The 272,750-nt window shown below is 39.6% G+C and overlaps 8 protein-coding genes and 2 long non-coding RNA genes across 11 annotated transcripts; 5 read left to right on the forward strand and 5 right to left on the reverse strand.

Annotated features, from left to right (window-relative positions):
- Positions 1–17,609: 17,609 nt before the first annotated feature.
- Positions 17,610–33,534, forward strand: LOC129350290 (uncharacterized). 2 transcript variants are annotated; one of them, XR_008603637.1, is made up of 5 exons: positions 17,610–17,664; positions 17,798–17,946; positions 23,681–23,745; positions 25,687–25,784; positions 31,144–33,534. It is a non-coding gene; the product is annotated as an uncharacterized LOC129350290 (long non-coding RNA). The 2 variants fall into 2 exon arrangements; XR_008603636.1 differs by lacking the exon at positions 17,610–17,664 and having other exon boundaries at positions 17,692–17,946.
- A 17,264-nt stretch (positions 33,535–50,798) lies between these two features.
- Positions 50,799–54,975, reverse strand: spry1 (sprouty homolog 1, antagonist of FGF signaling (Drosophila)). The gene is made up of 2 exons (XM_023272596.3): positions 54,290–54,975; positions 50,799–52,842 (listed from the first exon to the last, which is right to left on the reverse strand). The coding sequence occupies exon 2, from the start codon at positions 52,790–52,792 to the stop codon at positions 51,704–51,706; it is 1,089 nt and encodes a 362-aa protein (XP_023128364.1). The 5' UTR covers positions 52,793–52,842; positions 54,290–54,975; the 3' UTR covers positions 50,799–51,703.
- A 2,296-nt stretch (positions 54,976–57,271) lies between these two features.
- On the reverse strand, positions 57,272–179,892 carry spata5 (spermatogenesis associated 5). Its single transcript, XM_023272597.3, has 17 exons — positions 179,564–179,892; positions 178,080–178,204; positions 177,797–177,954; positions 177,067–177,125; positions 175,986–176,639; positions 175,685–175,814; positions 175,464–175,520; positions 175,040–175,163; positions 172,641–172,742; positions 172,232–172,385; positions 158,604–158,761; positions 149,237–149,446; positions 144,964–145,017; positions 144,546–144,625; positions 140,579–140,705; positions 81,288–81,452; positions 57,272–57,716 (listed from the first exon to the last, which is right to left on the reverse strand). Exons 1-17 carry the CDS (start codon positions 179,730–179,732, stop codon positions 57,537–57,539), a joined length of 2,706 nt encoding a protein of 901 aa, XP_023128365.2. The 5' UTR covers positions 179,733–179,892; the 3' UTR covers positions 57,272–57,536.
- A 624-nt stretch (positions 179,893–180,516) lies between these two features.
- Positions 180,517–196,238, forward strand: nudt6 (nudix (nucleoside diphosphate linked moiety X)-type motif 6). The gene is made up of 5 exons (XM_023272590.3): positions 180,517–180,880; positions 182,488–182,691; positions 189,212–189,267; positions 192,651–192,705; positions 194,285–196,238. Exons 1-5 carry the CDS (start codon positions 180,622–180,624, stop codon positions 194,665–194,667), a joined length of 957 nt encoding a protein of 318 aa, XP_023128358.1. The 5' UTR covers positions 180,517–180,621; the 3' UTR covers positions 194,668–196,238.
- Positions 182,695–185,747, forward strand: LOC129350325 (uncharacterized). Its single transcript, XR_008603706.1, has 2 exons — positions 182,695–182,815; positions 183,219–185,747. It is a non-coding gene; the product is annotated as an uncharacterized LOC129350325 (long non-coding RNA).
- Positions 192,001–206,951, reverse strand: fgf2 (fibroblast growth factor 2). The gene is made up of 3 exons (XM_023272592.3): positions 202,913–206,951; positions 199,735–199,838; positions 192,001–195,903 (listed from the first exon to the last, which is right to left on the reverse strand). The coding sequence occupies exons 1-3, from the start codon at positions 203,088–203,090 to the stop codon at positions 195,718–195,720; spliced, it is 468 nt and encodes a 155-aa protein (XP_023128360.1). The 5' UTR covers positions 203,091–206,951; the 3' UTR covers positions 192,001–195,717.
- A 120-nt stretch (positions 206,952–207,071) lies between these two features.
- On the reverse strand, positions 207,072–211,764 carry bbs12 (Bardet-Biedl syndrome 12). The gene is made up of 2 exons (XM_035949247.2): positions 211,711–211,764; positions 207,072–209,123 (listed from the first exon to the last, which is right to left on the reverse strand). The coding sequence occupies exon 2, from the start codon at positions 209,106–209,108 to the stop codon at positions 207,234–207,236; it is 1,875 nt and encodes a 624-aa protein (XP_035805140.1). The 5' UTR covers positions 209,109–209,123; positions 211,711–211,764; the 3' UTR covers positions 207,072–207,233.
- A 167-nt stretch (positions 211,765–211,931) lies between these two features.
- Positions 211,932–215,121, forward strand: cetn4 (centrin 4). The gene is made up of 5 exons (XM_023272593.3): positions 211,932–212,021; positions 212,278–212,433; positions 212,556–212,684; positions 213,816–213,953; positions 214,841–215,121. Exons 1-5 carry the CDS (start codon positions 212,019–212,021, stop codon positions 214,928–214,930), a joined length of 516 nt encoding a protein of 171 aa, XP_023128361.1. The 5' UTR covers positions 211,932–212,018; the 3' UTR covers positions 214,931–215,121.
- A 10,507-nt stretch (positions 215,122–225,628) lies between these two features.
- Positions 225,629–231,567, forward strand: il21 (interleukin 21). The gene is made up of 6 exons (XM_035949243.2): positions 225,629–228,125; positions 228,216–228,257; positions 230,249–230,365; positions 230,483–230,521; positions 230,633–230,713; positions 230,885–231,567. Exons 1-6 carry the CDS (start codon positions 227,994–227,996, stop codon positions 230,909–230,911), a joined length of 438 nt encoding a protein of 145 aa, XP_035805136.1. The 5' UTR covers positions 225,629–227,993; the 3' UTR covers positions 230,912–231,567.
- Positions 231,568–254,157: 22,590 nt separating this feature from the next.
- Positions 254,158–265,801, reverse strand: adad1 (adenosine deaminase domain containing 1 (testis-specific)). Its single transcript, XM_023272599.2, has 13 exons — positions 265,407–265,801; positions 264,153–264,344; positions 263,793–263,933; positions 263,255–263,425; positions 262,485–262,556; positions 261,128–261,253; positions 259,109–259,232; positions 257,608–257,778; positions 257,362–257,437; positions 257,061–257,217; positions 255,670–255,904; positions 255,056–255,188; positions 254,158–254,899 (listed from the first exon to the last, which is right to left on the reverse strand). The coding sequence occupies exons 2-13, from the start codon at positions 264,322–264,324 to the stop codon at positions 254,786–254,788; spliced, it is 1,692 nt and encodes a 563-aa protein (XP_023128367.2). The 5' UTR covers positions 264,325–264,344; positions 265,407–265,801; the 3' UTR covers positions 254,158–254,785.
- Between the last annotated feature and the right edge of the window lie 6,949 nt (positions 265,802–272,750).

Below are 272,750 nucleotides of genomic sequence, written 5' to 3' on the forward strand. Positions count from 1 at the left end.
TCTATAACATGTCGTTAAAAGACCATCTGGGATGGAATTATTTTATGCTGGATTATTTTTACATTCGGCTTGGGCTTTTTGTCATGTTGGAGTGAAAACTGCAGCTGGATCCATCATTTTCCTCCTCTTTTTCTATTTTTTTTTTTTTTTTTACAAAGACTTATTGGTTTCTGTTCTGGTTTCACTGTAATAAGAGTGGGCATCTGCCTCCAAGTCTTCCCAGTTTAATATATAGAGACAAATTGCATTACCTCAGTACTGAGAACCGTGCAAACAGCCAAGATGGCCACCATGTCATTACTGGGACTTTCCTTTCAAAGGTAGCACACAGCTCCTTACAGTCCTTAGAAGTAAAAGTCTCTGGAAAACCAGTAAAGACAGAAATATGAATCTTTCACTTTGACAGTAAAACCTATTAGAGTGTGACATACTGACGAAAAAAATCATGACAAGTGGTATAATAAATAAAATTCAGCATTATTATTACTGGGATCGTCTGAAGGGTTTGAAAGCAGATTGGTTTAACCCACTTTCTGTAGTTTTTGAGAAAAATGGGTTAAAAGTTTTGTGCTTTCAAGAAAGGTCTAAGATTCGAAACGCCACTGTAACGCTATATTTGGGTTGTGGGCTAGACCACTTTGCCATTAAAATATAACAGAAATTATATGAAATTCAGTTTGGATTTTTGTGGGTTAGACCACTCTGCTTCTAACTCCCTCATCTATTAATGAAAGCTTTAATAGTGCAAGCAAAAATCTAGAATTACCACCATTTGGTTATCAGTCAAGTTGCAGTTTACACCTCTTCTGTTCCTGAGCTCTGGTGCTGAATGATGATCACAAGAGTGTTTTTATGGAATATTATAGGGTCACAGTGAAGTTGACTTTGAGCCCAATGGATATAAAATGTCATCACTTTATAGTTTTATTGTTATTATGACGTACACATGCATAACACACGCCTGTGCTCAGCACAAGGTAATTTTTTATAAAAGATTTCATCTGTCAGAAATGATATGACTGAGCAGCCTTGGCGGAGTACTGCGCTCCCTGAGAGCTTTTGCTGTTTTTAATGAAGTAATTCTAGCTTCATTTCACAAGCAGTAAACTGAAGAAACAATGATTTACACAACCTAAGGTAAGACACGCTGTTAGAACACTTTCCATTCAAAAGGACTCATTGTGGTTTTGGAATTTGTACACAAGCAAAGTAACCAAAGAACTGTGTAAAAATCTGAAGTATTTTAAATCTCCTAGACACCTTGCCATTTGCTGCAATAACTGAACATGTTTGGAAATTATAATAAATTATCTCTCATTTCCAACACTGGAGAGGTTTGGGAGAAGAAGCTTCATCTGCCGGTCGATGACCCAAGCACTTGAAGCAAGCCGTCGCCTTTAGCTTAAGCAACAGCAGCGATCAAGACCAAACAAACAAAAAAGTGCCAACTACAGACAGAAACACGAGGCTCATCAGTTTTAAAGAAATGAAATTTCAAGTGTGGATGAGCACTCAAAGCAAAGAATCCTAAAAATCGTTGCGTAAGTCAACAAAAGCAGCTGAAAAACTGGGTGTGATGACAAAACAACAGTGGCTGGACTGTAAAATAAAGCTCAAGGTTTAAGAATCGAGAAGATAATCGTAAGAAAAAAGACGTGCTGTCAGTGGAAGTCGAGTGGGAAGTGATTTACAGCCCGTAATTGGCTTTTATCCACCAACTGTCAGAGCAGCACCGCAACACAAGATGTGTGTGTGTGTGAAGCATTATCAGGCTGTCTAATGCTATAATTATATGTAGCGCATGGCCCAAAGTAGTCATTATAAAATCTAACTATTACATAGATAAACTGACGTGTTGAACAAAAAGATGAGAGGGCCAGATGGTGTGTCAGTGAGGCACACAAATGCCAAAATTTGTGCACCGAAACAGTCGTCAAGGCAGATAAATGTCAGCATGTTGGTGGTGCTACAGGAAAAAAAACAGGTCGGCAGGGCTCATGTTCTGAGTGGCAAGAGTGTCTAAGTTGTGTGTCAAACTATTCAGCAGAAGAACTGATATTTTGCTGGAAATACCCAACGTTTGAGATGCTTGAGGTGCTAAACAAAATTACAGGAAATCACTAAAGCCAACTGGATTCATTCAGGATGCAGCGGAGTAGAGAGCCTTTCTTGAGCTTACTTAATGTAGTCTTTACTATCAATATCTAACCCTAAACCTCTAATCGTTGTAGTGGTCATAGCCTTGACATGGTTCCATATCTGTGGAGATGCATGTCATTTCTGACGTAGGCTACAACAGTTCCAAAGTCTCCATTGCTATGCTGTAAATCTTGAATACAGAACTACTTAATTCCTACATAAATCCACCTGTAGCTCCAGTATCTAAACACATTTTGCAGTTTTGATCGTCAAACCCAGTGATTGTGATAATATTGCACCGACTAAGATGTGGGCCTGACATGGCAAGAAACAACACAGCCAGACAGGTTGTAAATGAGCCAAAAGTTCAGTCAGATTACCTAAACGACTTTATTTGAATGTAAAACCACGCGAGCACAACATATTCCCGGATCTCAACAGGGAACGTCATACACAACAGGAATCGCGGCCAAAACTACGGATGTAAGACCTAAGGTGTAATAGACTGGAATTATCCTTTAATCTGAGCAGGAAAGGACACAATGCAAGGAGCGTACAAGCCTTGGCACCCGTCTGTTGAGGAAAAAAAGCCAAACATAATGCCGTGGCACGGAGCAGGTGAGGATGATAATAAATCACAACAACAACCAAACGGCTTCTGATGCCAAAGTCAAATTCAGCCGCCGGGGCGCGGAGGAGGGAGGTGGGGTCTATGAAGAGGAGTGTTTTTCTTCTCCGCTCCCAGTGGGAAAAAAAAGGGGGCTCAGTACATGCTGGCATCCCACGAAACACTGAAAGGGGGCGGATGGTGGTGGAGGCGATGGTGGCGGTGGGGTGCGTTTTCTTTCTCTTTTTTTTTCACCCCCTTCCTCGAACTCCACGCTGCCTCGCTGCCCTCAGCTCCGCCCCTTCCGTGAGCCGGGAGGTGGTCGTGAAGTGTGTGTGTGTGTGTGTGTGTGTGGAAAGTGTCGGGTGTGTGGGGGGGGCTCTTATTGAAAGCGAACAGAGTGGAACCTCTCGTATTGTCTCCCCTCCTGCACCCCACCCCCTCGCCGCCTCACTCCCCGTCTCCCTCCTTCTTTCTCCGTGGACAAAGAATGCCCTGAATGCCTGGCGTCTCCTGCAGTGTCAAATAACTAAAGGATAGGTGGAGTGCTGCAAGGACCGAGGAAGAAGAAGACGAAGAAGGAAGAGGAGGAAGATGAATCCGAGGAGTTGACTTGGTTACTTCTTAGCTTGTTTTTTTTTTTTTGTTTTGTAAACAACCTTTATTTATCTATCATCCCAATGTCCTTGTATAAAAACAAAAAACAATGGTAATCTGTAACTGCCTTTCAAAACAACTCAGGAGGTGAGAGTTTGTAAAATAACTGAGGCAATAAGGTGACCAGTTTAAGAAACTAAAACGGCTGACATCACAGAACAACAGGATGCAATAAGCAGCCAAAACTGTCCGTCAGACTCCTTTCACACTCAATCATCCAATCTAACATTCATTCAATATAACAACACTTCACCAAGAGAACAGTTGTTGTTTAAGCAACCAGCTACGGTGTAAAGAGTTTTTAGTGGTAATATTTTGAACAATTTAATGGTATTTCATCTAATACTTATCCAATATGAGGCTGGACTCACCCTAGAAGGATCAGAAGCGTCATCCTTAAAGCTCTATTGCAGGCATGGCCTAAAAACATGGACAAAACCAGTTCATACAGTTCAGATCTAGCATCTAAATGGGCCAATGAGTTCACACATTTACACACAGCTGGTAATGCAAACCTTCATCCACAAGAGCAAGTGTCAAAACCAGACATTTTTCAATGCTCATCCTTCTCCTCTGACTTAAGACTTTTCAATGAGGTGGAAAAACATTACTGCAACTTTCTGCTTTGTTTCTGAATGTGATAACTACTACCATTCCACTGATGACAACAGTCTCTTTTTGCTTAGAGCACAAAAGCAAACAAGGCCAGTGATGATGACATAGTCGAATAGTTTTCTTTCTCCCACAGTTTAGATGTGAAAGAATTGAGCCGTAGTAATCCTCTTAATGTGATTGATTATGGGAGTAGATAGTTCCATTCCTTAATTTCATGCAGCAAAATCAAATCTAATAATTCATGGGATGCTGTTTTGCTTCCTGCGCTGAGCAGCTCTCAATTGTTTACTGGCAGCACTTAAATACATATTTCACGTCACTGCAAACATTTGCCAAAGTAGTCTTATGAAACTACAAGTATGGTTTTAAAATGATGTCCCGTGAGGTTTCACATTCACATCTAAACACACACACAGAGTTGTCTTTTTCACATGCACACACCCACTCAGATACGCTGCAGCCCTATCATACAGGGAGTGTAATGGGTGACTGTGCTAATTGCTGCAGCACTCCGAGGCAACGAGAGCAGCGCGGCCTCACAACCACATGAAATCATCTTATTCCACAAGTAGCGTGCACGAAAAAAGACCATCCATCAGGCTGTCAGACTAACCTCATACTCTCTTCCAAAGGTAGAAAGTGAAACTCTCTCATAGTGGAGTGTGACTTAATCTTCACTGCATACCATCAATTACAGGCTGCAGTTAAAAAGTAAAGATTGACTCAGATTGTTTTGTTTTAATCCGGTCGGTGCGTCTTATTGCACTGGGATAAACTGACTTGCTCCAAAAGTGCTTACAGTCACAGAAGAACACAATGATTTAGTGTGCTTGACTAAAATTACAAGTCAAGAAAAGTCACTCTATTTGTTGCTGGGCATATATCAAAGCAAATGGCAAGAATGTCTTGGACGTACCAGCTCTGATTCAAATAGTCTCATATGTCAATACATCAAAAACTATGCATGAGATTGTTTCAACATTTCTATATTTACTGCATTTGAAAATACCAAATAATTCTCCATTACAAGCAAAACATATCAGTGCCATCTCTGTGCCAGTAATCCAGTAAATGAAATAAGCAAAACAAAGTGAAGTATTTCAGAAACCACAAAACTGTTCGCAAAATCTGTAAACTACAGTATACTGAGGTCACACATGGAGATCAGGTAACACATCCTGAGTATGGCTCTGCTTGGAAGAGCAGCTCTATGATATCTTTTACGGCTAAGCGGGAACTTTTTAAAGTCTGAGCAAATAGCCACGATGCTGTCATCAGTGTTATCTCGGCTTGGGCATTATTTATTTATTTTTTTTTTTTGTTAATGGAAAGCCAGTGTTACAAACTCAGGGCGTGAATTTTGAAAGATGTGTGAATTTATGAGGCAGGGAGGAAGAACTAAGACAAAGCATCTGGTTACATTATGAAAAACGTAGAAGTTTTAACCCCTTCTGGGGACAAAATACAGAATGTTTTGGGCACTGATATATTAAAGTTTGTGTCTCACAATTTCCACAACTTTAACTGCAATACTACTGGTACAAATTAAAGTTACAAATCAAGCCAGAAACCTTGGAGTCATTATTGACTCAGATCTGAATTTTAACAGCCAGTTGAAAGCTGTTATTAAATCTGCCTGTTACTACCTGAAAAACATTGGGTTTCCAGTCCAGAGAAGACAGAGAAACTTGTTCATGCATTTATTTTCAGTAGGTTAGATTATTGTAATGGTGTCTTTACAGGTCTCAACAAGAACTCAATCAAGCAGCTGATCTAGAACACTGCTGCCAGAGTCCTAACTAACACCAGGAAACTGGACCATATTACCGGTCCTCAAATCACTACACTAGCTTCCTGTTAGTCAAAGGATAGAGGTCAAAATCTTACTGCTGGTCTACAAAGCACTGAATGGTCTTGGACCTAAACACATCCTGGACTTATTAGCTCCCTATGAAACATCCAGAACTATCAGGTCATCAGGGACAGGTTTGCTGTGTGTTCCCAGAACCAGAACCAAAAACAGTGAAGCAGCATTCAGCTACTATGCTCCTCACCTGTGGAACAAACTTCCTGAACACCTGAGGTCTGCTCAAACGATCATCTCCTTTAAATCAGACCTGAAAACCATTTTGTTGACTATAGCCTTCTCTGAGATGATCAGTCTATTTACTTGTCTTTTAATGCACTTTTATTATCATAATGTCTACTTTTATGTTTTATTTCTATGTTTTTAACGTATGTCTACCTTTAAATCTTTTTTTAATATACTTCTCTGCCATTGTAAAGCACCTTGGATTGCCTTTTGTATGAACTGTGCTATACAAATAAACTTGCCTTGCCTTATTGTAATTCTTATGTGTAAGGATAATGCACATTTTGGTTTTCGACAAGGAAAGATATCTTCCTTACACCTTCTTGTGTTCACTCTACTTAATTTAAAGATTTTTTGTCATTTTGGTGTGAATTGATTACTCTTTGAATCCACTCCACAAGTTTTACTTGTTTTGCAGAAAAGCTGAATCAAACTTAATTTAGCATATAAACCATTATAAAGCTCTAATGATTCAAAGAGTCAAGGTTCTTTACTGTCATACCAGCACATGCATTCACATGAGATTGCACGGAATTAGAACCCAGTCCCGGTTGTATGGAGTAGAAATATATAAATAAGAAAATAGAAAAATATGGAAAACTACAAAGCACTCAATAAATAATACACACAAGTGTTTAGTAATGAGAAACAGATAAATAGGCATGTGTGCAACACTGTGCTGCTACTACTCTACTCTGCTCTGCTGAGGAAAAGAGGTAAAGTAATCAAATGGATCCTTTTTTAATGGATTTTGTAATATAAACATAAAAACTACATATTTTTAGAGTTGTATTTGATGCAATTTATGTTCAAAATTAATCTAATTCTAATGCAACTATAAAAGAAGATACAAGAGTTTGCACTATAGATTTAATGCTCTATGGGGCAAAAAGGAATAAAGGTCTGTTAAAAACAGATAAACAAGAAGACTGAAGTTTTAAAAAGCATATTTTCACCCTGGATGTTTAACCCTCAGCAGACATTGCTTGTGAAAGTAAATGATGGTCATTTGATTGAAGTTGTGGCCAGAGCCTGGACCCAGCCAGGGACCACCAGGTGGCGCTGTGCAGACTCCATTGCTTTTGGTGCCATTTGGCAGGATACCACAATCAGTGGCTTAGCAGCAGAGATAGGATGAAAGTTTGGCTTAGTGCTGATCGCTGGCAAGATATGCAGCTGCTTTGCAAATGGCCCGTTCCACAGAGGAAAACTACAGTAACTGTGCCATAGCGTGAAGCTGCAACTTTTAACCAAATGTCTTTCATCTGTTGATCAAAACCATGGTGGGCTTGTGATATGAGAAGGCTGTGTACAAAGACTTGGTCTGGTTTCAGAGGGTTTCAGTGGATGAAGTTGAACTTTTGTGCAAACACTCCCTCTAAGTCTTTGTAATTTTTTTATTTAAGTGGATGGATAAACTGGAGGAAGCGTTCAGACAGAGCGCATAACCAAAACAAAATGTCTTAAAAATGAACTTCTGTCAAGGAATAAGACTGCTTATGCAGTAAACAGATACAGAATTGTTATCACACAAAAACAATCAAACTTTTGCCAAAAGCATGAAATCCTTATGAACGGTGAAGTAAAAAGCAGCTGCAGTGAGGGACACAATGACAGACATATGGATGCAGCAGACACATGGTGTTTGTATTGAGAAATAATCAGGCTGCACTTTTTTCTTCCCTTACTGACATGAGATATGATCTGCAGGATGGAGAGGGAAAACAGAGGGAACAGTTGAGAGCCAGAAATTAAATGTGCATGTGTGCGCATGTGTCTGTACACACAAACAGTCCCAGAGTTTATACTTTTTTTTCTGATTTCCCCGTCAGACTGGACCTTTTTTAAATTCCAACACTGAAAATCAGACAATATTACTTCAGTCCTGTGCTTCACTGCCAGCCTATCAAATACACAAAGTAGTTAAATCAAATGACTGGAAAGTGCACTTTGAACTCAGCCCCTGGCTGAGGTCCCATTCAAGTAGAAATGTAAAAGTTCCTGTCCTTGGTGGGGCCCCCTGTTCAGAGGTGTCCCCATAAAAAGACTTACAGCTGGTTACAGCGGCTTGGAAAGAAGCCCATAGATGGGCCAACAAGCCTCAACCAGCATTATTTCCTACCGGTCTCTTTGTTTGGTGAAGCCTTTTTTTGGCAGGGTTCCTATTGCAGCGCTCGACTTCCCATTGAGAAAACAAGCCCCCCCCTCAACACCGCCCCCCCAACCACGACTGTGCATGGCACTTGCAATTCAGCCCTGAGCAGCAAACCCCAGGCTTCTGGCCTTCTTGTTTTCTTTAACAAATTAGTCAAACCTCGTTTATTCAGGTTTTATTTGTTTCATTTTTTTAAAGCATCACATGAAAACTCAGTGCATATAAACTGCATATTTACCACTGATACTTTTATTACAGGGCTTGCCCCCCTCCAGGAGTCGTCGGTGTAAATGAAATAGCTCCTCCTGGTTATTGTTTTCTCTGCTTTTTATGAATGGGCCATGCAATCAAAGTTCACTATTGTTTTATTGTGGGGGTAATTTATCAGTGTTCCAAGAGTTAATGGTTTCCTTGCCTGTCTCCACAGCTTGTAAAGAACTGGAGCTCTTAATTAAGTTTGAGCTTACAGTGAACTGCTAATATAACATTACCCTCTATTAGCATAGAAATGACCTCAAAAAGGTTCTGTGAACAATTATATTCACTCGGCTCTACTCATCCTTCATGACCATTTCTGAGCAAAACTGACTCTTGGATTGGGACTGAGTCATTTGAAGTAAATGAGCCGCGGGGTTAGAGCAGGTTGGCATGGTTTGGGATGTCAGTCACAGTCCACAAGCAGAGCACAGTAGCACCTTTCCATGTTGCCCAGCTGCCTGTCAGCAGCTACATTAAGCTATTACACAAGTGTGGAAACCACCCCCGTGGCTGGCCCACACCGGCACACATCCGCTCAGGGATACATACCATAATTATCCCCCCACTTCATACTCATCTCCCCTGGCAACTGCAATCATACAGCCCAAAATGCTTGGACTAATTCATTACTTTGGTGGAGGGAAGTTGGCTGCCTGTAATGACACCAATTGCCCTGACCTAAACGATGTAATAGGACCTCTCGGTACACTGGCGAGGAAATGGCTGCAATTGAGGCTCTTCCACTTCCTAGCAACCGAGGCTTGGGCCTACAATTTGAAGGGGGAAATGCTTTGCATTACCTGTGCCCCGCAGCTTGAAATGCAGCCTAATGAAGGCGAAATTGTACGAATTAAGCAGACTTCAGGGGGAGGCAACAAACAGAAAAGTGGAAGCATGTGTGTCAAATGGGTTTTCTAGTTAATTCAGTGGCTCTCTAACAGCTAGATTAGAGCCGACCGGAATTTGCCTGGTCGCGCAATCAGGAAAGACCAGAGGGGAAACAAACACAGGCCGTCTGTTTGGTCCCTACTGGACACAGAGGGAGCGAGAAAGAGGAGGAGGAGGAGGAAGGGAAAGGTGATGGAGGTGGTAAGGAGGAAGGGAGGGAGGGGGAGGCTCTCGCTACAGTTCCAAAGAGTAGAGTCCAATATTTGACAGCAAACTGCAAGAGTTAGTGTTTCGCAAGAGTGACCTGGGTCAAATAATATTAGCAAAACTTTTTATGATGTGCTATATACTGCTTAGGTGCCAGATGGAGAGGCTGCACCACACTGGACAATGCAAGGGGTGAGAGAAAGTTCAGACAAGCAAGAGAAAATGAATGTTTCTAAAACTGTCAAGATACAGTGCACTATCTGAGGGATAAACTGCTCCCAACAGAGACTCCAAACAAGCTAAAGTTTATGCGTTCACAAATACAAAGTCAGCTGCAGGAGGAGTGATTTGTGCCTTTTAGAAATGATTGGCATTTTTTTTAAAGGTTTGCTTCACCGAAATTACAAAAAAAACTTCTGTTTTTTTGCCCACACCTGTAGCTATATAGAGAGCTTTTAGCTTCTGTCTTTAGATTGGACTGCTGATTTGAGCTCCAACTCAACGGAGGACAGACTATTAGCTAAGACAATGCATATTTTTGTATTCTGCAAGGTGAAGAGACTTTCCTTACACCTCCTTATGATGTTCACTCTACTTAATCTAAAGATTCTTTGTCAGTTTGGTGTGCAGTGACTGTTGTTTGAATCCACGCCACAAGTTCTATTTGTTTTGCAGTAAAGCTGAATCAAAATTAAACTAGAATAATATAAAGCTTTATAAAGCTCTGCCGAGGAAAGGAGGTGAAGCAGTCAAATGTATACTTCTTGACTGACTTTTTATATAAATACAACTGTACTTGATGCAATCCAAATTATTCAGATTCTAATAAAACTATAAGAGAAGCCACAAGAGTTATCACTACTGATTTGATTCAGTGTTCTATGGGACAAAAAGGAATAAAGGTCTACTATAAACAGTGGAAGACAGACTATTAGCTAAGAGGAGGTTTGACTAACTAAGACTACAGATCTTGTGTTAGGAGAACACTACATCATGAACTGTATGTAATGTACCCGGATCAAACTCAGAAAAACTCACAATGTTAAAGGCGACTTGAGAGCAACTATATGTACATACCGTTCAAAAGTTTGGGGTCACTTAGAAATGTCCTCATTTTTGAAAGAAAAGCATTTTTTTCAGTGAAGATAACATTAAATTCATCAGAAATACAGTCTAGACATTGTTAAAGTGGTAAATTCTAGAAGGAAACGGCTGATTTTTAATGGAATATCTCCATAGAGGTACAGAGGAACATTTCCAGCAACCATCACTCCTGTGTTCTAATGCTACATTGTGTTAGTTAATGGTGTTGAAAGGCTCATTTATGATTAGAAAACCCTTGTGTAATTGTGTTAGCACATGAATAAAAGTGTGAGTTTTCATGGAAAACATGAAATTGCCTGGGTGACCCCAAACTTTTGAACAGTAGTGTATATCTCCACCAAAACAATCATCAATGCCACCTATTCAACTACAAAAACTGTCTACTTTTTGACTGATGGCTACACAAAATAATGGCATTTCAATAGCAACTTGGATTTTAAAAAACATATACCATATGTAAATAAAAGTTCCTAACAGCTTGCATCTGAACTTCTTCCTAATGACAAATTTATTTGCGAGAACTGCTCCTTTATGCTTGCACTGCATCTCTTGGTCTTTAATATTCCACTAATAATACTGTTGCATGAGATTATTCAATAAAACCTATAAACTTTCAAAGCAGCTTCATGTGCCAGTACAAAACAGCATGTACAGCATATACACTCTAAGGGTACAGGACTGAGAGGTAGACTCAGTTCAGCAGCTGCATGCATGCCGACATGCTATCCATGCTCAGCATTACCTCAACAAACACCACAAAACACAGGTTGGCCCCGTTTTTAGTGCTGGATCACATCTCCACTCGCCTATTGGTTGGCTCTTAATAAAAGCAGCGCTCTTTCTACAGGCTCATCTGTTGGAAAGCCTACCTGTGGGATGAGGTATGGATCCAGGCGCCTGACTGGTCAGGAGATAATGTTATCTGGCTGATCTTCAGTCGGGGAGGATGAGGCCAAGAGCTCGACGGGGCCAGAAGAATGTTCCAAAGGTGGACTGGTGAGCAGATGGAAACCAGGAGAGTTCATCTTCCCACTGCAGTCCAGGTGACGTCCCGAGTGAACCGTCTCACCCTCCTAGAACTTGACTACACAGACACGGAGTTTTATTCACATTTTTGTTGTTGGCTGATACTTTATCTGCTGTTACAGATAAGTCAAAGTGGTACATTCAAATTACAGTCGGTAAAATTTCCATAGTGATTAAAGTTAATGCTCATGTCCCCACAAATGAAGAATAACCAGTAAACCCATTATTAATACCACAAACACCAGCTGCAGTAGCATCCATTAAATACTAATTAAAAGACCATGATGTTCATATTGAATTCAAATGACTTTAGAGCTTACTTGCAGTCCTGTGAGTGCACCAAATCTCTGAGCTCCTTCTGAGATGTTGAAAGCTGGAAAGATCTGGGAAGCATTAAATGTCTGGAATGAATTTCTTGTCCATTTTGAAATCATCAACAGGTGCAACCGTTGCTCATAAAACTAAAAACACATCAGCAGGAAAACAAATCCCCTGAATCAGGTCAGCTGTTGATGGATGGAAACCACCAGTCTGAGAAAAAGCTTGTTGAGGCCACATGAACTTAATGTAGTTAAACAAGCAGCCTTCCAGTGACTTTGTTCAATCTACAAGCTGCACGTGTTGAAGATGCCCCTACTTAAATAATCTTTCCTCCTGAAACAGATATACTTCCTGTGGAAACAGGAAGTTCACATGACCTATGTAAACCAATAGGATTTAAGTGTGGGAAGGAGAAGCTGTTTGACTTGCTCAGAGGTCCAGAAGGCGGGCACCTTAAATGTTTGTAACGTTTTATTGGTTGTTTCTGTCTACAGCTGCAGAATCCCCATTTCCTGTGGTTTAAAATTACTTGAAAGGAAATTTTACTAAAATTTCCTTTCAAAAATTAATATTTGGATAATCTTTTTGTGGTTTCCCCTATGTGTAAAGTACTTTAAAGTACCAATTTAAAGAACTGGGGTCAAGTTTGCCAATTTTCATATGTTAGAATATAACTGCAAATTACAATTTTTTCAAAGTTATGTTTTGGCCGTTTATTATATAGGACAGTGGAGAGAGAATCAGGAAACAAGCGAAAGAGTAGGGGAATGACATGCAGTAAATGGCCATGGGCTGGATTCAAACCCATGACCGCTGCATCAGGACTATAGTCCATGTTCATGGTTCACCCAGTCAGCCAGCTGAGCTATCTGGGCACCTACCAAAATCACATTTTGATGTCTAGTCTGTTGCAGCATGTTACACAGCAAGTCAATCGTATATATGAATGCTTTCACTTTGCACTATCAAATGGTATTTTGTGGGATATTTGGTGGTGATTTTGTAGGAAACGTATGTATATTAGAGAAATAATGATAATTTTACCATTTTGTTTTCCCCAAATGTCAACTTAAATAAGATTAAAGGCCGCCTTTGATGAAAATCAAGCAACCATGGTGTTTTTAATTTGCCGGAAGACATATCATGAGCAAAATAAGTAGTCAACATCATGATGGAGCATTTTAACGCTGCAGTGCACCAATGACAATCTAAAAAACACAGATTCGGGCTTTCAGGGATTCATACGACGTAAACTTAAAGAACCAGTACCGTAATTTGCAGTGTGGCGCTTTGTGTATCATTATTCTCCTTCAGAATCGGTTCCAGGTTCCACCGTGTACGACTAAATTACTCCAATATTACAACTCGTCACTGTGTAGTGTAGTTTTACAGTGTTTGACCAAAGTCGTAAGTAAGTTGGGGTGCTCTACCTGCAGCGAGAGGTGGGCTGAGGCTGCACATTCTACAGGAAACAACCATGTAGAACTACATCGAAGCCATTGTAAGACAGAAAGTGACCACTGTCATGATCAAAACTACTAAATATGTAACTTTGATGCACATAAATGAATATTTAAGAGTTAAATGAATGACTGGTTGGTAACATTTTTATCAAAACACTTGGTAAAACTTTGGGAAACATTTGTAAAGGCATTAAATATGGTGAAATTATGTACACATAGTATGGTTAACATCAACAGACTTAAATTGTTTTTATAAAATCAGCACAGGTCAGTGTTTACTGTCTTAGCTTGGACCAAAACACCAATCTTACACAGACTTCAACCAAATGTTTTGGTAGCCTAACATTCATCTCACCTTTGATAAACTGTAGGCAGGGCTCCAGACTGCGACTAAATGGCCGCATTTTGCCACTAAAATTTGAGACAGTGCGAGTAAATTTTTTATCTACTCGCGCATGTGCGACCAGTAAATTTGTCGATTTTTTTTTATTATTATTGAATATTTGTTGTTGCTGACAAACTTTTGCTCTACACTTCAGCCCAGTAGTTGACAGTAATGAAATGAGCCGGTTTGCCAACTGACATTAACTCCAAAAGAAGAAGACGGCGGACCGACGTGTGTGAGAGCGGTGAAGCTACTGATGTTTCACAAAGCCTTTATTTACGTTCAGCAGTCAGCCATGTTTTGAACACAAATTCACCTTTCTGTCCTTCACTCCTTCCTTCAGGAAACACCGTCAGAGCTTGTTTACATTCCAGCTGTTTCTAAGTTTATACACATCCTTTGCTAGACAACAACAGCGTGGAACCGTTTTCTTTCATCTTTATGTGAATTTTCGGACTTTTCGGCAGCGTCTTCGTCGTGTCAAGAAACCGTACCATTAAAAATACGCCTTCAAAATAAAAGCATGGAGGGAACGGTTATTTTAACATTAGCAAAACAAAGACTTGCCAAAAGTGATGAACTGATCAACACACCTTTAGAAGAGTAATTTACATGCAATGCGGTATCCATACACAACATGCACATGCATAACACATGCCTGTTCTCAGCACAAGGTCATTCTTTTATTAAAGATTTCATCTGTCAGAAATGATACGTCAACTGAGCAGCCTTGCCAGAGTACTGTGCTCTCTGAGGGCTTTTCTTATTATGTTGTGTCAACTGCTGCACAATAAAATGTGAATTGAAAATATTATAGTTTCTGCATTTATTGTTCAAGTATTTATCAGTAATACAATGAAAATGAGAGGAAATGTGAATATTTACTTTGCAAGTCCATTTTGGTGTGCGCCCCTAAATTTTCTTCTTGCGCTCCTAAAATTTTAAGTTAGGGGCCACTGTACTCCTAGGGAAAAAGTTAGTCTGGAGTGCTGGTAGGTCACATTAGTTACAATATTAAATAACTGGAACAATTTTAGAAACTATGTACATTCAATTTAAGTGTTTAGAAAGGGTCCATGTACGGATCTGGTAATTAAATTTTCCGTTCTGAAACGGGTATTGAAAAACAAAAAACAAGTGGTTATTTGATTTTCGCTTTAAAATACAAAAATTAAAATTTAAATACAAGGCGTTTTTCCTTTTCATGATCAAAAATAAATGCTTGGATTTTTTATATTTAGAATAACAAGAAAGTAAAATCAGTAAGAGACAGAAACGAAAAAAGGTAATTTTTTTTCATTTTCTGAGACCGGAAGTGGTCATCAGCAAGTGTGGAGCCAAACAGAGTATGGTGCATAGACTATACATACATTTTTTTCCCGTGAGTTTTCATGGTCAAAATGAGAGATCAGGTGGCCGATCTTAAAATAAATCAATACTGATTTTTTTTATAGAGCGTTAAAGTTTTGCGAAGCCAGGGGGCGGGGTTACTTGATTGACATTCCGGTCCGGAATGATTGACAAGTCCTATGGAGGAGGCAGCAGAGACTCTGCTCTCCTCGTTTGGATTAATTCTGATATGACAACTGTTGGTTTATTTATCGGTGGAGCAGCAGAACATTTTCCACAGACAGTTTTCCTGCCCGTTGGCTTGTTTTAACCAGTTTTCTCCCGTCGGCTGATTCTACCAGCAGACACTGAAAGGACTCTGATAGTTCGGCAAGTAAATGTTTATTTTCGTATCGGTGCCGCTTTTAATGTACTTTATATGCAGCTTTAGTGTCAGATATAATGTGTGCCATGCACTCCAGATGTTGGTGGAGTTTGTTTGAGTGTGTGTTGACCAGAGAAGAAAGTTAGCATAGTACATATTAGCTTTAATGTTAGCGATGCTAACCGAGCTAGCCTGATTAAAGCTAACGTAGCATCAAGCTAATGTGTTGAGTTTCATGTAAACAGGTGAAGTGTGTTGTGTTCCTGTAATGCAGTGTTTCTCAAATAGTGAGGCGCGCCCCCCTGGGGGAGCACAGATGCATGTCAAAGGGGGCGCGGGCGACTGGGATGAAACGGTCCTTTAACACGGAACTAATTAGCTGAACTATTGTTTTAACGTCGGCCCGTTTTTCGCGGCGTACAACAATACTGAAATTGTGCTGGCCCCATAGACTGTATATGCCATAGATATAAAAAAAATATTAATAATAATGATCTTATGTATATATCTATGGTATATGCACTGGCTGTTCAGACTCCGAAGTACAGACTCCTGAGAACGGGAGAACGCATCGTTAATGTGCAGTCGGAACACCAGCGTACTCGATCACGTCACATACTCTGCTCATCTCCTCCGATTATTTTTACCAGCAATATCAAACATAAGGCCTGCGGGCCAAAACCGGCCCACCAGACGGTCCATTTCGGCCCGCGGGACGACTTTATAAATGATAAAAATTACAACAACATTAACTGTAAATTGTAAATTTGTAAAACTGTAAATTTAAAATAATTTCTAGAACTTGACAAGTTGTTCTGATCATGAAGTAAAATACTAGATTGTTCAGTTCCAGATACCTGTGACTGAATGTTCTGTGTTTTTGTAGATACACTGTAATAGGCTACTGTTGAAATTGAACTTGTTTTCCTTAGGAAATTTCAGGTTCATAATATTTTGTAAAAAGATAGTTCATCAAATGTGAACATTTTCAGAATGTACTTTTTTTGAACTAAAACAAAGGGGAAAAGTTGGAGTTGTGGTTATTTATAGGTTATTATGCTGTGATTTTACTGGTGGGGCCCACTGGAGATCAGATTGGGGTTTATGTGGTCCCTGGACTAAATGAGTTTGACACCCCTGATCTTGACTGTGAAAAACAACAAAATGGAATCAGATAAAATAACACAGCCCTGCATATTCATGTTTTCACAGTTTCATACACACACACACACACACACACACACACACACACACACACACACACACACACACACACATATATATATACACACACACAAAGTTATTGGGGCACGGAATTTTTTTTGTCCTGCTGTAATGTGGTTCATTAAGTTCATAAAACTGTGGCTGGTTGACATTAATGTAACGTTCAGGAAACTTAAATGTGATTAAAACAGTAACATTAATGTTCTAGTTGTCAGTAATCAGCTTTAATTTGACACTAAAACAGACTCTGATAGTTTTAAATGACATCAGTTTTATTGATTTGTTGAAAATTGTCTCATTTGTTGTTGTGATGTTGCTGCTGATTCATTAAAAGCAGATGATCCATGTTGAAGATACGTTTAGTTCTCGTATCAGAAGTACAAGAAGGAAAATGGAAGTTTAGTTCTGCTACATCAAAGATTTCAGGATTAAAATAACTAAATGAGTCTTTATACCTCAAACTTTATTTTTACAATAAAGAAATAATAACAGATAATGAAAATATAAATAGCAGAGAAAACCTGAGAGAATAATTGAAAAGTCTGTGAAGGAAAAGCAGCTTTTTATCCTGAAAGCTCAGAATCAGCTCCAACATCTGCATCTGACAGCATCAAGTCAACCAGAAAGAAAATAAAAAAGAAAATGACTTCTTTCTGATTACATCTGTTCCGCTGCTCACAGTCTTCACATTTATAGTCCACTTTTAAAAGTTCAGCAGACAGGTGCTCTGCTTTGGAGTGTGACGATATTATCGGTGATGTGGAGAGTGAAGTTTCCGTTTCACCCACAGCATGCTTTAGGGCAGCCGGGTCGGACTTGATGTTTGAAAGACTGACCGACAGCTCATATTTAACTGTCTGTAGTTCCGTTTTGATGGGTATTAAACTTTCTTTCAAAGCCGACAGGAGCTGGGTCTTTAAAATAACCGCCGTCTCGTTACAGAGTGAAAGCAGCAGTTCCTCCTTAAGGTCAGAGATTGCAGCATCTGAGGGCCTCTTCAAAAGAAGACGTAGTTGATGAAGGCGTTCTGGAGCAGGACCAGAAAGACCACGACCAAGCAGCCTTGAGATCTTAGGCAGCATCTCCCTCAGGTGGGTGTCAACGGTGTTCATGGTCAGGTCTGTGGTAATCCCGTCAAAAAACAAAACAGAAAAAAAATCTAGATTATAAATCAACATGTAACCAAAGCACTGTGTATAACGCCGTAGTATAAGATGTAGTTCAGAAAATGTCAAAGTGTAGTATACTTTTCAAGAATAACATAGTATGGCCTGTAGTTCATAGTATAGCATGTCGGCAAAGAAACCCAACTGATTATTATGTGGTTCAAAAGGTGCAAAATGATAGAATGTTGCCTAAAATTGTCATGTATGATATGTGGTTCAAAAGATGTCATATATAGTGCAGTATATTGTCAGAATAGTATGTTTTTCAAGAAAACATCATAGTATATGTCATCTAAAAAATGCCATAGAATAATATTTCATTGCACAAGTAAAAGTCTAATAATTTTTAAAACTGTTCAATTTCTTGTATGTTGCTAAAAAACAAAAAAAAACTAAAACAAAAAAGACGTCATAGTAATATGTCAATTTAAAAAGCCTATAGTATAGAGTGTCACTCAACAAATGCCATAGTAAAGCATGTCGCTCTAAAAATGTCATAGTATGGCCTTTGGTCCAAAAAACGTCATAGTATAGCATGTCACTCTAAAAATGTCATTGTATATGATGTGGCTCAAAAAACGTCATAGTTTAGCATGTCGTCGAAAAAACATCATAGTATAGCATGTCGCTCTAAAAACGTCATAGTATAGCATGTCGCTCTAAAAACGTCATAGTATCGCATGTCGCCCTAACAACGTCATGATATAGCATGCCGCTATGATGCCGCTGAACAGTAAAGTTTGTGGAGATCAGAATGTAACATTAGTTTGATCCATGCCTTCAACTACTAGGAGACTTTATCTGGAAAGCAGTTTTCTGAAATGAGCACTTAGTAAATCTGTCCACAATCAAACCAAGAACATAGAAAGAGGAAATGTTCGAAGAAACAACTTGATGTTTTCATTTCAGACTAGAAAACGCTTTAAGACGGATGTTTTTGCTCTTTTTCATCGTTTTATTGTCTCTTCTGTTTAATTTGATCTTCTAAAGTTTAACTGGTGTCTTTTCAAATGTTTTGTCTTTAGTTTGATTCTTCTTAAACGTTTAGTTTTGCTCTTTACTCACCTTTTATTCTTTTCTAATGTCTGATTTGATTTAGAAATGTTTTGTCTTTTTAATGTTTAATTGTTGTTTCAAATGTTTTATCGGCATGTTTGAAAATTTTTTTTCTTTCCCAATATTTAATTTTTCGCTTAAATCTTTGTTAAATGTTTTACCACCCTTTAATGTTTAATTTTCTTTTTAAATGATTCATTGTATTTTCTGTTTAATTCCTATTTGAAGTTTTATTGTGTTTAAGATTTAATTTTCTAATTAAACATTGAATTTTTTAATTAAATGTTTTGTCTTTTTAAATGTTTAATAATCTAATTAAATGTTCCGTATTTTTTTTAATGTTTAATATAAGTCTTGTTTAAAAAGTATTCTTTTTTAAATGTTTAATATAAGTCTTGTTTAAAAAGTATTCTTTTTTAAATGTTTAATCTATAGCCATGGCTAAAAGTTTTGAGAATTACACTAGTATTGGTTTGTACAAAGTTTGCTGCTTCAGTGTTTTTAGATCTTTTTGTCAGATGTTACTATAATATACTGAAGTATAATTACAAGCATTTCATGAGGGTCAAAGGCTTTTATTGACAATTATAGTAAGTTTATGCAAAGAGTCAATATTTGCAATGTTGACCCTTCTTTTTCAAGACCTCTGCAATTCGCCCTGGCATGCTGTCAGTTAACTTCTGGGCCACATCCTGACTGATGGTAGCCCATTCTTGCATAATCAATGCTTGGAGTTTGTCAGAACTTGTGGATTTTTGTTTGTCCACCCGCCTCTTGAGGATTGACCACAAGTTCTCAATGGGATTAAGGACTGGTGGAGTTTCCTGGCCATGGACCCAAAATTTCGATGTTTTGTTCCCTGAGCCACGTAGTTATCAGTTTTGCCTTATGGCAAGGTGCTGCATCATGCTGGAAAAGGCATTGTACGTCACTAAACTGTTCTTGGATGGTTGGGAGAAGTTGCTCTCGGAGGATGTTTTGGTGCCATTCTTTATTCATAGCTGTGTTCTTAGGCAAAATTGTGAGTGAGCCCAGTCCCTTGGCTGAAAAGCAATCTCACACATGGATGGTCTCTGGATGCTTTACTGTTGGCATGACACAGGACTGATGGTAGCGCTCACCTTTTCTTCTCCGGACAAGCTTTCTTCCAGAAGCCCCAAACAATCGGAAAGGGGATTCATCAGAGAAAATGACTTTACCCCAATCCTCAGCAGTCCAATCCCTGTACTTTTTGAAGAATATCAGTTTGTCCCTGATGTTTTTCCTGGAGAGAAGTGACTTCTTTGCTGTCCTTCTTGACACCAGGCTATCCTCCAAAAATCTTCACCTCACTGTGCGTGAAGATGCACTCACACCTGCCTGCTGCCATTCCTGAGCAAGCTCTGCACTGGTGGTGCCCCGATCCTGCAGCTGAATCAACTTTAGGAGACCGTCCTGGCGTTTGCTGAACTTTCTTGGGCGCCCTGAAGCCTTCTTCACAACAATTGAACATCTCTCCTTGAAGTTCTTGATGATCCGATAAATGGTTGGTTTAGGTGCAATCTTAGTATCAGCAATATCCTTGCCTGTAAAGCCCTTTTTGTACAAAGCAATGAAAGCTGCACGTGTTTCCATGCAGGTAACCATGGTTAACAGAGGAAGAACAATGATTTCAAGCACCACCCTCTTTTAAAGCTTCCAGTCTGTTATTCTAACTCAGTCAACATGACAAAGTGATCTCCACCTTGTCCTCATCAGCACTCTCACCTGTGTTAACGAGAGAATCACTGACATGATGTCAGCTGGTCCTTCTGTGGCAGGACTGAAATGCATTGGAAATGTTTTTGGGGGGATTAAGTTCATTTTCATGGCAAAGAGGGACTTTGCAATTAATTGCAATTCATCTGATCACTCTTCATAACATTCTGGAGTACATGCAAATTGCCATCATAAAAAATGAGGCAGTAGACTTTATGAAAATTAGTATTTGTGTGATTCTCAAAACTTTTGGCCACGGCTGTAAGTCTTGTTTAAAAAGTATTCTTTTTTAAATGTTTAATCTAATTCTTGTTTAAAAAGTATTCTTTATTTAATGTTTAGTCTAATTCTTGTTTAAAAAGTATTATTTTTTTAAATGTTTCATATAAGCCTTGTTTAAAAATTATCATTTTTTAAATGTTTAATCTAATTCTTGTTTAAAAAGTATTATTTTTTTTAAATGTTTGATCTAATTCTTGTTTAAAAAGTATCATTTTTTAAAATGTTTAATCTATTTCTTGTTTAAAAAGTATCATTGTTTAAATGTTTAATCTGTCTTTTTAAAAAAGTATTCTTTATTAAATGTTTAATCTAAGTCTTTTTTAAAAAGTATTATTTTTTAAATGTTTAATCTAATTCTTGTTTAAAAAGTATTATTTTTTAAAATGTTTATTCTAATTCTTGTTTAAAAAGTATTCTTTATTAAATGTTTAATGTAAGCCTTGTTTAAAAAGTATTATTTTTTAAAGGTTTAATCTAATTCTTGTTTAAAAAGTATTATTTTTTTAAATGTTTAATCTAATTCTTGTTTAAAAAGTATTATTTTTTTAAATGTTTAATCTAATTCTTGTTTAAAAAGTATTATTTTTTAAATGTCGAATATAAGCCTTGTTTAAAAAGTATTCTTTTTTAAATGTTCAATATAAGCCTTGTTTAAAAAGCAGCCTTCTTTGAATGTGTAGTTGTCTGAAGTATTTTCTCTGTAATTTTTAATAATGTTATTTTAAAAATTTTGTTTAATTTCATACTTACATGTGTCGTATCGTGTTTGATTATCTCATTCAATGTTTTGTCTGTTTAATATCATTTAAATTTATTTAATCTTTCAGTTTATTAAACAGACAAAACATTGAATGAGATAATCAAACACGATACGACACATGTAAGTATGAAATTAAACAAAATTTTTAAAATAACATTATTAAAAATTACAGAGAAAATACTTCAGACAACTACACATTCAAAGAAGGCTGCTTTTTAAACAAGGCTTATATTGAACATTTAAAAAAGAATATTTTTAAACAAGGCTTATATTCGACATTTAAAAAATAATACTTTTTAAACAAGAATTAGATTAAACATTTAAAAAAATAATACTTTTTAAACAAGAATTAGATTAAACATTTAAAAAATGATAGTTTTTAAACAAGAAATAGATTAAAAATTTAAAAAAAAATACTTTTTAAACAAGAATTAGATGAAACATTTAAAAAAATAATACTTTTTAAACAAGAATTAGATTAAACATTTTTAAAAAATAATACTTTTTAAACAAGAATTAGATTAAACATTTAAAAAATGATAGTTTTTAAACAAGAAATAGATTAAACATTTAAAAAATTATACTTTTTAAACAAGACTTAGATTAAACATTTAAAAAATGATACTTTTTCAACAAGAATTAGATTAAACATTTAAAAAAATAATACTTTTTAAACAAGAATTAGATTAAACATTTAAAAAATTATACTTTTTAAACAAGACTTAGATTAAACATTTAATAAAGAATACTTTTTAAAAAGACTTAGATGATACATTGAAAAAATAATACTTTTTAAACAAGAATTAGATTAAACATTTAAAAAATGATAGTTTTTAAACAAGAAATAGATTAAACATTTAAAAAATGAAACTTTTTAAACAGGACTTAGATTAAACATTTAAAAAATGATACTTTTTCAACAAGAATTAGATTAAAAATTAAAAAAATAATACTTTTTAAACAAGAATTAGATGAAACATTTAAAAAAATAATACTTTTTAAACAAGAATTAGATTAAACATTTTTAAAAAATAATACTTTTTAAACAAGAATTAGATTAAACATTTAAAAAATGATAGTTTTTAAACAAGAAATAGATTAAACATTTAAAAAATGATACTTTTTCAACAAGAATTAGATTAAACATTTAAAAAAATAATACTTTTTAAACAAGAATTAGATTAAACATTTAAAAAAATGATAGTTTTTAAACAAGAAATAGATTAAACATTTAAACATGATACTTTTTAAACAAGAATAAGATTAAACATTTAAAAAATAACACTTTTTAACAAGAGTTAGATGAAACAATTAGAAAATACTTAAATTTTTTTTACGTTTTATTGTAATTTTCCCCCCCTTTGATTTAATTGCTTTTTGTTACGTAGTTTATTTCTTTAATCTTCTTTTTCTGTCAATATTTTAACCCCAACCTCAAAAATGAAATAAACCCTTGAATCACAATGAAAATACTTCTCTTGTCACAATCATGAGTTAGTCAATTATTCAGTTTATCAATTCAACTTTATTTGTTTAGCACCTTTTACACAGATGACAAAACTAAACAAGCAAAGAGAAAAACTGCTAAAACTATGATTAAAACTCAAAAACACATTTTAAAAAAAGATTTGACATGGTAATAAAATGTGTTGTGTCCAGGGGATGGAGGGAGTTTATTGAAGTCTTCTTGGGCTCACATGGTAAATCATTTAAAATATAACCTTGATATTCAGTCTAAGGAAACTGCAGAGCGACAGAAGAAGCAACAATATCTCCTGTTTTCTCCTTTAATGAGTCGACTCTTCTTGTGCTTTCAGACCAAAGAACTACAGACTCTTCACAACCTGCTCAAACTCTTGGTACAGGACCTCACCACACGGGTCAAGAAGGTTTCTGTCTCATTTCTACTCTGAAGCTCACCTTCTCCTGCTCAAACTGCTGACAAATGTTTCTGCTGCTCTAAAGTCTGGTCTCCAGAACTTCCTAAAAACTCTCAAAGTCTCTTCTGCTGCAGGTTGCTTTGTAGAACTGTTCCAGAAAACCTCACTAAACCACATGGAGGGGCCTCAAGATAGTCGTCCAAATGAAACCGTACAAAAACCAAACTAGCACAACCCAAATGATAAAGTCTCCTGCAGCCTACCAGAGAACCTCTGAGAACAGAGAATCGGGACAGGAACTCTTACCTTCTGGACACAAACAAGAATACAGAATGTGTCTGACCAAAAACCTCTAAAGACTCACTACAGCCAAGATAAAGACACAACTCAGCTGCACCAAATCCACTAATCACTGCACACATTAGCACCATGTGCTAACTGTGGCTAAAGAACCACATTTACCAAGACAACTATCCAGTACAAAGCCCTAAAACACACCAAGAAACACATTAAAGACGATTTTACTGCTGGAAGCTGCAAGCCAACGCCTAAAGAACAAACTAAAGCAACGGAGCCAAACCCGGTTCAGTGGTGAAGAGAAGCAGAGGAAATGTTTGTCTGCAGCTAAATAAAGCAGGAAGACACTGAGCTGCTCAGGTGTTCCTGATAACACCAAGCAGCCACCTGGACAGCCAATAGGAACACAGCTTACTGGAAGTCCAGAGGGCTGGCTTAGTGAAGGAAATTTAGTTTAAAGTTGAAGCAGAAAGTTAACAAAGAAAGTTGAAAACCACCTTCTGATACCTGAAATCTCTGAGTTTTCACACAAAGAACGCCTGAACATGTCATGTTATTTTAGAAAACAAACCAACTTAGAGGCATTTGTTCACATGTGGCTGAATAGGAGGCCGTCCAATCAGATTCAAGGTCTTCACTCTGTAGGTTGTTTGTTGGGTGAGACTCTTGGACCTCCATCAGCTGACGTGGATGTTTGATGGTCTTCCTCTCTAGTGCCAGATGATTCATCCATGAATTCAGCAGCTACAGACTGAAATGAAGCTCATGCTGCCGTTATTGAATTCCTGTTCCAGATCAAATGTTCAGAGCTCACCTTGAATGCAGCCGTCTGCTGTCTGATAGTTTTTCTCATTGTAGTCTTCAATCAAGTCTTTTTCCTCATGTCAGGATGTGGTGAGACTCTTTCTCAGTCTCTGCAGACGTCCCTCATTGTGCATCTCCAGAGAAGAAACAGAAAAACTGGTCACTGCTTCAGCATCACAAACGCTCTCCAGCATTGAGAGTGTTTTAGGAATTAATTCATTGTGTTGTGAACTTTGAAGGAGCAGAAACTTTACAGCTGCCAAAGATATGAGCTCCAATTCTGATGTTTTAGGAAATGAAGTTCATCAAATGAACACTTGATTTTTGCTGATAACTCTCATTAAATTACTGAAGAAATCCAACATAAAAACCTGTAAACTCTCAGGCAGCTTTTGTTAAAGTTTGTCTATAATTCTATCATCACGTTCTGGAACCAGGACTCTGCAGAAGTTCCTTCAAACAGATACTTGTGTGTTTCACTATTTAAGGCCTCAGGTTTGAACGTACAGCAGAGGATTAGAAAGGAGTGATTTTAATATTTAAATCAGTCCAGTAAATGTTTGGAGTAAAAATGATTAAATTTTTGATTTAGATAGATTTGTGTCAAATAATAATGTAGAGTCTCACTTAAATGTCAGCTAAGGTAAAACTATCCTTTTAACGTACGCTTTCAACAGATTAAATGCACGAACCAAAAGGAAATACATATGACAATGTGCATTGTATTTCAGTTTCTTGCTTTAATTTGTTTTTATCTAGGCATTTCAAATCCTCTGCAGTTGTGCCAGTTTTGGTTTGCTTCTCAAAAGCATGTTTAGCCTCAGGTGACGCGTGTTTGTCCCACTGCAGGTCGCTGGTCGAAGCAGTTCGTAGAGTCGGGATGCTTGGAGGAAAATGAGGTTCGCCGGCTTTCACATGGAGATGCTGCTGTAGATGCTGCTGTAGAGGTGATCGATCTTCGCCTTGAAGGATTCCTGTTTTTTCGCCAAAATTCATGATGTTTTTTTTTTTTTTTTCAAACAAAACCTTTCTGGAGTGTTTTTCACAGCCTGCTTTACATTATTTCATCATATGGCATGTTTTCACAACATGTTCAAAAATGACATTTTTTGATATAGTATACTTGGCGTGTTTCTGCGCCAAAATTCATGATGATTTTTTTTTTTCAAAGAAAACCTTTCTGGAGTGGTTCTCACGGCCTCCTTTACATTATTTCATCATATGGCATGTTTTCACAACATGTTGAAAAGTGACATATTTCGACATAATACACTGTGTCGACAAAAAAAATGCGATATATGCGAAAATATGCCATGTGATGAAATAATGTAAAGCAGGCTGTGAAAAACACTCGAGAAAGGTTTTCTTTGAAAAAAAGAATCATCATGAATTTTGGCGCAAAAAAAAAAAAACGCCATACTATACGATGTCAAAAAAAATTGCGATTTTTCAACATGTTGTAAAAACGTGACATATGATGAAATACTGTAAAGGAGGCTGTGAAAAACACTCCAGAGAGGTGTTTTTTTTTTTTTTTTTTTTTTTTTTTTTTAAACTCATCATGAATTTTGGCGCAAAAAACACGCCATAGTATACTATGTCGAAAAATGTAATTTTCAAAATGTTGTGAAAACATGCCATTTGATGAAATAACGTAAAGGCAGCCGTGAAAAACACTATGGTAATGTTTTCTTTGAAAAAAAAAATCATCATGAATTTTGGCGCCAAAAAACGCCATAGTATACTGTGTCGAAAAATGTTATTTTTCAACATGTTGTGAAATCATGCCATATGATGAAATAATGCAAAGCAGGCTGTGAAAAACACTGCAGAAAGTTTTTCTTTGAAAAAAAAAATCATCATGAATTTTGGCACAAAAAAACGCCATACTATACTATGTCGAAAAAAAATGCGATTTGTCAACATGTTGTAAAAATGTGCCATATGATGAAATAATGTAAAGGAGGCCATGAAAAACACTCCAGAAAGGTTTTCTCTGAAAAAAAAATCATCATGAATTTTGGCGCAAAAAAAAATGCCATAGTATACTATGTCGAAAAAAAAAATGTGATTTTTCAACATGTTGTAAAAACGTGCCATATGATGAAATAATGTAAAGGAGGCCGTGAAAAACACTATGGTAAGGTTTTCTTTGACATCTGTAAACAAAACAAAAATGTATCAACAAAGTTTTCTGTTAGAGTTTGTGTTCTTCTACGTTTAACTCCAAGATTTTAAATACTGTCATTTACTGCAAATGAATATCTACTCCAAATCTCTCACTAATAATCATTATCAGCCTTAAAAAGACACAGAACACCCCTCTATACTCGACCACACTTAGTATAGTCTGTTTCCCCCTTCTATAAATCTGATTGGAATCTTCCACTTCCTGTTTGTCAAAGTGGCCTTCTACCTGGACAGGTTTTGTTGGAGCTCATGCAACAAACATTTTGGGTAAGTGCACTTTAATATGGATGGATGACACTGAATTAGAGTCTGTTTTAATGAGACTGAGTTAAGATGTGTAGCTCTGTCGTTAAATAGTAAATTATTTCCCAGAATTCACAGAGAAATGTCTGAAATGTTTGCTGAGTTAGCGTCCCACATGTTCTTTGGTTCAGCTAAAGCTAAACTCTCTCCAACTTCTGGATCTCTTGAGTTGCTTGTTGTTAAAGTATCTTGCTAGAGGTGCTGAAGCTCAGAAAGTCTGAGATGTTTGTTCAAAATAAGCTCATTCTCAAGTCTTATCTGAACTGTCCTCTTTTGTTTTAACTTTCCCTAATCTTAGGAGTTAATGACAGAGCAGCACATCCAGACTCAGTCTCATTTATGTAGAAATTAAACTTCAGTGTCATTCATTGATGTTAAAGTGCACTTTTTCAAATGTTTGTTGCACATGCTCCCGACCAAAGCAGTCCAGGTGGAAGATGATGTGAAGAGAAAGCTCCAGAGGATGAATATCACACATTTACGTTGGAAATAAATGTCCTTTAATGAGACATTGTCATGCAAAAGTTGAATTTCCATTTAATGATGTTCAAATCTTTGAGTGTTTTGTTGATGTTGGTTTCTAAATGTTTTCTGACACTTGGCCCCAAAGATTAAAACCTTCTACGGCTCACAAGCTGCAACAATTCACACATTATCAACTGTCTTTCTGACTAAACTAAGATAAAAAGTGAAAAACTGCCTGGTTCCTGCATCATGAATGTAAATATTTTTGGTTTTTATGACAGTAAACTGAATACATTTGGGTTTGACATTTATAAACCAAAACAAGAAATGAATTACTGGAGAAAACAATCAATAGATTAATGGACAAAGAAAACGTGTTTTCCAACATATATGGCTGAATTACTCCAACATTACAAGATACATACACTTTTAATTCAATTTTATTCATATAATGCCAATTACAGGTCAAATTGTCTCAAGACACTTTATTTTTATGTTTTTTTGTCATATTTAAAATATGACAAAGTAAGAAATTTAAACCTCTTGACTAATCCAATTTATCTGGTTTTTAAGAGACTAATTGACAACTAAAATAACTTTCTCTACTAAAACTAATAAACATGATGTCAAATAGAAGGAACAGTTTTAAATACTGCAGTCCCACGACGACAAGAATAAAGTGTGTCAACAAAAACTAAATCTGCTGGTGGATTCCATTAATGTCCTAAGAAATGACAATAAAATGTGATACTAAAGGTTTGTGGTGCTAAAAATGTCAAAGTAAAGATATCAAGTTGAAGATGTGGCTGGAGGTTGATAAAAGTTGACCTCCCTTCATTTCTCTGGAGTCGACTCCATGGATTTTATGGATGGTGGTTAAAGACCTGTTCTTCTAGTCGTCTTCCTTCTAGTCGCTGTAAAAAGTCAGTCCATCCTGGCCGACTTCAACACCTCTTCATGACAACTTGTTCTGCCTCCGACCTGGTGGAAACTCCAGAAACTCGGGAAAACCCTTGGAGACTCGAAGGACTCGTGGAGACTCGAAGAACTCGTCGGGCGGGGGAAGGTGTGGTGGGTGGTGGAGGGAGGTGGGGGAGTAGAGGGGGGAAGGCCGCCACCCACCTCCCCGCCTACTCTCCACCCTGACTCCACCCAGACTCCGCCCTGGCTCCGCCCGTGTGATGACTTCAGGAACTACGATGCCAAAGGGACGACGAAATTATGTCTTTGTATCTGATCTGTAGCTCAGTGAGTTAAGAGTTTGCCTATGGAGCTGCAGGTCGCTGGTTCAAGACCAGACCCTTCTTAAGTTTTTATGAAAATCCTGACAAAGACAAACAAAGAAAACTGCCCGTGGCGGGTCTCGATCCTGCGACCCTCCGCTTGGTAGTCCTCTTCTTATCCCCCTGAGCTACTCGCTCAGATACTAAATCTTCTCGTTTTTGCGCATTTATCATCTATTTTTTGTCAGTTTCGAGTTTTTTTTTTTACTCGGGTCTCGACTCCACCGTTTTTCTCAGGAGGTTGGACTTCAGCCTTTGTGCTGGAGGGTTGAACCCTCAGTTCCAAGACTTTCCAAGCCTCCACACCTCCCGAGTCCTCAGGACCTGAGCTTTCACACAGTCTGAGGACTGAAATTTTCTAAGTCCCACAGTAGTTCTCTGTTAGTTTGAACCTTCAGACAGTCTGAGGAATGAAGTTTTAAAAGTTTCTCAGTACTTCTCTGTTAGTTTGAACCTTTAGACAGTCTGAGGACTGAAAACCTAAAAGTTCTTCAGTAGTTCTCTGTTAGTTTGAACCTTTAGACAGTCTGAGGACTGAAATTTTAAAAGTTTCTCAGTACTTCTCTGTTAGTTTGAACTTTCTGGTTAACAGAAGCCTTAAAACTTGTGACCATGAGTCTTGATTTCACATTTAGACCATCAATCTGAGTTCTTCTCAGACCTTCACCTGTGGGTTTTTAGAAATCCTCAACAAACCTTGATTCTCTTCACTGAACAGTAAAGTTTGTGGAGATCAGAAGGTAACATTAGTTTGATCGATGCCTTCAACTACCAGTAGACTTTATCTGGAAAGCAGTTTTCTGAAATGAGTTCTTAGTAAATCTGTCCACAATCAAACCAAGAACATAGAAAGAGGAAATGTTTGAAGAAACAACTTGATGTTTTCATTTCAGACGAGAAAACACTATAAGACCTTTATCTGTTTTTGCTCGTTTTGATCCTTTTATTGTCTCTTCTCTTTAATTTGATCTTCTAAAGTTTAACTAGTGCCTTTTCAAATGTTTTGTCTTTAGTTTGATTCTTCTTAAATGTTTAGTTTTGCTCTTTTCTCACCTTTTATTCTTTTCTAATGTCTGATTTGATTTAGAAATGTTTTGTCTTTTAATGTTTAATTGTTTTTTCAAATGTTTTATCAGCTTGTTTGAAAAATTTCCTTTTCTTTCCCAGTGTTTAATTTTTCGATTAAATCTTTAAGGTTTTTCTTTTTAAATGTTTTACCACCTTTTAATGTTTAATTTTCTTTTTAAATGATTCATTGTATTTTCTGTTTAATTCCTATTTAAAGTTTTATTGTCTTTAAGATTAAATTTTCTAATTAAACATAGAATTTTTTAATTAAATGTTTTGTCTTTTTAAAGGTTTAATAATCTAAATAAATGTTTTGTATTTTATTTACATGTTTAATATTATTCTTGTTTAATTGTATTTTTCAAATGTTTATCTAAAATATTTCATCTTTAATGTTTAATATTTTTGTTTGTCAGAATTACATGTTTTGTATCTTCTGTTTAATTATCTAATTAAACATTTTGTCTGTTTAATATAATTTAACTGTATTTAATGTTTAATTTTCTTTTTAAAAGTTTTATTGTATTGAATGCATTTTTCCTTTGATTTAATTGCTTTTTTAATGTAGTTTATTTCTTTAATCTTTTTTTCTGTCAAGATTGTAACCCCAACCTTAAAAATTAAACAAACCCTTAAATCACAATGAAAATACTTCTGTTGTCACAATCATGAGTTAGTCAGTTATTCAGTTTATCAATTCAACTTTATTTGTTTAGCATCTTTCACACAGATGGCAAAACTAAACAAGCAAAGAGAAAAAAGTATGCTAAAACTATAATTAAAACTCAAAAACACATTTAAAAAAAATTTAACATGGTAATAAAATGTGTTGTGTCCAGGGGATGGAGGGAGTTTATTGAAATCTTCTTGGGCTCACATGGTAAATAATTTAAAATACAAACTTGATATTCAGTCTAAGGAAACTGCAGAGTGACAGAAGAAGCAACAATATCTCCTGTTTTCTCCTTTAATGAGTCGACTCTTCTTGTGCTTTCAGACCAAAGAACTACAGACTCTTCACAACCTGCTCAAACTCTTGGTACAGGACCTCACCACACGGGTCAAGAAGGTTCCTGTCTCATTTCTACTCTGAAGCTCACCTTCTCCTGCTCAAACTGCTGACAGATGTTTCTGCTGCTCTAAAGTCTGGTCTCCAGAACTTCCTAAAAACTCTCAAAGTCTCTTCTGCTGCAGGTTGCTTTGTAGAACTGTTGCAGAAAACCTCACTAAACCACATGGAGGGGCCTCAAGATAGTCATCCAAATGAAACCATACAAAAACCAAACTAGCACAACCCAAACGCTAAAGTCTCCTGCAGCCTACCAGAGAACCTCTGAGAACAGAGAATCAGGACAGGAACTCTTACCTTCTGGACAACCAACGCTGGTTCACAAACAAGAATACAGAATGTGTCTGACCAAAAACCTCTAAAGACTCACTACAGCCAAGATAAAGACACAACTCAGCTGCACCAAATCCACTAATCACTGCACACATTAGCAGCATGTGCTAACTGTGGCTAAAGAACCACATTTACCAAGACAGCTATCCAGTACAAAGCCCTGAAACACACCAAGAAACACATTAAAGATGATTTTACTGCTGGAAGCTGCAAGCCAACGCCTAAAGAACAAACTAAAGCAATGGAGCCAAACCCAGTTCAGTGGTGAAGCAGAGGAAATGTTTGATGCAGCCAAATAAAGCAGGAAGACACTGAGCTGCTCAGGTGTTCCTGATAACACCAAGCAGCCACCTGGACAGCCAATAGGAACACAGCTTACTGGAAGTCCAGAGGGTTGGGTTAGTGAAGGAAATTTAGTTTAAAGTTGAAGCAGAAAGTTAACAAAGAAAGTTGAAAACCACCTTCTGATCCCTGAAATGTCTGAGTTTTCACACAATGAAAGCCTGAACATGTCAAATTGGTTTCATAGTAGAACCATCATTGTAAAAACCTCATAGTATGGTGTGTTGCTCAAAAAACATTACGACCCGGCTGTCTAGGGTTGCCGAGGAGCAACACAAAAACAGGACAAACGCTGGTTTCCAGGGGGTTAGACGGCTATTTATTTGAAAGAGGAAGTTTACAACAACACAACATGTGAGCAGAAAAATCACAGTCTGTCTTTAGTTCAGCTGAAAATATTAGTTTTTGTCTTTTTTATTTTCCAAACTTTTCAGGAAGTAGATGAAGAATAATTAAAGCTCTCATGTAGAAGTTCAACTTATTTTGGATCCTTGTTGAGAGTTTAATCTTAGAGTTTGTAAAGCTGTTGAGTTTTTAGAGTCACATGAATTGTTTTGACATTTAATAACCGAGTCCTGAAATAAAATTACAGTTGTGGATTTCTGTCATTTAGTCTGGACTAAACAAATAACAGCAGCATAAATCTCAAATGTCATTATGAGGAGTCTAGATTGAGGTTTCTCACTTGATAATGATCAAAACATGAAATTTAGGTTGATTTAAAGGAATATTCCACCTTAAATCTTTGAATGTTGACCTAAAAGGTTGGTTTCAGGAAGTATTCCACCCACAAGGTCCTCAAACATCCACCTTAAAGGAATATTCCACCAAAAATCCTTGGACATGCACCTAAAATGTTGGTTTAACCGAGTATTCCATCCAAAATCCTCAAAGAGACCTGAGGGGCTGGTTAAAGAAAAAAATCCTTCAATGTAGACCAAAAAAGTTAGTCTGGAGGAATATTCCACCTGAAATGTAGACCTGAGAAGTTGGTTCGGAAGAATATACCATCCTAAACATCCTTAAATGTAGACTAAAAGGCGGTTTGGATGAAAATTGCACCTAAAATCCTCCAATGTAGACCTAAAAGGTGAGTTTAATGGTATATTCCACCTCAAATTCACTACTGTAGACCTTGGAGGTTGGTCTGATTGTATATTCCACCCAACATCCTTGAACATATACATAAAAAGTTCATTCAAAGGAATATTCCACCTAAAATCTTTCAATGTAGACCAAAAAATCTTGGTGTAAAGGAGTATTCCACCTTGAATGTAGACCTAAAGGATGGTTTGGAGTGATATTCTACTCTAAAATCTTCCAATGTAGACCTAAAAGGTTGATCTGATGGTATATTCTACCCAACATCCTTGGAACATTTACCTAAAAGGTTGGTTTAATGGTATATTCCCAGAAGAACCCTTGAACATTGGGCTTAATGGTATATTCCACCCAAAATACTTGTACATATACCAAGAAGTCAGTGTAAAGGAAATGTAGACCTAAAAGGATTGTTTAAAGGAATATTTAAACGATTATTTTCATTATTTAATAATCTGTTATCAGTCAGAACCCTGGCAAACTTAATTTCATCAGTTTTTTTAATGGAAGTCACAAATAAAGGAGCTCTTGGTTTTTCCTGGCGTTAATGAGTCAATAGCTGCTGTTTCAACACAGAACGTTCACATGCATCCACAAACCTCTCAGCACTAAAACACCCACAGACAGGAGGCCGGCTGGGCCGAGGCTCGGCGGTGTCCTCAGACCCACAAGTCGGGGAGTCGGTGAACTTGTTGGTCCGGTTTGAAGGCCTCCGTGTGGTCCAGTAGAAGTCCATGTAGTCGGTGTTGGCTTTGAACCGCAGTGACTGGCCGCCATCAGGTGGACCGGCTCGTCCTCGTAGGGCTCCTCCTGTAGCCTTGAGGGAACCACAGGAACATTCAGTAGCTGTTGGAGTTCTTCCTGTCAGGCTTGTGGTAGAACAGCTCTGAAGTATCTTGTACTTGTCTTATCTGGAACAATCTAACAGTCTAAACTGTTAACAGCGGTGTAAAGAAGCAAACACACAGGCATAGATTAGGACTCAAACTAGATTTATTTCAGAAAACAAATCAACTTTGAGGCATTTGTTCACACATGTGGCTGAATAGGAGGCCGTCCAATCAGATTCGAGGTCTTCACTCTGTAGGTTGGTTGTTCGGTGAGACTCTTGGACCTCCATCAGCTGACGTGAATGTTTGATGGTCTTCCTCTCTACTGCCAGATGATTCATCCATGAATTCAGCAGCTACAGACTGAAATGAAGCTCATGCTGCCGTTATTGAATTCCTGTTCCAGATCAAATGTTCAGAGCTCACCTTGAATGCAGCCGTCTGCTGTCTGATAGTTTTTCTCATTGTAGTCTTCAATCAAGTCTTTTTCCTCATGTCAGGATGTGGTGAGACTCTTTCTCAGTCTCTGCAGACGTCCCTCATTGTGCATCTCCAGAGAAGAAACAGAAAAACTGGTCACTGCTTCAGCATCACAAACGCTCTCCAGCATTGAGAGTGTTTTAGGAATTAATTCATTGTGTTGTGAACTTTGAAGGAGCAGAAACTTTACAGCTGCCAAAGATATGAGCTCCAATTCTGATGTTTTAGGAAATGAAGTTCATCAAATGAACACTTGATTTTTGCTGATAACTCTCATTAAATTACTGAAGAAATCCAACATAAAAACCTGTGAACTCTCAGGCAGCTTTTGTTAAAGTTTGTCTATAATTCTATCATCACGTTCTGGAACCAGGACTCTGCAGAAGTTCCTTCAAACAGATACTTGTGTGTTTCACTATTTAAGGCCTCAGGTTTGAACGTACAGCAGAGGATTAGAAAGGAGTGATTTTAATATTTAAATCAGTCCAGTAAATGTTTGGAGTAAAAATGATTAAATTTTTGATTTAGATAGATTTGTGTCATAAATAATATTGTAGAGTCTCACTTAAATATATCCAAATGAGTTCAGTGTATTTACATTTTATAGAATATTTGATTTCTTAATCTCAATACTGTAGGGTCTGACCCTAAATATTATAATAATGATGTAAATTTAAATAATAAATAATATTGTGGTGCAGAGTCAGCTTTAATCAGCTAAACTTACATAATAAATATCACTGCACAATCTGAACCCAAACATTCATATTATTGAGGTAAATTTACATAAATCATGATATTCTAGAGTCTGAACTGGAATATGTCCAACATGTGCTGATAAACAATAACCCCACTTTCCGATAATATTTATTGTCTGTGATTGTGAGACTAAATTCCTCCACATTCTCTGGAACTTGATCTGCAGCAAGTTTAGGGATAAATAAAAATAAAATCTGTTCATTTCCACATTATGCACATTTATTTACTCTTAATATCTCAGACTGAATGGTAGCTGGCAGTAAAAACAAACTCATCTGCTGGACTGAATTTCCCAAAATTCAGCTTCCACCTAGAAACAGAAAGACCACAAACAAACACACTGATATACTCTCAAACGTTCAACCTCACAGCCTCAAAATATCTGTTTAGGAAGTGTTGTGTTTCTAAATTCTGCTGAAAGCATTGACAGACATTCTCTTACAAGGTTGTGTAAAAAGCAGCCTGTCCTCTGAGCTACTGAGAAATTTGCCTGAACAAAGTTTCTACGTGTAAATCAGCTCAACAAAAACTAAAGCCTCAGTCAGAGGTAACAGGTATTGCAAATAATAAAAAACTTTTTTGTTAACTCAGACTTTCTGCTTCAACCTCACATAAAAAGGGGAGTTTAACTTGTCAGGTGACTGAAAATGAACGGCTTGTGCAGCTCTAGATCCAAAAGTAGGATGTTTCAACTCATGTTTTACTACAAATACATGCAGTAATAAATAAATACAATGGCTGGTTGTTAGTTTATTCACCATTAATGTCATTTTATATACTGGATTGAACTTGAGCAGTGGAAGAGAGAAGGAATTTAATGAAATTATGGAGATTCACAGAGGTAATGTGCTATGTGAAGTTAAGCGGGTTTAATTCAAACCAGCTGAATGTTAAACTTCAGTGCAGCTGAACAGGTTTCAGTTAACCTTAAAGTAAAATAACTTTTTTAAAAGCTAAAATACACATCAGAGAAATACGGGTTGAGAAGGTCATTCTAATAATGACGGACAGGCAGCAACTAACACAGGTGTTCAGCGGCAAGTTAGCCACCTGTGTTAATTAGCCCGCTAGCTAACTTAGCCGCTTAGCTAGCTAACGCGTCAGGACCAACTGCTCAAACACGACAAAACACAACTCTTCACAAGTCGCTGACTTAACGCACAACAAAACAACGCTACTGGTTAGAAGTATTTATCTTCTTACCGTGTTTTACTCCAAAAACAAGATCAACAGCAGCCAGAGATGCAACCACACGTGCCGACCACAGATGTATATAGCAGACTAGATACGCTCGCGAGCTGCCTTCTATAGTATCTATGGTCTGACCAATCACTGCTCTCTGGCTCCGCCCTCTGAGAATGTTGTCGTTTGGCTCCACACTTGCTGATGACCACTTCCGGTCTCAGAAAATGAAAAAACGGACCTTTTTTCGTTTCTGTCTCTTACTGATTTTACTTTCTTGTTATTCTAAATATAAAACGAAAATCAAAGCATTTAAAAAAATGGTATATCCCTTTTTGATCATGAAAAGGAAAAACGCCTTGTATTTCAATTTTAATTTTTGTTTTTTAAAACGAAAATCAAATAACCACTCGTTTTTTGCTTTTCAATACCCGTTTCAGAACGGAAAATCCAATTACCAGATCCGTACATGGACCAGAAAGACATGATTTTTTGTTTCATACATTTTCATTTCTTTAAAGGGAGCACACAATTCTCATTAGTCTAGTGCAACACGCTGCTGAAGTTTGCATACAACTGTCAAGCAAGTGAACTTTTTAAAAACACTTTAAAACACAATGTTTCTATTAGCTGCTTTGAAGCAGAAAAACTACTACTACTATTACTACTAATAGCAGAATAATGTTGTCAGATATTGGTGCTACAGGGTTCATCAGCTGTAATAAATACAGAAAAGTAACCAGAACAAAGCCAGTTGTTTCCCAGCTACTCTAAAAATTCTACCAGGACACACAATCAACACAATTTTGGACATCCATAAGAGAAAAATGGAGCAAAGTCTTCAGGAATCATTTTCAGTCAGAAAAAGTTGTGATAATTCTTCCTTGTCAGCTGGTGTTGGCCGTGTTTGATGCTGCCTGGAGTCTTTAGAAGCAGAAACAGACCTTTTTTGTGAAACAGTTCAAATTGTGCCTTTTCTGATGCAATACTTAAAAAAAAAAAAAAAAAACATAATAGAAATACAGTATACTTGTTTGAGATTACTTTTCTGTTCTTCTGGGGAAACTCAGTGTGGTAGGTTTACCAAACTTATTATAACTGAACCAAACTTTGTGTTGCTGTATTTAAATGAAAAAAAGGCAGCTCCTCCTTTGTATTTTCCATCTGCAGCCTGAGTGTTTTGTGCCACTCAGAGAAGTGGGTCAGAGCAGCAGAGGAGCCCACCATCAGTCACTTTTGGCCGCTTCAAGTCACGTCACATAAACAATGGCACTTCATGGGTAGAAGCTCGTCTTCCTTCCTGCCTGGCTTCCTGTCGATCGTTCTGCCTGACTTGGCAAACTCAATGTGTCTCCCCCCTTCCTCCTCCTCCTCCTCCTCCTCCTTCATCCCTCCATCCCAGTCACCCATTCCTGTCCCAGCAGACCTCCCTCCTCCCTCCTGAATCAGACAGAAAAGTTGGTCAAAACTGAGGAAAGGAAGAGGGAAAAAAGGGAGATGACAAAATGACAAAGAAGTAATGATAAATGACAACGCAGCTACAAGAGGCTTCTGTGGAAGTGGAACATACCAAGTCAACAAGCGGGGTTCATTGACATGTAGATAGAGGCGGTGGTGGTGGTGTGAAGGTATTGAATGTACTGCTTGGCACCTACAGTGCAGTAAACTTTTAACCCCACCCACGGCCTGAAGCTCCTTTCTCATGCAGGCCCTTCTGACCAGATTGATGATAGCGCTGCACTTCCTCTGCAGGGAGCGCGACCTTTGCTTGAATAATAGCTGACCGTTGATTAGCCTGTCCCATTAGCATTCAAGGCTAGCTGTCAACTGTGCTTCCAGTCTGGGAAGTAATGAATAACCAAGTTATTAAAATTAACATGAAGTACATGTGAAGTTACACATGAAGCAGGAAATCTTTATCAGTAAAATGAAACTCTATTCTCCATATAAGGACTTATCCCCTCTGTTAGTTCACAGTATGCCGAACATTTCTGCGTTTTTATGTTTTTTGGGAAACACAAGTAAATCATTGCATCAGAATAACAGCGATAATAATCACAGCCAAGCTCGGTGACATAGTTCAATCCGTGACCTCTGCAATGTTATTCACTTTTAAGAGCTGTAAACGCTAACAGTGTTTGTGGGGTGTACTTCCTGAGGATGCAAGATAACTTATCTGCTTTATAGACCTATTTAGGTCAATACCAGTTCAACACGTCTGGTACAGAGTGGGAGAAAAGCAGCAACCTTTAGCATGATGAGTTACGATTTCATCCACTCACAGCGATTTATTGCCGTTTTAATGGCAACCTGACAACTTTGTTATCTGTGACTTAAATCGTGGAGAGCCAGCGGAAAGTCGTAAAGTCCAAAGAATACCTGAGAGCAGCATGACTGCCATGACCGGCCTGCACGTCCACAGACATGAGGGAAAGCTGGAGAGCCTTTGTCGGGGAGGACGGGCGGTAATTCACGTCTCTGTCCGCATCTGGAGCTAAAGTTCATCAAGAAAAGCCTGTTGTGAAACCAAATGTTCTTCCCTCTTACCTCCATAGCAGTGTATCACTTTGTGGGTGAAGGTCATTTGTAGCTATTAACCTTTAAATTTGCCTCGAAACACTTCTGACTGGATTAGCATCAATCATGAAGCCCAGAGTATCTGACATATTTTATTCCAAACTCCAATATGTTCCTTTGATTAATGGCATTGTATTGTGTCCCACTTACGTTTAAGTGGAAGTAGCATTCCAACGGTCGGATTGACGTCTATCAGTGCACGTCTGGAATAACTTCTTGTTAGTACAAAAAAAAGGTTTCTTTGATCACTCGTACAAAGTTTGAGCTCCTCCATAAAAGAGCTTCAACCCTCAATCATCATCATGACATGCGTATGATGGTGAGGAATGCAGAAGTCAGAGTCATCATGCTCTGGCATTAGATGCAACAAAATATTTCCATGACCTTAAAACGGTCACATGAGAGAAAAGAGTGCTGAGAAAAGAAGTAGGGGGTGAAACATATGGGGAGAGATGTAGAAGGGAATTTTTTTCTTCTTTTATTTTTTTTACTGCAGGCGTCCAGCCTTCCTTTAGTGACTCTTTTAAAGTTGCACCTGTAGAGCATGGCGGTGGTGAGTCTGGAGGCTTGATGTGGGCGCAGTGTGTTCTCGACCCCCTCGGGAAAGGAAAGAATTAGAGAGCGCCTTTGTTGTCTACGCTAGCTACACCTCATATATATTTTAAAGACACAAATACAAGCGAGCGGTCTGACACGGCTGCCCCCTCCCCTTAAAAAATCAACCTCGGCTGAACATCACTGATATTCCTGTAAAGGCAAATTGAGCGTTTGATTGTGGCTAAACTTGACCGTGGTCGTGAGCACGCGCCGCCGCTGCAGCGTTGTAAAGACACGGCGCTCATGGACAGCTGGTTTCACTTTTTCGTTCGCTCTCTTCCTCTCTTGCTTTCCTTTTGTTCAGCTGAAGTGTTCCTCTTTTGATTCATCCTGAGTAATGGTGTGAGATTCGCAGGGCAGCTGAAGTTTCCTTTCAACTTCTCACACGGCCTCCACAGCTGGCCATCTCCTGAGCAGGACCCTGGAACAGATGCAGATGAAAAACTGTTGGCCTCTGCGTGACAGCTATTTTTTCCATCTGCTTTGCACCGATGCCTGAGGGAACAAAAACTTGAAGTGCAAAATTAACATTCTTCTAAATTTAGGTATTAAGAACAGTTTAAGCGAATCAGTGAAAATCCAAAGTGACTTTAACGTCAACTTTGATCCGTTTGAGGCAAAGGATAACCTTTGTTTAGTTTATACGTGGCTGAAAACTTTTGGAGATTAAAAAAATGCGAACACCTCTGTTTTAAATGACCATGTTTACTTTAATTTATACTGCAAATCTATAATTCCATAATGCAGTGATAAGAACTTTCCCTGTCCACATATGAAACACATTTGTTGCTAATTTCAAGAATGTGCACAAAATAAGCTTCATATAAATGCAAATTTCACTACGCATCCATTAGAATTCAACAAGTCCAGTAATTCATCTGAAAAAATTACATTTTGATCAATAAATTGACAATATTAGCAAACAGAAACACTTACACATGTTGCCATGATAAAAGCAAGATAATCTAAAAAGTCTGCAAGAAAACTGTGCAATATTTCTAAAGTATCCCTGTGTTTTTTAAACCATCGTGTAGGCCAGAACATGACAGAAAACTAAAAGTAAGATTAACACAGGTCCTAAAAATATTCTGGAAAAAAAAAAGCTCTAGTATGAAATGTTAAAATTGCCTTTTTTACGGTGCCAGACTTTCCTGCGGTGCTGCTCTGCCACGACGGCCAACTGTAACATTTTATCTGCTGCTGATTTACTCCTCTAAAACCTGGAAAGATTAGAGCGGCCCGCACAGTAGTCTACAACAACAATTTTGGGTTGCAAGGAAAATTACTTTGGAAATTTGGGTCCACTGAGAGAGTTTGGAAACCGCTGAGGCGTTGTATCTGTTCCACAGGATGGCGTGCAGGATTGCATATCTGCATACTGGGACTCTGAATATTTAATGGTCATCATGCAGACCAGCTTCTGAAAACTGAAACTGCTTTGTGTAGAAAATAGCATCCTTCAGCTCTCAGCAACATAACACATGCACACACAACACTCTGGCTGAGCAATGAGGTGGAAAAGAATTTCTTCTGGTGGTACACCAGCATTTCTGTATATTCCCTCAGAGCCTGCACACATCCTACCAGGTGCCAATCACGCCATAGTTGACCATGTCGGAGTCTGGTGATTGACAGGTCAGTTTCTATGAGGGGGTGTGGTCTCAGAGAGTCAAGCTGGGTTGTATTATGGGGGGACAAACCTAATAAGATCTACAGCAGGGAGAGTGCCTGCCCTTAAGGTCCAATTTCCCCTTTGACATAATACTGCCATTGAAAGAGATGGAGATAGAATCTCACCTCTTGCAGAGTTTGAAATTGAAATGTTAAGAACCAAGCAGAGTGGGAATAGGAATTATTGAAATCTACTGTGTTTTTATACAAGCGAGGAAGCAAACGCGAGAAACGTCACCAGAGAAACAATTTCTGTGTGGCGTTTGGTGGGTTGTTTTCATTTGGCCACTTAACACCTCTGTTTTTTTGTTTGTTTGTTTGTTTTGTTTTGTTTTGTTTTGTTTTGTTTTGTTTTGTTTGGGGGGGGGGGGGGGGGGTTTGCTTTCTTTTGTCCCCTATCTGCTCTTACGTGTTGCTTTCACTTTTAAAGCACCCCCAGAACTGTACGAGAACACCCTCCCCATGATTCAAAGAGCTGGAGAAACAAACGCATTAAAATAAGATGAAGAGGGAGAGATTCAATGATCCGACCCTGTAATTCCTTGACACATTTCTAGAACCCTGTGCTTGATCTTAAGCCTAAAATCAACAACAGATAAGCCATTTTTGTGTCCGTCCTCTTTGATCTAGAGACCCCACCACCACCACCGCCGCCTCACCCCTCCAGCTCAGGGAGTGGGGTGGCTTAAGAGGAAGGAGGGGGGGCACGTCTAAGCTTCCTGTTCAGGACCCCCCTCTTCCCCCTGTTCTGGAGACCCTGAAGTGCAGGGCCCCCGCTAAGCAGATGCCCTCAATCTTTCCACTGGGCTCCATTCGTTCACTGTAACAGGTCAACTGTAAACAGCCAGTAATGTGATTATTAAAAGTGTTTCACAGGAAACTGATACAGAGCTGCCGTCATCTCTTCTCCTTGTATTTAAGGCACCTTTTTGCTATTTGTCGCATGCTTATTCAGTATAGGCAGCAGAATGCAAAGTGACAACAACAAGACATGATAAAAAGCTAAATAGAAGAAAAATAGTCATGAATAATGCGTAGTTCATAAATAGTTTAACCTGCTTTGCTCTGAACGTCCTCTGATGCAGACAAGATTCACAAAATCACTTATTGAGGGATACATTGCATTTATAGTGTGTGATAAATACAAACAACCTATATATATTTCAGAAAAAACTGTCATGTTTATTTTATGTTTTTATGACTTTCTCCAACAATCACAAACACTATAGGTCAAAAGTCTGGAAGCAACTTCAGGTTTCTGTTCACAATGTCTTTTTTAAAAACCTGTATGAACACATTTGCTTGTTACTTTTATATCTGTTGAAGCATCTGACATCTGTGAAAGTAGATAGCTTCTTTGACTTCACATTGACATTTATTCCAGGCCCAGGCCGGGACACGAACCGGGGATGTTCTAGCTGCAAGGGGACGATGCTAAAATAAATTTTACAAAGAAAAAAATCTTGAAAATCTTCAAGTTTTAATTCTTCCTTACACTTCATAGAATTTCCTGTTTAAACTAGATGGCTCAGGTGTAAAGTGTTTGTTGCAAAACGTGGAGAAGACGAAGACGAGAGCGACATGAGGTCAGCTCCTTTATGGAGGTAATCAGAGTTGTCTTCCTGTCTATTCTCCCCCTATTCACACAGCCTGGCCTTCATTCCCAAAGTGAAACTGGACACCGAGGGTTTTGTTATGGGTTTACAGCTCCAGAGGACGAGGAGACAAACAAGGCAGCGGAGAGAGAAAGAAAAGGCCTGCTTTCCCCTGTAGCTGTAGCACCGCTGTAAAACTGACACTAAAGTTAGAAAAACAGTCGACATAAAACACCAGAGTTCACTTTTCCTGAGGTTTGTTCTTTTAATAAAGATAGTAGCCGGATTGCTGAGTCTTGTGTCGAAACTAGTTTGTGAGGTTGTTGAGCTCAACCGCAGAGGGAACACGAGCCAAAGCTGTGGGTACATGTCATTTTGTCCTATTGGAAAACTACTTAATTCGTACTCAGGGGGATTTGTAGCGTTTGCTTTCTACGCTTTTAAATCATGTCAGTGAAATATCAACAATATGATTTAAATGAAAAAAAAATTACTCAAGATCAGGACACAAGCTTAATACTTAAATCATAAATATGAATCTTAAGGCGTCAATACACCCGCATTTAACACAGCAAAATGATGTTGTGTTTTCACTTATTTTCTAATGTGAAGTAAATCTGAGAGGATCCTCGGTGAATACTTGGTGAAAACTACATTTTTCCCCCCACTGATCAGTAACAATCCATCTTGATAGAGCTGGAGAGTCCCAAGCAGAGGAAGTGCTCATAGTTTATTAGCTGTGTTGCATCTTCCACTTTTATTTAACCCTACGCTGTCAAAGTATAAACCACTCATTGCTGATTGCTTTGGCAGCAGATTCGTCCCTTCAGCTGCAGAAAGATAGAATATTTCATCGCATACCTATAGAGGTGTGTGTACATGTGAGTTGTGTACCTGTATGTGTTTGACTGTGACCATATGTCATTTCTCATAACTTTTTTTCTTGTATGATATAAACACATGCATATTGTGTACATAAATGCCCCACCTGCAAGAAATAAGACTTTCTGTGGACTCTCTTTAACCCTCTAAACCCCCCAAAACCAGTCAGCGGGTTTTGAAGGCATTTAATCTTCAACTTTCACTAAACTATCATACCATTCCTTTAGTGTAAATAACCAAATATGAGTTTAAAAATGTGATAAGTCTTTAAAAATCGGCAAAAATAAAAATCTGAACCAACCAGATTCTTTAAAAAAATGCCTGCCTTTCTAAGAAACAGCAACTTACTCAGCTGCGACTAAAAGCCATATGCCAAAAATGTAGGGACTTTTCGGTTGAACTGCAGGCAGTGTTTACACAGAGAAGATAGGAAACAAGTGTGGAAGGAGTTGGTAGCACTTGTGTGCATTTGGAACAATGATGTACATGTTGAGTTCATTTATTTGGAAACATAAATATTAATGGAAATTAACCTTTTTACTTTTTAAAAAATATTTCTCATTAAATAATATATTCTGTGTCATAATACACAGAAAACATCTTTGAGTTTTCTTTACTTTGCGCCATATTTGTGCTGTATTCATAGAGGTGCAGGACTTTATATTACAGTGAAAAATGAGGCCACAGTGAGTAAAAAACAAACTTGGGTTAAACAGAGCATGACCTCCTGCTCTCCAAGGATATATTTATCTTACAATAAATACCCTTATGTTAGCAAAACTCATGCCAGGCCAGGTAGAAAGCAGAGAAGAAAGAAATGTGGAGTCTGAACCTTCCACAGACCTGGACTGACATATTTGTCGGGAACACGGGTATTTAACAGGATCAAAACCAGCCTGATCCAAAGCTCCACAAAGGCCAAAACATCTGAGCGAGCCCACCTGTTGGTCGACCACACAGCAGACTCAAAGGTCCACTGATAGTGTAGGAGATTAAAGCCTTTCTATCTGCGTCTGCGAGGGGCTCCTGGGGCGGGTGGGTGAGTGGGTGGGGGTCATCAGGAAAGGAAGGAGGAGGAGGACGCTTTGGAGGGTCGAAGGGTGAGCATCCGGCGACTGGGAGGTTAACCATCGTACTGGGGATGGGATGGAGGCTCTTTTTGTGTGTGTGTGTGTGTGTGTGGGGGGGGGGGGGGGGGGGGGGGGGGGGTTGCAACTTCCACCCGGTGACTGGCTGACTGATGAAAAAAAAAAAAAGAAAGTCCCTCATGACCCCCACCCTGTTGCCCCCCAGCCGAGAAGAGCCGGACGGGACTAAAGCCCCCCATTGTTGTCCCCTCACACAGGATCACCAAGGCCCTGGCAGTAGGAGAGGGGTGGGAAGGGGGTGGTGTGTGTGTGTGGGAGGGGCTGAGTACGTTGTGTTTATGTGTGTGTGTGTGTGTGTGTGTGTGTGTGTGTGTTGGGGGGGTCGTCCCGCCAGCTCAAACACAATCGTGTGATAGGACTTGGCCCTATCTAATCAAGGGCAGGAGGTCACTTCCGAACAACTGGGCAATAAAAGATTATTTCCAGCCACATAACAGAGGAACCGTTGAAGGGGGAGGAGGGGAGGGTGGGGGGAGAAAGAGACAGAGAGAGCAGAGGGGGGAAGAGTGGCTGTCTGTGACGAGAGGAAGTGAATTGAAAAAAGCCAGCAGACGGGAACCATCTGTCTGGATGCATAGTCTAATCTCAGAAAAAAAAAAAAAGAGGGAACGAAGGAGGGGTGGATGGGGGGTGGGGGGCGATAAAGAGAGAGCAAGCTTCCTCTTCTTCCTCACAAACCAGCAAATCTATCCATCTATCTCTCCAGCTATCTACCTAATGTGCATATGCGACGCTTTTTCTTGTCCTTGGTTGAGATATCAAAGGGAAAAACAGAACAAAAGTGATTGTAGGGGGCCTGGAATGCAGCAAACACACAAAACTGTCCCCCGGGGCCGTTAAAAAAGGAACAAGGACGTGATCTTGTCAGAAAAAAGCCTAAAGCAGATCTGGATAACAGTAGACACTGTAGTACCTGAAATATTCCTCAACTTGACAGCTGGATTCTTGGACAAAGTTTTCTGGTTTTCGCGTCCGTCTGTTGCCATCATTTTCAAATACCACAAACTACCGTCTTTTGATGATGTTTTGAACTGAATTGTAAGCATATTTGGGGATCAGACCTAATAACTCTTGACAACGGCTGTTTCCAACAACAGTCTCCAATACGACCAACAGCGAGACAAACACCCCGCTGATTTAATTAGCGAGCGGAATACAACATCACAGGCCGGTCTACTGGGGCCTGTGAGAACTGGCGGAGGCTTTTTGCTCTAACTTTGCAGACACTTTGGATACAGATGAGTCGATCGCGCTGATGAACTAGGAGCCGCTGAGGAAGAGCAAATCGGTTCTGACGCAGAAATGGCGGCAAGCCGTTAATTACTTGCCGAATAATCGCCAGAGGTCGTGTACTGTATTGATCCACCGGCCTCCTCCTCCTCCTCCTCATGATCCTCATCATCCCCTCCAACTGGGCTTTGTCCGTAAAATGGCAGACAAAGACAAGAGACAGGAAGGAGGCTGGGAGAAGAATGTGGTATCAGATGGCTAGTAATGCCGCATAGACACATAGCCAGTTAAGAGGGGGTGTGAAAGTTTTACACTAAGTTCCTGTGGGTGTGTGTTTGTACCCAGGAGCAAATGCTTAAGAGGCTCAAGCCCCAATGAAACACCTCCATCTTGAATAGCCCTTGACACCTGATAAAACACTGGGCTGTCCCTACAGGCTCTTTATTGCTCCCGAGGAGGAAAGAAGCCCCTAAATGACTGTCTGTCCTCTGACACGCCGCTAATCTGACAAACACGAACAACCAGGAGCGCCTAAATGTGTTTTTTCTTTTACTGTGTTAGTTTGCACATAGTAAAAAGAAGAACTTCTCTTTTGCTTTGTGGATTAGTTTTGATTTAATTTGCACAGGATTTCAGAAAAAAGTCAGTAAGACTTCTGACTTCACTCAAACATGAAGATATCAACTTAAAAAATGTCTCTACTGTTCAGACTAATCATTTTTCATTGGGACTATTTAATCAGGAGAAGATAGTCACATATGAAGCTGTTGACAATTGACTGCTTTCCACTAGAGGAACTTGTGGGCCTTTTAAAGGTGACCCGGACCTGTGGGTCAAAACTGACCCGTTTTAAAGTTTGAAAATGTGGGGGAAAAAAAATAAAAAATTCACAGTGAAACTTCTGATGTCCACATTTTCAACATTTTTGGGAAATCTTTGAACATTTTTTGGTGGAAAAAAAATGCTAAAAATGTTTCTTCAGAACATTCACAAAAAAATCAACCAAAATCCAGCAAAATTCGCTGGATTTTGGTTGATTTTTTTTTTGTGAATGTTCTTAAAGAAAATATTAGAAGTTTTACCGATATGTATGTAATCACTTCAGATATTTTTAGGATTTTTTTTTGGAAGATTTTGACTCATTTTTTGAAAATATTTACAAGAATTTTCTTGCCAAATTTGGGGGATTTTTTAAAAATAAAACTTTTAAGGAATTATTGGAATTTTCTTCCTGAAGCTTTTGCAAATTTTCAGAAATTTGATGAATTTTTTTGCTGATTTTTTGGATTTTTTTTCAGACAAGGAAACAATATTTTTTGGTGCCCATAAATGAGGACAACAGGAGAGTTAAAAACCTCTTTCAGGGCTGTTTTCAGAAAACACTATCTACTCAAGGGTAGGTTCTTCTGAGCAGCCGTGAAAAACTGCTGAGTGGGTCCTGATGCTGACTGGTTAAACCTGAAGAAGATAAAGCTACTTGTGGAGTAGCAGTCTTCTCCTGTCAAAGATCCCCATCGGTGATGTAAAATATCACCATATAGACCAACATAATATGCCCTACTTTCATAGAATTGCAGTTACATCCACTTACTACTATTTATCATTGTTTTTGGATGCTCAGGAGATAATGTCACGATAAAAGCTGTCAGATTTAACACCACAACGGAAACAGAAAGGCTGATTATGAGGCTGTTCCTGTAAATCTTCACACCTGCCTCGAGCTCCTGCAGTGGAAAGTGTTTTACAGAGAGTAACCAGGTGATTGTTTGCTAAAAATAAAACACAAATGTAGTTTGTTTTTTTTTAAAGCGAGCACCACAAACTGAATCCCCTTCTCTCCCATTATTATGAGTTGCAGGCCCAAATCTCAGAAGTGGACATTTTAAAACGTTAGAGAATCAGCATGGCTAGGTACTACCAGAAGTAAATTAGAAAGTGTTCTAGTTACTGGTTTTTGTGCTCTAATCCTTTCCTAAATAATCTACACAGAGCAGCGAACAACAGTTCTAATCACATTTACCTTCCTCCATTGATGGGTTATTTGGAGCTTTTCTGTCATCATGCCAAACAAAAATCTTTAAACTATCAGCTCGGTTGGGTGAAAATACCTCTACAGATTTCATGTTTTAAGTTAAAGAGAAGGTTTACATGTTCCTGTGTGGGCTGAGAAATTTCTCCAAACCAAACCCCTTCAAAACCTGTTACATAAACTCTGAAGCGCACGGTGGTCGAGGCAAACACAAGGCTGCTTTTCTTATTTACTAAGATGTTTACATTTTGGATATACAAGGTTTTTGTGTGACAGCAGCAGGAACACACTGTGTTTTCCTGGTGTTTGGATACAGTGGACTATAGCAGCGACTTTATCAGGACCCGCACTGAAACGTTTTATGAATGCCTAATATTTTTTTGAATGTCGTTTTAATCCTGCGGCGGCCGAGTGTTGACATTGGAGCCGTTTCTCAACACGTCGACTCTCACACGTCGCTCCAGCGCGCCGAGATCAACCGCAACCGAACATCTGAGGAGATAACTTCCATAAACTTTGGTCATCACGCTCGAGTCCAAAAAAGCCGCCTTCCCCTCCAAAATCCACCACCCCCATGCTTCCCCTGATTGCTAATTTCTATTTATATGCCATGAGGGGAAATAATGAAAACCAGATGAGCAGGCGGAGGGAAGCTGAGGCAGGCCTTTCGGTGATGAATGCTGTGGAGGAGGATGAGAATGTTTATAGAGTATCCTGCTGCACCGTGGCCGTGCCGGCAGCGGTGCCCTGGCTAGGAAAAGGACTGCCCCAGTAGGATGAGTGGGTTGGAGGTTCCATCATGACTCACTTGGTAGTCATGCATGTTTGCACTTGTATGGCCCCAAAAAACCCCAAAGCTGCAGCGAGGGACCCGCCAAGCCTGACAACTCCAAACAGCATTACGTGGGCGTGTGGAGCTGCTAAATTTACTCTGAAACAAGTGCAGAGAGAGACGGGGAGGAGGAGGAGGAGGAGGAAGGGGTGGAGGTCGTCGCCATTTATACCGTTGAATTACTTAATAGTGACTCAGATTTCACTTTAGTGGTAGTCCTGTGACGAGGGAGAATGTGACGCAGCTCCGGAGCAGTTCACGTGGCAGGGGGGACTGAAAAGTGAAAGAAACTATTCACGGGCCTTAAACTGTTAGTTCAGACACCTCAGCTGATTAGATCAGAGGTTTAAGAGACATGTTACGGACTTAACAGAGCCAAGTTCTGGAAATGGTGGGAGTAGGATCTGTTTCCTTATTTGGCTTAGGCTGGAAAATATCATGTAAACACCGTCTTCCTGTTCACTGCCTCCTGAATACAGTGTAGATCTCTTCCATCCCCCTCATCCGTACAGGGGAACTATAGTGAAACCTAGAAAAAAAGAAGAAAAAAAAAGAGGCCTCCTATTGTTTGCTATCATCCAGGAGCCAGGAGCAAATGGGGCTCGAATTGCAGTTCTGAAAGGTAACAGGAAATTGACAAATCGCTAATCCACTCTCAACCATTCAGGGCAACAAAAGGTACATTCCACCAAAAAGGGAAAGAAAAGCACACTGAGTACAGAGGGCCTATTTGGAGGGATGCTTCTTTAAATGCAAACTGCTGACAAACTGGAATAAGGCTGCATGCTAGTCAATCTTAGAGACAAAACAACCAGATTCCCCCTTCTTGCCTGTGAAGTATTTAAATAACACCTTTTACTCCTCTAAAGGAAGGTCCTAGCTAAAGCTAACGTCGCCTTTTACCAAAGCACTGAGTCCACAGCTTTCAGGCCCATTGCACCGGCAGCACCTGAGGGCACCGCGGTCACATGGAGCTCATTACACACACACGGTTGTGTTGTTTTGTCGCCGATGTGCGGCTCTCCAAACTTAAGCCGCGGTATATTTTTCCCTTTGTCCCGGAGAATTTCCCGGTCACAGTTTGTGTTTCCCCAACTGTTGGCATTTCTGGCTGACCAACCAACTTTCAAAGTGATGATCTCATCCCCCCGGGGGCCCGGAGGTGGAGAAGTGAGTGGGTGTCAGCGGTGGGTGGGGGCGGGGGTGGTCAGCGGGCTTCCCAAGTGATAAATTCACTGACAAAAAAAAAAAGAATCGGGCCAAATGGGGGAACTGCGGGTCAGGGTGGGGGCTGGATTGGCCCCTGTCGTTGCCTTTAGTGCAGGAACGGTGCCATAAAAGCCCAGCATTGATAGCCCCGGTTTATTATCTTTGAACAGGTGGCCCCAGCTACTCGTAATGGTCGCTCTCATTTCTGAAGGCGCACACACACACACTCTGGGGTTTGCAATATGGAGACCATTTGGGAGTTTGGGAACATCCCGATCTAGCTGCGTTAAGGCCCAGGGAATAAACTACAGTGCATAGTTTTGTGGTGACTTGCTGGCTGGTGAGTGGAGTCGGGGGGTTTAGAAGGAGAGTCCGCTTCCTGCCAGCATAACTCATGGAAACGTGGAGGCTCTGTTGATGCTAGCAGCTTCGGGGCTAATCATGTCAATGACCTGTATTGTTTAGCTTTCAAGGTTACCGAGGAGAATCGCAGCAAAGAAGCCCTCCAAGAATGTAAACAGTCACATTTTCAGCTACAAGCTGTTTCTACTCGTTGCAATTTTTTCTTTTTTTTTTAACCAGGAATTCCACACCCAGCATGAACACACACACACACACACACACACACACACACACACACACACACACACACACACGGAACAGTGATTTGCTGTTCACTCAAAACTCAAGAAAACAGACCTGCCTTCGCTTAAAATCAGCCACCAGTCAGATCTTGCATTCCTCAGAGCAGCGACTGTTCCTCAGCAGTTCAATCAAGACACCAGACAGTGCTATTTTTTTCATTAATTAATATATTTTCTGCATTAAAGTTAACATAGTTTTCTTTTGTGCCACCCTTTAATTTTTCAGTAAGTATTTGATATTTTTGTTATATTCAGACATGAGTAAATTTAAGACTGTCTCTTGCAATAAATATCATAAAATAATAGAGCTTCACATAATAAATATTTTTTACAACAAAAAAAAAATGTTTAACAGACATTTTTTTCTTTTAAAAAATAGCCAGAATTCCTCTTATGGATTTTGAGCATACAATTTACACAAAATAAAGAAAAACAAAACAAAACAAACAAAAAAAAACATGGGAGAATGCCACAGAATGTGTATGAAAAGTTCAGATGGGTGGAAGAAGGAGAGAAACATATCCAAGTGGAGAATACTATGAGATGGATGTGCTTTCGTTAATGCAACATGAGCATAGGAACCACGGTTTTAGTGTGGCAGCAACCAATAAATTCAAACATACCTGCTTGCTATGAAAACCAGGTAACAGCTACATAATTGCCCTATGGTAGATCGTCCTTCACAGATTTGGTGAGAGGCAGCCCCCAGGGGATGCTGCCTACCTAAAACGGAAGAAAAACTTTTCTCATATATATAAAAAAATAGTGTTAATGAGGAGCTGAGGATAGACATAGAAACAGTTAAGGCAAACACTGGTCTGTAAAAACATGGTCCTGATCCAGAGAAAATAAAAACAAAAATAATTGAGTGGTTTTCGTTACTCCTTTGCTTAGCTCCTTAGGGTTCCGCAGCGGGGAGGGGAGGTGGGTGGGAGGTGCTTAGAATGTTTGATAAACATTAATTTGTGACTATCATCATCATTATCACTGTCATCATAAGATCCACATCTAGAGTCTCCTGCGCCGTCGCAAACTCACAGGGAGCGATCAGGAAGGTTTCTCCTGGGTCTGTGGGGCCCAGCTCTCCAGTTTACAATAGACAGTGTTGGAGTTCTTGCAGCGACAGCCAGGCCTGTTGACCCGGTCGTAGCAGTCCTGGCACGCCTTCAGACACCCCTTGACAGGTGGGTAGCATAGCAGACAGGGGAAGAGTACCGACATTAATCCCATGCACAGGAAACGAGAGCAGCAGTGGGAACGTGACAGTGAGCAGGGGTGGTCAGCGCACGAATCGCCCTCATCGTCATTGGAGCAGTGGTAGAAGATGCCCTTAACCAGGCACATGCACGTGCCGTGCTCCAGCGCACTCTCAGCAGAGCACAGGCACTGGCCGTTACAGGCCAGACACGAAGGCAGGCTCCGGGGAGCCGTGCAGTCGCTGCACTTGCACTTCCCACAGCGCTCACAGATGAACTGGTGCCCGGCAGCAGCCACCACCCCGTTGCCAGAGCCAGAAAAGTCCGATTTCCCTTTGCCCTGGGGCTTGAGTGGAGCCTCTAGTGGAGGCTGGTGGAAGTGAGGTCCCTGCTGGGGCTGTAAAAGGGCCTTGGGCTTGGGCTGAGTCCGAACAGGCCGGTCGGCTCGGTGGTGGTGCTGTAAGCTCACGCCGGGCCTGGTGGGGGGCGAACGTGCCAGGAGTCCCTGCTCAGAGGAGGCGCTGCTGTTGCTCCCTGAACTGGCGGCACTTCCTGTGCTGGTGGAGCGGCTGAGCCCCGGGGCCCGGGACCCGCCGTACTGCGGTCCCCCGGCCACAACCACCACGCCGCCCCCAACGTGATGGTGGTGGCCCGATGGCCGGTGCTCATAATTGTTGTTCACATTGACGAGGATGACCTCGTGAGTTCTCTCCTGCTTGTCCTGGGGCCTGGGGGGCATGCGGGGCGCAGGGGGCCTCCGTACCACTGAGGGCCCCTCGGTGTACTCGTTGCTGGAGCGGATGGCCTTGATTTGGTCCAGGGAGAGAATGGCGGCATGCTGGAACTCCCGCTCGTAATCCGACCTCTGCCGGCTCTCTAGGGAAGGCTGCTGGATCACCACTAGTGAACCGCCGGGGCCATGTTGACTTTGGAGCTCCATCTGGGGGGATCACCACTTCCGACATTCACCGTGGACATGCATCGGAAAACCTGCCAGAGGGGGGAACAGGCAGGGGAGAGACAAAGGAGACACAGGGAGGGAGGAGACATCATCAGAGTGAGCCAAAACATGGCATAAGTGGCAAAAACACAGTGTCCAGGAAGAGGGGTTAACACAACTAGCAGGCCTTTTCACATTCTCTACCAGTATCACTATCATCACTCATAAACTAAACTGTAGAGCAGCAGCAGAACCAGAGCTGAGCAGTGATTATTATTTAAAGTGTGTCTGAATATGTGCAGGAGTCTGTATACTTAATCCAGACTCTGTTTTCATCCTGTCAACGTGACAATATGTCACTTTTGATCCCGTTAAGTGAGGCAAACCGGGGAAAAAAGTTGACTATTAACAAGACTTTTTTGTACCTTCCTCCCCAACAGCACACATCTAAACTTCAGTAGGCCCTACAAATACTTCCCCTCCTCATTTACATTTGTATGACTAGTTAACATTTAAATGCACCGCGGCGACGAAATGAGGACACGATCCAAGGGAACTAAATGAGCTGCCTCACTTAGTATTCTATTACTACACCAAAAAGGATTTCAGGGAAATGGGGACAAAAGTAGAGCTAAAAAACTAAGGTCAGCGCGAGTTCCGACAAAATACAGACTTCAGTTGAAAAACCAAACCGAGTGCGTCAAAGTTGACGGGATGAAAACTTCGCCTCACGCTCACAGCAACGCACCATTTTTTCCCCCAAGTTCATCCGAAGCAAATAATTTGTGCAATACGCGTGTTTGTACCATAAATACTGTCAGGAATTTAGGCTTCAGCCTTCGGGGATGTTGTGAAGCAGAGCCGAGCTGCTGGAGGCCAAAACCTACAACACAGTTTACAAAAAACACAAAGTCTGGCTGCGCAAGTGAACGCACCAAACAGTCGATTTTCTTGTCGCTGCTTTTGCAAATAAACAAACTTTCTTGATTCTTTAGTTTTTGTTTTTAATAAGCTGCTCGTCAAAGAGCGCAGCAGAAATGGAGATTAGAGGCGCAGGACGCGTTCAAAGGAGTAGACGTCGTGTGCAGTAATAAAAAAGAAGCAGGATCCTATAAAACCCGCAGAGCCTGAGATCAAGAGACATTAGAGGACGCATCCAAATAGACGGGGAAAACTTATGAATGAAAACAACCGCCGTGGGGGGAGGGGTGTTTGTTACAGCAACAGCCGCGGAGCGACACAGGCGTGGAAATCCATCAACTTCCATCAACTAAATCGCTGCGAATTCAGCCCCACTGCGGGTGTTTTGTGTTTCCAACGTGACACGGAAAGCTTCTGCTTTTTTTATGTGTGCACGGAGTAGAAGTAAACATTTAACATTGCTGCAGCGGCGCAAACCCGGGTCACTACGCACGCTACTATCGCGGCGTAAAAAAAAAAAAAACCTGCAGAAAATGCGTAAAAACGAGCGTGAAGTAAAAGTGAGAAGGTGCCTACCTATATGCGAGCATCCATAACGTCGAATCCATCAACCAAATGAGTCTAGCAAAACTCCATCCAAAAGGAAAGGGCAATGTCCAAACGGAGACTGTACGCTCTAATGCGTAACATTCAGTCCCTTAATCCAAGTGCGAGTGTATCCCTTTGCGTTATTCCCTTTTCTCGGTTTGGCTGGAAAGAAGTCCGGCGAGTGTTACGCATGCATTTGTCCCAACACGGAGCAAAGTAAATCCACGGCGGAGCTCTGGCGCGGCAGTCAGGCAGGCAGTCAGGCAGGCAGGCAGGCAGGCAGTCAGGCAGGCAGGCAGGCAGGGAGGGAAGTCACCCGGAGAGCTGCTGCGCACTTGGGAGGCCGATCTTTAGGCTGGACGACCCAGTTGGAGAAGTCCCGGAGAAATAGTTGCAGATAAAAAAATAAAAAAAATGAAGGTAATAATAGGGAGATCGAACACGAGCGAGCTTATATCCAAGAGTTTCCCCCTCTTCGGGTAGCCTGCTGAGAGTCCGCTCTGAGTTGTGGCTGTTACTTATTGTTGCGGGGAATCTGCGCTCTTGTGCAAGAAAAAAAAAAAAAGAAGCGTCGTGGGCTCGCAGACAGCGGTGCGCTCTTTCCAGCTCTGCGGGCCTGTTCAGCACTGAATGAATGGGGACGCAGGGCTTAGTGTTTGCTCGACAAGCCAACTCCCATTGGCCATTCACTCCACTGAAAAAGGATACATCGCATCCGCTCCTGATTCATTGGGCAGATGTGGAAGGCCGGGCGATAGAGATGTGTGCACTGCTTAAGGTGGAACGGCTCTTTTTTTTTTTTTTTTTTACGAGTTCTTATTTTGCGTTGGCTCGACGAGGGGGCTCGGAGAGGAAAAAACACTCTGGTTTCCGTTCTTGTGGGTTATGAATAATGATGTGAATAAGGTTGATGTGACTAATGGTGATGTAATAAACGCCCCGTTTATTTATAGTTCTGCTGAATTGCCATTTTTTTGTACAGAGACCCTACATACACTCATTTATATAGATTTATACTTTTGAACAGTTATTGCTTTGCTTCAGTATGAATATATACAAAAGATGAACTCTTTACAGCAGTAAAAAAAAGTTACAACTACTGATACACTGCGAATATCTTGACAATATTTAATATTCTTATAAATAAACTTAGAAACTCAAAACTTACTGAAGTTTGTGGTTTGGAAATAAACTAAATACACAATGAGTGGTGAAGTGAGACTTTTTAAGAGCTCTATTATCCAAATATTTTGTTATATAAAGAAAGAATCTTAACACATATAAATATGACTAAAATGAATAAACTATCTTAAAAACTGACAACATACGAAAGCGTATGAATTGGAAATGAAGTAAATGCACAAAATCTGGTTAAATTAGGCTTCTTTACATGTCAAGAAACCCAAAATAGCCAGAGTTTGACAAAAGTATGGCTATATAAAGAGAAAAGAAACAAGAAATGAATGTTGGAGTGATTAAAAGTGGCTCCTAAACATTATTTTTCGGGATCAGATACTGTAATTCTAAGTTAATGATCTCTGCAGTAGACAACAGCAGAAAACTGACATCCTCACACATTCACTGATTATTAGAATCTAAAAAAGTTGACCAGAGTAAACTTGGAGGCCAGCCAGTCTGTACAGCCAGCTGTGGGATCTTACAGACAATCCGGGGAGGAAACACCAACAGGATGTCTTCTGTCCTCTTTGGAATGTTCCCATTACGCATCCATCGGGAGAAATAAGATTCTTTGATATGGGAATTACGCATCATCATCATCATCATCATCATCATCATCATCATCATCATCATCACCACTGTTGATTCTGGATGTGCTGGAGGGTGGGGGGTGACGGTTATTTCCCAGACCACCTTAAGAAAAAAAGCAGCCCTTGCAGCCAGAGGGGGGAAAGACTCTCCCCCTCTCTCCCCCCCTGCCTCCCCCCCTCCTCTCTGTTCCTGACTGTCTGGTTTGATTGGTGTCGCGGATGCGCTACATCCGGATCCATGAGAAAAGGAAGTTCAATACAAAGTCAATTTATCCCATTCAAATGGAAAGATCAATAGATGAGTGACCCCCAGTGCCATTTCGGGTCAGCAGATGCTTTAAAAAAAAGAAGAAGAGCGCAACAGAAAGACAAGAGTTATCGGAGTGTCAGAGCGGCTCTGTGGCGCAGTAATGACTCAGAAGTTTTTTAGGCTGCATGTTTAAAAAAAAGGAAAAAAAAGTCAGCTCCTCGGTGATAAAGCAAATCCTGGTAGACCGACAGATGGCCGCCTGGATCCCTGCTCTTAGTGGTCGGAAGTGCGGACGGAAATCTCACGATTACAGCAATTAGCTGATTTTCCATGGATGGATGTGATGAATATGCCAGCCGTGGCTGTTTTTCTCCCCGTGGATATGCAGCAGCGGTTCACCAAACTAGGGGTTTAGGAGCCATCAGGGGTCCTTGAAGGGGGTCCAGAAAGTCCCCAGATAAATGTCTAATCCCTCTATTTAATTCCATAGATGTTAGTGTGGGGAGCAGAGCCTGTATAATACTCTGATTAGAGGGTTCCTGCTCTCCACTCACTGTATAATCAGTTACAAAACGTTTCGACCAACTTGGGTTTTATTGCAGCTTCATCAAACATGATCCTGAAGTCTGAACCGTCCTGAAAGTTTTAGAAAGTATGAATCTCGCAGAGAAGATGCTTTATGAAGAGCTGGGAATGCTTCAAGTGGCACTGAAAACACTTACAAGAGATGAACAGGTGAAAGATGAGCTAAAATAGATAAAAATGAAAGAAAATGCCTTTCACATTGCATCAACTGAGGATATTTTCTATACAGATTTTTCCCAGCATGTATATTCTGCTGTAAAATCAGTATTAGCCCTCTTTTAAGTATCACTATTACTTACTGGCTTGTGATTTTTCTTCTTCTTTCTTCCAATGCTTGTTTACAATCAAAAAAGACAAGACAACAAATACATAAACAATGTGTTTAATACATTAGTAAGATTTTATATAATCAAACATGATGCCACAGCAGATTCTTCAGAACTAGGAAGTAAAACAGAGTGCTGAAACAGAGCATCTTTGGCTTGAAGGTTTCCAGATTGAAAACAGAATTTGTTTTCTAGTTGAAACATGAACAACAGTTGGCATTACTTGCTGCACAAACTTATACTTTTACAATAACAAAATTACAAAGCACAGAGTCTTTGTTTTGACTTTTTCCAGCCCAGCGTGGTCAGAAGAAGCACAGGCCGCTGTGCTGCTGCTGATAGCTGATATACGACTGGATGAGAGAGTCGGGGATCCGGGGCTTCACAGTGTTCAGGGCACTTTCAAAGTGTCTGGCCTCGATGTGCTGAGCTTTGATGTCCTCTTGCAGGGCCAGGAGGGCAGCCTCTCTGCATACTGCTGTTATCTGGGACAGGAAACAGACAGATATTCAGCAGTCAGGCACAGCGCTCCGTCCACGGAACGCCACCGAGTCATGCGAGAGGCTGGTCGACCTCAGTGACGGACCGTCGGTGCGTTTTGGTGAAGGAGCGGGGCTTTATTTATGTAAACAGAAATATCTTTGTGTCATAAACATCAAACGCCACACAGAACAGAGGGACAAACCAAGCTGTATTTACTGCCACTTAGACACTGATGCAATCTGCCATCTGCATTATACAAACTACCATTCAAAAGTTTGGGGTCACTTAGAAATGTCCTTATTTTTGAAAGAAAGGAAGTTTTTTTTTAATGAAGATAACATTAAATGAATCAGAAAACCAGTCTAGACATTGTTAATGTGGTAAATGACATTTTAATGGAGTATCTCCATAGAGGTACAGAGGAACATTTCCAGCAACCATCACTCCTGTGTTCTAATGCTACAATGTGTTAGTTAATGGTGTTGAAAGGCTAATGGATGATTAGAAAACCCTTGTGCAGTTATGTTAGCACATGGATAAAAGTGTGAGTTTTCATGGAAAACATGAAATTGTGTGGGTGACCCCAAACTTATTGAATGGTAGTGTATGTGTACAGTATTATGTTGAGTAAAATGAGGAGGTTCAGAGCTGTAGAACTTATATTCCTTTGGCCTTGTCACCATAGTAGGAAATAATATGGGATTAAAAATAAAGCTAAAGAGACAAGTTAAAGTGTTTTTGTTTGGATGTAAGACAGGAGAGCTGCACACTAAGGAAAAGACAATCAGCTAAAGGACTGAGATACAGCATGTAATTATTGAAATCACAGAATATGTTCAGGTGCATCGCATAAAAATATGTAAAACTAAGTTAAAGGAAGAGTTAAAAATGAACATTATGATACAAAATGTGACTGTAAAATGGAGTCAAGAAAAACTAATCGAACTCTCAGGCAGTATAAGTGGAATTGTAGTTGTGCAAACATTTTGCAGATGCTTAGTAAACTAAATACATAGTTCCTGTTACTTATGATTTACCTAACTCGCAAGCCAACAAGAAACTTTAGAGCACATATAAATAAAAGTTACGCAAGTGTGCTAAATCAGCTTGACCGCACGCTGTGAGTAAATCTTCGGTTTTTGATGTTTGCCGTCTCCTCCTCCTCTGTTTCTGCAATCTGCGATGAAACAATGCTTTTGTTTAACTGGCAGTTCTGATCAGTCATGTCTAAAATGTAAATACAGTAGTTCTCCTGCAGCCTTTTAACTACACCACCGATGGAATTATGCAATGGCTGCCATGGAGGAGTGCTGCAGTCAGCGGCGGTGACCTTTGGGAAAGATTCTGCACACGCCAGAGGAGTGACTCACTTCCGAATTGGTGGCGATGGCTGATGAAGGCCAGGCACCTTTCCCAGCAGTGCCACCCTCCTCCCTTTCTAGAAGCCCAGCTTTGTTCTGAGCCAGGGCGGCTTACACAACTCCAGGCTCGCAGGAAGCTATTCGCCTGTATGATCGCTGATAACGTGTAGCGGGAGGTTAGTGGGACAGGTAGTCATGTGATGGGAGTATTGAACGGTAGGCATGTAGAGCAGTGGGTGTCCACCCAAACTGCTCACTGGAGCGAAGAGCTGCTGGTCGCTGCCCTTCCCACTACAGCTGCACTGTGTGGCATGCAAGCTGCTAGTTAACCCTCCATACGCTAAGCTGCTTCTGTGCTTTTTATTTGCTCACAGTGGGCTCATTTTTCACCTGCATCTCTATGGAAACAACACAACCATGGCTAGACGTAGAGAGAACTCAAAAATGGCCTCTGTGCAGTGCGACATAGTTACAACACCATAAATCATAAAAAGTATGGATGTCAGATACTGGCTTTTTTGCCAGTAACCAATATACAGATATTATCCAACTCTCAATTTCCGAGTCCGATATCAACCGATACCGATATATGTGGGCTTGGAAATAATTCCAAACCACAGACATATTGTTAGTCAGACACAGCAAGCTTGTTACTGCAGCTACAGTTGTTAACACGCTTCAAAACACAGTTTGATGATGTCATCATTTGCACGCCGGTAAACGCTGGTGAAATCCAGGCATTATTTTATCAGTTTTCATGACAGGAAAAAAAACCCAATAACGATATTGACCGATATTACATTTTTATGCCGATATCGGGCCAATAATATCGATGGGCTGATATTATTGGACATCCCTGTAAAAAAGTAAAGTAGAATTATTTTCAAAAATTAAAAAAAAAAAAAAAAAAATTAACCAACAGGTACAATAGTTTTTCAAGTGTCTACAAGGGTTGCCAACACTGGAAACGGTGCCTCTCTGCTGATGCTTTTCTACTTTTATTTTTCATTTGCCTGCAGTTCAGCCAAAAAGTCCCTGAATTTTTGTCATGTGACTGTTGTCCACGCCGGAGTCATTCATGGCTTTACAATCGTGCCAAGGAACAAAGATTATTTTAAAAAAATATATTATTTTTGCACTTTTTAACAGAATCTAGTGTAAAAATGAAGTATAATTAAGTCAAATTAATGAAATATCCTATATTTCAGGTTGTTTTTGGATAATGTTTCTAACAGACATCAAAGTCACACACAATAAGTTCAAGGACTGACGCATAGTTGAAAATCTGAAGCTTCTCCCTGTTGTTAAAGTTTCTGGCTCTGATAAATGCTGTCATTTAGACAATTATTTAAAGATAACATGCCTCTCAAACCTGCTGGCAGGTTTCGGGGTTCAAAGGGTTAATACAGAGCAGATGCAGTTTTTTTTATCAACAATATTAATCACACAATGTGTAAAACATGCAAAACTACATCATCAATAAAAGCATCATCAGACTGACAAACTGCATTTACAAAACCAGATAAGGGTTCAGTATGTAAGGCTGCGCTAACAGCTGCTTACGGTTTGAATTTATTGGAATATTCCTAAACAGGATTTCAAACTGCCGCATTGAATAAAAGTATTAAAAACATGACGTCATGCTAAACAGACACAATGCATAGACTTGGTGGAAACAGGAAAAAACACAGCCGAGGTTGTCAACTGTTAAAGCATATGACGTTCATGGTGTTTTTCAAGGCCGGAGAGCAAAATGAGGGGAGATGGCTGTTTGAATGTGCTCTGGCCCCGCTAGCATGCACGGCTCAGGACAGGTGCTTTGCAGATGTCAGGATGTGAGGCCTATTTTCCCCCGTCTTCTGTTTCAAGCCAATGAGCAACATGATTTAGGCAGGGTAAACACACGGGGCTGGGTTAATTTTGTATGAGGGTTTCTCATCATTCAAGTCATTTAGGCCTGTCAGTAATAATGATGCAAAACAATGAGGCCATGCATCCCAGTGGCCTGTTTACAAATGGAGAGGGGGAGAGCGAGCAAGGCGGAGGGCGAAAGTGAGAGAGCGAGAGAGATGCCACATGTTGAACAATGTGATTTAGTGTTATTTCCAAGCAACATCCATAAACAGGAACGGAAAAACACTGCGGCACAATCAAACCGTAATTTCTTATTTACGTTGAAGCTTTGACTTACAGGACATGTTAGCCCTCTTGTGCCTCAATCTCATGATTCAACGGTTAATAATTATTTGGTTGTTTACTTCCATAACACCCCTCAGGTTTATTAAAATAGAAAAAAAACAACAAAAACGTCCTCTGAAGTACACAAACGACGCGGACGCGACACTCACAGGCCCTCGCATTCATACTGGCCCGGTTTATGAGCTGTTCTGTGAGGCCGATCAACAAGCCAGTGTTTCCCGCTGTGTGTTTGCCTGTATGGGGCCTTGAAAAAAAATAAAGCCACAAAGGCAAACAGGGCAAGCGAAAGAGCCAGTTTGTTTGTAAACGTGAAGGCATTCCTAGAGCGGAGCCAAAAGTCCAGCGCCGACTACCCCTCTAGCACCACCTTGATACCCCTAAACACCCCCCCCCCCCCCCCCCCCCAAAAAAAAAGGCAACCTACCACCCCCTAAAGATGGGCCCCCCACACTCCTGAGAGGGAAAACAGGAGGAAGGAGAAAACTGCAAATGCACAGAAATAAGATTTGTGGCGGGGGGGTCGGCAGCGAAGAGTGCTGACTTGTGGCAGGCCAAATAAATTATAGATCTCTCTCTTTTTTTTAATGTTATTGCAATGCAGACTTTATTTTTCATTCCCTTCATAAATTATGTCAGCAATCACTTAAATATATGGAGGGGACTAAGCTGATGCATTGCAGTGGCTGCTCTCTGGTGATGTGGGCGAGCTCAGAGATCCTGGCGGTGGCGTCTAGCCAGTCGTAAAGGCATAGCAAACGAAAAGGGAGGAAAAAAAAAAGGCAATCATCAAGAGCCTCTCAGTTTGCAGACGGGATAAAACTTGCTGACTCAAGATGACCCAAAAGCCTGCCTAATGGTGAGTCTGAGAGTTGTGATGACGAAGCAAAAGCTGTGTGAAGTAGCAGATTGTGCAGCGAGCTCCTCCATCGTCTCAGGGGTCCAGGTTAAACAGTGACAAACTTCAAAAATAGTCACGAAAGTGTGTTCATTTACAGATGATGAGACAACCCACCCCTTATATTGCAAGACAACATGGGTCTGTTTGGTTCCTGGTATCTCAGATGAGACTTCAGTCAAGCCCTGAACCAAATTACATTCAGTCTAATCAAGTCTGCTGGAGTCTGTGCTTCAATAATTCTAACAGAAAGCTTGAATCATGTACATCAGGGTAATTGTGACTTCCAATAATCTCTATCTATCAACTGTTAATATTAAGTGAGCTTTCAATTTAAAATAAGTTCCAGTATAAAGTCAGCAATCTTGTTCAACCTCCAAAATAAAACCAGTGACCTCTTGCCTCCAAAATAAAATCTAATCAGTAACTTCCAACAACTGAAATTAAATCTAATTAATGACTTCCAAATACAAACATAGCAGAAAAACGTGTATTTTGAAGTATCAGTGAAAATGGCAAAGTTCTGTAATAATTTAATATCACTGCACATTTTTAATTTGGCTGTTTGTTATTGGAGGAGCATCATTCTGGTGTGAGTGTTGGTTTCTTTGGGGTCACTTTGGGATTTATTTTGGATTAGATCCCAAACATTAGACCATAAAACCTCCACTTTACACATGTAGAACTGGGCGACAGATGTAATAACCACTCCTGAACTGGTGGTTACTATGATGATCTAATGAAGAAGCATCATCTCTAGTCACTGGCTGTATAAAAAGATGGATGGATCCTCCATGATGTCACCCATAGGTGATCTGAACAGCACTTTTAGAACATAAACAAGGAAATTACCTATAGAGACCAAAGCTGCTTTTTGTACCAGGCTGTAAAATGGTGTATTTCTGCTATAAAGTTGGATATTTTAACATGGGAGGTCTTTGGGGATTGACTCACTTTGAAGGCAGCCTCAAGTGGCCATTCAAAGAACTGCACTGGCTCTTCAGCAATGGCTTCAGTTACAATTTCACATGAATTCCCCTGAGATTCAAACTTTTGCTCTCCTGACTGAAAGACCTCTGTTTAACCCCATGTACAAGTTGGCTGCTGTTCATACTATCTCACCTGCTCTGGTTGAAAAAAAAAATCTGGTATTTCTAAAGTCTGTAAAAGAGCCAGAAGGAGGTTTCTTCTCAGACCAGTTACATTATAACATGCTGAAAAGTTAGCATGGAATATTTGCCCAAAAAAAGTTAAAAAAAAATACTGCCTACCCCAGCTTTAAAACCCCTTCATATATCACTGCCACCACCAGTAGAAACGTCCTGAATCCTTAAATCCATCATTCCACCTTAATAAAATGTCAGCAGCGTCTCTTAAGCTGCAGAGCTTTAAAATGGGTCGCTGGAAAAGTGATAGATGCTCAATTGGAGCGCCTGCCACATCCTTGTTTCCACATATTCCTCTAATGACAAGTTTCCCCTCGTGGTTCTCAAACCTCTCTAAAAACCAAGGGTCACACGAACGTAAAAACACATACATATATTCTCACACACTGCAATGTATGCAAGGATGCATATGAGTTGTACTGAAAGAAAATCACATAGGGAATTAATCATGACTCTTCAGAATTTCTGTCAACGAGGCAAATGCAGTGGTGAGAGTGGTGAGAGGGTCAGACTACCATAATGACATCCCTCGTGAAGGCTGGAAGTCACATCTACCTCCGCTGTCTGATGGTCATTTCATACACAAAGGAAAAGTGATTACATCTCCTTTTGATGTTCAAGTGAGCTGAACACTACCCTCTGAAAAAAAGAGAAACATTTGGCTGAGATTATTAAGAAAGTGCCAAACGTTTAAACTGTATTTCACTCACACTGAACGTCGTCCTTGTCCAACGTCACCTTCAGGGGGCAAACTAGTGCAGAGCGGGAAAGCATAAAAGAAGAAGAAAACGTCTGGAACAGATGAAAGGTTGGAATAGCTCTTGAAAGTACAGCAGGCGAGTCAAAGGGTTGGAAAAAAAAACAACAGGGCCAAATAGCTGGTCAGGTTTTGTCTTTAATGGTGGTCCATCCTATGTGAAATATGGAACTATTTCACTTGCAAATGCAAGAAAGATGGACACGACGGATCAAAACCATTGTATTCTCTAGAACCCTTAAATCTAGCAAGGAGTGGAAACATAAATAAACCAAGTTGGTGATTCATATGAAACCGCAGCAGTTACTCTTAGTTCTGCTGAATATGAAGTTAAAGCCAATAACAGTGATGATGAATTATCAGCTCTTTACCTTGGCCATGCTTGGAAGGTTTCAGTTGTCTGTCTTGGTTTTATATCATTATTAAATGTTTAAAGACAATAGTTATAAATATTACATGACTTCCTTTTATATTAATAAGCCACTATAAGACCCTTTGGATTACCTTTGACTGCTTATTTATTAATGTTTACAACTACAGCCTGGATGGATTACTGCAACAGCAACAACAAAAAATATTTTATGACTTTACTGATAACTTAACATCAATTGTGGCCCCTCCATCAGTCGCTAGTATCTGCCTTTTAGGAAGTATAAAAGCCATGATGACTATTGATTTGATCAACACTTGAGGCTACAGAATTGATTCATCATTATAAAGATGAATCAAGCATCTTTTACTAGAGATAAAGCTTTTTCTAACTGTAAAAGCACTGTGGCTGATCAGAAAGTGGTAGGCTCCTTTATTATTAGCTTATTATTAATTACAGACTTTCCTTTTCTTTACTGTAAACAATTAATAAAAGGTCAAGGTTTATTTCCCAATATTGAAAATTGCTTGCTACAGATAAAAAAAGAGACTGTGGTGGATTACTTATTAACAGTAATCAAAGCTATTAGTTCCAACGTACAAAGCTCTGTCTGTATTATGCCCTATTAGAAAGCGTTACCAAGCTTCATATTAGTGTCAGACCCTAAAATCTTGTATTGTGACAGATGAAGGCAGAGGATTGTGATCAGTGAAGCCATTTTAATGTGGTTATGGAATGACGATGGACACTTTGAGGGCTGAATTTTGCTCAAGGCTGCAGGCCGTCGCTGGCCCAGCCATTAGGGTGCCACAACATAAAACCCTGGATACAACAGCAGCCTTTATGCTCCACTGGCCACTGTACTGTAACTTCCCTCTGTAGCCACAACTACACCCTTTATCATGCTGCTTCAGTGCACAGAGCTATACCGCGATGCATATATATATACTGCATGCAGAGTGATATACTGCAGCACATGCAGCCCTGCATGTGAGGCCCTGTTGTCCTGGTCAGACAACACAAACCTTTATTGACTCCGGCAAGGAAATCAGACTCGGTAACAAGATACAGCAAAGAATAACCAAATATAAATAAGAACATAGCAACGAGGGGGTTAAATAAACACGCCTGACATTTTTTAGCACTACAACATGGCTGGAAAGATATATGAGTGGAATATAAAGTTCAACATTTACATGGCGATGCAAGAAAGTAACAGTAACAATCTCAAACCAGAATGTGGTCGTGAAATAACTGCAGCTAAAAATATCCAGCATAAAAATGCACACACATGTGCAAAACCTAAGAAATAAAGCGGTAAAAGAATGTGAAAATAGGATTTGTATTCACACGAACTGGTCTATAGAAGACCATAATTTAAGTACAGTGACTCCATGTGTACAGGTGCATTGTAAAAAAGCAACTTGTACTGTATATCAAATAAATATTTCATAAATTGAAACAAAAAACTTCATGTAAATTGGCATTCAAGTACTCAGCTCCACATGTTCAAGTGTGCAAGCCACAAACACACTGTACACATACAAATCCAAGCATGTCCCCTCCTGCAAAACCACTAAAGTCCACTCAAACATTTACATGCATCCTACACAGCAAAATAAGTATGCAAATCTATATTTTTCCTCTCAGTACTTCCCTGGAGGAGGTGAGAAGGGACGTGTGCCATGAGACAACCTGTTCAGCAAGACGAAAATAAACCCTTCTTGAGGTGGAGAGGGAGGCAAAAAAAAAAAAAAGCTTGTGACTGCTGGCAGCGCATACCAACGTTCTCAGGTCAAATCTGTCTGGTGTACTTTTCGCTTCCTACTTCAACAAAGGCGCTCAGTGAGTGTATCAGACGGCCTTAATGAAGGGCTTGTTAGCCGGGCTACCGGCAGCAGATCCACTAGACCCGGAGTGTGTGTTTACTATCAATCCGCCCTTGTGTCTACAGCGGGCTACATCCAGTCCTCCCCCCCTCTCCCTGCTGCCTCACCCCCTCCCTCACACACAAACGGCCACATTTACAGGAGCGAGCCCCGACAACTCCCCCTCCACCCCGCCTCCCACAAAACCTCTCCTCCATCACTCCACAAGTCCTGCACACATACTCTACAGTGCAAAGACACACACTCGCGTCACACACCCTCCCTGAACACGCTGCACTTGCTCGCATAGTGCACAATGCATCGAGCAGACACACACACATGCACTTGCAGCAACACACAAAGTCCAATGCATAGACACACGAGCTTAACAAGCTCCAGTTTAATGCAAACAAACTTACATGCATCGATGCAAATGCATGCACACATACACACAGCTACCACCACAGTGCACATGCATTTACGCACTGCATGCAAAGCCTTACATTCTTGGGAAGTGTTGCATAGAGCAAACACATACAAGTTTGCTCAACAAACAGTAAAACACTCATTTAACCTTCAGAAGTCGCAGCTAGCAGAAAGAGCTTATTCTCTTATTTGTATGATTTACTTATCAGTCATAAATTGTAAAACAAGAGAACAATACTTGCCTCAAGTGCAAATTCTTACCAGTCAGTCCTATGAATATAATATTTAACTCTGTGGGGGTCGATGAAATGCAGAAAAAGCAACTATTATTACCTTGAAATTTCATTATGAATCAGCAGAGTGCAGCATTTATGATTAAGCTACCAGTCGTTTACTTGACTCATCATTCGATCATCAGGTCAGGAAACATCAGAAAATAGAAATAAAGGCCCATAATAGTTCTCATGGTGAAATTTTCTAGCATTTTTTTGTGCCCAATAGTCCAAGTAATACCCAATTTACTGGGCTGTAAAATAAGTAAAAACAGCACTCAGCAGGACTGAGAACTATCTATAGAGTTGCATTTTTGCATGAAAATTTAACTAACCAGTAACTGATAATAGCTGGAGATTAACTTTCTCACGACTAGCAGAAATCATTCATCTGCAGATTGTTCCAGCTCTACCATGCAGAAAAAGGAAATATGTAAATGCTGAACTTGCTATTCACAAACAGATAAAAACATATTTGCAGGTGGAAGCAAACGTCAACCCCAAAGAGATGCAAATTTACAAAAAAAATGCTCCATTTACTTAAATTGAACACACAGATGCATCGCACCCAAACTAAAAAAGAAAAAAAGGAGTTTAGGAAAGCTGACAACTAATGCCAGAGATTATAATGGTAGTAGAAAGAGCAAATGTAAAATGAAAAATATTATCTCCCCTAAGATCTTCCCAAACCACACCACAATATCAGCACCAATCCCTACACTAGGAAAAAAAAAGCAATGCTGCATCCAATTTTCAGAGAGGAAATTAAATAATACATAAATCAAACGATGTTGGGGGTGCAGAGCCCAAACTCCCAACCAGAAATAAAACATTTCATCCTCCAAAAAGGCGAAGAGGAAGTGTCTGCAGTGACATGCCTCCGCCAAGAGAAACAAGGCCTGACCACAACTCCATGTGAAACCTATTTAAGATTACAAGGCGAGAGTGAGAGAGTGAGGGAGAAGGTTAAAGAGAGGGAGGTGAGGTTAAGCATGGAAAGAGGAGAGTCACGTGGGGAGAGAGGGGGGGAGAACGGAAACATGGCACATGATCATAAATAGCAGAGCGGAGTGTGTGAGCCGTGGATGAACGTGCACATGCTTGTGCTCTCGGCAGAGGAATTCAGATTCCATAGAAAACTCTGATGATGAAATTGAGATCTTTGCGGGCTTTCCTCGCCGTGTGTTACAGCTGAGACAATAGAGGCGAAGGCAAGATATTACACGAGTATTCCAGCAGGCAATCAATAGAATGATATTATACTGTAAGTTTAGAATGTATTTTACTTGTCAGCATAAAAGAGATTTGGATGCATTCGGTGTCTCCCAGTAACATTTAGCAGCTTGTTGCACCGGAGATGTGAGTTTAGAATTAGCTTACTGTGAAGATTCACGGGCATAGAGGGATGTCTGCCAAAAAAAAAAAAAAAAAAAGCTTTTAACTGAAGCCAATTTCATGCTTTAATATTCCAGCTGTGTAGAAGTGAGTAGGGTTATCCTGTTATCTTTTGTCAACTGTTTGCTGCATTTTTCCTGAGAAGACTTCAGTGCATCACTATTACTGTTTCCCTTTAGATATTGTCAGAGAAAATGTGCGGTTACCTCAGTTTTTAAACAATCCTGCATCTATGACGGCCGGTATTTCGCTCTGATTTCCAGCATCTTTTGATTTCTGACCGGGTTTGAAAGCACGTCTTATGGTCTACTTCTAAGACACCATCCCTCCTTCCACACCTCCCCCCTAGCAGGTGTAAGTCATTAACTGTCGTCATGGAAAGATGGCAGAGATTAAAGTCAGGAAGTGTCTTTTTTTAAATATTTACATTGCTTTACATTCGTGATTACTGCATCATGCATGCTCGGTATTGTGCTACATAGTTATCGCAAAGTGGAAGAGACGGTGTTTTATCAGCTAGGATGGGATTTCGTCCTGGTTTGCTCGTAATTGAAACCAGTGAGGCTGGTGTTATATGCGAGGACCCAAATGGCGTCATCTCCCCGAGTGAGCAAAGAATCAGTGAGAACCATCACCATGTCTGTGAGGACGATCCACGTAAACACAGCCGATAAATAAAACTATCTATCTTGACATTTCCGCAGGTTGTCTCCTTTCTATTTCCATGAATGAATGATTCACTTAGTTGTGTCACCCTGTACATAAAGATGGCACAACTGAACAAAGTGACTGTTGCCTGACTCACTGCTAATGTTAGTAATGGAAACCTCCTACAAAAGCTACCAAAGACCTTCTGTGTCAGTGTTGGCGTATTAGACCCTCACTCATTCTGTGTTTTGGAAAGACCCGTGTGGGATAGCACCTGTGTTGGGGATACACAGAGTTAAGGTGTGTGTGTGTATGTGTGTCTGTGTATGTGTGTGTGTGTGTGTGTGTGTGTGTGTGTGTGTGTGTGTGTGTAGAGGGGGTAGAGCTGGGCCTCGCCTTTAAGGGCATATTTGTCCTCGCCCCTTAATCAGTCGAATGAAAGCTCCACATTCTCCTTGGGCTTGGGAAAGCAGGGATGGCATATTTACCAAACACGCCCACACTGAAGTGACCTGGAGACAGCTCTATGTGTGTGTGTGTGTGTGTGTGTGTGTGTGTGTGTGTGTGTGTGTGTGCGTGCGTTTTGGTAATGTCAGGGTAGGTGAAACTCCACCTGTGTCATGTGCTCCTCCAAAAATGTATATTTCCTATTTGCTCCATCTTTTGCAGGACACATACACACTGAATGTTCTTCTATATATGTGTGTGTGTGTATATTAGTAATGTAACAGCATTCATTTACAATATAAAGCAAAGATTGTTTCAGCTGTTGCAGTATAGGTTAAATTTTTGCAACAGAATTTGTCAGATCTCTATGAGACCTGAGCTACAATCTGCATGACAACATCTAAAAAGTCTAATGGACCTTCGCAATAAAACTAAAGGATGTTCACTCTACAGGATACCCTGTAAATTTGTTGAATGCCTTCCAATTTGACTAAAAAATGACTGAGTGGCATTTCATAAAAACAGCCACAATAGCCACCAACGACGATAATATATGTTGCACAGATTTCACTGCTTATAACTGTCATTGTACATTACGGGAAAGACGACATTAGCTCACTTGCAGAGAATTAGATTCTCATGTTTGTACACTAAATATGAAGGTACCATGAGGACCTGGGTAATTCAGCTCACCACATGGAGAAAGAAGCTGGCGTGGCTGTGTCCAAATGTAACAAAATCTGCCCGCCGGTGTAAAAACAACAAATTTCTGCTTTACGGAGGGTTAAGTGCTGGATTATGTCTCTGTCCTGACCATTTGCCAGACAAGCAGACTCCACAGAGAGAGAGACTCCAGGAGCTGAAACTGAATTAACGGTGTGTCCTTGTGACCATGCATTTCCTTTTTTACTCCCGCTGTCCTTTCCTAGTTTTATTAGCTACTCTCAGGTTGGTCTACTGTGCCCCTCCTCTCTTCTTTTTCCCCATAATTTGGCAGCTTTCTCTTCAAACTTCTGTCCCTTCCTGCATTTCTAGCTTTGCTCTCTTGCTCAATTTCTTTCTTTTTTGGCTTTTGCTACCCACGTTGTGTCTTGCTGCCCGGCCAAAGGAAACAGCATGTCGGGTACGCTTGAGGGCTCATATTTCCCAGGAAAAGTTCAATTGGTGCTCACCATGTACTCGCACATAAACCACAGCGAAGGCTTTATATATAAAATGTAAAATTAGGGCCAATTGGAGCCATTCCCCTCTCTGTGATAGCTGGCCCTTTGCAGGCCATGACAGCCAGCTGGCTGAAGCGGTGAGAGAAATGTTTTCTTTGTTAACCTTTATTTAACCTGCAGTGTCAACTAAAAACAACAAATTCACAATGTCAAGAGGCAAAAGGCTTGCCGGGGAGGAAGTGAAGCGAGATGTTTCACAGTCACACAGAGTTACAGAGGTGTGAAGGGCTTTTTCCTAAGTCTTTGTTGAGCTGTTGACTGTGTTTTCCATTTCAGCTGTGTCTTTCTAAGTGTCAGCGTGACTGCGTCGGTGGTCAGCCACACAGAAAATAAAAGACACACACACACACACACACACGGGACAAGAGGTTAAACCATATTTTGGAAAATCGCTGCCAGCTTCAGACCTCGTCCGACACGCATTCCACCAAAGCTGACATGTTTATTTGATGATGATTACAGAGCTCTTTTTCTTCGAGAGTCCTGGAATGACGGCGTAAGTCGGCTTCGCACGTTGTGTAATGTCACTGTTACTCAAACAGCAACACGTTCTGTTGATGCATTTTTTGCGCCTGTGTCCTTGGTGATAAAAATCTTTGCAACAACAAATACCGGGCCATAAATCAGACCGACGCACAGAGCCAGAGGAGGAACAGCCACAACCACAACAGGTGTTAAGAGGAAACCATTTGTCTTCCTGTGAGGGTGGTTTCACTCTGTGTGTGTGCGTGTGTGTCATTATACAAGGCCTTATTCATGATCAGACTCTTTCTATGGTTTTTTATCGTCGCAAACAAGCCTCTGCAAACCCAACATGTCTGCTCAGGTTTCTATTTTAAAATGTGGGGTTTAACAAAAAACCTAATCACCGTCCCAAAGCTGCTTTTAAATCCTTTAACTGATGCAAAATGCACCACTTTCTTCATCGAATCGACTTTGTTGACAGGGAGCTGCGGAGGGGCTCAGTAACGTGGTAAAGGGGAATATCAAGCATCGCAGGCGGCACACTGACGTCAAGACAGACTGTTGATCTGCCTGATTTGTACGTCCTGCGTTGGAACAGACTCGCTCTTGCCAGTGTGAAAAAAAAAAGAGTAAAGAAAACAATTGTGCCAGTGAGTTTGAATGGATGTCAGCCAAGCGTCTCAGACACCTGGGCTCGGACCAAACAGCCCTCCCCCTGTTGGAGGGAAAAGACCCACCGCTATGGAGGTCGCAGCCGGTCAAAGGCATCTGTGACTGAACACAAAGATATTCTGATACGGCTGAATGCTGCAGCTTTAGGTTTTATTAAAATGCCTGAACAACCATCCCCCTCTTCTTTGGGGATGGATGTTACAGATACAGATCTCCAGGGAGGGCAAAGTGCAGAGATGGTGCTGCCTGTCAGATGGCGCCACCTCTTACATGCTCTGCATCCCAACAGCAGCTTCCAGATCTGGTCTTACTGTGATCATGTGGAGAAATCCTTCCTTCTTTTTTTTTTTTTTTTTTGTCTGCCAAGTGCTCGTTCCTGTCCTGTTTTTGCACTCCACTTCATGGAGGCCACTTGCCAATCAAACACCACAGGGAGGTCCGTGACATCCTCTGTTAATGAAGTCAGTTTCTGGAAGTTGTGCGCTCAGTGACTGTCATTACTCCTTTTAATGACTCAGTTCCTTTCCTGTTTATTCCAAACAAACCGTACAGAGGAAAACATCAATCCTGCGCATCTGAGGATTTTTCCCAGATGTGTTCTCTCAGCAAAAGACAGCAGCAAAACATTTATTTAAAATAAAAATATTAGAATATAACTTGGTGGTAAGGTCTTTTTTAAGCCCATTAAAAATTTGTTTTCACTTGTTTCAAAATGTAAAACTGTAAAAATCGGGACTAAAGTTGTGGGAATCCAAATATCTGTCAGTGAACCTGTTTTTCTAGTTTGGTAACCACTCTGAATTAATGTTTTGCTTTACTTCATTATGCTTTCTATCATGTTAGCTGTTCCTGGTCTGAAATTGACTTATCTGACACTTAACAATCACTAACAAAAGTGCTCTATCCCACCTAGTGCTGCTGTTTTCAGTAAGTAGTGTATGCTAGAAGGACCTTTTCAAGGAATTTCAAAAACATGTTTCTGTTCTCTTTGCAAGCTGACTTACAACAACTGTACACAAGATTCCATCCCCATTCTTATTCGCCTCGCCTTCCAAGCTGTGTTTGGCTCGGCTGTCTGCTTGTGAAACAGTGGGAAACACGACTACAACTAAATACACTGCTGTACACAGGTATGCAAGCAGCAAGACTTTTCTGTAGTAAAAAGAATCAAACACATCATAACCCAAACACCACCTTTTTGTTTTCCGGCCTTGTGTTTTTCATCTTTTCTTGTAGTTTGACTTTTATTTGGAGGATTTTTATCTGATGTTTGAGCATTTTCATAGTTTTTGAAGTAACATATTGTATGTGATCTATTTCTAAATCTTGCAATATCAAGGTTCATTCTTAATTAGTGAGTCAACATAGTGGACTTAGGCTTTGTTCACATTAAAAGGTTTTAAAATGCATAATTCTGCTATGTTTACACCTAGAATCCAGGCTAGTCCTGGTATTTCAGGACTCCAAAAGAGGAGAATTTTGGAAACCTCATTTTAACCTCATTTTAGCTTGAAAATTCTGAGAAACAAGGAGTTTTGGAAACGATGAGGCAGCACCCATGTTCACTTGTAGTTCATGAGCCACTACATGTCCTTTCCTGATTTGTCTCACCCATATAATATGACCCTTTTTAAAAGAAAACATCTGCCGTAATACTCACTTTCAGTAACAGTTATACTCATTTTTGGTCCAGGCAAAACAATCTGTTCCTCCACAGAAAGTTTTACAAGTAAGCGACCAACCTTTTGCTACATGTTAACACTGGCATGCACATAGCCAGTAGACATGAATTGCCATATGATATGCATTCACAGGCACATGGATGGAGATTTTATTTCTAAAATGGTGATAAAACCCTCATCTAGATGGGGATAATTTTAAAATAAAAATATATTAGTGCAGAGGCAGCCTTAGCTAACAAGGCAGTGTGTCAGAAAAACGTGATATTATAGCATTGTGTATAAACAGAGCGCCACTTCTGGCATGTTTTGCATTTCATTTCTCTTTTAAAGCTTTTTCCTTGTGAATTTACAGCATTAAATAATAAACACACACCTTTTCATGATACTTGGCAGGTCAGAAAGTTTACAAGCTGTTTTTTTTGTGCATAAATCTTTAAAGTGAAGAACTAAGAGAGTATTAGGATTTGTACTTCTCTATTACTTTAGTGCATTTACCTAAAGCCTCATCCTAACAAGATCTTGATATATGCAAATATTACAAATAACAGGATCCACAAAGACAATACATCAAAATGTCAAAATGCATGCCACGCCATTAGCTGTTTAACTTTTGATGAACATGACTAAAAATATACTTGTAGTCAGGAATGATATATTAATTCAATACAATGTCTGTTGAAAGCACTTGTGGGATCAAATGTCTGATCTAATTTTTACAAAATTAAAAACATTCCTGCTTTGACAGCAGCAACCCTCACTTTGGAATGAAATCTCTTGATATATAACATTTAGAAAGCATCGCATTGAAATCTGATAGGGCTTCAATTTTCTAACAAGGCTACAAACAACGCCTGGAACTGACTTGGTGCATCTGACAGAGTGCAATAAATCCTCCAGGTCTTTTCCTGTCAGGACTTGATCATAAAAAGAAGGAAAAAAAGAGAGAAGTGGAGTAGCATCACACCTTCTTTCAGGAGCACGTTAAGCCCTTCTTCTCCTTCTTCTTCATGACAACACTGTGATTACAGTATCAAATGTTGCTTCTGTTTGAGAAGTGATGGCAGAGGTGAAGAAGGAGAGCCAGAAGCATTTTTTTCTGGGCTCAGAGCGAGTTAAAGGTGTGTTGTGGGTGGAGGGTTTGGTGGGAAGGCGAGGGTTGGGAAACCAGATGTCACTCCAGGCAGGTAGGAAGACAGGTGATTTTAACAACTTCTTGCTGACAACAACCACGTCCTCCTGAGTGACCCCCCACCTCCTCTTCCTCTTGACCCTGCCTCCCTCTCCTCGCTAACAAGTCTGCAATCCCAAGAATGTAATTAAATTCAAAGCTTCAGGTCGTCAGACTGCCAAGACCGAGGACTGAGTTGTGCTGAATGCGACCATTTGTGCATCGCTTCTGTAGTGATGTGCACCGAGCAACAACCCCCTTCATCCTAATGGGATGAATGATTACAGTACTGGAAAAGAAACAATTATAGAAAAAGAAGCGTAATGTATTTGCTGGTAAATTTTGGTTTGCAGCGGCAGAAATGGTTGGAGAAGCACCTCTCACCACCTGAACAATCAGTGGGCCACTTTGGTACCAGGACCAGCGGTATAAATCTGGGTGGGGGCACAACCGAACTATAGCTGGAGCTCTTGTTTTCATTCCAGGACACATTTAAACATATCAATTTAAACATTAAAGGAGATGTACAAGAGGTTTCCCCTCTATGAAAGTCTAAATCATTAGCAATATAAGCTTCTCTAGCATAGGGACACAGGGAACTAAAATGTTAAATATAGAAATTTAACTAGTTAATGATAAAAATAATAAAAAAAAACAATTATCAGGATGAGCAGAGCAAAGAAAGAAAATTGAAAATACATACAATCCTTCTTGTCTTTTTGCTGCTACATTTTGAAAGACCACACATGGCCTATCTGAAGAACTTATAATCCATAAATTGTAATAAAAATTTAAAGGGCATTTCCAGACTTGCTTACACTTTGGACAGAATATCTAATAACAATGATAAAAAAATGTAGTAGCTTTAAGGCTAGTATTACAACAGACACTTTAATTAAGACCAGAAAACTAGAGAATAGAGTGTGTTCTTATAGGCAGAGTGGCAGGTCGTAAGCCACATGGAAGTATTTGGCTTCAGTCATGAGCTAGTTTGAAGATTATTAAGCTTAATGTGTCAAAAATTTTCATTTTGCCTTGTCCACTACTGCTAATAAAGCTTCACCTTGTCAACAATATCATGTGACTAAAGGTAGGCCACTAGGCAATGAGATTGGTTCAAAATGTACACAAGAGGACAAGGAATTGCAATAATGAATAATAACAGAATATAGAAAAGAAAAATATGATTAAAGTGGATTTTTACAAGAATCTGAACAAAGTGAGGCTCCCCAACATAATAACTGTTGGAGACACCAGCAGCATTCGACACAAGATTTGTCACACAAATCCACAAAGCCTCCATACAACGAGTCGACAGACAGATAGAGCGATGAGAATGCAGTCTGAGGACATGAGAACATTAATAGGAGAGAGAAGGAGCAAGACAGCGACATGCGTATGATACGGAAACTGAAACTAGACTCTGTTTAGCAGCCTCCAGCTTTAATAAGGATCTCGCTGTTGACTTACGAGGCCCCACCTTGTCCAGCTCGGTCCCTGGCAGCGTGAGCTTGACGCATGGCTGACCGATGCTGCGGTTCACCCAGCTGTCCACTGCATTACCAGTTAGCATACCAAGTCAAATATAATGGCCCACTGCTCAGTCACACAGGGATGGAGAGGCAAGGCTCGTCTCAATGCAGTTATATAACTTTTTATAAGTTTGCCAGAGGATGTGAGGTAGGTTTTTGTGGTACTGACAAAAATATGTAATAATATGTAATATACAAATATACAGTAAGCGTGACTGACAAGAACACAGACATAATATCTGCTCCCTGTAGGCTTCTTTGTTTATTATTTTAAGTAACAGTCATTGTTTGGCATCATATTGAATCCTAATTAGTTACTTTAAAGAAAAATCACAGAAATTACACCATTTACCAAAAAGCCAAGATACTCAGCTGCAATCTGGTAAAAATTCTGCGACTATTCGGCTGAACTAGAGGCTGTGCTTACATAGAGCAATGAGGAGACGAGAATGGAAACAAATTACACAGACTGAGGGGAAGTTTAAAGATAATTAATCAATAAATCAACAAAATGACTGCAGCATGGCTCAAAATTGGTACACAGAGGAGGAAGTGCTCAGGAAGTTGTTGGTGGATACATTCAGCATGGTGAAACATCTTTCTAGAGATGATGTGCAGAGTGGTGCGAATAAGTCTCAGTTTGTAGAGGTCATAAAAAACTAAATAGGCCTATTCAAATAACCTATCTATAGTATGTGAAGCTCCCATTTTTCCAGAATTAGTTACACCTGTCTGCATTTGTAAAAATGTTGTACTTGTTGATTTCAAGTTTTTTACATTTTTGTAAAATAATTAAGCAAAGACATTTGACATTTGTTCTGTCATTTTTACAATTTATGGCATCATAATTTAGTTATACTGCACAGAAGACATATCTCTACTTCTAGCCATGTTTATGTTGTTTTCTACAGAGGTGTAGCCCTTTATACTGCAGTGAAAAATGAGCCCAGAGACAGTAAAAATGTGACAGGAGGAAAAAAATTCTCAGGAACAGCTTGAGGATCAGATGGTTTAAACATAAAATCTCTCAGAAAGGTTATTTGGTAAACAAGACATTTTGTTGAGAAACAAACTGCATTCAATGCTTCAGGTCCAAGACTTGTCAGAAATACTATTTTGTATGTGACACAAATAAAAAGATAACAGATAAATTATAGTTTCAGTGTCACATTTATTACTGTCATACTTTTATTTCTATTTAAACAGATATGAAAATGTTTCAGTGTTGACATTTTTCAAATTATATCATACATGGATTTTTTTTATTCTGTTTTGTTGTTAAGATTGACTTAAATTCAGATGTCTACATGTACACATACATTGGTAGGCCCATTGTTTTCAATTTCAAGATAGCAACTGGATATGTCTTCTGTGTATAAACCACATTTTTAAAAACTCAGTAGTAAATGTTAAAAATACAAAAATCCAAAAGAAACCTGTATTTAAAAAAACACTACCTGCACAAACCTTTTATTGTTTAACATTTTACTGTTGTTTTTTAGCCAGAGGAACTGGGGATTAGGGGCTGATGTGGCTGATTTCAATCTATTACAGCAAACATTCGCCAAGTGCTCAGCACTGCAAGAAGGTCTAATTTACTGTAAACTGTGGTGACTGGTGTCTTCCTGCAGCAGGAAACACAAACACTTTGGGATTTGTGGGGGGATAACATCCAGGCGAAAAAGCAATCTTGTTCCTTTTACAGTAATCTGGGCGTTTCATTAAAAAATGACTGAGAAAACAAAATGGCAATTCTTTCAACTGCAAACTGTACCTGCTTTATGCTTAAAAACATCAACTGCTACATTGCTATGGCACAAATGCAAACGCCTCGATGTTACAAATCCCAATTTAAGTTGAAGAAACAGCTGGTCAAGATGTCACCAATCAACAGCAGTATGTTTGGACATTGATTTGTTTGTTTACTTGCTGATTTGTTGTATTTGTCCCTTGGAGCTCATTTCTGGTAAACACAGCATTATCTCCAGTGCTGTGCTGCTCTGTTATCTGCATCCTGTTTTTTCCAAAACTTCCCCTCAGTGATCAGGGGAGTTTAAAGTTTCATCTAATCTAATTTGATCTATAGCGTTGGTATGTAAAATATAATACACACACAGGTGAGACGCAGCTTTTTTTTTTCCTACCTACTAACTCTTATCAGCTTGACTGGCATGCAATGCAATGCCTCTGAATTTTTATGAGGTTTGAAGAACTCAACGGCAAGTGACTGCAAACCTCCATTCCACAGATGAGACACTATACCAGAAACCCCGATGTCAAACACACAACACCTGATAGCAGAGGATTGGTTTCTTACTGCATACCTCCTCCAGGTGTACGTCTGCTTTAGGCTGATTTTTGGGTGGGGGCTGCCGAGTCAGGAAACATAGAGAGTGTACTTTCAGGATATGAAGAGGCCCCACAGATAACCCCAAACTGCCCTGAAGAAAATCGGAATGTCAAAAGAGACGACAGAAACAACTTAACACTTCACTGTCCTGATCCGACTTGACTTTACAACTAATAAACGGCTTTCTAAGCAGAGGCTGGCGTGCACCTTTTCATGTGTATTTATGTTAAATCATTATCTTAAATCTTGAGTAATTCTCTGTAATGTGAAATCTTTGTTGTTACATATGGTGTAATCAATGTTAAAGTTAGAAAAAAGATCATCTTTGGTCATACATTAATAAAATAATGATCTGCTTATTATTGATTGACAGTAGAGTCTTCCTGCAATACAGGCAATGACGAAGTTTGAAGTATAAGGGAAAATTGAAATGTGCGTATGTTAATGGTCAGAACCAGAGTTCCAGAGTTTGTTCTTAAAGTGGCAAGAACGTTGGAAACAGCGTACAAGAGGACTGCTTTGAAGAAAACAGTGGCAGTCCCTGAACTTCTTGATCAAATCTCTTATTGTTGCATTCTGGCTGGTATTTGGAAAAAGCTGGCATCACCCTTTTGCTCCTGCTTGAAAATAGAGGTCCACAGAGATTATAATCCTAGAATGTAGAGTCAATTCCAATTGGGTCTTAGGTTTTTGTGTTAAAAAATAGTCAAATATAATATCAGTGGATCTGAACACAATCAGCTCAGACTAAGGGATGGGTTATGCTCGAGCAAACTGGTTCAAATGACGCACGACTGAAATCAAAAGTGTTTGTAGTTGTTCCACTCGGCCACACAGACGAGAAGAATGCATTAATTGTTTAAATGTGGTGAAAACGAAGCATATTTTCACGTAGTTACACTTTGCTGTTCACGTGTATTGGCAAATTACAGTCTGAGGTGGGAGTGAATGTGACGCTGTTGGCCTGAAAGATTTACAGAAACAGTCGGACACAATCTGATACCAATCTGGCAACAGAAACATGGCAGAAAAAGACACTTCTGAAACTGTTAAACACTTTTGATAAAGCATAGTGCTAGCCTGAGTCATGCTTTGCAATCACTGATGAAGAATAACGTGCTTTTTTAATGCAACATAGAGAGGCGTCCCTTAGTAAAAGAACAAACAAACAAATAAACAAAAAAAAGCTGAATTTCGACTTTTTTAATTCTGTATTATGTATAACACACTTTAGAGACACTGGATTCATGGCAGGACTTGCCAAGAAAACCAATCTCCCTTTAAGATTTCTACTTCAAACCTATGAGAAGAGCACCCCCCCTAGAAAATCTATAACCAGTATTTATTTGACTATGGTGGATAAAAGATTCAAATTTGAAAACTTTGGTTTCTTTAGGTCCTTTGAGAAGATTTCTGTGTTTACATCGAACCTAACTTGGCTCCTGCACTACATCAAATGAAAGAAAGAACACAGATTTTTTTTGTACACAGCGGTACTTACAAACATGTCACACAGAAAGTACGACTGTGACAACAATAAAATCTGTGTTTTCACAGCATGCCAAGGCACGCTAGCGCTTGAGTCGCTTATAAATGGTTGTTTTCCAAGCTTGTCAGAAGACCAGCATGACATTTCTATAGTGTCCATAACCCTTGAAGTCTAAATATACAGTGGGGATTTACATTCAGTGGAAAAGATATACTGTACATCTTACAGGAATGTTTTTTTCTGTCAAACTGTGTATGAACTATGGGTCAATTTATAGGTCATGGGCAAGCATGATTTTCTCTGAAAATAACAAGACAGAGATAGTGAGAACCAGACCCTATACAGAAAACTCTTAGAATTTCTAAAGTATTTTTGTCCGAGAGAACAGTAGCAGTTTCTCTGCTTAACACAATGTGAATCACGCGGCAGACAAACGTAGGGAGACAAATCTGTAACACAAAGGAGTGTTTGTACGATTACTCCCAGTCCACTGTGAGATCACGAAGTCAGTGACACAGCACAGACACGACACAGACATCATGGAAAAGCACAGTAACATCTCTCTGCAATGCAGCCGACAGTCACAATTTCTTATTTGGCCGTCGGAAATCGTGAAAAAGTAACATGTCGGCTTAAATATGCAGAATATAAGTTTGAATCCTTGGACACAAATTTCACTGCATTACTAAACATGACATTAAGTCTGATACTGCATCTATTTTTCAGCTTGAACTGGCAAAAAAATAAGTATGAATAGTTGACTGCCTTACTGTCAAACTAATGTCCCAAAATCTGTTGAGAGAACACTAGGTGGCTTTTACTTCTTTCAACAATCAGATCAAATCTTAAAGCTTTGCAAAACAAAAAAAAATACGTTTTTTTTCCAACATAGTGTTTCTGCAAGCGTGATAAACTGGCATTTAGATTTTTTTTTCACTTGTCCGAAGAAAAAGTCTCATTTTCACTTCTCGTCTTTGTAGTGTAGTGGTTTGTAGTGGTGTAGTTTAAATAAAAACGGTGTGGTGTGTCAGTGCAACAGAAGAAATAGTTATTGTTTTAGTTCTGCTCCAGCCTGTGAATACAATAGACGTTAACTAAAGTCCTCACAGTGGAACCTTTCTTCTTTCATTTTGAACTCTTTCTAAATTTACAATACAAAGTAATAAAACATATGTAAATGTAGCTCACCTCTGCTCCAGAATACTTATTGGTTCGAGTCACCAAATCATCAAGAGACACGGTTTCTGCCACTGGCATGGTACGGAACTGGAGAGAAAATATTTCCAGTCGGGTCGGGGCATCTGGAAGAGGTACATAGACGATTCGGTCAAGGCGACCTGGACGCATCAGAGCCTGTGGGACAGATGAAAACAGAGCGCATTTATTTTACAATCATATTTCACAAAGTGTCACGCTCAAGTGAAATGTAACGCTTTGTTTCAAAGTTTACTTTAATTTTCCAGCTCTTCCTTTTACATAATCACTCTGGCGTCACAATAATACTGTCAGAATACTGAGACTCGACACCTTTGACCTCCTTACTGCTGGCTCGTTATGAACTGAAACTTGTTCCACTCCTGCATTGATTGTACACGTCTTTAGACACGACCATGAACCAAATGCCTGAGAAACAAACTGTGAAATTTAAGTTTTCCACTTCTGGCAGTCAGCGTGGAGACAATGTTGACGTTATCTGATAAACCCTCCACTTCCTACAGATCACATCTCCGTGACCCCAAAACAGTCCTTGAGCACCCAAAGCTGCCGCTGTCTCGCTTGTCAGACGTCATTAAGTGGCAGGCGCCTCTCAAACACAGACAGGCGGACGGACGGACAAATATGCCCTGTCTCCATTTGCTGTCCTGAGCCAGGCCGTGACAAGCTGCGGTGTGGTACACCGTTTGACGAGCCAACCAGCCCAAAGAACAGCGGGTTTGGAAAATAACTGAACACATTTCACTCAGCGTGGACTAGCATTTAATGTCAGCAAAGGAATGAAGGATCAACAGGAAAACAAACATCAGCTGGAACTCAGTTTCGTTGTTGTTCCTCTCCCAAGACTCAGTGAGTCCTTGTAGTTAGGACAGTGGAGCCCCTGGCTCGGGGCCAGACAGGCCCCAGCGGAGCCAAACCCTGGCCAGCAGAGACGAGGCTGGAGATACATGCAGACACAAGCCATGCAGGAGGTCACGTCAGGAGCGATCAGTGAAGGTTGGAGGGACTCGACCAGCAGTCTTTGAACTGTTGTTTACATATCACTCCTCTATTCCTGCTACTCTACATGCACCGCGTCCTGGGCAAGCCTGACAGCCTCCTTGTTTCTTTTATATACATGAATTACAGTGTGCCATTCTGTTTGTTTCACGTGCAGACCAGGATAATCTGCACAAGTTTGGAGCTCAGCTAACTCATAGGAAAAACCCACATATCTACTCTTTGAAGAGGAAATATGTGTGCTTTGGTCAAATTTTTATAATGTTGCTAATTTTGATTATTTATTAATCACTAAAAAAATCATCAACAGAAATGGCAAATATTTGCCAGTGCCAGCTTTCCAAAATTAAAATTAAGAAACTAGAGGCATAAAATTTGAGCTATATCTGTTTTTCTCTGTGTTATACTAAATTATTCATTAGGCAACACAGGCAATTTATTGCTATCAAAGATGTCAACTTGGGCTATGAGAAAATTCAGCAATTTGTTTTCTCACATTTTCTTTACCAAATCATTAACTAATTAATTATTGTTGTTTGAACATCTACCAACATGTACAGTGTTCAGAACATATGTTAATTTAAACATCTATAGTTCCACCACAGTTGAGTTTTAATCAGGAACTGTAATAGAGCTTCAGCGACTAAACTGACCTTTAGGAGACAGAAACCACCAAATGGTCTTTGCCATGCTACATTTTAAGTCCATCTGCCTGAAGTGTCCTGGAGGAAATTGCAAGACTTTTGTTTTATGGCTTTCTTTTATTTCCCCTCTGGACAACTAATTCCAGTTTACTAGGGTGATGGTCAGTTTCCCTGCCTTTTATCTGTTGCTTTTCCTGTGTATGTGTACGGAGCATGAGAGGACGGAAACTGGAGACAAACATTAGTATCTACCCTTAGGTAACCACAACAGAGCCACGGCTGACAAAGGAGCAATGGATCATGAGAGGAAATGTTTTTCAGGTCTCTGGATTCTTCCACCGGTTTATGGAGAGGTGTGTGGCTTTGAATGACAAACTATCGTCATAAAACAGAGAGAAAGGAATAACGTCACCATCTTTCTAAGAGGGAAAAGGGTGGCTATTGGGGGGAACCTGCTGGGAGATGAATTGATGGCAGGTTGGAGGGCTGTAGCATTAAATTAAAGAGACCATATTATACCTTTTAGGTATTCCCCTTTTCTTTTAGTGTGTCTTATAGCTTTTGTGCATGAAACAGGTCTGCAAAATTACAAAGACCAAGCCAACCCGAGAGGGAGTTACCTCTTGTTCTCCTGTTACCTCAGTAAACATTTTCCTAATAAGTGTATTATCTTAATTGCTAGTTTCAAGGCTTGTTGAGCTGCAGCATGAGGTTCATTTTGTAAATCATGGTCCCATTTAGAGTAAAATAGACAATAAAATAGAGTATGTTTTAGGGTGTGGCTACCTTATATGTTATGTCCTCGAGTTCTCAGTCAAATCGATAAAACCAAGATTGAAATGGCCAAATTCCAAACTCACAGCTTCAAAATGGCAGTCGACAAACCCATGGGTAACGCCACTGTAGCTACGCCCATCGTTTATATACACTTTATAGATTGGAGCATGACACGAGAAAGACTTTAATTAGTGGGATCACCGTGTCGGGAAGTGGCTGTTTTCTTTGGAGTGAATGACAGGGACAAAAGACACAAAATTAGTGATTAAATTTTGATTTTTTCCACTATTCCTCAACACTACAACGTCAGCCTTTTATCGTGTTCCCTACATTTTGTCGAGACTGCTTTCTAAACAGGGAACAGTTCAGTTCTGGATTTTGGAAACAGTTACTGCTGAAAGTTTGGCAAATCTGGAGATTCAAAATTATAACCTCTAAATCTAGTTGTGGATTTATCATGTTTTAAAGAAACAAGACAGCGACTTCGAGGTATTCAAGTGTTGAGTTGTTGGATGCAACTAAAGTGGAGACAGACTGGCCAGCAAAACAATCAGAGCAGAATGGGCTTTTCAGGAGATGGGTGTTAAAGAGTCAGGAGCTAAAACTATTCCGACAGTGAAAAAAAGGATCTGTTTTGGAACATTAAAGCATGTTAACATATTCTAGTAGCCCCAAAACACTTAAATTATGAACCTGTAAAGGCTTGAGACTTGATAAGGTACATATGGCAGAGCAATTATGAAACAAGACCTGTGGGATTAAGTTTGTTGTTATGGTTCTGCCAGTGGATTAATGGATATTGTAGGTACAAACCGGTGTGCAGGAGGTGAGATGGGTGTAGTGGGGACTAGTCTGTGGTTGTTTGTCACAGCAGGTTGAGCCAGTTGCTGCACAGCATATTGCATTATGCAGAGGACGGGCCAGGGACACTTCCTGAGTTGCTCTCCCTGGAAGTATCGGACGGCTGCGTGCCAACGCAAACCTGGTGACCCCCGGCTAAATAACTCACACAGACAGTCGCTCCCACGCATGCTGACAAACACATTCGCATACGTGAGCATGTGGTTAAGCACATGTAAATCCGGTAAACACTCCTTGGATTGATCTTCTTAAGTTAGGATCAATTTTTTCAAGTAAAAAATGTCACTTGCTACTTCATCAGCCATTAATTCTCCCCACACACATAATGCAGAAGTTCCTGTGGCTTCCAGGCGCTCAGGCACCAAGGGTTCCAAGGTGCTCCCAAAAAGCAGAGCCGACCCTCAGCTTTGAGACTGCTAAACTCATCTGACTGCCCTGGAGGGAAAGAAAGGCTTTTTTTCCCCCTTTCCTCTCAGCAAGAGCAGGGGGCCCATCCATCACTTAACAAGATACACTTCCTGTTCTCAAGGATCCGGGGGAGGTGGTGGCGGGGTGGAGTAAGAGGAGGAGGTAAGGGGGGACCCGAAAAGACAAATACTTGGCTTGGCATGTCGGGCAAGCGTTGACGGGCTCCTTTCGTAACAGCATCATTCCACCTGAAGTCTTGGCTCGACTGGCAGAAGGCAAGAAAAGAAGGAGCGAGGGAAGGAGCTAAGAGCGGAGAGGACAAAAACAGCCAGACTAAGAAACCCAGACAACCCACTTGAAAGGACTGCAGGACCTAAACCCTACAAACAAACACAGATAAGTGGTGTGGGAGACAGCAAACCACCACAGTTGGGTAAATTCTCTGTTGTTCTAACACAAGTCTGCATGACGGATTGCATCCACCTTGTTGCACCACTGACATGATAGGCATCATTACACATGAGCCATTAGTAATTAGAAATGCCCCCAGGTAAGAAATACCAACTAGTTTTAAGTCAACACCGACGCATTTATACACCACTAAATCTGGGTGAACGTGCACCATGAACTACAAAATGTGCAGTGCATTGAGGAGAAACACATGAGGGACCTACACCAGATCGGTCAAGCTGATCAAAACACACAAAGAGAGAAAACAGAGACAGAAAAGGAAAAAAAAACCTCATCAGCGCTCTCTGCGCCAAGTTTCACTGCCGATAACAACAGTAATCATTCCAGGCATTGCAGTCCTCCTCAAGAAGTGATTACCCCCTAATGACAGACGACTTCCTATCTGCGAAGGCCGGTACCTCTCCTTAACCACTGAGGAATGCTGGGAATCTTCTCCATAGAGCATTGTTCATAAGCACATTCTTGGCCAGCTTCAATCTGACCTACTATGAGCTATGTCTACAAACTGTTTACAAATGGACACCCCCGCAATTCAGGTGTTTTATTCTTAGATGGAGGCTTAGACGTGGTGTGGCTAAATCAAGATCAGATCTGCTTTGTTACTCACGCTGCTTTCAGATCAAATGAAGAATAAAGTGAAACACGACGTTCCTGATACTGAACATGATAACTAAGTTCTTCCCTGCACATCTGGTGAAACCTCTCTCGTCTTAATAAGGCTTGTTGTTGGTGCTTTTTTGATTGTACAGCATGATAGAAAGCTGTCTGGCGGAAAAAGTGGCTTGCCTGAGGAGACATGAGTTGACTTTGTTCCCTGCCTGGAGGCATTTGCTGTTCGTGGTTTCCTAACCTGTCAGTCCGCAATCCTCAGAAGCCTTGGTGAGTCATACTGACTCGGAGATGGGCCACCCTGGATTTGTGCAGAGCACACACCACACAAAAAATGCAGAGAGCATGATGGGAACCAAAAGCTCACAGAGAGGTCAGAGAGGTCTATGTCTGGAGTTCAGATTTGGAAATTTTTAACAGTGCACTGACTAAATACTGGGGAATGTTGGTTAATGTCAGATTAACAACAATATTTTAGGCAACACTTATTTTGAAAACCTGGTTTGCTAGCAGTGAAACCAGCTGCTAAAATTAGGTATGTGGAAAAGTCCAGGTTGAGGTTGTGCCCTTATGGACATCTCATCCTCTATAGGGAGTAGCTCAGTTTCAAAGACAAAGGGTCAAAGAGTCTGTGAATCTACATCCAGTTTGCTTTTTTTACAGTTTGGGAGGGATACTGTTTTCATAGAAGACAGCTCTCCCAAACCTTAAATCAATTATGCAACATGTGTCTATTGCAAAACCATACAGCATCAATGTCACCTCTGTGAAATGCACTGTTTACTGCATCTTCCATTACATGAAAGATGCCAATTATCACTCAGCCTGCATTAGCTTTCACTTGCTATCATAACAAAAGTAAGGTAATTCAGCCGCAAATGGGTGTGTGGCATGCCATGTATTCTTGATCAGACATCTCACCAGTGTTTTGTGTAATGTTCCATGTGCACAACCTTGAACCACAAACACCAGGCACCCATGACCTGACATTATAGCAGTGATTACTCTACAAGTCTATTTTTATTATGGGCACATTCTGTTATTCAGCTTTTTGTAAGAGGAACTATTGACTTTCACACACTTTGGGGTCAACCAGAATTGGATTTAGTAAACCACATCTGGATTCGACAGTTCCCTTTACCAAACTCTTTGCCTCATTGCAGAAAAAAAAACTCTCAAAGTGTGTCACAAAAATGTTGAGCCTCATTTCTCCACACTGCTGCATGTCACAGCAGAAAACAAGCTATCGGCGTGTTCTGTTTTTCACTTCTATCAAATCCTGTCTGTTGGATTTACGATATCTATTGAAGATTTTGCACACCACATCACTCCACAAAGATGACATAATTTTGGATGAGGCCACGCTGTCTTCAGAGGAACGTTGGACCTGCTTTATGTCAGTCTTAATTTTGATGTGGGAGAGGATCAGAGGAGGAACAGACTGGAGAGAAAGAGAGAGTAAATCAGAGAGGGAGGGAGGGGACAGCAGAGGGATGAGAGTGACGGGGGGAGAGAGTACGAGAGCACTGAGCAGCAGAGAGAGAGAGCAGAGCTGGCAACCAGTCAAAAACATGAGAGGCTTTCACTCTGGATTTTGCCCTTGAGTCAAACTTGCATCCGGCAGGCGAGGCCACCGTGTCCAAGAGCCAAATAACTCTGGCGCTGTTAACCCCCTACTGTCCCACATACCCTGCACAGCCAGGACCAAGTCAAGATTTGTAGCTTTTAGAATGAGACATAAACCACTTGAAAAGGTGATATTTTCTTTTAGATGATGACAGTTTTGACACAGAAAAGGATTGCTGTTGAATTATTTCAAGTGTTTTGTGCACAAGAATTTCACACTGCCGGACTTTTCGTAAAACAAATACGTCTAGTTTTTGGAAGAACCTCTCAAAATTGAAATTCACACATTATTTCTGATTAAAATCAAGTTTTTTTTTTGCTCTTGCTTGCCTCGTTAACATGTCCACATGGTGTTTTTTATACGCTGAATGACACATGATGAGCAGAATAAGCATGGACGAGCATTTACACCAAATTCAGTTCTTTCAATGGACTTCATATGTAGTACAACAAAGGAACCGATCCTGTCAGCTTGCAGGGTGGGGCTATCTGAATCATAATTCTTCAGAATTGGTATCCAGTTTGAATTTGTACGGCTGAATTCAGTTGATTTCCACTGAAGCTTCTACGATGACTTCAAATTACATTTAAAACACTCATTCATAAAAGGTTTGCCACAACGTGAATGGAAACATTACATTATTGCACAATTCATTGCATTTAGATGTCCAAGGTTAGGCAATCATTTGTATTACGGCAGAAACTTCTTTAATTCACTGAATTTGCATGAAATCATGCATTGCTCAAGTGTATAAATTCTGATTAAAAATTTATTTTTTTGCCTTCAATTTTGACTTCTTACTAATCTGGGGTCTTAAACTTTCATGAAACACACTGCTTCTTTTAGGCAATGCTGCTGTGTTCCCAGATTTCAGCAATTAAATTAGTCAGTCTGTTGATAATATTGCAAAAAAAAAGACCTACGTTGTAATAAACCAGTGTTTTCCTTTAACGCAGAAGCAGTTTGGTGTTTAAGTCCTAGACTGTCACGAATTCACACATTTTATTTTTTAAAAAGTGCCGCCACAGCAGGAGTCAGACTCCAGGCTCGGAAAGACCACAGTGGCGTGTGTTTGTTTGAGAGGGTGTGTATGCATGGTGCAGCTACAGTCACTACAGAATTAGATGTCACACCTCTTTTACCTTTTATGGTGTGTGTGTGTATGTGTGTGTGTGCGTGTGTGTTTGTGTATGTGCGTGCTTTTGAGGGTCGCAATCATATGGAGACCAGGTGAAGGGGCTGAGATGAGGGGAGCCAGGGGGGACGAAGTAGCAGCAGCAGCTGTGTTGCTGCTCCTTTTGAGTCTGGGGTGGAGGGTGAGGACGGGGGAGGCGTGGGCCTCACACCCCTACAGCTGCCCCGGAGGCCGCAATAAAGTCCCTGAATCTGTCAAAACAATACAGAATGGCTGGCCCTCACACCTCCACGAAAATAAAAATGGCCACCGCCAAAAAAGAAGTCTTATTTTGATACGAGTAGGCGAGCAGTGTGTGTGTGTGTGTGTGTGTGTGTGTGTGTGTGTGTGTGGGGGGGAAGAGTTGTCCACCAGAAAAAAAGGTGAAGAAAGGCAGAGGAAATTAGACCGAGGCCATGTTGAAATGTCGATTCATTGGAGCCCAAAATAAAAACGCAGTAAAGCGGCTGCCATAAAATACATGTATGTTTGCTTTACAAAGAGGCGTTTCCTGTGAGCTGTCCGCAGTTCACAGTTTAATTCTACGGGGCCTTGCGTTTGGTGTAAACTCGCCGGGTCTGGTTTCCATAATCTGCCTGTGGGCACCCTCACACACTGGTCGAACTGCTGCCTCAAACAAATCGCCAGCAGTAACCAGTGACTGAACGTTTTTCCTGCAACAGTTCTCCTGACTCTGTTCATTTGCCTCACTCACCGCTCAGAGCTTTCAGTGCTACTGTCATCCTCATTATATATCCCTGTGGTACAGTATACACGCGCATGCATTCTTATGGTGCATATGTGCTTATGTGTGCAAGCGTATATGTGGAAGAAACGTAAAATAGCTGACTTTCACTTATAAGCGAAGACCAACAGCACAAATCTAAGCTAACAGGCGGTGTGTGTTTCTAAGGACCTCACAGGAAAAGAACGGTGACTTCAGACTCATATATTAGTGTCACCAACACCACAATATATTCCGAGTATATTCAGTTCTGTCTTGATGCAAAAATTAGGTTGTCGTAGTAAGAGAGCGCTTACAATCTGATGGAGGGACTTTTACCCACCCACTGCTACTAACCCCTAATTAAGATGCAAATAAGGATGTACAGAACTATAATGGGACCTTGATGTTGACACTTCCAGTATGATGTTTTTTGCATGCTTAAACCAGTTTCCCACACCTTTGATGAGTTTAACTGCAAAATCCAAACAGAATACTGGCTTTCAGCAGCCTACAAATCATTACATGTCGCACTGGTTAAGCATTTATTTAGTACTATGAGCAAATGGAAAATGGAATGGAGGATTTTCATTTAAAAGTAAAGTACAGTGAATATCTTCTGTTTCTCTAAGCAATCATCAAGCAAATTTTTGGTTATTCTTTACTGACGGACACACATTATTAGTTACAGGCTCCCGCAAAGTTGAACAATTGACAATTCTTTCCGTTTTTACAGTTTCAAACTCTGATCAGAGGTGGAATTTTTAAAGCTAAAAATTACCTTTACACTCGACGGCAGGTTTTGAGGTTCAGAAGGGTTAAAGTTTTGGCAGGGGACAGTAACATCCTAACTGCACCCACTGCATAGATATATACATGTACGAACTCACATGCATATACAAAGAATCTATTTGCAGCATCAAGAAACACTCCCACACCTCACACATCCTTTCCCTGCACACAGAGGCCCCACTTCCCCTCAGACAGACTGCAGGTGCCAAGCCCACCTCAGGGTCCCTGCCGGGCTCTCGTTAAGCCCGGTGCCATTCAGGCGGCTCCTAACACGCAACCCTGAGTGCTTTGTGTTTCTCTGACAGGCCTTGTCGTCCTCTGCACGTATGTGGGAAAAAAAAAATCAAGAAAAGAGGAAAACTTCAGGGATCATTGTTTTGAAGAATCTGACTAGCTGGGACCCATCTTATGGCAATTTTAAAGGGCTCTGCTCATGTTTTTGGATATTGCAGCTCATTGGAAACAAATAAAACATGACTAATTTTAGTACTGACTATAAACAGCAGGATTTTTTTCTATTTTAAAGAGAGGCCTGTTTTTTCATTCCACTCACAAAGACTTAAAGTTGCCTAAGATAAGACGTTCCATCACAATAAAAATCATGTCTACAGTTATTGCGTCATTTCTCTTAAGACTCTTCTAATCAGACAGATGTTTCACTGTGATAGACTACTTCAAGCAAGTCCCAGCAAATGTACTTGTTTACTATGGTGAAGTCTGTGAATTAACCCATCAATCGCATAAAACACTGTTAGACACATTGGAAAACACACAATATTTTGAGAGAGAGTTCACTACAGTGGAGGAAACAGACTGACAGGATTTTAAGTTATGTGTAGCCTAAAGATCAAAATTCAGGTCCAGACTGTGACTCATGATTGCAGCAGGGTGCGGTTACGGCGCTAAAGAGGCTTTCAAGATCACCCCCGCCAGCATCACCAGCTTCACCATCAACTCCACAATCACGGTTATCTCGACCTACATCATCTCTTTGGACACCATCATCAACATCATCGTGCCGAGGCCCTGAGGGCTTTACTACGAAGCTAATTTGAAATAGCGGTGCTTTATTTGTGCAAGTCGGCTCAATAAAAACTAAAGCCACAGTCAGAGTTAACGGGAATTACGGAGGTGGTTTTTAACTTCCTCTGTTACTTCAGGATTTCTGCTTCCAACTCTGTGCGTGTTCACATAAAAGTGGAACGATCAACAAAATGAAACAATCGTGTGCAGCTGCTTCAGTCAACGGGTTGTTTTAATGGAGAACAATGAGAAATTTAAAAAATTAAGACAGAAAAAGTGCTGCTACTGGAAATGATACAAGACATGAGTGCTGGTAGAAAACTTATAAGCGTGAGCAATATATTTATTTTACCGATCAATGCTATATTCAAACACGCTATTGTATCAAAGTGCGTTCAGGTCTAACACTGTCCTATAATGCACAACATCACTTCAACTTTTGGCCAAATGAAAGTGAAATTAATGTTACTGATTGAATATTCCCTGTAATAAATAGCAGTAGAATAATCAGTGTTTTAATCAGTGTTCTATCACCTGCAGTACCAGCAGTGTAGATGGACATATTTATGTGATTCCTGCATCACCAACTAAATGTATGTTGGGTTTCCATGGCAACGCGATGCATACAGTGTGTGATACTGTAACTACGCAGTTTTATTCAGTGGTTTTAGCAACATACAGTTTAAATTGTTTGCAGATAAGACATTTTTCCTCAGTGGAGAATGTGTGTCACTCATAAATAATAATCAGGAAATGCTTTGGTTATAGGGAAACTCTTCTTCCAGCCGACTTAAACCTGAAACTCTGAACATAACCTGCTCTGGAGCAGAGTAGTTACACAGCACATGTTACCATAGAGATCTAATCAGGAAAAAAGAGAGCCACCTTTGTGACACTGAAAACTCTGACTTCAAGCTCAACGTACCTGCTAACCCACTAATCTCGCTCTGTAGTACAGCACTCTGGTCTGTGTCAGCCGAGGGCATCACTACTCCCTCAACAACCTGTTTGCACCTTCCGTCTGTGTCGATACACAAAAGCTTTATACTCAGGATATGCGCCATCACACACCCTAACAAAAACACACACACAGAGAGTTGAATGCTCACATATGCCGCCACTTGCAGATACTTACCGAAGAGAAAAACATAAACAGGCACATTGCTGAGTGACAGGGCCGACTCGGCCAGATCAGTTTCCACTTCCGTGAAATCTAAACATTAGCTTGTTTACCCTCATCCTGAGATGAGGCCGGGCCCGGGTGAGAGAGGAGAGCATGTGTCTCTTGGATTTTGTCATTTCCTTCAGCTTTCTCTATGTGCATAAAAAATACGAATGCTATTTTCATTCCTACATGTGTTTCATGGTAATACTGACAACACAATTTCTGTCTACACACCTAGCATTAGCTATCATATTGAGAGAGTATACAAAATGTTATGACAGGCATATCGGAAGCTCCTGAACAACAGGAGATCAACTTAACAGAACTGAGCATTCTTTGCTAAAACTATTTAAAACCAAATCATTTCACCACTTCAAATTCTGTCCAGCTCTATAACTGGACAGACCACTTGCCAGCTAACCATCAGTATCTTGTTGTGAAAACATTTAATTCAAGTGTTTACCAATGGACAGTGCCTTGTACAAAAAATGTTGGTGTTAACTGCTACAAGTTATTTGTTAATCTGCTTTGCTGAATTAGCTTGTTGCCTGTTATGGGGACAAAGCCGACAGTCAAGTTGTTTATTACTATAGGTTAGCTGGTCTAAGAAGCTTTCTCAGCCTATGGGCTCCACTCATAAAACTTTAAAGAAGACAGTAGCACCCGTTGAATAATGAGTCACAAGACACCTTGTTTCACTGTGCAGTTTTATATTATACATGTATGTATTTTTTAGAAAATCTAAACGGTACTCTGTAAAGGTTTAATGCTCCAAAAGTGAAATGAAGATGCTTGAAAAAGTGATGCCATGAATTGCTTTTATTTATCACTTTGAGTGCAGTAAACAAACAAAAACCCTAAATCAAATTAATATTCATTGTGACTACTGTTTTTCTTTACAACAGTAGCAGTGTTCCTGGGTACACTTGTGCACAATTTTCCAGTGAAGTTTGCAGGAAGGCCGTTCTGTCTTCTTTGTCACAGTTGTTCTGTGGACTTATTGCTGTCACTGTGTGTTTTCTGTCTTCTTATTTGATCAGATTGACTTTGTGATGTTGAGATCAAGGCTCTGTTGTTCTTAAATATAGTAGTTTATGACTCTGGCTGTATGTTTGTGGTCATTGTGATGCTAGGAAATGAAATCAGGACTGACTGGGAGCTTCCCTGGTGATACTGCGCGAGGGATAGAAATCTAAATATCTAAAGTGGCTAAAATGTTGGCATAATATCTAACTCGATTAATGGAGGCAACCCTTCGACTGAACGCCCTGATGGCACTATTGTGGTCCACAATTTATGGCGTAAATCCTATATATGTACAGCTTGACATGTATAATGTTATTGAGCTGCAGTTCATTCAAACATGTAGCCAATTCTTACATGGGACATTTCTGAATTTTTCTGGTCTTTGTCATTTTAAAATTAAACATGACAGAAGGGATTTGTATTTCATACCTGGAGCGTGAGACGATGAAAATACCATGAAATTCAAAGTGAACAGGAAGTGTGTAAAATTTTCAGTGAAAGTTATGTTTGTACAAAGTTCATCAAGTAGGTGAAACATGACTGTAAACTAAGTGAGGTCTTGAGGCACATTAACTGAAGGAAGCTGCTGAATTGAATGTTATTAGTGCGCTTGTGGTTGATGTTTCACTTATTTGCTAATACAAAAAATAAAAATCCTCCCATTGCTGTCCAGATGCAAATTCACATTATTTTTCTCTGTCTTTCTACTGCATTTGGGCTACTCTGTTCAGTATACTCAAGATAATTTACCCAATTCTGCCAAATTATATGGCTTTCCCAAAGAATTTATCAGTGTTTGACTCTAAAAACCTCGAGTACAGTTCAACCATATCTGCTTTTACGTATAACTGCACTCCACACAATAAAAACTGCACGCTAAATGCAATCTACAACATCAGAGCAATTAGCCACCTACTGCAGGAGATAACAAGACAGAGAAAGAGAGAGGGAGGGAGGAAGAGGAAAAAATCCCCCACCCAGCATGTGAAAACTTGTGTCAGATTTCGCCACAGACAAGGTCACCCTCTCTTGGTCTCGCCTCAATGCCCTGGCTTGGTAACCAGATCCCGCACAGGATGGCGACAAACCTGTTTTTGTCATAGGAGAGGTGCCCACTTGCTTTACAGGCTCATTGTGTTTACAACACCTCTACATTTTTATTTTTTCCTCTTGTTTTCTTTCACCACGAGCCTTTAATTTACCTGTGAAGGGTTTCAAGGAGTTGTGTGTAACTATGCACAGCTGTGAACACCTCTTCAAACAGTCCACACACACGCATGCATACAAACACCAGAAAAAAAAAAAAAAAAAAAAAAAAAAGGCCTGTCCCAATTCCAGAGCCAAAGCATCATCATTGGTGTTATGCTACACAGCCAAGTTAACACTTGGTATGTTTGTAATTGTGCTGCCTATGAAACTGCACAGTAATCCCTTCCAGCTGCCTCCCTCACTCACCCATCCACCTTCCTCTTCCCCCTCCTCTCCTCCCTTACAGAGAAACTGTAGCTGCAGCTCTGAGTATGTTTTCCATGGGCCCTGGTGGATTCATCCTGTTGACAGCGCCAAGCCTTTTATGCATCGAAAACACAGTATTCCCTTTCAGGTGGAGAGACGATGGAAGGGAGAAGGGGAGCGGAATTGTGGGAGGTGGTGGTGGGGGAGAGCCAAGGACGGTCCCTGCTACAGACTTCAAACTTCAAAATCTTGGTCCTCATCTCTTCACAAAAAAAGAGAGTGAGAGACAGACAGTGAGAAGGGAGGGGATGAGGGATCAAGAGAAGAAGGGGAGGTAGGAGAGGAGGAGGGAAGGAAGAGAAAAAAACAACGGCACAAAGGAGTGCGTAATTAAGACAGGAAATGGGAGAAGAGAGGAGGGCTCTGGGGGCTTTCAGAAAGAGGCTGGCTGGGGTCGCTTTTCCAGAGAACGGAGGAGTGGGGCCGATACCCGAGCCGTCTGAATGGAAATCAGATAATCTGTTAACACAAGGCATGGCCCAGATCCTGCCTGCAGACTGACATGGATAGGCCAGTTCCTGTTCCAATCCGCTGCTGTGGCACAAAGTGTTGCCAAGGCAACCAGCTGTTCCAGCCAAACTTTGCCTCTCTCTCTGAGCCGGCGGCAAAAACGACAGGTGGGGCTGCAAGGCGGGTAGAAGCAGCACTGAGGCGCTTGTGAAAACATAAAGCTGGCTCAATGGTGAGAAGACACAGGGGTAGGAACTTAACACCAGCCACCATGCAGATAAAATGCTGCTGAACTCTGGCACTGACCAATAAGCTGGTATCTTCCTTCAACAGACTCCCAGAAAAAAAAAAAAAAGTAGACACACCTTTTGCCTATTGGCCAGGTGTAACAGGGAGTCAAATACAATATAACCAAACATTATTTCATACTTTCCCATTTTCCCACAGCTCCAGTGATGTGGATGCATAGATTTACTTTTTCTTGCTCAAGCATTTTACAGGTGGAATTTCACTTTCCACCAAAGAAAGAAGCCCTCTGAAAACTGCTGACAATGTGCACTGTGGACTGCAATAACAACATTTACAAGAGGGACAGTATTTCTGGAGAAATTTTCAGTGTTTTGAGCCCCACAAATAAAAGTCCCATTTGGCCTCATTTTATTGGGGTATTTATTTACTGGATCTAATATTTGGCCATAATGTGACTGATCCAGGGTCACAGTACAAACATTATAAAAATGATTTGTTGTTTCCAGTAGTTACATTTATTCAGTCAGGCCAAGCTGCCAGGTCAGTGTTTAGTGGTACTTGGTCTCATGTTACCTTAGATACAATTAGTGCAATGGGTAAACAGATGTGGCAGAAACTGTAAAAAACAGACAAAATCACCTAATTTTCAACTTTTAGATGGTCCTTGAATGTATCGTGTGTAATAAGGTGTTCAGTCAAGAATAATGACCTAAATTAAGCTTCGCAATGACTTTATTCTACAAAACTCCACTAAGAATTTGCCAAAAAGAAATTGTTTAAACAAACCAGATTTTGTAAAAAAAAAAAAAAAAAAAAAAAATTCTACACTCCTCAGCACAACAGAGAAGCCATTTATGACATTAACAGTCATGTGACAAACATTCAGGAACTATTTGGCTGTGCGATAAGTTTGGAAACAAATAAAATTTAAAATGCAAAAAAAAATAAAATACACAGTATGTAGAGAAACCATTTTCAGAGTATTGATAACATCTGAGGGCACTTGGAATAATGTACATTTTTTTATTTTTAAAAAATGAATTTAAAAAATGGAACTTGTTTTCTTCTCATTTGTTATGATTTATAGCATTATATCTGTCAAACTGCAAAGAAGACATTTTTTAGTTCTGTCTACTTGAGCTGTGGTTGTGCTGTTTCCATAGCAGTGCAAAACTTTATTTTGCAGAGAAAAATGAGCCCACAGTGAGTAAAAATGTGACAGGAGCAAAAAAAAAAAAAATGCCCAGAAACAGCTTGGGCTGCAGGTATGATAATATGATAGGACACTAAAAAACAGTTGTATCTGTACATTTTTGTCCCAGAGCACTCAAACCAGTAGAAACAAGTTGGCTTGTTGCCTCTCAATGATCAACTGATCAATTCAGGCTGCTATTGCTGCTAACTAGCCGCATTACCACATCTGGTTAAAAGATCACATTTTTAGCATGTCTTCTATGATCTAACTCAAACACGTTCTACATTTACACAGCCCCAAACGCTACAGACAGCTCCCTTGGCCAAATTCAACAGTCTCCCTTTTCCACACTTTCCCAAATAGTAGATTTTACAACTTCAGGCTCATTTACATTTTTGTGTGCTTTGTCACAGTATCATTTGCTGCTGCTCTGAAAAAGGGCCAAAACCGACTGATCTACCTAACAGTGGTGTTGGTCCCAATGAGGTGTTAGGATCAAACTCTCCCCACAGTACCATAAAAGTGTTATTTACAATGGTTTGAACAACTTTATAGATTCCCCTGGAGGTGAACAGGAGGCCAAGGCTCTAAATCAAAGCTGGTTAAAGGTAGCTATTTCAACCCTTTTTCAATCTGAACTGTGTTCATATTTTAAGTGTGGCGACTTAACAACAAGAAGGAACAAATCTCTGGCAATAAAGCACCACCACCAGACCCACGTTGTTTCCCCAGCCTCCTCTTTGATTATCAAATATCTGAGCTGGAGGAGATGAGGGGGGAAAAGAAAGGAAAAAACACACACACACACACACACACACCTCCTACAGGACCTCCACCTCTGCTCCCACTTCAAGAGCAAGGCGGTGCGACATGCAGTGGCGTACCACAGCTCAAACTTCCCCTTCCTCTTGAGGGGAAGCCATTTTATTGTGTTCCACTGAGATAATTGCCAATCCTCTAAATGAAAGGGTTTTCTCAGTGCTCTGGTAATTACTAGATACGCAGCAAGGGTCTGGTGAAGGAGGGGGGAGGTAGAGAAAAAAAGAGAAGAAAACATGACAGGCAGGTATTAAAATTCAATGGGTGGGGCAGGAAGGAAGTCGAGAGAGGGATGTGTTGAAACAGAGAGAATGAGGGAGGGCTAGAGGGAGGGAGGCACGCTGTGCTGCTGTAGCCTCCGTTTTGGGGTTGAGGAAGGACATGTTTATGGTCTGAGGGTTGGGCTTTTTTTTCTGCTTTTTTTTAAAATCCGGTAGAGCAATCCTGTGCCAAGTGCCAAAGAGACATCTGCTTCTGGGCAATCTATTGCCATGGTAAGGTGATTTATGTGGTGATCACTGACCTCCTTTCCGAAATCACTGATCTTTTTTTAGGAACTTCCCATCAAATTTGGAGCAGCTGAGCTGAGCTGAATAATTCTTTCAGACAGCACAAATTACATACTGCGCTTCCTCCTCAGTGTGTTGAGGAATGTCTCTCAGTGATGATGGAGAGATTGAAAACCAAAGCAAACCGTAACTGCACATGCAGTTATATACCTCAAAGGTTTCTGGAGTACTGGCACAGTTTCACAGCACAGCTCGGTGAATCACCTCAGGTAAACACACACAGGCCAGCAAAATAATTGTCGGGTGCAGCTGTCGGGGATTACATACTTATTAATTATTGCTGTTTTGCAGTTTGTTGAAAATAGATAAGTTAGTTCCTCCTTAGCACAGAAAAACAAACATTTACTGAACACAAATCGAACATCTGAATTAGTTCATCAAGTGATGTTCTTTTTTCCCGTTAAGATATTCTATTTTGAAGTGGTACTACCAAACACAAAATAAAGTCGGGATATGTTTGTAATGAGCAGATATCCGATTAATGACTATTCAAGAGTTGCACTTGCAATTTAAATATTAGAGCCTGACTGAGTGGTCAGTGGGTTGATATTATCAGCCGATAGTGGTCTGTAACAGATAAAACGGTATTGGCATATATGTTGTTCAATTTATGCTTTTATAGCATATAATACAGAAAAGGATGCTTGGGGAAATTTCAAGATATTGTCATCACATAGTTTGTCCAGCCGAGCAGCTCAAATTCCATTGGTTACAACACTCTGCAGCACATGTAGCAGAGTACATATCACAGCTGAGCAGACGGTAGTGTGGAGTGAAGTGTTGTCATCATGGTAATTTGCTAACTAGCTTGTGAAAGTTTTTGCTAGACAGTTAATAAACAATGACCCCATTATTTCCCCTTGTAGAAAATAACTGACATATATATATATATATATATATATATATATATATATATATATATATATATATATATATATATATATATATATATATATATATATATATATATATAGATGATATTGGCCTTTGACCAACCAGGGGATGGTCACCTGGTAAAGTGGTTAACTGCTATGTGGGCTCCCGCTAATTTTACATTAATTTACACTACTTGAGTGAAATATCTACAAATATAGGCCCTGGAATATTAGCTAATGTGCTGGCCAAGTCTTATATAGGACAACTCATCTGTAAAGTGCACGTCAGCCATTGTCCAAGTTCATGAAGCTTCTGCAGTGGACTTGTCCTGTAGTGTGGACAGGTACGTCTGCCTATCAAATGATCTATTTACATGCCATCAGGTATCATTTACACACTTTCCCCTGTGGTCCCTGACCCTGGAGAATGGCCCTTCAGATGCACAGAGAGGGCCCCAGGCTTGTCAAAGGATCGCCTGTTGAGGGCCTGCTGGCCTGGTGGAAAAAGGTGTGCTCTTAGCTTGTTATGTGACACGGAGGGGAGACAGGCCAGAGGAAGGTGAGGGGAGGAGTGTGGGGGTGTGGTGGTGGAGGGGTCAAGGCACATAACAATGGCCCCTCTCAAGTCAGGAGGGCCCATCAGTTAAGTGTGTTTTCCTGCAATTTGAGAAAGTGGAATCTGGTCAAATTGGTGTCCTCTTGAGTTCCGATTGCTTGAGTTATGTGACGGGGGGGAGGCATGAGGCGAGGTGGTGTACGAGGGGGCTTGTACTGCCTTAATTGATACTTTCAGCTCTTCCGAAAGAGGAGTGAAACCCGCAGTAGTGCTGAACGGCGGCATTCCAGGTCAGACTGACTGTCTCCATGGCGACGACTGGCGGGGCGGAGTGGGGGGAGGCGAGGGGGAAGCTCTGCCAATCGTGGATGAGATTGGATGCTGGAAATGGATATGGAGTGACAGATCAGCGCCATGAGCCACATAACACACTGCAGCCACAAGGTCACCGGACTTAGGCATCTTTCAGTGGGGCGAGGAGATTCGATATGGGGGTTTGTCCACAGGGTCAAGGGCCATCACAGCATCACAGCTATGGATATACAGCACATACTGAAAGCCAACACGGCCAACAGTTATAGTTAATCAATGCTGCCGAGCTTGCAGTTGGCTCAGACAACCGATAGCCCAACTCAACTGAACATTCCTTACAATTATCTATGAAAAAATGACTTGTGCACTTGTCTGGAAGGTCTTTGCACAAGTGATTAGATTATTCTAGTAATATCGGTGACTTCTAACCAACATTCATTCAGTATGAGTTAAATCCAAGTCAGTTGAAGACAGCTATGGAAAACTTTCTTGGAGAAAAAATCCTAAATATGCAACTTTGACGCAAAAAAATAAGTTTTAGTAGTTAAAGTATTTGTTCCAAAGCTCAGCTATGACATTGCCACTACAATAAAATAATATGAATAATATCCAGCTTGTGCACCGAGCAATATAGCCTTAAATACAAATGCAGCCAGTGTTCATGTGGAACGAGACAGTGGAACAAGATAACACTTGTTCTATCTGTACAACGGTGTACATTGTCTGCTACCAGAGACTCTTAAGGCTTATGTGGGCTGACCACCTCATGATGCGAACAAAAAAAACCAATCAGTCAAACAGATGGGACCCATCCACAGGAGGCATTTAGAGATCCCAAAGTAATAATTGCATTATATGCAGTCCTATCTATTCAGTCAACTCAGCAACGCCCTGTTTGCAGAGACATACATCCTTCCTTTTACAAGGGGATATTATTTTACAGTCTCCTGACCTTGGGTACACGGAGTGAAACACAACACCACCCACCAGTCTATTTCTGTATTTGTCTTACAGTAAGCTGCCGGTAATTGAATCATGCTCTCCAGGACTAGTAGACATGAATGGTGCTGTGGACACTTTCAGACTTAGTCACAGTGGTTAAGAATAAGGCGTATTCTTAAGGCTACTATGCTTAGGTCGTGTGACTCTAATTTTGTTTGTTTTTCCTTCAGTTTGTTTTTATTGCTTGAACTGCAAGGCTTTACATGCCAAGTTAAGTTCTTTGACACTGGAAATCAGGTGATCCATACTAAGACTTTGTCTTGAGATGTTTTTGCACCCAATTCATAAATAAGCTCTTTCAAACGTGTTCTTTATACTCATAATCCTGCAAGATAACCTTTATATACTGTAGAACTTTAACAGCAGCAGAAGCACGGTGGATCCTTAAAAACACCACTGAAATGAGATAAAGAAAGTCCATGTTTGCAAGTGTATTTGGCATCAAGGTAGATTTTCATGACTCGTAACTTTAGTACGCATTGTCTTTTGGCAGATTCCACCCAAGAGTTATGATGCTATGGAAGAAAGGAGACAACCAAAAAGTGAGCTATCATGTAACAAAAGCAATGCTGTTCAGTTCATCAAACTGATACAAAAGAAGTTGGTGAATACAGAAAAAAACTCCCTCAAATTCTTTCATTCTGCTCTGTAAGAAATCTATAAACTAAACCGCACCTCTGATTGTGTAAGAACTCCGGATCTAGGTGATTCCCTTTGGCAAGAAAACAACAACCCTCAGTTTCTAAAGATAGATAAACTGGTCTATTCGCATGCTGTCAGCTGCTTAATCTCAAAACTAACAAACCACAAACTGAAAGTCTCTGGCTTTCCAACAACAAGCCTCTGCTCCTCCACCTAAGGTCACATTTGGAGGCACTAATTCACCCAAGTGTGTGTTCCAAATAACTTTATGAACAGACCAACTGTGCTGCACTGGCATGAAAAAGAAAGTGATCGTTTAGTAGGAATGATGATAGGTTGGCAAATAAAATTAGACTGTAGCATTTATCAAGAATCTAAAAACACATATCCATGGAATTTGTTGGGGAAAGGGGACATCTGGTCCAGGATTTTGGCTGTGGGAAAGCAGGTTGAGCTGCCACATTAAATATCAAAAACGTGGTCTATAAAGGGCAGAAATCTCCCAAGTTAAGTGAGCTTCAGGCATTATTTTGGAGGCCTTTGAGGACCCCCAATTTGGACAGTACAATTCCCCTATTATTGCAACTACCCAGCATTACTGTTACAAGACTGCACAAATAATTCCTCTTCTGGCTGGTGAGAACAAAGCTCAGTGTATCAATCACAACAAAACTTCTTTGCTGCCTGCCATCTGCTTGCAATTTCAAGTAAAATCCATTCTAAGGGCAAAAGTCCTCGGAGATAAGCATCTTTTGGGCGAAACTTTCTCAGATGAGGGTCCCTGGTCTAATTTGTCTCCATTATCTGCATTTATGTCCACCGTAGTGTAGTTAAGTAGTTTGTGTACAACCTGTCCAGCAATCGCATTTACAGTAATACATAAATTCAGAGTTGATTTGACTTGGGGGGTCCTCGGGATTTGAAGGACTGAAAAGTGGCGCTATCGTGAAGCCGGTGTGCGTTCAGGTTTAGCCGGCTGTTGCAGTCCGGGCTGCGATCGGGGTTCTGATAAGGCATTGTTGATGGGCTGTGGAAAAGCGTTTTATCACTGGAGCATAATGGCGTGCATAAAAGCCATGAACCTGCGCTGAATAAATAAGAGGCAGCACACACCCACAGAAAGACAAATGTGAGTGCACGCAGGTACTCACATAAACACACACACACACACACACAGACACACACACACCTCGTCTCTGCAGCACCTTTCCTGCAGGTTATCTCTGTGAAAGAATGGCGGGATCTGTGGGGCTTTTTTTTGCCCCCTCCCTGCCTCTCTATAAGTGTGTGTTGTACCTCCATGCCTCCAACACACACTCTCTCTCGTCTTCCCTCCCCTCTCCTATCTCTTCCCACCTTTTCTTCTGCTGTATTCCTCCCTGTCTTTCTCTCCGTTTCGCTCTCCATGCCTGAGTGCAAGGTGAGAATCACAAAAGGAACACCTGGCAAACACGGATGTGGTCCTCCTTGTCTCATTGTCACACCGCCCTCCACCCCCCCTCCCTCATCCTGCTGCTCCTCCGTCCCCCTTCCTCCCCTCCGCTGACTCCCTTTTCAGAGAGGCACTCGCAAGAATGGCAAACAAGGCTTTCAGTGGTAGGAGGAAGGAGGAGGAGGAGGAGGAGGAGGAGGCACCCCCCCGTACCACCTCCACCACTCACTCCCTTCATCCCTCTCCTCCCTCCCCAGCTCGCCTTTCACACGCCAGGAAGTGCTATTCAGACCAGGAGCTGCATGTACATGTCCCTCTCAACCAGTAGCACCTCGCTTCTCTCTCTTTCTCTCCCTTCTGTTTGTGTGTCTTTCATAATGTATTTGTATGTGCATTTTCAATCAGAAAAAGTTCATGGAAAAAATTTTTGCAAATAAGCTTTTACACTTGCTTGAGGTACTTTTTGACTTATAGCTGCTATCTGCAGCTAATGGCTAATTGCCTTTATACAAGGCGTGATGCACTAGCTCACACTACATGAGATATTTTCACAACAGGACAGTGATGGTTAGCTGAGTGTGCAGAATTTAAAGTAGCAAATTATCAAAATAAGTTCCTTTAAGTAGGAAATGATCTAAATTATTCAGGTTCATCTACATAATTAAAAAAATAAAAAAAATAGTAGGGTTGCAGCCTTAATACTTACATTATTTAGGTTAAGCTTCGTAATTTAAAAATAAAGAAGAGTCTTATCTATATTATTACAATAGTTGGGTTAATCTCCATAACTAACAACTCAGCCTTAATAAGTATTATCATCAGGTAAAATTGAACTTTACATAATTCTTGTAGAGTTTTTATCCCTAATGTTAAAATTACTCAGGTAAAATCATACCTATAACACCATAGGTTCTTCATCCTGGTTTTTAAACTAGTCAGGTTACTTCATGATACCAATAATGATCTTTACTGAAAAGAACTTTGGCACAATGGCTGTTGTTTTACATGTCCCATATAATGAACAATGACATCAGAGAGCAAAGGACATTTTCTTCTGCCCTTTTTCAAATAAATTCGGATGTAGTGAAGATGACTGATCGGCTTTTTCCTCCTCTTTTGACATCATGAAACATGCCCAATATTAGTGGACATGTGAGAATAATTACAACTTTCCTGATTGAAAGCAATTCCTTAAGAAGTCACGCCACTTTTCACTCATAAGTGGACAAAGTTCTATTTGTTTCTTCTTCCTCAAGGTTTTTTAGTGCAGCTGGCAAACAGCTGGGTTTGTTTCCGTTTTCTTTTATTGTGTTTATTGCAGTCATGCTTAAAGTAGCCTATACCACTACTGTCTGACGACAATAGACAGCTTAGTAAATTTGCTCATAAGCAGATAATGGATTTGCATTTTCTGTTGTTTTTTGCGACATTTTAAAAGCTCAATTCAAATTCAGTTTACAATTACATGAAAACGTGGCATAAGAATAAGAGCAGAAAGAGAAGAATATGGAGACATAAGCAAAATGAGGGTAAGTGAGTAAAAAACCTGAAAAAAAATGCGCTTGTAGTGTATTTTCACTCCATTAGGCGATGAAACTTCAGCCCAAGTTAGAATGTTTTGTTCAAAATGTCAGATAACACTCGAAAAACCATTTGCCCCATACAGAACTTACTAAATGTTTAAGTGGAAACATTGGAAATTTACAAGAAAACATTTCATGTTCTCGGAGGCCACAACTTGCATAACACAAGCAGAGGCAGGAAAACTTTCCACTGAGATAAATTCAATTTAGAAGCAACACAAAAGATTGAATTATGAGGCTTTCACTTCTATCTCTGCTGTGGCCTGACAGTTTAATTGCTTAACAAACAGAAATGTTCACCTTGAATTCACTGTGCACTGCCATCAGTCTGGCTGAGCCGCTATATATCTTATTATGACTGTGGTATATCTGAGTAAACAAAAGACACTAAACAAAACAAAACAAAAAAAAAACGCACACACTTTTATGTGCACACACATGCATGAATCCCAGGAATTAACTTTACATTCTTCAAATACTGCTTTGTCTCTCGGTTGGGCGGCACACAGTCTTGGGATTATAACCTTGGGATTTACTACACGCTGTGCAGGGTCATGTAAATATTACATTAAGTAAACTAATGACAACAGAAGCCTTTGCTTCCATCTTGGTTTGGGCCTGATATTTTAGATGTTTCAATAACAGACAGCCTTCTTGGTTTCAGTATTTGACTCATATCTTGTTATGGTTTTCAGTCGTCGTAGTGATAAAACATGAGAGGCACTCTGGCCCTCATACAAAGTCCTCTTTGTTTGATTTTAAAACCAGTCCTAATCAAGCATTTAGGTGCATTCTCATGTTTGGGTTTCTGGTCTTTTAAAATAAATACTCAGGGAGCTAATGTGTGACATTTTTTGGAAAATACTGATAATTCAATGCCGATATTATAATGAATCATGACATTTGTCTGGCTGCTGATGTTTCCACGTGGGAAACATTTTTATTCGGCATTAACTTTAGAAGGGCTGGAAATACATACATTTTTTTAAAGTTTGCTTTTTTGAAATTGCTTCGGCTCAAGTAAATGAGCTCATGAGCTATGAGCAACACAAAAGTGAAGACAAAAGTATACTAAAACCATCTATCTGTGGCTGAGTCTAAAGACTTAAGTGTTAAAAGCTGTTCCAAGCAGCCACACAAAGAGCTGAGATGTGATAAATTGGGAAAGTGGAGACATTGGTGCACAGTTTGCGGGAGTGAACCGACCCCAGTCACTTGGTTTTACACATACCAAATGACTGAGTAATTGTGCGCAGAATGACAAGATTAAGTTCAAATCCTGCCTATTTTGTCAACTTCACACACCTGGGCAATTCCTCTGTGAAGTGGGTGTGCTTGACAGATTGGCCATTTCACAAAACTGGAGAGAATTGGGAATGTTGGCGAGGTGTTGGGCAGGGTGTTTCAGCACTGACACACATTAAGTATAAAGACACCCTGAAGCTTTAGGTTTCTGCCTCTTATTTGGATGGAACAAAAAGTATGAAGATATCAGCTTTATTCTTCCTCATATGTCCAAAATTCTCAAATACCATCACAAACACAAAGTCTTCTACTTTTAGTGTTCTTTGGTGGTAAAATTACTTACTTACTTAACCTCATATATAAGTACTTGGAAGGTAATAGGAATCACGCCAGGCTGCTTTTTGTTGACTTCTCATTAGCTTTCAACACAATCCAGCCCCACATTTTGCTAGAGCAGCTTGTTTATGTCTTTGGTGTTGATGCATATCTTGTGGGTTGGATCCTTGATTTTCTTACAAATAGATTACAACGAGTCAGGGTCAACGGAACACTGTCCAGCCTACTGACCTTCTCCACCGGATCGCCTCAAGGCTGTGTTTTATCTGCCCTTTTATATATTTTATACACGAACGATTGCGTCAGCGGCCACGATGACAGATTCATCATCAAGTATGCTGATGATTCAGTAATCGTCAGCCTGCTTGGTGGTGATGAAGTCGGACATGGGCAGGTTCTTGATGAAAATATGTTATGGTGCAAATTGTGAAATGCTGGTTGAAAAAGGTCAGCAACGTCTGAGAAAGCTCGCCAAGTTTCAGGTTGATAGGACCCTGATGAAGCTCTTCTACTGTTCCTTCATCCAGCCGATCATCTCGTTTTCTATCATATGCTGGTATGGTAACCTTGGCAACAAGGACAAGAACTCCCTCGGGAGGATAGTAAAAGTAGCTTCTAAAATAGCTGGGGTGTGTTTTAACAGTCTTGAAGATATTTTATATATACAAGTTAAAAGAAAAGCAGAGTCTATTCGTATGGATGCTACTCATCCTCTTTACCAGGAGTATAAGTTGCTCCCCTTTGGCCTTCGTCTGGCAGAACCCCAGGCCACAAAAAAACAGGTACAAGATCTCCTTTGTGCTTACTTCCATCCGAGTTATAAACGCCGGGAAGAGGAGGTAATAAACTGTGTTTTTTTGCTGCAGTACTTTATCATGTACTGTGATGCACTTTATCCTGTGTTTACTTGACTTTATTCTGTCCTGCTGCTGCTGACTGTTGGCACTGAATTATACTTGACTACATGAATCACCAAGATTGCTGCTAGTTTCCATGTCAATCTTATGTTTCGTGTGATATTTATCATCTTCATTTATTTTATTATTTATGGTTTTTATTGAGGTTTTACAGTTTTTACTGTGTTTTTTAATGTTCTATGTAGTTTTTACTTTTTTAACTTGTCTTTTATTGTTTGCTTACTGGAATGCTTGTGTAAACTGCTGCAAAACAAATCACCCTTCAAAGGACAAATAATAAAGTAAAGTTGAGTTGAGTTAAAATTAGACCTTTTGTGCTTGTTAAGACACATTTTCAAAAAAGAAAGTGATGACAAACTACAAAAACATACAGGAAAATTTCCTGTTGGGTCATCCCTTTCATGTAAAACTTCACAGAGCCACTGACAGGATGACATGGAACCGTCAGGAGGGTGGCCCCTCGTCGGCACCTTTTCTCCTGTCCTATCACCTTTTGTAAAATCATAATAAAAGAACAGAAGAGGAAAAAAGCATGACAAAGCACTTGGGAGAAAAAGGCTTTTGTTCCTGAGGTTTCAAAGAAATGAGGGTCTGAACATCAGCAGCACAGTGAGCAGCTCCTGATATGATTAAGTTCCTTTCACACTTCAGTACTGGTACCAGTATGTTATAGGTTTGAAAAACAGGCCTTTCCCTCTCTGAGACTCATTGTTTGGATCAGGATGATGTTGTAAGTCCACCCCCCTCTCACACCACAGATATTACAGCTATCACAGGGAACCATCAGCAGCAGACAGCCTGCATGTGCTGTGCAAAGGGCCATGCAGGCTGCCTGTGTGCGAGTGTGTCAGGTAGGGGGAGTGGCTATGATGGATTGTGTGTGTGTGTGTGTACGTATGTCTTGTATAGTTGACGGTGGAGTGAGCACACGTGCACCAGGACGAGGCACACCGAGTTCATCTGCTGATGTCTTTCACTCTAATAGCAGGAAACAAACCCGAAAACACAATTCAGATTAACTTTACTTCATGGAATGATTTTTTTTCTGTCTGTAGCCCACAGATAACGAAGGATTTTTTGTTTGTTTTCCCCTTGTGTGATGGTCGGATCAAATCGGTGTCAGCATTCTGGTAGATTCAAAAAATTTTGGATATGCCACCCACATCTAATTTCTTCCTCATATGTATCTACTCTTCTCACCTCTGTAATATTAGATGTTTTATTTGGGCAGATATCTACTGTGCAAATTCTTACATCCAGCAGTTATTTTGTGATTGTGAGGAACAATAATCATCGGCTTGGTTTTTATCTCTATCAGATCCACAACATTTTTATAGCAGGGCAGTTTATTTACTTTTTTGGAGAGTTGAATACTTAGATATTATAGTGAAATTTACTCACTACTGTGCAGCTATACCCATAATGTGTTTCATGTCAAATTTGAGTGTTATAATTGTGTCTATCCTGACAGCACATAATGCTAATGGGTGATAGAGCCCATGTAGGACAATAAACACCAGGACAAGTAAGATTCTAAAATGTATTTTTCATGTATAAACAAATATGCAAAAATCTATACATGGCTCTTGTAACAGCTACAGTGCTGATGGAAAAACTAAGAAAGCCTTGACCTTCATCTGCAGAAAAACCTCAACAAGTTATTCCAGTAGCTCCAGATCAGACTTGCACAATGTTCAGGAGAAGTTTTGAACAACTTTTCTTTATATTTTAATGATGTCTTGTATGAGTAGCTCTCCAAGTACCTCTGTTGAGTTACAGTCTGAGCTCTTACTGGCGACACCAAAAGGTGGATTTGAGAATGATGCTTTCATTTTAGTATGCAGACCCCTTTTTTATAACAAGTTTTGCTGCTCGTACGTACTAAACAACTCAAAGCTGGTGTCAACAGGCTAGAAAACATTGTTCGGCTGTTACTTTGTGGCTCTCTTTTCCATCCTTGCACTTTTGAGTTGCACCTCTTAGCTGTTCAACCACTTCTTGTAGGCCAAGCTACAATATTAAACCATTTCCATTTACAGACAATTAGTGTAACTGTAGACTGATTCTTTGACATTAGTGTGTAAATGTCTCCAGCTTCATACAAATCAACACATCTTTATTGTCTTCTTTGTGTGAGACGTGGTTCCCACTAGCAGATACTTCTTGTGAAGTATTCTTATTATGAAAAGCAACTCTACACTACACCTCCAGTCTTTTCTACACAGATTAGGCTCCATGCTTGCTAACTGCAATTAGCATTTGTTGATGTCACATACACTTTCCAAGCTACACTGTGAATGTTTGACTGGTGTATTCAGTTTAAACTAGATGGTGTTACCTGTAACTTAGATTAAGACGGGGCCACATTTTGAGAAAAATGTACGTAAATGCAGACAACTACAAAGGTTTCACTTGAGTGTGTTCCTACGTGAGTGCATGCTTGCTTCAGGAAGACCGTGACAGTTTTACTGCACTGTCAAGTATTTATAACCTACAACCTTTTTAGAGCCCCTAACCCAGGGCCAGTCTACCTCTCCTCATCTGAGGCCCTCACCACAACGGGCCCCCACTGTACTGTAACTTCGCAGCACTTTGGGCCCTGTAAATCTCCCAGTGAGTGGACTACGATATGTGTGTATGTGTGTCTATGAGGTTCCAATTCCTGCTATGACAACAGACGAGGCATCACAGTCTAAAGAGTGACTATTTGCCTGTCAAACCTAATCCTGGCTCGCAGTTCGACTGGAGGTGGCTTTTACTGTCTGTCAAGAAAGAGAGAAAGAAAAAAAAGGAGCAGAGCGGATATTTCAGGGGTGGAAAGTGGCGCATACCATAAATAGCTTAATTTTCACAGCTAGGAATCCCATTTTCAGTGGGAGGCATGTTTTTTTTCTTCTTGGTCTGTGTGCGGAAATGACTATTTATGTACCAAACACTGTGATGTGTAATTTGGGAGATCTTGTTTCAAGCCTTGCGTTCTTGCAATTTAGATAATATAATACTTATTGTCCCATATCCTGTGGGTTGTTTAGTTTCATTGACACCCCCAAACACACCATTAGGCTTTTTCTTTTTTAAACCCTCCCTTCTTCTTTCCCTGAGGGCCACAAAACCACTTGTGTTCATGAAAGCATTTTTGCTCTGTAGTGTCAGCATAGCGCACATATTTAATGCAATACTCTGAATTCTGTTTCATTCTATTACCTCCTTTTACAATGACTGTGCACATAAAACTGTATTTCTTCAGCAGAATATCCTTCACTCAAATGACGACTAAGTGCTGTTTAAGACATTTTCTTCTGTATCTATGTAGCAGATTTGAAGTTGACATTTTTCCTCCATCGCCTTCGTCCAAACACAGGTCCCACAGCAAAATAACTTATTACTTTTTTTTGTTGTTCTATGGCAAAAAAAAAGTCCTCAGTCAAAGGTGTGTAAAAAGGAGCATGCAAACTGCTTTTCCAGTTAGCTTCTGCATCTCTGTGCTCCTCAGAGGGGCTGCTTTACAGTAATTCATTCACATTGACAGCCATATGGTATACTGCTCTGCTCCACAAACACTCCTGAACGCAGAGCCACCAACCAGGGAAGAAGAGGAAAAAAGAAAACACATCTCCTCACGGGGCCTCTTTCCTGCTATCTCAATAAGAATGCAAATATTTTCAGACATGCCAGCAAGGACACATGCATCAATATTAAATCACGCCTAAAATACAGCCTCACAGATGTTTCCCTTGAAAACTGAAAGTGGTCTATGCGTCTATAATTTGGCCATACGTCTATAATTTGTACCTATCGAGTAACATTTGTTTATCTAACCATCGTTCCGACTGTGTTTGGGCATATAGGGACGGTAATTGCACCGTTGGTTAAGTGACTGTTTCAGGGAAATGGAGGAGCATGTGCCACCACTGACGGAGGTGGAACGCAGGGTACATATTTGCCAGTTGAAATAACTGTAATATAGCAAGGGGGGCAGCTCAGTCAATCAAATTACTGAGTTTAGTCAGGGAGAGAAGACAGACAAAAGAAGTAGCGCTTTAATTCAATCTGGATGGCATACCGTCTCAATGGGCTGCATGGCAAAAAAATGTTCTGCAGGACTCTGGATGACTTGGGTAGAACTGACCACATTTCACAGAGGAGCTATCAAATGTGCAGAACTTCTGAAACCAGTAAGAGTACCCTGCCAAGGATCTATCCACATTAATAGTGATCTTGGTTTCCTGAAAACCAAATTTGAGTATGCTGCAAAAACTCTCCTTATCAAGTCTGTAGCGGAGTCTTAAAAATAGTTTTCTTAATAAAGTGGAACAATATGCTACTGCTGTGAGAGTATCTGAATGTGTTTTCATAAAACATAAAACTCAACTTAATTCTGTGTTTTCAAAAAGTGTCTGTCTGTGTCATAAAACAACTGGCTGCATCAGTCCACAAGATAGCATGTATGATTTAAAAAAAAAAAAAAAAGAACGAACAAAAAGAGGCTATAAAACTGTGAGATGCTTATGTTTTTAAAGAGCTAATCTTGTGAATTTGTCAACCTAGCAATCTAGAAAAAATCTAGAGCTTTTTTACATTTTACATTTACACAGGTGTAATTTAACCCAAATCGTGATCTTTTCAAAAACTAACCAAGTAGTTTTGTTGCCTAATCTAAAGAAAGCAACTTTATAATGCAGACTGATGCAAACACACTGAAAAGATGTGTAAAAATTTAATGAAAAGGGAGGTAAAGTCCTGTGTTAATTCCACCATCATCCACCCAAAGTCCTTATGCAGACTTTGTTACTGTTGTTTTGAAGAGGCCAAATAGGTAAAAATTGCAGACATGTCATAATTTTACAGCCATTTTTGTGAAACAACAATTACTTTGCATTAACAAAGAATAATGATGTGAGCATAGACGATGTTCCTCAGCACCAAAATGTAATATATAATAACTTGTGGCTTGTTCATAATGCAAAAACAATTGCCGGTATTCTGTCACTTTAACTATATGCTGTTGTCATAGCTCTACCGATTCAGAAACACCAGTTTACATCGCATGGACGTGTTTTTTTTCTGCATTGCAAAATGTCTGGTAAAAGTAGCCGCTATTCAATATTTGTTAGCTTCAACTCCAACACGGTCTCCTAATCCACCATTGTTAGTTACACAAAGAATCTCAAAGCAGTGGAATGGAAAACCTCACCTCTACCTAGTGCAGACACACCAATGCACAAGCATAAATGCTCACAACAGCCACTACAATGAAGGCTCTACTTCCATTCATGGCAGGAGTAAAAATCAAACTTGAGTATGATCAGCTGTCTTAACTTTCCGGAGGATTTATTCACCTGTGTGTAATATACTGTCCTGCACACTAATGACAGTATCACAATGTTTCTGCTCCAATGTCCCTAAACCCCACACATTTACACCACCCGGCCGTCCGAGCGATTTTGAGTCGAGCTCTGCTACCTGTTGAGTTTTCACATGCTTCGCAGATTCAATGGTTTCTACCTCGGGGTCATGGGAGTGTCACATGTCAAACTTAGTGCTTCCTGAGGTTAGCCATGTCTATACACTGAGTCCATGTCACCTTTAACTCACACGTCACTAAATGCCAAAATGCATTCCTTTGCACGCTCAGAGAAGGTGGAATGAATATAAACCCAAATATAATAGTACTGGATGTTCTAGTTGTTTAGCTGAGTCTCTCAGATATAACATTACAAGCAGGAGGTATTGTGTCAGCAACTTGACAACAGGAGCACCGAGCACCAAACACCTTTCTTTCTTCATCTCTATGGTGACTGTGTATTTATACATAAGTGGAAAAGAGAAAAAAAGCCGTTTTAAAAAAAGGTTTAAACACAAAGATTATTCACACTTGGGGAACTTCTTGTTAAAAGCAACTACAAAAGCCTGACAGGTACTTAACTATTAAATATGTGGTTAGAGTTGATCATAAACGTGCGTAATTAGGAGTGTTATTTCCAGATCAAGATTTCCTGTCCCGAGGCTATGATGTAGACAGTTTGCACGACTCAATCTGCAGACTGAACCGCAGATATGTGTACTACTCTGTTTGAGGTGAAACTACCAATAATAGCATGTTCACAACAGAAAAATGGAAAGGAAAATTACCATGGATATTCACTCTGGCAAAAAAAGGATGTGTCAGTTCATGTCGCTTTTCCAGCAGATCATATTTTAGCACAACACGTGTTTGCGCCACAGAGGAAGGTTTCACTGTCACTAAGAAGAAACAGAATTGTACTTAAAATGCAATAATTAAATATTTTTAGATATTCCTTTTAAAGTGTCTTTTCCTTTTTAAAGTAATGAAAGATCAACTCACTGTTATAGCTTACTAAAAATTGTGCTGCAGTACACATCGATTCGTGTCCTCTAAAAACAAAGGTTTAGGCTCAAAAAACAACAAAAATGCAACAGTTTGCATCAGTCTTTTTAGGTTAGTTGAACTTATAATGAAATTATGTTCAATCCATGAACTATATTGAGTTAATTATTAACATGTACATATAAGTTATGTTGATACGTTGTAGTGATAATTTTAAAAAAGAAATTTAGAAGTTGCTTAGAAGCAGAAAAGAAAATACACGACATAGTAAAGGTAAATTAATTCCACACAAATAGACACACTTAACTCAAAAAACTGCACAATATCTTAAAGAAATGTGAATTTGGTTCAAAATGCATTAGTAGTGGCCAACTTGTTCGTAGAACCAAATTGGAGCGACTTTCACAGCTGAATGTTGATACTCATCATTTTCCTCATGCCTGGGAATGTAAATTATTTATTTATTTGTTGGTCTTCCACTCACACCCCCCTGACTCTAACCTCCCCTCCTACTATTACAGAATCCCGGCTCTTTCTCCGACAGCCCACTGGCATAGATAGACGCAGGGGGTGGGAGTAGCTGTGCAGTTGCAAGGCCTGGTCCTAGAGCCCATAGAGATCTAATTGGTGCCCCCACCCATCACCACTACTACCCCCTAAAAACCCCAGCCCCTCCTCCCCATCTCCTCCATGGTGTTTATCCACTAATTGGGCCACTTCCTGAGACAGAGGCCAAACAGGGAAGGGAGGAATGCATGGCAAAAGGCCACTCAGACAAGCTAGCGTCAGGGTTAGAGGGGGGGTGGTGATGGGAAAGGGGAAGGAGGGTGGGGTGGGGTGTGCAGTGATATATGGGGGCAAAAGATAGAGAATAAAACTGATAGACAGATGTTTTTTTAAATTCTTTTTTTCTATAGGGGGATGGCGGCAAGCCCCTGTCCATGACATAACATTTCATATTCCGCATGAGCACTTCACGGCACAGCAGAACCAGCAGCTAATGCAGCGTGTGACGTGTGCCGGCAGCGCTCACTGTAAACTGTAAAGCATGCGAGCCTTTGCGTTTGACCGCCACCCCTGTGTTCTTTCGACAAAACGCTCATATTAATGGGAGGAAAATGCACATAAGTCATTGCACTGACAAATGGAGGAGGGGGTTCATGCTTGTTTTTATCCCGGGTGACCATCTATGTGCTCGGTTTCGTTTGATGTGCTGGTCCTTTGAAGTTGGCCTACAGGGTCTATTGGTGTTTTCCTGGGGTTAGAAGTTGAGCCCCCACAGCATTTAGGACTTTTCAGGGCAGTTAAGGGATGCCAGATGAGTATCCCACAGTACCATGACACCACTGTGCTTTTTTTCCTGTATAATATATGTGAGAGAGCACCAGAACAAGCAGAGCGTACTGTATTTAACAGAGTAAGAGAAAGAAATAAAACTGAAATAAAATCTATATATTGTGATTCACAGTAAAAAAAAAAAAAAGATACATATAAACAAGCAAAGAGACTAACACTAAATAGTTTACAAAATATTTTTGAAAATGCCTATATAGATTTAATCTACACGAAAATGCACTTCCATCATCCTCTTGCTGGAAATCGCTGCAATCACAACGTTGTGAAAATCCAAAAGAATGACCAAAGTCAAGAAAAAGATTGCTGATAGTGCGTAGGCTGAAGAAAGGTCACATTGTGGCCATTTGGACAGGAACGACTAAAATGCATCTGGACTGGTGAGAATGACTCTGAATAAACAGACCAGGCCAATCTGTGGGGGTGTGGGGTTGTCAGGGGGGGGTCGAGACAGACACAAAACTTTTCCTGTTGTCCTAAATAGCAACAATCACAGGAGCGCTATCTGCACCAAACTTCCTGCCATATCAGCTCCTGGGGACTCTGAGAACGGGGAGAGCCAGCTGGTCAGAGATAGAACACGGAGTTACAGCATCAGACGTCACTGACAAGATGCTAAATAATGACGGAAGATGCATATTTTGGTTACAGAATCATGAGACGTGAATAGGGACATTTTCTTAAGGGAATAAGGCAAGATGATCACAACAAACAGTGGGTAATTGTCAGACAGATAAATATTGTGAGCTGCATTTGTGGGTTTGCCAAAGAAGAACAGAGCAACTACACAGCTTTTCATTTCAACTCAAGAATAAATCACGTGCATTGAATTTCTCAGAGCATAAAGCACAAAATATGTTATGGCAGACATTTCTGCTCATGTCCTCTCTTTCCAGCCAACTCTCTTTTTAAGGACTGATTCCATTTTACCGATTTCAAAGACACATTCCTTCAAAATGATATAATGCTCTTCAAAGAGAAATATACAGCCGGTCCAAAATTAGAGAAATAAGGTGGAGGGAGAAGAAAATGGGGCGCATAGAGGAAAGTTTTGGTGTTGAGTGTTTGGAATTTAATGTTTGGGTTGTGTTCAAGTTTATCTACAGTTTGCTTATGCAGTAGTGAATAAATGGTGATATGAAAATGATCCATAATGAGACAAAGAGAAGTCGTTATGAGCCCAACAGCAGGAGGTGTGTGACGTTTGGCTGCTGTCTCCAGTCTATTGGCAGATGTGATCCTACAGTCTGCAGGTGGTGAGCTACAGCCCCTGCGTTGGCCAATGGCACTCCAAAACAGGATGTCTGAAACTCCCCAGGCTTGGGACTTCCTCTCCCGGAGCGCCACGGCCCAGAGTTCAGCCAGCTCCCAGCTCAGAGGAACGCATTACAGATCTGGCACGTGAAACAGTCTGCTGCTCACAACTGAACACCAGCCCCCTCCCTTTCTCTGGCCCAATCCTCTCTTTAACAATTTAAAACTACAGAAATAGTCCCCCTGGTGCTTTTCCAGAGGAAAGAGCTCTTTTTCTACTTGCTCAGTTTGCGTCAGTGAGGGCATCAAGAGTGCACCCTCCACACTGTTAATGAAACAAGGCCTCAGCAGACAACGTGCCAAATTGAATTCAACGTGCTTTTCCAAAATAGCAGAAAAAAGAGAGGTCCAACCTTGACATGAACTACGAAAGACCATAAAGTTTACATAGAGGATGTGCGTATCTTTCAAGACATGAAAGGACAAACAGAGCTCCCCAAACACAAACATACTGATGATTCACATTTATCCTCATTACAAAATGTTCTCAGTCACAAAAAGACACTTTGTGCACATGGCATTTGCATCTTACCATGCGGTCACAACTTCCTGTTAACAGATAACACATACTTTGCAGTATCACTGGGCTTGTACTGTGCAAATATTTTGCATGAGTTAGAAAGACATAAATACCCCTCCGTGTTCTGACAAAGAAAGTGTCATGCTAGCACGTCTCTGAGATTGCTAAAGGCCTTGCAGCTATGGAGTCTGTGTTCACAAGAATAAGCTGTGTTAATACCATTAGCAAAGATAGATGAAAGACGCACTTTCTTTTGAAGGAGCGGATGAAGCAGGAAGGAGGGGAATCAAAAATAAAAGTCGCCACATTAGAGCAAAGCAAGAAGCCTATTGGAGACTAAAGGGCAGGCTAGGGGGGCAGCAGTATCGTCTGGCCTTTTACAGGCAGGCTTGCTTCCTCGAATCATCCCCCTCCATACCACCCACCCGTTTGGATAACAGTGACTTCATTAAGATGGCACGTTGTTTGCCAATGTGGTTCCAATCGGGCCCAAACTGTACATAAACCCCGCAGGAAATGCAGCTGGGTGACAGACTGTCCAAAAATAAAGAGAGAGGCAGAGAAATAAGGAGTGAGGGTGTGTATGTGGGGCAAGGGCTCAGGAAAATAAAACACATGTGAGGCGACGCAGAAGGGGTGGGGGCATGATTAACGACGCCGACACTTTGAAGACAGGAAGACACCTGGCGACCATCTTGTCTCTGTGGGCCCTGGACAGACGGTAATGCTTTAGTGTGTAGGAATTAGGCCCTACTCATCTCCCAGCTTTAGCACGGAACCACCGGCCAGATGGGGACTAAGCCAGGGGGATTGCAGAGGACTCAACGAATGAGACACTACTCAACCAACTGCAGCGGAGTCTCTGTTGATGTGGCAGCATACTTAGGGAATGATGGATCGTACGCTAGTCTGTAAGGTAGTTCACTTCCCTTATTGACTATGATTGTGTTAAATCCCTCCCATACGACCGCAATAGAGAAGACTAATGAAGTGACTGGGCTATGTGTATTTTCCAGAAAGGATACTGTACACTTCCTGCCTTTGCCGATCCACAAACAGCCATTGTTTTATGGTGCCTTGCAAACAATAAATATCAGGCGCCTGAAAAGTCTCCTGTCTGCGTGACCCTAAATATACAAGAGCAAAAACCCAGACTGGTGCACGACATTCTGACAGCTAATACAAGTTTGGTGGTAAACATCCTTGTTTAACAGCCTTGTCGTTTCAGGAAAACATAAATAGAATGTTAAAGTATCCTTAACGGAACCATTTTCCATCTGAGAACTACCGCCTTTCCCTTGACCTTGTCTCTTCGAGCTTTACAGGATACATACAATGATTTCCTCCCATTTTTCTCCCATGAAAAATAGAAAAAGACCCTGAAAACTATGTTTATTATATCCTCCACACCAATAAACATATTGTAAGTGTGAGTTAAGGATGGCAATAAGCTTGGACAGGAAAAATGGCGACACAAAGCTAGATCTGGAGCTGAGAATGGCCTCTGGGCTTCAGCCAACTGTGAATCAGGGTTTAAGTTAGAGCTATTAGACCAAACGGGTGGGTGGATGTGAGGTAGCTGGAATTGTTCCTGTGGCAGCAGCATTGAGTGTCTCTTCCTGAGGTTGTCTTTGTAAGTAATTGGTCTAGTAGTTAGCCACAGTTAAGCATCTCCACAGCAAACCCCGAGGGCTAAACCGCCAGCAACGTTGTCATTACCAGGCTCCCTTTGAAGATGCCAAAGTTGGAGTCTGACCGTTCGTTATGCTCTTTAGGCTGTTTCTGGAGAAGTCCAGTATTGCTGCTGGTGACAAACCTCTAATAATGACTGCTCTGGTGTGCTTGATGGATGACTTTAACTTGGAGCAGTTTGTCTTGTTTCGCTTGCCCGGCTAAAATAAAATACTCTTATTTTACTTGGACCACATCCTGCATGAGAAATATCAAAATTGCAAATAAACAGACACACTCTAATTAGTATGCAGTCAGGAAAAACCCTGACACATTAATCCACAAAAAAACAGGAGCTCAAGGTAATATAAAGTATAGACATGAGAAAAGAGAGATAAAACACTTAAACAAGTAAAAACAGGCCTGTATAAATGTCTTTGAAATTAAGCAAAAAGCAAATTTAGACAAAAGGGATCACTAAAAGGCTATGGAAAAGCAAGGAAAAACTCTAAGGACATACACAGTATGAAGCTATATAAATACCTTAAAACTAATCCTTTAAATTTATAGTTAAGCTGTCGCAAACAGTTTAAATAATTACTGTAACCAGGGTGTCCTGGAATTTAGTGGGAAATTTATAGTGTTCCAAGTTCCTGTGTATTTAAATAACAGTACATCTGCATTAAAAGTAGTTAAAGGTGTACAGTTGGGTCTCTGAATGAGGTAGGTTAATGAGAGTTAATGGATATTGCTTTACTGGATTCTTTAGAGTTCCTGTCTACTTGCCCAGTGTAGTTAGTAGCCAAATCTGCTACAAAGAATCTTCTCTTTGCTTGAAATTTACCAAGACATTTGTACAGGTTTCCTGACAAATTCAGTTAATAAGGTTCAACACCCTGAAAATGAATTATGCTACATTAAAATGTCTATGCTGACACTTAGAAAAACATTCAGCTTTGGCAACTGGCTGAAGAAAGAACTTAAGAAAGAACAAGTAGTCCATGTACATGTGTCATGACCCAGTCTCTATAAATATACACATGGTGGGCCAATACCCACAAAACATGCCACAAGAAAGAATGGTCCTTTGCAGCGGGTGCAGCGGAGAAGGCAGCAGCCCTGGAGCTGTGCTTCAAGCAGGTCTCAAATCAGTGCTTGGGGAGAGCAAAACATATGTTAGCTATGTTATGGTTAGAATTAGCATCTCTGGTTTTCAACGGATGTGGGTTTGATCCCTTTGGCCTCCAGGCTCAATCAAATCAATCTAAAATTAGTGGGCTGCCTCTTTTTTCCGGAAGACAGATAATTCCCCCTTGATTGTGGAGAAGGAAAAACATTGGGAAAAGCAAACATGGTAAGGAACGTGGAGAGTGGGCGAGTCCAGAGTATGAACGCTACACAGTTATGGTGTCACCGAAAATAGTGACAGGTGCAGTGACCAGCTGCTGCCAATAAACACATTCATACTAAAAATACACTGAGGACAGGAATGGGAAAGCTTTGTGTCAGCTTTAAAGCTGTAAGTGTTTATTGCTGCGGGCATTCTGTTTGTAAAACTAGATTATATCAATGACTCACTTTGTAAATGGCAAAAATGGAGTGGTACTCTTCCAAGGGCACTTCCAGTATGTGCTGCAGGGTGGAAGCTGCCAAAAACTGATCTTGAACTGGGCAGCTCATCAGTGGGCTACTGTGGCTATGACCAGGGAGAAAGGACACAGTCAACTGTGTGTCTATATCTTTCAGAGGTGCCCCTACTCTGAACAATGTAGAAAAGCCCATACTGGCCTGAAAGGCAAATAAGGCCTTCTGGCCACTAATTACAGAGGGGCTCAGGGACCGTTAGCTCTGACTGTTTCAACATGCAAATCACATCCAAACTGGTGGCAGTTGGCTCCTGAGGAGACAACTGTAATACAAGGCCTGTTTACTTGTTTTGGATCTGTTTGTGCCCTTGCTTTGTAAAAAATGGTACAAGGGTTAACACTCAACAATTGTCATGAACACATCAACAAATTAAATGCAAAGCATTAACTTACTAGTTTGCACTAACTTTGCAAAAAGATTTGATTGAAAAAAGAAAGAACAGAAGACATTTGTGTATTGCTGAACAATCACATCATGAAAAGCTAGACACAGACCTAGATACCAAGCAGACAAGACTACAGAGGAAAACAAAAAAAAAGGAAAAACACTGCAGCCTTGGCTGCTGATGTCATTGGATTCTCAAGTGTTTTTTGTCTTTCAAAAAAAGAAACACTGACACAAGAAATATGTTGTGCTGTGCTATCCTGTTTTGTACATTTCCTGAAATCCAAGGTGTAGGGTACAGGAAAAATCCAGTTCGAGAGGGAAGGTCAGCCTTCAGCATTTGAGGTCTGGAAAACCCATTAGGTGGAATGGAAGGAAAGACACAAGGTCTAAGTTATTTCCTCTCTTTTTTTTCTTTTCACTCCATCATTTAAGAAAAAAGGTTGGGGTAGGGGTGCCTTATCCTCCTTGGAGTGTCACCGTGGTTAATGCTAGGAAGGAAGCAACGACAAGAGGATTCAGGGCCCACTTGTGCATTGCGACATTATGAGGCAACGGGTCATGCAGCAACTGCTGGAGCCCCGGTGTCACAGGGTCATGCAGAAATGCTTTTGTGTTGTGTGTCTGTTTGCTGGTGTGCTTCCTTGATGTGGAGTCTTGGGCATCACAAAAACTAAAGTAAATTTAATTATTTCCCAGAATAGATCTTATCAAGCATGAGTGTGTGTGTGTGTATGTGAGTGCGTGTGTGTGTGTGTGTTAGGTTATCATGACGGTTCATGTACTCTGGTTATACAACAGCCTGAGGTGAAAAGCTGCCAAGAGGTGTTAGGTAAGCACCTGTAAAACAATGAGCGAGAAATAGAAACAGGAAGGTGAGCTTTATATAAAACAGGCAAGGGTGCTTATTGTCAGTGTCTGCTGATAAGAGTGTTACACATTATTTTGTCATTCAGCAACAATAATGAAACCATTCAAGTTCTTCGTGTTGAAAGCAAATATGTATACAGATCTGTTTTTATCATATTGCAACATTGTTGGGGAAATATTCTGAAGAGGTTTGTGATTCTTTGGCTCACTGGGTTACCTATTTCTGGGCTGCTTGACCACAAAAGAACAAAAAATACCTAGCACAAAGACAAGTGCTCTGGGTCACTCTGCCAAAAGAACACCATTACTCTGGAATACAGGCCCCAGCCTTTTGTGAGCCCACTGTTCAAACCAACCCTGTGGCTTTCCTCAGGTGCTCAACGTTTCCCTGCAGCCTTCCAAGGCAAGCGCATTGGTTAACCACCCAAACCACTCGAGCATAATGCAATCTCCGATTCACAACACACAAAATGTATTGGCAGCATTCCACGGAACCTAATCCAGGAAGTGGAAACATTTCTGCAAACAGACTCTTGTTGAAAACTTCTAATGAATGGTTTCTCGTCAATTCTGAATGATGTGAAGTCTTGAGGATTTTTCCAAATTTCCCCAGTTTGTGCTTTTTTGTTTTCCTCATTCCGAACTACCAACAAGGGAGAGGGGTAGACAGACAGTGCAGCCTCTGTGCACAAGGACTTTCCAAACACAGAAGGCAGCTGTCCTGGAATGTGCACTTGCATACAAGCAAGCTTTGAAATTATGGCCCTGGCCATTGCTAAAGAAAATAAAATTGATGCAATCTGTAAAGCATGCAGCTTTTAATTAGTGGCTTCCGTCTCCTAATTGGTTTCTCTCCGTTTCCCTCCGCCTTAATTCGGGATTGGACCAATTGGCCGTGCTGCATTTAGTGTGCTGTGTTTGTCTTGAGAGAAACCATACACCATAATCAAGGCACAAAATGAGCATTTCCAAGGGCAGTAGAGGCAAGTGGGTGCAGAAAGCAGTCAACCTCATTCTTTTTTTAGGCTTCATCCTTTTTTAAGGGAATAAATTTGTACAGATTGTCAGACAAACCAGAGAAAAGGTCTTGTATTGTAAGTATTTGTATGCTTGTATTTGTACGCATAAATTGCTTAAAGGAAAAAAATGTGCTTATTTCAACATTTTTTTTCAGTGTAAGTGAGACAAGCTTTCCTGATTCCTAATGTAACGAGGAACCAGGGGTGTGAGGTCAAACATCAGAAGCAATGACATAAGAAAATACAAGATATTTCATTGGTTTTCAAATGATCATATGAAAATTTTAAAAAAGCATAGATTACAGCTTCCTAAGTGCCTAATTCAGAATCTGCCTATACTTCATTCTCATCCCAATACAACTAAAATACATAAATTATCCACCACATGTTTAAATGAATAAATATGACCCATTCATGTAAAGCCTGAGTCTTTGCCAATGCAATAAGTGCTCTTCATAATGGCTTGAGGAAAGTGCATTATCTGAATGCAAATGTTTACCCATGACCTAACAACTGAGTCATGTTTATTGCATGCAACAAAAGCTAACTGTGAGTGAAAACACAGAGGAAATCACAAAGCTGAAGCTTACTGTGGTATGTTTATAGCTGGGTATGTGGTCTTTCAATGGTTTTGTGTCAGAGCGCAGGCGAGTAAACACTCCCATGTAGCTTTCCATTCAAGGTGTGTGAGTATAGGACTCAGTGGTGGACATCTTTCAGTTGTCATATGTACTGACTTGTCGTTGAATGAGAAAGGTAAGGTTCCAAAACATCCTCAGCTTGATAGCACCAATGAAATCTGTTCCCAAACAACTACTGCTGGACTTTGAGTATGCTGAGGAGATAAGTGTGGGAAAGGAAAAGAAAAAAAATACAAAATCAGAAAATGAGAACAGAGGAAAAGGGAGATAAAAGCAGGGAAAAGAGCAACTGTTTGGCTGCTGACGACTTACAGCTGGGCTTCGGGGAGCAATCACTAGAGGTCAGGGACAGGTCTGGTTGCCTGGCACTACTGGATTCTCACTCACACACACATTCCCTGTGTCATCCTCTCTCATGTTTACTGTTTCCGCTAGCCAACAAACACATTTCCTTGTTACTGGGGCAACTTGAGGAAATTCACTCCTGCACAGAAATCACATTGTTTTTTCCCTCAGTTTCTGTTGCTTGGATACTCCCGTTTGCTCCTTAGTACGTTACAAAATAAAGGCAGGTTGCAGGAAACAACATAATCACACTTAGCAGCTGTACTTTAAATTGCTCTACACATTCTGGTCAACTTATTGCATGTAAAACAATTTGTGTAAATTCCTTGAAATGTCGAAATTTCTTTTCCACCTGCTTGCAGTCTCGTGCAGTGTAATCACTGAATAGAAACATCAGCCTGGTACCTAAAACCTGAGTGTTACTGTTGTTTTTGACAATATTTATTATTTAGCAGATTAACAAAAAGTGGACAAATAAGCAAAACAGAGTAACATTAACCAAAGAGCATCAACTCAGTGTCAAGCTGGATTCTGATATAATGGGTGGATTAGGAAACCTGTATTTGTTTCATTGTGTGCATGTATTCCTTCTGGCGCTAGAGTAGATGCAAAATGCAACACTTGACTCCATTTCTGGAAAGCACAACAACACAGCAGGCATGTAGCGAGCGTGTAACATAAATCCAAGCAACATTTAGTGGTGAAACGAGACACAGATTGCCCGTGAATGTAAGTATTGCTTGAATTATGAGGGGCAAAAACTAAGGGGGAGGAGAAGCAGGAAATATCGGAGGGAGCAGCGGGGCAAGGGGAGGTTGCACAACCCGGATAAGTTATAAAGATGATAGAGATATGAGAGGGAGAGGAAAAAAGAGGAGAGGGGGACAGTGACGAAGGAGTTCAAGAAAGAGACAGAGTTGAGAGCTGCTCCATTCTGCTTTCCGTCTGAAACCAGTAGGTTTCATGCTCGAACGTCCCTCTCTCCCTCTCTCTCTCTCTCTTCTGTCTGTTTACAATTACCGTGCCGCGAATGAATCTTCCACGAATGACCGCTCAACTGGCAGCCCTGACTAGCCAGGAACAAGGGAGCTATTAGTGGAGGAACTGAGGAAGGAAGGAAGAGGGGAAAGCCAAAGGGAAGGCAGTCCAGCTCAGAGGCCCAGGGAGGGAGAGGAGGGGAAGGGAAGGAGGGAGGGAGGGAGGGAGGGACAAGGGGTAAGGCTTAGAGGAGAGAGGGAGGGAGGGAAGCAGTGCATAGGGATCAGTGGAGTTATACAGCAAAGAGGGAAGGGTGATAGTGAAGAAAGGCCCAGCCACATCTCCCTGAGGCAAAGATCCCAAAGGGGGAGGAAGAGCACGAGAAGGTGGAAGTGACTGTAGCATCCCCTCATCCACCCATCTCTCCCCCTTTACCCCCCGAGCCAGCTAGAAGAGGAGATGAAAGAGATTAGTTCTGAGGTCTGGCCTGGAGGACAGTGGACAACCTCTGAAATTCTTTCATTTCTCAGGCAACAGGATTTAGGATGGGACCTCCCTGTGGCCCTTTGACACAAGAAATACATGAGAGCACTTCATGGGTGTGACATTCCCTCAACCCGCTTCTCCTCCCCCCCAATCCGACCCGAGTCAAGGTTTTTTCGGGCATGAGAGCGCTTCTGGGGACTTCCTGACAGCCATAAATTACTTTGACTTCAGAGATGACAAGGTAGAAAAAAAAAGAAACCCTCTCTTTTTTTTGCAACACCTTCACACACACACACACACACCAAGGTGCAATCCCAAACTTAAGAAACAACCAGCCTTTCACACGGTCATTCATTAAGCTGAGCCTGTGAAAGAGGAAATGAGGTGACATCCTGCTGTCATCCTCTTTCCGATGCATCTGCCAAGTCCTTGCAGCAGGGGACACAAGGCCTCAAAGACATCAGACGTGTTTCACTTTTTTGGTATATTTTGCTGTCTGACCTGTTGGGTTAGGAGGTGTTGTAAGAACTTCTCCAAAAATTATTAACTGATTCATTTTTACTTTACAAAGAAGACAGGCTGGCCTACTCTTATTTTAATACTGCGTTGTGGAAGGTAAAAGCCAAACATGATAGGATAGCAGACACATAAGCTAGAAGGATTCAGCAGACCTGAATCTTTTGCTGAAACTTTTGTTGCTGTTCTCATACATAGTGGTTGCAATTTACCACAAACAATGGATAAACATCTCTGCAATTATCACCACATTGCTTACATTTGGGGAGGCCAACATGTATAGTTGCCAAATCAAGCTGAATCTGCACACATGGAGTGGCTACTAAGACTTTTACATTTCACATATCCTCCTAACGAGTGCTGACATGATTAGTCAACAGGACATTTAACAAGAACAACAATAATCTGTGCAACCGGTCGAATGCTCCGGTAATTCATCAAGCAAAATGTCAAACATTTGTTCGCTTCTCAAATCTGAGGGTTTTCTGCTTTTCAGAGTTTGTTTGTATCATTTAGTCTTTATAATGATAATAGTAATTTAAAGGCATCACCACAGGCTTTAGGGAATTCACGAGCAGTCCCTGTTTATTCAATTATTACTCCGCTAAGGAATGCACCGGAATTATGTGACGATCGGTGTTGGTTTGTCTGTCCGTCTGCTTGTCTGTCTGTCTCTCTGCTAGCAACATTACTCAAAAACGAATTAATGGATGTGGATGAAATTTTCAACGAAGGTGAGAAATGACACAAGGACCAACTGATTAGATTTTAGCAGTGATGCAGCTTATAGTCTGGATCCACAGATTTGTTAAACATTTCTGTATCACTGCGAGATAGCGTCACAATGTCACTGTAACTATGACTACAAGTGAACACTACGTCAGCTGCCTGCTGACGATCACATACTTGCAATCCTACTACAAATTGACCACTGCCGACCACACATTTTTTTAAGACTCCATCTGTCGGAAATGACACAATGACTGAGCAGCCTTAGCAGAGTGCTGCACTCTCTGAGTGCTTTTCTTGTTTGATTTGGGCTAATAATACATAAAAAGAGTTCAGATGATGATCATTAGCTGCTGTCTAAACCCTCTGAACCTCAAAAAAATGCTGGTGCGCTTGAAAGGTGTCTAAAAAAAATCTAAAGAAAACCTCCAAGACTAAATTACACTATTTATCAGAGCCAGAAACTGTAAAAATGGAAAGAAATGTTGTACTTTGATCATGTGTGACGTGTTATTCTATCATGTAAGTAATGTAAGCAGTAAAATATCTAGTTCATAATATATAGTATGTAGTTTTTTTGTTTTTGTTTTTTTCCTGGAATTGGTAACACCTGTGGCCATTCGAAAAAATGTTGTTTATGCTGATTCCAGGTCTTTTAAATTGTTGAAAATTACATAATCAAAGAAATTCAATTTTGTTCTTGTTTTTTTTTTGTTTTTTGTGATGTATGTCATCAATGTGCTATACTACAAAGATGTTTTTTAACTCTGACTGCATGAGGTTTAGAGGCTTAATCTTCATGTTACCTATTCCTCTTCAACACACAACAGCTGCTGAGTGCTTAATAATATCCAAATTATGCAACCAGAGGCTTAACCAGCCTTGATATATACACATATACGCACACATAAAGCTCCAGTACAAGGAAACACAACTCCTGCACCGACAGCCAAATGGTCGTCCTCATAGAAGGGCCTGATGGGATTGATTTCATTTCAGCTACAATGGGTAACTTAATCTTGATGAAAACGACTGAAGCCGGCAGAGGATATACATTGGGATACCATTACTCCCTTGGCCTGTCCAGTGTGCCCCTGAAATAACTGCAGAAAATAATAGCCCATTTGTTGAGCCATTCTCCAAATATGGCACCGGACATGTGGAGGTTTAACAGAAAAGAGAGCACAAACCTGCTTTTTATCACAGAAGACAAAAAAAAAAGGAGACACACTGTAGCTCCTTCTGCGACATTAACCAAACCCCCTCCTGCTCCAGTCTTACACCTTATCCACTTGTAAGCAGCTCTTAATGTGGTGTTGGGATCCCCGGAGCAGAGAGCCAGGCTCAGGGGGCTTCAGCAGGGGATATTTGGAACATACAAAGGGGCTATTATTTGTTGCAACCCCCTGTTGGCCCCCTACCAGCTTCTATTTTGTATGTGGGTCTGAGTGTATCCCAATGGTGGTGAATGATGACTCCTTCCTACTCCGTAATTTTTACACAGACGAGAGTACAACCAAGCAGACTGGCTAATCTCCTTCCAGCTGGCACACATATTCACCTACTAATCAGATTGTCTAACGTCTAAATGCACTACCTGTGGTGTGTCTGTGTTTCAAAGATTGAATCATATTGACGTCAGCATATTGTATTTCACGTTTCTCAACATTTGGACATAATTTGCCTTAAACCTCAAGGTCTCCCCCTCTGTGTATTTTGTTGGTGCACTTAGGTGTGGGCGTTTTGTTGCAGGTATCTGCGAGACATGAAATACAATCCAGGAAGACTAGCTTGAGCACAAAGTAGACCTATTAGGTTTATCAGATGCCAAAACAGCGCAGAGTGGTTTATAATACACTGAGGTGGGCTTTTACAGCAGTTACAGGAGAGAGTTGCTGAATAGAAATCTACAGGAGACTTCTACAACACAAAGAATGGTGATTTTATGACGTGTTGCTACTCCCCTCGAAAAGCTAATTGTCTGCTTCGTAACAGCCAAACCACTAAACATCCAGCCACTGATGCAAGCAGGGTGCCGTGAAAGTGTGCGCATATGTTGTGGAAGTATAACCTGTGGCAGAAAAGTGCTTTATAAAACCTATCACCAATTTACTTGACGTGTATTTGATTTGCCAATGCACAATGTCGTCTCCCAAAAACTATGTTCCTGTACGACAAACCTGCATTTTCATTTATGCTTTTTTAGAAGCACATTGTCTCCCTGAAAGGAAAGACTTTGATGTAGTAGGAAAGTCTTCCACGCTAAAAGATGCACAAAGTCTTTGTATGGAGATAGGATGATGGAAAAAGTCTGCAAAAGGACTTTCACCCAGGAGGCTGGGGTTCATGTCCAGTGTGGGACCATTATTCTTAGACTTTAGTTTCGTTTTTACTCACTGTTTGTGAGATTTAAGCAATAAACGACATGGTAAGGTTTTGAAAAATATCATGATTCAGGTTCTAACAAGACTCCTTCAGAACATGTTGGAAGGTTCACCTCCATTTTCGAGTCCCGTCTCACCTAATATATGGTTGATTGGCTGAGAAATGGCAAATATATGTTGATTTGACAAACATATTCCAGCAGAAAACACGTCCCCTAAAACTGGAACTGAAAATGCAGTGTAGTTGTAGGAGCACAGGTTTTGGGAGACATAGCTGAACCATCACCCCTGAACTAACACACTACATATCACATCTACCTGGAGTGAGTGTTATCAGTAACAAATGCCATTGGTTTGGTAGAGTTTTTGTAAAATTCATCAGCTAGCACTGGCAAAAACTGAAACATGCAGAATATGGACAGGCAAGGTAATGACTGACTAGATAACAGACACAACTGGACTCATGAGGTGTGAATAACATGGATAGAACATAATTTACTATGTGATAGCATCTCAGTTACAACCACTCACATCTAAAGAGCAGCCACCTCCGTTTAAACAACATGAAACAATCTTTGAAATGTGACCAAAACTCAAATAAAGAGGACAAAAAGGAAATTCAAAGAAAGACAGCACAATAAAGACAGACACAGCGAGGTGAAAAAAAGAGGAAAAATATACAAGCTCTCCAGCAGTATTGCAGGAGGGGGGTTAGGAGAAGCATTTATGAGAATAAACGAGATTTCCTGAACTGAGAGCATTCCAAGGGCGCCGGTGGTCTCGGCTTGCCAAGAGGCAAGACGACACATGCTGGAGATGTCTGCCAGGTAGCAGAGCACAAAGAACCCTCATTTCCTCCCTATCCCTCCCTCCCTCCCTCCTCTCCACCTCCACACACACACACACACACACACACACACACACACACACACACACACACACACACACACACACACACACACACACACACCTCCCTCTCTCTCATCCTCATGTCTTTCCTGCTCTTGCTCACCAAAACAGAGGGGCAGCTGGTGGATGTGCAGAATGCCTATTGTAAAAAAAAAAAAATTTAAAAACACACATGTAGCTTGGTTACAAGCACTAACATGAAAACACAAGCAGTCTCTTACCGTGTTGAGTTTTTGGTTAAGTGGCACTTCTGACTTTTTACCCAAGTGTTTTCCTAGAAAAGAAACTTTAATGTGATATAAAGCTCTGTTTTAGTTAAGCCGTTTGTGGCTAAATGACCAAAGTCTGGTCATGCAGGTTTTTTTTCTGTCTGGTTGGATTGGAGGCTTTTTGCGGTGGTATTCTTGGATGCACACATGTGTAAGCTGACACTAATACGGCCCTTGAAGTTTGATACTTGCCTGGGGATCCTGCTCCCTCAGTGCTCACACAAACATGCAGCTTCCCAGAGCTCATCCATCCCTAGGTGGTATCCCATTACTTGCTTGCAAAGACACACAGACACGCACTTTTTTTTGGTTGTTTTTTTGCCACTGTAGCTTCACCAAGCCACAAGCCAGAACTCTCACTCTGCCTTCTCATTAGTGGAACTTAGAAACATAACCAGGGCAGGAAATACTTTAAATACTGTCAAACAGGACATTGATGGAATAGCGTTTAAGCAAAGCGAATAATACTGAGGTTGAAAACTCAACTACGTAAGAAAATTGCTCTTAAGCAGAGAGATACTAATAGCTGGAGTGCGGATAATATGGACAGAGCCCAGCTTCAGTAGGACACCCTGCACTGTGGCAGCGGGGCCCTATTCAGAACTGTGCAGTCAGGAAAAAACAGTGAATAAGCTCTAATCCTTTAAGACAGCACCAATAGAGATTCCATCATGCTTGGCTCGTCGCGAGAGGAGAGCAAAGCTTGGGAGATGATAACGTCAGTCCAACACAAAATAAAATATGGCCTGTTTTGACTGGCCGGCTTACTTCGCTCTTTTAGCTAAGGGTAGTTTCCTGTTGAGTGGAGGCATGGCTCAGGTGCAGGTTTCTGCTAAAGAAAAGGCAAAACAAAAGGTATTCATGAAGAAAAACTCTAAAGATCCTCCGATGGCCACTTGTGAGGCCACGTAACAAAGACTGAAATGTTCTGAGTGTTCAAGAGAGGCTTGCTACACTTAACTGAAGAAAGCCTTAATGTACAGTCTTTATGGAAGCTGGAATTAAGAGGAATTAATGTGAGCCAGCATGTACAAACAAAAGCACAGCCTATTTTAGATATACACATTTTTCTGGTTTGCTTTAGGTTACTTTGGAGTCAGATAGATTTCCCACTAATACTGAAATGAATAGCTCATTAATCAAGTGACTGACAGAAAATTAATTAACAACAATTTGGATGTCAGCAGCTGTTAAGGCCAAGAATTAAATTAATCTAACCATGTTTACTTCTGGAGTTTGAAAACAAGTTTGGTTAACCAAAGTGCTGTATGTCTTGTAAGACAGACCACATGACACAAAACAGGAAAAAATTTGCAAACCAATAAATGTAAACTAACATAAAAACAAGACGAAGAGGTCAACAACTTGTAAGATCAATTTCTAAGATAAAATAAATGGAAAATACTAAAATATTCAAACAACTAAGAGCAACCAAAGGCAATGAAAATGTGCACATCTTGAGATTTTTCTTTAAAATGTAAATGGTTTAAGAACATGATTGAAAGCAGAAGAATATTCCAAAGCTTTGGAGCTGCAATTGGGAAGGCATCTGAGCAGTTAGCTTTTAGTCCAACGTGAACATCTTAAGAAAAATGGAACATTAAACAGCTACAATTCAATGACAAGTCAGCAAACTTGATCAGCTGAGCAAGACCTGACAATCATATCTTATGGACAATCTTGATATGCCTTTCAGAGAAATCGTACTGATTGTGTCTTTAAATATAAGTAACAGTTCTATCCAAAGTTTCCCAGCAAAATATTGATTAATTGTAACACAAGTCGACGCACATTGGATGGACTATGTATCTTGGAGGTGTAACTTATTTAGGTGACAGCATGGAGGACGAATAATTGTGGTAAACACAGCAACATCCTGAAAGACGCACTCTGGTGAATTCTTCTGTAGCCGTCCATACCGATTATCCAGCGGGTCTTACAGGGTGGAAACTCAGCAAGCATCAAAGTGGCTGAGATACAAATCACCACTTGCGGTATAGATCTTTAGGAATAAAATCTGTACAAACAGGATGCAGGGATTTGTGAGTTTGGCTTTGATTTGAAGGGACAGGCTTTGTATCCAGGCAGCCACGTGTGGAACTAATCGTGTAAACACATCAGTTCTACTAAATCTGGTGGATAATTCTGATTCAGATTGTGGTTCGTAAGTATACTCCCCCAAAAAAGTCATTATATGAGCTTTTGGATGGATCGCTAACCCCTAATGAAACCAGTGACAACTATAGTAAAGTAATTCAAGATTAATAGATAGTAGTAATAGATAATACATTTTTAATCATTTTATTTTAGCAATATATATGTTACCTTGGGCTCTGGTGATCGATAATTCTCATTACTTTCTGGTATTTAATAGATCAAATGAAAATATCAAAAACACTCCAACCACTTTACTGCCCTGATTACCCAATGGACATGACCATGCCTTTCAATCTCAGTTGAGAAAATTCTCTATTTTTTCATATTTTCAGATGATTTTCAAGTTAAATCAACAGTCATGAAGACCCCACCGTTCTGGTTCACGAGGCAGGTGATAAAAGCATAAATCGTTTGCTAAACACCTCTGATTAGGATCTGGGACACTGGCATGCAAGCCTACATGAATGGAAAGCCTCAGACGTAATGCACACACGGAGGCCCTGACGTGGGCTGTGAGTGTAAAAGACAGAGAAGGGGGAAAAAAAATCAAAGCGACACTTAGCTAATGCCAGAATATTTAACAAGTGGCCCACTAATTACAGTCTGGTGGAATTTGACTGTGATTACAATTAGCAACATCCAGACTGGCTGGGAAAACACTGGCAGATGTTCAGGCAGCTCAAACCGGCCTGGTGTCAGATATTTACTTTGTGTGACTCCAGCTAAAGCCCAGTAGGCCACAGACAGACTTCATGAATGGATTTTCACCAACATGTAAAAGTGGATGGGCCAGATGTACTGCAGGTATCAGCACAAAATGAAAATATAGCAAAGAAGAAGCAGTTTTGATGTACTTACAAGATAAAAATACAAATTTTTGCTAGTCTTTGACAGCAAAGGACTAGTAACTCTTCAAAAACATGTATAAAATACAATTATAAATGCCGCACAATCTTGAGGTCATGTCTGTTTGAATGGAAAATCACAACCATGGAGGTCATTAAAGCATATCACAATCCTACTTCTTCATGTTTCAGTGCCATACAGCACGTGGATGACAGAAAACATTGCAGAAAACACAGAACACAACAACCAAAATGAAGCTAAATCTAAAGACGGCATGAAAATATGAAGATGTAACACAATGCGTGCTGCACAAAATAATAATTAAATGGTGTAAGCTGTTAAATAATATATCATGTATTGTGTTTTCAGGCATAAGTCAGCTTTATGGCTTGCTTTTATGCGGTAAAAAAGTATTTATTGTGACATGTCTTCTGCTGTTGCCAACCACAATGAGAATTCTACTGCAGAGATTTCTTACACAGCCCAGTGAACAACACAAAGGCAGGTTTAAATAATGTTTTATTCTAAGCATCTGTATTTATTCTGGAAAGTCTGTGATATGTAGGAATGGCCAATTTTGAAAATAAGTGTCAAAAGAACTGACCCATGTCACGTCTGGCACCATCTCCTGTTCAGAAGCCACACTACAGTACAAGCTGCAGATATTCAGAGGGAGGAGTCTGTAAACATGAGAGGATACCTAACACACAACACAAGTGGGTAGACAACACCAGACATCGGGATCTACTGGGTAACAAGTTGCATTGTTGGAAAATGACACAGCAAAAAAACTGGGTGACAAATAAATGCTGCACAATACTGCATATTCTGTTAAGACATATCATATTATGACATGTCTTGGTTATTATCAGTTACTATTTTCAGTCAGAAATAATCTTTAACTTGATTGAAACAGCCTATATGCGCTGTTATTGTTTTTGTTTGATTTTATGATTTTCCACTCTGTTGCTCTGTTTGCACTGACTTGAAATCTGAACACATATGATAGCAAATCTAAATTTAGTGCTTTCTGGCGTGGGTAATTGTTACAAACATTTATTTGTTGTCATTGTTCCAACATGGTAACATGCCCGGGGAGCTGCTAAGTGACTCAAACTTCATTTTGGCACAGTTTTACCCACAACAAGATGAGGAAAACAGGAAGGTGAAACTAGTGCAAGAGATAATTTCTAAGTGGGTGGGCGACTGTACTCAGACCTGCAAGGACACGATCTGTCAGTACAACTATCATTTAAAAATAGTTAAATATATGAAACACAAATATTAAAAGCACTGTAATGTATACTGAACGCTGAAAACTAGAGTAAATTTTTAAATTCCCAGTGAATTGATTATTTTAACTGTACCAATAGACAACCTGGTGGAGAGGATGAGGTTAGTTGAGGTACACTTTTTCAACCAAAGTAGTGGTATAGTACGAAAGGTAGTTGCTGACGAACTGGTTGAAAACAAAGACAGAAGATGGTTTTGTTTGCATCAAGCCCCAACAGTGTTTAATCAGTAAATAATTTAAATATGCAACCATCAGAAAAGTAATATATGATACTTTTTTGTCTGAAGTTTCTTCTACTTTTTTTAAAGTGACAGTTTACCGCTTTTCTCTGTTGTTTTTTCAGACAAATAATCTGCTAAAAATCTGTTAGACATCATTATCATTATTTCTAAAGCTATACACACTGAAAAACGAGAATTGTTGGACTATCTTAAACGAACTGCCTCAACTGATTATTCCTCTTCTCTAATCCTACTTGAAGAAAATGGTGGCTAAACTTCAGCACAAAAATTGAAGAAACATGGCTGTCTTGACATCAAGCACGCAATGCTAAAGGAGCAGAAGACTTCATTTTCGTACTCTCGTTTAAACTAAAATACCAATTTAAAGGGACAAAGTGTAATTTGAAGCTTATTAACTCTACAAAAGCAAACTGCCATCACCAAAGCAGAAGAGATAAATTAGATTAATTTGAAGCACTACTTCAAAATAGTCAGCCACCCTTGTTGTAAAGCACATTTACTGTTACATTTACTGATAAATAGGCAGTATCATGTCATTACACTGTCAAATGTGGAGGACAAAATCATCTATTCAGACTAGTGAAATGCAGCCACTGTAGTTGCATCTACAGTATAGACTTTGAAGACAGACATACTGTCCTTTCAACTCCAGTTCTATTGCCTCTGTTTTGCTTTGGCCCCTCTATCTGATAAGAGCCCAGTTGGTAACTTCTGGTCACAAACAAAGGCCCATCTGCTAGTAATCTTCTCCACTGTAAGTAGTCCTGCCTCCTGATAGCACGGATAAAGCTCAGCACACATTAGGGTAAACAAATAAGCTTTTCAGTGAAACAACAAACCCACGCTATGACAAACTAGCTATAAATTCACAACAACAACAAAGTGGAAGAGGAAAAAAAAATGTCAAAAGGTGGTTTTGAACAAACTGGAAGGGGCAAAAGGGTCACCTTGCTGGAGTGTGTGTTTGTGTGTACGATCGATGGGCAGCTGCTCGGCAAACAGAGTGACAGCGGCTCTTCCTGCTGCATAGGCTGGATAAATATTCCTGGTGGTGCTAATCAATCACCACAACTCGGTCATGGTGGGTCAGAGGTGGGCCTGGGTGATTGGCGCAATACAAAGGAAAGAGGAAGTGTAAGAGTTTTTGTAAGCTGGAGGGGGGCAGTAGGGGGTGTTTGGTGGCATGTCATCACGTAGAGCAACAGACAAACCTACTTACATTGACCACAGCGTCTTCTTAGTGACATTTGTCAGATCTGTAGCAACCCAGGATGCTGTGCAGGTTTAAAGGGACAGTATGTTTTTGTTTGGTACAAGAATAGATTGTCCCTGTGTGTCTACGGTTGTGACAAAGCAATTATGCGCATTCAATCTGTCACTGTTGTGATAAAAAGAAGCGGAAGTAGTTATAGCGTGCTCGTGTGAAAAATATATTTATGTTTTGTTATCCAATTGTTAGGATGGGATTCAGCTGCATTTGTATACTGCTGCATACCTCACTGACAGCACAAAGACTGGAGGAAGTTGTCGGACTCGGTACATGTGCAAAAGGACAAAATGTCTTTGTTACACAAGTTGAAAAATAACAACTGCAGGCCTCTTTGGTTTATATTTTAAAAAGTACAACAGAGTCTAAATCTGCGAAGCGAAAAAGCTACGAAACATGCTATTTTTCAAATCTGGTACAAACAATACCAGGGAATTTATAGCAGAGAAATGTATGGATTTATGGGCATCGAAATACAGCAAAACAATCCAAGTAAATCTGAGCGCATGGTCATAAAATCAGCACAACAAAGAGCTCCATTGTTGGGTAACACTCATTCGATTTAGAACTCGAGTGCCAGTAGGACTGAAAAATAGTATCAGTGAGACTATAATCTCATACTAAATTGAAAATCCACATACTGTAGACATTTTACTACTTACACTTTAAATTCATTTCCAGGCGTGACTCTTATCTGCTCTGCGTAAACACTGACTGCAGTTCAATCTAGTTCAGCCAAAAAGTCCTTGAATTGCTATTAACAGATCATTGGTTGCAGCTAGTTAAAAGAACTAATGGTTTCAGGGTTGGTCCAAGGAGTGCAGAATTTTTAGTTTTTTGCAGAATCTGGTTCGAATGTTCTGCTTATTTTAGGCAAATTTTAAACGAGGCATGTACAATAAAGAGACTGTGGTGAAATACAATGACCTGAAGCTTAGATTAGCTCATCTGTCAGAACAGATAAGTAGGAGTGCCAGAAAGTTGATAATGTGATGATTATTTTAGTTTTTTGACAGTTTCTAGCTCTGATAAACAGCATCATTTTGGTAATATCTTAAAAACAACATGTCTTTTAAACCTGTCAGCTGGCGTTGGGTTTCAGAGGTACAATTTCATTGAGTATGTTACATAAAAATGTATTCCGACATTGGTGCCCTATGGGACACCTTATTGTGACACAGAGACAAAAACTTGATAACAAACGGAAATCTGCACTGTTGCATAGTAGCATTTGAGAGATGGACAACAGGCCTGCTCCTTTCTATCTAAAGTAAACACCACTTTCTCCCTTCTCTTCCTCTGTCCATCCCACCCAGTCTGTCCATCAAACAGCTGAGGCCCCCAGGAGCCTCCTCTGCACCACTAACAGCCGACAATGACTTCATTGACACCCAAGCATCACATTAATCTTCATTTGTCCCATCATATCCTGCCATTGGTATGGAAATGTCTGCTCATCTCCGGTGTGAACTGACACACAGTGTCAGCAGTGGCGAAAGGGCGCTAAAGGAGGGCAGGGTGCTAAAATCGTAGGGGGTGAATGTGGGGTGTCTATCTGCCCATTTGGCAGCTTCCGTTCACAGCGTAGCTCATTGGGTCCTCATTCAAATGACTTACTAAACACACACACACACACACACACACACACACACACACACACACACACTCATGCATACACACACACTCAGTAGGGGGTGTGAGCAGGAGGAGGTAATCTGATTTCTCAGCTGCACAGGAGACCACTTCCTGAGAGGGAGGCCAGCTTGTGGAAGGATGCCTGGGGTTTCCCATCTGTCTACCCAGGGGCCTGACCCCCTGCCTACTGTTAATAGAGTTGCTTTCTCTTTCTTTTTTATGCATCTATCTTCTTCTCAGATACACATATACATTCAACTACACACTCGGGCTGTTTCTTAGCTGCCGCACCACTAATGGAGTTTGAAATGAGATAGCAACCAATTGTGAAGGTGCAGGAAGTTGCTGTCATTCCCATACCACAGCTCTGGATCAGTTCTCCACAAGTGGGCTAGAAATGTGGCTGGGGTATACGAGGAGGGGGTCACCCAAGATTTGCATGTGGCACATTTGTGTTGATGGATCTGCAGTGAGCAGTTGCCAGTTTACAGAGAACAGCAGCAGACGTGCCACATCTTGATGCTGTTTTCTTAGTTGAGATATGTGAATATTAAGTATTAAAAAATCATGTATTGATTGTTCACCAAATGCTGGGTGAGAAACAACAGTGTTGAAAAATGCCACTAACTTCTCTTTAAGTAATTTCCTGAACAACATTGACTGAAGTCAGCGTGTTTGATTATTGGATATGCTATTTTAGAAAAATAACACATCTTTTGAGAATGAGTGGCATGAATGTTTTTTTTAACTAAGGAGGAAACCCAAAGACCAAAAAGTGGAATAAAGGCAGAGACAGACGGCGGCCTGAGCAGGAGCTTAAAGAGCGGCGCGACATTCTGCTTTCCTGTGTCCTTTTTTGACAAGGCACAGACTCCGTCTTTGATCAGCACTCAGGAAATTTCATTAAGACGGAGATGGGTGGATAAGAGACCAAAGAAAGCTTTTGTGGATGGGAAGAGGAAGAGAAGGAGATAAAAGGCTAGAATAATAGAAATCGTAAGGAGGCAAAGGAAGTAAAAGGCCGATAGTAGAATCTTCTTTTTTCTAATAGACTCAGAAGGGAAGAAGAAAAGAAGAAAAGACAATTGTTTAACCTTTAGCGAGTTTTAAATTAACCAAATCAGAGTTTAAATGGCTGATGTTCATTGGTTTGAGTAATTAATGTTCACAAAGTGTGGTTAGGACCTGAAATTGAAATGAACAGCAACAAATAAGACATATTTATCAAATTAATGTGATACATTCAAGAACAGGTGCTGCCCGTGAGTTTTACAACTTGTTTGTACTTTTTGCTCCTATCACTGGATGCCCTGATGCATTACCAGTAAGCAGTTATGATTTGAATGTTGAATCAGTATGTATGAGGATTCGCCTGTATTCAGGTCAGTGGTGCTACAAATGGAAATTTAGCTAATTTTACCTCAACGTTTTGTACCATTGCTCTTGCTAAAAAACAATATGAAGAGTCACAGCAATGCGTTGAGGTAAATGCCAAGATCAGCTTGGCTAACATATTCACATTACTAATGCTAAAATGAAAACAATGTATGACGTTAACTGGGATTACCCTCTTGGTAAAGCGTGTTGGCAACATTTCTAAACTTGCGTTAAACATGAAGTGCAGTTATACTTTACTGAAGTAGCTGCACACTGAAATTTTGACAACATGATGGTGGTAAAGAAGAGGTCAGCTGATCATCAAAGTCATGAGGATAGTCATCTTCTGGTTACCCTGAATGCCTGTACAGAATGCAACCCATTCTCTAGTTGTTAAAGCACATGTAAAGGAAATCCAGAGATTTGCTTCTCAGCACAGCAAACATGTCAGGACATGAAGATGAAAAGAATTAACTATGTAGTTGTGGAGTTAGATCATTGAAGTGCTTTTCATCATTTTTGTGTTTATGACCCGATAACACACTGACTTAGCATGACTACTCTACCTCAACATTACTTTGCATTAGCATGGGTGGTTCTCCCACTTGACTGCAAGTTGCTACGTTTACTGCAGTCCAGTAGCCAGCTATGTCTTTGTCTCACGAATGCTTTTCTGCTGCATGCCAGAGTTCACATGACAGACTGGTCTCCTTATTTTAATGTCCTAATACTGATGAGATAAAGAGGTGGATTGATTTTGTGTGGAACCACACTGATGGACAGGATGGAGCACTACTAGCACCTGACTCTATAGAGACCATTTTACTCCAGGTAGTTTTCTAAACTTTCACTGGAGAAAGTTGGATTCAAGGATAATCTGTAACTGGTGAATAGGGTCAATCCAACTATCTCCTGTCCCGTTTTCATCCTCCCATCCTGCTGACATCTGGTGACACTGTTAGTGGTACATACCCACCAATGCAAATGTAATTTGCATTATGTGGTTTAGTTAATCATAGTAGGTAACTTAGTTCACTGCAATGCAGCAAAGGGGTATTCTGCCTTTAAAGAGTGCATTTGTGATTTTACATCTGACCTGCTTTGTTTGGTCAAAACAAACTCAGGTCTGTTTGTGCAATTAGTATAGTTCAATCAGCTGTCAATCAGTGCATGCAGAGACCACACTCCCAGCATTTCAGAGGAGAGAACACTGCTTCTTTTTAATGATTCTGAGCCCTGATGTTGTTTTCAATTGTTTAAATGTGGCTGAGTGGGTAATGGCAATTTTCTGTGGTGAAACAAACTGGGCACACACAGTTTTCGCAGGTTCAAAAAGACTGTGAGATATTTCCATCTGGACAAAGGCAGTGCACTGACAAACGAACAGACATTTTGAACCTTACAGCATTTTGCTGGCATGATTATATAGGACGGAGGAAACATATAAGGCTTGAAAAAGGATTTGTTAGTGTGGGATTTTGGAAACTGGAACGAGATCCAAAATAGAAGCAGCTATGAAAATCCAAACCTTGTTGAAAGGTTGTGGAGGCGACAATAAATAAGAGCAATTTCATTCGAGCCTCTGTGAGAATAATGAGCTTATTTGTACAAAACGTAAACAGCTATATTTTCAAAACCACAAACCTTTAGCATTGTATAGTGAAGTTTTTTTTCATATGCTTTTAAGTAATGAGGAGCCACACATTTGGCTTCTTGAAAGAGAACAGAAAAGTCTTTGGCACCGTTTAGTCAAACAAACTAAATGATTAGAAGCTCGAAGGCAGATTAAGTCACTCTAAACAGTATGAATACAACCAAAATCAAACAAAGAGCAAAAATCTTCTCGTGTCTGATTCTACCAGACAACACAGCACCACCATCCAAAGAGCAATTCAGTGAAGACAGACTGGAGGAAGCGACCTTTAACCATATCAATCATGTACAACAGAGTAAGGGAGGCAGAGAAGGAGACAAGGGGGGGACACACAACATCTCCTCAACCTTATCAATCACAGACCAAAGAGGAGCAAGAAGAGATGAAGACAGAGGGTTGGTGTCTGTTTACCTTATCGATCATGTCGGGCCGGTTAGTGGCGGCCAGCACGGTGACGTCTCGGAGCTGCTCAATGCCGTCCATCTCTGTCAGGAGCTGAGCCAGGACCCGGTCGCCTACACCGCCGGAACCTGAGGCGCTAAAGGGATGAAAACATAAGATGCATGAATGGAAGGAAAGGAAAAGAGATATGAGAGTGATGGGTGGATGGAAGAAGGAACACAAAGATGGATGAGAAAGCAGGAAAGCTATGGAGGCAAATTAGCCATAAACTGGTGGAAAGGTAGATTATCGATTGAATTATTGTGTGTAATGTGATGAAATATAGCTAGATGATAGAGGAAAGGGAGGAAGAACAGCATGTGCTATAAAGGAATGAAGGTAGAAAAAGAAGTAAACCATAGAGAAGAACTGAATGGAACAACAACATAAAATATAGAGGTTATAGTGCTGACAATGTGATGGATATTTCAAAGGTTAGAAGACAAAAAATGAGACGTCCTGCTCTGGAGCCAAAGCAAAAACCGCTTAAAAACCTTTTCATTATTCTTTGCAGCATTATATAATAAAGGATTGTTTCCAGGTTTTGAATACTTGTAGGGAGCAGTTTCACTGCCATTCTTTTGCACACATTTTCATGACAACCATCACTCTTCTTTCCCAAAAAAAAATGGCAGCAAACCTTATCAAAAACAAGTTATTCCTCAAAAATAAAGCAGTTCTTCTTTAAAGGTTCAGAAATAAGTAAATGTAGTGTCTGATATGAACTCAGTGTTATATGGAAAAAGTCAGCACATAATTTCAAATAATTCAAAGGTAATTCAAATTAGTGACTTTCCCTTATCTTAAAGCGTGCCAGAGAAGAATGCTCTTTAATTTTTTTTAAAGAAACAATCATACAACAGAAAAGGCTAAGCCATTTTGACCCAAAATGAATGAGGTGCTCATGTTCTTAGTCACCCAGTGCAACGATGTCGATCTTTGACGTGATTTGAAGAGTTTTTACACAAATATGGAGCTCTTTGACACAGAGGGTCTGAATAATAGAACATCAACAGCCTCATCCTTCAAAAAAAAACCTCATCAGTGCGTTAGTCACTGCATTGCAAGGTGGTTATTTTCCATAGCACAGTGCAGACAGCCATCCTTCCCAGCTCAAACAAACACACACGCACGCACGCACGCACGCACGCACGCACGCACGCACACACACAGTGTCTGTTGACAGGGCCAGCGGAAGTGCCAGACGTCATTAGCACAGACAAGGCTGCAGAGGAACACAAAAGAGCTCTGTCACTGAGATATGAGGGGAGACAGAGGGGGACACAGAGAGAGAAAGAGAGGGAAAGTTTGGATGAGAGGGAGATAGCAGGGAAGACAGGATGCAGGGAATTAGGATTAGAGGAATAAAAGATGGTGGAGTGAAGAGAAAAGGTGCAAAAGAAAAAATTATGAAGAGGAAAAATACACAGAGAAAGCTGTGGTGACGGGAAAAAGGATGTGAGAAAAACAGCAAAAAGAAAGATATCAGATGAGGGTGAAAGGAAAGTAGAAGCAGCACAGAAAGAAAGAAAGAAAGAAACTAAAAGAAAGAAAGGAAGAAATTAACAGAAAGTGAAAAAGAAACTAAAAGAAAGAAAGAAGGAAAGAAAGAAACTAAAAAAAGAAAGAAATTGAAAGAAAGGAAGAAACTAACAGAAAGTAAAAAAGAAAGAAACTAAAAGAAAGAAACTAATCAAAAGTAAGAAAGAAACTAAAAGAAAGAAAGAAACTAATTCAAAGAAAGAAAGAAAACAAGAAAGAAAGAAAGAAAGAATCTCATAGAAAGAAATCACAAACATTTGTCATGTTTAAATTCATAGGCTTCAAATCTTATTTTTTATATTTTATATGTCCTCTGTCATAACTGCAGTCAGTTTACTTTCACTTCAGTCAGTCCTGACCAGTGTTGTCTGTTCTCATTTCTGCCTCTATCTAACATTCGTAGTTTGTTTTTGTCTCCCCTATTTTGCCTCTCTTCCTGTCTTCTTCGTTTCATTCCACCAGTTTGGACTCGTGGCAGGTAGGCTGACAGATTTACAGGTGCTTCTCATCTCCTGCCTCGAGAAGGAAAGACACACACACACAAACACACACACGTGGACACATGTGCACACACACACACACACACACACACACACACACACACACACACACACACACACACACACACACACACACACACACACACACACACACACACACACACACACACACACACACACACAGAGCAGAGGCTGTCTGGTTGTGTCAACAGTTTTGAATTCTTGCCGGCGTGCATGAGCCACTTCATTGATTAAACATGGCAGGAAGTGAGGACCAATAAATAACCTTTACAGATCAGCACTAAGTGCATTTTTAAAATGGTGAGTGGCCTCGAGGCACAGGTCCAGCCCCACGTCTATCGCAGCGAGCTGACAAACTAAGTCAGACTCGGCTCTCGCTGAGTACATACGCAAAATTGAACATCAAGATAAGGAGAGGAAAGCTCAATCATACTGTAAAAGCAGAGAGAACTTGTCATTCCCACCGGCAAATAAATGACTGATGAAGACAAGCTGCAATAGAGTCGTATCCTGTACCCTGGAAATGAGCCAAGACTGCATTAAATGTCACGGTGCAAAACTCTGTTCCAGGTTCTTGTAGAAAATGCATACTCTAGAGCACAACCTAATGGAAGGCGTAGCATATCAAGTCTGGTAGAGGTCAAATGAAAAGAAATAAAGATGGTGGAGAAAAGGACTGTTACTCCTCAAAACCTCCTGTCTATCTCTACAGTTAGAACTGAGACCAAGCACTGAAAAGCTGGTACTTGTTCCATAAATCACTAACTTAACAACACTTCAGTTTAAAGTCCTTTTGATTTAACTCTGGAAAATTCATCTCTGTGTGTCAAAGTTCCACATTCAGAAGTAACTGGCAGTCTCTTCCTGCCTTAAAATGGCTTAGATGTAGCTCAAGCACACCACCTCACAGTATATCAACACTATAAATTACTTAAACCCTGTCTGGTACCATATATTATAATTATTATTTCTAATAAAGCAAATATTTCTGTTTAGAAAACCAACACTGTCATAATTAAATGATCGATCTAGTATAAAAAGATGAGATGGGATAGCATTGAAAAGTTAGACAAATTTGCATATCCAATTGGATTTTTGTTTAGCACCAACGGTTAAGATAAATTTAGATTTCATGAGGACAAATACAAAGATTTCAAAATATGTTATGTCTTAGACACAGTGCAGAAGTTGATACTTTTGACCAAAGGTTCACTTATAAAAACTTCCAACGATGGCTGTTTGGCCTCGCTGTGCTCCTTCCTACAACATTTAGTTTCATCGACTGGTTTACCAGGAAGCATGCTGCATATTTGGCCTTCTCCATCTGCTGTGGAAGGGCACAATGAAGTGTTTGTGCGCCTCCGGTCTGTGTCCTCTGTCTGCCCCCCCTCCCTCGTCCTCCTTCCTTTAAGCCACAGATGTTCCCAGTGCCATCCCACTAAAGCGCCTCCGGACAAGACTGTGTTCTGTGTTCGCCGGTAGTGAAAAGCCACAAAAGACTGAGAAGACACCATGGGAACTGAGTGGCTGGCTTTGATAGCGCAGTCATGCAAACTTTTTGGGATGTTTGCTCCATCGATCATACACGAATCATTGCGAGATTTGTGTGAACAGAGACTACGGCCACTAAATTAAAGCAGACCACAGCGATGACAGTGCATTTGTCATCGCCGGACAATGAGTGACCACAGTTCTGAAAATAGTAAACGCTGGACACTAGCAGCAACAAACAGTGAACAATTACCCATGAAAGTTTGAGGGAGGAAATGCAAAATTATCACGTGGGAGGGAGTCGACTTTGAGAGCAGTGTCTCGGCATCTTTTTCCTAATTGAGGCCTCTTTCGACGGGATTACGAAAACAAACAAATTGTACCTTCCTCTTTCACTGGCGAGAGCATCAATCTCATCGAAGAAGACGATGGAGGGAGCGACGGCCCTCGCCTTCCGAAACACCTGCGAGTGGAGTCAGCAACAATAGCAGACAAGAAAACAGGACAAATCTTTTACAGGACCAATGAATCATCCTCAACCAGAAGCGTGCACAAACACACAGAGGAAATATGGCACTCATTATTGCCATAAATTACACCTCAAGTCATCCTTTCATTACATAAACAACCAGGAGCATTCAGGGAAGTACAATTTTAACACTTTAGCCTGGCAAGGATAAAGTGACCAAGAAAGAATGTCAGTGTACATAACTTTCTGCTGACATAATAATAGTATTTTTATAAGATCATCATAAACGATTCACTCTAATAATCAGGTACAGGAAAGTCAAATGCACATACCTCTCTCACAGCCCTTTCAGACTCCCCAACATACTTGCTCAGTAATTCTGGCCCCTGAAAGTACAAAAAGTATAAATAGTGTTTAAGTTGTAAGATTTGGTCGACAATGTGACGTGCTCAAGTCATTGGAATCACTGGATGTGCTGAGTTTCTCTCTGTAAAATAATAAGGTTTTGACTTTATGTGAAATGCCCTCAGATGACTTATGTTGTGAATTGACACGATATAAACAAAACTTATTTGAATTATGCCAGAGTAATGTGTTCTGACTCACTGTAGACAGAATATTAACATCTTACAAGAGGATAGCAGAGGCTGAACACTGATTCCCATCATGATCAGGACTTTTATGACTAATAATTCCCTGTTTTTATTTTAATATTATTATTGTCTTTTGTTAAGCTTCACCTGGCAGTTCTGTTTGTGTAGCTGTTTAAACTCGGAGGCAACAATCTCCAAGACCACAAAAGCAGCTGCTTCTCTGTCGCGTCTTTGGAGATTAAAAAGAGGAACATGGTCAAACACAGTGATAATGTAGCGTGAGAACATCGAGAAGGACAGTAGGGTGTGTGTGTGTGTGTGTGTGTGTGTGTGTGTGTGTGTGTGTGTGTGTGTGTGTGTGTGTGTGTGTGCAGTTCCACAATACTGTTTGACCCTTCACTGTACATCGCATACAGACTAGTTTGTACAACAGTGCTACGAGTACTGCGACCACTACTCCTGTTACAACTAGCATTACTACAAATCAAATAAAATCTAATTTAAACATATTCTCACAAGCAAAACAGAAGGTTTGCGACCAAAACTAAGCACAACATCGGCAACAATGTGTGCAAGACTGGCAACAAAATTTGTCTAGGTTTTTCCATCGCCTTGTTGATGATATCAAGTGAGTGCATCTTTTCTATTCAGCTGCAATTCCTTCCAACTGGAGGTCACTAACTACTCCTGACCACCCACAGCTCAAGAAATGTACTGCTTTTAGTTTGAAAGGATATTTTTCCCTCGCCAAAACTTTAGATTTTTGAGAATGGTTCATTGAGTTTCTAAAGTGTTTTTACTTAATTTGACCCATGAAATCAGGGCTTCTCTAGATAAATGAGGTAGACCATACAGACTTGACTGAATGTGGTCTAGCAGTAAAGTTACTGATACTGCTGATGATTTATATTAAATAGTAGTATCCAGCATTCAGCCACAACATTAAAACCACCAGCCCAATATTGTGTAGACTCCAGCCTTGCAGTCGAAACAGCTGCGACCCATTGGGGCATGAACGCGGGACCTCTGTGGGTGTCCTATGGAGTCTGGCGCTGGGATGTCAGGGATGGATCCTTTGTGTAATTCGGGTTGGGGGATGGAGCCTCTGTGGATCCAGTCTGTTACAGAACATCCCACAGGTGCTCAGTCGGATTGGGATCTGGGAGTTTGGAGGCTGGGTCAACACCCTAGGCTCTTTGTTGGGTTCCTCAAATGGTTCATGAGCAGTTTTACAGCATGGCATCGCCCACTGACCTGCTGGGAGAGGCCGCTGTTGAAGGGGAGTGCTGTTGCTATGGCTGATGTGCAAAATCTGACACACATTTAGGTGTAGGTTGGTGGTACATGCCCAAGTAATATAAACATGAAATGCCAGAGAAACATTGCATTAATGTTGTGGCAGATCATCATATATTACATTCATTTTGGTCTGTTCATCCAACCATTTACTGCACAGCAGGATTTACTGTTTGCTAACAATAACAAGTGGACAACAGAATAAAGATAAAGCAAGTTTTAACTGTTTAAGCATTTCAGTCTGGATCTGCAACTTGTGTTTTCGTATCCTAACTGCATTTGTCAGATTTATAAAGCTTAGTGTGGACAGTGTGTCTACAAATACTCCTACATAAACCTCTGCTTCTCCTCCTCCACCTAATACTACTGACACCGCCATCGCCACTAATTTTACTCCTAACCAAACCCCTCATACCCTCTCTTCTTCTTTTAACTTTCTAGTCCTTTCCTCCCTCATCTCTCCCTCGCTCAGACCAGATAAACATCCACTCAACCCTCAGAAGAACTTCCTCCACCGCAATCCACCCTTTCAACACCTCGCTGCTGACGGAGGAGACGACACTTAACTTCCAGCCCTTTTGTCTCCTGCAGTAAGTGCGGAGGTTGACTCATTAATCCCTGGTTCCTCTCTCTGTGGCAGAACTGAGGGCTGGACATGGTGAGTTTTAAAACCATTGACACTGTAGAGATACGAGTTGTGTGTGTGTTTGTGTGCACGTATGCATCTGCGGATGTGAGTGTGTTTGAGTGGCTGCAGCGGGAGGAAACTGAAATTGACAAGATGATAATAGGGCTTTTTCACACAGAGGAAACAGGCTGAGCCTTAAAGTATCCACATTTAAATCTGGATAACATATCTATGTCAAAGCAACCGCTGCACTGGAAAAACCTGATACTGTTATTGCAGATGGTGGAGAGTGACTTTTTAGCAGGAGGGACAGGATGTTTTTTATCCTTTTCATAGAGCACATTCTCTTTGTGATGACTGAAAACTTGCCGCACAAGATTATAGTACAACTTTTTTTTGTTATGAACCTTAACATCAAACACTACACAGACTCTCCAAACTAAGAGAAAAAGAGCGAAAACATTTTACCAGCTACTAAATGTGCATGTCTTGTTAGGATCCATTCAAAAACAAGATGATACCTGTAAAAGAGTTTATTCTCTGAACAGTAAACCAACTAATTTGTTGACTTTGGACCCTGTATGTAGATTAATTGATTAAACCTGGAATAATTGGGCATGTGGGGTATTACACATTTTATTTGTTCACCTATGAAGGCGGACAAAACATTAAAGGTAATTCTAAAGTTGTCTGAAGTTTAACTTTAAAGCAAAGTGTACATATAATCTGGAGTCGAAGAAATAAAGTTTCTAAGCATCCCAAGAAACCCTCCTCACTCTCCGTGAACGACACAATATTGTACTAGTGAATATTGAAGAAACAAGTTGGAATTCACACCAACACTTCCCACTGGCTTAATGACACCAGTTGAGAGCTTCTGTCTTGGCTTTCTGTCTTGCATGGCAACGTTTTCTTTGTTTTTTAAACATTCACTGATCAACAGTTCAACAAGCTAATCAATCAATTTCCGTCAACCAGGCCTGGATGGGGGGGAAGTGAGGGTGACAGTGGGGGTGGCAGGGAAGATGGGGTGATGAATGAGAGGGGACAAACACAGGGTCAAAGGCCAGTCAAGGAAGCTCTCTGCAGAGGAAGCTGGGCAGCCACACCGCCTTCAGGTCAACAGGGAAACACCGCCTCCACCACTTAAACACATCCGATATCTCACAAATGAATTAAGGAATCTCTGCATGTCTTTTCTTCACTTTCCTCCCCGACCGTTCATTTGATCTGCTTCACACTTGTTGGGTGTATGGCTGAGGACCCGAGTGCAGTGTTGAGTTTAAGGTTATTCTGATGAGCAATATTCATATTCTCACAATTTCTTCTTCTTTTTTTCCTGTTACAGTAAACAGTTTCCTTAGCGCATCTTTAACTGTTTGTGGGTGGAGCCTAAGTCACTCCTGTTGCTACGTAATGTCATCAAGGGCAAATGTATGATAGAATCAAAGTTTCCAAAGATGCCAAATTTGCAGATCTTTGGAGAAAATGTGTATAAAATTACAAACTGATACAGAGCATACTGTAATAAAAAACTATAGTGTGGAATGTGATTGTCTGTCTGACATAAAGGAGAAAACTGAATGTTAGGGGTTGCAGCAGTCCAATCTTTTCACCATTTCTAGGTACAACATTTTATCTTCTGCTGTGATTTATATGGACATGAGAGACGTGTGTTTTACATCAAGCCAACATCACTTTAACAACTTCCTTTAGATGGTTATTAGTTAATTCTGGGGGAAACTGCAATGCAATTTGCATAAACAATGTTGAGTTACAAAGGTTGAGCTACACTGTGAGATGAGATTGAATCAACAAATCATCATTCATCAAACTAATGGCTGAGTCATACGCAGTACTTTGGCAGGGCACAAGAACATGATATGAAGAGGCACATCTGTAAAACATTATTTGTTCATATTTATGTATGAACATTACATTTCTGCCCAGTTCCTTCTTTGATTTTATCTTATCTTCCACTGCACACAAGGGAAAGCAGTATTATTATTTCAAGTCTTCTCTAGACAGAGACAACAAAGGATACTTCTCTGTAAAAAAAGAAAATTATGTTCAATGATGAAAACTCACTTTAATAGCCAGAAAGTTGAGCCCACTTTCATTAGCCAGAGCCTTGGCTATCATGGTCTTGGAGCAGCCTGGCGGCCCATAGAGCAGGACTCCTTTAGGCGGCTGGATCCCCATACGAGTGAAGGCCTCAGGGTGCCTCAGAGGCCACTCCACAGCCTGCTTCAGTTTTAGCTTCACCTCCTCCATTCCACCCACATCTGACCAGCGGACCTGGAAGGAGGGGTAAAACAATCAATAATTGTTCTTTCTAAAAAAGAAAACCTTGATCTAGGTTTACATTGTAGTTTACATTGCACATCTGTGGAAAGCTACCCACTGCATGTCACAACACAAGACATGAAAGAGACGTCCTTTGGTTTTCAAATACTTTCATCTTTGACATTTCATGTAACACGACTGTTTTGGCGGCAGTGTCAGTGTTCTACAATTTAGCCAAAAGTTGGGTATCTGCTGCAAAATAAAATGACAAGTGTTTCCCAAAGTAATTTATCACACTTTACTTTGCTTTGAAACAGAATATTGACCTTGACGCATATAGAAACACTGGTTAAACATATTCGTGGATAATAATAATAAAAGAAAAAATAAATGAGAAGTTGAAACAGAAGGAGTAGAAGTAGAGAAGCAGATGAAAACAAAATATATTTTTTTACAGTTTAACTCAAACTGTACTGTTATTTTCCAGATTTTCCCAGCTGTGTCAAATCAAAAACAACTACTTTTATAAATCAGCTTAAAACATCGACATTTCACAGATATTCGCAGTTAAATTCACTGCTTGTGTAAATTTTTTTAACCGTTACAATATTACATTGTTTTTTCATTTGCTGCCAGCTGCCACAATTTCATTTTTTTTACAGTGCATAAAGTAGTAGAAGAAGATGTAGTCCTTAAAAAGCAGTAGTTGTTTAAGCACTGAAATACAAGAAGAAGAAGTAGCTTAAGTAGAAAAACAGTGAGATGTAGTATTAGCAGAAGCAGATGTAGAAAAGTGCAGCCCTGTCTGGAATCCAATCAGAATGTTGTATTAAACTGCATCATGTTTAGTCCTATAAATCATTCACACAATAACATGCAATCAAGCAAAGTGCATATGTATTATACTGGAAGTGGACAACAATGAGCGGCCAAGCTCTAACAAATAATCGCCCTCCGTCCAATACACTTGGTTCTTCTCAAGTATCATGCAGTTTTAATCTGTGGCAGCTCAAACACAAACACATCGCCAACAATAAATGCAACAGGCCAAACAAACTGATTGTACGCTGATGTCACTGATGTTCTCGTGTAACCTGTAGGAGGACCTTTCTAGCTTTCTCACCACAAGAGTAAATCCCAAACACTGTCAAGTTCTTCCAGAGTAATGACAGGGGTCGAGTGGAGAGGACAGAAGTGAAATATAAAAGCATATTTGGAAGGCGATGGAGGAACGGAGGGATTGGGTTGAATCAGGGAGACTCTGGACTGCGAGTGAACAACAGAGAGTCTGCCAACAGCTGTCTGTCTGACAGATGGAAGGAGGGAGGAAGGGAGGGAGAAAGTCCGGCAGTGAACAACCGGAGGAGATAAAGCAGATAAGGAGGAGAAGCCCTCATCCAAAACCCTCTAAAGCCTCTTTTTTCATCCTTCCTGTCTCTTTCTTCATTACCCATTCCTTCTTTCTTCCCTTCCTTACTTTCCAGCTCTGCTCCAGTCATCTCTTTTTTTTTATCTCCACCACTACATCTCCCCAGTCTTGCCAGCTCTCCTTCTCTATCTCCTTCCTGATCTACTTTCATACCCTCTCCATCCCCCTTGTTATCCGTCTTATCTCTACCTACTGCACCGCTTTTCTGTCCTCCCACACTTGGCTTTCTCTTATTACATTCACAAAAGGGAGAAATCAGGTTTTGCAGGAAGTCTTACAATGTGTTTATATGCTCTGTAGTAGCCTGGTTACTGTAAAATAGGGTATTCATATGTGGCAGGTCAGTAATCAGATTTCTCTCCTGACCTTGTTTTGTTGGCTTAGAATGATGATTTTATTATACAAGATGGTACTTTCTAAAATTTTGTTTGTTCCTTGCAGGCACACTGGACTGACAACACAGAGGAAATGATACTTTCCCAGTCTGAAGTCCTCATCACACGCACATAAAACATTTTCTAGGAACCTCATTACATGTATATTGGCAAAGTATTCTTTGTCTTTAATAAATCTAGCTTGGGAAAACCAGACTTATCCAACATCGTAATAACTTAAACTATATGACAGCTAGGAATTCAGGTCAATTGTCCAATTATTCAATTAAAAGAAAAGTAAATGGTAGCATTTCTGATAATAAATATCAATTTGAGAAGACGTCAAGCAGAAATGTCAAATATTTCACACCCGCTCCAAATGTCAGAATTTGCTTGTTTCTTAACAGATATACGGGAATTGCCAAATAAGTTGTCCAGTACGCACAGATATTAATTTTCTGTTTTCACTGAACAACATGTAAAAACATGTGCTTGGGCCAATTTAAATAACGTGTCATCACATAGTTTGTCCAGCAGAGTGGCACTGGTTTCCAATACTCTCAGCAAAGTCTGCATTACATACAGCAGAGAACATATCATAGCTGGCCAGACGGTGAAGCAAAGTCATGTGGTGTCTTCACTGGACCTTTATAGGAAATTCATTGCTGGAAAGTTATTGAACAATAACCCCATCATTTCCCTTTTTAATATAATGCGAGCATACCAATACAAAGATGAAATAAACACTGCAAACGTACACAAGCATGCCAACTTTTACTGATACGCTGAAAATGCTTGAATAATTCACTTGGGGGGCGTCAGTGCAACCACAATTAAAGTTGTTGATGGTGCTAGGCTAACTATCTGTAAGAGGTTTGCTGTGTAACATATAACATTTAATGTTGCTATGCACATATTCAGCTACAGTAATCCTTATTATTGAAGGCACAGTACCCGTCCCAAAATTCTGAATCCAGTAAAAATCTGGAGGTTTTGGATTGCTGGATCAGATGAACAATCATCACATCTTGTGTTATGTACTGCTCATCATTCATTTTGACATTTTATAGCCTAAATTCTTAATCAGTCAACAAAAAATTACAATCAAGAGGGCAATCAACAATTAAATGAGGTTACTGAAGAAAGACAACAGCAAGTCTGTGACTTTCTATGCGTGCAAAACTGTCTACCTTCCTATCTTCTCTTCTCTATCTTTCTCTTTCATTGTCTTATCTCTGCGGAAGTTTCTTTCTTTCATCACTTGACCCTCTCACTATCACCCCATCTCCTGCTCTCTGCCTTAAATGCTGTTGCTTTTCCCCCCTCTCTCTTCCCCTCTTTCTGACTTCCTTCTCTCTCCTCACATGCTGATTCTCCCCCTCACCCTCCCCCGACTCTCCATCCAGAGGTAACACATCCCAGGCCACCGGCGCCGTCTCCGGGGAACGAAGCACCTAATGGAAACCTGGCGTCTGGCCACATACTGTAAATACCGAACAATTTATGGACAGCACTGAGTGAGAGAGAGAGACACGGACGAATGGAGGGGAGAGAGGAGAGTGCTGCAGAGATGAGGAGATAGGCCGGAAGCAGGCGAGCGAACGAAAACGCTCATTTGAAGGCCTTGAGAGGAACGAAATGAAATAAAGAGGAGAGGGAGATAAAAGCGGCTATATAACAAGCTAATACAGAAACAGAGCAAACAGGTGACCAGGATACAGATGAGTAAAGAGAAGAAAAAAGGGGCAGAAGACGTGGCACAAAAAGAGTTGTAATGAACATACCTACAGTTACAAACATTTTGTAGAAGGTGACATGTACACAGCTGGAGTCCTTATGAACGTAGAGGAAAGTAATGGCAAACAAAGCAGCTCTGGAATGATACAACAAATGACTCAACTTTTGTAGTGTTGCTGCAGTCAGTGTATTCAGACTGAAACAACATTATTAGTTTGTGATATATTGCAATGTTTAAAAGGTATGTCGTGTTACGGACATTGGACAGTAAGGGATAAATCTCAAGTATAAATCAACGGGATATCAGATGTGGTGAGAAAGACAAAAAGGGCAGGGAGGCCCAAACATTTGTGATCGCTTTATTGGCTGAGCTTATTATTTACATCTACGAGTTCAGCATCAGGTCGCCAGTGAAGATTTAATGTTTTTTAGTAAGTAGCAATTTTCCAGGAAGTTTGACATCCTATTTTATGAGGGCTCTGAAGAAGTGCACTGATCCTTACACAGCCTCACACATATCGAGCTTAACGGTTCGTGACCTCGGAAGCATCAGCTGACATGACATTCACAGCTCCATTTAGATAGAGTTACACCAACATGATTTGGGGTTTCTGAAAGCACACTGAAAGTTAAATGCCTGAGCATTTATTGTTCAACTGATCCAGTTCATGCTGCTATTAAACCTCTGATAGGATCAAGAGTACTGGGATAAGTAAGTACCTCTTGAGGTCAGATTGTCTGTCATGGGCTACATACACATTCTGGTCAATTTCTGCTATGTCCAAATATACGATATTAGAACTTTTTAGAATGTGTTCATGAGCTCGGTGGTTTGAACTGTCGCCTCACAGCTAGAAGACCCACGGTTTGCGTCCCGGCCTGGACTTGGGATCTTTCTGTGTGGAGTTTGCATGTTCTCCCTGTGCATGCGTGGGATTTCTCCGGTACTAAAGGCCAAAACAAAAAAACTTTACAAAAAAAAGGCTAATTCATTTGGAGAAAGAAAAGAAGCAAGGCTGCTTATTGTTGCACATTTCAAATCTTTGTCTTTTGCTTGGAGGGTGTTGTTGCCTCACTTAATGAAAGGGATTTTGAAAATGGTAACATGCAGAAGTTTAGGAGGAAGCTGCCTGAAATGCACAGCGGAAATGACAGGCTTATACCTGAAGTCTACATTTAGTGAGTTAGACTGAAGTTTACATAACATGCCTTAAAGGGAGGATTCCAAACGTGGCAGGAGCACTGGGAGCACTGTATTGCTGTACAGCTGTACAAGGAGACAGGTTTAAAGTGGATGGTGAGAAAATTCAAATAGGTACAGGTTTGGGATTTTTATAGGCAGTCTGAACTTCTTAGTTGCACCTCATAGTAGACACCTTTCTATGACCTCATCATATAGCCAAACTCTCGCAAGCAAACCCCTCCCATCAGGCACAGAGTGTGAATGAAAGAAATCCTCAGACTGACCGACACCATAACCCTTTAAAAGCCCTCCAGCCTCTGAGTTTACCACTAACATCCTCACACGTGCCAATCATCCAAACACAAATCAATCACTCGCTTTCCATCAAAAAAGCAGATGTATAGCTGTAAACTCTCATCTTTTCCTATTTTTGGTTGTCTCTGCAGACTTAATGGAGTCACTGTTGGAAGAAACAATAAGTTACATTAATTGTAAGCTGCTTTTTGTCACGAATGAAGCGTCTGTGGAATTAGAAGGCCATGTTTTGACTCACACCTCGCTGTGCTGTTTTTCCCCCCTTCTTCCCTCCCTTCCTTTTTGTACGAGACCCAGTTATTATCTTTTACTGTTGTTTTCTGAACTTTACAAGGGGCCTCTCAGGCTCTGGCCCTTTGATGGGGCTGAAAGGAGGGTGTGGGGGACTTCTCAGACAAAAAAACTCAAGGGAGACAAGGAGTACATTTAAAAGGGAGAATAAATGGGCTTGTTATCCAGCTGCCAAATAAAAATCTGAAAGCCAGACTCCACGGTGAAGGGTGATTACTAAAAAAAAAAAAAAAAAAAGCAATGCAAAGTAAACAGAGAAGATGTCAAAATGAGGAATAGTGTCTTGTCACAAAATAGAGAATGAAAACAAACTTTTTATATATTTACATGTAAATATGACATAAATCAAGAGGCATAATCTGTAAAAATCAAATCTCTAGATACGTGATCTGAGAAGGTTTCAGAGGAACTCGAGGCATGTATTCATCCGGCACCACTGGAAGTTTCTTATATAAAATGGATTAGAAACAAATGTTTGCACTCATGTGGATATAATCAAGTCCGGGGCTCTGCGGCTGGCCTTTCAGCTGAGCTGTGCAAGGGGGATAGAAAAAAAAAATCCAAACTCAAACTCACTCCTCTCTTGTTTCCAGGAACCAGCCGCAAGGGCTGAATGTCTCTGGGTGAGCTCAGTGCAGAGTGCTGCAGAAAGAAAAGGGGGAGGAGGGTGGAGGTGAAGGGATAGGAAGGACGTTTCTTCTTCTCTTCTCCTCTTTCTCTTTTTTTGGTCGCTGGCAGGAACCATCAGCGACCCGATCTGCTTTCAATTACCGGTGGAGGATGATGTTAGCCCTCTTCCTGTCCGTTATGTCTTGCACATGCAAACTCCAAAACATCCTGGAGTCTCACCACTGTCCTCTCATCCCAGCTTCCCCCTCCCCTCCCCTCCTCTGCGCCCTCTTTCTCCCTCCATCCACTAAGAACAAGTGATTTATCTTCATTGCAGCGGAGGGTAAAATGGCCACGGGGTCATTTCCACTCTTCCTCAGCCTGACCCCATCTTTTAAGTGCTGGTGATTCAGTAGTCAGTGGTCCAAAGAGTAGTTAAGGGGTTTTCTAGATGTGCATTAGAGGGAAAAGGAGGCACTGCTGCTGTTGATGAGCTTTTAGCGATTTCTTGTGGCGATATAGGTGGGGACGTTGTTTAGATAATAAATTTTGCTTGTGCTTTAAATGAAGCAAAGACTGGATGATGTAAACCGGCCTGCTTCCTCTCGTGGCCATCACAGGGTTGGATGCAACTGAGACACAACTAATGCTGATTACAAACATGGGATCCAGCACAGACTGTGTCATTAAGAATGATGCCATAAAACAGGCAGGCGTGTGAAGGGAGGATCTCTGCAATCCACGTGCCACTTAATGATTTTTTTTCCTTCCTTGCATGACTCTCCCCTGAGTACCATCATGATGTGCTCAGTTCCACTTGAAAATTAACCCAATGATCTTCATTTTTTCAATCATCTTGTCTTTCTGCAGCCGAGTAACATTTCTCATCACTCGCAACATTTTTGCCAAAGTGGTTGCAAGAGGATCTTCGGGCTGCTGGAAAGTTTTATGTTTTACAGCATTATGTTTTACGTAACAGAAATGTTGATTTCTTTAGTCTGGCTTCCCATCATATTCAGACATGCAACTTAAACCCAATATGACGAGCATACTGCAGAGTAGAGGTTCTCTGATCAGGACTTGATGTACCTCATTCCAGCCTGGAAACTCAAACCTCATGGTTATGGCTCGTAAACCTTAGAGATCTGCAACTTTGGATTTAAGGTGGACCTAATCAACATTTTTATAACAATGTATGGAATGAAATTGAGGTAACAATGTGACAATAAAAAAGCAGTCACTTTTATAATGAACCAATAGAGAATAATCATTCTAATCTGCAGGTCTGCTCAGCTTTACTCTCTTTATTTCAGGTTACTGTTTAACTACACGGTCCACAACTTTACTGTTCTTGTTCACTCTCACTGCTCTCATAGTGGTGTTTTCAACCACAGCAGTTCAATGTTTTTTAGTCTTACTCTCTGGATGTAGACTTTGAGAATAAATCTGTAATTTCTGCCACATATTTATTCTGGTTTTCTCCTCTCCTTCCACTGCCTGCCTGTCAGAATCCCCTCTGCTACAGGAAACAATCTATGACCTGAAAATGGCAAGTTTGCAGTAGATTTGAATGATGCAATTACCCAGCCATGCTTGGTTCTTCTTGTAAATTAGCCATTTTAACATTCTAAATGTTTAACCAAAACAATTCCCCTGAAAACATTTTGCAGGGGCACCATCACTACATCCTCGACTTAGCACTGCCCAAGATCATTGCAACTGGTTTAAAGGTTCAACAGAGCATTCTTTCCCTGATAGCAAACAATAATAAGGTGCAGCCAGACCAAGCAAGCTGGAGAACATGGTGGCGCCTTTGGCAGCTAAAGTACAAATATTTCTCTCCTGAGTTGGCAGCAATGAAAAACAAGAGAATGAATATTATTGTTGTCAATGTTGTGCTCAGAACATTTTTTCACCTCCATCATGTGGCCAACAAATATTATATAAATTATATTCCAAACATTACATTACTATAGACTTTTTTGGATACACCTTTACAGGTTCATTTAAAAAAACGTTATTTGCACTTTGTTTCGTTTATTTACTTACTTATAATTTTATCGTGCCTGTTTGTTTCTGTTGGTTCTGTCTTAACTTATGCTGCGCTTTGTGATGTTTGCTCTAGAAAAATGCCAATACACTTTTTAACTCATTTCCTTCTTGTGACCAGATGAATTTTTCATCAAAGGACATATTTTGGCAAGATTCTGGAGCTATATCATCCATTTTTTCTAGGCTTGGAGAAGCATCCGTTTTTCAGTTGTTCATCTTTTCCTTCTCCCTGATCAGTCCTGCTGCAGTGAGCCCTTCATTCACACTGCCTGCCTGTTTTTACTGCAGGAATGTGTCCAAGGGACCTGGAACTATTTCAGGAATGAAGAACTTTAGTAGAATTTCTACCAAAGGAACAAGAAACAAAATTAGTTCCTCTGCCATAGATCCTGGTGCCAATAATATTTCTGGAGGCCCCAGTACTATTGATTTGCAGATGCTGGATGCTTGGTTAAACAAAAACAAAAACTGGTACAGGAACTTGTGTCTAGTTTAGGTGGCTTTCTTCAGCACGAACTTGGAAGAAGGCATGAGGTGGCATGAATGTTTACCCTCAGTCTTCTTTTTTTCTATTGTGGTGAGTGATCTGACATCAATGCACAAAAACAACAAACTCCAGTTCTATGAGCATTTAGGAAATAGAACAATGGAGAATTTGCTGCGTTAGCCTATATGGTGAACTTTCCATTTATGATGGTGATACTTGAGAGGAGAAGACTGCTCCTCAAGGAGTACATTGAACGTGGAAAACCTGCACTTGTTGCTTTTGTTGAGTTTAACCATTCAGCATTTCTCTTCCCTGAGTTTATATAATCAGCATTGAGACTTGCAGAGCTGTTTTTCATTGCTGCTCAGAAGTACCTATGCTGGAGTTAATACTTTTTCCTCTGCTGAATATGGTCCTGAAAGAGATTCTACAGGTGCATCTTCTTGGTCAAACACGCACAAAGGTTTGGGTTGCCCTAAATGCTCTGTACTGCTAATACTAGTAGGCACTTTGCATTGCAGGAAAGCCTTTATGTAGCCATTGAGCTGAAAGATTCATCGGAAGTTATGTTGCTGGCTGTCCAACAGATCTTAAAAAGAGAAATAAATACTGTGTGCCAATAGACTAAGAGCATGAGTTAATGAAGGAGAAAGAAAGAGAGAAAGAGAGGTGACTGTGGGAGGTTGCAGTACCTTAGGGACATCAATAGCAACCTCCCTCATGGCGCTGGGTTTCACAACAGACATGGCCCACTGGAGGTCCTGCAGAGTGACGGTCACCATCCCTTTCAGCTGCTGGTCTGATGCTGCTTGATGGGAACCTCCCAGTGCTCGCCTCAGTGCATGCAAACCTACATAGAGAGAATTTATATCTGTTAAATGCCTCATTGGAGGCTTAACCAAAAGCTTAGAGGTTTTGATTTATCTTTGTCTAAAATGATGGAAGAATGTCATCACTTTAAACCCACTTCATGTATTAAAAAAAGTTTTTGCAGATGACATCCAAGCTCACATATTACAGAAAAAGAGAATCATTTGGAAAATAAAAGGCTGTGTTTTGTGGGATATAAAGGATCTGAAACTGGTGCGTAAAGAAGCAATGCCAGTGTCGTTGTGGCTCGAGGGTTTTTCATTCCAAACCCATCCTCACCCATTCCAACTTTTAGCTCAAAACATTCAGGCTTGTACACGCTGTGATGATACACACCTAGCAAATGCCAGCCTCAAAATGAACACTAATTCCCCTTTTGACGGCGAAAATAATTGGGCCCGTATTATTCAGGAGAAAAGAGAGTAGGCCGAGGGGAAGGGAAGTGTAATTGAAGTGCTTAAGGTTTGAATACCTTCAGTCTGCATCTGAATAAAAAGAAGACAACAAAATAAACACGGATGTGTCAGTTTCAAGAATGAGCCTTTGTTTCCCCTTGCAAAAGAGGTCAATGCAGCTTAATCTGAAGGAGAAAAGATCTGGGCACAGTCAGCGTTACAAAATGATGAGGTGATGATTGATATATAACACATATTTCTAAAGAAAATTTTCCCAAAAAGACCATAATTACTAACTGGAAAGCTTATTAAACACGTCTTTTACTCATAAAAAAGCTTGTTCATTGTTGGATTCCCAGCAGCTGTGGTCAAGTGCCTTGTTTAGTGGAAGCTAAACAGCATACATTGAGTGAACTTCCTTTTCACTTTCCAGTTTTTCCACAATCAGAAATGAAGCAATGGAGCCATAGGCATTCTGCTACAACAACCACAGTTGTTATCTATGCCACAGAGGGAAATGAAGATTGATTAAAGACCTTGTTCTGAAGCACGTTCTCAGCAGAGGGAGTTCTTTCAGTTTTTCATGCTTTGGTTAAGTAAGAGTTTGCGGCTTTCTCCAAAACAGTTTCCAGAACTTATAGCAAGAGCTTGACATACAGGTAATGACAGAAATCTGCACACATTTGTAACGCTGCATCAGTTAAGTGCACAGGGAGTCTATTTGGTCCAATAGAGTTTTAAATTCTCTCCAATTTAGGGATAAAAGGTCTGCAGGCAGGTCTGGTTGCAATATTGCATGCAGTCATTACTAAAAAAGTAGAGAGAAATGCGTGAGAAAAGCAGAAAGTAAAACTACGACACCATAGAAAACACCATGTGTGGATCAGCTTGCATCCAGCTGCACAGATTTAACCCCTACAGGTGGGAGGACAGGTCTTCTCTGAGTTAATTACATGCTAAATGTGGGCAGTGATTAGTAGCTACAAAACCAGTCCATAACCACGTTTCCAACCCCAGAGTTGAGTAATAGTATATTAGACACACAGCCATTCTCAATGCACATGTGAACACATCACACAGGCACACACACATAAACTCTTGGCTTCCTTTCCTGAGCTAAAAGGGGCTGGGGTGGGTGGGGTGTGGGGGGAGTCCGGGTGGGAGATGGAGTTGTGAGGGCTGTAGGGGAACGGATGTGGTCCAGGGCTGGGGGCCAAAGAGCAGACGAGAGGGGATTTACGATCAGACAAGACTGCATCCTGTTTATATTTTCCAGGACCCGTCTGACTAGGCAAGGGACAGACAGACGGACAGACAGAGGGACAGACAGAAAGACAGACAGACAGAGGGACAGACAGACAGACAGACAGACAGACAGACAGACAGACAGACAGACAGACAGACAGACAAACAGACAGACAGACAGACAGACAGACAGAAGGACAGACAGACAGACAGACAGAAGGACAGACAGACAGGCAGACAGACAGACAGACAGAGGGACAGACAGACGGACAGACAGACAGACAAACAGACAGACAGAGAGGAAGAGATGACAGAGAAACACAATTAATGCGAGCAGGTTTGTCTTCTGTGAGCGCTTCAAACTTAGGTCAATGTTTTCGCCAGTCCTGGCTCCCTGGTGTATGATGTCTTTCTCTCGCTCCTTCGCTGCCTATCCACACACTCCCACCCTCCCTTCCGCTCGCTCTCAATCCCCAGAGGTCCAAACATCCCATCATTCCACCTGGCTGCCGCTTCAGCTCTTCATCTGCGTTAATGCTTCAGACTGGCGCTGCTAAGACTGCACAAAAACATCTGGTCCGAGTGGAACAGACGAGGCAAGACAGGATAGGATATGGAAGGAAGCTGGGGTGAGGAGGGAGATGAGGAGCACCAGCCACAACACCATATGCACTAACCCCAAACCATCAGCTGCCTGCCCTGGGAAGGTGGAGGGCCTCAGCCTCTTGAAATACGGAGAGGATGATGGAAGAGGGACGAAAACCTGTGAAACTGCTGCGTTTTTATCTGAATGAAGATAAAAGATGCTTTCTGGAGCTGAAGATGACCCCCAAGGATAGAAATTTTCCCCTACTTTCTGTGACATCCATAAAAACACAAACAGCATGGGCCTGAAACAATCCATGGTTTTATTTCTAAATTTCAATCCTTAGTCCAACACCCACACTTAAATGCAAATGTTCTGCGCTAAGCACAGACTTACAGGTAGTTTAAAGGTTCCAGTCTATAGTATGGCTGCATAAAAGCCCCGAAATATGAAAAGCGCAGCTGACAAATGTTTAGTAAATGTTTCACCAAGAATTATCTGAAAATGTCTGTAGTGAATCTAGCACTTTGCCAGTGGTAATGAAAAGCCTCGCAGAGAAACAGCCTGACCAGAGGGGAAATAGGGTTCATAAGCCGCAGAGCTCCGAGTCAAGCCTGGATGCCCGGGGGGGCGGCGGAAACTTGATTCAATGATGCGACTTTAACATTTTGCTTTAGGGATTCTCTCTCCTAACTGCTCTTGGCTGACTCCGAGCACACATTTGGTTTAGTTATGAAAACATCCGATGGGAAGGGAGGAGGGGGGAAAAAAAGAAGAAGCAACACAACACAATTTAATCTGAACCTTATGTGGACTCATTTTCCTATTTCTCTCCTACTTTTTGCACTGCTGCCTTACAGAATGCTTCAAATTCACCAGAGATCTGCAGGGAATTGAGAGAAAATCGGGCCTCCTCAATGGACAAGAATGCACATTTGCAAAACATCACACCAGAGCCCAAACTAGGTATGGAAGAGAAGGAAGAACACATTTCACAGGGTTGGGGTTGGCCAGGGAAAAACAGAGGAGAATGATTAAATGATTATTTGTTTTTTTTCCCCAACAGGCATGGTCTTAATTACATGTGTCCAAAACAGACCTTCCCCCAAATCAAGGCCTCCTCTTCAGGGGTCACCGCCGCTGATGCTCAAACCAAATTGGCCGCCTCTACAGCAGAATCAAACCTCTGAATACAAAAATTAGTCAGAGATACTTCAACCGTGCATGAGACCAGAAGGTCTCATGCACTCATATTCTTACAGGCTTTGATTGCAACAACATTAAGTTTCAACAAGCATCACGTCATAAAAAATCAGCTTCTGTCAGGAATCAGGACTGGAAGAATCTTGACCGGGATCTGCATGTTTGTTTTTCCACAGGAGAATGTATTGTAGTTCTGCACAACAGTAACCTATCCCAGTAATTACTGAGTCATTGGTATCTTTAAATGTCCACATCTAGCCTATCCACATATGAAGTTTGCCAGTAAAGTACAGGGAGAACAAACTTCCCAATGCAATCCAACATCCATCCAATACAACACTGCCTGCACTCCAAACTGATCCTCATGACCAGGAACAGGTTCAGGAACAGGCATAGGGCTGCTGTGTTGCTTGATGAATTGTATCAGTTATACCAAGCCTGAAGGATTTAAGATGCTTTTATTTCTTCATTTTGTGCAAGTTCTCCTTCTGTCAAAAACTGCACAAACGCACAAACACAAAAGGATGCACTGCAGCCAGCAGTTTGAGGGAATGACATCTCAGCATGCATCAGCAAAGATCAGAAGATCAGCTATATTCAATTAAAATGGTGACAGTAAATCTGCCTGACAAGCAGTGCTGTGTAAATGTTCCAGGCACTGACAGTATAGTTAGGTTGTTTTCAAAAATAATGCCATGAATAGGCCTTACTCATCATTTAACTCCATATTGATGCTTCTCAAACCTGTAGGGGCACCCTAGAGCCACTGTAGTAGGGTTCTGATGACTAGAGGAAAATACAGAGCAGAAATGATTCTGATTTAGGGGAAATAAACCAACTGCAGTTTGCTGATGAATCATTCAGACTTGAATCATTTGTTGTAAAACACAACAAGGCTCCTTTTTTATTAGTTGCTCCCCCAATTAAACCCAAAATTTACCAGTGGGTTCAAAGGCAAATTGTGACATCCATCCATCCATTATCTATACACCGCTTAATCCTCATTAGGGTCATGGGGGTGCTGGAGCCTATCCCAGCTGACTCAGGTGAAGGCAGGGGACACCCTAGACAGGTCGCCAGTCTGTCGCAGGGCCACATACAAAGACAAACAAGCACTCTCACATTCACACCTACGGGCAATTTAGAATGATCAATTAACCTCAGCATATTTTTGGACTGTGGGAGGAAGCCGGAGTACCCGGAGAAAACCCACGCATGCACAGGGAAAACATGCAAACTCCATGCAGAAAGATCCCGGGAAAGCCAGGATGCGAACCAGGGATCTTGTCACTGCAAGGTGAAAGTGCTAACCACTACACTACTGTGCAGCCCCGCAAATTGTGACATTTCAGCAAAATCATTTAATTCTACATGTCTCCTTTTAAATTTGCCAAAAATGTTTGGTACCTTGACACAAACGAGATTCTGCAAAAATAAATTAAAAAAAAAATTAAGTCTGTGCTCCTTGGCACAACAGGGAAGCTATTAGTGATCCATCTACAACCACGAGCCCAGAGTAAATAAAAATGTGACATCTTTTAAAATGCTCAGTAACTGTTTGGGGTTCAGAGGCTTAATGACAGACAAAAATGACATCAGTTTACTTGTAGCAGTGGTCATGAAGTTCTTTTAACTTCTAAAGTGCTTCATACAAGGTGCAGTAAATTTAATCACAATAGCACTAAATCAAATCAGTATTTGATGTGACCACATACTGTACTCTTTTACAGGTTTTCAATGCATTTCATTTATACAACTGAAAATAAAGTCAGTGAAATGCATGAGATTTGCCTTAAACCTTTAGTGAGGGAGAAAAAAAGAGTTAGGTGTGTCAAGGTTAAAAGTCTTCCAGACTTCAAAAGGGAAACCTCACAGAGCTCTGTTGTCAGAGACAGCAGATCATCACCCACAGAGTCCAGGAAGGTGTTTCAAAACAAGTCCATCTTCAACACAGTATTCCACATGTCAACACAGAATAATCGGGATTATGTGCCGTGTTGTGTTGCATTGTGTAGCGCTGCATTAAAACACCCACAAGCTTGAGCACAGCACCCCAGCAAAGCTGCCTTCGAATGAATTGTGAAATACTTTGGGCATTACAGCATTACAAAACCGCAGGAACGTTTTCATTACTCGCCGGGGCTTCCGGAGCACTCTTTGCACCTGTATTTACAATACCCAACATCTGTTCCCGGAGCTGAAACACAGCAATAATATGTGCTCTTGAAGTGCGCACACACAAACACACAGAGATGACAAAGACAAATACACATGCTCGCACACTCTAAACATGCGAAAAACGTGTGCAGGCATAAACACACACACACAGGCACACACACACATACAGTACATGCTCCAGAACGCACACACAGCTGTCATTGGGTAAAGGTAAGTGCCGGGGTTAAGGAGTACAAGCAGCACATTTCCGGATTTTATAAACAGAGGCCTCAAATAAACTTCACATGCTGATCCGACTGATATTTATGTGACCTGTCCTGAAATTCCTTAAGTGTCTTTAAAAGGACAAACGAGTTGGGAAAAGCACTTTATAAGGCAAGGCTGCCGCTGTAAACATCAGCAAGCATTTAGCAGTGTTTGGCCCATTTAGTCTTCCACTGCAGAATTTATGTCAAACACATAAAACTCAGCTCATTTTTGCTGCCGCTTTTTCTCCTCATTTCTACACAGTGGAGTAACCTCTAGTCCCCATTTCCTGCGTCTGTTGACCATGAAGATCAATAGTTTGGGTTAAAAACGCTCAAGTACTCAATATTTAGGTTTAGGGGATTTTCACTAAGCGTGTTGGCCAAATCAATTTGCACATTTGCCGAGTAAATCATTTAGGGCGGTTTAGTCTAAGTCGGAGAAGTTGATGCTAAATATCGAGCCTGATCTTTGGCGTCAAATAACCGGCTAACCAAAAAGCTTTCAGCTGACACACTGCAGAGTTTTGTGTTTATTATTCCACGTAATCAATTTTACTGGCTCTTTTTGTTCCAGTGGGCTTCCCCTGTTTAGAGCCGCTTGTAAACAGTGTGTCCGGATGTGGCACAAACCAAACAAGCACACATAGGCATCGACGCTCGAACAAACATGCACACTCACACACACAATTTGCACTGTTTAGACTGTGGAAATGAGTCATCTGCTAGCACCGGGATCAGTTGAACGCCAACAGGACGACAGAGAGACGCCCAGAGTCTGCGAGGCTCCACAAGACCACATGATAGCTTCCAACACCACACAGAACACCTAGAGGGATTCATTATAAAAAGCTGTTCTGTATAATCTCTGCCGAGCCGGGAACAGAGTCAACGCAACGTTTAGGGAAATAAGATCAGTACAAATCAGTGTCTTTGTGGTTATATTAGAGGAAGTCTTTGTCAGGGATCTTGAGGAAAAAATATAATTACAGCACCCTACGTTGGCTGACTCTCAACTGTTTGAATCATCCTCCTTTACCCTTTTCCTCCTTTACTTTTATGCACAGTATACACAGCGTAACAAATAAATACATTCAAAGGTTCTGGCAGCTGTGTTTGTCCTTCAAAAGCATTCTTAACTGAGTCAAATCTGTAAATTTTAACACACTAGCTCTTAACCTTGTAAGCCCATGAATTCCTAAATGGTTGTGTTGTCTACTTATGGCTTCTTATCACAGGCAAAAGTCTCATTGTGGACATGAGTGATGATAACTGTATCTATGAAGAAAAGTGTGATAAATTAGTGGAAAACTGCAAACGTGTGGAAGAAACATTATAAATTCTCGCTTCCTTTTATTAACCCTCTGAACACTAAAACACACCAGCAGGTTTGACAGGCATATTATCTTTTTGGGAAAAAAAAACACCATAATTTCACCATTTATCGCTAGCAAGAAATGGAAAAAACCGATGTCAGATTTCAAAGAATCAAAACTAGTCAAATCTAAGCTTAAAATTTTGCGATTTCATCAAAATCACTTCATTCTACATCTCTTGTGTATATATTTTATCATTGAAATAAATACAGCAGGGTTCAAAATGGTACACAGAGGAGCAAGTGGAAGAAAAAACACAAATAGTTATACATCTAAAGCATATGGTGCTTTGACATTGTTTTTCCAATATTGGTGGGCACTTATACATACGGATACTTTTTTTTTTCATCATTTGGAAAGAGATTTAACTTTCTTTCTTTTTTTGTTTTATTATTATGGCTTTTAAACTCTGTCATACTGTACAAAAGACATTTTGGAAATCTCTCTGCCTAAAATCTTCTAGAAAAACAAGTTCACGGTGAGTTAAAACTTAACAGCAGAAGAAATGTCCAGATACTTCTTTAGGTTTAGAGGGTTAATCTCATAAACCCTCAGATTTATCCCATACTCTGTATGAACTGTAGACAACCTGGTGTCTTTTAAAGATATTGTTTGCCATTTAAGGATGAAGGATGCAAGCGCTATGCATTGTATATAAAGGCAATCATCTACAGTGTTGGCTCTTCACCTAGCTTTTATGCTGATTTTAAGTCTCAGCTCTTAAATTATTATTTAACATACATTATCAAATATTAAGTTTGATAATGGCGGCTTTGTCTATATTTTACAGCATATTAAACTATTTTGTCGGTATAGAACTTCAGCTGCTCAGGCGTGGAGGCGCAGAGCAGCAGCTAAACAGCAATAAAAGGTGGGATTTCTGTGATGGCTCTATCTATGTCAGCCTGTCCTGTAAGAGCGTGCTCACTGACAAACGTCTGACATAAACCCGAGTCAGAATGACGTGACGAGGAGCTACATCAGATACAACAGGAACGCTGTCAGGAAAATGTTTATAAATAGAGTTACTGCTGTGCAGGCTGTACATTTTTCTGCTGTGACTAACGCAGTCCAGCAGATCATCTTAATGTGTACATAAATCTGTCAGCCCGCATGAAACTATGATGAAAGCCACGTCCTCTTCAGACAGAAAAAGTTCAGAGGAGGGGGGAGCTTGATCGAAGGTCAGCATCCACAACTGAATGGAAACTAAAGGAGAGAAGAGGTTTAACTCTCATGAGCTGCTTGTGTACTAAACCTGAAACTCCTGACTCAGTAGCTTTTAGGAAAGTAAAGATTAAAAGAGAGGAAAATATATCCTTTATAGCAAATCCGGTGAAGTCTGTTTAGCAGCTGACTGATTACCTCCTCAGAAATATCAAATTTGACCACTAGAGGTCCTCATTTAGGGCCACTACAGATCAGCTTTAAAGCTTTAAAGGAGGAATCTTTTTTCCTCCATGAGTTAGAAGTGAAGCAATTCTGAAATTTAATTAAACACTTGAATAAAATGTAGAATTTTTGTACTGTAATTCAGCTATTACTTAACTTTTTATTTGTTCCAGCGTAAACACTATTTTGTTCTATACACTTTTACATTAACATTATCAAACCATCAAAAACAACTCCAATTTAAAATTTAATAGCTATCATGAGCAATGGGTTCCATGCTGGGGGTTGGTGACCTTGTTTACAACACATATAGTTTGTCTAACTTTTCACATACGCATCTTTATACTGGCTACACCTGCAGGGCAGGTACAGCATACGGTTGTGGCAAAACAAGACGGTAAGCTTTCATTTTGGGGTTGTTGCCTTTTTAGTTTTGGCCTCAGCACAGCACTGTGAAACTTCAGAGTTTGTGTGATACGGGTAAGCTGACAGCTACGGACGAATATCAACTTTGTAAAGTTACTTAGCAACCCTCAGGTGGTACTTGCAAATAAATGCCAGCAAGGTGATCATGACTCTAAAACTGCTTAATACCAAGTAGACATGTCATGTAGTTTAACTTAGAAAATCTGTTTTTTAGCTTGCATTAACATATTCTGTGCATGCAAAATACTGTAGAGCATGCACACTATTGGCCTTTGTAGTGTAGTTACTGCACATACACAAATCAGGGCTGCATGTGAATATCCGTAGAAGGGTCTGGAAAGACTTGATGAAATTTATGTCACGTGGACCCACTTGCAGATGTGGAATGTATAATACAGGCCTCACTCTGCTCTCACTCCAGATTCAAGCTAGTGATGACATAGTGAAAGCATGGTGAGCCAGTTACAGGGTTATGGTACGTGTCCATAGTGGGTTTTTTTAGACACAACAAACTGTCCTGCTTCCCAACGCTGGACACGTCATAGGCAAGCAACTAGGCAGTTCATTATTGGCTGCATCTAACTGGATGAACGCTTCAATCAAGGGCTGTCAGTTCCCAGATTTTGAACCGGACCAAGGCGGTGGTTGGAGACTTCCGCATGTATTGCAAAAAAAGTTAATCAAAATGTGTTTCTGAAAACACTTAAGCTGAGAAATAAGCCATGCAGTTGTTGAATTGCACTGTAGATCAACAACAGTGAGTTTACCTCAACTCTATGCAAATGAGGAGCATCCGATGCTCTTTAAATACATCGCGACTTTACCAGGATGCATTGCACGGCTACGTACATAGAAAACGAATAAGGAGTGTTGAAATGATCAATCCTGCTAACCCACTAGGAATCTCTGCCAAGTAGCAAAGAAACTCATCTAGAGTTACTGGTTGTTTTTTTTTTCTTTTATTTGTCACCAAAGTTTATGTATTTATTGAGAAAAAATAGACTATGTCAAATTAGATCTTCATCAGAAATTTGTAATTTTTCTTTATTCAGTTTAGAATGGTAACAAATGGTCATGCTTCTACCCTAAACAGTCAAATAAACATGATGGTGACTTCTTAATACTTAGATACATTCTGGCTTTTTTCTCTCTCCAGGTTTAAAAATCCTTCCTTTCATTAAAGGATCACAGCGTTCAACCTGGATTCCCTCGGTCAGTGCACATGATGTAAAGCAGAGATTTTCTTAATAATTTGTGCACTCAGTGAAGGCTTAAAAGGGATTTGAGGTGACCTCGATGAAGCTGACTTTAATAGATCTGGTCTGAGTGTGCTCTTGCATTACACTACATTCGAAACTGGCCGATCCGTGATCAACTGTAATTAAGTGGCGATTATATAACACATCTGTCGTCAAGAAGTTGTTTCTGGAGCCCAGTGCAACTCAGACTGGACAAACAAAAACTTCCCTAATGGCATCAAGATTTCCATCAATTCTTGAGCACACACAAACATGCTTACAAAGAAGAAAACGCACACACAGTCACTTGGCCTTGTCATCCTTCCCTCTGACTTTTCCTCAGATATGAACAATTGATTTAAATAGTTGTATTCTCTGATCTATAAGCAGGCTGGTATTGTGTTCAAGGCAGGATGTGGAACCCAAACCTCAATGTGCTTCTTGTGTGCGTGTGTGTGTGTGTGTGCATCCAAGACAGATGCCACAACTGTGTGTGTGTGTGTGTGTGTGTGTGTGTGTGTGTGTGTGTGTGTGTGCATGCCGCCTGCAGCTGTGCAAGGTGGGGATCTTTTGCGTGACCTGAGTGCGTTGCAGTCGCCATGATATGTCCCCTCATTTCTATTTTTCAGGAAGTGGTGCGTCGGAGCGTATGCTTCCCCAGCAGCTCATTGTTACCTGAGCAGCAGAAGGAAACAACTGCAGTTCCGACTCGATGTGTTTTTGTGCCTCTACGGCTTTTGTTCCTTTCGGTAAAAGCAAAAAAGGAAAAAACAGTTATCAACTTGCGTATGCGTGTGCTTTGTGTGACTGGATATGTCTATTTATGAGTGCTAAAGCAATGAGTGGTGAGTTTGGATCTTTACTCATAACCTTATATAAGACAATTAGAGTCTACAAACATTTAAAAAAAACTGTTTCTTATTTAAAGAACTTAGACAACGCAGTAATGCGCTGACAAAATGTTAAGGCAGGGGCCATGCTTCAAATTTCCAGTGTCACAAAGAGAGGGGAGAGGGTTTCTGGTGGTGTTCGATTATCTGACACCATTTCATTTTAGTCATACAGTCACGTTTAGAGTATCCACTGTATCTCAACAGAAACTCTGCAAAGTGAACAGCAAGTGAGAGAACTTTACAAAAGTACAAGTACTCTGAGTCCACGTTGGACCTATTACCTGGATTATACAATCAACTACTCCTGCTATGTCCTGCTGTGTTCCTTTTTGCTGCATTGATAGCTAAGACAGCCAACTAAACGGCTAAGACAGTCGAGATATCTAATAAATACAGAAGAGTGGCTAATTAAAGGAAAAGCTGAACCCTTAAGCCCCACAGTGAGGGTATGATCTGGTGGTTTGGGTTAACTTAGAGGGAGTAGTCACAGCAGATCAATACAGAGTTGTTCTGACTGATCAATATTATCCTAAAATTAAATATTTCTAACCTGATTGCTGTGGTTTCTTGCCCCATCCATAGAGTATGAGAGTCACTGAATGGTTTGATGGGAATGAAAACGATGTAAATCATATTTATATTTGTTTCTTGTCATTTAATTAGCATTAGAATTCTCAGAGTGAAGTTAATGTACTACAGTGTCCTCACAGACTACAAACATACACTGTAAAAAGCACATAAAACTAAACTACACCTATATATTAGAAATTAAGAAAAGTGTTGATGATTGGCCAGTTTCAGAAATTTTGCATCACTATAAAATTGATTGCTGAGCTTTTATTATGTATAAAATAGTGAACGAGCGAAAGACAGAGCAGCAAATTTCAGGTAACCCTTGGACAGCACTAGAGGCCAGATGATTTGTCATACAGCGACTAAGCAGTTGTAACTGAATTTGTATTCCATTTCATTCAATTGAACTTGTATTTTATCTTAAGGAGCCAAAATCAAGAAATAAAGACAGAACAAATCCAATAGCGCTGTTGGAGTTCGTTCTTGTGTAGCAAACTTGCAAAGGCACTTTGTTTGTCTAGTGATTTTGGTTTGGAGATTTTGGGGAAAACGAGCAGAGCTGAACGGGGTTGGGGAGGTTGTTGTCTCCCTCAGGGGCGTGAGGAGGTTTCTCAGAAAACACTGCCAGTCACGTCTGGCCCTCTGTGGACAGTAAATCACGCTCTTTGCCGGAGTGCTTCCGCACAGCAGCCCCAGCTCCCTCCTCGGCTGGAAAGGCAATACGCCACGTACCCCAGGCAGTGGGACCACCCAGGAGGCATATTGGGTCACACACACACATGCACAGAAAAACAAATAAGCATGCGGTCGTACAATCACATATACCCCCACAATCAAGCACATGCAGAGCAGATACACACATATATCAGCCTATATGCTTGTCCTCGGGATGTGAGGTGGGATAGTTTGTGGCACTAGGGGTGAGGGGGCACAGGAATTTCACAACAAGTAGTGGTTTTAGTGGTTTCTCTCACTGGGATCTGAATACCACAGAAACTCCCAACTTCCTCTTTTGCAAATATCAAAGGATGGCCTGGCTGACCCTCTGTGTTCAAAGGGTCTGTGGGCAAGTCAAGCACTCCAAGAAAACATCTCCAAAATAGTTAGAAATTAATCTAAAAAGAAATATTTCAAAAAGAACTGAAGTTTGGGAAAATTACAACATGCAGAGGTTAGGTCAAGACAAAGAGGGAAAACAATACGAGGCCCAAAATGTACCTAAAGCTCAATAACAAACTGTCATTCGAATTTATTTGTTGGTTGAATTCTTCAGCCCACGAGGCAAACCAAACTACTAAAAGATGGTGAGCAATTCTGGGCTCGCTGCCATGTGCAACTGTGTTTTGGTTTCCCAAATTATGTTGTTTTCGGGAAGTGCAAAGAGGAAATGAATGCAAAGAGAAGCAGTGATGTTTCACAACAACTGCTCTGAGAAGCTGTGGATGCTCTCCTTGGTTTCAGTGGCATATTTATGAAGTTGCTTTTATGACTTTTAAGATTTTCAGAAATTATACTTTAAAGCTACTCTGGAAACAATATATTTCAAGACTTTGATTTACTGAAGAAGTGCATCAGACCATATGTGAACCCAGATTTTCACTGGCTCTTGGTACCTGCAGGTTTCTACAATTAGGAAACATGTTTATTTCATTCCAAAGCATTCTGACTTTCTACGTGACAGCAGGACAGTGTTGACTTGCCTGCTTCTTTGCAAACAGCTGCAAGATCTGCTCCAACGTATCCATGTGCAGCGTCCGCCAGCTGCGTCAGCTCCTCTGTGGTTGCACTGCACGGGACAAAACTCAGCTGCTTCTGCAAAATATCTGCACGCTCTGCAGCACCAGGAACTCCCACCTGTCATCATGTAATCAACAGCACAGAAGAGACATTATGGGACAGCAAGTTTAATTTACAATCAGTACGAGTAACTGTGACAGAATAGGAGGAACTGTGAGGAACCACCAAAACTGCAAATGGAAACTTGTGGAGATATTTTCTGCAGTGTGATCATTGCAATCATTGATCCTGTGGACAAACAGCAACACTCCACAAAAGTGAGTGCTTAATGAAAACACATTTCTGTTTAAAAACTTCTGCTTGTTACAGTACCTCCAGCTCCTTGTCAAAGCGACCTGGCCTGCGGAGGGCAGGGTCGAGGGCGTGGGGCCGGTTCGTGGCCCCCAAGATCAACAGCTGACCTGAGTGACCCTCCTGGAAGAACAAGAAAGGAAGCAGAGATTTGGTAATTACGTTGTAATGTAGTTTATACGTGGCATCATGCTGCTGGTACGAAAAAAGTACATGTGAATGCATTATATTAATTGATAATGCATATACCAGTCAGCCACAACATTAAAACCCACCACCTAATATTGTGTAAATCCCCCTGAAGCTCTGACCCGTCAAGGTATGGGCTTCATGAGACCTCTGAAGGTGTCCTGTGGTATCAGGCACCAGGATGTTAATGGAAGATCCTTTAAGTCCTTGAAGTCGCAAGGCAAGGACCAAACTTGTTTTTATAGCACATCCCACAGAAGCTAAATCTGAGCAAGATCTGGAGAATTTGAAGGCCAAATCAGCACCTTCAACTCCTTGTTATGTTCCTTGAAAAATTATTCTACTAGTAAATGACATACACCTATCAGGCTGTTCACATGATGGAAAAGAAGACATGTTCCAGTTCTGAAAGTCATGTGCTAATTGTAGGTGCTTTGAGCAGTGGGCAGGGGTCAGCATGGTCACTCTGACCTGTCTGGAACTTTGCAGTCAAAGTGAGCTGCCACGCTCTGTGCGTTCTGACATTTTCTAACATAGAAAATTAGTTGCGTAGCATTTTGTTGTAATAGCTCTTCTGTGGGATCAGACCACATGGGAAAGCCTTCATCGGTTGTCCTTTCTTGAACCGCTTTTGGTGGTTATTAACCATTGCAACACCTGCCATTTTGGAGTTGAATTTACCCAATTGTCTAGTCATCACAATTTGGCCTTTATCAATGGTGCTCAGATCCTCACGCTGCCCATTTCTCCTGCATCCAACACATCAACTCCTACAGCTGACTGTTAACTTGCTGCCTCATCTATCAGCTGTAACAAGATAACTGACATCATCTACTTCCCCTGCCAGTGGTTTTAATGTTTAGTGCATATAAACATTTGGTTATGTACTATTGCTTATCTGACTTTAATTTCCTCAAAACAAAGTCAGTAACCACATGGCTACCTTATGAGGCAACAATATATGGCTTTATGCAAGACCATTTCCTTTAAGGCTGGTTAGAATATCAGATTGGTAAAGGTGACAGAGTTAGACAGTGCAGTTATCTCAATATTATTTGTATGTTACGTAAAAGAGTTAAACAATCTGTCTATATTTCAACTGTACTCTAGAAAAGATGGCTAATTCAGGACTTTTCAGAAGTCTAATGGTTAAATCACTCATTCAGCTTTGACAATTATGATAATAAAGTGTAGAAATTAACATATAATCGATATAAACTGGTAAATGTCAAGCTTCCACTGCTAAATCTGCTCTACTGGGTAATGTATACAACACCTAATTTCAAAGTGTAAAGTAAAACTGCCGTGTGTATGACTTAATGACCTAATTTTGTGGCCATATCCCTCCCGTTTTCAGTGTTTGAAATGCTTAAGAATTTTTTCTAAGCTTCAGAGAATATTTGACCCCAGTCAGATGCTAAACTTGGCCCAGTCCTGTATTTCCTAGGGTGGTCTGCCTGCAAGATGAGAAATATATTTTTTCCACCTCCAAAAACTACAGGGATAACTGAAACAAATAAATTACAGTGCAAGCAAGAATGCTGAGGAGCAGGAAGCGCTTTCTCCACATTCCACAAACCAATCAGTACCGATGACCTCTGGAAAGCAGTCAGGAGCAGGGAGGGGTAGCTGGTGTATCTGTGTAACATCAGCAATCCATGTGAGGGCTTTCTCTGCCGGGGGACATCGAGATGTACTTTGTTGATAAAGTTATAGCAAACTGGCAGCTCATGGCAACTTTGGCTGATTTCTTTCCCAGAATTCCATTGGGAGTGTGTGGGGGAATCGTCTTTTTTCTCATCAGGCACTAACACAGAGCTCAGAGGAATAATGACACCCCAGAGATGCAACCCACAGTGTCTGAAGGGCGTCCAACATGCAGAGATGGTTTCTGCATGACAATCTGCATTTCCAATGAGGACATATCTTGACAGACTCACATTCTGCTGCAGAAAGCCATCGTTTAAAGTCATGTGTTTACAGAACAAGCAGCTGCTGGTCAGTGTTAGGCTGACTGTCGTGCAGTTATCAGTCCGATGCAACACAGACTGTTGTATTGATGAAACAAAGGGAAGTCATGTAAGCATCCCTGTAGAGCTCTATGCTGGCAAAATCCTGAAAGTAGGACACCCTCAGGACACAACTTCACCAGTCAGTGAAGCACTTTGTACTGCATTTAACTGTATTAAAAGTCTAATAAACAGCATTGTAGTAGACAGTGAATAACTTACTGAACCAATCCCATCCATAAGAGTCAGGAGAGAAGCAACGACTCGTTTCTCCACCTCATTCTGAGCTCCCTCTCGCTTCGGGCACAAAGCGTCAAGTTCATCAATGAAGATTATTGCAGGCTGCCTGTCAAACCAAGTAAAATGTAAGAAAATTCCAATTTCTGCTGCAGTTTGAGGAATATGTATGTTGAAACGTGACTGAAAGTACATTAATTTTTTTTTTACATTTACGTATCTACCAATTTAGGTAATTTGAAAAAAATAGTATGATACTCTATGGCAACCGAGAAAGGACAATTACTAGACAAATTTATATTTGACACCAGAAAAGGGAATAACACAGTGTTCTGCATAGAAAGAAATAAAATGTGAATGCTATTTGTGCTACTTTATGAGCATAGCTAGCTGGATTGATTGGATTTACCTCTGAGATGCCTCAGTGAATATTTGTCTCAGCCTTGCTTCTGTTTCACCATAGAACCTGCAAAAACGTAACACAACATTTTCTCTTTAGGTCAATAAAACTACTTTGGTATTTATTATTTGACTTCTGATCATGTGTGAAGTGGTCAGCAATGTCATCCATACAGAAAAAATTATGCCCATATATTCTACTAGGGAAAACAAAATGCCATATGACCGTACTTGCTCATGATCTCTGGGCCGTTGATGACCGTCATGTGAGCTCCGACCTCATTGGCTATGGCTCGACCAATCATCGTCTTTCCTGTGCCAGGGGGACCATGCAGTAGAACTCCTCTTGGAGGTGGGATCCCTTATTAGAAAACAGTTAATTGAGTGCAATTAGATCTTTGATTATTTAAATGTAAGTCAAAGCTTGTAAAATAATCTACATTAAACATCCTACATAATAATGGCAGTCAAATGCTACAGTTTTAACCCTTAATGTAGACATGAGGGATAATTGTTGTACGATCTGACCTACCAAAATTGGAAAAGAGCTCAGGGCGTTTCAGAGGAAGTTCAATCGTCTCTCTGATGACATCCAACTGGCTGCTGAGTCCGCCAATCATGCTGTAGGTGACCTTTGACCTTTTATTTTCTGCCTCAGGATCTGGTTGCCCTGCTCTGCTTTTAAAACTAACTCTGGTGGAGCATGAGAGGCAGTAGAAGGTGTCAGTACTCACGGCACCAGCAGAGGGTGCTATGGAGACTTTCTCAGCCTGCTCTAAACTGAGGGAGCTCTCCAAACTGACAGCAGTCTCTGCTGATTCTGCAGAAGGATTCTGGGAGTTGCAGGAAGACGAACAAGGAGCAAGGGGTGAGGAGAGAGAAAGGAGGGGAGCTGGTCGACATGGGGTGCTGGCTGTAGGACCAGGCTCTGTGGGCGTGCTTGGTGCCACATCGTTGTTGTCATCCACAGTGAGCATGCTGAGCTGCAGGGAGAGGTCAGCTGCCATGGAGTCCAGCACTGAGGTCATCACAGAGGACTCCTCTGTGCCGGGGCCCATTCCTGGGGGAGGCGCCGGTCTCTGGAGGGTGACGCCGTCCTCCCCTCTAATGGTCTCGACCCGGAGACTGCATGACCGGCCAAAATAACTCAAGGAAAGGACATTTCCTGGCAGAATGATGTTCCCAACTGGTACAAGATAGAAACTCACAGTTGTTATTCCAGCAGAGGAAATGTGTAAATCTGTTAAATAAAAATGCTGCGAGACGTGCAATTAAGTGCAACTTCATTTTGCTGCAAAATAGCACTAAAATACAATTCTTAGAGTCTTAGGTGCACAATAATGTACGGTATAGCAGAAAAGGAAAACAAGAACTTCCATTTACTGCAAGATAGTAATAAATTACACACCAAAACATCAACTTATATATAATAAATGCGATATCCAGTTGCTTTACAAACAAACTGTACATTCAGAAAATGACTAAAAATCTTATGAATATACTTAAGGACAATATGATGAATAAAAGATACTAAACTAGATGTGGTAAATGGCATGTACTTGCCACTGATATTTTTATAATCTTGCAGATGTGAGATAAAAACATGAACTCACCTAAAGTCCTCAATAAGAAGTTCTTGAATTCATCTGTGTCTAGTGTGTCATCTTTTGACCTGAGAAAAAAAAATCACACAGAGTTGAAAAAAAATACAGCTTAACACAAATTTTATTGTCTGTTTTTTATTGGCCATGGATTATTGAGCCTTGACGTGTAGTTGAATATTGCAGCCAGCAGATGGCAGTCTTTGACTAAAAACCACAACAAAAAGCCCAAAGTCTTGAGCCAGTGACTTCAAAAAGGAGTGAACTATTATTGGGATACTAGAATTTTTGTTTAAAAAAAAAAAAAAAAAAAAAAAAAAAAGACAATCTCACATGACACATTCACATTGTTTCTATTTGAATTTGGATTCAAAATTCTAGATGCAGATGATCATGAATGATGTTTCTTTTTGCAATACAAATGTTGTTTCATGATAATACAAACTCAGCACCACTACAAACCTGTGACCAGTGTGACAATACAGTTGAATGGGTTCCTTTTTCCAGAAAACGACATACAGGCATCATGAATGTAGGATTTCTTGCACAACTGCTTATTAGACTACATCAGATTTGCTCAGTAAACTGGCAACTATGCATACAATATCTGTAACGTTGCCTATGTTTTGGAACAATGTAAACAGGACATTATTTTGTTTTAAAATGTAATTTCATCGACTGTGTAATTTCAATTATTATTTCACTGACGATCATTCAGTCAGTGCAAGTAAGGGGATCTCACCTGTTGCAGAGAACCACCTTTTCGGCCTGAAGCACAGGACCTGTTATCGGGTGCAGCAGCACCTCGTCTCCTGACTTAACTCTCAGGTTGTTCTGGGCGCACTTCTGAAGGCCGACTTTTCCACCTGGAAAGGAGGCGACAGGCCAACCCAAGCACACCTGACGGTCAGAATAAACACAGCCGATTAACAAAAGGAGCTGCAAATTATTTATAGGCTGCTAAAGGTCAGGAAGGTGACATCCTGAAAGCATGATTTGTTTATTATGAGGAGAGAAGAGGATACCTCTTGTAGTCCTGTGGGGCTGGTCAGCAGGACTGGTCTCCCGATGCATACACTGGCTGACTTCATTGAATTAAGGCCAAGTTGGGCTAAAGTTGACCTGCAACTTTTGGGTGTTTTGTCATCACCTGTGAGATAAATTAACAAAAACATAATGATTAAAGAAAATTAAGTAGAGAAGTACTTGTATGAAATGAAAATACCCATCCAGAATGCTTCACGTTAAACATAGAAATCATTCAAATGTTGTAGTTTGTCCGTGATGATCTAACTACTTCTGATATTGTCGAGCAAGGCAAACAGTAGTATTGCGTTTCAAGTTACAATCTTATTATACCATCTGAATGTAAAATTTTACAATGCCAACTTCTCCACGTGTTTGACAGCGAGTAATTATCCACAAACCACAAAATAAAAATAAAAAAAACTCCTGTCTCAATGTTGACAAATCAATTAGATTACAACAACTTAAAGACATTTAAACTTTGACTGGTGGTTGGGGTTTACCATGTATAGTGGTAATTGGCTCTATTGTGGGCAAATACTATACACAACAGTACACACTTCTAGATTTTTGGACAGAGGTCTTTTAAGTGTCCCAGGGGCCCAGCTGAGAACAGAAGGTTACACGGTGTTTGCAGTTTGGCCCCAAAGCTCTGGTACAATCTGCTGGAGGAGAACAGATTCTGAGTCAATAAGCCCCTTTAAGTCTCTCTTGACAACATATCGAAGAGGCTTTACTGAGTTAACTATAGTTTTCATTTCTTTTGAATGGTCTTTTATTTCTGTTCATAATGTATGTTTTTTTAACCTTTTCTAACTCTGTATTTTGCCGCCTTGTGAAGAACGTTTTTTTTTTTTTTTTTTTAATTTGGACTTTGTAAAATCCAAAATATCATTCTTTGTAGTATTACACTTATTATTATAATATTAATAATATAATTATTAACAATATCACTATTAATTACTTAAACACAAAAGTATTAGTAGGCTGAAATGCTAGTTAGTACATGGACTGGTTTGTTGCACATAAAACAAAGGACATATTTTCATAATTTTGCACTTTCTTTCATCTCAAAAGGATAGACTCACAGTTTTTCTAGGTCTGCCATAAAATGCCAGTCAACTACCCATGTGAACAATGTTTACCTGGTATAATCATTTCTTCTTGTCACACTGCACATTATAAGAAAATGTACAGAACCAGAAAATTCCACCCGTAAAATAAAGGTCTGGAAGATACAAACTTTATTTGCCTCTCACTTTAAATCTAATTTACTTGAGTAAAGTGACAAAACTAAGAATACAAGTGCATCAGTGACAGTGACACAGGTGGAGATGCATCCAACAGCTTTAGTGAGCGCAGTAGGAACCACTGCAGATCTTACATGTTCATACTGCAGATAGCTGAATTTTCTGAACGCATCAACAACCTATCTTTGTACCAAAGCATGTTAATGGTTTGTGTTTTTGCTTTGAAGCCTTACCCTTTTCAATGAAATCGATGACAGTGAAAGAGTTTGGATTTCTGCAGCGTCCTCCCTCTACACCAGCTGTTTGCGGGCTTGAAGAGTCATTTGAGCCCTCCTTCAGTACAAGTGAACCGTCCCCTTCACTCGCTTTTTTCGATTTGCTTTTACTTTTCTTTGCGGACATTTTAATTGTAGAAACTTTGCCCACGTGAAGGTGCAAACATGTGTAAACATGGAGCAGCGTTGTAAACTTCCTGGTTAAAGTTTAGTCCCGCCTCCTTTTACCGTAAATACTGCTGTATCGGGCAGACAATTTTACGGCACGTGATCTAAGTTTTATATTTATTGCATTAACAATTCAAAAAGTATTTTATAGAGATTTAATTAGTAAAATGCTAATTATAATGCTGTTTGTTATTTTTTAAAAAGTTAGCTATAAACTCCTGAAACTGGAAACTTCTAGAGAGATTTCTGCAAATTATTATAGAAAAAATGTATAATTTAACATTTTCTTTGGTTTGTTCAGTAAAAACACAAAATTTAATACAATAAAAATACTCCAATCACTTTTAGGGTGATTTCTTATATTCGGCATATATTTCAGAGGCCAAAATGCTTTATTTCGTCATATTCAACAGTTACTTTGGGTTTCTTGTTAGCTTCTATGCGGCTGCCAACATCTTGAGGACAGCAGGCTACAGAGCTACATGGACCCGTGTTAGTCCGGTGTAAAAGGGGATATTTAGCAAATATAAACAAGTTAAACGGCAGATATTTATAGCCGAAATTACCACCAAGCCTTAGCGACTCTTTAGACCCAACAATAATACTATAATAGTGCCGCTAAATTATTTACTAGCAAAATTGGCAAATTTGTACATGGAGTTCGTCACAGTACCTCTACAGAGCTAACGGTTCTAGCTACTCCTCGAGCCGCTCTACGGGATCATTACGGTATTTATGCAACTTCCATACGGACGTTTGCGTAACTGTACCGAACAGCGGACGCATGCCGGCTGCAAACTGAACTCAATCTCCGTTAAACTGACCATTTGTGGTGCTGCTACGGTAACATGGCCGGTTGCGCTTTCACGTCCAGACTGTCGCCGCTCGTGAGGGGAAGCTTTTGCGGTAAAGTGTGCTGCCCCGCCGGGCGCACGGCAGCCGTCCGTGCGTTCTCGCGCGCCGTCACCTGTACCCAGCTGCAGCGCGTGCAGGGCACCGGCGCTTTAACGGGGAAAGTGGACCGATTCGGTGGAGTGACAGTGAACCTGGCGGACACCGGACTACCGGCGGACATCAGCGAGAGTTCATTCAGCGGTTTGCTGCGAGGTTTGTGTTTTGTTGCAGGTTCTGTTTACTAAACTGGTCATAAATCATTAACCGGACAGACTGTCAGTGTCAACAACACTGTAGGAAACACGTCATAGCAAAATATTTACTTACTTTTTCTACAAACATTATTATTTTGGTAGCTTTTTTAATAGTAATAATAATATCATTTGTAGAAGAAAGAAACTAATATATTAGACATTTAATTAATATCACCTGTGAAATTAAAATAGTTAATTTTAATACAAATTCCAGCTTTTACTCAATCAATTACTTCCTAAAAGCATATTAACTATCATTTAAATTGGCTGTCATTTCTATATTTCTGCGTCATTGCATTTAAACCTGTCTTGGGAATATTTGGTCCATTTAAATTATTCTTTTTTTTTTACATAAATAATAATTTATGCAATGCCAGTAGTCAGTGTAATATCAGTATTTTCCTACTCATAGAAGAATCTGTGTTACTATTGTCTGTACATATATAACAACAGTATGCAATATTAAAGTGAATCCTTGCAATATCTGAATTACTAGATATTGGAAAATCTGTACAATAGTGCTTTTATTTATGAGAATTTTTCTACTAATGTCTCTGTGTTTGGTTTTTTTTTGTTTGTTTTTTGGGGGGGTTTTGTTTTGGTTTTTTTGCACTATATCCCCTTTACTTCAGTAATACAACAGATTCCCCCGCTGTTGGATTTATGATGGCTTTTTTATATATATTTTTAAAATTCCAAGTAAATTTTATTTGTGTTATGTCTGTCTATTTGTGTTTTATACACCCACTTGGTATTGACTTATAACGCTGCCGTTACTGTTTACAGTATTTGCACTAAAACACCAAGTCGAAGTCCTTGTATGAGAAAACCCACTTGGTAATAAATCCTTTCTGCCTATAAAAGACAAACAGCACTGATGTCATACAACACTATAATGTACAGATATATTATAGATTTATTATTGCCAAACATCGGAGATCTGAGAAAACCTCATCAACTAATTTTCTTTTCATCAGAAGAGAATATGTTGAAAAATGTGTGACATTTTCTGGTGACAGAACTTTTTGAAGTCCCCTTGCACTTAGGAAACAGCAGTATTAAATCAGATGTGTTGGTCAGGAGTTTGGATGAGTCCTTTAACCATCCTGACTTACCTATCTATTTTAAAATATAAACTGATTTGCTTATTTATAAATTTACAGTTCCATTTAGCAGCAATCAATAGTTTGCTTAAAGGCAAAATGATGATGCTCAATGAGCAATTTAACGTGTTTTCTTTGTATATTTTTCAAGTAGCTTCAGGATTCACAGCATCAACCTTCCATGTTTAAAATCCCAAAGCATCAAGCCTGCTTCCGCTCGACTGTGTCTGCTGTTTGTCATGATCTCTTATCTTTTTAAATGTCTCTCTTTAGAATCCATTTAGTAGGAAATGTCTTTTTCAAGCCATGAAAAAGACATTCTTACTTTTAATTATGTCAGATCTTAGCCATATTTCCTGTTTCTTTGGGCAGTCTATTATTGAAAAGACAAAGACTTCATGGACAAAAGTAGTTTTAAAAGCTTGCGGATACTTTTTTAACATCTGACATCTGCACTCCACAGATTCTTTAGTCCAGTGGAAAGCAGACGGGAAGGTAGCGGTGTGGCTTCGAGTTCCCATCTCACTGAGTCGATGTGCTGCAGCAGCTTCAGCTCACGGCTTCACCTTCCATCACGCCAAAAACGATCACACCGTGCTGGCTCTGTGGCTGGGAGAGGGTGAAAGCAGACTGCCGGGTTTCGCAACTCATCAAATTGGAGTGGCAGGTAGAGATTTCTATGCTAAAAGTCTTATCTTAAGTTCCATTTTAACTGTATCTCTTTACAGATATTACAGAAGGACACGTTAATATGAAGTTAAAAGCACCACCAGAAAGCAATAAAGTGGACCGTAAGTTGAGATGATTTTGTCAAACCAGTGTCCTTGTACAGTAATAGAGGATTGAGTTATATGTGCAGCAAAACACATGTAACCTGTAGTCAGTAATATCTAAAATTTAATGACCAGCACTAAGCAACCCTTGGGCCTATTTGGTTCAGTCAGGTCCCATTATCAGTAGATAATATTTCCCTTCATAAATGATTAATATCTGTATCCTTCATATTAAGAAAATGAATGCAGTTAATCTACAAGTCTTACATACAGAAACTATGACTAACAGCAAATGCAATGTGAAAACAAACAAGAAAACAATTGATATGAAAAACATACATTCAGAACATTAAATGGAACATTTAACAGTCAAAGCTCAAGCGACAAAAGAGTTTTCAGGTTTGGTTACACTCCCTTGCAGACACATATGGACAAGGTGTGGACACCTGCAGACTGTCTTCTGCAGCTGAAGCCATTGAAGGATAATTCAGAGAGAAAGATGACAGAATAAGAGATGGAAAGAAAGAACTCAAGGCCTGTAAGAAGATTCTGAATGAAAATATTACAGAACTGAGGGAAGAGAACAAAAGAATGGAAGCGGAAAGAAAATTGCTCAAAGAGAACACCAAAGAGCATGAGTATGTCAAGGTAAATATGAAGGAGGTATTCAGAAAACTGAAGGAAAGGAAGTAAGAAGAGGAAGAAAATCACTGAGGGCAACAATCAGAAACTGGAAGAACAGGAAATAGAAATAGAGGCAACAAGTAAAGACCTCCAGGAGGGAAAAAAAAAGAGAATTGGAGGCAAAGAACAACGAACTCCGAGGGTGAAAAAAATGCCTGGAAAAGAAGAACAAGGACCTCCATCAGCAGAAGGATGAAATCAAGGCAAAGAGCAAAGACCTCAAGGAGATTGTAAAAGAACTGGAAAACAAGATGAAGGACCTCCAGAATGAAGAGAAAGGCAAAGAGCAAAGACCTCCAAGAGGTTGCACACATTTTTCATGTAGTGGAGAAATTGTGAGAAAGAGAATAAATTAACAGCACTTTTTTTCATAAAACTTATCGGGTCAAAATTTACCCAGTCAAGCTGAATGAAAAATTCAGGATTTTCAAAAAAATCATAAAACTTTCAACTGTGATTGAATGAAAACCCTAAAAGATATCAAAACAGATTTAATGAATCACATTGAAAGTCTTGAAACCAATTTAAACTTTGAATTAATTTTCTACTGTAAAGTATGCCAGAGCCACAGGGGTCTAAAGATGGCTGGGTTTTGGCAGTTGTAGGTCAATTTCCTATTCATTTCAATAAGTTTTTTTTTTTAGACAGCTTTTTACAAATCACTATTGGTATCGAAGTAGAATTTACAGCAAATCAGTGCTTCAGTTGTTGGAAACAATTATGTAACAAAGTCTGACAGATGTGACAGAAGATCTGAAGCTGTGTTGAAGTATAAAACTTTCCTCTGTTGCCACTTTTACATCATATTTAAATAGCTAAAGCTGGAATCAACTGTGACTTAGATTCAGTTATCACAAAAAAACATTGGTGGTTTTCTATCATTTACAAAGAAATGACTTGTTTGTCTGTTGGGGCTGTTTTGATTTTCACTTGCGTAAATGGAAATTCACTCATCAGGACTGCGTATGTGGAGAGACAAACAAAAGGAGGTGCTAACTTTGTGATTGTCCAGCAGAGGGCAGGATTTATGCCTTCACCAAACAGTAGATGCACTAGAAGCATGTCAGAACATGTCCAGAGCATCTTCGTGTGAGGAACAAGGCCCAGAATCTCCCTTTTTGTTGCCAGGATTGTCCCCATCACAAGGACACTGATCGTTGATGATGAAACGAAGGTTAGGAATCGGAAATGCACTGCTGTTTACATACTTGTTTGGTTGTGTGCATAATGTCCTGGGTTCTTGACTACTTTCACCAAAAATGGAAACAACACCGGCACTGAACCCAAAAGAATTAATCTGCATTGATTGGAAAGCAGTCGTCCATTAAACTGATGATTGAATGTGTCACTGATGTCCTGCCAGAGTCGCTTTTTAATCAGCAAATGTGGTTTTTCATGACTTGGTTCTAATTTTTGTTTATCAGAATTGGAAATACAGTTGTTGTCATTCAAGGTCAGAAATACAAACAGTACAAAATATATAGGTAAGCATAAGTAGAACAATATGACCTAAAATATAAACATAAGTAGAAACAGTATTAGCATATGTAGAATGTGCTTTTCCTTAGAAATAAAGTATACAGTGTAATAAATACCGTGTTATTGCATGTCATTGAAATATTAAATGCAGATTGGCATAATCTTGTTTCGCTATTTTAACTGCTAAATAACAAGCAGTTAGAAATGCAAAACAATATAGCTATCTTTTACGTTGTAGAACTGCTTCCAGAATAAATGTAACTTGGCTTCTAGGATTTAGCCACTAGCCTGGGTTGGCCTGCTTTGTAAGAAGTGCATCAGTGACCAACCTGTGCTGTTCGCCTTCCCCCATCTTCAGAGCTGAATCTGTGCTGGAAACTGTCCAAGCTTTCAGACATCAGCCTTATTTTACTGTTAGTAGATCCCATCACAGCTATGTTAAGTTGCTGCTCATGTAAACTAAACTTTTTCTTTCTTTTTTGTCTAGGAAAAGCAAGAAAATTCCATTTGTTTATCATAGGGTTAGCAGAGCTTCATTACAGCTACATACCTGTCTGTACAGTGCAATGGAAAACCACTTCTAGCAAGTGGAATTGTAGCTATTTTAATAATCACCAGCTATTTTCATAATCGATTATCTGGTTTTAGTATATTTACAGGAAAATAAAGTCTAAATGTTGTGGTTTTGGCTTCCTAAATGTTAATATGTTCTGATGTCTTTCCTCCTCTTGGACAGTAAACTGAATATTTTTACATTGTGAAAGAAAACAAACATGTTCATACATAATCTTTGGCTGATTTACTTTTTTTCTTATATTTTCTGGCTTTTTATAGATCCAACAATTACTGATTAAATGTGAAGAATTCACTGAAAATGATAGTAATTGTTGGTTACAGTCCTTGCAGTAAGCCAACACGTCTGTATACAAACATAAAACTTGTCCCTGTTCAAGTAGCGTCTGTGGCTTTGAATGTTGATGCTCACCCAGCCCTAAGACAATAGGATGTATTTTGCAAAATACAGTCAGTTTCCTTGTAAATTATTCTTGGCAATCAGAATGTGAAAGTAGGACATAAGATGGAGAGGCAAGTTATATATATACATGTGAATAAGACAGCAACAACAGCTGATGTACTGGGTTGTCCTTGATAAATTCCACTCATTACAGAAGGATTTCAGCATCATCATGGCCTCTCAGGACAGCAACAGAAACACAGACCTCAGAGCAAACATGCAACAGTACATTTTCCAACCAAGTTTCCCGACTGGGTTGACTAAGCTGGCTTTTTTACAGGCTTAACAAGTAGAGGAAATATATTTAGCTTATATCTGCAAAAATTAGCATTATTATTGTGACTCACCAGCAGCGTATTAAAGTTTGCCGCCTCATGTGGTGACTCATGGAAACAGTAATAATTGTATTTATCCTCCCGGCTTACATTGGTGCTTGTGTTGCTATTATATCGATATTAAAAGCTCGTCAGACTACGTCAGAATCATAGTGACCTCATAATATAAAGACGATATCCAAAAATGTTACTATAAGCTTGTAATTACTGCAAAGCCAAGACATAGCATAAGTAACCTACATAAAATATAAAGTAAGGTGAGACATCCAACTTTTCTGTGGCTCAGTTGAACTATAACCTCAAGCGATTAACAGTTTTTTACTACGGAGCCCACAGTCCACCTCTGATGATTGCTTCGGGGCTTTCTGTCTCACACTGTAATTCTTTTTCTTTTTTGCTCCTCATGAGCATGTTGTTTCCTGGATTGAAGGCTACATAATGATAGTCTCCCTTCGCAGAAACCAGGCCTCCTCCTGCGCCATATGGCACAGGGATCGGGGATGACATCAATTTCCACTTGGAAGTCCAAGTCAAGCCTTTAGGACGACCCATCCCTCTTTACACATCTGTGACATTCATCTAAGGAGGCCCGTCCCGGTCGGTCAGACGGAGCAACCGGAAAAGAAAGTGGCCCATTTTCCCTCCGCCGCCTCCTCCTGAGCTGTCAGCAGCAGCACATAGCTGCCTCTCTTAGTCACTACCTGCTGAAAACAAATCCGCTCAAACGGGAGAAAAAAAATGTTGAAGTGGGACGTCCGCATCATTCTCAAGCACAGCTGAATCACTCAGACTCTGTTTATCTCTAGAATAGAGAATTTGGCCTTTACACGTAAACAATTTTGTTTTAACCCCCTCTTTTCAGAAATTGTTGTGTTTATTCAAGGGATTCAGGTATTACAATCTGTATGTATCACAATATACTGGTATGGACAATAGAAAATAAATACTGATATAAATGATATTTCCTAAATAATCATTTAAATATGGTAATATTGTAAATATCCCGCAGCAGAACCTATCTGGTTTCCACTCAATTACAGGGAGTACAGTTAGAGTTGCAGACTCTTCAGTTTAATTACCTTGTCAGAAACAGACATTAATTACTGACATTGGGAATTCTTTTTTCAACAATAGTCATGTAGTGAAAATCTGATATTGCGACAGCCCTAATTATGAATCTACAATGTTTTTAGCAGCAGTTGTAAATATATTAAATTTGTTTGTAAGGGGAAGCTTGGCCATAATTACGCTAATTGTGCTGCTGAAGTAATTACATGACTAACTGCAGGTGAATAATGTGGCTCATATAAAGATCCCGCAGAGAACAAGTCACTGGAGCATTTAGTAACTAAAGAGATGTGTTTCCTTCAGGAGAAGAAGAAAACAGCTAAAAGGAGAGTAAATTAAACTTAAATTCACTAGGTGAATGGAAGAATTGTTTAAAAGAATGCTTCAGTTGCTCTGTGTCTGCTGCCATGTTAACGTATGGATGAGAATATGCCAATATTGGGTTTCTAGCCTGTTTTTGCTGCTACAAAGAGGTTTAAAATATAATTACTGTAGGCTAAACCCATGTTGGAGCCCATGCTTACTTGTATGGGCCAACATGCATTAGCTAAATCTCCTCTCAGCCAGAGCTGGATGCAGATTGGGCACTGTCTGGCTTTGTGGATTTGCTATCAGGAATGGGAAAAAAAATTTAATGACAGTCATGTGCAAATGTAATTTAGAAGAAAGAAACTGAACGTAAACACATGTAGACAATCACTAAACGTTGTAGTCTGACTGGAGTCTGTGTTGTGAGAGCAGGGGAGCTGTCTCATGGACGGGACCAATGTGGGTCCAGGGAACATGGATTAGATTTGCATCAGACAGTCTGCTGAGCACGATTTTAACACTCTTGCTCTTGTAACTCACTTTATGATTACTGTCAAAAAGTACTTTAGTACAGTTTTACTCCTGGCAACACTCTCATTGCTGACCAGTCAGCAGTTCAAGACTGGCACTCAACCCAATAACTCAAATCTTGAAAATGATTCGCATCAATCCCAGCCGTGTTATTGACATTAATATGGCCGTACTGTTTACAACGTGATAAATCTTATAGTCCACATAAAACAGTATTAAAAATATGTGTTCTGAGTTTGTCACACTAACAAAAAAAAATGTTTTTTAGCTTCCCCGTCAAATATTAGAGATTTTAAAAATTGCCTTTAAGGAACGAACCCCAGTTACCTCCAATGGAAGTGTGCAAAACTATTCATACTAGACATAGTGGTGATCCTCAGCTCTTCATCAGTGTAGCTCTTCACAAAATCCAATCCACCTCTTCTTTATTTCATCATTCTGACCTGTTTTGCAAATTCTGGCATCCAGGGACGATGCATTTGCTGGAGGAATAAATAGCCTGTTAGCAAACTGCCAGCTGTAGTAGATGTAGTAACTTGGGACAGCCAACGATGCTAATGAAAACTATTTCTTATTACAATGCAGAGTTGGAGGAGTGGGGGGGATTGCTCGAACGCAGTATAAAGCCAGTATGTCATCGAGCCATGACTTCTGAAAAATCTTCACATCTCCAACAGACAACAATTCAGTATATAACTTTCACATTTTCACTCTTGTTCACGTTTCCAATATTTCTTTTCTGACATGTATGATATCAGTATGATATCTAGCAGCAGAGGTATATAGCAAAACATGAAATGGACAAGGCAGCTGTTGTGTTATCTGATCGAGGCTCACCTCCACGTTTCTCTATGCCGTTTCCAGCCAAGTAATTAACTTTAAACTAGACTGCCAACCCTTAAAACTGTTCTACTTGTGTGCAAATTGTGGGCCAGCTTTTATACACAAGCACTCGCATAATGTTTGAAATTAATGTCTGATTGTTTCGTCCAGGTGCCGTTGTTGACGAGTCCAGTGGGAAAGTTCTCGTCGTCCAGGACAGAAACAAGGTAACTTGAAGATGCACAAACCAAATGAACTCTATTACATTAAATATACAACATTAACTAAATTACGAAACAGGTACTTTTTTTTGTTTTCTGTGAATGTATGTTGGCTTTAACTATGAGGAAATGGAATGAAAGGAATGTCACCAGCTCTCCCCTGGACACTGTTCTCTCTATAGTTAATAAGTGAACCAGTGAAGCATCGGTTACCATGTCGCTGCTAAAAATGTCGGTGATTGGCTTTGTTTGTTTAGGCCCTTGTGCGTTGCCTCTGTTGACCCAAAGGTGGGTGGAAACCTCTCAGACCTGCAGCTCCTCTCACACTTAACATAGCTCCGCACAACATCAACTGACCTCAAGCAAACACGGTGTTTACATGAGCTGAATGCTCTCAAACAACCGTGTGTGTTGGCGTGGGCTCTCTCAGAGCGCCGCTGTAGACCTCATGTTGTTCGGAGGTTGGCTCACAACAGGCCTCCTTTGACAGCTTTACTGCACATCTTTGTTTGCATGTTCAGTCAGGGCCAAATGCCACCAATTTAGAAAAGCGATTGCAAAGTGTCGTTGAAGTTTGGCAACCAATTATGTTTTTAGGGATGCGAGCGAACCTAATCTGATATAAATGAGGCCGTGAATAAAGGCCCTTTCAAACAAACTGCCTGAACTACAAGCAAATAAATGTCTCATCGGAGAGTTTGTGCATGAACATGACGCCAGTGCAGACTTTACAAGCAGTTCAAATGTTCACACATGAACCCTTAATAACAAGCCATCAATAAAAACTGAAGGGAAAACCATAAGATTTCAGGGATCATATGGGTGTTGATAGAGGTTGGACTTCCATGCTACGCAAGTTATGACTGTACAAGCAATAGATATGAATTACATTCTATACAAGCAAGGATATTTTAAAAAGTATCACAAAAGTGATCAATAGCTAATTTAGTTTGTTCTCCTTTTGAAAACCGTCTTGACTGGTCAAGAAACATGCATTATTTCATTTCATATATATACAGTTCTATTTTGTTCGCTGTGCTTCAACACATCAACATGAAGTTACAAAAAACAGCATACAACAGAAAGAGTTTAGTGTACTTTTTTTTATGTCTGCTGACAAATTCACCTCATCTTTGTGGGTGTTTAGATGTTTTTTAGAGTAGAAACACAGACAAACAACAATCTAAAGTAACCTTTTAGTGATTAAAAAATAAATAAATCCTCTGACTGAAAGTTCCAGGTGCTTTGTGTGGAAACGCAACCCTACTGTGTTGCTGTTGTACCCCGATATTGCCAGATGTATTAAATAGATAATGGACTGGAAAGGAATTTATCACTCTTCAGATTTAATGATGCTTTACTCCATTTTATGTCACTGAAATTTAAATCATTTGGCTTTTGTTGGTCTGACAACAAAAGCAATTTGAAGATATTTTGACATCTTTACTGCCTCAATAACACAATTTAAGCTATTAGAGTTCTAATGCCAGAGTTTTGATATATTTACACAAGATCAGGATGCAGTACATTAGTGATTATTGATTCACCTGCATTGTCTTGAGATAATGAGGTGGAAAAAGTCAACAAACCATTATGTGTGTATTCTCAAATACATCCTGTTGTGTTCTCATTTCCATGAGTAATCTACAATAGACATCTGTCTGACAGAACGTAATTTACTCTAACTGAAGTTTTCAAGGTGTTTCGTTTACTTTAATCGCAAGACACAGAGTTTGTTGACGCGTCGGCTCCACATGTGCACAGCAAAATTAGCAAGGAAGATTTTGTTGCACAAAGAAATGCAGCATCAGTTGTAAGGAAATATTTCAGCTACAGAGGATGATGTTGACAGAAAACAGCTACGTCGTCAGCAGTGTCTTGGACAACACCAAGCAACACAAGCAATTAGTTTGACCATTTCATTCAGCAGCATCAAGCTATGTATGACAAGTGCAAAGCAGGATCTGAATGTCATCCACAGCCAGAAACTAATTTAACTGTCTTTGCCACTCAAATGACATTTGAAATTTTTTAAAATTTTAATTTTAGAAAACTTTGCAATATAGATAGCAGAAAAACAAAATATTGCAGTGTCAGTTATTTCCACTATCATGCAGATCTCAAAGCAGTTCCAGTAAAGAAGATGACAAATTTGACAAGTTTGCATTATAACTGGCAGAATGTAAGTGGCCTTGTTTGCTGGCCTTTAATTGTACCCAGCATGTTAACGTGTCCCAGCCAGGAATTCTGAGAGCGTATAAGGTATCTTGATGGCTTTTGTCCAGAAGCAGAGGGAAACAGTTAGTGGGCTGTAAGTGTGGGAGTGTTTTATCTCTTCCTCCTTTCCTCCTCCTCCTCCTCCTCCTCCTCCCATCGAGCTGTTTACTGGAAATGTGCTTTATAACAGTCTGCCTTTGGCAGTAGAGAGTCTCTGACAGGCCGAGCCAGTTCAGAGCTCGCTAAGGGTTATGAACTCCCTAAACAAAAGACAACTGACAGATTGCCAGTGATCTGAAGGTAATTTCATCCATCAGGGAACTGAATGATGTAATGGGTAAGAGTGTTTAATTTACCCATCGTCCATTGACACATACACATCATTTCCCAGGAAATTTGGTGTGAAGAGTTTATGTACGGTCAGCGATCCTCCAGAAAGTTTTTGGGATCATTATTTTACACTGAGCTCCAACAGCTCCTGTGGGGAAGAGATTTTTTTACTCTAAAAAACCCCCACAACAATTAGAGTTACACAAAATCTGTTTTTATTTCTTTCTACCAGCACATTTTAGCTCCAAAAATATAGCATTTTGTTGACAATACATGAAAATAAATGCCGTAGTGCATTTGTATTCCCCACAAAGAGAGGATTTGCAAAAAACCAAACAAAAAATCTAAGATAAAATAGCATTTCTGTCTGACAAAAAAAAAAAGGGAAGCGAGGCATACAACATTCTTTAAGTGACTACAAAAATATATATACACACACGCACTGACATCATAACTTAACCAGCAGCATACTGTTATTAAATATCAATGATAAGTGGTGAAACAGTTTTGGAAGACACACTTCACCGCAGCAACAGTGTCCATAGTGAGGCACTAAAATCTAAAGCCTAAAATGGAAGGATGTTCAGATCAGACCCTCAAGCATTTTCTCTTCCTGTGTCGCATGACATGACACATCCCCCCCAAAACCTGACCGGCGACTGACTTGTTGTCTTAAAGACGGAAAAAAAAACTATTTAGTTCCCTTTTTTTAAAGAAACAAGTGACGTTTGATTGTTATACGAGAGCAAACAGATGTAGTGTACATGTTGATGCTCCTCTAAGATACTTCTACAGCAGTGCCGTCTATCACAACTGACTTTCACTTTGCTCTGGAATTTCAGACAAAGAATGCTTGGAAGTTCCCCGGTGGTTTGTCCGATCCAGGAGAAAATATTGGTGAGTGTCACGCTCAGCAGAGCAAAAAAAACGTTACAGTACATCTAGCTAAATCTTTTACAGCTCAGTATTATAGTTAAAGATGATACATTCATTTGAACTGTACACAATAATGATGCACAGTTAAGCCCCAAAGTATTCACACCGAATGAAATACTTTTAGAGGGAATTTTTATCCGATCAACATTGCCTGGAAAAACAAAAACAAGTGACAAAAGACAGCAAGATATGATGGTTAACATTTTTATGAAAAATGCCATGTCCAAAATTATTCATACCCTTGAAATGACTGTGGGATTCTGTACATTTCCTAGCAGTCCTAGTAATTTCTACCATGTTCTATGGCTTTGTAATGCACAGAAAAATGCAGATGTTTTCTTGTCAAATGATGGTTAAACAGCTGGTGTTGTAAGGAAAAGGCTACAAAGCCATATCCAGTTGTTTTTAAGTGCCAGTAGCCACAGGGCAAAACATTATCGTCAAGAATAGAAGTGGAAGAGGCCAAGAAGAATCCAAGAATCACCACCTAGACCTTCCTAATGAATCTATCAGCATCTCAATGAGACTCCAGCAGACACTGAGCACGGTTGAACTCCACATCTCCAACAACAAAATGCTCACCTGAACAAAAAGGAAAGCTTTTGGTTCTGTGGCCAGATGAGACGAAAATGGAGTCGCTTGACCACAGCGACGTGGCTTTGGTTTGGTGAGAGAAAGCATTTAGCCAAGAACACCCTACATCCCTACAGTGGTGGTGGAAATGTGATGCCTTAGGGGTGTTTTCAGCCGATGGTCCAGGCAGCCTCGTCAAAGTAAACGGCATCACGGGAGAAGAGGACGACATCGAGATTCTGGAGAAAAACTTAGGAAACATACAGTCAAAGTGGTCAAGAAGTGGCGAACAGAAAATAGGAACATTTTGGAGCGGCAACCAAAAGATCACTTGAGAATCTGTGGAAGATCTGAAAACCAGAGTGACGGTGAGGAAGACCTGGAGATCATCACAAAGAAGAGTGGAGACAGAAAGACTGTTAGCAATTAGAAGAACTTTTTGATTGTTATTGTGGTAAATAAAGGCCTTGTCATTAAAAACTGAGAGAGAGTGAATAAATTCAGACATGGCTTTTGTTTAATAGAAATGTAGAAAAAATGCTTTAGGAAAGGAAAAACTAGTTTAAATCTATCATTAGCTTCTCTAACACAATATTTCACTGTTTTTTGTTAATTCTCTGTCATTTTTAGTCAGAAGACACCTATTGATCAAATAAAAATTACCTCTAAATCAAAATATGGCATGGATATGAATAATTTGGGGCTTAACTGTACATGCAGATTCTGTCTCTCCAAATTCACCTTTTTAATGATTTTAAAGCAGCTTTAAAATTATATACAAGAACCAACCCAAAAAGCAGCATCAATTGTTTTTCTTTACAAAAAAATAAAATATGTATTTTCCCTTTTCCTCCCATCCTAAAAAACAGTCTGCAAAGTAATGCTGACAAGGGAATAGAAAGACATTCCTCGTTGTCAGGATCTCCTAAATGCCTCCACATATAAATGTTACATGGATCTTTCTCAGGTGCCACTGCCGTTCGGGAAGTGTTTGAGGAAACCGGCGTCCGCTCCGAGTTCAGATCTCTGCTCAGCATCCGGCAGCAGCACAACCACCCCGGCGCCTTCGGCATGTCGGACATGTACATCATCTGCCGACTGAGTCCGCTCACCTACGAGATCAACTTCTGCACTCAGGAGTGTCTGCGCTGCGAGTGGCTGGACCTCGGCGAGCTGGCCAAAACCAACGACACCACACCCATCACCACTCGCATCGCCAGACTCCTGCTTCACGGCCTGGAGCACGGCTTCAACAGGGTGGACCTCACCATGGAGGAGCTTCCTGCCGTCTACTCGGGGATGTTTTACCAGCTGTACCACCGACAGCTTCCTACAACGCTGAAATCATAGGACGCCATCGAATCGGCATGTTATGACTTGCTATGCTGAAACGTGGCTGTCAGTATTACTCATATTTAAAGTGTATTAATGACTGGACTGTTACTGCAGAAGAAATAAGGTGCAATAGATTTTCAACTACAAGCATACTGACTTTGTGGTTTCTTTACAATCACTTTGGTACTTGCAATTACTGCAGTTTTATACGGTTTATTTAACACTTTTTGGTGTCCACGGGGACTGCGAGCAGCTGATTTGAATTTTTTTTAAAGGTAATGGTTCTGAAATCATTTGAAATAGTGATTGGGAACAAATGATGTCACCATCATTCTAGCTTGTTAGCCAGCTAATCACCAGTCTTAACGCTAACAGCTACTATATAAATATCATCATTTATGCAGGCTGCCTTCCTAAATTAGCCCACTGGCTAGTTAAAAGACAATTAAAATCATTCACTGAATATTACATAATTAACTTATTAATCTAGAGTGAAAACAGAATAGTAAAAGAAAGATTTTTAAATCTGTAGAAGCAGCGCTTGGCTTTGTGTGGTTACTTTTCATTTTGCCAAATTAAATTTTCTATTACAAGATCCAAAATGATTAAATACAATTACAGTAATGTAGGCTTTAACACAGATCCTCTCATCTAGGAGACAATTAGGTTATACTGTTAGAAACTAAAGGTTAGTAAGCAGACTTTTGCTGTGAGGGAGGCTCTACAGATTTAAAAAAAAAAAAAAAAGGAAATTGTGCTTTGCTGCCATTCAACTGAGGGGCACTTGAGCAAGGCGCCTGGCTCCAGTTGCTGCAGTGTTGACAGTAAAATTCTGGTTTTACAGCTAGGTATAAATGTGCGGCACTGTTGCAAAGTAAAGCCGAATAATAGCAGACGTGTTCAGGATTTGTAAAAAAAAAAAAAAAAAAAGGAACTGTTAGGATTTAACAGTCAAGCATCACAGCTATTTTGGGCAATGTTGATGGAACACTGTCTTCATTGCCGTCACATCTTCTCCTTCGTCGTTTCCACTAAGACTTCAGTATCTCTCTGTCAGCTCCCACATTAGCACTTGGCAGACATGGGAAGAAACAGAATGGCCTTCTGACCCGGTCCAGTTTTGCTTCCAGACTTGTACTGGCCAGTCCGCTTCAGCGCCACGTACATGTTTGGGTACTTCCTGGAGCGGTAGGTGTTGTAGTTGTTGCTCTCAAGTCGCTCCAAGAAGTAGCATTCATCTGTCGCTCGTCTCTGGAAAGAAAGACACAGGAGGATATTTATTCTGACTTTCAACAGTTTTTACTTTCACTGATTGAGGAAAAGTGTGGAGGAAATGTAACTGTGAAGCTAATCTGTGTTATTGTGTGGAATACCATGTTTGTTTAAATACAAAATCACAATAATCCTCTCTGTTTTTGTACCTGATTTTCATATCTAGTCAACATAAGGGACACATAGAACCTCCAGTGGCATTTCATCAAATTGTTTGGATTAACTTTGGTTGAATTTATTTAATATGTTCTGTTGGAAACTTGAGAAATTTGTAATGCTGTGATTTTATGACATTAAATGACCTCATAAAACAACTTTTGTTTACCTTTTTTCACCTTTATTTAAAGGAGACAGTTGGTTTTTGAAGAGTTTCTGCTTTATGTTTCAGGTACATAATTACAGTGTTTTTGTCTCAGTTCAACGTCACTGATTTATGATTAAAGTTGAATAAAAACAAACCAAAATGCCCATGAAAGACAAACTAAACTTACCAGGAATCTCACAATATAATTTTAAACAGGGCAGACTGAACGATAGGCCTTCTTGCTTTGTCATGATGTTGAGCGTCTATATTTAGACGCCCTTCTCTTAACTTTGTCCTGTGCAGAAAACATTAATTACTGAACGTCTGGCCAAAATCTCACTGTCGGTGGGCGTTAACTGCCCTACACCCTGCCCAACAAGAGGCTTTTGTTTTAGTTTCTGTTTTTAGTTGGCTGTGGCTGCGTAGCAATGAAGCTGTTAGTCACAAGACATTTTCTTTCAGCTGCAACAACTTGGTTTAATTTGTTCTTCAAACGCTTCGAACAAACAATATTCCTGCTTTGGTGCTGAGAATGTACAACTGGAGATGTTCGGTTGTGGTGTGTATTCCTGGAAGTCCATTGCTCACCAATATGATATACAAAATGATGTAAAGCTTGATTGATTGAATCCAGTACTTAATTTTAGGGGGAAATTAATTTTAATATTGCTAACACTACTAATTATTATAAGTTTTAGATATGTATATATAATGAAAATATGTTCAAAGTTGTACAAATCTTTCCCAAAGAATCAAAAATAGAAATCAAGTTTATATACTACCGTTCAAAAGTTTGGGGTCACTTAGAAATGTCCTTATTTTTGAAAGAAAAGCATTTTTTTCAATGAGGGTAACATTAAATGAATCAGAAATACAGTCTAGACATTGTTAATGTAGTAAATGAGTATTCTAGCTGGAAACAGCTGATTTTTAATGGAATATCTCCATAGGGGTACAGAGGAACATTTCCAGCAACCATCACTCCTGTGTTCTAATGCTACATTGTGTTAGCTAATGGTGTTGAAAGGCTAACTGATGATTAGAAAACCCTTGTGCAGTTATGATAGCACATGGATAAAAGTGAGAGTTTTCATGGAAAACAGGAAATTGTCTGAGTGACCCCAAACTTTTGAACGGTTGTTCATCAATTTATGAACCAAAACATATCAGTCAGGATCTACTACTTGTTTCTAAATTATCATCTGCAAGACCAAACATGAAACCTTCTCAGATGAGCTGCTAAATTAGAGAAAATAAATCCAAACAAATGGTAATCTTAATATGTGTTAGCGTGCTAACTTTTTTTTCAGCAACAAATGGTAGTCTGGAGAGAATTAATGTTGTGTTTTTTTTTTTTATGATTCTCTACACACAAGCAGAAGCAGAGCAGAGCAGAGCGACGCCCTGGGTGGCACCTCGCTGCTGTAGCTTCTCATTAGCAGGAAATGCTTGGTGCCAATTACACGGACTTTAGACGAGCCTTCGCAACCACCAAACCACATCAGTCAGCAGCACTTCACACTTCCATTGTGAGCAACAACACTGTGGTGGCAGGCCGGCACTGGTGCCAGACTGGTGTGGACTAATTCATACCAGTGTTCAGGATATCCTTTCAGGGTTAATGTGAGAGTGCACAGTGTAATAAATACAAAAGGCAGAATATCTTAACCTATGTAAGGTAACAGATTTTTTTTTTTTTTTGTCTATTTGCTCATGTGCAACTTTTGATCATTTATGTAATAAAAACAGCCACTAGTACAAAATTTGTCTATCTGTAAGTCAGATATTCTGTTAATGTTTAGAATCAGCTTTAATGGTCAAGTACGTACACAACATACAAGGAATTTGTTTTCGTCTGTTGGTGTCACTCTAGGAATAAGGAAAAGAATATACACTACTGTTCAAAAGTTTGGGGTCACCCAGGCAATTCCATGCCTTCCATGAAAACTCACACTTTTATTCATGTGCTAACATAACTGCACAAGGGTTTTCTAATCATCAATTAGCCTTTCAACACCATTAGCTAACACAATGTAGCATTAGAACACAGGAGTGATGGTTGCTGGAAATGTTCCTCTGTACCTCTATGGAGATATTCCATTAAAAATCAGCTGTTTCCAGCTAGAATAGTCATTTACTACATTAACAATGTCTAGATTGGATTTCTGATTAATTTAATGTTATTTTTATTGAAAAAAAATGTTTTTTTTTTTTTTTTACTTCAAACTTTTGAACAGTAGTGTACATATACACAGTAGTGTAAAATGATAACTGTTAAAGTGAGAATAGTCCAAAATGCAGAGAATATTGTTTATAGTGCAAAAATATTGGACAGGTGCAGTATTGTACAGAAAGTTAATAAAAAGTCAGTATTTTAACTGAGAATGGCTCAACTGTTTAGTTGGGTTATGGCAGATGTTTTAATTTTGAAAAAAAATAACCTTCATTACTGCTAAGATTTCTTCAGTCTTCCATATGTGGATCTGCAAACTTGATCAAGTAGCAGCCATAATGGATCAAATGAAGGTTTTGCAACAGAATTTTCTCAATATTCTGTGATTTCTGACTCCCTGCTGTGTGGAAAACTCCTCTCATTTTCACATTCAAAATGACCACATCTAGACCATAAACTGTCGTTTGTCCCTCAGACCTGATAACGTCCACCTCCCACCAGCAGACTGTCAGGTTATCTCTGGAGATCCTAAACAATTCACAAGCAAAGTCTGCAAATAAATTGTGGAATATTTTGTACACTGCCAGCATCCAGCCTCCTGCAGGAGATATATTTAACATGGTAAAGCAGTCGTTTATATTTGCTACCTATTATAAAGTCAAATGAGGTGCATCTGCTCACACTGAGTTTTTGTTTCTATGTATAAAATCAAACCTCAAGTTAACAGATTTGGGTTTAAGAATTCAAATCTAAATCACATTACAAGTCGCTCGACTGAGGCAATTTTAAGACTCAAGGTTGGAAATAAAGACACATGGTTGAAGTGACTGGATTTGTGGGAGACGCCTCACTAGGACCCAAACAAACAGAAGATGTGTGGAAACAACAGTTTTTTGCTGTTGCCCGTCCATCTGCTTTAAGTTTATACCACTTGTTAATTACATGTAGCCAGGATGATAACAGTATTAGGATTCATTCTGACACAATCTGTCTAATTAGAGTTTCTTGTTTTAGCCTGAATGTTCTGACAAGTCCAGTCAGAGAGGTGTCGACCTAATTATTTTTAGTCAGAGAGGATTTCTTGTAAGGGTACTGGTAAATATTTGGTTTCCAAAACACTGCGGCCTAAACGCTGCTTGTGGCAGAACTGTGTGGTAAATTCAGTCTCTTTTAGTCCAGATTCATGAGAACTTTCTTGGCCTATTACTATAGTTTACATATATGTCATATATATTATCATATATATTTTTATATGCTATCACTTTACAGAAGTTTACAGAACAGAAGTAAACAAACTTTCCTGAACAGAAAGACAAAGATCCAAGTCACTCACCGCTCCAAACAGACGTCCGTCTCTGTTCATTGCCAGATATCGGTTCGCGCAAACTCCTTTGATGACCACTTCTCCCACCGAGGTCGCCTGGAGTTGAAGTTTTACTGAGGAAGAAGACAAAAGTTTATTTGAGATCAGAAAGGACAACACATTTGTAGTTTGAGAGATGTTTAAAGGAGATAAACACTATCCATGGACACTTGGATAGCCGGCAGTTGAAAGGACAAATCCCCAGAAAGTGCTACGTGCATTTCAACATTTAAAACATCACAGAGATAAGTGAGGCCATCTGGATGGAGCAGAAATGAAAGGAACAATTTGTTGATTTGTTTCATTATACAAATCAGGAAAAGGAGCAAACAGACCTGAGATAATCCAAAGATAGTGATTTACTGGTGCTTAAAGCTGCGTTCACCAAATTCCGGCCACTAGGAGGCAACACCTCCCAAACAAGCAGACAGAGTTCACACCATTATCACTGGTTTATAAGGTTATTATGCCAAAAATGATCCACTTTCACATCTGCATTCATATATACAATTTTTATACAACAATCTTCAGCTGGCAAATGTGTCAGTCTCCTAACCTGAAGGCTGCTAACATCATTTGTAGGTTGGTAGTGTGTATTTTACAGAGATTGGTTTCCAAAAAGAGCAGCATGCTACTGATGGAAACAACACTGTGGTGCTGAGAGCTAAAACAAGCTGCATCTTCTCACACCCACTTTTTGTTACTATGCCAGTTTGAAGTAGTGCTTTCATTGCCGATTAATCTGTCGATTATCACCTTGATCAATCGAATCGATGTTTGGTCTATAAACTGTAAGAAAATGGTGGAAAATTACTATCAGTGTTTCCCAAAAGCCCAAGATAATGTCCTTAAGAATCATTTTGTCCACAACCTAAAGAAGATTTGGACAATTTTGAGTTCATTTTCTCCAAAAAAAAGTGCAAATAAAATCAATCAATGATCAAATTATCTTATATTATTTAAACTTATCTTATTTATTGTATGTCATGTATTTATTATGTATTTTTAATAGCATGTGTTGTGTTTAATTGTGTTGCAGTGCAGCTCGATGTCTTGTCTTGTCTAAGACAAATTTCTCCAACGGGAGATGATAAAGTAAATTTGAACTTGAACTTGAAAATAGGTGGCAAATCATTTAGTAGTTGACAACTAATGAATTAATCTCTGCAGGTCAGGTACAAAATCAACAGTTCATGATTTGGATTTGCTGTAAGAACCGCAGTGAACTGTAAAAGAGACTTAAAGGTCTATAAAGTGAGCTGCAAAGTCAGTAAAACTATCTGAGTGGCCAATTTTCACACAAAATGGTTATTTTATGTAGTACTGTAGAGGAAAATTCAGGTAAAAGTAAATAAAATGATGGCCGTAAACCTGCTGCAAGTAGCCAACTAATATCAGCTCATGTTCCCTTGACTGCAAGTGATGGGTTTTTTGTGATTTCCTCCATGTTTTGTCCAACATTAGCTGCATTTTATTGTCAGTAAGTGAATGAAACACCAACAAGTCCATTCACATCAGCCAGCAAACAGTAGCAATGCATTACCCAGAGTACCTGCTGGCTGTGTGACGGCCTCCTCAAAGATGCATCAAAATCCTCTCCACATCAGAGACACTGCTGCTCGCCAGCAGAGCATACTTTGCATGAAGCCAAACCACGATAAAGGAAGCAGAGGCCCCCGTAAGGTAATTTAGGGGATCTGTCCAGAATTACTCCACATTAAGACCTTGGAAAGACACGCAGCTGTCTGTCGTTAAGCTGGCTGCCTGGGAGATTCAAGTCACAGATCAAAGACACGTTCTTCCCTGAAAAAATCAGTGTGGAATTGGTCTCAGTGTGCTGCGGTGTGTTGATGATCACTTGGCATATTATGTCCCACAGCTTTTGTGAATACAGGAAAGCTAATCTCTGGTTAGAGTTTGCTGTTATCTGTAACTGTCATGGGGTGAATCGTGTCACGGCAACAACTTGTGGCAATGCTAGTGTCTCTGGAAAGTTTTGGGAGAGGAAGTGCGTTACAAAGAACACAAAAGGCCCATCTATACTGGCACAAAAATCCAACCTGAGAAACCTTGGTAACATTTTTCACTAACATTTCCAATTCTAACTGGCAGGTATGTGTGTGTAGAAGCTGGCACGTCTGTCCTAGCCTCAACAAAAGCACCATTGATGAAGCACAGCTCGGGTTATAATAGCTGTAAGAAAGTATTATGGTAAAAATCTGAATGATTAATTCTGTTTTATGACTCACTGTGGATAGATTTCTTCTGGACCAAAAAATGCCTCTTTAATACCCAGAACTAATTACATATACAACAATCTCTCAGGATATTTCACAAACACTGAATGCCACTTCATTATTCTAAAAATAGCTCCTTGAACTGCTCCCATCGGGCATTTGTTTGGGCACACATACCTTGAAATGTTACACTGTACTGTATACTGGGGAATACACTTCCAAACATGTTTTCCGAAGAAAAAATCCAAATTCATGCCTCCTCTTGTCCCCTCCTACTTACTGATGAAACATAGGAGACATACTTTAAAGTAATCAGTGACAGTGAGGCACTGAGGGGTATCACAGTTGTCCATTCCAAAGGCCCATGTTAATGTTTCCACTAAGTCCAATGTGGACAAATAAAGGTCTACAGCTACTTTCTTAATAAATACTGGCATACTGCGGGCACAGATGAGTGGTTAGGGTATTTTATCATTTGTAATGTGGTCTTTCTACGAGCCCAAAAGACCGTAGATGACCTGTAAATGAAGAACTCCCTAATTCTGGCTTTTAGCTCCTTGTTATGCAGCTCTGTGTGACGTAAACCACACAGCGAGCAGTGTGAGTGGCTGTGACTCAGCATGGTGATCTTCATTTACTAAAAACATCATGCATATTCCATCAGAGTTCCCACTGATTTAAGAAAATTTGAGGTAGAACTAGAGTCGTTATACTTTCCAGAAGTTAACCTACATACATTTTGATCTTCGTGTTAATAAACGGAGAATAAACCTCAGTAAGGCTGGAAAATTCACATCGTTCCACCGTGATGCTTTTTTTTTTCTTCACTCTTGCTTCCCTGCTGCATATTAAAAAGAACATAAAGAAGCTTTGTGTGCTGTGCAAAGCAAGAAGACTGTGGAAGTACTCACTGTGGGGGTCGTTTTTCTCCCGGATTCCGTCCACTCCCCCATCAGACTTAATCCTCAAGAAGAAGCCGCCGTTTTTACAGTACAACCTTTTGGGCTCCTTGAAGCTCCCGGGAGGAAATCCGCTGCTGCCACCGTCTTCAGGTGCAGAGGGAAGTGTTGTGATTTCTCCAGTGGCCATCTCCTCCTCTTTCCCAGCTTCCTGGCAACTGCTTCGTCTCCTTCTTGAGAAGAGCAGGAGCCCCACCGTGGCCTCCCACCTCCCACTAACTGCTGCCTGTTCCCTCCTCCTCTCAACAGACCTTCACACAAACTGATTTTCCTTCACCTCAGGGGTCAGTTTGCTTCAATAGCCCCCTCTCAGGGCAGCAAGTGCCCTTTAAGTCCTGAGAACCTGAAGCAGAGAGACTCCTAACTAAGAGCAAAGCCTACAATCAGTAGCTGCTTGCTTGCCTTCCTCGCCTGCGTCCTTTGAGCGGACTGTTAGCAGGGGATGCATTCAGGTTCCCGCTCTCTGCTACTCTTCTTGCAGTGAAGTGTTTAAAGCAGGGCAGCTGGCTTAGATCTTGATGTGGAAGGCTTTCCCCTTTGGGCCTCAGTTCGCATGCGCCCTAGGAGCACCAGCACACACACACACACACACGCTCACGCCCACTAATGCTCACTGATTTAACCAGCCAACCCAGCAGAAGTCGGGAGGAGGGCACGGAAGAGAGACGTGCAGCTTTGGACTGTGTTTCTGAGACCCTTCGTAGAGCCAAGAGCAGCAGCAGCAGCAGCCATGTGAACAGAGACAGTGTTTTCATTCAGCCAGTCTGTTCAAGAGCAACGGACGAGAAACACAACTTAGTGATTCACTCAGTGCTAGTCGTACATAAAACACAACAATGTGAAGCAGAAATGCCAGCAGATGAAAAAGCAAGCATCCTGAGTGAGTGAGTGGTTATGACTGCTTTTCTCAACCTCCTCCAAACCAGCTGAGAGGAGGCAAAGCGACGGGAGTTATTCATGCATTCGTTTCTTTTTTGATTTTTTGACCTAACAAGGCCGCACATTTCAAAATAGGCCCTCACTGGTCTGAGCATCTGGGCAGATGTTACCACATCTGAAACTTGCAGCTGGATCAAGCCAGCTGTGCTCTTTGGTTGACGTCGACTGGATGACTCCCACAAAGCTGGTCAGTCAAACATCTGACATCCAACCATGCAGCTTGAGTGACACTTTGAGGAGTCTAGCCGGAGAGAGTTGTCATGCAAATGCTGGAAAAACGTTAATTCACAAAGAGCAAGTGTCATTCAGAGCTATTTATGGCAAAGAATAATGCATCTGAGTCTCATACTGGCTTTAGACAAGAGCCAAAGGTATAAAGTTACACTCCAACTTACAGGGAAGTACATGTTATACAGCTCACAACAGAGGAAGAAACTGGGTGTCAGTCCTCCTAGATTTTGCCTTAATGTTAGAGCTTCGTAAACTAACGAGGCAACCCTTCATTTTACCAAGTTATTTGTGTGGGCCTGTCTTCCTTTCATCGACTCTGAAACCAGAACCTCTGATTTACATTCGCTAGATGTGCACTCCAAGACAAGACAAACCTTCACATGAGAGATCACACAGTTATTATATGAAATATGGAAAAGAAGAACATGATATGAGCAATAAATCCTTCATTCAACCTTTATAGTCAAAGTACACTGAAATATGAAGGCCTCGTTTACAATCTAACCAAGTAAGAAAATAAAAGAATATAGGCAAATAATTGGATAAGAAATAACAAAAAAATATAAAAGTTGGGAATAAAAAAACATCAATTAGAACATTTAGGTTTAAAAACAAATAAACTAGAAAAAGAACAGACAGTAGTAAAATAACATGAAATAAGGAACAGGAATTGCCCTAAGGATATAAATAAGTTCAGTATTTTTCAGGACTGTATAAAAATCTCCAAAAACACAGGACAGTTTTATCATCACAAAAATAGTATAGCAAATGTTTCATTACTGAAACCCATTTACACCTGTACAGACCTGCACAAACACAAGAATGCTCCATACTGGAAAGCATTGTAACAGGAGGAAAATTATTTGACAAAACTTCCACAATCAAGCTTCACTTTTTAATTACCAAGTTAGTCTTTAGACATTCACGTTATCTTAATTTGTGCTACTTGCTAATATTCCAACTAACTCTTCCATCATGAGAATGTTTGTCAAGAAGTCTGTTTTAGCAGAGACAAAATAGTTCCTGGACTAAAAAGAGAGCCTGAGATATCAATCATGGATCTTTTCAATTAGAGTTAGACTGAAATTGACCCGTCACATTCCACACAAGCATGAATGAATTTTAAAATGAGTATTACTAGAGTAAGTGATGTCAGTGTCTCTGATTCTAAACACTCCTTTAAAAGCCTTAGTACCTTGATAAACTAAATTTATGGGTGAAAACACAACCTAATTAATTTAGGATTATTTGCTTCTAATATATTATTGCATATTATACGGAATGATTGTTGCAGGGGTGTAGTCAGAAGTTTACTATAACATATAATATGTAGAAAAATGTGAAAAATAAACATACCTTACCTCCAAAAAATCAAGTAAATGCATCTAAATCCAGTGCAAGTGTTACAGTACAGCAATACTCTCGACTCTCAACTCTCGACCTTGTTGCCCCATCCATATTTTTTTTTGTTTTTTTTAATGCTGAACGAAACATCATGAGCAAAATTAGCATTTGCATTGTGCGTTTCCACCTTGAATCCAAAGTCTAAAAAACATGGATTCAGAGCTCTGGGGTTTCATACATAACAAAGCTAAATAACCAATCCTGTCAGCTTTCAGGGTGGGATCTTCTATATCATTATTCTTCGAACATGTATGACTTGCCATTGACTTATCTAGCATAGCATTAGCGTGTTTTGAAGTGTTGAGGTGAGCTGGTGTGCTCGAACCGCAGCAAGCGTGGAGTGGTTTAAAGGCAGGAACTTTGATGCACGTCGGTAAGTTTTTACGGAAGAAATCAACGGCCGGAGAGGGTTTTATTTTTCAGTCAAACATGGACTCAGCCTGAACTCTCAGATGTGTCACCAACTTTGCCATTCCAATTTCCCCCTCGCCGTTGTGCTTGTCGTGTTATGTCACACCCTGTCCGCTCGCCACCACACCACCGCTGACGGATGCCTGAGTCAATATTGTTATGGCTCCGCTGCAAAACCCATGCAGCGCCTTTATTTCACCCAACTATTTTTAGAATGTGACAAGAAGCGCCCTTTCTGATCACACAGGAAATGGAAGGTCTCACGTGTCACTGCAACCAACACCTCTGAAATACAATATGCACGGGAAGGAAAGTGCTGAAGACAACCTTTACTTGCATGTGAACTGCCCTGTTGTAGGGTTAATTTTTCCAGGTAGTGATTCTTTGTATTTAACAGGCTAAATAAAGGTATACAGGACAAAGCAACTTTATAAATCCGGTGCTAAGGAGTACATGGCTTGGTGACCTTTCAATGATCACCTAGGAGGAAATACTAGCAAATGGTTTCTAGAAGTCAGTTGACTGAAACAACTTCCTGAAGCTGGACAATTATTTAAAAGGACAGGCGTTAATGAGACTTAACCAAAAACATTTACTCTGCCTGGAGGCATTCCTTCTCCATGAAACATCCCCAATATGACAGAGAAAGTCATAAAACTACCACAGTTGGCATGGAAGCAGTCTGAGAGTCCACTGTGAACGCTGCTGTCCAAACTGTAGACACATAACGACCCAAAGGCAAATATCATTAAGGAAGTGTACCGAGACTTTGAGACATACTGACACAACAGCATTCCTCTTATGCTCAATGAAAGTGAAATCTAATTGCGGTTTTGGACCTGCAGTAGTTGTTTTCTCTGGCCAAACTGTGCACAAAGACAAGGTGAGTGTGAGGTTAATGGTTTATGGTTAAAATAAACTGGCATTTTAAGGAATTTCTCACAGGAACAGTGCACCTTCAAGACAAAAACCACAAGTTAATAAACAAAATAGATGTTAAAAAAAAATTCTCAAAGCATTTTCTGAAGCTTTTTAAGACACTCGTTTGTTGCATTTTAACAATGCATATGTCTCCCCCATGTGGTAGAAACTAGGTAGCATAGTATTCAAATGAGGACAAGAAAACTCAGATAATAAAAAAAAACTTTATTGTACTTTGTACCAGTTTTTTAAAAAATTTCAATAAAGAGTCACAGTCGAAATAAACATTTTCTCTCATGAGTGATAAAAAAGAAACATTCAGAAAGCTGTGTACAGTCAAGTAATTCCCAGAGATGCTGCTTAAAGATCATAACAGTGCCACATTTTCCAGTGCAGCATCAGTTTTTTGGTCCACGCCTGTGATGACCTCTGCATCAGTCTGTAAGACCAGGAAAACGAGATCTAAGGCCTTCCTCCATGCTTCTTGCTTTACGCTCACATTATCATAAATTTCCACTGCTTCGTCAGGTTTCATTTCTGAGAAAACTGCACTATCCTCTCCGTCATCCTCCAAGAAAAGCTGTGAGAAGTTTGCAGAAATACCTAAATGTTTGTTACAGTTCTGCAGTTGTTGACTCACCACCGTCCTGGCTTTGACTTTTGAAAACTTCCCTGTGTTAACCATTACAGCGGATATGTAATCTATTAAACCTTCTGCCATTAGGTGCAACACTACACCCCTGTAGTGGTTAGCTGCCGTCCCTCTTGTGGTTTGTTGGTCGTGATTCGTCTCTCTGCTGCACTCCACTTGTTGTTGTAGGTGATGAATACAAAGCATTTCTATCCGTCCAGCACCAGGTAGAAGGGCTCTATCTTTCAGCGCATGGTGTAAACGAGAAGCACAGGCCCAAAACTGATCCTCCAGTGCTTGCAGCTTGCCGTGTAGGCAGCTTGTAAGGACCACCGTCACCAGTCCGCTGCTCATACCGGCGGAAATATTCACAGCTGTTGCAGATTTGCTGTCATGGCTGCCGAGATCTCTCCATATCTTCACCCCCGCCCCGCTGCCAACACAGTGCTTACTCAACTGCGTGGCATAAGTCACCGGAATGGCTCCAGCTGAATCGGCAAAAGTCTTCAAAACTGAAGCCTTCACTTTCTCCGCCACAAGTATATGATGTGTACAACAGCGCTGGATCACTTTCTCACTAGCGAGCCCACTGACTAGTATCAGCTTCACTTCCAGGTTTAACAGAAGTCCAACAACCTTTTCCACCCACTCATCCTCTCTGCTCAAAGTCGACAACTGGTCACTCACACGCTGTACACCTTTCAGCCTTTTAAAGCCAAGGTGTCGATAGGTGTCTGATAAGTCTCCGTTGATAAGAGCTACCTTCAGGTGTTGTTCTTTTAAGTGATGAGCAACTGCAGCCTGTTCAGCAGATAGAAGAACAACACAGCCTGGTAAAACGCAAGCATGCCGCTCTGGTAAACCAGGTAACACACACGTGACCACTTTAGTTGTGTCAAACATGAACTGACTGGCGTCTTGTTGATTCGTTTTTGAGAGCATCTGAAAGGCTTGAACTACTAGTTTCATTGTGTCTTCACAACCGTGGCTCAATCCCTCAGCAATGTGCGCAATGTCAGGAAGCTGAGGTGGAGGCTTGGTCTCACAAAAATGCCTGCTGAGCTTTATCTTTCTCTGTTCACTGATGTTTAGAGTCTTGTGATTAACTTTTGAAACCCGTGAGGCGCTAGTAGTTAGTTTCTCTGACAGCTGAACTTCTAAACCACTGGATGTTGCAGTGTTTCTCTTTAATGGCGTCACACCAAGACCCTCAATCGAAATGGCACATTTCCTGCAAACATCAATGCATACATCCATTCCTTCAGACATACCCGAGATTATGTGTGCGACTGAAATTCCTCTCTGAAGACAGTCCAAGGCAGCATGGCTCCACACTCCCGCAAGAAACAGCAAGCATCCCGACCCCGTATGGTAGACCTTCTGGTGGGCTTGAATGGTCTCGTAAACCAGCTGACCGACTGCGCAGGTCAACTCCAGGCTCTCAATGATATGAAAACATGAACACGCAAGAGCTGACTCCCCACATGCGTCATCTTGGATGAACTTGTACCTTTTATTAGGGCCCAAACAGGAATGTGAGACTCCTGCCAGCGCTGAGAGTTTCTGCAGTCCAACATGTTGTCGATGGTTTAGAATTGTACTTTCCAGCATTCTTGTTTGAGGTGCCTAAATTGTAAAAAGAAAAGTTTTAAGTTTGGTCACTTTTTATCAAGTAAAATCTCCACAAATATTTTAATTTAGCAAAACTGATTAGCATATTTGTGTACATTATTAATCACAGTAACAAGGTCAGTAACAAAGAATAGTTGGGTCAATATATAATTGAGGGACTTTTGAAATCTGTAGGATACATCTTGTACACATTTTTATTAAAAGTAAAAAAAAAAAAAGCTTTTTATGTTCATTATGATCGTGTCTTTACATGTCTTTTGGAAACAATCACTTATTAATAAAAAAATGACTGAATATCACTAAAATGTCAACTAAATAATCGTCCGACTTTATTAACAACCACCTTCTAATTAGCTAAACAATAATAAAATGAGCTTATTCAAAAATTGTTACCCATTACAAAAAACACTTCTCAAGAAACTGTTAGTTCCAAGTCACATGACCTGCTCCACATGATGTCATTTCCTCCTGAAGAAACGACTGGCAAGACTCCAAGGCTTTCTGAGTTATTTAATATAAAGTAGTGTGTGAGTCAAGTGTGGATTTATGGCATGTCAACAGGTTTACTACAATATCTTTATAGATACCTTTCAATTTCACTCAATTGTATATATAATATTTAGAAGAATCTTTCTGTAAAAATGCCATGTGGTGTTTGGATTTAGGTGGCCATGATGATTTTAGGCCTGAAAACAGCAAAAATGTCAACTATGATACCTGTCAACTATGTTACAAAAAGTCCCGCAATTTTATATTGACCCAGTCCCTTATGGACTTCATATCTAAGCTGGTTGTTCTCTGTTACACTTAATGTTTTTCTCCATTATATTTCAGATGAAAATCTAGCACTTACTCTACAGATGCTGATATTATACACAAAACATGTGATCAAGACATGCACTGGTACATATTAAGATATGCAACAGTAATTCAAGGTATTAAAGGCAGCTCCACTCTCTCCAGCTGCAATATTTTAAAGCTGCTTAAGAACTAAAGCATGAATGGCACAAAAACTTAGTTTAGTTCTTTCAAACATGAACTCCTTTCGAACAATCTGTTGGCATCAGAGTTTTTCGGTTTCGTGTCTAAAGTGAGCACTCTGGCCACTGTTCCAAAACAGTTGCAACGGCAAAGTTTCCATATCACTTTCAGCGCGGCACCAGTCTGAAGTACTTGACATCACATTAACAGATAGACACACACAACGTACTAAAGTGTTGTGTGAGCAGGTTTTGGTGAGGCTTTTTTCCACCTTTCAGCAAGAGTGCTGTCTAAAAAAAACCATCGAGGATAGCACAACAGATACCGTTTCCCAGACAACGCCATAAAACACCTTTCTCATTCACTTTGTGCTACAATTTCACAGCTATTAACTTAAGTGTACCCAAAAAAAAAAAAAAAAACATTTTCTGCAATGAAAACTATAAATTATCCTTATCCTGAGACTGGACCAGAATCAAAGTCTTGCTATGCATTGTAATTTACACCACAGAGGTCAGCTTTCACATTAGGAGCCAGTCAGTCAGCTGCAGTTAAATAATTTGTTACATAGCACTTGTTCTCAGGTTGAATCCTCACCTCCATCATAGCTATCGGGACATTGTTATTTTACTGTTAGGAGAGTAGTAGTTAGTAATCATCAAACACGGACAAAGTTTTCAGTGTTTAGGAAATCATGGATAGTTTGTTAAGCTGGTCATTAGATTCACTCTTTTGTTTACTATTGGAGTATTATGTGCTATACATCACTTAATGTACTGATCAGTCTCACATGTATGACAAATATTGCACACATGACCTCCTTAAACGATATACATTTTTGACAGTTTGGTCAATATTTGTGCAATACTTCTGTCACTGAAATAGGAAATGCTCTTTTGAGATGCATTTGTAAATTATATTTTTTGCACAAAGTTACTTTTGCAAATGTTGAATACAATCTTTATTTTTATTTTTTCCCTGTGGTTGTTGTCTGAATGAAACAACGAGAAACAATAGCGTCAAAGTGACCTATGTTTGAATTACAGAATAATATCACTTTAATGGATTAATGGAGCCAGCAGTGTTGCATATCCCATGTCTGAAAATGATTTATGTCTCTGACAAAGTCCTTTCTGCATAAAGAACACTTCTGCTTTTGACATATTGAGTACACCTACCTGGTAATACTTATACATTGTTAGTGAAGTCAAATTTGAAATCCAGGACTATACTTCAATAAAGTGCAGACTGTAGTGCTCCGTTGCAACTTTGAATTATTGGTAATTTTGGTGAAAAATACTGATGCAACTGCACCTATATCTATGAGATTTTATTTTTATTTTATATTTTAATTAACAGTGTGCAACACGGACACCCCATAGGTGCAAACACATTGAGATAAAGCTCAAAAGACAGACGGAGTCCAATAAACATGTTCATTTTACTAGCTTGCAAGCTAAGCTAACAGGCTAAAGGTAAATTCACTTCTAAATTCAGCCTCTCTGCTACGACGCCAAAGCAAAGTAAAATGCAGAAATGTTTCCAAAAGACAGGAAAGCTGCAATAAAACCTACAACTATCCACAAACTCACAGCGTTACCTTAATATAACATACGACGCGTGAATGATGCGATCCAACTTTCAGCTGTCCTGGCTCAAATTATTAAGTACTGCGCATGCGTTGTGTTTCCTGGTTGCTTGGCGACAAAAAGCTAGTTCAACGATTGGCTGACACGCTTATAACCCGCCCATTCCTATTTGTAATTGGCTAACATGTCCGCGTCACCGAGTTTTCATAGTTTCTATTGGCTACCTGTGACAGAAAATTTACAGCCGTTGCTGCCTGCTTTGTTGACATCCGATCATCAAACACGACTGGGAAGTTTTACTGACTGAATCATTATTTAAATGGTATATCTTTACTTTAATGTCTCGTTTGATATGTTTGCATGATCAGCTTTAATGGAGTTGCGTGAATCCCCTTTAAAATGCGTTTATTTTAGCCTGAAAACCTGTTTCTGTTTGGTCTCGTGTTGCAGCAAGCTAACTAGCATGATACTAACTGTTGGGTAATAAGGCAGACCAGGGGGTCTCTGTGCTAACCTGCTAACTGGGTCCAGTAGCTTCTGTAAAGTAGCATCTCTCTCCTAATATTTCTATTTTACAGGCTTCAGGTTACCGGAAACCAGCGACCTCGGCTAGCCAAAGGAAAAAGCCACCTTCCAAAGTCGAACTGACTGAGGAGCAAAAGCAAGAAATTAAGGAGGCTTTTGACCTTTTTGACACAGACGGTACAGGAACCATAGACGTAAAAGAACTAAAGGTTAGTTTCTGATTTAATGTGCCTTAGATTAAATATAATCCAGTGTTTGCAAGCTAACAAATACCGTGATAACTGTGACCCCACAGCAGCCTCAGCTTCCTTTGCCTGTCATTTTGCTGCAGGTTGCCATGAGAGCTCTTGGGTTTGAACCAAAGAAAGAAGAAATCAGGAAGATGGTTGCAGACATTGATAAAGAAGGCTCTGGAACTATTGACTTCAGAGACTTTCTCAATATTATGACACAGAAAATGGTGAGAAACATCCAGCAGGGAACCTCCCACAAGTTCAAAATAGTGCTTTCGTACCATAGAAAAACTCAAAGAAGTTATTGAGATGCTGTGAAAATCATATTAGTCACAGAAACTATTTTTGCCCTAAGAATGTGATGTAGCTTCATCGTGGTCAACTGTATTTTATTTTATTTTTTTTTTACATGCAGCCCTAGAAAATGCAGTGGATTTTATATATATATATATATATATATATATATATATATATATATATATATATATATATATATATATATAAAGTTAATAATGTAAATTAATTTTACTTAGTATGCTTTCATTTCAGTCTTCAAAGAGGTACACGAACATGTAGACAACAATATAACCACAGAAAAAGTTCTAATATTTTCAGAAGACTGAATGCATAACTTATTGTGGCTCCCATTTTACATTACTCAACACATCTGGCATAGAAAAGTTAAAAAATAAAATGAAAAGTTCCTGTACTTACAATACTAATTTGACATGCCATTGTGATCATCCATTTTTACATGTGTATTATAAATTGGACTTAACACTTCAACTCCTCAGTTCAAATGTGCCATAAATGAAATTCTTAATGATATAGGTCAACATATTTGGTGTTAATCTGCTCTCAGTTACAGTTAAGGCAAATTTTGAGTAGACTGATAGCAAATATGTTGACCTAGATCATTAAAAACTTAATTTATGGCACATTTGAACTGAGGAATTGAAATGTTAAGTACAATTTTTTAATACAACGATGGAAAAATGTATGATCACAATGGCATGTCAAATTGGTATTGTAAGGATAGGAACTTTTCATTTAATTTTTAACCCTTTTGTGCCAGATGTATTGAGTAATGTAAAAATGAAAAGTTCCTATACTTACAATACTAATTTGACATGCCATTGTGATCATCCATTTTTACATCTGTGTATTAAAAAAATGTACTTAACATTTCAACTGTCATAAATTAAGTTTTTAAAGATATAGGTCAACGTATTTGGCATCAATCTGCCCTCAGTTGACAGTTGAGGCAACATTTGAGCAAAGAAGAGCAGCTTCAGTGTGTTTTGAATCTGTTTCTATCGTGCTCTAATTGTTACGTGTGTCTTGGTCCATGCCAACAGGGTGAAAAGGACTCCAAAGAAGAGATAATGAAGGCTTTTCGGCTGTTCGATGATGACTGCACAGGGAAAATCTCATTCAAAAATCTCAAGAGAGTCGCCAAAGAGCTGGGTGAAAACCTCACAGATGATGAGCTGCAGGTATTGTGATGCTTGATTACCCCAGGCTCTGTGTAGAATATAGTTTTGAGGATCCACCTGCATATCTTTGGATTTATCTTTAAAGAGTTTTGTACTTTTCTGGTGCATTCAAGTCTGGATACTCATAACTCTTAGGTGTGTATCCCTGCTTTTCCCTAACAGACCGTAGGTAGACGACTACAAATACATCCTCGAAACATTTAATCTTATTTCTTTGGATTTATTACAGTGGTAAATTAGGTTTACTTCCTGAAACTGCATTTTAAGTTTTATGATTGATACTGAGAGAGAATGCTGTTGGTGTTGTGTTCATCAGCAGGTTTTAGGTCTACATACTGAGCTGGCAGTATGATCTTTAGGATATGAAAGTAAAGTTTCTGTTCACTGTGGTGGATGGTTTCCAGAATTCATTTTAAGCAGGAAAAGCCAGAAGCCGATAAGCACATGGCTAAATTACCAGTTACACCAGTGATCTAGAACCACCCTGCAGCACTATGAAACTATTCGCAAACCCTTTAAGTGAAACGAGACACCACAGGCAGATAGAAATGTTTTCACTTATAATGTGACACATTTAATCATTCTTAAAAATCACAGAATAGATACAAATAATACATTTGATTTTGTACTACTGCTGTTGGCAAACAGTTGATTTAATGCCAAATTTACAGCTAATAAAACACACGTTACATACATTAGTTTCTCTTCTCTTCTGTCCCAGTTCCTCTAATGTTATGTTCGTACATATGACATTTAAGTAGCTGTTTACGTTGCTGGTTCAGGTTTTTTTTTTTGTGAGTAACTTCTGCAATGAGAGGCCGTTTCCAGTCGGTCGCTTCATTCGTCACCGTTTCTGTTTGATCACATCATGTTTCTTATCCTTTTAGGAAATGATTGACGAAGCAGACCGCGACGGAGACGGCGAGGTGAACGAGCAGGAGTTCTTGCGGATCATGAAGAAGACTAACCTTTATTGAAACCTCTGAGTGCATTACAGTCTGAGCTGGGACCTTTTCAGATTCATGTTTGATCCTGTCGGTTTTTACAGTAGTTTTGCTTTTTATTGGGCTTTGGCTGTGTAGTTCTCTTTGTAAATAAATGTTTTAACTTTCTGTATCTTTGCACAGATTTTTCTAGAATGCAAGACAAATAAATATATTTCATCATAGCCGATTTGACTGTCATTACTTTTACATAAACCTTAAAAGTGCCATTTAAATTACATGGAATTAGTCAAATTGCAAGAGTAACACTTCACCGAAAATCAGCGTTTCACTTTTTTTTTCTTCAAACCGTGAACTGTTTGTGTGCAGAAACAGAGACTATGGTTTTGAAAAATGTCTGAAGGTAATTTCAGTACAGTGTGAATGCTGCAGTGCATCTTGCAAAGCTCAACATGCCAATAACAGTCCACCAGACAGTGAAAGTCATATGACTAAGCCGATGTTGACTAACATGCATTATGTTACTGTAGACAGATATGACAAGTATGAACTTGAGATGAGTAACTCAGTAAGACTCACTCTCACTTCATGCTTTGAGTTACTGAACTATCTGCAGACGACAGCGCAGCGTCTTTTATTTAAATACTCTGATGATCTTATAGGAAAGATGCCACTGGTGATTAATTGTAATATACAGCGGAAGTCTGGTTTTGGCCAAAACACAGAACCTTGTTAAAATAAACAGGATACTGTAGTGACGTGATTTTCCGAGCCGTCAGACCGCCGTCTATTATTTTGAGGATGCTTGCCACTGATTGTGAAAGTTGTGATAACCTGTTCGAGACAGCGAGAGAACATCAGGTGGAAAATGTGAAAAGTTTTCTCCCAAGATGAGATGATTTTTTTTTTCTTTTTTGAAAAATATTCCACGTAAGAAATGTCTGAAAGAACTTTGACCTGCTTGTTCCTCCAGGTTTTGATAGTTGATATAATAATATATTTAATTCTTCTCACTTTGGGCTATTTTAAAATGCCAGAATGTGGAATTTCTATGAATTCCTTTAATTTTGTTCAGCTGTTGAGCTGAAACTTGGAAACGATGCAGATGAGCCAAATCAAAAGGCCGGCATTTCAGAGGTTGGCCTCATGTAAACCCCTTCTGACTCAAATCCGTCCACCTTCTTGGAGTTCAAAGCACAGCAGACACCAGGTGAGAGCTGAAATACAGAACTGAAGCTAACTCTGAGTGAACACAAACAGTTAAATATGGCCATCATGAATTATGCCCTGATGGTATAGATGCTTTATTTATCCCCTTGTGGAAATCTAAAGATGGAATGGAGGACTACTCTTCTTTAACAGGTTCATGATTCTTGTTGTTAAATAAACACCTCTTTATTCACTGTACCAGCAATAAGACCACAAAGAAACACTGACTACGGCTTATATCTAACATTCAGATTTTAGTTCGATGTCTAAATTGTTTCAAAGTTGTTATCTTAATTAGGACTAATTTTCTTTGGGTAAACTTTACTCAGAATAAATGATTGACAACTTTTGCCTCCATGAAGAATTCAACAGTTTCAAGCATATTCTTCTAAAAAGATTTACCCAAGAACCAAACACCACCAAAACAATAATGACTCTACTGTCAATGTCCGTCAGATACTTCAGTACTCTGGGATCACAAACCTTTTTATCGGTAAACTACAAATGACAAGCCCTGCTTTTACCCTTTGGGTCAGTTGGTGCCACTGAGTGTCACCATGGAAACACGGGTCTTAAAATTGGATTTAGTTCAGGCGCCAGTTTCACAAAGACTGATTTTGACTTGGATAAAACAAAGACTCCAGACAGACCTCGAAATCCATCTGTGGCACAAAGCAGCTTCATTCTTGACAATCTCCAACAGGACTACAACACAATGAATTACGGGTAATTTTAGACTTCATTCAAATGAATAAATACGGCTGACCACACAACCACATGAAGCCACTTGGTTTCCTTCAGTCCAGCAGAAAATGAGCACATTCTTGCAGAATTTAACGACCAGGGATATTATTTTCTGGGAAAATTCATTAAAATCAATTACAGAAAATAATGCAACAGGGTGAGTTTGATTCAAAAACCTTTCTCCTCTCTTTGCGTCATACTTTATTCAGCATTTTTTTTTAATCAGGTGGTGCCACTGAATGTTACCATGGAACCACAGGTCTTCGATTGGAGGAAGTCCAGCAGTTGGTTTCTCTAAGACACTGGACTGGTCTGCTATGTCAAACTAGTCTAAATTTGTTCTTGTAGTGTAACACAAGCTGTACAGATTCCCAAACACTAACACAAACATTTTGTTTTAAGCCTAAAAATAAGCCACCTGACTTTCAGGCTAACTTTGGTAATGGTCAGTGGCACCAGCTGACAAAGAAATGGAGGAAACAAGGCTCAGAGTTCAGACTTCTGATAATATTGTGGAGCGAGCAATGAGAACTGTTGAACGCTGAGTTTTCCCAGGGGTTTGAGCAGTTTGATGCAGATGGTACCCATAATTCATAGCAAATTAATCAGATAGTCCAGTGCTAAACAACTGTGTCCAACAGATTAATGCCATGTCCAACTGAAGTGTGATTATTCACCAGATCTAAGCTGTATTTAAAGTCTAACTTTGTGAAACTGATCCCAAACCTGAGGTGTCTGAAATTTTTGTGAGACGGTGTAACCTAGATTAGCTGTTGAGTGCAATCCAACTTTGAATTCAAACATGTTTTTATATCTTCAACTGCCATGAAGCTTGAAAAGCACCACAGTCGAGCGCATCCACTCAAAAATAACAGCCAGTCTAATGGCTTTATTAGCGACACCGAAGGCGGCGGGTGCTTTCATGCAGGGAGCAACCTACTTTGGAAGAGTAGGTGTTGTTCAAACGGTGGATGTCTGACTTTAGAGCGAAACTTTCCAATTGGAGCTTGATGTTTTTGTACAGTGGCAGTTTCACGGCCTTTAATATGTTCACGGCCCCTCAGCTGAGTGTTATTCCCCTACTGTGGTTTAACAGCATTCTCATGACACGTCCTGCTCAGTACTCCCACTGCGCCGCTTCATGTTGCCGTTTTCCCTGTAAATGATCAATTTCCAAAACAAGTGAGCGCGACGAGTCTGGTCGTTGCTGGTAAAAAGACGGTTAGATTATTAACCCTTAAAGGTCAACGATGTGTCACCATTATGTAGGCAACCTATTTCATAAGCCCCTTTGAGTAAGACGAGTTGCAGACAAACTAATAACCGTCATTGTGCCTCGAAGAAGCAAAGAGTGACTGCATCAGTGGTATGTCTGCTTTTTATATATGTTAATATATGTATATATATTTATAGAATTTCTAGATAATTAGATATTCTGTCTTTTAAACTTGACAGTGTGATCCAACATTTCTAAAAATTTCCATTTGAGGTCACTGCTGTTTTACGTTATCTGAAGATCTAATCAGTTGTTCCCACATTTTCTACAACTGCCTTGTGATGACGCATTCAAGTTATTTAAATTTTATATATTTTATGTGCCAAAATCTTTAGAGCCACAGTTGTTAAAAGCCAGAATTACAGATGTTGCTTTCAGTATCAAGTCTTTACCTTGTGTATAATCCTTGTGTCTATAAGCTTTTTATTCTGATGTGCTACTGAGTTACTGTTGGACACCTGACTCAGTTACATGCGACACATTCTGACCTGTTCAAAGAGAAGCGTTTCCACTCCTCAACCAATCACCTTTAAATGTTAGTCAGGTGTACACAGCAGTGGAAAACAAAGTTTGATCCGAGTGGGTTTAGCTGCCTTGCATCACCACCGTACCTCCACTAAGAAACGTCCTTTCGGTTTTGGTACTAGAAGCCACATTTGATGTTGTTTATAAGGAACCCCATGACAAAATAACTATTAAACCGTTTAAAGTATGCAGTATTTAAAAGTTGTTCAGCTGTTTGTAGTGTTGTTGATTTTCTTACTACCTGTCAAATCACTTTAAAATCACTGCCTTCAAATGTGTGAATGCTGTATATTGACGTTTAATACATTTAGCAGTCTATAGATTTTAAAATGAGAAGTGTTTTGTTTATAGTATCATACAGCAAGCTCATAGAGTATATACTAAGCTTAATGTTCATGTGGTTACTAACCTGCCTGTTTTGTTTTCTTGTTTTGTTTGTCATTGTATGCAAACTGCTGAATATTTGAATTTCCCTAGGGATTAAAAAAGTATCCATCGATCCATCTATTCATCTAATTCAGGAGTTTAAATTTAACTTAAAGGCAGATGCTGTGGACACAATAACTCAGATTCTTTGTGCAGATCTGGACTTAATTTGTTTTCTGCTTCAGTGTAAACAGTCTTTCTATTCCTTAATTCACTTTATTTAGGCAAACAGCTGAAGTTACTGAATCTCAGTCCTCTCCCGAGTAAACTATTGTGCATTCAACAGTTAATTTCTACTTAATAGTCATCTACAGAGCAACTTAATTCATTAATTAGAAAAAAATTAAAAAAAATCCTGTCATTATTTAACACAGGTGAAAGTTTTTTTTTTTTTTTTTTAAATAATCCAGGAAAAAAAGAGGGAAAAATGTTTTTAATTAAAAGACTAGTGAAAAATTGATCATTTCAGATCATTTCCAGCAGCCCTCATGAGTTGGTGCTAAATTTCAGCCATTATTTAGTCACTCGGCTGCCGGCATGTTATTGCTTTGTTAAATTTGCAGAGACTTGAAATTTCAAGTGATTATTTCTAAGTGACAAAACCATAAACGTGTGATCAGACCTAATAAACCAGAGCAACAAGATTAAACTTTCTTAGATAAGGAAAGGAAACTGTGGGCGAGGTCACACCCAGATGACAAATTAAATATGAGCCATTATTTCTCAGAGCAGTTTTATCAGATCGCTTGGGTTAAGTCACTGAACGATAACAGACATCACTTCATCTGCGTGGTTGCAATCAATTATACATTCATGTCGTATTTGGAAAGGCTAAATCATGAAGAAAAATAAAGTAGTTTCTTCAACAAGTAGTCATGCCTTTTGGAAGGAAATTATCACCTTTACAACCTTCAATTAACAATCACACTGCATAAATAAAGATGATTTCAGCAGCTTTTAACTGCAGATTCAACCATTTCTATCTTAATTGTGTTTATCCAATTTTTTTTTTTTTTAAGAATGTCTAAAGGAGCTGGATGATACGTTTCGATTTTAACCACTAGTCAGATCTTTGTAGTCCGTAACGATGGCAGTGAAAACTAAACAATCATCATAAACAAGCCATTTCATCCCTCCTGTCATACCGGTGAACAGGATCAAGAGAGGCGATCCCCCACCCACATCCTCTGTGCTCTTCCTGCACACTTACGGTAATATCAAGCACGCTCGCTTTTCTCAGTCTCTCAAAATCACCTTCATGTGCCCTTGCGTCTCTGTAAATATTCGTAAAAAAACAGAGGATGATTACAGTTTGGTACACCGAGGATGATTTTGTTCAAAAATAGGCAGTTATTTGCAAAATACCATCGTGTGTACAGTTGTTGCATGCAGAGTTTCAGCTTCGCGCCCACTTGCTCCGCAACCTGGAAATGCAGACTGTTGACAAAGGGGAGACCGCAGGTGGAAATCATACTACTGTGAGGGGGAGTAGGAAGTAAACTACATTATTAAGATGAAGTAAACAAATCTGCATGGCAGTGAAATAGTGTAAAACACAAATTCTTAGGCTGATCATGGTGAGTTCATGTATTTGAATGTACTGAATTTTCACTTAAGTCTCAACTGTCAGAAAAGAAACATGACTAATGTTTCTGTTCACTCACCCACACACACGCCACAAATGGACAAATTTGTGCACTTGGCAATTTTTTTTAGACATATTTTATTTAAATTAATCTGTGCAAAGGCAAAGTAGTGACAAAAACAAAAAAACAAAACAAACACAAACAAAAACTGACATAAGTACAGTATGACCAGGTGAGAACATCAAGTCAAAACAAAACATGATGATGAGCAACAACTGTGGCTGAGACATCTGCACTGATAGCAGACGCTACGTAATAGTGAAATACTGTACAGTGGAAAGCTAAATGACAAATATGTAGTGTTAAATTGTTCTGCAGGACAAAGAAAAATTAAATATTGCTCATTATGAACAAGGAAAACTGCATCTGGGAAGTGTTGCTCGGTATAAAAGCCTACTGCAGACAAACATGGAAGCAAAAGACCTGATGAGGACCTTCAGTCAATAAAGCTTAAAGAATAAATTCAGGATAATAACTCCACAGCAGCTTGTGTTCCATTCCAGGCTTTTTGTGCTCTCCCTTGTCTCTATTCACAATCACTATTTTTTTTAAAAAGGAAAAAAAAAAAAATCATCTTTCAAAAATAAAAAAAAGACCTCCTGGAGCCTGTTTTTTGTAGTTCCACCTGCCTGCAGCTGTCAGATCATGTAGCTCTTCTTTCTCCTTTGCTTTTATTGGTCTGTTTCTGGCATTCTGAGTAAATTAATGACTTAAGAAATAAAAGCGTACTACAGTTTGGTAACTCACACTAATGATAATAGCAAACCTGTGCCAAAATCAACAAGGGATGGTAGTTAAAATTAAGCAATAACTGTAAACTCTCACTCGGTCTCATCATCAACAGCAAAAAGAGCAAATTCAAACTTCTGATTCTATGATGGAGACGTGTTCCTAACAATCTAACTTAATCCTTATTCTTCAACAAAAATTTAAAACCAAGCTTTATTTTTACAGGGTCTTTACAGCAGCTTGTGTTCCAACCTCAGCTGCAGTCCTAACTCTTCTTGTTTCTTTAACAAAGAGAAATGTGAAGGGAAAACACACACATATTATTATATAAAAGGTGTTGTAGAAACTAGAAACAGCATGTGAAAGGCTTGCTTCCCTAAACAAGTTGGCGGTTTCGCTGCTTAAACGACTATCACGAATCTCATCAGATGGTTTCGTCTCACTTCATTTGTGCTTCATTTAAAATTTGTCGGGCTAATAAAGATCAGCACTAAAAGATTTACCTCATGTTTACAGATCAGTGTGTTTTCTCAAAGCTTGGTCTGTTCCGTGTTGCAGCGGTTTACACGAGAACATATTTGCTGTCGCTGGTTGACCTCCATCTGTCAACTTTCTGACATTTGCCGCCTTTCTTCAAGTCACACTTTTTGCTGCGTTTAACACTCTGGCTGACCACAAAGAGCAACTCTCACCGTGTCACATGTAGTCACAGCAACAAAAGTGTCAGTACTGCAAAGTTTCACTGAATTTCATGGAAAAAGCCTGAGCTGTTGAATGAACTGGGGGTAGAGGTGGCAACTGCTTACCTCTGCCAGTTTTTTGCGGCTGCGATGAGACTAATAGCTTCATTTGGCTGTTTAAGAACAACACGAGGTCAAGACTTTGAGTCAATATTGCAAACAAACAAAAAAAAGTTCCACTTCCTACAAATGGTTTGTAAGTTGTAACTAATTACTTCAGTAGTGTTGAATTAAAGCAAATACAGGAACACTAGTAATAAGTAGTGTAAGAATTATAATGAGATTATATTACAGCTATTAAGTATAGTTTTATGGAGGCTTGATATCAGTTCAGTGTATAGAGATGCAGCGTAGTTGGTAGCTGCTACAAAAAGAGGAGAAATGTGATTTCAAGTTAATCCAAAGTTGCCTTACTTAAAGTTCGTGTGTTGTTAGCTGGCTCATGTGACACATTTTCGACACAGGTACACATCTGTGTAGAGTTGGAGGGTTTTTAACCCCAGTTTAAAGTTGGAACTTATGGAGAGTTATGTGCTGTCACCATGAATGTAATGTAGCGTAAATCCCTCCACACAGGAATGCCTTGTTCTCCATTTTTAAATAAAAAAATATGCAATATGAGGCTGTAGATGAGTTATTTAGCAGCGTCATTTAACAGCAGAGTAACAGAAAGGTTTACTTCCGTTGCTAAAACAGTAATGTACTGTAATGGGCTTTTCTTTCAAAAATAAGTGACCCCAAACTTTTGAACAGTAGCGTGTGTGTGTGTGTATATATATATATATATATATATATATATATGAATTATTGCTGCAAAGCTAACCATGTAGTGAAAATCATGTATTGTGATATTTTTTTTCTGCCAGTTGCTGCCAGCAAGCATCACACAGGATGAGAATCAAGAAAACTTCTTGGCACCACAATTATTTTCTTATTATTAGCTTACAACTACATGACTATAGCTCAACCGTCAACGACGACATCCGCTAAAGGTCATAAACTCTGTAAGAATGTAAAAAATACGGAAAGTCATACACACTTAAAAACCCACTTTTTTTTGCATAATGTGGAAGTGGAACTAGAGCTGTCAGAGTTATCAAGATAAAATCTGATGATAAATGCTTACATCTACTTAACACCTTAAATCTGCACTCTATTATTTCCACTGCAAGTGACGCTTTTTATATCTCCTTCACTTTATCTTTCTGTGGTGGGAGAGGTAAGGTTTGATGATTTTTCATTGTGAGATTGTGACAAAGCTGCTTAGTAAGACTTCTAGGCAGACACACACACACACACACACACTCACACACATACACTCACACACACACACTCACACACACACTCACTCACACACACACACACACACACACACACACACACACACACACACACACACACACACACACACACACACACAGACCACAGGTGGTTTAGGAGTAGTTCCTTGATGGCAGCCAGAGGAGGAAATTCTTCTGAATGTGAAATCTACCTGAGGACACATTTTCCCTTCTGTACATGCATCACAGAAGGGACTCCTGATTAGACGGGAGCCCGTGGTGATGTAGCTCTCAGACCAGTCGAAGCCCCCACCCACCTGTTCCCTTACGCCGACAGAGAGAGAGTGAGAGAACAGACGAGAGGGGTTTTCTCTTTCAGTCTCACTTCCTCTCCGGCGGTGTCAGAAGATAGCGGCGTGGAGAGAACGTGTGCACTGACGGGGCAGACTGATAATGCACACGGACACACTGACTAACGTGTGATGCCTCCTGAATTTCCAAAATGTGTAATACTGCTGCATGTTGGAGCAGATGACCATCAAGAAAAACTCAGCCATGTTTCCATAGTAATTTCCCTGTTGTCATTCTGTAACCTGAACACACAGAAGTGATTAAACTTCACTTAGGAACGCCACTCTCATCAGAAAACTCAGTACAGTTAAGCACTGGGGCCAAATGTTGAAATAAAAAAGTGACAAAGGACAGTAAAATATTATGAGACATTATTAATAAATCTTTTTTTTTTAAATCTTCACTAAAAATGCCATGTCCAAAATTATTCTCATGAATCAGTGGCCAAGCCTTTATTTGCCACCACATCAGTCTAACAGTAAGACAGAATTGCTAACTGTCTCTGATCTCCACATCTTTAAAGTTTAAGCCGTCAGTTCCTCCACTGGTTGCTCCACACTGACTTCTTGTACTTTGTTTTCTAGTCAGACCCGTTCTGAGCAACTGCAACTCTCTCTTCGTGATGTACAAACAGAAAGCTCACTAAATGTCTTTGGTTTCGGCAATGACTTTCAGTTGACCAGAGAACTGCTGGATCAGCTGTTCTCAGTTTAGACATGTCGAAAGGATCTCCAACATGGTAGAAAGAACCACAAATAACCAACATGTGACAATTTCAAAGTGACATAATAATGTCAAACGTCGAAACAAACAAAAAAAGCCTAATATCTCACTGTGTTTTGTCACTTGTTTGTTTCTTTTTTAACCAGAAGAAACCTATTGATCCGGCATGGGTAATAATTGTAGGCTTAACTGTATAAATGCTACATGTGTCTGACCACCAATACTTCATGAGTTCTGAACTAAAACACAAGCTGATTCTATTTATTTTTTTTACTATTTTTAAATAGATCTTCCTCCGCTTTTCCCAGTTTAGAATTCTCGCTTACACTGCAATATGCACAGCTGCACGGGTGGAATGCACTGTCAAACGTAAACTCATCGCGTTCGACAACAGCTGGCTTTAAGGTGGGCTGGGACTGGTTTCATTCCTGCAGCAAAGCACCAAATACCGTAAGGTGTGATTTTGTTTCCCACCAGCGAGAAACTTCCGCGCGTCACAGAGAAAGCTTGTACTGTAAAACTGTATTCTAAATGGGAACGATTGCTTGACATTTCTAATTGTGCACAAGTGTCAATAAACAACAAACAACAAACCGCATCACACCGGGGAAAGAGCGCAGAATTACAAATAAAACTCTTAAAGTGGTTGTGGAGTAATGTTTTAGTGCAAAAAAAGGTGTGTTTGGTAAAATTTTGGAAGCTTGAGACTATTTAGAGTCAGGTAGTGGACGCAAAAGATGGAATAAAATTGGGCTGACCTACTGGATGATAAAAAGAAATTACAAATATGACTGCTGTTCTGTCTCACTGTGGTGGACATGTATCATTTACAAAGTCAACTGACACCCATCATACGCCAAACGTACGGAGGAATTAGTCATAGTACAGTAGCAATTTTGAGACGAATGAATAAATACTACACACTGTATATATATATATATATATATAGATAGATATATAGATATATAGATGGATGGATGGATGGATGGATGGATGGATGGATGGATGGATGGATGGATGGATGGATGGATGGATGGATGGATGGATGGATGGATGGATGGATGGATGGATGGATGGATGGATGGATGGATGGATGGATGGATGGATGGATGGATGGATGGATGGATGGATGGATGGATGGATGGATGGATGGATGGATAGATAGATAGATAGATAGATAGATAGATAGATAGATAGATAGATAGATAGATAGATAGATAGATATACATATATATACACACACATACGACACAAATACATGACCATTTACACAAATCAATGTACTGTGTTTGGAGATGCAGCAATTTGAGCACAAAACACTGAAGGAAAACCCTATTTCACTGTTAATCCACTATTACTACAATCATCTTAGGAGGTTTCTTTTCAAATACATATCAGGAATAAACTACTGTCTACAAAGTGTGTATCATTTCTTTAGCTGTGAAGCTTGATAAATGTGCATTTACAATTGTAACTTCCTTGCTGAAATGTGAACAGAAAAGAAAATATTGAGTGGTTCTTTTAAAGTTGACACTGATACAGATTATTGGTAATGCAGGAGACCAATAACAATATTTGGAGCTGATGCGTATCTAGTAAAAAAAAAATGAAAATGTGCAAAAATTGACTCCAACATAAATTTCACTGAAGTCCCTTTGTTTATGTTTTGCATACATTTAATTAAAGCAGATATTTATTCTTGAGCACTGAAGTGAGAGCCAAAGCAGCACGTTCAAATTCATTCTTTTTTCTCTTTTTTTTTTATCAGGAATGGGTTAAAAAAAAAGTACCAACAATAAGAAAAATGCCTAATATCAGACTTGATAATCATCCAGGCTGGAAGATAACATTAATCAGAAATCCAGTCTAGACATTGTTAATGTGGTAAATGACTATTCTAGCTGGAAACAGCTGATTTTTAATGGAATATCTCCATAGAGGTACAGAGGAACATTTCCAGCAACCATCACTCCTGTGTTCTAATGCTACATTGTGTTAGCTAATGGTGTTGAAAGGCTCATTGATGATTAGAAAACCCTTGTGCAGTTATGTTAGCACGTGAATAAAAGTGTGAGTTTTCATGGAAAACATGAAATTGCCTGGGTGACCCCAAACTTTTAATGGTAGTGTATAATCTCACCAACCCTGAGAACTCCAACTAATTACTCATACTGAGGAAACATCTACGTAAAAGCAGCCCAATCAGATCCCCAGAAACACTTCAGCTCAAAAGCATAATGCATAATGTATTTACCAACAACACTATTTATGAATCTCTACAAAGTGTGTATATTCCACTGCATGCCATAACTAAGTGATTCATCACTGCATGTATTATTTTGTTGGTCTCTCTGATATTCTTGAACTTATTCAAATATCTACAACAGTGTCAAGACGCAGCCCAACAATGCAAACGATTAAAAAAAACTGCTGTTAGTCACAGTAAAGTGTACAATGAAATTTTAGAAATGACCCCAATAAAACCAATTAACAGAGGGCTTAATGGCAAATAGAAGTTTTCAGTGACATTTTGAAAGAAGTTACTGACAGTCTGACATCTTCTGGGATCTGCAGAAGGCTCCTGCTAGAAGATCTCAAACGGCAATCAGGAGTTAAAGGATCAAAATAATGTAATTTGGCATAAGATCTTGAAAGGCTTTAAATGTGAAAATCTTAAAATCAATTCTAAAACTAGCTCTTAACCAGTCAGCACTGTTCTTCATAACTCAAGTAACTGTTGGAGGGCATCTCAAACAAGCTCGGATAGAACTGGACAGCACATTTTTCCTTCTTTAAAATGGACAGAAACCTGGTCTGGCTGATGTGTAATAGTGAGATGAAAGGAGGGAAGCAGCCGCACAAAGACCCGTGTAGAAAATATGAGATAATGCTCCTAAATATGGCCAGAATTTCTCCAGAACAGTGGACTTCCTCCTGCACTGAGAAAACCTAGCGCATCCTCACTTCTCCCTTTGGTTACACATTAATACTTAAAAAGGGTTTCCTGTTGTTTCGACCTGCTCTGTGTGTTTGTGTAGGTGGCCATGATGCAGTGAATGCATTCAGGTTGTCAATACCACACCTACGAAGACTACCTATGACACGGTATAGTTGCGGCTCCACTGATTCAAAGTGAAAATGGGAAGTGCCGTCTTCCTGTAGTTTCCTGTCGGGTGCACTCGAACAGGTTTACATTCACACACTTGCATCTATAGGCCCCACGCACGCGCGTCTTGACGCCACTCTCGAATCACGTAGTGGTGACTGCCAGTGGAAAAGAAAATTTCATTACTCACACACCAGTTTCTGCAGCTTTCCAGCTCTATACAAGTGGTTTTCCTGTGTCCTCAGGGATAAGTATAAAAAGGTAAGCGACACAGCTGTCTGCATTTCCAGTAAAACTTTGGTAAAGCATCTTTTGGTGATCCGCCGCCTGCTACTGACAAAATGAAGCTGGTTGTTTTTTGCCTTCTCGCAGTCTGCTGTTGCTCATTGGCCAACACAGATGTGAAAGACATGCAGAAGAGAAAACTACAAGAAGTGCTTCTACAGCTGAGCGACGTGAAAGAAAGCCTGCAGGTCAGTTCATCTTCATCTCGCTTTTCATGGTTTTGACAACACGTTGCCACAGCTTTCATGACTAAATGCGCCGTTCTTTGTGTCTTGCAGCACAGTGAGCAGGAGCTGAGAACTCCACCAAAGAATATTGAGGTAAGCAAAACTACTTTGTATACAAATTAATGTAGACATTTCGGTCAAAATATTTGTGGTTGCTTACTCATTGTTGTTATTCACCCACTTACTGGAGTTGCTAATTGTCATGTGCTGGGTACTGTAGGAGTACTTCAAATGATGCACGAGGTCGCAAGATGCGTTGGTAATAAGCGGCAGTAAAAGCTGGAAATTGAAAGGTTAACTTTCAAACAGATTTTTCTTTTTTCACATCTTCTTCTCGTTAATCGCAGTAAAATGCATGTTAAGATTAACTGAAGTCCAGAATATTCTAAAGTTAGGACAACAGCCAGACCTACATAATCGGTGCAAAGTTAAACTTCCAAAATCTATCACAGCAACAATGTTCAAAACTGATTACTTTTAAAGAAAGTCATTACTTAAATGTACTGGATATGATTAATATTAACAGAACTTTTTTTTTTAATTTAATGGGGAAAAATATGAATAGAATTCCGATATTCAAAGTTTTGCACAAATTATTCACCATGCATTTTATTTTTTGTTAAAAACAACCTAGGTTTACCAATGTTGTTAGAATTTCCTAAAAAAAAAAGTATAATAATTAAAAATTAATAATTAATGGCAACCTTCATTGATAGCTTAAACACCTTACAGGATATATAATTTAGAATTATCAGACTTTGTAGAAAGCAAACACTATATATTGCAATGTATGCAATGCTCTAAGGGCCACATGTAATCCCATTATGTGCGTTTCATTTAAATGCCTGTGAAGATCAACTACATTACTTGTAAATTCAAATCACCCTTCTTTCTTGTCAGGCTCATGCTCCTGTGTGAGTCAACTCAAGAGTTTACTCAGTGCATTTTTTTCATTTTCTCACAGCTTCCGTTGAGTGAAATGTGATGAGTAATCAGAGCTGAGAGCAGACAAAACCATGACACTTCCTCACACCACCTCACAAGTCAAAACCAGCATGCCAGAAAACATTTGAGTCAATCTTCGGCTTAAATAAAAAAAGTCACAAATGAATGTTAAACCAGAAATGATTGAGGATTCCCGAGTGGGTGTAAAGTCACTGCTTTGCAAATCAAAACTTAGTAGCACTAAAGTAAAATCCTACCAATGCTACGGTGAGAGAAATAAAGCTGGTTCTGGATTATCTTTATATTGATATTTCTATCATAAAAAAAAACTGTGTTCTGGTGATGGCCATAGCATACAAAAGATAGAAAGTGTTACAGCTGTTCTAATTGTTTCTCTCACTGAGTTCCCACCCTGAAAGAAACCCTCTAACCTACTAATTCTCTTCAGTCTCAAAGTGTAATTTGACCCTGGCTAGCTGGGTTCACCTTTGTAGCACATTGGAGAATCGAAATAGGAAAAAAAAAAAGTTCTTACTTGGAAAATCTGTGTTATATGATCAACATCTTCATTCAGATTTGTGGAGGGAAATAAATTCAGTCAAAAAAACAACCACAGCCCTTTTGGTGAACAGAAGGTTATCTTTAAATAGTGGAAACTTGATTTGGTTTCAGTTTAGGGAAAAGGGTTGTATGTTTCAGTTTGGAAAGTTAACTGTCATGATAAAGTCATGACGTGAAACCTAAAAAAAAGCAGCCTTCTTGGAAATGTTTTGATGCCAGCAATGGGATTTTTTTTTCTTCTTCAACTGATACACAGAGAACAAAAAATAGCGGTTTAGTGTCTATATTTGACAAAATACAACTTTCAATCTGTCCTCTCTTTTGCAGCTAATCTTTCAGCTGTCTCAAAAGTCTTCTATAAATAACTTAACACTGCATTAGGTAAAATGTTTGTGTTCTGTTATGAACAAATTGGTGAAGTTTTAGAGGGGATATTCCACACATTAGGCTTTCTCACTCTGTATAGTGGTATATATTTGAAGTAGGAAGAGGTCAGACTGGAAGAGGAAGGATCATTTTAACATGTTGGTGTAGCTATGTCTAATTCTCAAACACTGTTTTCTTTCCTTTCCTAACAGGACTGCTGCTGTCTGTCGGCCTTGCAGTGCTTTCGGGCGAATCTGAATGTTCAGTTTAACATCACAGAGAAGCGCAAACAACGCAGACTTTACAACAGCCTCAGGGATCCCTTCACTGTGAGTAAATGGGCTGGGGTCGCAATCATGTATTAAACTAAAGCTTATCTTATGCATGAAGTCTAATTAGCAGTATGAGCCACTACTAAAAGGAAAACTGTCTTTACATGATTGCAGGTGAGAGGACTGGACTTTTGTAATGCAGGAGATGCTACGGTAAGAGGAATATATCAGCTTTTTGAAATATTATTTATGATCATTGATATTTAAAATTATGTTGTAGCAGATTGCCATTAGTAAGTTATTTTCTCCTTTCCTTCCCATCAGTCCACATGCCAAGACTGCGCCTCACATCCTAAGGAAAAAGCCAGTGAGTTTTTCAGCAGACTGGAATCCCTTATTGAAAGAGTAAGAGCTCTTATGTGTTTGACATTTATCACAAATATATGGATAAAATACCAGACTGCTTTGTTTTTAGTGTGGCACATTTTAAAGGAAAAGTATCTGACACTCATGATGATGTAAATCTACAACTGTGACAGATATAAAAATTAAATACACATTTTCCTCCCCTTTTAGGCCATAGCCAAACTCAAGATGGACTGAAAAGCGGTGAAGATCCAGTAGTGACCAAGGGCTTAATGTAGAGAAGACACTACGCTGAAAAATGCTAAAAATGGCAAAGTCTATATGTTACAGCCTTATATATTTAACTTATTTAATATTTATTTAGGTAGTGGTGATAAACTCACTCAAGCTATGAAGAATGTATTGTCAGTAAAGCTGCTTTGCTGCCACCCAGTGGACTTGGCAGTTGAGGATTTTTTTTCTCCTTCACTGAAAGAGAAACTTGTATGTTGTAGTTCTCAAAGAATATCAAGTATGTAATGGCATTTATACTATGTATGATGTACCTGAGCACAGGACTTCCTTTTCTAAACCAACTGTACCATTTCAAAGTTATTAACACAGAGAGGATTTGGTCTGCTTGATTTATCTATAGGGCAACTTTTGTAGTAGAGGATACAGCAGCATTCAGAGTTCTTACCAACTCTTCATTTTGATGCTAACAAAGCCCAGTTTGTAATCTGCAGATTATATGCTACCTCCTGAACCATTTCTCTGACTTTTTCTCACTGAGAATAAACTGACATTGTAAAGACAAACTGTGTCTACCTTGTACAAATTCTGCCCTGAAAAAGCACAGAATAGTTCAAAATGACCATGATGTAACCAGACAGATTTTTACAGCTCGTCTTGTACCCTTAACCGTTTCATCTTCTTTTGCTTGTTTGCTCAGTTTCTTGTTTTTCAAATCACAATATATCTAATATGTTGTTATTGCCGTGTTTGATGAACAGTGTCGACTAAAGGCAGATTCATACTACCAGATATTATTAAGATTACTGTGGCAGAGGCAGCGGTGCACCAACTAATGTGATCTCAAAGGGCAGCAGATGCAGACTGTGGTGCAACAACACTAATAATTTTGCACTGCCAAAAAAATACACAAAAGCAGCAGTCAAAACAAAGAGAGTGTGAAGAGAAGGTCACCGCAGTTTGAATATTCTTCAGTGAGAACTGTAGGTGACATATTAATTACTAGGTTGAATATAGGTAACTAATTTTAGCCTCAAGGGACAGAATCTACAGCATTGCTGCAGGCCACATATTGACAATCACACCTATACAGATTTTAACCTATAAATATCAAACATTTGATGTTATTGGGGCAGCTCTGGCGAGTCTGCAAGTGGTTTGGAAGGTTAAAACTGGACGTGTCAACTCCTCACATCACCAAATAATCTGGGTTGAACATCGGTTCAGACCAAAACCCAAGATCTGATTCCTCCTCTGATGGTCAAGTGAAATGAACCCAAAGCTCCTGTGGTATGAGACCTTTAGCATAACTAAAGAATCACAGCAGCAGATCCAAAGTAAAATATTTAGCAAGTAAGAAGAGAAGTATTCAAACTTCACATCCAATGGTCAAAATAAATTAGCAGTCATACATTACTAGTCATACTTTTAATACGTAATACATCACACTCAACACTGGGATTACTTTACTGGAGAGACAAAAAATATTTGTGTAAAATTTTATAGATGAGCATATTTTGGCTAAGACATGCAACATTAGTTACTGTCTACATGAGGATCTCCTTTGTTGTCCTCCAAGTTGCTTTTGACTAGAAACATCCTTCACTTTCAAAACGTTGATTTTTCAGTAATAAAAAGTATCCGTCTGTGTCACAGCAATTCTGACCAGAGTTTTAGGGTTTGTAAATATGTCTTATTTTTCCAATGTTTGTTACATCCTCTGCTACTTGTGGGATTGCCCAATAGACTTTGTACAGCCTCTGTTTGTCTGGATGGCTTTGGAAACTCTGGCAGTCATCAGGAGTGATTGGTCTGGAGCTCCAGGCGTTCTCCCAGCCCTGGTCCTCCACACATTCCGACCAGGCGGATTGGTCCGCCACGAGACAAGACCCCAACAATCACCACACGTGTGTTTATGTATCTGCAGCCAAACTCCCAGTCGTGGCGGCTGGGATTTAATGTGACCAGTTCGCCCTGGTACCTCTTTGTGTTTTGTTTGAGTTCCTGTGTGGTCGGTAGGTTCTGTAGCCACTGAGGGGTGACTATGGACATCAGAGCTTCTGTTAGCGGCTGCTATTTCGGTGAAGAGCTACCAGTCTTGGTGAAGACTGTGGCTCCTGTTAGCGGTCCGCTAACTTCGGAGAGAAGCTACTTCGCATGTTGCGTGTTAAGAAATGTGTGTGTTTTGAGGCTCCAGTTTTATTTAGTTAATTGTGTCCACAAGTCACTCGTTAGTATTAGTTTCTGGGTCAATATATAATTCTGGGATTTTTTGTAAGATAGTTGACAGGTATCACAGTTGACATTTTTGCTGTTTTCAGGCCTAAAATGAACATGGCCGCCTATAACAAATGACTACATGGCATTTTTACAGAAAGATTCTATTGACTAAAATTTAAAGCTATTCATGAAGACATTATAGTAAATCTGTTGGCATGCAATAAATCCACACTTGACTCACACGCTACTTTATATTTAATAACTCAGAAATCCTTGGAGTCTTGAGAATCTTTTCTTCAGGAGGAAAAGACATCATGTTGAGCAGGTCACGTGATCTGGAATTAACACACTTCCTTGAGGTGTTTTTTAAATGGGTAACTTAGTTGAAAGTGTTTTCTCGCATACAGATACAACTTATTTTCCATCTAAAATTTGATATATTGCCCAAAAAGAAATGTCTGTCATGATTCTCTCAACTTAATAAAAGGAACACAATAAAAACTATTTTTGAATAATCTCATTTTATTATTGTTTAGCTAATTAGAAAGTGGTTGGTATTAAAGTCAGACGGTTATTAAGTTGACATTTTAGTGAGATCCTGTCATTTTTTTAAAATAAGTTTTTGTTTCCATGATAAATAATTCTGGAATTTGTAAAGACATGATCATAATGAACATAAAAAACACGTTTTCTTTACTTTTAATAAAAATGTATGCCAGATATATCCCACGGACTTCAAAAGTCCCTCAATAATATATATTGACCCTTCTGTTGTTTGTCGTGGGTGTTGCTGTTGTGCTTAGGTGTGGCGAGGGAGTTTCGTTGTTTTGTTTGTGTTTAGCTAGATTAGACTCTGTTAGCCTTTGGTTTTATTTTGTTCCTTGATTTAGCAACATCCACCAGTCCTGTTTTACTTTTTTAAATCACTTTTATGTTAAACTTGCCACTGAGCAATAAATTGCTTTTCCTAAATTAACTACATCTGGTTATAGTTGTTACTCCTAGCTGACCCTAGCGGTTGGGTCATAACATTCTCAATAAGTCAATAAATAAAAATGGTACCTAAAATTAGGAGCAAGAGTGAATTGAAGAATTTCAGGCGACATGACAGAAGAGAAAATGATTTTTTCTATAAGTCCTAAACAAGTGGAAGCATTCCCTTATCACACCACAAGAGGGCAACCTGTTGGAAGCAAGTGCTAAAATGTGCCCAGTTAGTACAAGTAGTAATGGAAAACATGATAACCTGGCTGTTGTTCAGATTTAATATGCACTTTGCAGCATGTCATATATTTACATCTCTTATTTAACTGATAGTGTATTGCTGCTTCTTTAATTAACAAAAACAAAATTTAATCAAGTCTGTGTGACCTTAGAAAAGAAGTTAAAGGATTCTAATGCAGTATTAGTAGTATTCATTGTTCTCCTTATATTCACTTCACCGTGTTTTCAATCATTACAAACAGGTGGATTTACAATGAGTGCTGCCATACTCAAGTTCTGCAGTGAGAAAACCACACAAACAAACACGCAGCACCACGGCAGGTGTCCCAACTACAAACACCACTACTGCGGACTTCCCAGATGACAAAGGGGATTTCAGCAACACAAACAAATTCACAGGTTCGAAAACAATGTATCTCACACCTGTGAAATAAAAGATTCCTGCATTACTGCAAAATGTGCCAATCTAACCCCTAGATAAACCTCGATGTTTGCTTTGGTTGAAAACAACAGCAAGAACAAAAAAAAAACATTTAAAAATCACTGTCAAAGCAAAAAATGCAGATCATGAAGGCTCAATAATGTTCCTGTGTCCAGCTTTATTTTACAGCTATACACTGCTCCACTAAATCTTTGCTAAAGTCTGTGTATTTCTTCGGAAGAATGAAACTGCTGTTTTTTTTAAGGCAAAATCGTTTGCGTTTTGACAGTTGGGTTGTCTGTTCTTTAACTCGACTTCGAAGAAAGCTCTGCACAAGAACTCATATGTGCCTAGACTGTCTGCTTATGTGTATAAATGGCAAAAAAAAAATCTTGAATCTTGACCATGAGAGGACCTACAAAACTACACTAAAGCCCAACGTTTCATTCAGCTCTCGAATAAGAGGAAACATACACTGCAGGGCTCCCCTTTTTGATATCAATAAAAATGTGACGTTTTAAGCATCACTACTCCTCATCAAATAAAGCTACAATACACAGCACTATGACTCATCCCATTGTCTGAATGTGGCCTCACCTCTTTCTCTGTAAAGACATTGAAATGCGCACGCAAGTATACTGACAATACTTCATAAAAAGTTCCTGAAACAAGATTTTCTCACCTCATCGTTGAGGTTAACACAAGTGTCAAGGGCAGTTAAAGTGTCATCCTTTGCAAAGAAAAAAAAAAAAACCTTATGCGTAAGCTCCCATTAGATGACTCCTACGTGTGGAATCACTTTCACGACATAAAGATGGCAAAGTTTCCCTTTTTGTGTAGAAAACCCATGGTGACACCCTACATATCAAGATAGGTGACAAATTAAAGGAAACTAGAATTTCCTCCGCCAACCAGTCAACCTGCAGTTCACATCCATGTCTGTCCAGATTTCACTTTTGACCTTTTTGACATGAAACAACACCATTTCATCATTTAGACATTTGTGTGAAAATGCATGAATTCTTGAGTTATGGGCAAAAATGTGACCTATGACCGACAAAATCTAATCAGCGCACCACGGAGTCCAAGTGAACATGCCAACATTCTCTACTGGCGTTAATGACATTCATTAATCAATAAGCATTTTAGATATTTTGTCTAACTGTTCACAATCTCTGAATCTGGAAAGTGATCAGCTGTCTGGTGTGACGTTAAAACACAAAATTTGCAACATTGAGATCACATGAAGGACATGAATGGCAACTTTTCAAAGTATCCAGTGTCACTTATCATAGCAAATGCTAATGAATCACAGCTTTCTATTAAAATCAGCTCAGTGAGAATATGGTTACAGATAGTAGCATACTTACACTACCGTTCAAAAGTTTGGGGTCATGCTTTTCTTTTAAAAATAAAGACATTTCTAAGTGACCACCAAACTTTTGAACGGTAGTGTATGTCGCTAAGCTGCCATTAACACGCTCTTAAAATGTATTAAATTGTGGATTTTTGTTACAAAGCACAAATTGGACAGCAATGCAAAGTAGTTAAAAGATCAAAATAAAATTTAATTAGATAAATGTCATTGTTGAGGAATTGTTTCTTTGACAGGGAAGCGCTACTGTCTACTCATAAAACCTCAGCTCGGGCTCAGTTTATGCACTTTTAAAGGATGTCTTTGAACTCTTGGATGTTACTGCTGAGGTGTATGACTACTAATAACCTCAGTGAGTAGATGTGATCACAGTAACTGTTGATTAAATATATTCAGTTTCTTCTCTCTGTGATTTCACGATGTATGTTTCTGGCTGGTGTTAAGCTTTACCCATCATTAAATATATCATCCAATACTACATAAAATGATTCACTGTTATTGCCTTTTTCATTGTGCTGTGAAATTCACATCAAGTGACTTATTCCTCCACTAGAGTTGCATAAACATTACATTATTGTAACTATAAAATAAGTAGCACTGTTTCAAGACTATTCTTCTTGTTAATAGTCTCAGAGGCCCATTTCTCCAATATGTTAGAGTCTATAAGTGTGAAGTTTCTATCAGGTTGTTGATTTAATGTGACTAACAAAGCTGCTATGATTTCCCATGAACTGTGCAATCAAAAACACAGTATTTGTCAAACTATATGTGAATGCAAACATCAAAAAAGTTACCAAACAATGAGTGAGAAGTCAGGAGAGATCAAGCAAAACATACAGCAGGTCTGAAGCAGACTAACTCCGAAACTTGTTTTGCTTTCATCTTTTTCATAAAAACAAAAAGGTACAAAGCTCTAGCAAAAATTTTGCACTGCAAGTGTGGAATTGCCTGCTACAGCTGAAACCACACTGTGCAGAATGCAAGAAAACCAAGCAACTGTATTGTATGCAGTAGTAGGAGTATACCATCTAACAGCTGTGCAAATGGTTATGAGGGGATCATCTCTTCTTTGTGAATTTCGATGCGTTGCGGTGCAGAGTCAGGTTCGGGGGTTTTCCCACAGTAGCTACACCAAAATGTGTAAAATGTTTGAAGTGAGCTTAAAAAATGGAAAAGATTTGCAAAATCAAGACTGACAGAAGTTAGAATCATCCCTGCCTCACACTCTGTTGTCTCAACGTGGACATTTGGCTTCAATAACTGATGTGATAGAAGAAATTTACCACTGTAGAAACCTTCCATTAATATTAATTCAATTTTATAGCACCAATTACAGGTCAGATTGTCTCAAGACGGTTTACAGAACCCATATGCCTGATATTAAATGCAGTAAATGGTCTTTCCTGTTTGACAAGTGAACAACTAATCACTAGTTATAGATACAGATGTTCAAAGTGCATACAGTGTTGGACTATAAGTGCATAAGGTATTAAAAGAACAGTGACGATGCTTTCAAAAACAAGTCCATTAATGGTTTTTAAATATCAATTAAAAACAGTCTCTGATGAAAATCTTCCTTGTTAACACGTCCATACAGTGTTTTTCACACGGTAGACAGAAAAATTGTTTCCACCTTGCGGCTGCAGTGTACCGATGACACAATCACTGACTCGGATTTCCAGGGTTTCATACATACCAAACCTAAAGAACCAATTCTATCAGTCTGTGGGACGGGGCTTCCTGTATCACAATTCTTCTTTAGAATCAATTTCTGGTTCAAACGCGTATGGCTAAATTACTCGAATGTTACAAGTTGAAATTATGTGTCACGGACTAGTCTAGGCTATCAGGTGTGCTCAAGCTGCAGCAAGCAGGGGAGTGTGAGTAGAGAAACTAGCAAGGACTTCACAGATCCACAAACTCTACGGGAAGCAACATCGTAAAGTGCATTTAAGACATTTTAAAGCAGATAGGGGTTGTGTTCTTGGAAAAACTTCGGAATAAGTAACTTGAGAACCACAAAAACTAGTCCTATGTGGAAATTGTAATGCTGAGGGACATTTAGAGATGATAGTAGCTGTACGACAGATCTGAAACCAACAAATACATACTGTTTGTTGTAGTGTGTACACTACATGTTGATTTGTTGCTGTAGCAGTAGCTCATTTAGAACCAGTTTAAAACAGCCATAAAATGAGGGATTACACAGAACCACCTTTGCAGTACTTTGAACTAAAAAAAATTAAATGACACACTTTGGAAACATCTAAGATCCTGAAATCCCACCAGTTTCCCTCAGTACATTTGCACAGCGTTTTCCAAGGTATTTGGCATGTAGGTTGTTCCAAGCATCTTGCAGAACTCGTCACAGTTTTTCTGTGGAATTAGTTTCTCTTAAATAGATTATGCTAAATTGAAAGTTCTGGGGGTAGTACCACTTGCTGTATCACGCTCTGCTCTTCCGATTTTAGCCCTAGGTTTGGGATTGTTGTGCTGCCAAAATGACTTTGAGGCAGAGCCGATGGTACTGTGTGACAGAATTTAAACATCTGAAGTGCCTACAAGCTTTGCAGTGGTATTAAACAGGGATGTGACATACAGTCAAAGGTACTGTAACCATTTTTTATTTAATGTCAATTGATAACCAGATATGACATTAAAGAGTTCATGCTACTATGAGGTAAAAAATCCAACATTATCACTTCGACCCTTACTTACATACATACTTATATACAGGGGGTCCTCGGTTTACAACGTCCTCAACCTACGGTGTTTTGTCGTTATGTCTGAACTGGTTACGCAGAACTAGCTGGTGAGCGAGCAGAGCAGAGCAGAAAAATACGTCATCACGCGGCGCTATAAGAGGAAGAGGGCTTTGTTTACATTCGCCGGTTGTACGCCACCTTGGATTGTGCTACATTCGTTAACTTTTTCCCCTTCATTATGGTTCCCAAGCGCAAGTCAGACTCTTCTGATGGCTGTGCTTCAAAGAAAAGGAAAGCCCTCTCCATGGAAGTGAAATTAGAAATAATAAAACGTTTGGAAAAGGGCGAAACACCACCAAACATCAGCTGGTTGCTGTGTTATACACAGGGGACGTGTAGGAGAGTGTGAGTTCCGAATTATGGCAAAAATCGATTTGCGTCTCATCGTAGGAATGGAATTCCGACGTAAGTTGAGGACCCCCTGTTTACACACACACACACTTTCTTACACCTCATGCACATTTTTTTCACTCATGCATATGCTCCCATACTTGTTTACTTTCGTTTTATGTTATGTTTATATGTCTACTGGTGTCTGGAGTTTACATGTGTAATTGTTCCTGCTGGTTCCTCTTGGCCCGTTCATGTTCGCAAATGAGACTTCCAAGACACACACATTGCGTTTTGGCGAGCAACACTGAGTGTAAATATAGTTTGGAAAACTCCACAGATAACCTTTTCATTTCAAGTGCAGTTTGCTAGAGATTCCTGAATAAGTTAAAAATTATCATTTATTTTTGAATCATTAACGTGATACTTGAATTTGGAAAAATGTGTCTTACACAGTGCCAAATAACTATCATAAAGACAGAAAAGACTCAATAATGATTAAACTGGCAGATAGGGTATGAATCAGTTTCTAGAGGAGCTGGTAAACTTAGGTGCTACTGTTGTTTGTTTTGGACTGTAAACTTTGGATTTCTGTACACTTGGTAGGCACACACTACCTTTAAATAAAAAAATAAAATGATGGAGAAGGTGTGTAAAAAATCCAATCCATTTATGGATTACTTCTTCACCACTATTTCCACACTTTGTGCCAATGTCTGACTCTCTTTCCAGTTGCTCATTTATACATTTGCCTACACATCAGAGACATAACAATGGATATATTAAAATCTGGATACAGCACTGCCACTCATCACTGTTGAGTTTAATTTATTCTACTATGAATTTTGCTCCAATGTTGTACAAAAGCCTGAGCATCTGGAAAATTTTGATTTACTTTAAAGATGTCACTACTACAAAAAGTCTATAGGCTGAACTGTGAGCGAGGCCAGCTAGCAGGAAGGTGAGACACACAGAATGGATGCAACTCTTTGGCTCATTTGCCAGAAAGCAATTTTCAGTTAAATCGGAAACTTTGGTCTTCAGTATTTAGTTCTCTTTAATACATATATGAATATAATCCTGTTGCGGCAGTCTGATAGTGTTATTCTGTGATTTGTGTTTTGTTGTGTGATAAATTAAATCACTGTGTTGGGAATCAGTATCCTCGTCACAGTTTTGATAATATTTTGGATATGAACTTTACATGGAGCACAGAGAAATCTGTCATTCATTTCCTTGTATACATGATAACTAATAATATCCCATTTACTGATTACCCTTTATGTGTTTGATAAAGCGCAACATGCGTTACAAAGTGACATTCTTACAAAAAATACTTCAGTCACAGCCAGGAAAGGTTCTGTGCACAGGACGCTATTCTTTTCAGGTTTCAGTTCACTAAAGCTCCTGAGATTACTGACGTTTACCAACCTAAAAAAAAAACAAAACAACAAACATGACAACGATTTCCACTGATGCAAAAACCTCTGCAAAAACCAACTCTGGTGTCTTTAATCCAAACATCCAGGAGCTGATACTAAGTGACAGATTAAGCACAAACAATGAGACACAGGAGGACAGGTTGAGTAGAGCAGGACGCTAAGCAGCCACTTTACATAACTGTACTCCCTTTAACAAACTCTTTGCTTTTTTTACTTTTTTTGTTGCTGCATGACAGCAGTTTGGTCAGCTCTGGTTGTTTTTAAATGTGCTATTCAAATAAACTTAATTTGATTCGACGGAAATCCTGAAGGAACGCATAATCTATGTGTTTGTTTTGCTAAATTATGCAACATTTTGTGTCAGAGGATGAATTGTTTACTGTAAAATGCAGATAGCAGGGGAATCAAAAGGAAAAAAAAACCCTTGCCTTAAGGGGAGAGGGGAAGAACAATTCACTCTCTTCTAGAATGACGTAAACTTGTGGGCATCATAATTTTTGATAGTCTTGATGAACAGTACACCTGACTCAAATGCATCTTGGTAACTCAGGAAAGCCACCACCTGAGTGTGATACTACACTGTGGTGGCCTGTGGTAACCAAACTTCCACCATCTCCACTGACATCACTACTATCACGGAAACCAGAGATTTTTTTTTCCTTTTCATTGTGAGTAGTGAAATAAGGTGACATTTAGGTTTAAGGACATGAAGCACATTTTCTGGTCAGTGTGAAACTTCAATGACTTCACCCCACACAAAACGTCATCGGTGCTATGCAAAGGCCGTGAATTACTTTATGTGCCATAATATTTGATCCTCCAGGTCTCTGTACAGGTAGATAGAATTTTTTAAAAAAACAAAAAAAATAAAAAACTCCAACAGTCCCAACTACTGCAGTTAGGGCAATTAATGAAAATAAAGTTTTTCTTTTGTGTTTACTGATGACCTGAAAAAAGAATAATTTCTCATTCAAAATACACTCAGTGACCACTTTATTAGGTACACCTTGCTAGTAAAAGGTTGGACCCCCTTTGCCTATAGAACTGCCTAAATTCTTCGTGGCATACTTTCAGCAAGGCCTGGGAAACATTCCTCAGAGATTTTGGTCCATATTGACATGATAGCATCACGCAGTTGCTGCACATTTGTCGGCTGCACATCCATGATGCAAATCTCCCATTACACCACATCTTAAACGTGCTCTGTTGGATTGAGATCTGGTGGCTGTGGAGGCCACTGGATCTCATTTAATATGATAATACATGTAGTTTTTTGGATTTTTTTATCTTAGCTTTTACATCAAGGAAGATATACATTTGGGATAATGAAACTGTATTTAAATGTATCTCACCATAAAATGCTGGAAGTAGAGATAGCTTTCCACAAATGAGTAAGGAAAATTTTCTGGATTCTTGGGTATTGGAACCACACTACAACACACTCTACAACTGATTGATCCTGTCTCCATGTCGGGGATTATTGCTGAAACAATTCCTCGATTTATTCGACGAATAAAATTCCTTCAGGCAAAATTCTCTGAATGAAGGCTTCGTTTAATCCACTATGATCTAGACCCAAGGTCACTAATTGGCAGACCGCAGTCCAAGTCCAGACTCTCACTTCATCCTCTACGGTCCAGGACCTATAATCAATAAATTCTAAGGGGATTTTAAATTAGAAAATTATTTTAAACGGCACTGCTTTTCTTGTGTTTATGGCATTTAGGAGATCAGAGGGCTGAACTACAAAGACAGTTTGACATAGTTCAATATTCTCTGTGTGAGTCAACTAGACAAAAACCTCAGTCAGAGTTAACAGGTATGAAGTGGTTTTCAACTTTTTTTGTTAACTCAGACTTTGTGCTTCAAACCTGTCGACACAAAAGGGGGTGTTTAACGCATCAATTGACTTGTTTTCCGCACAAAATTAAATGATCGTGTGCAGTTGCTTCAGTCAACAGATTGCTAAAATGGAGAACAACGAGAAATACAGTCAAAAGTGCTGCTACTGCAAATGGTGCAAGACAGGAATGCTGGTAGAAAACTGTTAATCATGCGTAATGCATTTATTTTACCGATCAATGCAGCTGATTATTTCTAACGAACAGCTGCACAATAAAACCATCAAACTTCGTATATTTAAACATGATATTGTACTGAAGTGGATTTAGGTCTCACACTCTCCCTTAAGGGAGGAAATCACATTAATTCATGGCCAAATTAAAGTGAAAGTAATGCTACTGATTGAATATACTCTATAATAAATACTAATGAATTGATCAGTTTTCTTATTTGTGTTCAGCTGCAGTACCAGCAGTTTAAAATGGACCAAACATAAAAACATATTTATGCGATTTCTGCATCCCAAACTAAATACATGTCTGGCTCCCATGGCTTTGAGTATTAGTTGAATACCCCTGTACTATACTATATATGTACAATACCCCTGTACTATAATGTATATGTACAATACCCCTGTACTATACATGTACAATACACCACAGATGTCCGCCTGTGTTCCGCCAGGATGGTTATTTGTGTTGGAAAGTGCGCTAGAAATAATCGATAGAATACTCGAATACTAAAATAAGTGATAACTGCAGCCCTATTTAGAGTATTTAAGAATTTTAAATCAATAATGAAGTTACTGCTGTTGTTCCATAGTTTTGTGTGCATAAATGTGCGCAGTTCTCTTGTTTTGGTTGAGACGCTTTTAATGGATCAGTGAAAAGGCTCCTACAAACAGCTGGAAGCAATAGGCTGACCTTAGTCTCCTGGTAAAAGTAAAAAAAAATATAAAATAAAAAAGATTATATTCATAATTGGTGGGTTTTATTAACTGGAGTTAGTCTGTGTTTTTAAGTTCCATTTTAATTGACATTTGTAATAGATGTAAAAAAAAAACAAAAAAGTGTGTAAAAGTAAACATGTTTTATGATTTTGGCATGCAAACGGTGTGGCATGGCATGGATGATTTTGGACCGATATTCGTCTTAAAATGCTACAAAAGCCTTTTCCAGTTTGCTTTACGGAACTCAAAGTACACCATGTTAGCAGGGCCAGCTTAGTGCGGAAAAGTGACATTTTAGACATAAGACCCAGCAGGTTTAGTTGTTGTCAGCTTAATAGGAAGGACTGCATGTCTGAAAGGGGATACTTGTGGAGGTGCAACCAGCAAAGTGTTTGGCCCCTACCTTTACCCCCTGACAAAGGGCCCCCAGTGGCCTCTTTACCCTTCCATCTAGGCTCGTCTCATTCATTTTTTAACCACAACTTTATTGCAATGAAAAGTTAATGCCAAATAGCCATGCTGGAGACATTATAGTGTAATTTCTTGTTTATTTTTAGATGTGATAGGGCTATGTCATGAAGTGACAGGGACTTTGTTACTTGTTCAATTGAGAAATGATTTTTAGTAAAATAAAAATCTAAACAAAAACATTCCACAAATTTCATTGTTCCATTTGAGAAAAGTAAACTTTTTTGTCTTCTTCTCTTATTCAAAAAATGAAGGATAAAATACTCAATTAGTCAATACAAGAAATGTCACCTACGACTCCGTGCCATTTAGTCAACGCTTTCACTAAAGGGCACAGACCGATGCAAATATTGTATGAAAAAATACATGAAACATAAAACTATGCCAATTCTCTGAATCTGCATCTTTCACATAGATAAAGAATTACAACACTAACTATTGGAAACATGCAGGAGGAAGTTTCCAAATATGGACAACTTCATTTACAAGCCTTGTCGGTTCCCCTGTGGGAAAGAGAACTCGGTACATTTTTTTCTTTAAGGGCCCTTGCGTATGAACAAAGGAACAAGCACGCAATGTAACCATTACAAATGCCTACAAGTGATTTGTGTTTACTTCTGACCTTATCTCGTATCACGGAAGTATTACAATCATGTGGGTGATCACTCTGAATAATTATGCTTTGCAGCTTTTCTGCTAATACTCCAATAATGACTAGAATTAAAGTAGCGAAAGTAGGAGTTGGAAGGACAGTAAGAGTGTTTGAGGAGGATGGTAGAGGACAATGGTAAAGTTTTTATCACCAATTTAAAGGCTGAATTATACGTAATAAATTTAAAATGGTTAAACTGAAATCAGTACATAAGTCCAGTAATATCAGTAATATGTGTAAAACATGAACAGGAGCACAGAGAAAAATCTGCAGTTGCAATAAAATGAATATATTCAACATTAAATATCACAACAAATAGTATTTCACAGAGTGGGACCAAAAAAGCTAAATGTTTGGTTTGATTGTGGTTCTAAACATCAAACAAACCTGCAACACAGAATGTCATCAAACACAAAAACAGGAAATCGGAAACAGGTCAAATTTGAGTTAAACTCTGAATTTTGCATTTTGATTTCACAACAGTTGTTTAACACACAAACTTGGGTTTGGGTTAAAAATCATGTTCGTTTACTTCAGAAGAATATTTTAAATGCATGTTGGGCAGAAGAATATCAAGGGCCTGGTAAATGAAACTTTCTCTGCCTGGTCACATGAAAAAGTAGACACTTGTATCTTAATATGAAAAGCTAATATTTACTGTGGGCAAGGAGATCATCGTAAGACATGGAAACTGCAGGGATGCCCCCACAAAGCAACTAATTCCATGGATAGAAATTTCCCCACCCTCTTTAAGCACGTCAAAATCCAGTCACATTCATGATTAGAGAACGAGTCCTGAAGAAACCCCACAAGTGAAACCTAACATGCAAAAGAGAAAAACTGATGACAGTGTCCAGTGTGACAGGTTGAGATAAGCGGAGGTTCTTGCCATCGCGTACCTGTGCTGGTTGGGATTCTTGTGGGGAATCCCCTAGTGTGGGTGTCAGAGAAACCCTTCATTGATTGAACACAGTCAATATTTGCACTTGACGCCAGCCATGTCTATTTTTATCCAATGACTGCAGCAATCAACCGGTTGCTAAAAATAAACCTTCCCTTCTGATTTCAAAAATATGCAGTTCTGCCCCAAATGTTTTTATAAAAAACATTTGCATTTTTATATCATTTTGGCCTTTGTCTTCAAACTGTGTAACTGGTTCACTTGGAGTATTGTTAATTCATTGACAATTTCTATGCCCCCTAAACATTTTGTAATGCATGTGCACATCACTGATTTGTGAAACCTATCAATGCCACACAGTCTAAAATCAACTTCTGTTCTAGCCGAAGAAAAAAGGAGCGCCAAAAGATATGAATGTTGCAGACAGTGTTTGTGGTCAGAAACTGCTGCTTTTCATACTGAACAAAAAGAAACACCAACAACTTTCTCTGAAGAGAGGAAACCCAACCCTGACATTCTCCACTGTGCTCAATTTGTCACCGATTTTGTAGAGCACTAGCGAATAGAGTACACATCAATAAAGCAAGAAATCTGCTGGGGTAAAGTATAAACAGCATCCAGAAAATACAAATCCTGATGAACTACAGATATCTGGGATGTAAGTACAGATAAGCGACAAAGAAAAAATGTATTCAAGTGTGGATAAATTACATTTTTCACTATTCACCATCTGAAACACACTCTGTGCCCACCTGCTCCTAACCTTGGGTTTTCACCTGGCAGTGAGGAAGGAAAGGAAAAAGGCAAAATGATTAATAGGAAAAAAATCAGAAGTCCCTACAAGAACATGCCTTCACCAGCCCACTCATCTTTGGTCTGCTGTCACCATATAAATTAGCCTCGAACTGCACAAGAGGGCACCACAAGCCACAGATATTCAGAGCTATAACATCTTCACAGGGGACCGCAGCCAAACTTTTCAAGATTTCAGTATGGAGCACTATTTCAGAATTGCCCTCTGCATGTTTCTTTTTGTAGGGTATCTTCAAGCAATGCCTACCTGCTCCAAGTCCATATCTGATGTCAAGCAGCATGACCTGAGAGTCAATCCTCAAAAAGTCAAGTGTGTAAGTAAAAATTGGAAGTGTTCCCTGTTGAAAGCTGTTGCCAAAAGGCAACCAGGACAGAGGACGTTTTAACTGAAGTTGTTGGTAAAATTATCTTTTTCTCCTTTCTTTAGGGAGGTGAAACTTTCACGTCTCCAAGCAATGTGAAGGTAAGAGATCAGTGCAGATCAGATTTAAATTCTGGTTGCATCATAAATTCACATTCATGATGTTTTAGCTTTTGTAGATTGCAGACAGTTTTCCAACAGGTGTTTAGAAAGTATCTACAACTGTGTTTGTTCTGCCATGTATTTTTAGCTTTGGATAGCAATCCTTCTGCAAACCAGTAGGGGGTACATGTCTTCTCTCAAAATTGCAAAAAAAAAAAAAAAAAAAAAAAAAAAAAAATTCATTCTTCAGATTGAGGAGAGAAAAAAAATTCTACCTCCACTAGCACACGTGCATGACAAAAAGCTGCTTGTAATAGTGTAGACGTCATTTGAACTGTACTGAACTATGAGTGACCATAAAAGTTGTTCTATCTTTGTCAGGATGAGTGTGAGATCGCAGCTCTGACGATCTTCAAGGACGAACTGATACGTGCCTTAAATTCCGAACAATGTGAAGACAAAGAAGAATCCATTGGCGCTACACTGGACGCTTTGCCAGTGATTTGCCCACAACCGGTGAGTATTAACAGTGATGTACTGCATTGCCTTATAAATAATTTACATTTAAGTACCTTCAAAATGTTTTATCCAGTACTAAAACCAGCCTATTCTCCTCATTCACAGACATCCTCTCCAGACTGCAAGTGGGAAGGTGATGGATCCCGTAAGCAGTTTGCAGCCTTTTGGGAGGACTTCACAACTCTTCTGAAAAAGAGCAACAGTGCTCCAGCCAAAGGAACCCAGTGACCCAACAGATGTTTCCTTTATAATTATTTAATGTTACATACTGCACTAAAATGTGATGTTCTATTTAACAAATTAGAAACACTGTAAGAAGTTCTCAAAGTATTTATATATTTATTTATTGTGCAACTGATGTTCCACATATATACCCAATATGTGAATTTTTGCTAATAAAACGTCAACACTTATGACGGTGAAATGATTTGTTCTTTGAGTATTAATCTATTCAGTCATGTCATATGGTCATTTCTCTAAAAATGATGGTGATGATGATAACACTGACACAAGAACAAAGAAAACCTGCCAACTTCAAGATTTCAGAACAAAATAAGGGCAATGTCTGATGTCTCTCACAGCAACAATTTTCCGGGTTTAGACCTGCAAGGTGGTAGGCTGATTGGTGTCTTACATCTTGATACAAATCTGAGAATGACTGGTTGTCTGTCTTTATAGCCCCTTTCAGACATGCACTGCCATCCGGTAATCAGACAATTCCCTTGTAACTTATCTGTAAAAGTCAAAACCACAGTCTACTAGTTAAGACCTAATAACATTATTGTATTAATTTCAACAACAAAGAAAAAATTATGTATATATGTACTTGTGACAAAGACTTGTTGCCTCTTCACAACTCTACTGCTTTTGCACAAGCTTATCATCAGCGCATTTAACATCAGGTGCCACAAGGCTGCATCAGTTCACACTTCATACTAGTGACAAAGGTTGAGTCACTGCAGCTGTTTTGTAGCGTGATGAAATTCACACCTGCTGAAGATTCACCCAATCTTTTAACTCATGATTGTGAGAAATGCTAGACAAAAAAAAAATATTTTTCAATCACTTGTAGACATTTAACAAGCAGAAGACAAACAACAAACAAGAAAATCAACCTAAGAATAACTGATTTCTCCCACTGTACCTTTGAATTATGAAACAACCAGGTATGTGCTACCAAGGAGATTGGATATTTTCAATAATAAAAAAAAAAAATGTCTTTTCCAAAGTTGTTGTGTATTTGAAAATGTACCCTCACACCATAGTTTTCAATCCAAACTCAGTACACTTAAAGTTAATGTTTTATTTAGTATATTGATGAAGGTTGAGGGAATTATACCAACTACAAGTAAGTTTAATGGACAGATGAAAAGAAAGATTGCAAAGGCAACTATCAGTAATTAACAATCGCTGCATCAAAAAAGAAATAAAAATCTATGAAATAACTGTACATACAAAACTTCAGCAGAAGGAGCTCACATAAAGAGCTGATTATCAAAGACAGTATATATACACACATATACATATAACGAGTGTCACTTGTAAAGCCTTAGCTATTTCAGATGTTACGGCTGTGTTCACATATTTTTTTATTGCAAAAACTACCGAGTGCTAGTTTATAGCAAGCAAAGAGTTCACAGAGTTAAAAGAGAAAGCTAGAAAAAAAAAAAAACCTTTACACCACAAACTCAGCCCAGCTAACCTAGTTTCACAGCAGCTTATGGTTCAATGCTATGCTACAGTAGGCCACTTGAGGGATTTTACCATGTTGTAGTAGTACGGTGAAAAAAAAATTCCAAGAGTCATCTAAAGGAAAAACAGTGGTGTATGCATTAGCTGATACACTCCTAATTCAGCCCACCCTTTCCACCTCACAGCTATATAAATAAAATGCAGCACATGGGGTAAGTAAACCAATGCTTCACCTTCACTAAGCAACTTGCTTTTCACAGTGACAGGACTTCAAACTGAAAATGGAGCATTTTATTAGGATTGCCTTTTGGATTTTTACTCTCTCTGGTTCTCTTCAAGCAAAATCTCTGTCAGTCATGTCAGACTTTCGCATCAGTTTAATGCGGGATTATGTTGAATGTGTAAGTCATTTCAAGTCCAATATTTTTCATGCTCAATATGATTTTTTTCTAGGTGCTAATACTGTTATGTTTTCTTCTGTCCATACAGCCGAATTCAACATTCTATACCCCAGAAAATGTGTTGGTAAGTCTATATTTTATAACGTTTTACAATCATTTACAATGAATGATGCATTGTCATTAACTCCAGTAAGTCATAAAAAAGTATGAAATTTGGAATACACATGTACTGTGCCAAACACGATGACAAAGCAATTAATGAATAATAAGTTAGAACAAAATCAGTCAGGTTGGGTTCTCCCCAGCATCAAAGAAGCTCAAGCTTCTGGGTTTAACTGAGCTTTTATAAACCACATGTAAAGGTTCTCTAGTACAGGAAATGAGCTTGCCAGGTGTTGACATTTCACACAGCTGAGGCAGACTCTATTTGCTGGCTTTTGCACAGCCACAAGTGTGTCTCAGTCAGATCAGCAAAAGGATGCTAGAACATCTCTCTCCCTCTCTCTCATACACAGGACAAATGCATTACTACAGCAGTGGACTGCGTTATGAAAGAACTTCATGGAACAGCAAACGAGGAATGTACCGACCGCGAAGGCTACATTAACCAGGCTTTGGATGCCATTGATAAAATAAGAAAGGGGGGGAAAATGGACAAAGATCATGTAAGTATTGCCCTAAATTATGCTGCCAAGTCAAGTGCCAATGACACAAAAAGTTGATAATGTTATGAAATTTGCTAAAGAGGACTAAACTGACTTCTGCTCTCTCTAGGGACTGACTGACACTGATTGTGCCTGTGAGAAATGGCGTCAAACTTCTTTCAGTGAGTTTTTGAACAAAACCAATGACTTATTAGAAAAAATCAACAGTAACTGATCAGCTATCAAACAGTAAAGAATGGTCAACTTCATCGAGTAGAGGTTGACATGACTATGTTTTCAAGAATGTATCCGAGCGTTTACGGGATGTTTACAGCATGTAATTAAGCAACATCTACAAGTTGAATGGTGTGATCAGAGGTATATCTGTTTTACTGATGCTGTGATTCTGAACGCTGCTCTAAAATATTTACATTTATAACCATGCCATTACAATATGGATTTGAGGCAACTGTTTATTTTGAAATTTTTATTATATAGTAATGTGATCTTATTTCACTAAGGGTATACTTATGTGTATGTCTGTATAATTATTATATCTACAAAAAAACTGTTGTGAAGTTCTCGGTCCAATTCCGACAATGTACTTTAATGTAAACTGTAAAGTGTTGAATTTTTATTTATATATTTATTATCTATTTATGTTTTTATTTATGCTGTATGTTGTTGGTGCTCTATACCTGAATGTGTAATGTAATAAATGCTATGTTAAATTATTTGTGCATTGCTGTTGATTACAAAGTATGGACAAAGTATGCTCAATTCAGTTCAGCTTTACTTAGATAGCACCAATTCCCAATGTATGATCAAACTCCTTGGTTACAGTGCTAACAGTGGAAAGTTCTACAAGAATGAAAAACGGCTCATTTAGCCCTTGTTTGTTGTTTTCATCAGAGTTGAACGCATACGTAGACCGTGTTATAAACTACAACATTTACAAGACAAATTGTCTTCGAGCCATGTGTTCTCTCCCTCTTAACATGAGCAATTAATGTGGGACAGGAATAGGTGTGTTGCCTGTGTGGGAGGCTGTATTTCCGCAATGGTAAGGGCAAACAAAGCAGTCAAGCTGTCCACAAGAAGTGTGAGTATGGAAAATAAAGTCATAGTGAAGTCACTGTCAAGTAATTTTTGGAACAGGTTCTGTAAAGTCCCACAGTGTTTAGCTATTAGTTCTGAAAGGTAGGTCCACTGTCTGCCTATCCTATATTGGCAAGTCAGAAGTTGGCCAAGACATTTTTAGCTAAATTTCATAATATCCTCCACTTTGAAATTTCATTTTAAAGACCAGTGATTTTAAGTCTCCATAATAATGAACATGACTACAAGTTTGCATTTGCCAAACCTATTTACCAAATTATGCACATTATATTCCAAATGTCAAATTCAGTGATTATCGTCTCAGTCTATTTTACATGCGTTGAAAAAAACTAATTCTTGGAACAAACATGGCACTACGAAATTAAGAGCCGAAACAACCATGTGACCAGCAAGGCATCTCAGAAAATCATAGCCAACTTTTCCTTCTACACATGTATATAATGCTGTTCCGTTGACAAAGAAACACGTATTTTCTACCCACGGTTTCAGGATATTATACACATTTGTCAGAAAATGTTCAGACAACAAAGACTAGTCTAAGATTATGTAGGATGATCCACAGCTCAACTGTAGTCTCTATGAAAAAAACTGTATTATCCTCCATTCTACTGGTGGTGAAGCAGAAATTTCACACTGACACTATCTTATAACCTCCGCACATAAAACAATATTAGCATTAATTGATGGATCACACTAGTATGTGAAAAACTGTGGCAATACTTTGTGACATGGGCTTCAAATAATAAAATTTGAAGTTCAATCCAAAAGTGACATTCTTGCATGTTGCCAATACCAACAGTTATCCAAAATCCTTCCTTTCGCACGGGACAGCACAGACATAGTGTGGATACAGGAAATAGAAAAGAGGTAAAACTCAAAGATCATGAGAAGTGTTAGGGAAAAGCTCTTTTTGTTTTCTTTCAAATAGAATCTATTCATGAAAGCACCTATTTCTTGCACTGCTACGTCATCTTCTCATAACTATGAGTACTACGATGTAATTTACTACTGCTGATATTTCAAAAACTGCAGATTTCAAGGTGAAAATTGAAGATGTGAAAAGCCTCCTTGGTGCCCTTGTAGTTTTTTATCCAGCTGCTATATACAAGAACGCAGAACATATTACACACTCTTGCGCACAGCACCTCAACATAGGTGCTACAGCTTCTAAGAGCTCAGGTCTCAAATGCTTTCACTGTGTAACCACATCAAGAGAGTTGCATATCCTGTTTATCTCTAAACCTACTAGTATCACCTCAGTGACTGAGCAATGACAAAAAAATTGTTAGGCTCATAAAGCGTATAGTGTGAATCTACTTTTGTTTAGGAGAACAGCAACTTAAATTTCTTTCAGGCATATTCTATAAAGCCTGATGACATTACATAAGGTGCTGATTCCCAATGTAAAACCCACTACATAGAAACCACATAATAAATGAATGAAATGAATAATGCTAATATTATTAAACCAGATTCCAGTCTACCAAAAGAATACAGTGTACTGAATCCACATATCCTTTAATTCATTTTTACATAAATGCCAACGTTGACTTGGTTGCCTGACGTCAGAGACACACACAGCAGAGCATTGATGAAGACTCAAGAATGGAGGATTAGAATGGAGGATTTCTTTAGGTTTGGGAGTTTTCCTTCTTGTGAACTACAGAGGAGGTGCTAAGGACTTGTTTTGCTTCTATAGGCATGATAACAAAATGCACTGGCTGGAGCAGCAAAAGGGGCAGTTTACATGCAGTGCCTTACACGACGTGCCCTTTAAATATAAAGGGTATCAAGCAAACATTCCTTTGCCCACGAGCTGTCATAAGAGTTTCCCCTCTGCATCATATTTTAAAGCAAGTTGGGGGATGAGCATGACTGCCTCGACAGCAGAATCAAGAACAATAAGATTCTAATCAACGTGAGGTAAATCCTAACCAGTCAAAATGATCAATGTCAACATAAAAATCAACTTCATTTAACAATTTTAACACACTGTCAAACTGACGTATAATTACAAACCCTGTAAGGTGCTGCCAGCATTTGGTGCACTGCATTACAGCCTGCACTGCATATGTCAAAGCAACAGCATATTAAAGGAGACAAGCAAGTATGAAACCTGGTGCTATACATACAACTGCAAGGCGTGATCCTTGGACAGAAATTCCCTGCATGCAATGGTGATTCCTTCTGTTGGCCAAATCAGTAGTAAGTGAACACGCCACTCCATTCACAAAGCTGCACAAAACTTAAGAGTAAATGATCTGCTGCATCGCATACACAGGAAACCAAAGCATTTCCTGTATGTGTACAAGCAATTTTATAGAAAGGCAAATCAACAGTCTTCATCAACATGGGAGGGGGGGGGGTCAAGCTGTTAAAAAGTGTAATCCAAAATTATTTATTAATCATTTTGCTATTTATGACGAGGGTGCAGTCCATTGCACCAGCCACATGTTAGCTTCAACTGTAAAAATGACTTCCACCATAGAGGTTAATTACAATACAAAGTTGCATATACATGGAGGTTTAAATTTACTGTCTTCCCACACAGGTATTTATCACTAATTGCTAACATAGCAGCAATGCGGATGCTGTCTGGTCCATTGGTGTTAATTTATATACAGTTATGTGCACAGCAGTGCTGTTCTCAATCTGTATTGTTTTCAGTTTGAATAGTAATACAAGTGCAATATCTAAAAATATGTAACATGTTTTATTGTGATAAAAGATCACCTGCCAGACTCAACATACACTGGGCTACAGGCGAAATGTTATTGTGTTTTTATATCATTAAAAGAAAGTGCTCTTTACTCTTTCCCTCATCATAAAACTTGGCTTTGTTATTACAGTTTTGTAAAAATGTAACTTTTTGTTGTTGTTGGTGGTGCAGGTTTTAAAAACACATGTAGACAGCTTTCACTTTTATCGTGTTTTTTGGTAATTCCGGTATATTGGCAAAAATAAAAAATAAATAAAATAAAAAACACGCTTTTTGAGCTTGGATTTATTTTTTTGTTTGTTTTTATTATTGTTCTATCCTTGTGGAAAGGTTTAAATTTTGCACTGTACAGTGTCTGTTGATAAACTGCTGAATATGAACCAAACTGACATTCGTCCAAAGAAGTGAAAACACAGTAACTTGATCTCACAAACAGATCTATGTCATAAAAAATAGAAAAGAACTCACCTAGATTTAAACCATCTAGAACCTTCAGGACCATTAAGGGTTGTTCAAAAGTAGAAATACAAAAGTTATGACTATGAACTCTGAAAAGTCATTTCAATCACACAAATTGCGTACAATACTATTTAGAACTGCAGAACAACGTAAATGAAGCATGTTCTAATCACCATGCAGTGTATCCACATGAACATATTGACTGAAGAAAGCAGTTGTGAGCTTTAACTATAATTTATATAGTTATTTAATATTTATTCCTCTTTTGAAAATGGAATCTTGACACAAAACTACTCTTAGCAGGGATTGATTTTAATCCCTTTAGAACTAACAAAATAGACTTATTACCGGCACTGTCAAGTCCCATAGCAGTAAGTGCTTCCAGTATATATAATGGTGGTTTTAAATTGTAAACAAAATTTCCTGTTAACTCTAGTTTTTTTCTCAGTTATGAGGTTTTATTCACATGCTGAAGTTATCACTAACCCAAACCTTGTCCAGCCAGGAACCAAAGCCCTGCTGCAACAAGTATGCCCGCAGCACGTTCTTGGCCTCCTGGTACGGCTTTGCCATCCTCTTCAGTGACAAAATCACAATAGAAATAGTATAAATAGAGACAATCCTTACAAAGTATTTTTCTATAGTAAATGCTATATATGCAGCCTACTCTAATTTTATGATGCCAGTGTTACTTTACTGTATGGGTTACAAAGGAGGAGGAACTGAGGTTACCTTGGCTTCTCTGTAGGAGCTTGTGGCCAACAGGTCCTGCCGTTGAGCCTCTTTGGCCACCAACTTGAAGCGGTGCAGCATCGCTGCTTTGCACAGACGGCTGGCCAGAGCAGTGCCGCTCTTAAAGGGGGACCTATAACAAAATGACCGGTGTAGCACTTTACCTATGATGTAATCACAGACAAATCCAGGAGGACAGCAGAAAACGATAAATCCCTGACTGAAATCCCTGAGAACTGACTGCACAGATACGTCAAGGTAAGAGGCATCAGTGACATCTGCAGTACGTCTGTCAGGATTGTAGGTCATCCAGGTGATGGTAGTCGTAGAGGTTTCAGTAAAAAAGCAACTGGATTTCCCTTTCTGGTTCCTGAAGACATCTCACCCAAATGGCTTCTTGACTTTAAACTGACTGATGGGGAGGTGTCTGCAACTCCCCATCAGTCAGATAGACCTGAAGAAGCCTCTTAAATAAGAAAGATTGATATTTCAATAAATGTTAACGCATTGTTACTGCAGAAATCTCAAAAGAGGAAACTGTCATCTACCATAAGCTATTTGCCAACAAATGTGACTGTCACCCTGCTGCCAGTTTCCAATACAGGCGTCCTTACTCATCTATGGTCTTGCCCTCCAGACCATCCACAACCTCCAGTGAGCCGTCTCCTTCACTCCAGTTGATACCGTAGGTCAACTGGCTACTGCCTGGGCTGTTAGTGGCCACGGAAGGTACCAGGCTGATGTGAGGCCTCATCATGCAGTAGAACATAGGCAGCTGAGAGGTGATCCCTTCCACACGCTGGCTCACAGAAATCTCCATACCACGGATTTCCCTGCAGTCAGAGTCACCTGTAAGATTAAAGGCAAATAGTCAGTATTTACTAACAACTACATTTGGAAAATCATGTACATCATGTAAAAAAAGACACCAGTTAACCCTGTAACTGGTGTCTTTTTTATTGTGATCTTATTTTGAAATGTTTTCATGAATGTGTTCTTCTTTGTAATGTTTTCAAACATACCCAGTTCAACTAATTTTGGAGTTTCCCTCCCAAATATGGGTTTTATAGTCATTATGATTGTAAAAAGAGGAGAGCATTGTCACATGGAAAGTCACAGATAATACTGTCCGTCATAAAACCCAACTTGGAAACTTGAGTAGGATATCATTTTGATGTGTTGTGAAAAACTTATTTTGGGGAAATTTGTTGCATAGCTGGGCCATTGTAATTAATCAAAGTTGGCCATCTCCTGCAGTGATACATAAGACGCTATTTTTAGAGTGATTGTTTTCTGTTGTTTTTGAGAAAATGTAGTACTGTCTGTGTCAGAAAACTCGGTATGCTTGTATGAAAACAGTGGCATTAAGCTTGTTTTTACCGATACCAAGCACCGACTATGGCTTAAACACGACTGAAAAGGCAAATCCAACAAGTAGTACAAAAAATACTTTTTCCCACTGTCTCACGACTACATTACCTACTGAGGTCCCTACTTTGCCCAAAGTAAGCGCAGTACAACATAATTCATTAATCATTTTTCTTATCAAGTAAAATACACCTCTGATAGACTTCCCCTATTCCTGAAATAATGTTGCCTTTATGAAAAGCATTCTATGAAATTTTACTGGGACCATGTCAAACAGGTGCCCATTTATCTCTTAAGCCAGAGGGGGCTGCAATTTGTTTTGCAGGTGGAACGCATTATATTTTGAGGTGAAAAAAAATAATAGTTGCTGCAGGTTGGTTGACCACTTACTTATACCGTAAATTCCTTCAGTGAACTGGAATAAACATATGAATTTCAACTGTTGCTGGAAATCAGGTTACACCACCATGAAGTCTTTCTGCTGTTGTATTGATATTTGTCACTTAATGCAATTCTTGTAGAAAAAATTGTATTTTTGCAAGCAAAGGTTATGAAAAAGGTAGGACATAAATTCACATAAGTCGAAAAGGGAGGCTGCCTGCTAGTCTAAGGACCACTATTTGTTTTGCTGACTTGCCTATGAGAATGCTTTGGACGTAGACAGGCTCAATAAAGTGGCTGAGCAAGGCTCCCTGGTATCCCAGCACCTGCCACTGAGTGATCTTATCAGTGGTGGACATGCTGACCACTTTGGAGCCACAGTGATCAAGGGCTGATGAGAAAACAGAGAACACCTTTAAAAGAAACAGATCGATATGTAGTTATGCATCAGTAGTGGAGGTAACAGCTGCAGTGCATGTTATATTTTCACATTATGATGCGTTGCAAAAAAGGCAAAATTAAGAATCCCACAGATGAGAGAATGCGACAGTACACACCTTGCCCTCCACTGAAAGGTGCAGACTGATCTCATTGTTGACTTGCCATGCCGAAATGGAGAGCGGGTTCAGGCGCCTGACAATTATGCACAGAGCTGATGAGAAATCTCATTGGAAAAATTGTTCAGGCTACTTTACGGGTGAATTTATTTTTCCAATATTTGGTTGTCATGATCTTTTTTTATATCTCCAGTCGATAGAACATCAGTGAACAATTTCCAATGTATAAAGTTGACACACACTCACAGCTGGGAAGGGATCTGAGCAGCACCCTTTGGCAGTTGGTTCACATAAAGATGAAGGGTGATGTCACTCTTCAGGCTGAGGAGGCTGCTGCTGCTGTTCTGCTGGAAGATCGACTTTTCTGTCATACTGGCATTTTTGCTGAAAAACATCAGCAGGTGCCGGTACAGAAACCTGGTAACACAGAAGAACGTGTGTAGTATGACATGTGTAGTCAGCACTACTGGAAGAACAAAGGTCATCATGCCTTCTCTTATGAATAATCCAGTAAAATCTTGACTGAAATGTTTCTATAATATTAGTTCATCTTGAACTTAAAGCTACTGTACTACCCAAATTTCTGCAATAAAAAAACAGTCAAAATGACAACTATAACTTTCCCTAAAAAGCCACAGGTACATCGTAATATTGATGAGATCTTTGAGCATTGATGGACTGCTTAAACATCATACGCATTTGTAGGCTACAATGGTTTACATACAGCTGTCCCATAAATTATTGGGACAGTGAAATTAGTTATTAGAATTATCCCTAGTACTTTCTTTTACTCACAATTTAGTTAGGATGTCAATAACTTACCATCATGAGCCTGGGAAATCAACCTTTATTTTGTGTTGTTGTAGTTTACCAGATAACGTAAAACATATACATGCCCACTGAGAAGCGCCACACATTTTAGCAACATATATAACATGATTTGGCTTCTTAAAGAAGGTTCAAAATGTTTCTTGAATACACCATATATTTGCAAAAAAAAACATATCAGTTAAATTATGATCAGTTCTGACCATTATGCAAGTGTTTACTTAGGTTTAGACTATTTCAAATTCAAATATCTGTTTGACATGAAAATTGGTCGTCACTTCTGTATGATCTCTCATCCAAACAATTATTTCAAGTCTATTTATCTCTTCATACTCGTACTCCTCAAACAAAACTTTGGAGTGCAAGTTCTACCAAGCACTTTTTTGCAGTGCAGCAGTTAGTCCTGTGGGCTTTAAAGGCACTGGGCCAACTTATTAAAGACGTACAATGAGTTAACACCCACCACACTAAGGTGATTTTCTTTCATGATCAGAACCTGCATCTTCTCTCCTCGCACTACACAGCTCAGTCAACAAGTAACCATCTACCACCACTACCAAACAATCTCACAAATACTTAACATTATCCTGAACAAGAGAACATGACATAAAAATGTTACTCTCAGACATATACATTTTCACAAATTTAGTGTACAAGTTGATCACTCAATTGTCAGTGATGTAAAATATCCAATTTGAGATTGATTTTAGGCGATGTCGTCAAACCCAATTCCAGCAGATTTTACTGGTGATCTTTATTTGAAACTTTTTTATTCAGCTAATAATAAAGTACTATCCACACAAAATTCTGCTTTCATCGCTCAGTGTATTTGTTTGCATCTCACATAAACGAAGAGAAAGTAATTTGCAGCATGACACAAAAAATGCATTCTGTATGCAAAGGAATGTTTGCAACTAACCTCATTAGAGATCTCCTTGCGGTGACAACTGCATGTGAATCGTGCACAATCCGTCCATTTGACGACACACTCTCTTTGGTGTTGAAGTTCCCAGTGCCGAGAGCAACTACCTCATATCCGCTGGCTGGAGGGAGAAAAGCGAGTGTGTATAGACGTAAATACAGCATACTTATCTACTGGCCACTGAACCTGAGAACCGACTTTAACAGCTGAGGTGTATATGTTTACCTTTCTGTTTGAACCGTACGATCAAGCATGGCATTTCTTTTCTGAGTGTACTGAACAACCTTAAAACAGCATAGAGTTCAACAGTTGTACGCAAATATTCTCCTCTCCTGTGTAAATTACAGATTTTGGTTTTTTTTGTAAGTGTGAAGTAGTAAATACAACTCTTTCGGTAAAAAACAAAAAAAAAATGCCTTTACTCAAATATTAATGCACTATTCTTTTTCCTCTGGTAAATATCATAGCTTTCACAAAGATTTTAGTAGTCAACAAAGATTCATTCTCTTTTTGATTTAGGAATGTCACCCACCCTTTCAAGCACTTGAACACATTTAAGATCTTCCCACAGATTGGCAGCAATGTTTAAGTTGGGGGGACAGTCAGCTCCGTTTCCCAAGTTTGAGCTTGCATTTCAGAATTTTGAAGCAGGTTTTTGTTTTTTTAACCTGCTTTCTTTCATTTTCACTTTTTCAAATGACTTCCTGTACCTCTGGCTGCCACATAACCTCAAAGCACATTTTTTCCACACCCATCCCTATCAGTTGTAAAGTATTGTGTGGAGGGAAAAAAAGGAGCAGCAATACTAAACAAATCCTGTTTTTCTCCAAACATGCATTTGGTAATTGTGATTCTGGCCTATCCAGATGCTGCTTTGCAAACTTCACACCTGGACTTTTGCATTGATGTTGCAGGTTTCCTTCTGATGACTCCCTCATCTGGGTTACCACTTCTATGTCAGCTAAACCTTGCAGCATTAATTCACAGTGAAAACTTTTCTTTGCCTTTCTGCCTAGCAGATATTTAGCTTGATGTTGAGGTTTTACATTTTTAATGGCATTTCAGGAGTGATCTGATAAGTTTCTCTGCTTACAGCGGTCACTTAGTTTCAGGATAAAATTTATCAGTCAGGAACAGTCAGCAGCTCACAATTTTTAATGACCCACAGTCCAAAGCAGTAAATTTCTATTTAGCAAGTTAAATAAGTTCTGGTGTTGGGCACATATATAGGTACCAGCAGTTTGCCACATACCACAATTATTTTTTAATTTTTATTACATTTTAATTATGTGTCGCTGCAGGACTTATTTCCCAAAAAATGTGTTTTTGCATAAGGGTGCACAAATTTTGGCATACAATTGTATATTAAATATTACACCATCTGTTATCTGCCAAGGAATAAAGGAAAATGAACTAAGTAATAACTACTACTTTTGAAAATGTTCAACGTCCATTTACTCTGGGGACAATGTCAAAAGGTATCGATTTTAGTTTCAGTCTTAATTTCAGTAGCTGTTTTCGTCATTCACATGCCAACAATCTAATATGAGCCTATTGGAAACACAAGTGTTTATTTCTGATTAAATGAAACAACTTAAAATGTGAGCATAAACAAGACTGATATGAGGCCAACCAAAATAAGCCTATGAACTATAGCCTGAAATCATTGGAATTTGTAACTCAGGCACAGATGATTTGGTCAAGATCTAGCAATATTTATGCCTGAAGGCCAATTCACGGTTTCCGCGGCCAATAGCCAGACTGTGGACGCAGCTCTGTTTATATTTCAATACAGCGGCACCAGTCTGTTATGCAGTCAGTTGCATTTTCCCTCATACTGAACACGCACTATATCAGTGATTATTCCTAGGGTGTGCCGGGCATGGCATATGAACATAGCATAGGACTTGTGGATAACTGAGGACTTCCTACTGTGTTTGGGCTCTGTAGATGAAAGCATGATTGGTGAGTGAATCATTTCATCCAGCTTTTTTTTCCTTGTGGGAACTCACTTACAAGTCTGAACAATGAAAGCTACAGTGGTGCCTGCACAGTCGGAGAATTCCGGGTGGCTGTTCATCAGTTTAGTGAGCTGATCCCTGACAGCACGTGGAATCTGGAGGTTTGCAGAACTCTTCCTTTCTGAAAAAATGAGAAAGAAAAAGATATTTTAACTGCAGTCAGTTTGACAAAAAACAAAGTACGATACTTACAGTTATGAACAAAACTTTACATACACCAGTGACTCCTATAACTATACATTATTTATTGTGGAATCATGAAAACATAAAGAGACGGTTTCTTTTTTCTTTTTTTTTTTTTAAATGGCTGTGGTCATTTTTAAAGACAGATGAAGCCACAGGCAAGCAGGCAATATAAAAAAACTACATGTTTTATATTTGTTGGTTTTGTGGTTTCTTTGTTTTTAAGTTTTTAGCTGTTTTTATGTGAGCATCAAACTGAATTTCATTGTACAATGTACAATGACAATAAAAGTGATTTGATTTGACTTGAAATCTGTGAAAACTATCAGTCATGCTGCCCTAGCAACGCTTTAACGGGTTATTTATTTGCACCTGCTAGTATTTGAAGGCCACTGGCAACACTTGATATTATGGGCAGAGATGAAACACATTACCTCAGCTGTTGGCACAACTAAAAGCAATGTGCCAACAGCTGACTACCCACAAGATGATGCAGAGAAGGCAGTGGATATAGAAGTGGTGCCACCAAATATGACACCGATGCCATCATCTGAGAGACTCAATTGCACCTGAGCTACCATTGTGAAATTTTTGTGTGGAGCCCTGCATTGAACAGTGAAATTTATGGTTGCAATGTTTGAACTCTAAAATGTGGCCACAATTATGAGGCAGTTGAGGAGTCTGACTTTGATATGTCTATGCATCTTTTCCAACTCTAAACCTTATAGCTTCAATCCTGTTTAAATTTGTATGGTAATATAAATGTGTGAAGCGTATGAACAGATAAAATGAGAGTGACACTTGATGGAGCAGATGGATGGACACAGTTGGATCATCACTGGACATGGCACTTTGTGTCAGGTGGAGAAAGGGTCCTGTAATAGAATGAACTAGTTGGACCTTTTTGGGCAGAAGATGGGCTGAAAATCAACTGCTGAGCCAACTGTCAGTTTTAAGAAGGCCATGAGATTTACGGACAATGCTCCTTTACTCTGTATTTTGCGACAATAAAATTAACCCTGAGGAATAAAATTTACCAAATAATTCTGTACGCAGTGTATATACTCTTGTCTCAGCGTAAACTATCAAGCCAAATACAAAATGCCTATATATTTCTGATACCAATACTTCTACTACCACCTCAGAATAATACAAAAACTCAGAGTTACCGTGAATGGCTCTACAAGGACGAACGTCAGAGATGGAAGGCTTGTCTTTTACTGGCAGGGGTGGAGGGAGAGCTACGGAAAAAGAAGAGGCATGGAGACAAACGGCAGTAAGTGGCACCCTGTAAGATACAAAGCTGTACTGTAATAGTCTCTAAACTAAGTTGAACTGCCATTGCTGACAATAATCAACACTTGTCTCCTAAAATATTTTCCCTGTTAAGTATTATTTATTACATCTGGTGGTCCTGTACCGGAGCTTTTATGCTCAGTCAAATGGTCCAAAGTTTCAAAAACTAGTGTCTATTAGGATGACAATTATATAATCAATTCATTCTCATTAATAGGCTGATTAATTCAAAAATATGCTAATCAATAATGCAGGGGGCAAGAGACGAGTGATGTAACTGCAGTAATGCCTAACCGTATCTTCACTGAAATAGTAAATGGCAAGTGGTCTGCACTTAAATAGCATTTTTCTACCTTACAGGTACTCAAAGGGCTTTACAATGCTTCCCATTCACCAAATAACAGACACACTTACTCAGCAAAGGCAACAGAGCCTGCCATCGTGAGCGACTTTGGCTTCAGTGCCTTGCCAAAGAACACAACCACATGCACGGGGGCCAAGGATTGAACTACAAATCTTGCGAGTAGTCAACAACCTGCTCTACCGCCGGAAACACAGCAGCTCAGCTACCCCCTACACAGACTTATTTTGTCACATGTGGAGACTTTTTTTTTTTTTTTTTCAAACTTTGATCAGACCTAACCTGATGCTTCAGGGATGGCAGACTTCAGGTTTTCCAAGGTGGGCAGCAGCTCCGTCAGAGCAAGCTCTGCTGCTCTGAGCCGAGCCTCCTTCTTGCGTATTCCCATGCCAGTCTTGTACTTGACCCCGTCGATCACCACACAGAAGGCAAAATAAAAGCCTGGTACACTGCCTAAGAAAATAGCGGTTAAGAATTCGATTGAGGTTTTGGCTATTTTACGACATTTTACAAAAAACATGATTAATCAAGAAAAGTAACTTCATTAACCCTTTGATGCACAACATGGGTCAAGAGATACCCATTTTCCATTGAATGTGGGTCACTTTTGACCCATGTTGCGCATCAAGGGGTTAACTGATAATGAAAATAACTGCAGAAGTCCTCAAATGCACAAGTCTGAATTACTAAAAATTATTTTCATACAGTATATATAAATATTTTGGATAAAATTAACATCTACTGTTAATCGGACTAAAATGGCAGGATTGTGCAGACCAGTTAAGAAAATTTATTGCCTCAGCATGCTGGGGAGCTTTACCTGTGGTTACAGTCTCCTTTAATTCCATCTGGAATTGCAAAACGTGTGCAAGCTGATGGAGCAGAGCCACAGCATTTGTCTCACCATTTCTGTATTTAGCAATCAGGGTTTTAGGTGGGACTTTTGGCTTGAAAGCGGGATCTTTGTTCGTGAAATAAGGACAAGCAAAGAAAGAGCAGGTTAAAGATTTTACACTCACACAGATCAGTCTCTCTGGCTGTTGCACAAAAAAAAAAAAAAAAAACAGATGAATGCAGCCTGAACTCATCATCTGGCTGAAAAATATAATGGATTATCAGTTGTGATAGATGCCATTTATTTAAATCGTGCAATTCAAGCAAATAAAATTCCCAAACTAACCAGATCTGAACGTGCTGTCCACTTGTTGGTCAAACGCATATTTTCCAGGACTATTCAAGGTAGATGGTGGCTCGTATGACTGCATCAGTCCTGATTCCACAGGCAAGTTCTTCATAACCATTGCAAAACAGGCTCCTCTGGAACCTCGAAATGATCTACCAGTCGGAAACATACTGCAAGCTTTGATGATTTCTGGGAAGAAGAGGACAAACAAGACATTTGCAGCCCATGGGTGAGTGTTGGGTTGCGTTGTTAGGAATTTTGTTTGGTAAATAATTTTATCTGACAAATGTTAGTTTACTAAGTGGCACCTGGCCCGTAGGCAAAGAAAGTTTAGTATCCCTGGTTTCAGGGACCTAAAAAGGTAGTCTAAATGCTTCCTGAGTCCTAGTCCAGGTTTACCTTAGCTGATTTTTTTTAAGTTGTAGACTAAGAATTATTTCGACCATAGCCTTCCTTCGAAAGGATAGCTATGGTCACAGTTGCACAGCCAGCGAATGTTTTAGCTGCTAAAACGTACCTAGTGGTGCAGTTATGTTATAACTTGTTAGTAAAATGTGGTTTGTTATACTGATAAAATTCTGAAGTTACTCAAAAAAAAAAAAACTGCTGAGACAGGCTGCCTGATATCACGCAGTCATGAGGTCAACACGTGCTGAGCAGGAATCAAGAGCACTGGTGACAAATTTTACTTAATTTAAGAAACTCTGTTTTGACTTCGGTGACTGTGTGTCTTTCAGTAAATTCCTCTGACATAACCACAATGGGACTAAATATTTATTGGCATGTAAGAGTTGGTGTAACACTGCAAATCCTTCCCATTTACCGTAATGATGTTTTCCCTTGCCATCTACAAGCGAAAGCTGGCTAGCCAACATTGCTAAATACTACTGGTAATTATTGTTAGCTAAAGTGGGATTTGCCGATTAAGTCTCGATAATATCGAACTTTCTACCAATGTAGCCAACCAAAACTGTATAAGAATGCAACACCTGGCTTTAACTTAACTCTATACCTTTGGCTTGAACTTGTCATGTAGATTATTATTTAAACTGTAACGTACAGCTAGCTTGGTAGCAGAAAGCTAACGTTACACGCCTGGGTAAAGACAAAACTCGTCATTATTAATCCTTACGCCACATTTACCGACCGAATTCACGGTGTAAGTTAAGTACTGAACCTTAATTCAACTGCAAGCACTGAAACTTACGTTTTAACCGTGATTTTCTTTTCTTTTTTATTTAACGGACCTACCGTTCGCGTTACCGTCCAGGATCGTGAACGCGCAGGTGCGTTGATCGTCGTGGTTTGATTGACGTCGTGCAGAGATCTTTTGTGTAACAGGATATATCACTCTGTCCGGAAAATTAATTTTAGTGAAGTGACAAAATTACAACTCCTTCTGCTTTTTTTTTTTTTTTAAAGCCTTGTTTGTTTGATATCTTTAGCCATTTTAAACTCCCGGTCAGACTGCTATATCGATGCAAACGGAAACAGAAGAAAGTCATGTTCCCCCTGTTGCAGCAAAACAATGCTTACTGCTACATTTGCACAAGCTAATGAGACTTCTTTGGAATGCAGTAGCAGCAGGAATCCAGATAATGACATCAGTTATCATGCACAAAATTTGAATCCCATTTTGAGTTGAATTATTCTCAAATTATTATTATTATTATTATTATTATTATTATTATTATTATTATTATTATTATTATTATTATTATCATTATTATTATTATTATTATTATTATTATTATTAATAATAATAATAAATTATTATTATTATTATTATTATTATTATTATTATTATTATTATTATTATTATTATTATTATTATTATTATTATTATCAAAATATTCTCAAAGATTCTCAAATGCTCACTTATTGAAAGTGCAAACTGCCTCCTTTGCTGGTTGCAAATCAATTCACTTTTAAGGCCCGTGCATATGTTTGCATTGTGTTTGTTTCGACTGACTCAGTGCAAGTGGCGATGAGGTGGGAGTTAATCAAAAGGGGCTTCCTCTGTCGCCTCCCACCCTTCGCTGACATGATGACGGTTGTGGTATTTTGGTACACAGGGGGGAAGCTTCCTGCTCCTTCTGTCAGTTGCTGATGGCAGAGCTCGCACACCTACTCTAGCTGCCTGCAGAGTTTCAAGTATCCTCATTATGTAAAGACAAAATGACCCAATGAGAGTAGTGTAAATAGCTAAATTTGAAGTACAGGAATTTCCGTGCATCCAGATTTCTTTGAATAGTCGCCTGCGCTGGCATGTTTTGTCACCTCACACAGATAATTTGAAGATGTCTTGCACACTCCCACATCTTTATCTAGAGAAAAGGTATAGTCTCAGATGATGGTAAAAGTAGGGCACAGGACACCTTCTGTTTTTCACTACAGTCACTATTTTCATTTAGTTTTGTTCATAAGTTAGATTAAGTTCAAACCTTGTAAATGAGCAGCGGTATTTGCAGCCTGTATGCAAGGAGTGAAACAATGATAGCATCAACCTGTAAATGCTGCTGTTTATGGATATTCATGGGTGTTTATATGCTCTTGTTTTCATTGTTCTCACCTCAACTTTAACCTCATTTTCAGTACTTAGTTTTGTTTTTTTTCTGATTAAAACCCCATGAGAGATAAGATTCACTAGAGTCAAATTCTTTGTTTTCATACAAACTTTTCCAGTAAAGTTTATTCTGATTATCCTGACATAGTGGCCTGTTTAGTCACTGAGGAAACATTATGATGAACTTTGAATTTGCGCTATCAAGAACATATTTCATCAATGAAGTAAATGACTTCTGGTGATTGCGGAGACCATTGGAGTACAGTGAACTCATTTCATTTCATGTCATGTTCAGGAAACCAGTTTGAGATGATCTAAGCTTTGTGACGTGGTGCATTGTCCTGCCTGAAGTAGCCATCAGAAGATTGGTACACTGTGTTTATAAAGGGATGGACATGGTTGGACATGGACATTGGAAATAAGGGCCACAAAGCATGCCAAGAAAATATCCCCAACACCATCACGCCACCACCACTAGCCTGAACCGTTGATACAATTCAGGTTGGATCCATGCTTTCATGTTGTTTACGCCAAATTCTGACCATCTGAAAGTCGCAGCTGAAATGGAGACTCATCAGACCAAGCAATGTTTTTCCAATCTTCTATTGTCCAATTTTGGTGAGCCTGTGTGAATTGTAGCCTCAGTTCCCTGATCTTATCTGACAGGAGTGGCACCTGATGTGGTCTTCTCCTGCTGTAGTCCATCTTCTTCAAGGCTGGACGTGTTGTGCATTCAGAGATGGTATTCTGCATTCCTTGATTGTAACCACTGGTTATTTGAGTTACTGTTGCCTTTCTATCATCTCCAACCAGTCTGTTCATTCTCCTCTCACTTCTCACATCAACAAGATATTTTCATCCACACAACTGCCACTCACTGAATATTTTCTCTTTTTCAGACCATTCTCTGTAAACCCTAGAGATGGTTGTGTGTGAAAATCCCAGTAGATCAGCAGTTTGTGAAATACTCAGACCAGCCCGTCTGGCACCAACAACCATGCTATGTTCAAAGTCACTTAAATCCCCTTTCTTCCCCATTGTGATGCTCGCTTTGAACTTCAGCAAGTTGTCTTGATCACGTCTACATGCCTATTTGCATTGACTTCCAGCCATGTGACTGGTTGATTAGCTATTTGTGTTTACAAGTAATTGAACAGGTGTACCTAATAAAGTGGCTGGTAACTGTATACAGCTGATGGTACAAAAGACTGATGAAGTGAGCATGGGCCGTGGAATATGGTCATGAACACAATTTTAGCTTTCACATATAGTCTGTTTGTTTTATAAATTCACTGCTGAAAGACAAATGAGCTTGTTATCTTAAAAGAATATAATTTGAAATACAAGAATTGGCTCATTTAATGAGAATTAGATGATAACACTAACACCAATCTCAGGTCTGGTATTGAGTTCACCACGAGCATTTAGTTAGCTTAGCTTAGTATTAACACTTGAGCACGGTTACTCAGCTAGATTGGAACTATCCTGTAACTCTCTGCTGAAAAGTGAATAAGCAAATTTCCAAAACTGTTGAGCTATTCCTTCCCATTGTAATATCTGCATCTGAGTCGATCCATGCCACTTTAGATTTTATACAATGTTATTTGGACCCCAAAACTAAGTTTTGTAAAATATATCAAAAACATTTGGTGAAATGAGCCTGATATGTTGCTGTTTAACATTGAAGACAACATGAAAGCAACTTGTAGTTTTGCACATATGAGGACAACATATAGATCTCTATCCACCACCAGTTTTTGTGGTCCTACGCATGAGTCCACATCACCTTATTGGCAAATCAACATAATGAAAACTTTGGCTGACCATACTTGCTACACATCAAATTCTACTGATGTTTATGGCCTCAAAATTTAGTGAAAAGTCAACCAAATATTGTGTTTTCAGTAGGAAATATGTCTACATATATATGTATTTATACACCTACAGGAACTTTCAAAGGCACCACCTTTGTTTGAACTTTTTATATTCTCCTCTGCTGGAGTCATTCAATAATTTGGATACAATGGAAATGACTTTGTGTCCTGTGGGAGTTTTTGAACTTTTAAATGGATTTCAAGATTTTTTTTTAAAGTCTTTTCAGGGAGAAAATACAAAAATTGTTCAATTGGAAAACATTAAAGAATAGTCTAAAAATTCAGCCAAAATATTTCACAGTTCTTCATTTTGGTCCCTAATTAGCACATTTATGAAAAGACTGAACAAAATACAACAACATATTTCCTGAATTCTGTCAGAATTGGCACCCACCCAGCTGGCATCAGTGGTTCTGGACCTGTAACTGTATGTATTTTCAACCTATTTCCTCTATTCTAGCAATATGTTACACTCAGCACAACTGGTGTGAGGAGGTGGCTGTCTGTGGTTAGGGGTCTGACATTGCTTGATGTCAGAATCGAAACTTTTCACATGTCAGAGGGTCATTCCGAAAGGCTACTGGGTTCGGTGTATTCACATCTCAAATACCCTCCGTGGGGACAATGATTAGCAATTATGAGAGCTTAAAAGTAAAATGGAACAAGCAGCCCACAGGCAGCAGTGAAGGTCACCAGAGGAACAAACATGGTTTGACACCCCCGCAGCCTGTAGGGACAAAGTTTGCCTGATCAGTCACACATGAAAAGGGAAAGGACGCAGTCTGAAATGAGTCTGCATCCCCCTGTTCCCATAAGCAGTGAAGTCAAAGGAAAAAGATGAGTCACTAAGCGAGTGTATGGCCTTTACCACAACCCAATTTTCCCAGTAATGTATCTGGAAGAGAAGTAGTTTGTACTTAGTTTTTCTTCTTTATTGGGTGAGATTTTTTTTCGGCTGGTTTACATGTGGGAGGAAGCTATTTGTCGTTTGTCAATGATAATTTCAAAACTGTCATCATTTACTTTCAAAACCCATTTGAGGCACCTAGCTTGTGTCTACTACACTTGTAATTCAGTAAAAGCAGTAAAAGGATATGTAGTTTATTGAATAGCGGTGTAAAAAATGACAATAACGAGATAAAGAAGTTAAAAAGTTCAAGAAATTGCCAACAGATGTTTGAGTTTCACAGCAAAATCCTTGTGCTTTCGACAAACACGTCAACAATGAAGCAAAAAAGGTCAAAAAGTGTTTTGAGAGGCTGTTTTCTCAGCACGGAAAAATCACAAAAGCTTTGATCGGAAATGGAACCCTCACGACTGGAAATATTTGGTGTTATTAATAACCTCGTGCAAGTCTGCACCCTCTCACTAATTTTGGAAAAGCTAAACCCCAACAGAAAGCTATTAAAGGCAGTGGAATTTCCCCCGCTGAAATTTTCAGGACACTATCATCTGTATCAAACTCAGACAGAAACCGTTTTTTTTTCTTTTTATTTAACATTTGCCAAAAACAAAAAAACACCAGACTAGAGCATGAGACTCGCATGCAAGAAGTCATGACACACACACGCACAGGATCTGATGTAATTTAAGATTCACCACAAACACTTGCACATGCAGGATGAATATGTAAATCAATCTTCCATGGTTGACGTCTTATTTCTGCATCCACCCACAAATACACTCATAATCAATAATCAACAGGAACAGCCTTTCTAAACTGACCTTTAACACAGTTTAAGATCTAATTCTATCCAAATTCTAATTACAATGTGTTGTCTTTATGTGAGTGGATTCTGAAAACAAACAGTTTAAGTCTATTTGCATAGGTGACAGTTGATCTGCCATTGATATTCACTTGTGATATTTTGCTTTGTAACAGTAGAGGGCAGTAAAGGAATGGACATAAAATTAAACCGAATGGGACCACTTGAAGGTAGCACATTTATCATGATGTGTTGTCATCTAAAATAACAGAACCTTTAAATGTGATACGTAAATCAGTCAGGAACTGAGTTTTAAAATTAGTTGCCATGTGTCATAAGCTTAAGCAACAATCTTTGGTTTCTGCTTCATCAGGGGGCAAATCAGGAAAAAATGTTGAAAATGAATAAAAAAGTTCCACTTTATGATTGCAAAACCATATTCTGTGCCAAAACATTGGAATGATGTAACTATTTAAACATTTTTTAAAATTTTACTTTACCAAATTTATTCTCAATCATAGTAGAATACAAAAACAACACCTTTATTTAACAGAATTCACTGAATTTTCTCAATACCTGTCTCTGTGGCAGCACCTAGGGCAACAAACTGGCTCCGATGAACATTTTAGATGCCCAAGTTTATGATTTATGATGAGAAATAAAATCCTTCTGTTTTTACAGTTTGTGACTCTGGTAAATGGTGTCATTTTTCAAAGCTGGTGGGTTTTGGGCTTCACAGATTGAACCTAAATGCTTTTCTTAAACAAACTGCTGAGCTGCTGCACAGTGAAATGTTTGAGTGGAGCTCAGGATGAAAGCATCAGAGCTGTTTTACATGTTTTTATGTTCAGCTAATATCATTTCCTCTGGACAATGTTTGTGGTGTTAGAAGTGGACGTTTGTAGGGAGTTTTCAGTTGTGATACTTTAATGCATAAATATTTGCAGTGGTGGTTTCACTGCAAGCATCTACTGATGTCACCAGTGAAGTAAATAAAAACAGCATTTGTTGAACTTTACGCCTCTCAGTGTCTGCAGTTAGTTTAGCTGAATCAATGCAAAGATATTTCTATTTTTCTACATGACAGGAATGTCAGTGAAATCCAAATGCTAAGAATAAACAAGTGATCTGCCTGGTCACAGATCCCACTTTAATCCAAAATAAAGACTTTGCAAGGAAATGAACTTGAAATATGAGCCACCAGTAAAAGTTGTGATCAGACAGAAGGGCCTGTATTCTATCTTTGGAGAAGTTTAACATGTAAGTTTGTGCAGCTGATCAGTGGTGAGGCCTGTGGATGACTGGAGATGTGTGTGGACACTTAGACGAAGCAGCAAATGTGTTGAAAATGAGTTGTCTTCTCAGAGTCTTGAAGATGTTTTGTCAGAGCTAAGAAAGAAGTAAGAGATCCTGCAGGTGATTGTTGAGTGGTGTTGAGGAATTTGAATGTAGAGGAATAGCAAAGAGATTTTGAAGATATTTAAGCCATAAGTTGTATTTTATTTGTTTGCTGTTCTCTCCCATTTGTAGTGAAGAGAAGTGATTTGACATGAAGAATGTGATTTGTGTGGCTTTGAAATTGTGTTAAAATGTAAAAATGAGTGATGAGGAGAAGAGTGTGACTTTTTAGTATTGTGTTTTTTAGCGTGTTCTTTAAAAGTTGTAGGTAGATTATGTTCTTTTTTTGATTTTGTGGATTGTTTTTTTTTTTCTTTCAGTGTTGATGTCACCGCCTTGACGAATAGAAGACGAATAGAAGAAAAGCCTGTATTTGGGTATGTAGGACCGGTAGTCCAGAGGTAGTGATGGTGGTTTGGAACCTTCTGCTCAAGCTTTTTTTTTCCACATTTGGGCAAAATTCGCCAAAAATCTTCTTGAAAGACAGTTGCGCTCTTTGCGCTCTTTGCGCTCTTTGCGCTCTTTGCGCTCTTTGCGCTCTTTGCGCTCTTTGCGCTCTTTGCGCTCTTTGCGCTCTTTGCGCTCTTTGCGCTCTTTGCGCTCTTTGCGCTCTTTGCGCTCTTTGCGCTCTTTGCGCTCTTTGCGCTCTTTGCGCTCTTTGCGCTCTTTGCGCTCTTTGCGCTCTTTGCGCTCTTTGCGCTCTTTGCGCTCTTTGCGCTCTTTGCGCTCTTTGCGCTCTTTGCCTTTTTCGGGCAACTTCTGGGTTTTGCCAGGAACCACCCTTCAACTCCAATCCACTGACACTCCACCCCACAGACCACAACCTTTCCACTCCACTATCATCCTCCGCAAGGTTCCCAGTGGGGATTCGAACCGTGACCCTCCACATGACAGACACACAACCTATGTGTGAGCTATCTTTCACACAAGGTCCTTCGTGGACTTTGTTGTAATGATGGTTGAAAGAGGTTGTCATACAGCCAAAGTATGTATATATTGTAAATAAAGCTGCTGTAACAATGTAAATTTCCCCTGGAGTGGGGAGAAATAA

This window comes from Amphiprion ocellaris, chromosome 13 (assembly GCF_022539595.1).
Source record: "Amphiprion ocellaris isolate individual 3 ecotype Okinawa chromosome 13, ASM2253959v1, whole genome shotgun sequence".
NCBI classification, from domain to species: Eukaryota; Metazoa; Chordata; class Actinopteri; family Pomacentridae; genus Amphiprion; species Amphiprion ocellaris.

Coding starts and splice junctions, on each gene's coding strand:
- spry1 (XM_023272596.3), bottom strand. CDS start 52,792: ATGGAGCTCCAAAGTCAACATGGCCCCGGCGGTTCACTAGTGGTGATC.
- adad1 (XM_023272599.2), bottom strand. CDS start 264,324: ATGTTTCCGACTGGTAGATCATTTCGAGGTTCCAGAGGAGCCTGTTTT. Junction 263,426..263,792: donor AAAGGAGACTGTAACCACAG/GTAAAGCTCCCC, acceptor CTATTTTCTTAG/GCAGTGTACCAGGCTTTTAT. Junction 257,779..259,108: donor GCAAGGAGATCTCTAATGAG/GTTAGTTGCAAA, acceptor CTGTGTTACCAG/GTTTCTGTACCGGCACCTGC.
- cetn4 (XM_023272593.3), top strand. Junction 212,685..213,815: donor ATATTATGACACAGAAAATG/GTGAGAAACATC, acceptor CCATGCCAACAG/GGTGAAAAGGACTCCAAAGA. Junction 213,954..214,840: donor TCACAGATGATGAGCTGCAG/GTATTGTGATGC, acceptor TTATCCTTTTAG/GAAATGATTGACGAAGCAGA.
- nudt6 (XM_023272590.3), top strand. CDS start 180,622: ATGGCCGGTTGCGCTTTCACGTCCAGACTGTCGCCGCTCGTGAGGGGA. Junction 182,692..189,211: donor TCATCAAATTGGAGTGGCAG/GTAGAGATTTCT, acceptor TGTTTCGTCCAG/GTGCCGTTGTTGACGAGTCC. Junction 189,268..192,650: donor TCGTCCAGGACAGAAACAAG/GTAACTTGAAGA, acceptor CTGGAATTTCAG/ACAAAGAATGCTTGGAAGTT.
- fgf2 (XM_023272592.3), bottom strand. CDS start 203,090: ATGGCCACTGGAGAAATCACAACACTTCCCTCTGCACCTGAAGACGGT. Junction 199,839..202,912: donor GGAGAAAAACGACCCCCACA/GTGAGTACTTCC, acceptor CTTCTTCCTCAG/TAAAACTTCAACTCCAGGCG. Junction 195,904..199,734: donor ACGGACGTCTGTTTGGAGCG/GTGAGTGACTTG, acceptor CTTTCTTTCCAG/AGACGAGCGACAGATGAATG.
- spata5 (XM_023272597.3), bottom strand. CDS start 179,732: ATGTCCGCAAAGAAAAGTAAAAGCAAATCGAAAAAAGCGAGTGAAGGG. Junction 176,640..177,066: donor CTTCTTATTGAGGACTTTAG/GTGAGTTCATGT, acceptor ATCTTGTACCAG/TTGGGAACATCATTCTGCCA. Junction 158,762..172,231: donor AGCTGTTTGCAAAGAAGCAG/GCAAGTCAACAC, acceptor CTCTCTATGTAG/GTTTGCATGCACTGAGGCGA.
- il21 (XM_035949243.2), top strand. CDS start 227,994: ATGAAGCTGGTTGTTTTTTGCCTTCTCGCAGTCTGCTGTTGCTCATTG. Junction 228,126..228,215: donor ACGTGAAAGAAAGCCTGCAG/GTCAGTTCATCT, acceptor TGTGTCTTGCAG/CACAGTGAGCAGGAGCTGAG. Junction 230,522..230,632: donor GTAATGCAGGAGATGCTACG/GTAAGAGGAATA, acceptor CCTTCCCATCAG/TCCACATGCCAAGACTGCGC.
- bbs12 (XM_035949247.2), bottom strand. CDS start 209,108: ATGCTGGAAAGTACAATTCTAAACCATCGACAACATGTTGGACTGCAG.